Raw genomic sequence first — 288,358 nt, forward strand, 5'->3', positions numbered from 1 at the left:
TGGTCATATCACAGTGAGCTGAATTAATCTTTGGCATCCAGGTGAAAGACTTGGTATCCTATTACCTGTTCATAATTTTAAAAGCTTCCCGCAAGAGCTTTGTTATGTAGATTTTTTGCTAATTCAAGTTCAGAATGAGAGTTCCAAAGGTGAGATGAAAATTAAGCAGTATTTTCCTTTGAAACTACTATTTTAGAAAGTTACATTTATTTTCCCATGATCTAAATATTTCAGTCACATTTTACCTAATAGATCAGTCATGCTCCAGTATTTTTATTTCAATATTTTCCCCTCCTTCTCACAATTTAGTGGCATGTGCTTCATTTTAATGAATTTTCACGATAAACAACAGAATTAGTTTTCTGAATACACTGTTTCAAACTAAAGATTTTTTAAAACCATTTTAGGGGTAGTTGTACAGCAATGATTACCTAAATGCAGGTTTAATTTCCCTCCATGGTAACTCTGCCTAAGAGACCCCTGGAAATTCCATGGGCCTTGACTTCATAATGAGACAGAAATGGAAATAATGATAAGCTAGGAAGGAACAAATCCTTGTTTAAACAACTAATCAAACATGAGACGTTAAGCTATTTTAAGAGACCATGTGAGGTGAATGGATTTCTGTGTTAGCTTGAAATATTAGAAAGTTTTATCTAGTATGAAAAATCTTTATTTAAATTGTGAAATACTTTCCTCAAGTACAACTTCGTCTGACAGGACAGCAAGTGTAAAACAAGACAAGTAGTACTAAAAATGGAATGTATATTTCGTGCCTGGGTATACTTTTTTTAGCACACGTTAAGTGAATGGAGCAATTTTACTATAATCCTAATGATAGTAACACCCTTTTTTTTTTTTTAAAGTGATGTTTCTTAGTAAGAGCTGAGCAAACTGGTTGATAGTGGCGGTGATTTTATAGCTATTCTAAATCCTTGAATTGCATTATATGCAGAGGATTTTACAGAAGTGTTATATTCTGTGCTAAAGATTCACAAAATGAGTCAAAATTCAGCACTAATTTAAATGGTCTCAGTTCCACTGAAATCAACTTGACACTGAAATCTACTGGTCTTTGTGCTTACACTGTTAGTTCTGCAATTGCAAAGAGTTACTTCAGTAACAATTATGAAATGCCTAATGTGACATTATTACTGTGTATTTAATTATGTACACAAAACGGACACCACAATGATGGGCACCTTATACATTTGTTATGAATAATATGTGGCTGCCAATAACTCCACTCTGATGCTGCAGAATAGACTCTGTGCATCCTCCACCATACTATCATGTGGGCTAGGTGAGTCACTGGTTAACTGATATTCAGCCGACAGAGGAAAGATTTAGAAAGGGGTCTTGGCCCTGAAAACATTACAAACCCAAGGATAAGAGATTCATGGCTATTAGACAGAGAAAAGCAGTTGGCCCAGTGGACTGAAAACTTGCTTGGCTTTCACACCTTTGAAGAAAAAGTCTTTGGGTCAAAGTGGAAAGCACAAAACTGTCGTCTTCGGGAATAAGAAAAGGAGGACTTGTGGCACCTTAGAGACCAACAAATTTATTTGAGCAAAAGCTTTCGTGAGCTATATCCAATGAAGTGAGCTGTAGCTCACGAAAGCGTATGCTCAAATAAATTTGTTAGTCTCTAAGGTGCCACAAGTACTCCTTTTCTTTTTCAGATACAGACTAACATGGCTGCTACTCTGAAACCTGTCATAGGGAATGTAATGTTTTCAAACAAAATTACTCATATACATTTTTTTCCACCAATTGAGTGAATACTGGTCCAATGAACTGTCTGACCGGCGAGCCTCCTGGGTTATGCAGCTGTGTAGGCTGCTTCACTTTATGAAGGAGTACTTTCATCTCAGTATCAACTCCAAAATGTTTGCCATAGCATTTTGTGACTGCATGAGTGCTCTGTAATTGGAGGATGTGCTCAGTAAATAATTAAAAATTCTACTGATTTGAAAGGTGATTCTATCATGCACTGAGGTAGAGGTAGTCCTTCAGAATGTGAAGTAGCCCACAAGGCCCATACAGACTGTTCATGGGTCAGCAGCACCCACTGTCCCCCTCACCGTTTAAAAAAAATATCGATAGCTTATTGGCTGGCAAAAACACCAGACTCCTTTGTTCTTCTTTCATAATAATTTCCATAGGCTACAGAGTTCCAGCAAGTGGAGAGTGAAGAAAGGAAGACAGGCCCAAAATACAGAGTTTGAAAAGACTGGAGCCAGGTGTACATGTGCCTAAACTTTTCTCCTCAGGTTTATAATAGGATGGTTTTGTGGTTAAGGCATTGGATTGGGGGATTCGTAGCTGGGTTCAATTCTGTGCTTTGCCATGGACTTTTTGAGTGACCATGGGCAAGTCCCTTAATCTCTTTGTACTTTGGTTCCTCATCTGTAAAGTGAGGATAATAATAATATTTTGTTCCTTCATCTCTACACTTTTAGCAGCATTAATGGTCTCTTAATATGTATATATTCAGTGTCTGCCACAATAGTGCTTCAATGCCAGCAGGAGCCCAAATCAGGGGTAGGCAATCTATGGCACGCGAGCTGATTTTCAGTGGCGCTCACACTGCCCGGGTCCTGGCCACCGATCCGGGGGGCTCTACATTTAATTTTAAATGAAGCTTCTTAAACATTTTTAAAACCTTATTTACTTTACATACAACAATAATTTAGTTATATATTATAGACTTACAGAAAGAGACCTTCTAAAACGTTAAAATGTATTACTGGCACGTGAAACCTTTAAATTAGAGTGAATAAATGAAGACTCAGTACACCACTTCTGAAAAAAGAAAAGGAGTACTTGTGGCACCTTAGAGACTAACAAATTTATTTGAGCATAAGCTTTCGTGAACTACAGCTCACTTCATCGGATGCATTCACTTCTGAAAGGTTGCCAACCCCTGCTCTAGATGCTTCTGTAATACAAATAATAATATGCATGTTTGTTTGAGGGTTTTTTGGGTGGGGAGGGAGGAGTGTGTGGGGTTATTTTGATCTACCACAGAAAACTAGCTTTTGTCCTGAATAGATCACCTTGCTACAGAACCAGTATTACATTTACACAAGTTCACAAAACAGAAACAACCCAATTTCTCATAATAGAATATGAGCCTGTCACCACTAGATCTCCATCTTTAACTCGCCAAGAAGTAATTCCATGTCAAATCATCGATAGCTGTTTGGTGACATATCAGAAATGTTGGTTGTATGCAGGGTTTAATGGGCAAGTGTCCACACAATAAAAATCACCATCACAATTAGTATCTCTGCTGTCAGCCTCAGCAAATAAGCTGAGGAGTCAGAATTACACTCACTTCTGCAGATGTTTCCTGCAGGTTGGAGTGGAGACATATTGGAAGAGCAACATAAGAAAACGTAAAGTGCTTTTCGCTGTACTGAACTGCAGAGGATAAACAGAGGACTTCAACCTCCAAAGTTGTCTATTGCTCATCTTTCACAAACACAGCAACATTGAATGAAGTTAAAAGTTAAAAGTTTTGAAACTAAAGAATTAATTTGGAGAATTCATTTCTATAATTAAACCAGAGATGTCATGTTTCAAGACAGAAACACCACTCTTCATAGAAAATAATAGGACTAGTTCTTGTCTGCTTAAAACAAGCGCCTTGACATAGGTGGTGCGTAATGGAGGCCAGGGGAGGCGAAGCTTCCCCAAACCTTGTGCTGCCAGAGGTGGGGAAACAGTGGATTTGGGGGCCCTGAAGAATCTCCCCCTGCCATGGCCCCTGATCTGGAGAAGCTCTCGCTCCATGCCAAGCTCCAGGGCCACAGTAGGGACACAAAGCTTTTCTGGTCTAGGGACAGCGGGGTTGTGGGGGAGCCTCACGGGGAAGAGGCAGAGTGGGGGCAGGGCGGTGGATGGGGCGGGGCCGCGGGTGACAGGCCAAACAGGGGAGGGGCTCTGGGCTTGGCTCTCCAGCCAGGGCAGAGAGCTCCATCACAATCTCGGCCGAGCTCTCAGCCCCCCCTTCTGCCCCCAGTGGGCCTGACTGAGCTTTCAGCCCTCCCACCCCCAGAGGGGGAGGGGTTGAGCACTGAGTGGGGGCGGGGTCTCAGCCAGAAGAAGCGGGCTGGGGCTAGCCTCCCTAAGGAGAAGCTTCACCCACCACCCATGCGCTCTGCATCTATGAGTCTCAGATTAAAAAAAGATGAAGTGAGGCCACATATAGCATTATATACAATTAGCCCACCAACACCACCTTTCTCTACAAAGCCCTAAATGTTAATGTTTGAGACTACACAACTGCTAATAAGGTATGGTAAGACTACTAACAGAGCAAACCAGCTCTGTCACTCAGACAGAATACCTCATTGTACATGGACAATATTTCTTATTTTGATTTAGACGCATTAACAATTAATATTTAAACACGCTTAAATATCAACATAATATCAAATCAAAGACTTCATCATTAGAGGAAAAACAGATCTTCATTTGTTCAACTCATCCCCACTCAGGAAACAGCCTGTTGTGAAGATCAACAACTTTGCTTCTTCCCATCCCTTTTGGTGAAACAGAGTTCAAATTCCAAAGTTACTGGCTCTCAAATTACTAAAAATGCCCAGCCCCCCCAACACACATATCTAAGGACTCTCAGCTGATTAGAACTTCTGGGCTAGCAGAACACATGAAGAAAAGCGGTCTTTAAGATAAACAGGATCCAAATCCCTTACTACAAACAGCATGAAAATTACTCTAAATTAACTTTTCTACTAAACTTGTAAATCAGTACCTTGGCTTGCCTTAGATGCTCCAGTTGCCTTCTCTGCATTTTTCTTTTAAAAGGAACATGGTCCCAGGTCAAACAGTATTTTAAGTTACTATAGTTAGCATCACCATTTTGGAAACTTACAAATAATATTTGTTTTCCAAATCAAGGGTGTAACCTTGCAAACACTTACGTGCAGGAGTAACTTTATTCTCCTGAATTTATCTTCAAAAGGACTACCCTGCTGAGCAAAGTTACTTGTGTGTTCGCAGGATCAGGACACAAATTTATATTATTCCCACTTGTTATTTGACTGCAGAGTGATGAGCAAGTTAAAGTAGTTTATTTCTTGGTTCAGTCATACAGTATTGTGACAACAGCTACCTGAATTGTTGCCTAAAAAGTTGCACAGGTTTAGCTAAATGCAAGTTTTAAACCCATTAAATTAAACTGGGGCAAGCCCATCCAGACACTTCTATTTCAATTTAGTAAACTTAAATAAATCCCCCCCGCCCAGACGTTTGTATCAGTTTAGCTAAAGTGGTTTAAAAACTGGCCCAACTTTCTCAAGTAGAGAAGGCCTCAGATTCTCCTTTGGGAGCTTTTGTCCACTTCCATTTCCTTCCACTTTTAAAGAGACCCAAAATACCTCCTGGAACACATTACAAAAAGAAGGCATTTAATTTTGGAATAACGCAATCTATAGCTAACCACTTACTTTCTTATTAGAGACATTGGCAACAAGCTTTTTTTAAAAAAAAAAACAAAAAAACAGGAATTCATTTGCCCAGGCCCCGCTGTGTGACATCTGAGGACTTCCACAACTCAGACGCGTTTTCATAACCAACCAGCACAAGAAGTTGTGACAACCCCATCGCCACCCCCACCAGTTATTTGAGCTTTGCAAGGGGAGGTTTTGCTTTGCCCTTTGGCAGCTCCTTTCCAAGCATGCAGGAATGAAGCTGCAGGGTCACAACACAGGGGGAAACTTCACCCAGCCCAGCCATTGCTGGGTGCAAGCAGGGGAAGAGGAGAATGCAGAACCAGCCCCCCCCCCAGACCCTTCCCCAGCAAGAAAACACCCCCCTCCAAATAGCCTTCCTACCCCAGCAACCACCTGGGCCTGAGCCAGCCCCCTCCCCACAACCAAGAACCCCCTCACCCCCCTTAGCCCGCTCCCCGGGGCCCAGCCTCTTCGGCCCCCTCCCCGGCCCCTTCTCCCGCACGGCGCATCCCCCCCCCGCCCGGGCGCTACCCTTGTCCTCCCCGCCGATGCCCGCGGGAGGGAGGGTCGCCGCGCGGCCCCGCTCCCTGCACTGACCTCTCTCTCTCTCTCTCTCTCTCTCTGCGGGGCGGCAAGTCCCAGGCAGGCGCCAGGGCACCTCGGCACCGGGAACGCGCCCGGCCCGGCGCTCGCTCTTGCGGCGCGCACGCGGGGCACGGTCACTCGGGCGCGAGCCCGCCGCCAGCCGCTTGCGCGGTGCCGGTCCGCTGGGGTGCGGGGTGGGAGGCAGGGATGTGGGCGGGGGGAGGGGAATCAGTGTTCGGAGGTCAGTGGCCGGGCGGGGGAGGGGGGCTGAGGCTGAAGGGAAGGGGGGGGGTGCTGGCGGGGAAGGAGGGGGGTGATGTTGGGGGGAGGTGGGGGCTGTGCAGGGGGGGCGTCTGTCTTGGGGGGGGAGAGGAGGAGGGAGGGTCTCTGGCTGGGAGAGGAGGAGGAAGGGGGGGTCACTGGCAGGGGAGGGGAAGAAGGCGGGGGATGTGAGCTGGGGGGGTCTGTATGGTGGAGGAGGGGGAGATCTGTGGCTGGAGGAGGGGGTGATATTGGGGGAGGTGGGGGCTGTGCTGCAGGGGGAGGTGGTGGGTCTCTGGCTGGGAGAGGAGGAGGAAGGGGGGTCACTGGCGGGGGAGGGGAAGAAGGCGGGGGATGTGAGCTGGGGGGTCTGTATGGTGGAGGAGGGGGAGATCTGTGGCTGGAGGAGGGGGTGATATTGGGGGAGGTGGGGGCTGTGCTGCAGGGGGAGGTGGTGGGTCTGTGGCTGGGAGAGGAGGAGGGAAGGGGGTCACTGGCGGGGGAGGGGAAGAAGGCGGGGGATGTGAGCTGGGGGGGTCTGTATGGTGGAGGAGGGGGAGATCTGTGGCTGGAGGAGGGGGTGATATTGGGGGAGGTGGGGGCTGTGCTGCAGGGGGAGGTGGTGGGTCTGTGGCTGGGAGAGGAGGAGGGAAGGGGGTCACTGGCAGGGGAGGGGAAGAAGGCGGGGGATGTGAGCTGGGGGGTCTGTATGGTGGAGGAGGGGGATCTGTGGCTGGAGGAGGGGGGGTGATATTGGGGGAGGTGGGGGCTGTGCTGCAGGGGGAGGTGGTGGGTCTGTGGCTGGGAGAGGAGGAGGAAGGGGGGGTCACTGGCAGGGGAGGGGAAGAAGGCGGGGGATGTGAGCTGGGGGGTCTGTATGGTGGAGGAGGGGGATCTGTGGGTGGAGGAGGGGGTGATATTGGGGGGAGGTGAGGGCTGTGCTGCAGGGGGAGGTGGTGGGTCTGTGGCTGGGAGAGGAGGCGGGAAGGGGGTCACTGGTGGGGGAGGGGAAGAAGGCGGGGGATGTGAGCTGGGGGGTCTGTATGGTGGAGGAGGGGGATCTGTGGCTGGAGGAGGGGGTGATATTGGGGGGAGGTGGGGGCTGTGCTGCAGGGGGAGGTGGTGGGTCTGTGGCTGGGAGAGGAGGAGGAAGGGGGGTCACTGGCAGGGGAGGGGAAGAAGGCGGGGGATGTGAGCTGGGGGGTCTGTATGGTGGAGGAGGGGGATCTGTGGCTGGAGGAGGGGGGTGATATTGGGGGAGGTGGTGGGTCTGTGGCTGGGAGAGGAGGAGGGAAGGGGGTCACTGGCAGGGGAGGGGAAGAAGGCGGGGGATGTGAGCTGGGGGGGTCTGTATGGTGGAGGAGGGGGATCTGTGGCTGGAGGAGGGGGTGATATTGGGGGAGGTGGGGGCTGTGCTGCAGGAGGAGGTGGTGGGTCTGTGCCTGGGAGAGGAGGAGGAAGGGGGGGTCACTGGCAGGGGAGGGGAAGAAGGCGGGGGATGTGAGCTGGGGGGTCTGTATGGTGGAGGAGGGGGTGATATTGGGGGGAGGTGGGGGCTGTGCTGCAGGGGGAGGTGGGGGCTGTGCTGCGGGGGGAGGTGGCGGGGCTGTGGCTGGGAGAGGAGGAGGGAAGGGGGAGGATCTGTGGCTGGAGGAGGGGACAGGGCTGGGCTGGAGGAAAGGTAAGGTTGTGGCTTGGGGGTAGGAATAGGGGAAGGGGGGCTGAGGCAGGGGAGTGAATGAATGATGGGAGGGTCTCTGGTCAGCAATGATGCTCTTAGATGTGAATATTGTGGGATGTCACTCCCCAGTCCCAGCTATCCATGCCCCTCTAGATCTGCAACTCCTGACAGGTTAATGGGGAAAGCAGATGGTTTTGAGGGGTTTATCGTTTAATTATACCTGGGATGATAAATGGAACCATCCTCTGCTCTGAGTGGGTAAGGGACCAAAGTCAGCATTTTTGCATTGGTCAATAGGAAGCAGCAATAATAGGAAAAAGCAGCATCTCAGCGTAGAGAAAAAGATTGTGCCAAGAAACATGAGAGATTCACTGGGGAAAAAAACCAAAAAAGTACCCATTGACTTTAGTGGCAGCAGAGTTAGGCCAACACTGAGAGCTTCTTGAAATCCTGCCAGTCAATCTTCCGTATGCCCAACTTGAAATCAGTGCATAAAATTGTGTGTGTAAGAAACTACAAGAATAACAGAAGTTGAATATCTCCACAATATATGATGGAGCTGACACAGAACAATTTAAAAACTTGAGTACCTATGTGAATTATTGATCTTCCACGCTGGTCGTTCAAATTGGTACTTTAGTGTCTAAAATGGATAGCTATGGAATTAAGTGTCAATATGAACACACAAGTGATAGAATTAAGGCATCTAATTGATCAGAAAGATTAGAGAGACATTAGGTTCTAAAGTCTGAAAACAAGGCCTGAATTTAAATATAGAATCGTAGCAATAAAAGGCTGGAAGGGATCTAAGTCAGAACCATGTACATCTGCACCTTCCCCAAGAGATGTTTATCCAACCTGTTCTTAAAAACCTCCAATGACAGGGATTCCACAACCTCCCTTGGAAACCTATTCCAGTGTTTAACTGTTCCTATGGTTAGAAAGATATTCCTAATATCTAATCTAAATCTCCCTTACTGCAGATTAAGCTCTTTACTTCTTGTCTTGCCTTCAGTGGACATTCAGAACAATTCATCACGGGCTTGCTCTGTGCTATAGTTAGGTCGACATACAGCACCTTACGTTGACCTAATTATGTCAGTGTACACAGTACAGCCTTGCTTCTGCAAGTGGAGGTGCCCTACTACAGTGGCGTAATAACTCCACCTCCATGAGAGGCGTAAGGCTTATGCTGATTTAGATAGGGCGATGCAGTGTCTGTGCAGAAATTGTTACTTACATGGGCTGTTGGCTGTCATTCTTATCAATCTCAAGACTCCATGTTGGAGCCGTGAAATTGACAAGAAAGCCAGCCTATCCACCGGAGCAGGTGGAGGTGTGACAGGTTCCCCCAGGGTGTCACCTGGAACTGGGGTACCACTGAGCCCCTCTGACTGATCAACCTGGGCTCCCTTTTACACTACCGTTGTGACAAGCTGCCAAACCCTCTGCAGGCTAGAGCCCGCACTTTCACCAGCACACATATAGGTAAGGACACACCCAGCTGCAGTAACATGCAGATACTCTGACCAGCCCCTGCATGGGAAGGCTCCAGCTGGGGCACCTCCCAGTTCCTAAGGCACCCACCCCCCAATCTGGAGTGTAAACCCAAAATTATACCATCTTGCGCTGCACAGGGGACTGTACAGTGTAAGCTTATGAAATTCACCCCCTCCCTCAATGTGGAGACGAATATACAACACCTTCCTGCTCCAAGCTATGACTCCCACACGTTGGTTTTAGATAAAGCAAAAACACGTTTATTAACTATAAAAGATAGCTTTTAAGTGATTATAAGGGGTAGCAAACAAAAAGACGCAAACTAAGCTTAATATACTACATAGATCGGATATGAATAGCCAGTTCTCAACCTAAGTGATAATACAAGCAGGCTGCAGATTCTTAAGGGGCCAGCTGCAGCTTAGAATCCCCAGCTGTTCCATTCACAGGCTAAAAATCCCTTTAGCCTGGGTCCAGCACTCTCCTCCCCCACCCCCGGTCAGTCTTTGTTCCTCAGGTGTTTCCAGGAGTCTTCTTGGGTGGGGGAGCCAGTAAGGAACCACGATGATGTCACTCCCCTGCCTATGCATATGGCAGGAATCCTTTGTTTCAAAGCTTGGGTCCCACACCAGTCAGTGGAAAAATACTGACATCCCAAGATGGAGTCCAGCACCAGGTAACCTGGTCACATGTCCCTGTAGTGTAACAGCCGCCATTACTCAGAGGCTGTTTGTAGCATCCTCAGGAATGCTCCCCAGGAGGGAGATAAGCTTCTCCTAAGGCCTGTTCTTCTCTAAACTGGCTCATTCACTTGAATGGACCCTTCCCAGCCAGCCATCTAAACTGAGAGCCTTTTGCCTAGTGGGCATTGCCCAGGAATAGCTACATGTGAAATAGATACATAGTCAATATTCATAACTTCAGATACAAAAATGATACATGCATAGAAATAGGACAGTCATATTCAGCACATAATAGCCTTTCCAGTGACACCTTGTGATTTATCTTGCATAAAATACACCATAACTATGTCATAGTCATATCATCATATCACTGTGAAGAATAAGGGGTGCAGTGTCACAGGAGGCTCCAGCTAGAGCCCAACTTCCCCCAGGCTCCCCACTCCCAGCTGAGCTGCACCTACCTCTGTCAGAGCCTGGCTGCCCCAGATCCCTGTTCTCAGCCCAGCTGCTGCTCCGGCTCCCCACTCCCAGCCAGGCTGCTGCCTGGGCTCCCAGCTTCCCCATAGGGAGCATGGCTGTATGGAGGCTCTCCACTCCCTGTATGGAGTCCAGCTGCTGCACGCAGGCTTTCAGTTCCCCTTTGTCAATGAGCCCCTGTGCATCCAGATCCACCACTGAGCCTCCCGCACTCAGATTGCCCCCTGCAGAACTCTCTCACCCCACACCTGGATCCCTCCACACTAAGCCCCTCCACACTTGGATCCTGCTGGGCTGAGCTTGCCTGCCCACACCTGATGCATCTGTTGTGGAAAGGGAGACCCTTGGGGTGTTTCTGAGGCAGGCCCAGCCCTTGTGCTGGGACAGGGGCGGGTGCAGCCTCCCTTTTGAGTCCCTGTCCCAGGGTGTGGGGATGCTGCAGGGTGATCTCCCACTTCTGTGTAGCCTGGCCTGGCCCCACTGCCATGTTAGAGCCTCCACATTTAAATGCCTTTAAAACTCTGGCCCCAAGTGACCTGTCCAAAATCACACAGGAAGCCAGTGGCAGAGACAGGAACAGATCCCAGGAGTCCTAGTCCTGCACCTTACCACAGAAACGCCTTCTCCTTTCTGTTAAGGATTCAGCATCTCCACCCCTTAAAGGCTGAGAGAGCTTTCAGCTCATGTATCTGAGCCAGGGACTCCTGCAGAAAAACAAGGAAGACCTGACATTTGTACAACAAGAAAACATGGAGCTTTTTCCCTTATAAAAATCAACCAACCAGCCAAGCTTTCTGTCTAGAACAGGGGCAGGCAAACTTTTGGCCTGAGGGCCACATTGGGTTTCCAAAATTGTATGGAGGGCCAGATAGGGGATAACTGGAATAGTAATGCCTATGTGCATCTATCCCCTCCAAAGTGGTAAAAAGCACATTGCACAAATTAATGCTGCTTTAACTAGGCTTAAGTTCCCTTGCCTTTTCCAGCAGCAATTGGATGAGTTTCATATTGGAGAATACAAAGTAATGCTTCTTCCCACCACTCTTACCTCCCCGCCCCCCCCTGCCCCCCCGCCTCTCAACCCATGTCTCCCTCAGGGGCAAAATTTTGCACAACCCCAGCAGTACAGTATTTGCATGGTATGAAAACAAACTGGGTTTTTTGAGGCTCTTTAAAATAAAAAGTATGTTAAACAGTTATCATCTAATAAATTAGGTAGCATGTCTTAGAAAAACAAATTAGACCTGAAGTGCTGCAGGGTTCTGAGGCTCACTCCAAGAACAAAATAAGAACTGGAGCAGGTAATTCAGACTGTTTTTAATATATAGTTTTAAATGTTTGCTTGGTGTTTGTGAAATGATTTGTTCTATCCTCAAATACTCAGTTTTTCTACGGAACCTATATTGTACAGGCATAAATAGTTTACAAAAACAGTTTAACAACAGTGGTTAAATTCTGAGGACTATCTAGGTTATAATCTTTGGTCCCATCTACAGTCCAGTTACAACCAAGTCAGGAGATGCAGTTACAGTATATTTCCATTTTGTAGAGCAGACGAGGTCTTAACAGTGTTTTGTGACCAACCTAAAACTGATTACAGGTTTACCCCAGATATGGAATATGAGTATAGTCCTAATGCACACTATAAAATTTGGTTTTATTTGGAATCCAGACAGACTCTTTGTGGACAGAGATCAATTGTGTTACAGCTAGGTTAAAAAAACTCTCCTTGCCCAAGTCTCTACCAAAGCTAACACATAGATTTTTCAGCCTGGTTGTAACATAGTTTTGCCCTGTCCACAATTGCTAGGCCAATCTGTAGCATAACTTGAATAAGCCACAAGAAAGTCCAAACCACTGGTAAAGTTCTCATTGTGTGAAGAGACCTAAGTTTCCCTGTACTACATCACTCAGATACCTTGACCTGGAAGAACCACTCCTAGATGTGAGAGAGAGTTCACTCTCCAGGCTGTCTATGGTACGACTAACAAGGGCTCCAATTAGTGCTAATTGTGGTGGTCTTTTTGTACTATGGATTTCTGTTTAGTAGATACTTAACTGAGCCCAAATTCATTCACATAGACCAGCAAATGGTCACCAGATGGTGATATCTTTCATTAAGTATTGACCTGGGCAGTATTAAAATAGAAATAGAACCTAGAAATGAAAGGCTCTGTATCCCATTACCTGTCTCCCTGACTCATTCAGGCCCTTAGACTGGTGAATAAATGGCAGCATAGTCCAGGCAGCCATGCTTTTGTGAGGGAGAAGGGGGCATGTGGGAGGGCTGCCGTTTTGTGTGGCTGGGGCCAGTATCCTGTACGGATCCCCTGGCTCACTTAGGTAATCATAAGGAGTTTTCCAAAGCTTGGAAGCTTATTAACTAACATACTTCCCCTTCCACACACTTTAGTATGTTTTTTGTGGAAGAGAGTATGATTCAGTCCTTTGCCTACAATGTTATCTACAGTTTTAGATGGAGGGCCTGATGGTTCAGGATTGGGTGCATGCAGTTACACCCTCCCATATGATAGTGTAATTGTCCATCTAATTTGGGTGTGTAAATGGCCACTGTGAAGTTGCACTCCATATGATTTTATGAAAATATGCTAATGAGTGTAAATATAATGTAACTGAAATATGCTTCATGCAAAGGTCTCTTGTAAGATATCATTACAAATCTTATAATCTACTGAGTGTGGTCATCCTATTTGTATAAACGTATCATTCTTGTATCTGAAACTAGAAATATGAAATATAACTCTGAGGTCCTATTGTAATTATGCAAAGTGTGGGCCATTAATGATGGTTTGGAAACTTGATGGCTCCCATCAACTAGGACAACTGGTTGGAAATGGCTCTGTTTACTTGCAAGCCTTCCTGTGAGTCAGGCCAGGAAGAATGAAGGCTTGGGGTCTCACAGGACATATGACCATGTCACCTGGTACTAGAATCCATCTTAAACCTGGTGCTTTTCCATTTAGAAGTGGGGTGCGGACTCAGAGAAACAAAAGATTCCCAGCTTGTGCCAAAGCTATACAAGGGGGTGAAACAGAATAAAGGGGGCTCCAGTCATGACAAATCCCCTAGCTACCACCTGAGCTGGAACAAGGACTGTACCAGGGGAAAGGATTGGGCCCAGACAAGAAAGAAGTCTAATCTGTGAAAGAAACTTATTGGAACATCTCTGAGGGTGAGATTTATCTGTGATCAGTTTCTTAAGGTATTAGGCTTAGACTTGTGTGTTTTGTTTTATTTTGCTTGGTAACTTACTTTCTTCTGTCTGTTATTACTTGGAACCACTTAAATCCTAGTTTTTATACTTAACAAAATCACTTTAGTTTCTTAATTAATCCAGAGTAAGTAATTAATACTTGGGGGAGCAAACAGCTGTGCATCTCTCTCTATCAGTGTTATAGAGGTCTGACAATTTATGAGTTTACCCTGTATAAGCTTTATACAGAGTAAAACGGATTAATTTGGGGTTTGGATCTCGTTGGGGTCTGGGTGCTGGAGGTAGGTGACCTGCTGAGCAGTTTTTGGTTAAAGTCTGCAGCTCTGGGGGTGTGGACCGTTGCAGCAGGCGAGTGTGTCTGGCTCAACAAGGGCAGGGTTCTGGAGTCCCAGGTGGGCAGGGAAAATGGGCTCAGAGGTAACTTCACCACATCAGGTGACAGTCCCAAGGGGGTCTCTGTGACCCACACAGCCAGTTATGCATCCAACTGGCTATTTGTATCTGCAACACTAAAAGGTAACTACTCACACATATTAGATGGGGAATTGCATGGGCAACCTTTGCACACATTCATGCATGCCTAAGTTGATAAACTGCATGTTACATGGCCTTCAGCATGTGATCTGAGTTGTACTGAGTATGTTGTGGTAACAATGAGTGATTGCTTTCCACCCTGGCACTCTCACAACAACAAGAGGTGAATCACATGTCCAGTGAGCAAAAAAATTAAATGTTATCAGACTTTCTTTCTATTTCCCTCCAGGAGGATTGTGTATTGCTATTTGGCAGGGTGTTTGCTTCCCTGCGTTTTTTGCATAATGATACGTTGTTTGTGTTTGAAACTATTTTAAATGTTATAGCATCTGAGCAGAATGGGTTATATCCTTGTTGGGAGAGAAAAGAGTTGATGCAGATGCAAGATGCTGCCTGCTACTGTAATTTACTCACAAGTACAATATGTACCAGAACAAGTATATTAGACAGGAGAAGGAAAGGACCGTGTTTGCACAAATTTAGCACAGCATTTTCAGAACTGCAGCATATCAGTGCTGTGTTCAAATTTTCCGTGGTATAAAAGTCATTCGCCATGAGCCCTGAATCTCCTGACATTTAGTCCATGCTGCATGCCCATCTCTTCTCCTTAGCTTTTGTGGCTGGTAGGGAGGTTGTTAAGAGGTTACAGTGAGGAGTGATTTTCAGGAGTGCTGTACCTCCATAGCCCCCATTAACTTCAGTGTGTGCTCAGCACTTCTGCCCCCCCGGCAGGTCGAAGACTGGATGAATGGAAAGGGGGCATGTAGCCACTTCTTCAGCAGTGCTGAGCTTAAACTGAAGATCTGGCTTGCAAATGATTAAAAATATATTTTCCTTTAGACAGCACAGCACATGCTATTCGGGGCTAGCTTTTACTGCTTTGAGGCGCAGGGAAAATAAGAAGGGTCTTATTTTTAGAACAGTCACATTAAGACACATCTGTTCTTGCTTGACAAAGACATATTCTCAGGTAAAAGCAAGCGATGCTCTCCTCAGAGCTTGAAGAGCTATTGATTGATTGATTTATTTTCCAAGGAAGCTTGCGTGCTGGGCAGGTTTTTCCGAGTGCTCTGGGGTGTAATTAGGACACCTTTGCAGGCATCTTCCCATTAAACATTGTGCTAGCACTGACCTTTTTGGTTTTGGGTTTTGTTTCTCCTTTATTTTTTTTAAAGCTTCAGTGAATTGTATTCACAGCATAGGCTTCCTGGAAAGGCTGCCATCCTATGTTTAATAGGGGAGGGCAAGACAGAAGGAGAGATTTACTGCAAATGGAAGCCATAACTGGCGCAGTTAGCAAATGAAAGAACAATATAATAATGTCTAGTACTAAAGATAGGAAAAGTTGCCTGCCTGCCAGCCACAAACACCTGAGCTATTGTAAAATTAACCTTTGCAGCTGCTGCTCTCTCTTCTGTTGTGTCAGGCAAAGTGAGTGCCACATATGGGCTATCATGCAAGCCCTAGGGGTAAAAGCCAAGTGTTTAGAAACCATCAGCCTTAAACGCAAGCATCCAGACTTTGCCCGACATAAGGGACATGCATTGGCAACTATCCCTGAGCCCCCCGACTGCAAGTGATTTGCACAAAATGGAGCAGATTGCAGCCGCTGTAGCTGTAAGCCATAATCCTGTGGGGTGCTGGATGCCCCTGATGTGGTACTGAATACCCACAGTTTTATAAGGACCCCAAGAGGAGCTGAGTACACTCACCATCTCACAGGACTGGGCCCATTATCTTAAACAGAGAGGTGTAGCCCATCAAGGCTACAGGTCCTAACATGTAAAGCTCTCGAACCATGTAACTAGTTGCAGGCCAAACAGTAAAGTTCTTTGGGGCTGTAGTTTTGGCCATCCCTGATCCCGTATACTAAAAGATTGAAGGTCAAACCCACAAGCCAGGAAGTTACAGCCAAAGATAGTGATTTCCCATGCAGTGTTTTGGTGCAGATTGGTCTTTTCTTACACCCCCCCTGCTTTTTTTTTTTTTTTGTCTTCTAGCAGGTTGCATAGCAATTCTCTCAGGTTCAATTGCAGTAGTATTAACTGCTCTGGAAAATACAGACTAATAGATATTTGAGTCTGTTACAAGGCAATAATTCATTTGACAGGTTCTGCTGACATTATAAAATGTGAAAGGCAGTTTCATTCTGTAGCATGGAACTATCCCCCAAAGTGAATTACCGCCTGTTAGCCGGGACTGGTGCATTTGTGACCAGACTACTTTCATATGAAGCAACCCGAACTTGCTTTGAAGAAAAGGCTTGGGATAAAAAGGGACCTTTAAGTCGCAACTATAAATCTTTGTCTTCAGAGATGGTCATTTTTCCTCCTGGCATTTAATGTCTGAACTCAAAGAACATTAACTCCTTTTGCTTCCTCCAGGCCTGTCTCTATAAAGGTAGGTGATAGGGCCAATGGAGACTGCATAAGCAGTAAGCCAGAATACTGTGCACTACTTCATGGTCAAACAAATGGAGGCACTAGAGGGTCAACCAGCATTGGCAGAGCCATCCCTGATGGGGAGCCATGTCTTCTGTACTGCACAAGATGCAAAGGATATAGGACTTGGGTGGAGAATGACCTCTCTTTATTCTTCAGTCCCATCCTTACCATAGAGTTTATGTGTGCAGGGGACAATCTGACCCAGGGATGCTACTCCATGCTCTTACCTAGATCAAGAGACAGCAGCAGCAAGCCCAGGGACCCAACCTACTTACATGGCCCCATTGCCTTAAACATTAATGGATATATCCTCACAACACCTGTGTAAAATAAGGAAATATTCCCATTTCACAATTAGGGAACTGCAGCACTGGTCATGCAAAATGTGTACACATGCTTAATTTTGCTCACCTGACTTGGATTCAGAGGCACTACTCTTGTGGGAGAAGTTACACAGCATAAGGATCTGGGTTTAAGTGACTTGCCCAAGGTCACATAGAAAGTCTGTGGCAGAGCTAGAAACTGAACATAGGTCTCTGAAGTCCTGGTTTAATAGCTTAACTCCAAAACCATCCTTGTTCACCCTGGAGGAGATACCTGTACACATTATCTACATCTCACCCAGCAAAGTCATTGGACTTTAAATGCACACTCCCTTATTTAGCAAGAACCTATGGAGAATATTCTCACACTCTCTGAAGTGGCTCTTGACTATGAGTGCTGACCTCAGGGCAGACTGTCAAAAACAAGGCAGACTCTCCAAGCTGGTGGTGTGTTCTAAAATTAGTTTTCACCAAACCAATAACAAATGTGAACTCCTGGATCACTAACAGTTTCATCATGGAGTCACAGACAGTCTCCTTAGATTCTCTAGTTTATCTTGCCACATCACATTAAAGATGCCTGTAGCCAATTCTGTAATGAACTAACTTACATGTTTATTAACTAGGGAAATAAATAAGAGAGTTATTTATGTTTAAAGCAAGCAAACATATACACAGATGAGTTAAATCTAAATCCTAAGAGTGATGGAATTGTAATGATCTATCTAGTCAGAGTGTCTTTCTGGGTGGACCCAGAAGTAACACCGGAGGATCTCTGGCTTTGTCTCAGTGTCTCCGGCCCTCTGAGAGTTTAAACAGGAAAGAGATGGAAAATTTTCCTGTGTCTTTGTTTTTATTTCCTTCATTCAGCCTCCAAGTCCAGAGGACAAACTTCCTTGAATGTAGCATTTCCAAGGTGTGATAGGGCCATTCCTTTGTATTCTGATGTTCCCTGTTGGCCCATTTGATTTTGATTGTCCTTCTGGCTGGGGGAGGAGGAAACACTGTTCCCATCTGAGTTCACAGGTTTAGACCAAACATTTTCAAAGTTATAAAGCAAAACTTGCTTTTTCCCTTATAGCATTGAATACAGACATTACGAACAAGATTAATGTCTGCAGCCAGCAATTTACCAGCGTTCTACAGAGTCTAAACACTAAATACATTCTTATAAGACTAACACCTATTTTGAGCAACACTAACACATAAGAGAACTGGTCTGGTTGCCAGCTATGAGTTTGTCAGTTCACAGCTAATGCCTGCAGCCTTGGCAAGAGCAGCCACCTGGCCTGCCAGTGTCACAAATACCATTCATACAAGTCATGCAGTGAAAGGGTACAGCTGTGCCCAAAGATCCTTGTACAAAGCCGAAGCATACCAGTGATATCAATATTGCTCCACATGCATGGTCTTGGGAACCATGATTGGCTCGGTGCGAGTGGTGAATCAGGGATGCTGGCACTCCCCTGCCCCCATGATGCTTCAAAACCTTCTCATGCCAAGCTGAGCAGCTCCATCGGTGACCTGCGCTTTGTACCTGAAGATGCAATAGAATGTACTATTTATCTGGAGCATGGTGCACAGTTACTTCTTCTTTCCTGGAGAAGTGCCGGACTGCACCCTATCTTTATAGAGGCAGAAGCTAGCAGATCAGTTTTACTTTAATGCTGTGGTCCCCAAATTGTGGGGTGCGGCCAGCTGGGGGTTATAGAGGTACATTCAAGGGAGCGTGGCAGGCCTGGGCCCGCCCAGCCCTCACAGGGGGTGGGAAGGGAGTGCCATCCAGCCCAGCTCTGGCCCTAGCTCTGCCCCTAGCTGCAGCCCTGGCTCCGAGCCGTGGCTCCAACCTCAGCTTCAGCCCGGGCCTCGGTCCCTGACTCCAGGCCTCAGCCCTGGCCGCCAGCCCCAGCCGCAGCCTGTGCCCAGCTCCACTCCCAGCCCCAGCCCCGACTGCAGCCCGGCCACTGCTCTGCTCCGCTCCTGGCTGCGGCCCCAACCCCGACCACAGCCCAGCCGCGGCTTTGCTCCTGGCCCCAAATCTGCCCCCAGCAGCGGCCCCAGCCTTGACCCCTGGCTCCTGGCCTGCCTGCGGCTCTGGCCCCAGCCTCAGCCCCCATCCCCAACCATGGCCCCACTCCTGGCCCTGGACCATGGCTCCAGGAGGCGGGGGGCATGATGTAAAAGTTTGGGCCACTGTTTTAATGAAATGCAGTTACAGTCATTCCAACACTTCTGAAGGTACAGAAACACTTAAATAGGGATGTGGGGGTTACTGCATGAAACAAATAAATACCACCCAAATACTTTTACTAACCATTCTGATCCTGGTCGCGCAGGCTCTGCAGGGAGGGTTTCCATCCCTCTACACCTATGGCGCTAACTCCTGATTCAGAAGGCAGAAACGTCTTTGATTCATGGCCATTGAACCCTGCCTATTAGCATCAGTTCCGCTCCATCCCCCTAGTCATGTGGATTCTGTAGAGGTGCCTCCTCCCTTTGTAAGTGAAAAGGACCTTCCTCTAATGCCCTCCCCATGAAATGGCTGGGTGAGGTCAGCTGTCAGTGTGAGATGGTGAGCGGTTGTCAGAGGGGATTGAACTTAGAAGTTGGACTTTTAGCTGAAAGGTCAGTCTCTTACCACTTGAATTAAAGGTCTAAGGTTTGGTCCCCTCCAATGATCCATAGTGGGAATTGTTACATCAAGAACCCCTAAAAGGACAGAGCAAAAGTTTCAAACTTGAGTGCCTAAATTTGGACACCTAAATAAGTGGCTTGATATTCAGTGTTCCCAGGAACCCACAATTCCCACTGAAATCAATGGAAGCCAGGGCCACTCGGCACCTTGAACATGAGACCGCTTATTTAAGTGTCTAATAGTTAGGCACCCGCATTTGAAAATGTTGGCCACAAAGACCTTAACCAACATTTTTTCACTCAAACTTTTTTGAGGGCATTATTATCACCCCTGTTTTACAGATATGGAATTCTAGTGACTTGTCCAATGGCACTCATATAAAGTCTGTGGCAGAGCAGGGACCTAAACTCAGGTCTCCCACATCCCAGGCCAATACCCTAACCACTAGACCATGCTTCCTCTTCTTCAGGACAGGGGTCCAGGAAACAGTCCCTGAAGTTAAAAAAATGTTACAGGTCTTGTTGACCAGAGAAGAAGGAGAAGATTGTGCTAGACAATGGTGGGAGAGAAAGGAAAGTGTTCGTGATCGAGGTGCTCCACCCAGGATAAATAAGGAATCGGACAAGGGTCAGCTGACACATCCTCTCCCTGGCAAACACCATCGGCTGCAGCAAAATTGCCGACCTCCCTTCAGGTTAAACTTCTGATTTTGCTTTTATTTTTGTTTATTAATTAAGGCAATTACAGGCAAGTGTGATATAGTGAGGCTTGTGTTGGAATAGCAAGGTATTGATTTAAGAGCCTGGGGGTGAAGGGACTGGTCCTGCTTTTAAGCTAGGGGGCTCTGTAGCAAAGTGTCTGATTGGAGTCAGTTTGCAGCCAGCCAACATAAGGTAAGGTAGCCTGAGCTGTGGCTCTTCTTTGAGGGAGCAGCCTGCTTTGTGTCTCTCTCTGTTTAGGGGTTTTTGTGCGTTATTGTTCAGGATTCTAGGAAATACAGCAGTGTTACTTTGTAGGCGTATATGTGGGTTTTTATCTAATTCCTTTGTGTGAGCGTAACAGCACTGAGAAAGCACTGTATGGCCTTGAGTCCTAATAGTTACTTTTAGAGAATTGGGGAGTGAGTTAGAGGTTTTGTAGATGAGGGAGTGTCCTCCCTTCAGAAATATTTAAAAATTACCTGCTTTTTGATACAGTGTGGTGGATTTCAGAGACATAAAGGTTGCTCTTCAGATGTGTCTTTTTTAAGGTAGGGTTGACTGTCTTCCAGGCAGGGAGTCTGATTGTTTGTGGAGAGGGGCTGAACATGGGCAGGGGTATCAACCTACCCAGCCCTTTTAGTCTCAACAGTGGCTTAGTTGTCATTCAGATTACAAAAAGAAAAGGAGGACTTGTGGCACCTTAGAGACTAACAAATTTATTTGACCATAAGCTTTCGTGAACTACAGCTCACTTCATCGGACCTTGTTACTCAAATGTGTATTACCAGCCCTTTGCTGGTGGATCGCCTTTTACCCTTTCCAATAAAGAAACAAAAAGGTCAGTTCTGTGTTTCATTCGCCAATCTCTATGAACAAACATGGGCCACATTGATTTCCTGGCACAGAAATGCTGGGGGGAGGAGGAGCAATGAGAAAGGAGCGGTGGTTTTCCACTAAGGACAGGCAGCAGACTGGTGCAAAGAGATTACCTCCATGAGTTTGTATCCTTTGGGAACACAGACAGCTTAATAAATGATAATACTTAGCTCCAATATAGATTAAACAACCCTTATTATACCCCCAAAAGGGGTTCTACACAAAGGGTTTGTCTAGAGGTTCCTTTGCACGAGTGTAGCTACAGCAGTGACTTACACCACTGGAGCAGAGCGAAACTGGTGAGCTGTCCTGCTGAAGCCACACTGACATATTTGCCTGCACACACCTGAAGTATAGACAGGGCTAGAAGACTGTTTTTGCTACTAGTGAGTTAGGTGGAAAGGTTTTAAGAGGCTCATTATAAACTCGCCATGACTTCAAAGCTCTCTGTGGGCCTGCTTCAAAGCCCACTGACGTCTATGAAAGACTTCAATTGACTTCAATGGATTTGAATCAGCCCCCAGGGGAGTCACCTGCAGAACTAGCTAAACCTGTTTCCCTAAACCCACTCCTGCTAGATAGCTCAGCCAGGTGCAGAAACAGGCTCCAATTGCTTCAAAGCAAAGGGGGCACAACTCATCAGCTAACCAGGGCCTGGAGCTTTAATGAAAGTAACATGGTGTTTTAATGGAAAATGAGAAAGGAAGATGATTATTGCATTTTATGACAACACCCCCGGGCAGAACAAGAAGTATGATGTAAAATGTTTAAGGGAATTGAACTGGCAATAAGGAAGGGCAGTGTGTTAACAGCAGGCTTAATTATCATACTTACAATGGGATTACCCTGCAGTAATTTTCAAGTATCATTCAACTGATCACCATAGATTTGACCCAGTACTTCTTAAATAAGCTGCTTTCTTCTTCTTCTTCTCCTCTCTCTCTCTCTTTTTAATGACTTGCATTTATCATTAGGAGCTGCCAGGAACAACATCTTGAATCCAGTATTATTGGAGAGATGTTCAGGGTAAAATCCTATCTGTCATGCGCTTACCCGTGTTGGGTAGGAAGAGTGGGGCGGAGGGATCAGGGGCCTACATAGCATGATCGTGTGGGGAGGAGGGAGCTATACATGTATCCCCAAAGCTTCCTGATGCTTCAAAGAGATCAAGTGCACTCCAGAGAGGAACAGCTACCCTTCTCCCGCAGCATGTGTTGCTGAGTACTGCACATGAAAGGGGGGAAATTCTGACCATGCCCCAAGCTGGCCAACCCCATCCCACCACCTCAGGACTGGGCTGACCATAACTTCCTTGCATTCTACTGAGTACTGGCTTTTGAATCCTGCCCTACTGCTGAACGGGGAAAGGGAGAAAGCCCCGTACATTCCTTTCCTCCACACAAGAGAGGGCAGGCATTGGCCCTCTGAACATAATCCTGAGAGAGGGACCCTTTGGAGTCATTAGTTCAATTTGATAGAACTGGACCAATGTAACAATTTAGTGAAGCAAAACCTCTTAATTAAGAAAAAAAAGAGAACGAAAGAAGATGATGGGTTTTAATTTTGTGCACAAATGAGAGAGCACCATCATTAAAATCTAGGGTTTGTTTATTGGTTATTCTCTTTTTGTAGCACACCACTCTTAGGTCCCTTAGCTTGGCCGGCAACTTCCCTCATTGGACTGTGACTGTCTTTCAGCCTAGAATTCCCCCTCCCCTTTTCCTGTAGCACTGTGCCATTCTTCCACACACAATAGGGCCACCATTTCCTCCAGAAACAAGTCTTCCCCCAAGATGTGTTATGTCAGGTCCAGGTGGCTCTGTGGGGCTGTTCCTGAAGATCAGTTTGGATGAAATGGAAAGTTTCAGCCCTCATTATGGGGCAAAGAAACAAAAAGAGCTAGACACACACAATTTTCTCTCTCTCTCTCTCTGTATGTGTGTGTGTGTGCATGTGTGTATATATATATATATAGGGATCTTAGCCCAAGTATTACTAGGCTGGGTAGCCAGTTTTGAATCAAGCCTTCTCTGTCCAATCCCACTTCCCCTGAAGCTTCTTGTTTTCTTCGGCTGCTTTATAGTGAAGCAGGCTCCCCTACTGTGTCTATCACCAACACCTACTCTATTCCTCAGACATTCATACACACTTACACTGCTCTTTATTCTTCAGAAAACATACCACAGCTCTGTAGCGTCACTCCACTTTCCCGCTACTTTCCCTCACCCCTCACAATATAGTCTCATAAATTCTTCACAAAGAACCTGTCTTTCTTGGGAACACTACCTACATTCCCACAGCAGGCGATCAACTGTTTCTTTAACCTTACATGTGTTACATCACCCATCTTTGTTTTTATTCGATACATATAAATTATTCAAACCATAGTCATCTTGCATTCTTTTTTAAAAAATCCTATTTTCTGTGCCTCAGCTTCCCATTTGCTCACCTGCTGCCCCTAGCCTGCAGCAGAGTTAGGCTAATCTGGCTCTGCCAGTCATTAATACCGCCCCCCCCGCCCCCGGCCATCTGCACAGGTGTATGCATTTGCCTGCTTGTCCATTCCCTAGGTCTTTGGGTGGGATTGAAATGCTACAGTGATTAACAAAATGAAGAAGTAAACCAGAAGAAGGCGGCACGTCCATTCAAATTTCATTCCTATCATTCACTCGCATACCCAGACCACACAAAACAGGGGACCCAGAGCAGGAAAGAGAGCAGCATCTCCAAGGGGGAAAAAGAAGTAAAGAAGCCAGACATTCTCTTAAAGAGGCAGACCACTCTGGTTACAGCTAGACCAGTGGTTCTCAACCTATTTACCACTGTGGGCCGCATATGCCGATCTCCGTCTGTTATGTGGGCCACATCCACACTATATATACTACCTGTCTGGCCCTGAAGATGTCACATGTGTGCTGATTGGGCCGCAAGAAGCCAATGGGCCGCAGGTTGAGAACCACTCATCTGGACAGTAGCTGGGAGGGGTAATTCCCAGAAGTGCTAGTGTCTAAAAATGGCAGTGTTGCCATGGGAGCTGGGGCTCACCTGCCAACTACGATCCTGCCTGACCCCGAGCGTCCGTACTCAGCCTGAGTCACCATCTGTGCTGCCCCCAACACAGTGCTAACGTTAGGCGCTAGCTTGAATAGAGCTAGTGTGTGTCCATCTACCTGAGCGGGGAATAACACCTCCCAGCTGCTGTGTAGACGGAGCCATTCTGAGTCTTTTAAACACTGAGTGTGATGGCGGGTATTGAAAGATGTATATGTCTTCGATCAACAGGTCGACTTTACTGATCAGAGATCATAGCGGTATAAGAGATGAAATGGACACGTTTCAGACACGATGTTCAGTTTTAAGTGTCAAATTTTCTTCAAAACGAGACCCTGCTGGTTAAAATATTCCACATTAATGAATCCAAAGTAGCAGATGAAATGGTGTTAGATGATTAAAAGTTAATTAAGTGCTGCTATAAGTGGGATTTAAATTCGATATATTGTAATGTGATTCTGATTTTCACTTCTAGATGTTCAAAGGAAAACCATGGGCTAATGAAGGGTGCAGAGATATAGTAACACCTCACTCTTATAGCGCTTTACAAAGGAGGTCAGGCTCACGATCCCCATGTTAGAGATAAATAATATGCGGCTGTCTTCATATCACAGCAGCAATCACGAAAGTAAATGAATACAAAGGGTAACTTAGAACCACAAGCTACATGATATGACTCTCTGGTGCAATAACCCCTCCCACCCACCGACATTTCATTATACAACAGGTCCCTGAGTCCAGATGCTAATTGTTACAAACAGAATCCACGTTATGCTATAATGGGAAAAACCATATGGTCTGTAATTTTAAAATTACAGACCATGGACATTGAATCTCATGGCAGAAATGCATGGATCTTCATCCTAGAGATGGACCCCTTGAAATGAGCCTGAACCCAGCCCACATAGCCAGATATCTCTGAACATTGTAGGCATTGGGAGCTAGACCTGGAAATTGTCTTAGGGTTATCTCTAGTCTGAACTTAAAGCAGAGACTAAGGGGCCTGTAACTGCTTCCCCTGAAGTCCGTGAGAGTTTTGCCAGGGTCTTCAGTGGGAGCAGCTATAGGCCCAATGGGAGGAAAGCAGTATTGCCAACCCCAAGGATTAAAAAATCATGAGCTAGGTCCTCAGAATCATGAGACTCAAAAAATGGACCCACATTCTAGGTTCTTTCCGTTTGCCTTGTGGGTTCTGAGCTTTTAAAGTGTTTGTAGTTCACATCTTCGAGCTTTTCTCTGCAACTGGGAGGGCTAGACACTGACTTTATGTTTAAATGGAATATTTTCATGAAATCACTTGCCTCCAGGAGCTGAGGCTTGGGGAAAACCACCAAATATTGCCATACTCATAAAACCGCAGAAGGTGGCAACACTGGACTAAAATGAGTATAATAAGTCCCCACAGAGCCTGATTCTTTACCACTGATGTCAACAGGAGTTTTGTCATTGTCTGCTCTGGGAACAGGAGTGGGACAATAATGGACAGGGTCCTGACTAGTAAGGGCTGCATGAACTGACCTTTTATGATAAAGGATATTAACTGTACTATCTCATTTTAAAACCAGTATAAGAGATAGGCATCAAGGTAATATGGGCAGGCCAGGTTCTGAAATAACTCTATTACTTATCTGGTTTTATTACCAAATGCATGTCAATTTAACAAACCCTTGTGTTTTTGTTCTGTCTTTGTACAGCACCTTGCACAATGGGGTCCTGGACCATGCCTGTGGCTCCTAGGGATCAATATAATAATGAGAGAAGAAAGCTAGTGAGTTGAACACAGATCCAATCCTGCAACCCCGTCTCTCCCAAGCAGTCCTGACACGTTGGCAGCCAGACTGAAGACAATGAGACTGGTTGTGTGCATAAGAGTTTCAGGATCAAGTCCCAAGATTGCAAGATCAACCTATTGTCCGAAGGGATGAGAATGACAATATTTCAAATAGGCTTTAAAATCTCAGCTGAATAGGCTTGCAAACAGTAAATCTTGCTTCTGAGATGCTGTTACCCAGGAGGAGGGTTTCTGTTTAGAACTGTAGGCAAAAATTATTTACAGAAGAGGAAATCAAATTTCTATTGAAAAAATTAGCTGGAAGGAATTGGGTACATAAGGGTCCTTTATAAAAGGCAGTCCTCAGACTACTGCTCTTTGTTGTAGGGAAACTGTACACAGTACGCTCATGCTAGCACTCCAAGAGTCCAAGGTGTCAGAAAAGTGAACGTTTGAAAGAAAAACAGTGTGAGACAAGTAATGTGCTTATAAGAAAAAACCTTTGAGTAGCATGGGTCATCAAACAGCTCCTGTGTGATCAGAGAGCAGAGTGCTCTCCATCCCTTCCTGACTGACAGATTTCCTAATAGCCAAGAAAAGAATACAAGATCCCTGCCACAGCAGCTGTCAGAACCATGAGATGGGTGTAGGAGGGAAACACACTTGCTTTTTCAGGCTTCATTTCTAATGTTCTCTCTATTTTTTAATGAGCACTCATTTAAGAGAGTAGTGGCTTGATCCAGCTCACGTTGAAATCAATGGGAGTCTTTCTGTTGACTTCAGAGGGAGTTGGATAAGGATGCGAACTGTGTGAGTTGTACTTAAGAATTAAATATAATAGGGACCTGAGCATACTAGGGACATGAACTGGAAGTTTCTAAGCTTATAGAACTCCCCAGTTGATGGTCTCTGCCACAAGGTTTGTGGGATCAGGCCCCAATATCTCAATAAAAAAATAATATGTTAAGAAACAAAATAAGCCTGTGTATGTAATGTAATGAGAAGATGACTCTATAGTAAATTATCTTGATAAGAGTTGAGGGGTGCTGTTAAGGATACCGGCTTTGAGAACCACTGGTGTAGTGTATCCAAATGAAGAATACAAAGCCTGAACAAAATACTCAGCTGGTGTGAGTTGGGCGCAGGCCCACAGAAGCTGTACCAGTTTACACCAGAAGAAAATTCGGCCCAGGATTTGTTACAGCTGAGATCCAATGAAGCTACAAGAAATAAAACTAACACTGGTTGTCTTTTCTCTGATTTAAAAATTGATTCCCCGCCCCGCGAACAGACAGACTAATGGAACCACAGGACCAATATTGTCTCTTCCCAGCCTGTCTGAACTCGGCTGTTGTCTCTCATCTTATACTTAGATTGGGATGGGGCAGTCTCTTTGTTCTGTGTTTATACAGCACCCTAGCATCATGGGGTCTTGATCCATGACTGGGGCTCCTAGGCACTCTGGGAATACAAATAATAATACATTTCTCTTAATACGAAGCTGGTCTAATGGCCTGTCACCAGCCTGCAAGGCAATGAGTGCATTTTTATGGAAATAAGTATTTTTAAATTTGTGCTGGCTTCCAGTCAGCACATTGTAATACGGGGCAGGCAACTATCAGAGAAACTACACTGAAGGACCAATCAAGTGACCAACAGTTATAGAGGAAAATATGGTATCTGAAGAAAGATGGAGGATATTTATTTGAGGGTCCAGGGAAAATGGGTTTATGTGAAGGGATGTGATAACAACTCTAGATCTTAGTAGATATTTACAAAGGGAAAAGAGGAGTGAGAAGAAAATGCTAATCAATAAGTCCTGATCCTATAAACCTGTAACTTCACTCATGTTAGTAGCAGACGTGCCAAACCCCCCCAAAAAACACAGAAATTAGGCTTGTTTTTGGCTTAATTGGCTTGTGAGTTGCTTGTTTGGCTTGTAGCTTTTTACAGCTTGTTGCTTCTTTTTTTTTTTATTGGCTCCTGACAAGCAGGGGCAAGGTGGGAGAGAGACAGGGGAGCACAGCGGGCCCACCACAGTGCCAGACTGTACACCGGGGGGATCTAGTCACATAGAGTGATGGGTTTCAGAGTAGCAGCCGTGTTAGTCTGTATTCGCAAAAAGAAAAGGAGTACTTGTGGCACCTTAGAAACTAACAAATTTATTTGAGCATAAGCTTTCGTGAGCTACAGTTCACTTCATCGGATACATTCAGCTGTAGCTCACAAAAGCTTATGCTCAGATAAACTTGTTAGACTCTAAGGTGCCACAAATACTCCTTTTCTTTTTATAGAGTGATGGGGTTCTTAAGGACTGGATTGTTTTGGCCTTGTTTTGAAATGGGATTAGCTTGATTTTTGGCTTATTGTGAAAGTCGGGGTGCTTATTTACTTCGGGAAAGTTGGCAACTGTGGTTAGTAGCCCCTTTGAAGACTGTGGTTTTTCTACCACCTGCAAGGGGGTGGTGGAATCTATTATTAGATCAGAGAAAACATCACTGTCCCTTGAAGATAATGGAGACTACCCCCCTGGATAAAGTTGAGCGTGTGATTAAGTATTTTCTGGTTTAGAGCTATTGATGAGAGAACAAATACAAGAGGTAAAAGTGAATGAGGAATATAGAGACAATGGTCAGGTGAAATGCTGCCTTTTCAGATTATGTACAAACACCACCTTTTATATCTTGCATATGGTGTAGCAATAACAGGAGGTGAATCAAGATGTTTTGGTTACGTTGCTGGGATTCCATTTCAGGCTAATCTGCATGATGCATATACCATACAGGAATATATATAAAATAAGATCTTCCTGCTCTATAAAGTGCCTTCATGTTTATTCAAAAGGACTGAAAAGCGACAGAGCGTATCAACTTCAGCAGAGACAAAAGGCAAAATAAGGACACTGGCTCGGATTCTTCATCTGGAATGTTTTGATCATTTTATTATTCAGAAAGAAGTTTGCTAAATTCGCACTCTAAGTGGAAAGACGATGGTTGGGGAGGAGAGACAGTTCCCAGACCAGCTAGCCTGGTCTCTTTGCATTCCATTTCCATACGATTTTCCACTTCACTAACTCCCCCAGAAGACTAACTGGCCTAGTTTTGATCACTTCTAATGATGGGGTCTTGTGTTACTAACTTATTAGAGAGGGAGAAATCATAGTAATCAGGGCAGTTTTACAGCATCTAATGATCACAAATCACTGTAGCAGCACAGGAATCACTTCCATCCGTCAAAGCTGAGGGATACCTTTGGGTTGGATCACGTCAGCTGTTTATCAGCCACCCGAGGGTGAAGAAGAATATTGTCCAACTGGTGTTAGGAATTTAGGTAGGCAGACTGTAATTCCCCAAGCCGGAATTCGGACAGAGCAGCAGGATTGAGAGTCCAGTTCGTGCAAGAAGAGCCTTGGGATCTTTAATAAGCAAGAGCAAAATCATTTATGAAAAGCAGTGTTCTCAGCAGCTGGCAGGACCATTGATTTAGTTCAGCTTCAAAGGGAAAAATCTGCCACATACTGACAACATGAAAGCCACTCCCTGCAGCACACTAAATTTGCCTTAAAGGACCCCCACCTAAGTACTGACCAAACCCCCATCCTTGTATGATTGAAAAGGAGTGCACCCCTAATTGGTACTGCTGCCTCAGTATTAAAAGACTTCATGCGTACATCTCAAGGATAAATTTGAAACTGACTCTTACTCATATAATCAAAATATCTTTGATCACTTCCCACTGCTGCTGTGCAGTTCTAGGGATATAAATAGCTGTGTTTTATACAAACTAGACTTGCTAAACGGCATCTTGGTAGTTTCCACTATGACAGGACAGCTCCGTCAGGGATGGTAGTCGTTCTATTACTGAGTATGAAGGGAATACTGAGTTTAATGATTTGTTTTTATTCTGAAATCTGCAACACAGATGTGATTTGCAATAGCAGGGCAGTCTGGCTTGTCAAGACAGGTGGGGAAGAATTAGTGGAGTGGGCGCTAATCTTCTTTCTAGATATTTTGCCCTATTTCTTAGGCCAGGTAATACAGATTGCACACTATTCATGCATACAGTGAATAAGCCTGATTTACTGTAAGCATATAATAGTAGGAAAGCACTAGATGTTTCAGATGCAGGTCAGGTTTGTTTTGTTTACCAGAGAGATTTTAACTCTTTCAATACAGGCAGCCAGTCTTTTGCTGAATGTCTCGTTAAAGACCACAAATGTACTATTCAATGGAAGTATTAATAAGAATCTGGCCATCTCAATGGCTGTTGATATGAGCCAACAAGGTTCTGCTCCGGGTAGAGCAGAGGATTTCTAAAGCTTTGAGTAGGCTGGATTGGTTGGGTTACCCCCAAATCCCTCCATAGCAATGGATGTCACCATATTGGATGTGTCGTTCCTGCAGGCAATGTCCATTCGAGAGGTTCTGGGACAGCTCACAGGTGGCATTAAGACAACACTGCTTCTAAAGGTGGGATCTGTACTTCTGGGAATGGTACAAAACCAAAATTCCCATACCGGTTTAAAGCATCTGCTAGTAGTTACAGGAGGTAGGTAGTTGGGGCCCACTGTCCATTGCGAGGCCCAGCCCACAGTTTATAAAGACAACTGCAATAAAAATTAAGCTGTTCTCTAAAGTGGATGACATTTTACTCACCAATATTTTAAACCTTATAGCACTAACGTAAAAGCCTTAAGTATGTGACCCTTTTTCTCAGTGAAATCTTGCTATCAAGGGAGTTTGACACACAGACCAAGAATGGAATCTGACATTCAGAGCACTTTTTGTCACCTGGAAGATTTAGAAAAACATTCAGGTCTTGGTTCTTGGGGCCAGTCTGGTTGTTCTGCACCCCTGAAACAGAACAAAGCAGCCACAAAGCCAGCTCAACCAGTTTCCCCAGGATTCACTCTTGTGCAAGGGAAGCAATAGACTTGGCATGACATTCCCAAGAGAAAATGGCTCACGGCCAGGGCATTCCTATATGTCCAGATTCTCCTCTTCCAGGTTTGCATCACTGGTTTCTGATGAAACAACAAAGGATTTGGTTATTAAAAGCATCATCCCTTCAAAGTGTCTCAGATAGAACTGACCTTCTAAAAACTTGTGAAAGATATTTAGGTCTGGCATGGGTTCAAAAACATTTTGATCATCTGGTCTGAGATGCAGGCAAATTAGCCTCATGAAAGAAGGAGCGTGGCTTCCATGGGCTACACTGACATCAAACTTTACCCAGCCATTACCCTGGGGATCTTGATTTCTCTTGTCCTTCTGGGACACAGTGAACACCTCTTCAGCACTCTGAACAGAGTCAAGACATGGCAACTGCCAACAATGGATAATGACCAGTTGTTTGCCATGTGTCTATGGGTGTCCATCCAGAGAAGATTAGATGAGGACAAATGTGCAGACAGATTAGTGAACTGATCTGGATATAAATAAAGGCAACTTTAGTTCCTCTTTAAGGAATATCTTTGTATATAAGTTAACAACTGGGCTACAGTTTCATATGTCATCAGACAATGCCACCTTCGGGTGCAGAAGCACTTTACATGGGAGGGAGGATGGGCTTGTGCTTAAGATACTAGAGTAGGACTCAGGAGATTTCCAGTTTTGGCTCTTTCCCTGTGGGATCTTGGGAAAGTAACTTACTCTCTCTGTACCTCAGCTGCGCAGTTGTAAAAATGAAGATCATAAATATACTTCCATGCCTCACAAGGTGCTATGTGGCTAAAATCCTTTTGGGAGGTGCTTCAGAAACACTTAGACAGCTCGATCTAGGTGCAGAGGGATATTGCCTCGGACCCCTCCCTCATTCAGCAGTTTCTCACTGCAGCTGGTTCCATCTGTAAAATACTTCTGTGCCTGAGTGCAGTGCCAACGGCAAGGAAAGAAGAGACCCCCGGAGAGAACCGTCTACAATTCCCTGGGAAAAGAATGCAAGGAGCAAGATGGGGCCAATAAGAGGCTGACTGGAGATCTGAGGTTTACTAAAAGCCCTTCCTGGAATTGAGAAAGTGAGAGGGAACTAACCAAAGCAATCACAGACTGTAATTTAATGCTGCGTTGAAAGGGTAAGGCAAGTGAAAAAATGATGTGATTGTGCAATCAAAATCGATAAGAGGATCCAGAAAGGCTTTTTAACAAATAAAATATTGGACAAAGGAGAGAGACATTAGAACCAATGATAAGCAAAGAGGGGATAGCAACAATGCTGCGTTAAATGGCTCAGCTACCAGCTGCTTTTTACACTTTATCTGTGAGAAGGAAAATAAAGAAGAGAGGTTTGGACATTTTGGCAGTAATGAAGACCTTGTAAAAATGGCTGTTGATAAAAAGCTGGGGAGGAAATACTTGTGTACTTAACGCAAGTCAGCAAATCTACATAATATGTGGGGAATTAGCTAATGAACATACTGGGCCACAGACGAGTTCATTGAATGATTTCTTTTTTTATATTTATTTCTGGGTTTTGCATAAGACACTGTCTCTACTTGAGGCTGTTTGTAAAACTGCATTTGGTACCTTCTTGCCTACAAAAGGAAGTTAGGAGTAATGGGATGAAATGAAATAAAGGCACCTAGAGATTCATAAATCCCAAGGCCAGAAGAGGTTATTGTGATCATCTAGTCTGCCCTCCAGTATAACACAGGCCAGAGAACTTCCCAAAATCATTCCTAGAGCAGATCTTTTAGAAAAAACATTCAGTCTTGATTTTTAAATTGTCAGTGATGGAGAATCGCCCTCCACCCTCACCCCCTCCCGGTGGTAAATGGTTCCAATTTAGGCTGATACCAAGAAAAACTTCCAGACAGTGTGATCAAACAATGTGCAATAGTCTCTCAAGGAAAGTGGTGGAAGTGCCATCTCTTGGGACATTTACGATTCGAGCTCAAGGAAGTGTATCGCAGGGAGCAATCATGAACTGGCTGGAGGTTGGACTGCAAGGCCAGATTTTAGCCATCTAATTTCAACTATTTTTATAGGACACATATGCAGAAGCAAAGGAGACAAACAAAATATGGGGACGATTAACTCCTCATGGACACTAGCAGGGTAGGTGGTGCTGCTTTGATGGCTTTATGGTATTCCATTCTTTCCTCTCAGAGAGGTCCTTCATGGTGGCCTCAGGCAATTGCTTTCCTTCCGGAAGGGATCTCTTATATGGTGATTGGCAAGGCCCTGTGTTTTCATCCCGCCCATTCAATGTAGATGTGGGGACACTAGGGAAGATAGTACAGCTCTTTGGACTATGGCTTGCTCACTCAGGAGACTCCCAGCTCTATTATATTTTCCATCAGCAGGGCTCAATTTCACAGCAAGGAGCCTACCAGCAGTGAAATTGACATTCTTGTCACTTTCTTGGCTGCTATTATTTCAGTGCAGTAGCTGGGTTTTCTCCAGGGCCTACAGTAGTTGAGATTGGGCTATGGTGAGGCTCAATCAGGACAAGACAGAATTGCTGCTGAAGGAGGAAGGGTCTTAAGTCTATAACAGGGCTAGTTTCCACCCCTGTTGTTGAGGGGAGTTGCCCATCTTTTGCCCAAGAAGTTTGTAACTGGGGAACACTTCTGGACTCCTGTCTACTTCTGGGGTCCCAGGTGACATCTTGGCAGGGGGTTAGACTAGATGACCCATGCGGTCCCTTCTAACCCTAGGGTTCTATGATTCTATGATCAGGAGCATATTTTTAAATCAGGGCTTGTCTAAAGTACAAAATTAGTTTGACTTAAGTTAGGTCGATCTACAGCCACCACAGCAATTAAATCAGCTGTTGGTGTCCACACTACCCTCCTTCTGCCGGTGGCGTGCGACCTCACCAGGAGCTCTTGCACTGACTGAAATGGGGCATTGTGGCGCACTGACAGGTGGAATGTGAAGCACTGACATTCACAGGGGGCTCACAGCTGGAGCCCCCCCCCCCTTGGCAGACAGCTCCAGTGTGAGCACAGAGCTCAGTTTCACAGCAGGGAGCCTACCAGCGGTGCAATTGACATTCTTGTCAGTTTCATGGCTGCTATTATTTCACATTTTGTCTTGGGCTCTGGCTGTCCGTCCTGTGTGGGGCTCACATTTGGAGCCCCCTGCCCCGAGGCTCACAGGTCAGGCTGTCAGTTCCAGGGTGTTGGGGGAGCTCCCACTGTGAGCCTAGTGCCTGGCTGACAGCTCGGGCTGTCAGTGCCAGAGCCAGGGGCCTCCAACTGTCAGCCCCCATATAATAGATCATTTTAGCATGAGTGCAGTGTTTTAAACTCTTGCAATTTTTTGTGAGATTGTGATACTTGGTATTTTCCTTAAAGCTTGTGCTCCTGGAGTCATGGGGTTAGATGAGGATCTCAGCTTTCATTTTAAAAAATAGGGAAGTTTCCAGACCTCATAGTCGTGAAGAAAAGCTTGAAAATGTGACCCCAATGTACCATAAAGTTTCAAATGCCAGATAAAAAGAATACCACATTTATTTTTTTCAATCGCATTATTTTTAAGCCAGTCTCATGATCGTTAGAGACCTGACTCATGATTTTTGAATGCTTGGGGTTGACAGGACTGGGTAATATATGTTTATTTAACTGGACATTCTGAAATGGATTCATTAACTGCCTTGTTTTAATTGCTGTACATGGTTTAGGCCAACATCCTCAAAGGCATTTCAGCACCTAACTCCCATAGATTTCAATGGGAGTTAGGAACCTAAATACTGTGGAGGATCTGGGCCATAGTTAATCATTTAAACATTTCCTTTTCATCTTTCACTTTTCCCAAAACCAACAACAGCACCTTTCTATCCTCAAACAACCCGCAAATATTTTAGCTTCCTGTAGTTGTTGCTAGGCGCAAAGGGGTTTAATCAAGAACTGATGGATAACACTAGATAAACAGAATATTCGCCTGACGACATACGAAACTGTAGCCCAGTTACAGGTTTCAGAGTAACAGCCGTGTTAGTCTGTATTCGCAAAAAGAAAAGGAGTACTTGTGGCACCTTAGAGACTAACCAATTTATTTGAGCATGAGCTTTCGTGAGCTACAGCTCACTTCATCGGATGCATACTGTGGAAACTGCAGAAGACATTATATACACAGAGACCATGAAACAATACCTGCTCCCACCCCACTCTGCTGCTGGTAATAGCTTATCTGAAGTGATCATCAAGTTGGGCCATTTCCAGCACAAATCCAGGTTTTCTCACCCTCCGCCCCCCCCCCCCACACACACACATAAACTCACTCTCCTGCTGGTAATAGCCCATCCAAAGTGACCACTCTCTTTAAAATGTGTATGATAATCAAGGTGGGCCATTTCCAGCACAAATCCAGGTTTTCTCACTTATATACAAATGTATTCCTTAAAGAGGAACTAAAGTTGCTTTTCTTTATATCCAAATCAGTTCATTAATCTGTCTGCAGATTTGTCCTCATCTAATCTTCTCTTGATGGACACTTATAGACACATGGCAAACAACTGGTCATTGCCCTTTGTTGACTGTTGTCATGTCTTGACTCTGTTCAGAGTGCTGAAGAGATGTTCACTGTGTCCCAGAAGGTTGACCCAACTCATAAGGCTCACATGCAAACACTTGTAGAAAAGGTGCAAATATTAGTCCCAACCAGTACCAAGAGTTGGCTTTAGCATTGCGTGCAACTGACCCAAAGAGCAGGAATGAACATATTTCTTTTGTCTTTTGATGGTTTAAGGGGGATTTTATTTTTTAAAGTATGGGTGTTATGTGGGCAGTTTACTAGTCAGTGGGGAGTATCTCCACTGCACCAGCACAAGCCCCCCCTTCCGTCCACACACAAATCAGTCTGACTCAGCTCAGCAACCACTCGGGGTCTGTTTACACTGCAAAAAAGCAGACTCGGGTTTGGCGCTAAAATAAGTTGTGTACACTGCTCGGGCTCTGAAACTCTGCAAGGGGGTGGGACTCAGACAGAGCAAGAACATCCATGCAGCTCGTTTTAGAGCCATAGAGTGAGCTCTGTGAGCCTGAGTCCGTTGACTAGGCTCTGAGACTTACTGCCACAGGATGGGGTTGTTTGTTTGTTTGTTTTTTGCATTGCAGACACACCCTCGGGATCCGTAGGGCCCTGCTAGGGGAGTGGGCGGCTCCGATCTAAGTCCTGTCCTGCAGCGTGGGCATGGCTCAAACCACAGACTTGAGCCCGAGGGCCGGCGTACTGCAGTATGGACATGTTAGCAATTGTGGTCCAGCAATTGTAAACCTAAGTTTACAATGCAGTGTGGATGCTCAAGCATGGACTTGGAAACACCAAATCCACAAGCCCGAATCCCACCAACCTGGACTGATCGTGCAGTGTAGACATATCCCAAGTATGGTGTCAGGCTAGTGATTGGGAAGCGTAGTGAGAACACTTACGTATGCAAGGTTACATATTATTCACTGAAATAGGGCCAAATCCAGAAGTATTTACTCACTCCTTATTCAGTCAAAACCACCACTGAGTGCCTAAGAGCTGTGCCCCAGAAAGGGTCCAGTAAAGAATGCAGAACCACAGTGCAGCTGGACATAGTCAAAGGCTTGGGTGCAGCACAGCCCTCATGCATGAGCGCTCTGGGGAAACAGTGCTGGTTGGCAAGGCCCACTTATCAGTGGGGAGCCCCCACAGCCAGAGGGAGGGCTTGCGGAAGGAGCCTGAGGAGGCCTCCTGGTAGGCAAGGCACCCCGTCGGTGAGGGGAGACCAGCAGACGAGGTTTGGCCCCTGGGGATGCTAGCTGAAGTGTGTGTGTGTGAGCAGGGAATCAGAAAGGAAAACCTGCAAGGTCTTGAGGACTGCTAGGCTGCTCTGTGATGTCCAAATGGGCAACAACAGAATGGTTTGGATTGTGAGCAGGCAATTTGTTTTTACAACATTCGGAAAATGTAAAATGCTGTGTGGCTGCTATACAGTGTTACGTATCATCCTCGGAAACTATTGCACGTGTGTTGAGAATTGGTACCATTATTCATCCATAACTAGAGATGGACCAAAAATCCCAAATCACCTTTGCATCTCAGGGCAAAGAAGGGTCAGATCTGAATCCCTGGATCTAAATCCCCTCCCCGCCCCTCAGGACAGGAAGGGAGCTTCTTTTCCAGAATCTTGTGCCAACAGGGAGTGCAGCTTCAGTGGTGTTGAATCCAAATCTAACCTTGAACCTGACCTCCGTACACCTAGCCTACACCTAATCTGGGCTCAAACCCTGGCTCCTTGGCTCATATTTAATTAGAAGCGGAGTAAACTTGTTTAAATTAAACCCCTATTTCATTTTTCAGAGTAGCCGCCGTGTTAGTCTGTATTCGCAAAAAGAAAAGGAGGACTTGTGACACCTCAGAGACTAACTAATAAATGTGTTAGTCTCTAAGGTGCCACAAGTCCTCCTTCCCTATTTCATTGAGGTTCAGTAAAAAAACCATCTATGGGATGCTGCTAATAGGTGGTGGGCAGAGGGAGGTTACGGGGGACCTTGGTAGTTAGGTTCATCTCTGTGGTTAATTTTCATCTCCTACCCATGCAGTCCCCGGGAGAAAGTAAAACACTTCAGGGAGATCAGCGTCTGTCTCCACCAGACACAGCACTTGTGTATGCCTGGATGGAAACCAGGCTACTGATTGAGCAAAGGTTGCAATCCCATAATAACCCATGGTGGTGGGGGCTCTCCTCTTTCCGACAGTGTTTGGGGAGACAGGAATTTACCCAGGAGTTGCTCTACCCCAGGGCTTTCTTTAGCATGTAAAGAACCCCTGGGTCACTGCAGATGAGTCAATGGGAGCACGGCATAAATCCCACATGTCTCCCTCTGTCCGTCACTCACCAGGGCCTCTAGCCTGGGCCCCAGATAAGGCACCTCCTTCCCTTTGGACAGTGGCTGAGTCTAACGTGCAGTGCATGTTGCAGGCTCACACAAGCATGGTCTGCTCCCTTGGTTTGTCCCCCGGCCCAGAGCTCAGATGCTGCTGTGTGCATGGAGCAGCACATGCCCACGCCTGCAGCCCGTGTAGTCCCTTCCGCAATGGCATCCCCACCCTCCAGTCAGGAGACCTGGCAGCAGGAAGTCGGGGTGAGGGTTGCTGCCAGCTCTCTAGCTAGGCAAGCCTCAGTGGCTGTGGCAAAGAGGCCATCTTCTCCTTTAGCCTTAATGGGAGTTATGGGCTTCTAGAAATAAGGGCGCACAATCTATCTGGATTTTTCTCCCACAACCCAATTATTCGGTCTCTGGATTAGTTCATAACACACACTCCTAGCCCAAGATTAAGGGAGGGCTCGCAGAGGTTACGCTGAGAGGCTGTAGGTCTCCTTTCAGGCATGCTAAGGGCCACAGGAGTGGAGCAACTGGAAAGAGAATGGACAGCTAATTCCCCATGCTGACATGTAGACCCCCCCCCAATGAACTGCTGTCCCTTTTATTTATTATTTGTATTACAGTAATTCCCTAAAGGCCACAGCTGAGATCAGGGCCCCATTGTGCTAGGAGCTGTGCAAGATAGTCCCCGCCCTGGGGAGCTTTAAAATCTAAATAGGCAAGACACACAAAAGGTGGAGAGATGAATGCATATAACAAACAAAGCGGGGTGATGGGCAGTTAACATCATGTTGGGGCTACTGGGGTCTTTTAAAATTCGTTTTGTTGGTTTCTTTTAAATGTATCTGTAGTGGGAGAGGGTTTGAGTAGGGGGTGGGGGAAGGTGAAGGGAATGAGTTAATGGGGCATGGAAGCAGGAAAGGGAAGGGCTATTTTGAAGGGGGAAGGACAAGGAAGGGCCATAAGGGAGCGAATGGAAGACAGGGAATGATGATACTGAGGAGGGAGTGAGGAGGGGCTTCATTGGCAGCCAATCAGCAAGGAGGAAAAATGCCCTTCATCACAGCATCTGATGACATCATCATTGCCGACCATTCCATGGGTGGCACGGGCAAGGGGAGTCCCTTTGCTTTCAGACACTGACTCCACCTGGAGTTTCTTGGGTTTGAGGGATAATGGAGGAAACATCCTAGTGCCTTGGGTGGAGTCCCAGAAGGGGGTGCCCTTACTGATCCCTAGGTAGCAGGGGGATAGTGGAGTCATGGAGTAAAGTGGCCATACCCAGAGTATTAGAGGATGAAGGCATGTTCCACTCCTCCCTACTTCCTGTCTGTCACCGGGCGTCCTTCCCGCCTCAACTCAGTTTGTGGTGATGCAGTTGAATAAAGCAGCAAGTTCGTCAGCCATGTGGGTAAAGCATTAAAGAGGAAAGTGTTGCACTGAGCAGTTCTTTAGGGAAAGGTTTCAGCTCCTTCTCCCCTCCTCCCCCTGCTGTTGATGCTTTAGCTCCCAACAAACTAGCCTCTGATTAGGGGCTAACTTCACCCAGTCTCTTGCATCTCGGGGAGGGGAGCAATATGGGTTCATCTTATCCTAGACTGGGGCTGGGCAGGGCCCATGTTGGTCCAGAGCCAGTGGCTTTCAGGGACGCCCACTGATTGCTACTTGATGGCTTGGCTCGAACTCCCAATTCCTTCCGGAATGTGGACAGGGGTGTCAGTGACCCTACTTGTCCACCAGGGGAGGACTGACATCACCTTCCCCCTAATAAGAAGGAGCCCTTTGGAAGGGAGGCATACCAGAGAGAGGGCTGTGATTGGTAGGTGAAGTTGTGGGAGGAGTCAGAGTCCCCTTAAAAAGGAAAAGTCCCTTTGTGGTCTGGGAAGGAAGGTTGGTTTTGTGATGCTGCTATTAAATGCAAATTAGGGTCTATAGAGCCTCATTTTTGCTCTCTGTAGCTGGCTGTAGTATTCATGCATTGTGGGAAGGGAACATTAGCGCAGGGCAGGTGCTCGTTCACGTCACAACCAGCCGTATGTATAGAGGGCACTGAAAAGAGGGAAATGAATTTTGGGAATGCTTATCCATGATGATTCATTTGAATGTTTAAACCAACTTGCTTTGACTGGGCCTTCTTTCCTGTTGTGTGTTTGCTTTTTGCAAAGGTTCTAGTCAGTGGCTAGAACAGGCAGGAAGGGGAATTCTGACTGTGCCAATCAAGGAATAGGGAGAGGTGGGAGGGAACATTGCTTCCCAGGCCAGGGACAGCAGCACTTCCTGATACTAGTGCCTGAGTTTACTGCCAGGACTGTTTGCCACGGGAGTGATTTTTATGTGAACGCTGCAGAATACCTGCGCCAAGTGAATTTCAAATTCACAGCTGGAGGCTTTCAACTGGACATGGGATTCAAAAGCTACGCTCACCTACTCAGGGAACACATATTGCTCAAGGGACTTAACTATCCACTCAACAGCTCAGATTGCAGACACTGAACACGTAAAGCAAAATAAAAAGGTCTGGGAGCTTGATTGCCTCACCTCAGCACTGCAACAGCAGGTGAGGAGAAGCAGCAAACTCTTGCCTGAGTACCAGAGTCCCATGTCCCGACCCACCCAAATGACTGCAACTCTTAGAAGCATCTGCCACCCGTTCCTCTGCAAAGACAGCAATGACAACAGTACTGCAGGCTGCCTAGATTGCAGGGTGAGGCTTCTGTCAACCCTTTTCCTCCGACTGATAATACCAGTCCTGTTGCTCCCAGTGGCCCCATAGAGCAAATGGATGCTTTCAGTCAGAATGACTCTATTTTAGATTAAGGGAATGGCAAAACAAGAAAACAAAAATAAAGATCAAGAAAGAGATCTTGGAGTCATTGTAGATAGTTCTCTGAAAACATCCACGCAATGTGGAGTGGCAGTCAAAAAAGCCAACAGAATGCTGGGAATAATTAAGAAAGGGATAGATAATAGGATGGAAAATATCATGTTGCCTCTATATAAATCCATGGTACGCCCACATCTTGATACTCTGTACAGATGTGGTCACCCCATCTCAAAAAAGATATATTGGAATTGGAAAAGGTTCAGAAAAGGGCAACAAAAATTATTAGGGGTATGGAACGGCTTCCATATCAGGAGAGATTAATAAGACTGGGACTTTTCGGCTTGGAAAAGAGATGGCTAAGGGGAGATATGACTGAGGTCTCTAAAATCATGACTGGTGTAGAGAAAATAGATAAGGAAGTGTTGTTTACTACTTCTCATAACGCAAGAATGAGGGGTCACCATATGAAATTAATAGGCAGCAGGTTTAAAACAAATAAAAGGAAGTAGTTCTTCACACAACGCATAGTCAACCTGTGGAGCTCCTTGCCAGAGGATGTTGTGAAGGCCAAGACCATAACAGGGTTCAAAAAAGAACTAGATAAATTCATGGAGAATAGGTCCACCAATGGCTGTTAGCCAGGATGGGTAGGAATGGTGTCCCTTGCCTCTGTTTGCCAGAAGCTGGGAATGAGCAACAGGGGATGGATCACTTGACAATTACCTGTTCTGTTCATTCCCTCTGGGGCACCTGGCACTGGCCACTGTCGGCAGACAGGATACTAGGCTAGATGGACCTTTGGTCTGACTCAATAGGGCCATTCTTATGTTCTTATGTTTCCATTAGGGATCAGCCACAATGTGCTTTCTCTGACAATCTGAACTGAGCACTCAGAACAAAATGGCCCCCGAAATCTCCACATAGGGAGAGTGTAGTATTTCCTGACAAGATGAAATCGCTGTTATGAACAGAACGATGTACAGAAATGAGGTAACAAAGCTGTCTATTACTCTATTTAGCTGCAGCCTGTGACTGCCCTGTCTTGGGCTTCTTTGACCCTTCCTCAGCAGGAAGCATCCCAGGAAAACAAAGGCTGCACCTCCAGGGTACAGGCAGTGTGGCATCTCTACACTGCCCGCAGGACTCACTCGATAGCACTAGGAGTGCTTAGGCCTTGAAAGCATGCACTAGGTGAAAACAAAAGGATCACAGTTCCATAGCTACCTGTATTGTTTCTGATCATTTAAAATCTGTTAGGCATGAGTGGTCGGTTCTTTTTTCATGACTAGTATTAAAGTGCATGAGGGTAATTTAAAACCGAGTGAGCATCCACGGAGACAATGTAGTGCCGGGGAAAACAATAATCTAATGGCTGACTTTTCATCCCGGGAGATCTCGCCGTGAACGGTGCTGTTCTGCTGATGTCAGCCCAAATCAGTCAGGATTAGCATGCTCCAGTACTGTGCTGGCTGTCGCATTTAATGCTGTATTTTGCAGTGGAGTGAAGGGACCAGCCTGGATTTCTTTCTTCAGGCGTGGGCCATGTTTCTGTTCTATCTCCACTCCACCTCTTCCCGCTAAGGCCCTGCCCCTGCTCGCTCCTTTCTCCCCTGCCCCACTGCCCTGACACTGGAAAAGCTCTATATCCCCACTGCAGCAGGGAGCGAGAGCTTCTCCAGCCCTGGGGTGGTGGCGGGGGTGGAAGATTTTTCAGGGGACCCCAATCCACCACTGCCTCGCCCCGGCAGTGCGAGGTTTGGAGAGGCTTAGCTTCCCCTAGCTTCCATTACGTGCTGCCCATGAGGCTGGATCATGCCCAGGGAGTTTCAACAACCTCCTCCCACTCACTCAGCAAAGCAGACTTGGTTACGTGCTTGGCTGTGGTGTTGGTTTGTGGGCTCGGGGGGGTGGAATTCCAAATTCTCAACAGCTGCTTTCAGGCTTCAGACACCTGGTTGTTTTGAGTCTGAAAGGATGGGCCTGAAATAACATCACACAGCTCAGGGACTCCTCACGTCTCACAGCAGGAGTTTCCAGAGGCTGCAGCATGCAATCGTATTTGGCAAGCAGGGCTTCCTGTAATGTGCCATCTTCGTACAGGATGCCATAAAGCAGGAGCTGAGTAAGTAGGATCAGATAAACAGTAGGAGTTTCAGCAAGAGTTTAGGGACGCTCTCAACCCATTGCTCTTCTCCTAACTGGCTCTCATGGGCACGTACTGCATCGATGCCATCTCCCCACATAAGGCATTTGATCACGAGCGTTGGGGAAATCCAGAGATGTTTCTGGGAATGCGTTTCTGTGCCTTAACGTGTTTGAATTTCTTTTAAGTTTAACCTAAACTCTGAATTTCTTGGGTTTGTAATGCTCAGGTTTTGGGATAACATCTCTGGAACTTTTTTTACCCAGAGGCTACTCTGAACCTTAACTCCATCTTTGGCTACCTCTTGGAGCTGGGGGTGTGATTGTCAGTGCACACAGACACACTCAGGCTGGCTCTCCTCAAGCTGGCGTGCTAAAAACTGCATAGCCACAGCAGCAAGCAATGGTACAGGCTAACCGCCCTGTGTAGGTACCCACAGGGTCTGGGCGGGCTTGTATGCAGGGTGGCTAGCCCATGCTACGGCTCACGGCTGCCCTCGCTACAGTACTAGCTCGCTGAGAGACAGCATGACTATGTCCACTCAAGCTGGGAATCACACCCCCCAGCTCGAAGGGTGGATGCAGCCTTTATGTAGCTTGTCTAGGAATATAGATGTACATGAATAGTTTGTCTATTATATGTATGATACAGGTATAATCACACTGTGTATTCTGTTTATGAATGATATGTGGGCATGTATTTCAGCCTAAAAGAGAAACCTTTAGTGCACATTAGTAAATACGACGTGGAATGGATTGCTACTCTAATTGTCAAATTGGCTTCAGGTTAAGAGGAAAATTTGCTGCTAGAACTGGATTTTGCAGCTTGTGAAGCAAGCAGGTGCCTGTGACTCTCACAGGTGCATGTAGGATGTTGCCTTGTTTATCTGCCGCAGACAAAGTCATTACTCACTTACGTCCTCTTAAATGTAAAGCAACTGCTAGACTGGCATTGCCTAGGCTTTTAGCCACACACAGGCAGAATTCCAGGCCTCTGGCTTCCTCGTTTGGCACCTCAGTTAACCCTTTTGTTGTTAACTGTTGCAGCACTCGAATGAGGCAGCATCCTTTGCAGAGGGGCACATTAGCATGTCCGTAATGGTGGAGCACTGGAAGTTAACAAGAGCTGATGCAGAAGCAGATAGGAATCTTTGGCCCTCTTTCTTGAGAAGTCAGAACGTTTTTATATAATTAGTTACATTCCTTCCTAATAGCACGTCCATCCTTATGGGGCGCTATACTGTAGCCTTGCTTGGAACGCAAGACAAAAACTAATCCTTGGCGGCTGAGGGATTGATAGAGCTAGCTAGAATTTATCCTAGTGCAGGCTGGTGTAATACAAACTTTCGTCCACAGCTTTGCCAATGCATCTTAGCCCTGACTTACTATCCCACTTCTGGGCTTTTTGTAAGCAATACTCTAAGATACCTGGTGACTCTCTGAGGTGGATATGTGGCCACAAAGATTAGGTTGACCCTTCCAAATTCATTTCACTTGTGATGGAAGGAGGATTTAAATCCATGCTCCAGAAAAGAAGGCAAATGTGTTATCTCAATGCCATCTAGCATGCCTACCTTCAGGAAATACTGTCCTGCTATTTATGTTGTAATTTCATAATTCAGTGCTGGTAGATTTTCTAAATGACGATAAAAATAAACAAATTACCGTGTGCGCATGGACTGATTTAACCCCCATAACAGAGGGGCTATTATTGGTCATAACACTAATGGTGGTGGTGATGATATTGCATTAGCCCTTAAAGAACCCAGTTGAGATCAGGGCTTCATTGTGCTGGGCACTGTACATACTTAGACTACAAACTCTTCAGGGCATGGTCTGTCTCTTACTCTAAGTAGACAAGACAAAGTGTGGTGGAAAAGGATTATTCCCATTTTACAGATGGCGAATTTAGGCCCAGAGCAAAGTCACACAGCAAGTCCTATGGCATATCCGTCACCTGAATCTGGATCTCCTGAATCCCACGTTAACGCCTCAAATACAAAACTGCCCTTCCTTTCTCTAGAGTAACAGTGAGTCCTGCTTTTAAAATCATATAATACAGGGAACTCCACCTCTGCAATTATAAAGGAAACCATGGCTTGGTCTGTTGATGCAAAACATAAAAATAAGTCCCAATTATTAATTGGGAAAGTGGACATTTTATCTCTGTCTTGACAGGTTTTGCCTAATCTGTTAGCATTCTTTCTTCTGCATTATCAAATTAAATACCAAATGTGGTTTATTGACTGTAACTGGGCAATCGCTAGCCCTTGTAAATCATGCCCCTGTGCTCAGACCCGTGTGGTTTAGTTGGATGCTGGATTCAAATATACATATCTCTGACAGCCTCTTAAGCACAGTGTGAATGCCAAATACCTTCAATTAATCCCTCCATGGCTTTGTGCTACTGTAAAACAGGCTGCATCAGAGGTTTTCTCATACATGGAAAGTAAAGCAAAGCCACAGGCTACATGGATAGATGAGTTTTTACAACATCAAGGAAGGAGAGATTAAATAACCTGCTTTCCCCCCCCCCCGCCTATGGAATATAATAAAAGTATGGAGCGGTTACCGAGATACTGATCTTTACAATAAAACTCGTCCAATATATGAAGTCAAAGGAGGAGGGTTTGAATAATTGTGTGTTAAATACAAAGAACGACTACATGGAAAATTTCTCAGGCTGACCAAGGTTATGTGATGCCTCTGTCTTATAGCAGAAGAAACAGCACTTTGGTTCAATTACTGTCCTTCCTCCCTCCCGCTTCCTTTCCTTTTAGCTACAATTCTTTGCTACTGTAGCTTCCTTTGAGACTTGTCCATTTGGGAATACTAGGATGAAGTTTCTGAACCAGGAGGGTTTAAATTTTGCAGGCTAGAGGCAGTATTCTGCAGCCCTAGATCTACTAATGTACCTTGAATTCATACATTATTATTATTTATGGCTAGAAGAGACTATTAGATTCATTTAGTCTGAACATCATAGAAGTCAGACAATTTTTCCTCAGTGATTCCTGCATCAAGCTTAATAATTCATTGGTTCTCAACGCTTTTTTTCCCTGCTGTGTCACACCTTGATACCTTTCATTATTTTGAGGTACACCACCATATTGTCTCCAAATGAGCTCATGAATATTCATAAGAACGGCCATACTGGGTCAGACCAAAGGTCCATCCAGCCCAGTATCCTGTCCTCTGACAGTGGCCAATGGCAAGTGCCCCTGCTGGTTCATGAGCCAATCCAGAACAAGGCTAGTAGGATTAAAATCAAAACAGCCCTGGCGGGTAACGTTAGATCGTGATCCATCTTTTGTGCCAGAATTAACATTTTCAATGGTGGAAGCTAACATTACAGCTAAATATAAGAACTCTGGACTAAAGCATGCTCAGTGGAGAAAGTGACATACACTTGAGAATAATATTTTGGGATGACAAGCAATTCATAATTAACAGTTTCTTCTCATTCCCAAAATAGTCTTCCCAAGCGTGTGTAACTTTCTCCGCAGTTTTTAAATGTAACCCTTCTGCCCGTCAGAGTTGGCAGCAACAAGGGCCGGGTTCGATCTCTAGGGGATCCATTCCAATAACACAATGCAAACCGGCTCGAGCCCCCACCCAGTGACCTGGGACAAATATATACCACCCCCGCTGGGCGCCTCCAAGAGACAATACTTCCCCTCTCGCAAGCACATAGTCTGAGTGTAGCAAAAAGCCTTTTAATAACAGAGAGAAACAATGTGGCATTATGTTGGGGAAACACCACCATAACACAACCCATGAGCAAAAAAAAACCCCACCCCAAGCAAATTGGGGCATGCCCTTTTCCCTTTGGTTCTTGAGTCCAGCAACCCCAAATCACCCAAAGTCCCAAAAGTCCAATGACCCAAAAGTCTCTGTCCCTGGTCAGGGCAGCCCCAGAGTTTGAAAGTTTATCTGCGGAGCTTTACCTCCCAACCTGGGTGGAGATGGGACGGGGGTAAGAGGCACCTTACATGATCTGAAGCTGACCGCCCCATAGCTTCGCTCCGCTCCACAGGCCACCCCACGAACTCCTTCGCTCAGCTCCACTCCGCGACCCACAAGCAGCTCCTGCCATCCACAAACTGCTCCGTGTCGAACTGCTTCACCAGCCTGTCCACAAGGCACTCCAGCCATCCGGCAAACTGCTCCACAATATATCTTCAGGCTCCCCCACTACTTAACACAACGCTCAGTGATTTCAGCTCTTAGTCAGTTCAGCTCTTTGGTGAATTCAGCTTGTAGTAGGGGAGCCTCAGTGCTGGTGCACTGTTAGCCCAGAGCGAGCTCAGCAGCCTATAACTAGACTTCTAATGAAATCAAAATTAGCTCTGATATTCCACAGTGGAGAGAGGAGGAAGTACAATTAGCATGTAAGGCCCTCACCAACGGGCCCATGCCACCAAGTATTAATACTTGTCTCCAACCTCTCTCAATTCACAGAGTTTTGGAACCCATGACCCTTGCCTAGCGAGTGCTACTTAGTTGATGGTGAATCCCTCCATCATAACAAAAGGCCACGTACAGTTCCAAGCACAGTTCCCATAATCAGGGTAATAACAATTTATTCTTCCTGCCCCAATAACAGAGACACTGGGGATCCCACAGCAGCCAAAGTGACCATTTGGGCAGCTATGGTCTCATTCTAGGCGGGGTGGGTGTGCCTATGCAAATGAGATCGGCCCCCGAAGTTCTTTTCCACAACTTGCCACACCTCACCACCAGATGTCAGGGTGGAGCTCATTCTGCCACTGCTTACATCAATGCAATGCAATGTAATTAAGTAAGTCCCACTCGGAGTATTGCCAGACTCAAGAGATCAAAATATAAATGAGTCAGATCCCCAACAAATCAGGAGATTGGCCCCCAAAACATTAAACAGACTAAAAAACAGTATAATCTCTTTGTCAATAACCACATGATTGGGTGAACTGCCCCTGCCCATCCCCAGAGAGAGAGCAAAAGAGAGTGTGTTAGTGCTCCCCATGCTCCCAAATGTATCGGGTATGAGGATTTTGGCTCTGGATCTAAACACCCCAAACTTTGCAGGGTCCAATATTCAACCCAGAGCCTTGTCCACATTTCAAATCATAGCCTTTACCATTTATAATGAACTTCAGCTCTGACCACCCCGATTTTGTATTAAAAATCTATCTCTAGATCAAACTGCAGCTCATATCCATCTCTCATTCAGAACATGAAAGAAATCAGTAAACCAGGACTGTATTTTCAGCTCTGTGTGCCTGGCTCATGGGAGGCAGGGAAGTAAACAGAGATGCTTTTTTGCAGCGCAAATGCAACTGCCTTTGATAGCCTAGTCCAAAGCCCATTGAAGTCAATGGAAAATCTCCCGTGGACTCAGTGGGCTTTTGGATTGGATCCTATGTATGGAAAAACGCTGCTGTCAAAACTGGACATCAGGACTGCAGCTTCACCAAAACTGCTTGTGAGACACATTTACAAGCCCGTTTGGAGGGTGGAAAAAAGTATCGGAGAATTGCCTTTGTGTCCATTCCGTGTAAACACATATGCAAAAGCCATGGCTCTTGGAGAATCAGGAAAGGGATTCACAGCTTCTCTGCCTCCCACTCACAATTGCACTTTTCATGCCACATGGCTCGCAAAGATCTACACACATGCTACACAATACATGAATTATACTGTGTCCTTTGGGAAGAGAGCCCTAATCAATGGGCACTCTGAAATTACATTGAACAGAGTTAAGAGGAATGCATGAAATTGGATCCCTCTGCAGTGTCCCTTAAAAAAACTAGAAAAACTTGGTGTAATAAAAAAAAAAATACAGGGTGGGGGAAGTGGGGGAGCTATCATCATAGCTGCCTTAGCAAAGCCAAGGACAAATTAGAGAGCGAGGAAAGCAAAACAAACAAACCTCTTCCAGTTTGTACGGTAAAGAATCCTTGAAACAATCAGTTAAACTACAAAAAGGCATTGAGAGTATTTAGAAAACCCAAAGTCTAAAAGAATTACAGCTCACAAAGGACTGAAAGAAATCCACCATTTAATGAGGCCATCACTGCAGATAGAATACAGTAGATAAAATGCGGTTTTATCCTATTCATTTTATCAAGTCTCAAAGAAAAAATATTAACTTTGCAACAGATAATAGCCTAAAATTAGCTCCATTCTCAGCAGCATTCAGAGAGTGGCAAGGCTGTCTACACTGACATTTTTTCAACAACAAGGTTATGCAAGGCAAAAAGCAGAGTTGAGCATAAAAAGCCCCCAAATCTGTCAAAGTCAAACACAGTTTTAGGAGATATATGGGGATAAGTTTGATAACTGAATAAATGAAAACTAAACAGGCAGAATAGACTGCATGAAGGACATTTTCAGTGTCTGAAAGGAATGGATCTCAGACAATTGAATGCATGTCGTATCATTATCAACTTTGCTTGTCTCCTTAATCAAACTAGGGCCCCAAACACTTAGTACTGAGCATAGTGCTTGCTTGCTTCTGCAAGTAGTTCCACTGAAATTCATATTGTATGGAACTGGGTCATTGAGGAGATGTCTGTCTGCATTGCGCAAAAAAAAGTGCACAATAACTTGATGATGAAATTGACCCAAACTACTAGCAGTTTCAGGGGGAGTTTGGGGTGTGCAAGGAAAACAGAGCCGGGCCTTTATTCACTATTTATAAAGGGCCATCCATGTGATCAGCACTGTAAAGGCAAATAACTCCTGTCTGAAGAGGTCTACAGTTTAAGGGAGTGATATACAACTGCTTGCCACCCAGCATGGTGCTTCCTACTCTGAGTGGTTCCAAATAAATACTGAGATGGTTAATTGCTTACAAGGGGTTTCTTGGACTCTCCACTGAAATGTATATTGATTGAGTTAGACTGGAAACTGAACTAGATGGACCTCTGCTCTGACCTGGGCTGGCAGTCCTAGAGTTTATAACCTCTTCAAACTTCCCATTTAAGATTATAACAAGAAATATAGAGGGAAAGAACTGAGATTAACCTACCCAAATCTCCCAAGTCAGTCTGCCATCAGTCCTAGCTGGGGAAAGCAGAATACTTGATATTTAGAGATTCTAGGTCAGCTGTGACACTTCAAAAACATTAAGAATTTTTTCCCCCTAAAAGCTGAAAAGCATTGTTTTTATTTTAAACTGCAGTAGCTAACACATGCCGAATCCGATATCTATTTCATCTTTCGATCGCATTAACCCCAAGCCTCTTCTCTCCACTGTCACAGAATTTTCTAGCGGAGGATTAGGGGTGATCCAAACTGGAGTAGTAATGGAAGCCTAACTTCCCTCAGAATTATGGGGAGACTATATCTGTGTTAAAGAAAAGGGATGTACTGTCCTGTATTTGTCTAAACTGTGTGAACATTGAGGAAAATACTTCTAATTTGATGTGGATGACAGTAGGAAATATTAAGAAATTGGTATTAAGAAAACCCGGATGCCTGTATACTCAGAGAAGGAAAAGGAATCTTTGCTTCTGAAATTTTTTCTACCTGCTACCTTGGCTGGAAATAGTTAAATATCCTGGTTCTGCGTGAAAGCTGAGGATACTGTGGCAGCACAAGGATTTCTGCCTCCACTTATTTATTCGAATGTGTTTATTTTTTTTCTTTGCCGTGTAGCAATTGCACAAAATGTAGCAACAGATTTGACAATTATGCTATTTTTTTCATTGCTAGTTTTCACAGGGTCCAGGTGCTAATTGTCGGTGGCTTTGATTTTATTTTTCCTTCTCACAATTTAACCCTTTTTGGTCTGGGCTGTACTTCGAGTGGTGCTACTTTATAAACGCACCCTTAATATAAGTAGCTGACAAAGGGTTATTAAATGATTTGGGGGGGAGGAATAGCTGAGTGGTTTGAGCATTGGCCTGCTAAACCCAGGGTTGTGAGTTCAATCCTTGAGGGGGCCATTTAGGGGTCTGGGGCAAAAATTGGGGATTGGTCCTGCTTTGAGCAGGGGGTTGGACTAGATGGCCTCCTGAGGTCCCTTCCAACCTTAACCTTCTATGATTCTCTGATTGACTGATGTGATCAGCATGTTATGGATGTCACAGAGTGACACTGGTTCTTTCACAGGGAACAGGGCAGTGCACTTGTGACTCATCAGCTCACTCCACTTGGGTTTTAAGAGAACACATCTGGGCCATGTACATGGGAGAGACTGGTGAGTCGGTGGGAACCTGAGAGCACAGACTGGACTGGAGGAGCAAAGAAAGGGGCAGGCGAGACCTGCCTGGGAGAAAGTCTTCAGAGAGCAGAAAGCTCTACAGGAACGCCCTGGGAAGAGGGAAAGTGCTAGGAGGCCAGCAGGGGGATAGTTGCTGATTGTCCTGAGCTGGAGAGTTCTTTGCTGGGAGGTTGAAAAGGGGCTGAGCCATTGAACTGTGACTTGGGCTGAAGGCATGAGACTCATCACTCTCACTGCAAAAGCCTGGAGAGAGGGGGAGGCGGGTCTGGAACTGGGGCAGAAAGGAACTGGGATCTGCGTGCTGGTGATCTCCTGGGTGAGCAGCTTGGGAAATTGCTGTACATTTCTGTGCCTTACTTTAGGAATTGGAGGAGCCATGCAGGCTCTATGCACTATTGTGTGTGTACCTGAATAAATTCTGCTCAAAGATGGAATTCTGAGTGGACCCTGGGCGAGACTGTGGTGTGTGCATTTGAATGACTGGACTCAGGGGAAACTGAGGCAGGTGTGTCTTTGTGCTGTGGCCTGCCCCAGGAGAGTGCTCCTGGGCCCAGCTCCCTTTTTCCAAAATGATGTTAAGCACATCAGTAGCAGGTGTTAAACGGCCAGAAGCAACTTATTGACCCATTTGGCTCTCTAACAATTGAGTAACCATCTATGAAAGCATTCACTGATCCTTTATTAATCCTTGACAAATGACTTATAAATATATCCTTCACATAAAACATTCCCTTTTGGTAAAACAAAAAAGCAGATCACCAATTCCTGGGTCAGGCAAACCTCCTTTTGTCCGTAGTGATAGAAGCAAGGCGACGAAAGTCTTCACAGTACGGTTTAGCACTGCAGTCAGAGCGTCTTCTCTTTTAAAGAAAACCCCGCTCCCTTTTTCATGCTCGCCTGCTGAGGAACTAGCTGAGTTTTATACAACAGCAGCACAGCTCCGCTTTTGCTGTACAGCTGTTGGAACCATTCGGACTGAATGCAAGCGCGCCAATCTTTGTAAGATTGGCTGGTTTGTATGCCGCTGCAGTTGAGTTGGGTACAGGCTGGGACTCAACCCAGCTTTAGGATCATAGCTTGTGTTAAAGTCAGACTGATTGTTGGTTGTCATGTAGCTGCTGCCTGGCTGTCATCATGGCTTTAGCCTGACATAGTGATCAAACGCTGGGAGTTTCTGTTTTATGCATTAAACCTAAAGCTCTCTAAGCCAATAAAATCGCCTTCCCCGTGTGTTTTGCTTCTGTTCCTCTGCAACAGCATTGTTGTAAAAGGCAAGAGCTTGGTCAGCTTTAACACTGGAATGCCAGATTCCAGTCTCTGTTGTATGACCGAAGAGCACTGTCTGCAGCCATTAGTAATCATTCCAGTGCAGTAATGTTCCTCTTATTGCTGAAGAAGGACTTGTGTTTCACGAGGGCTCTTGACAACTTCATTGGAGGGGAATCCACAGCAGAGTAGGAGCTTGAGGACACAGGAGTGAAGTGATTTCTGAAGCGTATAAAATACATGACTCGGAAAATAAAGGGGGTACAGCCTGGTGTCTGATGTGGGACTCACCCCAGTTCCTTATGGGCAGGTGCCCACAGCCCCATGTCATTGATCTCTATTGGTAGAGAGAGGCCAAGGGTTGACTGTGCCGAATGGACTCTCCTGGTTCACCCAGAGAGGTTGCGCATGGGTAGGTGGTTTGGGGAAGTGCCTATTCCTTGTGCTCTTCTATGGAGAAAGAAAAAGGGGTTTTGGTCTCAAGCAGCCAACCTGGCAATTTTTTACAAGAATAAAGCGCAATCAAAATAATAGGGTGGGGGGAGGGGGAGACCTGAAAAAACAAAGACTAAAAGGAGGAGGATTGGTAAAGATAACCCTGGCACAATACCTACCAGAGAGAAGTGTTTAGAAACAGCTGGCTGTTCTGGAGCATCTGGACAGGCAAAGATGATTAAACCACCTTTGAGCGTTCCCTGTTTCACAGTCCAAACAGGGACTAGGGTTGCCAACTTTCTACTCACACAAAACTGAACACCCAAGCCCTGCCCCTTCCCCGAGGCCCCCCACTCACTACATTCCCCTTCCCTCGGTGGCTTACTCTCCCCTGCCCTCACTCACTTTCACTGGGCTCAGGCATGGGTTCGGGAAGGTTCCCAGACAATGGGACTGCAGAGCTCCTGCCTAGGAGCTGTACCTGCCGGGTGCTTCTGGGGTGCAGTGCAGTGCCAGGACAGGTAGGGACTAGCCTGCCTTAGGCCCAGAGCACTGCCAACCGGACTTTTAACGGCCCTGTTGGCGGTGCTGACTGGAGCCGTCAGGGCCCCTTTTCAAGGTCAAAAACTGGACACCTGGCAACCCTACCAGGGACTGAAATTGCTACCCAAGCAACTAGGGTAATTTATGGGCTGTTCAAGTTATGCTGGCTGCAGCAGTTTAACAAGGACCGCAGGGGTCATTGAGGAGTGGGTGCAGCTCTGGGCAGCCTAGCCCACCCCCTCCTCACTCTGGCCATACTCCCCACAAGTGTAGGCAATCAGGTGGTATAAAATTTGCTTTGCTAACTCAAAGATTCTCCTGTATTGAGCCATTTGCAGGATCAGGACCATACTTTAAAGTGAAAGGGATTTATGCTCCTAAGTCACTAAGGTATTTTTGAAAAACCCATCCTTGGAGCCTAACTATCCATTTATTTAACAAACAAACAACAATTTTCTGTGTGTATGTGTGTGTCTACACAATGCACTACATAGTGACTGCTAAAATAAGCAAATTGGCCTTTTCATGATAGGATCAGTCTTACCTGATTTATGCAATAATAGGACGAGGGTCTGTAGCCTGCAGTGTGCGGGACATCAGGCTAGATGATCATGGTTGTCCTGTCTGGCCTTAAAGTCTATCTATGAGGGCTTTAAAAAAATATTTTTTTTTTTACTGACAAATACCATTTTAATTACAACTGCACGCAAATGATCAGTGCAAAAACTGACCAATGCAATGTTGAGCTTGCCTAGTTTATTTTAGCAAAAAGGCAGAGTTGGCTCGTTTTTGCGACTGCCTTTGTTTGGCTGGAAGAACTTTCTGCAGTAAAGCAGCATCACAGTCATGGCTTTGGATTTACACAGGAGAAATAAAGAAACTAGACTTCTAAAGAAAAAGCTTAGAGTTGGCAGCAAGCAGCAAAAATTACGGTGAACCCCTAAACCAAGTGCTGGCAATTTTCTTGAGTCTTTTATGTTAAGAGACTTACTTTCTGGAGGATTTTGCTCTCTGTGTGTATTGAGACAGTGGCATCTTCCTCATGCTAGTTGTCTCGGCAGCCCTCTGAAAGAAATAGGGTCTGTGACTCTTGGCTGTGCTGTCCCCCCTGTGCAATTGTGTAAAGGGACAGGTACTTGAATTCAAGGTGCTGAAGCTATGGGTCAGTGAAGTCAATGACAAAACTAGCTTTAGGCCCTTAATAGGAACGGTGTCGTGTGTGACAGGACTCTTTCTAGATCACCTTATTACTAGAGGATAGTTAACCCAGCCTGACAAAATGAAGTATAAACATTTTTAATTTGTTCTTGCATTTTTTTATGGTCAAATTCTCAGGCTGCCTTTGGTTGCCCCGTTTTGCTTGTAGGCAGCTGCCATGTTAGAGATGCTGCACAGTTTCCACGGTACGCATCCGATGAAGTGAGCTGTAGCTCGCGAAAGCTCATGCTCAAATAAATTGGTTAGTCTCTAAGGTGCCACAAGTACTCCTTTTCTTTTTGCGAATACAGACTAACACGGCTGTTACTCTGAAACCTGCACAGTAGCAATGATTAATTACACTCGTTACCATCAAGGTCTGAGTAGCTTCTATTTAATTTGATTATGAGATATTCTTTATCCTGAATGATCATTTGTGTAGCCCATGAACTTGTGATCTGTCAAGGAAATGGCTTATTAAAATATTAGGGGCCTGATCGTGTTCCCCCTGAAGTGCGTGGGTCATTTAGTAGGAATAGGATTGGGACCAAGATACTACTTTTAAATGGAGATCACTACTTATTAGCCCAGACTCTGGTAAGTAGCTAACCTATTCAGATAACAGGCTCATATATGCATCCTTTCTGGACTTGAGTAATTTAATGTGCAATGCATTGTGCACTTACACACCAAAAAATCTTATTGAGAATTTTTAATACAGAGTAGGTAAAGAATTGATAGCTCTGGCTGGCAGCAGGCAAGTGTGAACAGGCCCCATGCCAGTTTCCTCACACAGCTCCGACAATGTGCGTGAATTCTGACCTCCCTGAACACTGCTCCTATTCTGTCCAGCTCCTCAGCAATTTACCTTCTCAAGCAGTAGCCCATTCTGCCAAACTGGGTTCAGGAACCGAACCCAACTTCATAGACGTAAACATTCAGTTCACAATCCATCTGTATGCTAGTCATTTATAGATCCACAATGCTTTATGTGCAAAAAGAAAAGGAGGACTTGTGGCACCTTAGAGACTAACAAATTTATTTGAGCATAAGCTTTTGTGAGCTACAGCTCACTTCATCAGATGCATTCAGTGGAAAATACAGTGGGGAGATTTATATACACAGAGAACGTGAAACAATGGGTGTTACCATACACACTGTAATGAGACTGATCAGGTAAGATGAGCTATTACCAGCAGGAGAGCGGGTGGGACAGGACCTTTTGTAGTGATCATCAAGGTGGGCCATTTATCTTTATTTTGTATTGTGGTGGCACCTAGGAATCTGGACCTCATTGTGCTAGGCACTATACAAACACAGAGCAAAGATGGTCCCCAACAGAGCTTACAGTCTAAATTACCTCTGACTTTAGTCCCAGATTCTTTATATAGCTTAATGGAAGGAATATTTTAGTCAGAAATGTGTAACTGAGGTTTCTCCCATAGTACCTAAGCACCTAATGCCACATCTGCACCCTGGCCCTTCCAATTTGGGATTAATAGATCCCCGAAAGAGAACATGTATTGACCCAAAGATGTTTATTTTTCCTCTTTAGCACAACTAGGTCTCCTAGCCTGTCCTGACACAAGCTTACATGAAGGTCATTTCAGGAGCTATAAAATGTTTTACCCAGTAGATAGAATAACCGAGATCCAATAGCCATCTTAGACAGGGACTACAGGAAGATGACTGTATAACTGAGATGGCCATAAGAACTAGCTCGATCTGGATCTTTTCTCCCTGCATCTTCACTAGACTTTCAGAACAGGCGTGGAAGGAAGTCACTCCACTTTATCAGGATTTAGACACTCTCTGTCCCTGAAACCCCCATGGTTAAACAAACTCCCTTAGGTTAACACATCCTCTATATACCAGGCTCCCTCTAGCAATTCCTGTCCACCTTAGTCAAGCTTAATAGCCAGCGTACATTGAATGGTTTTGGGAATACTACAAATGCTGTGGTACCATTGTAAACACAATTGCAAACCATTAGCGGTGACCACTACACACCCTCTTCCCAGACCACTCGGTTCCATGCTTAGAGGGAGATCTCTGTTTCTTGCACACACCCTTCCCCACACTGCTCTCCTCTCTCCAGGTCACTTTGAAGTTTGGTTCTGTCACCTCTAAATGCAGTGTCAGTGCAACACCAGTTCAGGAGGTGTTTGGCGAAGTTGGTTTTTGGCTGAATTATTAGCATCAAAGAAGCACAGGATAGAGGCATGATGCAGCAGTGCCAAGTGCAGAGAGGAGGGGGGTCCGGGGGTTACGAATGCTCTGGAAACCCCACAATAGTATTGACCTGGGATACGGCTACAGAGGCAGCAAGCATGAAGGCTGACAGAGGCTTCACCACCGACCAATGCAGCACTGCAGGCCTCTTGAAGTGTTGCTCAGCCAACTACCGGAGAACCAGAGCCCCAGCTGTCTCTTTAGCACTGCTGTGTAGAGTTCCTCACTTATCATTTAACACTTCTCAAACTGGCAACACTTCAAACAAAACAAGGTTAAAAAGACACCATAGAAAATGTTCTCTTTTTTTAGTGGATTGTCGTAGATGACACACGTTGTAGATTCAACTATACCTATAGCCACAAAGGCAACCTTTGCTCTGTGACCTTGGTAAATTGCTGAAAATGACAGCTATGCAGTCAAAAGGGATTTCTGATTTCTCCAAACAAAATAAGAGAAGGTTAACGACACAAGAATGCAGTGGGGGAAAGATTTTTGCTCTACCATAATAATTAATCTTGGAATGACTGACTTCTCAAATAGTCAAAGCAGCTGACAGCAATACATGGAATAAAAATGATACACAGGCATTCTGGTCCTCTGGCCTTATTGAAAATGAATCCATGTGGCACACACAGAAATCATCAGATGTAGCATGGAAGTTATCCGCTAGAGAAAGAATGTTTGTTCCTGGCAAGTATGGTAGAGTACTGGATTCTTTCCCTTCTGGAAGCAGGCACAGCGAGCTGAGATATGCATGGATGATATGCTTCTTGGGGGCACCTTTCCTCCAACAGGGAGGCGTGTCTATAATAGAGAGCTGCATATTGTCAATTAAAAAGAAACGGAGTACTTGTGGCACCTTAGAGACTAACCAATTTATTTGAGCATAAGCTTTCGTGAGCTACAGCTCACTTCATCGGATGCATACTGTGGAAACTGCAGAAGACATTATATACACAGAGACCATGAAACAATACCTTCTCCCACCCCACTCTCCTGCTGGTAATAGCTTATCTAAAGTGACCACTCTCCTTACAATGTGTATGATAATCAAGGTGGGCCATTTCCAGCACAAATCCAGGATATCTATTCAGGGAACACCATCACAGGGCCTAATAACATCAGCCACACTATCAGAGGCTCGTTCACCTGCACATCCACCAATGTGATATATGCCATCATGTGCCAGCAATGCCCCTCTGCCATGTACATTGGCCAAACTGGACAGTCTCTATGTAAAACATAGACATATAGACATAGACAATCATAGACAATCCAGGAAGTTTTTGGAAAGCGTAGGGGACAATTTCCTGGCGCAAGTGCTAGAGGAGCCAACTGGGGGGGCTCTTTTCTTGACCTGCTGCTCACAAACTGGGTAGAATTAGTGGGGGAAGCAAAAGTGGATGGGAATCTGGGAGGCAGTGACCATGAGTTGGTTGAGTTCAGGATCCTGAGGCAGGGAAGAAAGGTAAGCAGCAGGATACGGACCCTGGACTTCAGGAAAGCAGACTTTGACTCCCTCAGGGAACGGATGGCCAGGATCCCCTGGGGGACTAACTTGAAGGGGAAAGGAGTCCAGGAGAGCTGGCTGTATTTCAAGGAATCCCTGTTGAGGTTACAGGGACAAACCATCCCAATGAGTCGAAAGAATAGTAAATATGGCAGGCGACCAGCTTGGCTTAATGGTGAAATCCTAGCGGATCTTAAACATAAAAAAGAAGCTTACAAGAAGTGGAAGGTTGGACATATGACCAGGGAAGAGTATAAAAATATTGCTCGGGCATGTAGGAATGAAATCAGGAGGGCCAAATTGCACCTGGAGCTGCAGCTAGCGAGAGATGTCAAGAGTAACAAGAAGGGTTTTTTCAGGTATGTTGGCAACAAAAAGAAAGCCAAGGAAAGTGTGGGCCCCTTACTAAATGAGGGAGGCAACCTAGTGACAGAGGATGTGGAAAAAGCTAATGTACTCAATGCTTTTTTTGCCTCTGTTTTCACTAACAAGGTCAGCTCCCAGACTGCTGCGCTGGGCATCACAAAATGGGGAAGAGATGGCCAGCCCTCTGTGGAGATAGAGGTGGTTAGGGACTATTTAGAAAAGCTGGACGTGCACAAGTCCATGGGGTCGGACGAGTTGCATCCGAGAGTGCTGAAGGAATTGGCGGCTGTGATTGCAGAGCCATTGGCCATTATCTTTGAAAACTCGTGGCGAACCGGGGAAGTCCCGGATGACTGGAAAAAGGCTAATGTAGTGCCAATCTTTAAAAAAGGGAAGAAGGAGGATCCTGGGAACTACAGGCCAGTCAGCCTCACCTCAGTCCCTGGAAAAATCATGGAGCAGGTCCTCAAAGAATCAATCCTGATGCACTTGCATGAGAGGAAAGTGATCAGGAACAGCCAGCATGGATTCACCAAGGGAAGGTCATGCCTGACTAATCTAATCGCCTTTTATGATGAGATTACTGGTTCTGTGGATGAAGGGAAAGCAGTGGATGTATTGTTTCTTGACTTTAGCAAAGCTTTTGACACGGTCTCCCACAGTATTCTTGTCAGCAAGTTAAGGAAGTATGGGCTGGATGAATGCACTATAAGGTGGGTAGAAAGCTGGCTAGATTGTCGGGCTCAACGGGTAGTGATCAATGGCTCCATGTCTAGTTGGCAGCCGGTATCAAGTGGAGTGCCCCAAGGGTCGGTCCTGGGGCCAGTTTTGTTCAATATCTTCATAAATGATCTGGAGGATGGTGTGGATTGCACTCTCAGCAAATTTGTGGATGATACTAAACTGGGAGGAGTGGTAGATACGCTGGAGGGGAGGGATAGGATACAGAAGGACCTAGACAAATTGGAGGATTGGGCCAAAAGAAATCTGATGAGGTTCAATAAGGAAAAGTGCAGGGTCCTGCACTTAGGATGGAAGAATCCCATGCACCGCTACCGACTAGGGACCGAATGGCTAGGCAGCAGTTCTGCGGAAAAGGACCTAGGGGTGACAGTGGACGAGAAGCTGGATATGAGTCAGCAGTGTGCCCTTGTTGCCAAGAAGGCCAATGGCATTTTGGGATGTATAAGTAGGGGCATAGCGAGCAGATCGAGGGACGTGATCGTTCCCCTCTATTCGACATTGGTGAGGCCTCATCTGGAGTACTGTGTCCAGTTTTGGGCCCCACACTACAAGAAGGATGTGGATAAATTGGAGAGAGTCCAGCGAAGGGCAACAAAAATGATTAGGGGTCTAGAACACATGACTTATGAGGAGAGGCTGAGGGAGCTGGGATTGTTTAGCCTGCAGAAGAGAAGAATGAGGGGGGATTTGATAGCTGCTTTCAACTACCTGAAAGGGGGTTCCAAAGAGGATGGCTCTAGACTGTTCTCAATGATAGCAGATGACAGAACGAGGAGTAATGGTCTCAAGTTGCAGTGGGGGAGGTTTAGATTGGATATTAGGAAAAACTTTTTCACTAAGAGGGTGGTGAAACACTGGAATGCGTTACCTAGGGAGGTGGTAGAATCTCCTTCCTTAGAGGTTTTTAAGGTCAGGCTTGACAAAGCCCTGGCTGGGATGATTTAACTGGGAATTGGTCCTGCTTCGAGCAGGGGGTTGGACTAGATGACCTTCAGGGGTCCCTTCCAACCCTGATATTCTGTGATTCTGTGATTCTGTGAAAACAATAAATGGACACAAATCAGATGTCAAGAATTATAACATTCATAAACCAGTCGGAGAACACTTCAATCTCTCTGGTCACGCGATTACAGACATGAAAGTTGCGATACTACAACAAAAAAACTTTAAATCCAGACTCCAGCGAGAGACTGCTGAATTGGAATTCATTTGCAAATTGGATACAATTAACTTAGGCTTGAATAGAGACTGGGAGTGGCTAAGTCATTATGCAAGGTAACCTATTTGCCCTTGTTTTTTCCTACCGCCCCCCCCCCCCCAGACGTTCTTGTTAAACCCTGGATTTGTACTGGAAATGGCCCACCTTGATTATCATACACATTGTAAGGAGAGTGGTCACTTTAGATAAGCTATTACCAGCAGGAGAGTGGGGTGGGGGGAGGTATTTTTTCATGCTTTGTGTGTATAAAAAGATCTTCTACACTTTCTACAGTATGCATCCGATGAAGTGAGCTGTAGCTCACGAAAGCTTATGCTCAAATAAATTGGTTAGTCTCTAAGGTACCACAAGTACTCCTTTTCTTTTTGCGAATACAGACTAACACGGCTGTTACTCTGAAATTGTCAATTAAAAAGCTAATTTCAGTGACCCATTTTGCTGCAAGGAAGTGGCTTCTGATTAATTGAATGAATCCACAGCTGCCCGTGTTGTCACCCTGGTAATCTATTGTTCAGAGCAGTTTCTCCTTTGAATAGCTCTTGGCACTAGCAGTGAAAGGATGGTAAGTATTTAAGATGCATGGGGAGCATTTCTGGACCTCTCATCTTTATGAACAAAGACATCTAGATGAGCACACAACCATCATTTCTGTAATCCAGAGGGTGAATTTCCCTGTTGGAGGGGATGTGACAGAGAGGTGGAATCTTTCCACACAGAATATATTGTGAAAGGATTTTCAACCTATATTTAGTACCAGAGATTGTAAAGCAGGAATTTACCACAGTCTGTCAATAGAAAAGGAACCCTCTCTTCCTCTGCATAGTGTCTATGTTTCAATCCATGTTCTCCTCTCCTTTTTAGAAACTCATAAGGCCTGATTCTCCTTTGTTCTTTGCCTTGTGGAGTCATCTACACCTGTGCAAAGTGATTGTGTTCAGTGGTGGCAAAACACCGCCAAATCACTGCTTAGTGTCTTTCACCCTCATTGAGTAAATAACTACTCAGGTGCAAATATATAGTGTACTTGTAACCGTGTCAGTCCTAGGATATTTGAGAAACCAGGTAGGGGAGGTGAGGTAATATCTTTTATTGGACCAACTTCTGCTGGTGAGCAAGACAAGCTTTCCCTACACCTGCCTCCCAGACCCTCTGCCTTCATGACTGGTAGAAAACCCACACTGGTTTGCTAGCTATATTCTCACTAAACTTATTCCCCTTATAATGCTGCTGCTGTGATCTCTAAAATGGGGGCACAGATAACTTTAATGCTGCTCTCATATAAAGTCAAGTTGTTTGTCATTCCTAGATAAGTGGCAGCTCCTTTCTACCTCCCCTGTTCTGCCTGGCGGCACCAGCTTTTGGCACATAGGACACTGTTGCATCTTTGTTGTGGAGAGCCTGCTTCAGAGGCATTGCTTAGTTAAGTGACTCCCAGTTATGAAGCAAGGAGCTACAAGCTGTTCACCTCCATGCCCCATAGCCCCCCGCCCCCCACTTTTAGTCAAGCATGAGGTAGCTGTCACTCCCTGCCTCACTTTCCCTCACTGAAGTTAGTTTCCTCAGCTTCCCAGACACTGGTGTGCGCTGGAGATGAGGCTTAGCACAACAAACGTAACCCTTTTAAAATCCTGCTAAGCTCTTGTCCTGAATGAGGTCATAGAAGTGAATGTCACAGGTAAATTATATAGTTATGTAAGAAGTATTACCTGTCAGTCTTAAATCTATTGTCTTTCCAGTCCATTGGCTGCCCTCTTCTTGTGTTGATTAGGAGTGCCTGGACCTGCCTTCTCTGTACGGTCATGATTTTATATATCTCAATCATGTCCCCCTTTTATTCTTCTTCTCCCTAAACTAACAAGAGGCTTCACCTTTTCTCCTTGTATGGAGACATCTCTAATCCTCTTGTTGACTGTCACTGGACCCTCTGCATTTCTGGGTGGGGAACAGAACTCAATGCCGTGTTTCAGGCTGAGGGCGTAGCATCACTCTCTAAAATGGAATTATACTATTATGACCTCAAATTTTATATCTCCTCCCTTTGTTCTGTTTGACGATCTGGGCATGGAACATGTCAGGGTCGTCGTTTTTTTTCCTGAGCAGTTACAGGTACTTTACAACAAAGCTGTGTGCTTGAATAGTCAAATTATTCTTTCCAGTATTGTTTCCATTGCATCTTGCATTTGCCAACACTGACGTGTCTGCTTTTGTGCTCCCAATTCATTTAGCTTGATTAGGGTCTCCCAAAAGATTTTCAGTCTTCTCTCATCTTGAGCAAGCTAAAAATACTTGCAACCTGAAAATGTTGCCACTTACTGGCATCTGCCCTTTCGTTCTTATGAACGGAATTGGAGTCATCCTACTTAATCTTGCCAGGTTGAAATCTCACCCTTTATACGTACTCTGCTTTCTGCCTGTCAGCCAGTTTCTAATCCGTGACAGTAATTTTTACCTCTCACCCCATGACTACTTAACTTCCCGAATAGCCTCTTGTAAGGGATTTTGTCAAAGGATTTCTGTAAATCCCAATAAATTATAGCAGCTAGTTCTCCGTTATCCCCTGTCATCTTGACACATTCAAAAAATCCTAGTAGATCAGGTCATCTTAGTCACATGAAAAATGGTCAATTTTATACACTCAATGACAGCTCTGCATTTGGGAACTGGGGTGCTGACCATTACAGGAAAATGAGAAAACTGAGTAAAATTCTTCCTCATCCCACTTCCGTGTGCCTTTCACAGCTATTCATTTAACAGATTAGTTCTTCCAGCTGAAGGAGCAGGGTGAGACGTTTGTCCCCAGGGACCTGTTGGCATCTGTCAGTAGATGTCACAGGTGGTACAGAGGGTTTTACAGGAACCCCCTGGGTTGGATATATGCATAAGAGTTCACAAGGGTGGCATGTGATGTCTCTGCCAAGGGCCAGTGGCACACTGGTCATCATAATAATTGCAAAATGTATGTATGGATAATCTCTAAGGAGTTCTGTATCTAAACTGCAAATTATATTAAGGTTTTGGAGGTAGGACAGATCACCAGCAGGTGATATATTTCAGAAACGTTCCTTTCAGGTAACAGATGCCTGTCTCCCGGTCTGGCCGTTTGTGCGTTGTGTGTTGTATGCTTCACACTCTATGCCTATTTGCATACTGAGCTAGTTGCAAAAATTTGCAGAATCTACAAGAATGGAAATATATCAGATGCAACAAGCAGCAGGGACAAAAGATGGGACCAAGGCTAAAGACAAAGGATGGTACTGGTATAAATCAGGGAGGGGGCAAATAAACATAAATGCTCCTTCATCTAGGAGGCAAGCTGTAACATAACAAGCTGTCTCATAACAGCCAAACTTGCCGGTAAAGTGCTGCAGGGATTTGGGGTCGGCGATACTTGGTGAGAAATGATAGTGTCTTGTTAATTAAGTCCAGGCTTTAGAATGCATGTTCTGATTTTATTTTATATTATTTGTTTCCAGTACTTCTACTTGCGACTACTCGAATCTCTGTACTTTGTTAAATAACCCTATACTTGATTTCACTGCAAACGTATCGAAGTGGAGCAGTGATCTGAGAGGGAACTGGTAAACTGGGAGGTACTACTGCTTTGCAGGCAGCAAATCTGTGAATATTGTAAGTGGCCAGTGGACCAGGGACTGGACACTCCAGGGAGATGCTCAGAGAACTTGAGAGCTGAGCTATGCCAATCGCTAATCTGTAAAGAAAGAGCAGTACCTGGCTAGGCATGGGGCGACTTGTGTTGCCTGTAGCTGGTGGAATTGGGAAGCTGATCCCTGGACGGGCACAGACATTGCTTCGTCATGCTAAGGGCAGGTGGTACCAAGATGCCTCACAACCATTGGTAACCCTAGGAAGCATCACATGGGGTCTGATGCTCCAGTGACCCAGGCCTCTACTGCTCATGGGCAGCTTTCGATAGGGAGCTCCAAAGCAGCTGCAGGACTCCATTAAACAAAATGCCTGACCGCCACGGCTGGAGGAACAAGGGTCAGTTGCCAGAGTGCCCTTAATTATTGTCCACGTATGCAAGAAAGTTGGTTTCCAGTGACCCTCCTAAACTTGTGAGCTGGCGCCTCCGTGGCCCTCAATTATTTCAAGCTTCCTGTTCCATGGTAACAAGAAAAGTAGCATAGGTAAGTGTCCTTCAATGACACTTCAATGTCAGAACGCATACAATAAGCTCACTTCCTGAAATATAGGAAAATTAATTCTCAGCTTGCTAAAAGACTTTATGCTGCTGTGTTTTTTGTTGGACTTTTTTTGGTTTTGTGTCTTAAACCAGCAATACGACCTTGAGAAAACAGCTTCGTAGTTTAAGGAAATAGGACCAGCTGTTAAGGGGCTTTTTTGTATTGCAAGAATTTATGTATTGAATATTTAGTCTGTGTTCTCTGAAGGAACACTTCTTACTAAAATAATTCACACACATCCACAGCAAGCTCTGCGGGTTACTCTGTATGGGCAGCCCATATACTATGATTCAAGTGTCTTGCTAAGCCTTTGTACCCTGCTGCAGCCGTTGTGTGTCTGGGACAAGCGTTTTTTAAATCCTATCATCACTCATCGGTTTTATTTTGAAGCTACATCGTGAGTTTCTGATTGAAATTAGGAGAGTGGAATGACCCTGGCTGGCTATGCAATGTGAGAGAGACGGCTGCTCATTGCAGATGTAGGAGCTGCACTTGTCAGCAGAATAGCAGAGCCTTGCGTGGAGATTTTTAGAGGGGACTGTAACAGGGAAGTCATGGAAAGGGATTCTTTCTGTAGTGCTTACGTGATTTGATAAAGTAAGGTTTCAGAGTAACAGCCGTGTTAGTCTGTATTCGCAAAAAGAAAAGGAGTACTTGTGGCACCTTAGAGACTAACCAGTTTATTTGAGCATGAGCTTTCGTGAGCTACAGCTCACTTCATCAGTGAGCTGTAGCTCACGAAAGCTCATGCTCAAATAAACTGGTTAGTCTCTAAGGTGCCACAAGTACTCCTTTTCTTTTTGATAAAGTAAGTTACTCACTTGGAGTTGGACATGCCATTGCTCAATTTTAAATGTTTTATCAGTAAATGTATATTTTCCTGACATGCTATTATGACCATTGCTACACATCAGGTATCACAAGGTAATAAAGGCTGAATGGGTAGTTAACCCCCCCACCCCCTGCTTCGTCATTCTATTGTTCCATCTAATCTCTCCTCTTTGAAAACAGATAGGGAATCCCTCATGTAGGGTTTAATCCTGCAAAACTCTGAGTGTTCGTTTGAGCTACTGAACTCCCTTAACTCTCACTCTCTTCATTAGAAGGGACGTGCTGAGCACTCTTAGTACTTGCCCTAATACTGTGGGTGTTGATGGCTTCACTTGTCAGCTGATTGCAGGACAAAAATAGCTGCTATGGGTTTTCAGTGGAGATCATAATGGGGGTCTTTGCTCACTGATTTCTAGACTTTAGAAAAGAAGTTCATAGATTCGAAGGCCAGAAGGGACCTCTGTGATCATCTTCTAGTCTAGTGGCTTTCAATCTTTCCAGACGACCGGACCGCTTTCAGGAGTCTGATGTATCTTGCATGCCCCCAAGATTCACCTCATTTAAAAACTACTTGCTTACAAAATCAGAAATAAAAATACAAAAAATCTCACAGCCACACTACTACTGAAAAATGGCTTACGTTCTCCTTTTTACCAGATAATTATAAAATAAATAGATTGGAATATAAATATCATACTTACATTTCGGAGTCTAGTCTATAGAGCAATATAAACAAGTCATTGTCTGCATGGAATTATAGTTTGTACTGAGTTCGCTAGTGCTTTTCATGCAGTCTGTTGTAAAACTAGGCAAATATCTAGGGGAGTTGATGTACCCCTTGGACGACCTCTGTGTACCCCCAGGGGTGCATGCAGTGGGGAACCACTGGATGAGTCTGACCTCCTGTATAACACAGGCCATAGAACTTCCCCTAAAATAATTCCTAGAGCAGATCTTTCAGAAAACTATCCAATCTTTATTTCAAAATTGTCAATGATGGAGAATCTACCATGACACTTGGTAAATTGTTCCTTTTAACTATCCTCACTGTTAAAAATGTGTAGCTTCTTTCCATTCTGAATTTGTCTCGCTTCAACTACCAGCCATTGGATTCTGTTATAGAATCACAGGACTGGAAGGGACCTCGAGAGTCCCCTGCACTCACGGCAGGACTAAATATTATCTCGACCGTCCCTGATAGATGGTTGCCTAACCTGCTCTCAAAAAACTCCAATGATGGAGATTTCACAACCTCCCCAAGCAATTTATTCGAGTGCTTAACTACCCTGACAGTTAGGAAGTTTTTCCTAATTTCCAACCTAAACTTATACCTTTCTCTGCTAAATTAAAGAGACCATTATTAAACATTTGTTCCCCATGTAGGTACTTATAGACTGTAATCAAGTCACCTCTTAACCTTTTCTTTCTTAAGCTAAACAGATTGAGCTGGTTGAGTCTATCATTATAAGGCAGGGTTTCTAAACCTTTAATCGTTCTCGTGGCTCTTCTCTGAACCCTCTCCAATTTATCAACACCCTTCTTGAACTGGGAACACACTACTCCAGCAGTAGTCACACCAGTGCCAAATACAGAGGTAAAATAACCTCTCTACACCTACTTGAGATTCCCCTATGTATGCAACCCAGGATCGCATTAGCTCTTTTGGCCATGGAGTCAGGCTAGCAGCTCATGTTTAGCTGATTATCCACCAGCACCATCAAATCTTTTTCAGAGCCATTGTTTCCCAGGATAGTCTCCCATCCTTTAAGTATGACCTTCAGTCCTTGTTCCTAAATGTATATGTTTACATTTGGCCTATTAAAATCATGTTGTTTCCTTGCACTCAGGTCACGAAGTGATCTAGATCCCTCTGAATCAGTGACCCATCCTCTTCATTATTTAACGCTCACCTATTTTTTGTGTCATCTGCAAACTTTAGCAGTGATTTTATGTTTTCTTCCAGGTCACTGTCGGCTAGAATATTGAAAAATTCCAAAGATCTTTTAGTCCTGGCAGCATGAGACCTTCAGCATATGTCACTCCAACTGAAGGGTCCTATGATCACCCAGTTTTTCCTACACATTATAGATAGGTGCATAGGGAGGTTCGTCATCCTCTTCACTATCATTCAAAACCATACAAGAATGGATATTGTGGTTTTCTTCTGCATTAGCACTGCCAGTCACTGTGGCTCATCACACCATACTTCAAGTAGTCCCAGGCCTGTGCTGATTTCTTAGTGTTTAATTGCTATAGCTATGCTAAATACTATGTTACAAAAATATAAATGGGGAAGAAGAAACTCTCACAATTTTCCTGAAGAACTGATACAGCGCATGGTTCTGATCATACCACAGTTAACTTGCATGGTCCAGTGCTCCGTTCCAAGATTTTGCAAAGTCATTTATGGCTTTCATCACCATAGTTACCAATCAAGTCTATCCTCATAACGTCCCTGGGAGGGAGGTTTTAGCCTTATTTTATGGGGTGGGGAGGGACTGAAACACCGATTAAGTGACTTGCTTAAAGCCACACAAGAAGTCTGTGGTAGTGGGACTTGAACGCAGGTCTCCAGAATGCCACTCCATACTCGTAATCCTAAAGCCTCCTTCCATCCCAGCTAATGGGATAGCTGCTAACCCTGTGAGTTGGATCACTGCCTCTTTAAGTCAAGTTCCAAAAGATACAGAAAAATACTTGTGCAGGGGGCCCGTACTCAGGGGGCCAGCACAATCAAAGGGGAGCTTCCTTCCTCCCAAGAGCTAGTTTAGTTTGCCTCAGTGTAAACCAGAGGGTTTCCTAGTTCCTCTCTTCTTTCCAGTCATGGCAAGGTTTGGGAGTCTCCTGGGTTAAGAGGAGACCAGAGAGCACCTTGCCTCCTTTCTCAAGAATCCCTCAGTTTCCCGGCAGGCACACTCTGCTGCTTTTTATGGCTTTCTTCACCTCCTAGCAGCCCAACAAACCACAACTGTCACCTCTTCTATGCAGGCTGGCAGCTCCAGCTATCTTGACTGATGTATGCCTCCGTATCCATTTATGGGTTGAATCCCTTCATCACCCTTCCAGGGACCAGACCTATACACCCCACCACACCTTATAATATTGAAGCTAGAGATGGGCTCAAGCCACAAAGTAGTTTTTCTTTTGTTTGTTTGAGCTGGAGTCAACTCCAAACTTTCCTTAAGTTCAGGGGTGTTTAGATTTGGGGGTGGGAGTGGGGACTGGTGCAAGGGCCCATTGCTAACTGGAAGGAATACACATCACTTCTAAAAACCTCCTCCCCGTTCCTAAAGAGTTTTTAAAATCAGATTTGTTGGTTGGTAGAGTACACATGGTTCAAGGTTTCTTTGCCCCCCCCCCCCAATTAATGTAAGACGCTACAACATAAACTAAAGGTAAGATTGGAGACTTTCCTCGGTAACAAGCCACAGCTAGCCAGGGACACTCACCATGCATGAATATTAACTGTTTACTTGTACTTTTTATGACTACCTTATTCCCACCGGGCTTTGCGACAGAAAGCAAAATCAGCTAGCCAACAGATTTGTGGAAGTTCACACAAAAATAACTCCCCTGGAGGAAAACATGAGCTAAAAGTAGAGCTTACCCAAGAAGGGTAAAAGAGTGAAGTGATTGTCCTACCAACTTCCCTCTCCTGCTCAGAGCATGAGTTTATACACCCTTGCTTTTCTTTCTCCTTCACTGAATTCAGTGCCTCAAGGTATATCACAAAGGCATGCAAGTGGTGGAACTAATAAGGTTATGAACCTTTAATTCCACTCTAATGAAGTGTTTTGCTATAGTGCTTCCATAGCTGCAGTTAGCTAGATTGAGCAGTCTAATGCTGTCTTGCCCTGTGACATGCAACACAAAGCCATAGGCTCTTACGCTGAAATGCTTCCATCTTGGAAATCCTTTTCTTTAGCTCCAGTTTTTCTGTAAATCTCTGAGCATTAGAAACTGGTACCCAGTTGTTTCATATCGCAGACTGAGTTGTCAGGGGAACAAATCTTGGCCCCTCTTCTTGCAATACACAAGGCCCAATACACATTCAAACGGATTTGGTTTCACAGTATAGAGGTAGGCAAGTAATGCAGAGTGACGGAGGTTGTCCTATCTGAACATAGATTCTTATATTCCAAGGCCAGGTGGGACCATTGTGATCATCTAGTCTGACCTCCTTTGTAACACAGGTCATGGAACTTCCCAAAATAATTCCTAAACCAGGGTTTCTCAACCTATGGGTCAGGACCCAAAAGTGGTTCGCCAGAATGTGTCAAAGGGTCACATGGCAGCTCCTGCGGCTCCTGTCCCACGGGGCTGGCAAGGATCACGTCCCTGCTCCAAGCACTGCAACCTCTGGGGTCCCAGGGCCACTCCGGTTGGCCTAGCTGTCATGAAGATGGGAGTCCAGGTAGGCTAAATATGAGTGAGTGGCACTGCAACCCCATGAGCCAGGTCACAACTCCGCTCACACACATTTGGTCCAGTCAGGGGTCCGGGGCCAAACCTGAGTGGTGCTGCAACCCCAAAGGTTGCAACACCCAGAGCCGAGAGTCCAGCCCAGCCAGCCCCACAGCACAGGAACTGCAGGAGCCATCACTGTGGGGTGAGTGCCGGGCAGGATGCCAACCAAAACCACCCCAAGGCCTCCACCACCAGACTATTTACACCACAGCAGACCATAAACATTTACAAGTGGGTCCTGAGCCCAAACATGTTGAAAGCCACTGTCCTAGAGCAGATTTTTTAGAAAAAAAATATTCAATCTTGAGTTTAAAATGGTCAGTGATGGAGAATATACTGCGACCCTCGGGAACCTGTCCCCATGGCTAATTACTCTCATGCTCGTGGGGTGAGACTGATAGATCTGTTACAGCGCCGATTCCCCAGCCACCACTCCCTGCAAAGGAGAGTCACAAGCAATGTAAAGGAGACCGTGCACCTTTGCTCCTCAACAGTGATCGCAGAACAGCCTTGCAGTAACCCTGTGGCCTGGAGATAAGATTCCTTCTTATACCACCCCTTCTCCCCTACAGAGATCCCCAATGCTCCAGGTATAGTCATGGTTTATCAACATGGTCCTTGTTTACACTTGCATCTAAGGCTTATCTATACATGAAAATTAATTCAGAATAAGGTAGAGTGTGAATTTAAAGTAGATTAACTATTCCTGATTGATACTGTCTGTGGATGCTCTTGTTCTCAAGTGGATGGAGGTAATTGGGAATAAAGCACTCTTATTCTGGAATAATAGATTCACATGTGGAGTTAATCAAGAATAATTATTCTAGGCAAACTTCTTGTGTAGACAAGCCCTAAAACCGTCTTCAGTTCTGTTTCAGCCATACCAATTGATGGCAACAGGTGATTTTAGTAATGTAGACAAGGTTTAAGAGTGCAGGTCTCATTCAAATAGATTGCAATGTTACAGTTTCCGGGCTCTGAAGGCAATGGCTTACACTTTATGTTAACAGCCAGGACTCAAGCAAATAGCACAGACTCTAAGCTTGCAATAATGTCAATCACAACTAGAGGTGGTTGGAAAATGGTTTGTAGCTTTTTTGTGGGGAAAAAATTGACAACGGGGAAAAAAATACTTGTGAAAATTTTCAGCTGAAAAATTTGACTTTTTGTAAAAAAAAAAAAAAATCCCAAACAAACAAACCAAAAAACCTAAAAACCAAAATAATTTTGTCTGAAAACTTCCAGGGCAATGTTTGTTTAGCTGAAAACCCAATTTTCCTTTTTTAAAAAAAAGACTGAAAATTAACAGATGTTTGAAGAACAGTTGCTCTTCGGAATGATGGGATGTAATGGGATGAAAAAATATGAACAAAATTTAAAGAGGAAAATGCAACTATTTCCTAGATGTATATGTTGTGGGGGGATCAAACACTGCAAAATAGCTTTGAGTAGTCAGGCCTCAGATCAGTCTTATACTTGGTTCTGCCGATGTTCTTTGTTACTCTGGGAGCCAGCCTTACCCTGCCACTGTAAATCCTTAATTTTGGTCGAAGGCTTATTGTGTCTCAAATTTGATTAGCAAATATTTGTTGGGTATTGTTGCAATGGCTCATGTCATGGGCTATATATTTTGATCAGGAGACAAACAGCAGTACCAACGGCAAAAGAGATGCAATGGACCAAAGCTATGTAACTGATCACATGGTGTAAGCTCAGATAATCAGGGGACCCGAACAAATACCACTTGACCAGGCCAGAATTAAAGTCTTCTGGGACTTTGGGTCTTCAGTCTTGGCCTGACTCTTATCTATACACTAATAATTTAGGCTATTTTGAACACGCTTCCATCTCTGCCTGCCTGCCCTCCCTCTGCCCAAACTCGCCCTTTTCAGAACCATTCAACACCGAACATACTTTACACACCGTTTGTCGGTTTAATTTGAAATTACATGGCTTCATCCATGATTCCCCCGTCCCCCATCAATGGGATAGTGTTACTGATTTCTAGTTTCTTGGTAAGACAACTATTTTGCCTATCCGGCTGCATGCCAATCTGCACAGCACTCAGCAGTAGTGGCCGCCATCTTGAAGACGTCACATCCAAAAGGTGACAAAGCCACCCTACGGAAGCTAAGTTAGACTAGCAAATAGCAAACATATCATTTGACCAGCCACAACGGTCTTGAAGTAATGACATAGGAAGACTCAAGTTGTAAGTTCATGACAGTCATTAATAAGGTTTAAATACCTTTCTAACTGGACACTGCAAGGCGGAGGTTCCTAGGGTTGTGTCTGGGACTGGAGATATTGGCTAGTGTCATTCGGTTGCACAATCCAAGGAGCAGCTTACATGCCAGAGGCTGTGTGTGTGAACAACCCAGGAGTGGGAGTTCTCACAGCAGAGCAGGGTAAGGCTGGCTCCCAGAGTCAAGGATTGGAGTGACCTAGCCGATCACCGGTCTGGATAACACCAGGGGAATGTCACAATCAGTAAAGTAGAGAAATTGTGGTTAGCTGGCTTTTTTACTGTATTTGAATACTGGGAGTTCTTAGGTAGTTGTCTTGAACATGTACAGTAACTTCAGGACTAAAACAGAAATAACAGTCTGTGGGTCTGATCCAAAGGCCATGGGACTTCCAAGAGGCTATGGATCAGGCTCCATGTGCAATGCAACATGATGCAAGTCTAGGCTATAAACTCAGGACTAGTACTATTAGGGTTTGCTTGGCTTACCTCCTCTGGTGCTATGTGTGGACTCTCATTAAGGCTATGCTCTATACAAATACATAGATGGTATGGATGGTAGGCTGGAGGGAAGGGGGGATGGGACGTTCCAGCTGTTGGTTTAAAGCCTGTCTTTGAAGATTTAGCTCTCCTCATCACAGACCTTGTGAAATCAGCTATTATGTAGAAGTGCAGTAATTGGTCTGACAAGATATGCAGCTATTTACCTGTGGACAGGATGAAGCCTATAAATTCTGCTGACCTGGGGTTGGGGGCTCTGAAGAAGACTCCTGTGTATCAATTTCCTCACCTTTCCTTAAATACTGTGGTGGGGTTGGCATAGCTCAGGGGCTGAGGTGTTCTATCTTTGGGGCACTGAGCCAAATCAAACCAAAGGCTCAATTCACCATTGCCCTCTACCTTCTGGAGTCACTTACACCAGCGTCAAGTGAGAAAAATATGTTACCAAGTCAGAACAGTACATTTACTTTGCACTGGTGCCACTGACTAGATGCAGGGCAATTGTGACTTGGGGCCAGCGGTATAGTGACAAAAAAAGGAGTGTGTAAACTAACCTAACCTGAACTCCATATTCCCCACATGAAAAGCAGGTAAACTCAATTTACCTGATTTACACATTACTACATTACTGCATGGGCCCACAGTCAGTAAAGTACCACCTGGTAACCGCTCAGTAACTGAAAGTCGTTCACAGCGCTTAGTTCAATTCCTAGTGGACACATGACCGAATCCTAAGTGGCACATGCGTTGGCTGGTCTCGGCAGGCTGGAGGAGCATGTAGGCTTGGCTCCCCTCTTGCCTCCTTCGGTTCAGATTGGGGCATAAATCTAAGGTCGCAGATCACAAAAAATCCCCTCGCATTTCTGCTCAAGAGCCAGTGTCTTTGCCTCTGGTAAAATTCAAATTTCCAGTGCCTCAATGTGTGGCCTACACAGGGGAAGAAACCTCCCTAAGATGAACGGAAAATACAGTGACCTAGGACTAGGGCAGCAGTTTCCAGTTGTATCATCCAGGTACCATTCATGAGCACTAGAGAGTCACTTCCCCACGATTAAAAAGGACAACTTAAATCATCATAACCCATCCTCATTTGGAGCTAATTGTAGAGCTGGGCAATTTTTTTTTAATGAGTAAATTCACCAAAAGTACCTTATTCTGGGGGGCACCAAAGTTCTTCCATGAATTGGTTCATTTTGGCCCCTTCAAAATGAAACACTTACTTTTTTGTTTCCAGATGGAGGTTTGTTTTGGAATTTAGCCAGCTGTCAAAAAATGAAGGGTGAAAAACATGAAACCAAACCCCTTAGTTTCAGTTTAAACAGAACGTTTTTGTTTTTGTGGTTTTTGTGAAGAAAACCTGGAAAAACTTCAGTTTTGGTTCAAACTGAACTGATTTTTTTTTTTCCAGTTCAGCCCCTGAACTGAAAAATCGTTCACGCACTCAGCTTCTCTAGCTTGTTCCTCACTCTTGCCTGGGGTGTACGTGGGATGGGAAGAGCAGCCAAGGAGACTTCCCTGTTGGGGTTCCTAGTGCCAGGGCTGGAGTAGTGGGTAGGCAAACTAGGCACATGCCGAGGGCTCAAATTTGTGAGGGAGCCTAAAGTGTGTGTGTTGGGAAGAGGGAATGATTTTTTTAATGATGCATATTTGCAGCACTGCTCAGGCTAGGCCCGACCGCTCCTCTGTCATGACAGGGCCCAGAGCTGTGTTTGCCCATGGCCCAGTGATGGGTTAATCTGGCCCTGGAAAGGCTGGGCACAGTTGACATCCCTGAGCTCAGTGAAATGCAAGTACTACTTGCTATTAATGTGCCAAGGCCACCAAAGGATTGTGGAGGGGGTGAAGATGGGAACATGTAAATATGGTCGCGCTCCCCTTCCACACCACCTAGTGGGGTTGGCAGGCTGGGAGAAAGAGATCAGAACAGAAAGGTGACTGCTTCTGGGGCCATGGGGCTCCACAATGTGTGAATTACACTGCCGGGCCCTATGCATTTACAGCACCTTTTCTATGCTCTTCCTAATGAGGTGCTTTCCACCCTCCACAGAAATTTTTTTTTCTTCCAGTAATGAAGAAGAAGATAACATTGAGACAATCAATTTAAACTGCACTGGGAGCAGAGCAGGCTAACAACTTCCAGAGCATTCAGAATTAAGGCTGAGGTGCTGACCTCCTCTCCTGCAGTGGTATTAACAGGTAGGAAAAAAACACCTCAGTGGGTGACAAATTAAGGGTGGAATGTCAGCCTGAGCTATGAATTTCCTGTTTGTCACAGCCTTAGCACTATGCAGTGGGGGTTCTTATCTGTGAATAATTGTAACGTGCCTTGCACTGACAGTAGGTTATGTCTGAGCAGCTTTACACGACAGGAGTTTTAGGCTTTCTGGTTGTCAGCCTGCTTAAGATTAAAACAAAGATTTTCAACAGATTGCACAGATAGAATTTTAGAGGCCTTTCGGTCACTCTAAGTTATTTGGTTCCCATTTGGTTTCATTCTGAAGATCTGATTTCTGCTTAATGGGATTGCAGTGGGCTTCGAGAAGAACTTAAACTGTTTCATTAAAAGATGAAACTTGTAGATTCAGTCGAAGCCCCAGTCAGGACAGGAGCCCAATGTGCTGGGCATTGTACAGAGATAGGGTGACCAGTTAACAACTGTGAAAAAACAGGACAGGGGTGGGGGATAATAGGCGCCAATATAAGAAAAAGTCCCAAAAAACAGGATTGTCCTTTAAAAATGGGATGGATGGTCACCCTCACCAGCAACCACACACCACACAACAGAACCACTAACCCAGGAACCTATCCTTGCAACAAAGCTCGTTGCCAATTGTGTCCACATATCTATTCAGGGGACACCATCATAGGGCCTAATCACATCAGCCACACTATCAGAGGCTCATTCACCTGTGCATCTACCAATGTGATATATGCCATCATGTGCCAGCAATACCCCTCTGCCATGTACATTGGCCAAACTGGACAGTCTCTATGTAAAAGAATAAATGGACACAAACCAGACGTCAAGAATTATAACCTTCAAAAACCAGTCGGAGAACACTTCAATCTTTTTGGTCACTCGATGAAGTGAGCTGTAGCTCACGAAAGCTTATGCTCGAATAAATTGGTTAGTCTCTAAGGTGCCACAAGTACTCCTTTTCTTTTTGCGAATACAGACTAACACGGCTGCTACTCTGAGACCTAAAAGTGGCAATTCTTCAAAAACAAAACTTCAAAAACAGACTCCAGCGAGAGACTGCTGAATTGGAATTAATTTGCAAACTGGATACAATTAACTTAAGCTTGAATAAAGACTGGGAGTGGATGGGTCATTACACAAAGTAAAACTATTTCCCCATGTTTATTCCCTCCCCCCTCCCCCACCGCTGTTCCTCAGACGTTCTTGTCAACTGCTGGAAATGGCCCACCTTGATTATCACTACAAAAGGTCCACCCTCCCTCCTGCTGGTAATAGCTCACCTTAAGTGATCGCTCTCATTGCAGTGTGTATGGTAACATCCATTGTTTCATGTTCTCTGTGTATATAAATCTCCCCACTGTATTTTCCACTGAATGCATCTGATGAAGTGAGCTGTAGCTCACAAAAGCTTATGCTCAAATAAATTTGTTAGTCTCTAAGATGCCACAAGTCCTCCTCTTCTTTTTGCCTATACAGAGAGACTCATAAGAACAGCCATACTGGGTCAGACCAAAGTTCCATCTAGCCCAGTATCCTGTCTTCCAACAGTGGCCAGTGCCAGATGCCCCAGAAGGAATGAACAGAACAGGTAAACATTAAGTGGTCCATCCTCTGTCGCTCATTCCCAGTGTCTGGCAAACTGAGGCTAGGGCCACCATCCCTGCCCATCCTGGCTAATAGCCATTGATGGACCTATCCTCCATGAATTTATCTAGTTCTTTTTTTTAACCCTGTTATGGTTTTGGACTTCACAACAGCCTCTCGCAAGGAGTTCCACAGGTTGACTGTGCGTTGTGTGAAGAAATACTTCCTTTTATTTGTTTTAAACCTGCTGCCTATTGTGGTTCTTGTGCTGAGTTTTATAAGCAACCAAAAATAAGCTTGTATAATGGGAGGTGCTGAGCAACTTTAAATATATGTAGTGCTACCAGCTCTGCCTTCGGGTGGAGATGCCTTGACATAAATTATAACAGTTATTTCTTTTTAACACAGCAATATAACAGATTAAAATGTATTTGATACATCAGTGCCTTGGATACAAATGAATGGGACAAAAAATTGTAGTATTGTTAGATGAGTTATTTGCTAAATTATGTCAGATAGATTGCTCCAGCTGTGACCTGAGGAGTCTGCTTGCTAGGTATAGCAGATAACTCAATGATCCTTTGCTAGCTCAGCTCAGGGCTTCTCTTAAGCAAGGAGTTCAGTCATATGAAATTTGCATCACCATATATTAGTCCTGTGATATGAATAATGCCCATTAGTTTTTATCTGAAACCTGCACATTCATTAAGCTCAGCATCTCTGGATAAACTCTGTCTTGAGAGCTGCAGATGAAAGGTCACTGTTTTGTCAGCTTTGGTGTCCCACCTTCTCTCATTAAATTTCCATCTAGTTACTGCATATTTTGCTTGTTAACAAGCAAGAAGATTTTTATTTTTTATTTTTTTTAAATAGGTTTACGAGACCGAGAGCAGTCTGACAGGTAGGAACCTGTCATAGGAATCCCCAAGTTTTTTTATATGGAAGCTGTTTGCATCCCTCGAGCATGACATATGTCAAATCTTTCATTGTAGTTAAGCAACTAGTGGTACCCAGTGTAGCAGGTTTCCTTGTCTGTCTTCGGGGGGTGACACCTGGTAGTTTGGGGCTTCACCGACCCCGAAAGGCTTAAATGCTTGAAAGTTAGACAGGGCTAGTGCACACCCAACTGATTAAACCCAGGGGCAGGTGGGTTAGGGTGACCTGATGTCCTGATTTTATAGGGACAGTCCTGATATTTGGGGCTTTGCCTTAATAGGCAACTATTATTAACCATCCCCCATCCGGATTTTTCACATTTGCTATCTGGTTACCCTAAGGTGGGTGTGGAATTAGCATTCCCCTGGTTGCTGAGCCTGCAACTCAGCTACAAAAGAGACTATAGGAGGCTTAGGCTAAGTTTCTACAGGAGGACCCTGTGAGGTGGGGCTCAGCAGGAAGAACCACCCAGCACGGCCGGAGTGATGTCTCCACAGAGCCTCCTGATTGGCTGATACCGATATATAAACCAGGAAGCCACGAAGGGGGACTGTCTGAGCAACAATACAGACAGTCTGCCTGTCTCTGCTCCAGACCCTAGACTTCAGCTTCTGACTTTGGTTTGTCCTCAATTTGGCTATTTGATTGCTGTCTGTAACCTGATGCCTGACCCTGATCTCCAGGTAACCCGACCCTGCCTGCCTCCTGACACCTGACTCTTGGTTTGCCCTCTGGCCTGTCTCAAACTCTGACCTCCCAGTACCTGATTTGGCCTGGCTCCTGCTCTGACCGCTGGGTCTGACTGCCCATGTCCTGGTTGTGACAGTTTGCTCAGACCTGCCACAAATCCATCCAACCCCTCTACAGATGATGGAAGGGGTGGGCTGCCCTCCAACCACGGGCTCCCGGCTGGCTTGGGACCTGCAGGACCTAGTCACCCACCTGCAGGCGGAGAACCTAATTGCCTGAGCAATTAGACTGGTCACAGGCTCAGGTGGTGCAGCTCACTGCCGAAGCACAGATTGTATGCGAGCAGTTTGCAAGCTCACAGGGAGAACAGACAACGTATGCCTGAACCAGCCCCTGGGGTTTCCTGGACAAATGCAGCCTTCTCTTCCTGCTCCACCCCCTTGCATACCCCACAGACCAGACTAAGGTGGTGCTAGTGGTCAGCCGGCTCTCTGGTGAAGCGCTCAATTGGGCCTCCACTCTGTTGGAGCGAACAGCCCAGTGTTCTCCGACGGGGATGCCTTCCTGCAAGCCTTTGCGACCATCTTCTATGACCCGGATTGTGACCGCTCTGCAGAGGCTGCCCTCTGGAAGTTTCATTAGGGCACGGGCTGGCCACTTCCGATGCCACCAATTTCTGACAGCTCAGGGGTAAGGCTGCGATTCTGTCACGGAGGTCATGGATCCTGTGACTTTCTGTGACTTCTGCAGCGGTGGCGCCCTGGGCTGGCCCATTCCAGAACACCTAAGAATTAGTCAGGGGTATTTATAGTAGAAGACATGGACAGGTCATGGGCCATGAATTTTTGTTCACTGCCTGTGACCAGTCCATGACTTTTACTAAAAAATACCCATGATTAAATCTTCGCTTTACTCACGGCTGATGTTAGTTGGAGTTGGTCCTGCTTTGAGCAGGGGGTTGGACTAGATCAGTGGTTCTCAAAGCCGGTCCGCCGCTTGTTCAGGGAAAGCCCCTGGCGCGCCGGACCGTTTTGTTTACCTGTCATGTCCCGCAGGTTCGGCCGATCGTGGTTCCCACTGGCCGCAGTTCGCCGCTCCAGGCCAATGGGGGCTGTGGGAAGTGGCACGGGCCAAGGGTTGTGCTGGCCGCCCTTTCCACAGCCCCCATTAGCCTGGAGCGGCGAACTGCGGCTAGTGGGAGCCACGATCAGCCGAACCTGCGGGACGTGACAGGTAAACAAAACGGTCCGGCGCGCCAAGGGCTTTCCCTGAACAAGCGGCGGACCGGCTTTGAGAACCACTGGACTAGATGGCTTCCTGAGGTCTCTTCCAACCCTAATCTTCTACCATTCTGTGATTCTACGATGTTGAATGGAATGAGGCAGCCCAACTTTACCAATTCCAGTGAGGATTCAATGATGAGGTAAAAGTTGAACTAGCCTGCGTCAAAACCCCTAGGTACCTAGGCTTCTTTGTTGAGCTCATCCTATGCATTGACTCTCAGCTGCCTGAATGGAAGGAGGAAAGGAGGGGTGGCCCGACACCCCCACGCCTGCTCTCCACACTGAGGTCTCTAGAACCACGTCCTGAACCCACACAGGCCGAGCTGGGTTGCTGCTGTCTAACCCTGGAGGAGAGAGAGCGTGAACAACAGGTTAACCTCTTCTTTCACTGTGGGGCACTAGGACACACCCTGGCCTCCTGCTCAGCTTGAAGGATTCAGGAAAAGGACCAGACTATGATGTACCCATGGACACAGCTGCTCTAGAAAGGAGTTTTGCCTTGATTCAGCTTTTATGCAGTTTACATTGTACAAGCCAGTTCTGCTTTTCTCCTGCACCATGCTCTGTTCGGGATTAACATAAAAGAAAATGTTTAAAGTGGCCTAAAATAAACCCCAGGTTATATACATCAGGTGCAGTTTTATCACTGTTCAATGACAAAATAAGCATCAGGAAAGCAAGACGTAGGGCAGCTTGCTGAAGAAAGTTGGAGGGCAAGAATTTCCCCACGGGCTGCCAGTGCACCTGGTACCAGATAGAACTTTATGGTGAGAGACATCAGCTTTCTCGGCTTTGTAACCTCCTGTCTGCAATTAAATTCAGGTAGACTTCCTAATAGCTTCATTGCCTAACAGGCTGGTCTGAGGGCAGGAGAGGCCTCCTCTCCCATACACAGTCAAAAAGCACTAGTTGCTGAAGCTTGAAAACTCTTCCTTCTTGATGAACACAGATAGGTCCTGCCACCCAGCATGGGTTCACAGCATGCAGCTGAGCATAATAAAAGCTAAGTCGGACTGGCACAGGAATCAGGCCTAGTGGCTCCTCTGATACAGTTACTTTCTGCAGTAAATCACACAGAAGAGCTACACTAGGTATCCTATGAAAATCTCTTCCCACTGTATGGATATTTGGGCTGGTAACAGTGATAGCGTAGCTCAGCTTCTGCTGCGGTCGCCACCTTGTCAGCTATCGCTGCGCAGAGCAGGTCTAGATGTTACAATGGGTAAAGCTTTTCCGCACTGTCACTCCTCTCAATACAGTGCTTCAGAAACAGGGAGGACTTCCACAAAAAAAACCTCAGTATGGCTAAGGCCTAGGGGAAGCAGGTTAACTCTGGTGGATACCTAGGCTAAAACATAGCTCTCAAACATGGTTCCTGTCCATATGTGTTAGAATCACGTATAGCATGGATTGCCCATTACCCAGCAAGTTTAAACAACTTTATTTAGAGGTGGCTGAAACTTCTGGAATTAAACACTTTAAAAAAGAAATCAAAAAGCCTCTTTTCAGAAGCAAATATTTTCATGAAGAAAATTGTTTAATTCCCATATCCCAATTTTGATGAAACCCCACTATGAAAACATATTCATTTTCGCCCCTCTTTCAGTGACAAAAAGGAGGAAAATAAAAAAAAAAAGTTTTTTGCAAAAAATTTTGACTGGATAGAAACTGAGAAAAGGAGCAATCTGGAGAATGAAAAAAATCATTCACAAATTGAAATATTTTCTTTGAAGGAGCTGCTCTGATTTACAACATCTGAGTATACAGTAACCCGGTGAGGTGAAATAAAAAAAAAAAACCAGAATGCCTCCATTTAAAAATTTGCTCTCATCAGGAAGAATGTTTTTAAAATGTAACCATCTTTTGTCAATAGGCATTCTACTCCACTCATTCTCCTCTTCTGCATCTGCTCGGATGCTCTCTCCTTTTATAGCTGCTTGAGTGGAAGTTTCCAAAATGCATAGTCATCTCTAATATCGTCCAGATCTGAAAGAGTAGGGGAAAATAGCCTTCAAGATTTCTTTTGGCCTTCACAAGCTTATAACTATGCAGGCAATGAATGAGTTTTAGCCTGCATAGGGAATCTATGCACAGGTTGGAATCTTCATTTGTCAGACTCGGGTGATTCTGTTTCAAATGCCAAAAAAAGGTTAGTGGATACTGACTCTCGTAGAGGCTAAAAGACTTCACCTGGGGTGACAGGCTATAGAACTTTCCTAAAATAATTCCTTGAGTAGATCTTTTAGAAGAACATCCAGTGTTGATTTTAGAAATTGTCATTGATGGAGAAACCACCACAACCCTTGGTAAATTGCTCCGATAGTCCCTGTCAAAAATGTACATCTTATTTCCAATCTGAATTTGTCTAGCTTTAACTTCCAGCCATTGGATCATATTATACCTTTCTCTGCTGGACCGAAGAGGCTATTATTAAATATTTGTTTCCCTTCTAGATATTTGTAGACTGTAATCAAGTCACCCCCTTAACCTTCTCTTTGTTAGACTCAAGGACCTCTATCTGTTTTGTTTATCACTATAAGGCATATTTTCTAATCCTTTAATCATTCTCATAGCTCTCCTCTGAACCCTCTCCAATTTATCAACATGCTTCTGGAATGGTGGGCACCAGAACTGGACACAGTATTCCACCAGTAGTCACACCAGGGCCAATTAAAGAGGTAAAACAACTTATCTACTCCCCTGTTTATGCATCTAAGGATTTCATTCGTTCTTTTGGCCACATCATCACACTGGGAGCTCATGTTCAGCTGATTATCCACATGACCCCCCAAATCTTTCAGAGTCATTGCTTCCCAGGATAGAGTCCCCCCAGCCTGTAAGTATGGCCTACATTCTGTGTTCCTAGATACATATATTTAGCAGTATTTAAGTATGTATTGTTTGCTTGCATCCAACTTACCAAGTGATCCAGTTGCTCTGAATCAGTGACCTGTCCTCTTCATTACTTACCACTCCCCCAGTTTTTGTGTCATCTGCAAACTTTATCAGTGATGATTTTATGTTTTCTTCCCAGTCATGGGTGAAAATGTTAAATAGCGCAGGGCCGAGAACCGATCCCTATGGGACCCCACTGGAAACACCCTTTAGCAAAGACACACATAAAAGCAAAATAGTATAAATGCTATTAAGTGAAGGGCATCCTGAGGCCGTACCTCTGATCAGAGCCCCAAGGCCCATATACTGATTTATTTTTCTTCATCCAAAGAACGATGAGTCTTCAGTTCCATTCCTTTTCTTGTTAAGTTTAACAATGAGTAACAGAAGTGCAGTGAGGATCCAGCGGGTCAGCATCTTAATACTATTCTGCACTGCTGAGCTAACGCATCAGTACATTAAAACCCATTTTGTCAGGAGTGCGGGAGGAGATCTGCAAATGAATTGTCTTCCATTCATCTTGAAGCAAACACAACAGCCAGTAAAGGGCAGCCTGCCAGCCAGGCTGGCTCTCTGAAGCTGCAAGTGACCTGTCACAGAAATTGGTGGTGGTTTTTGTTTTGCTGCACCTAGAACAATATTGTTACCCTCATTAGAAAGGACTGAGGCCCAGCTGGCGATTGACATTGGCAGGGGAATTAAACGGGGATAGGAGCCGGCTGCTGCGACTCATCCCCAAACTGCAAAGCCACAGAAATGGCCGACGTTTGGGTGGAGATGTTGATAACTAGGATTGTTGCTTGTCAGCCCCAGGAGAGCCGGCAGTGTTAGAATGCTTCAGCTTGGTCTCCGATACGGCAAGAGCGCTGCTCCAACAAGAGGCAGGGGGTCTGGCTCTCTTCTCACTCACCTCGCTGGGCTTGACTCCTGCCAGTGTAAATCAGGAGTGACTCCATTGAAGTGAAGGGAGTGACACAGGTGGAAAAACGGTGTAAAGTTTGATACAGCACTCATCCAATTTCTCCTGCCGGTGTGAATAAAGAGGCCTCAGCAGCAGCTGGCAGCCTGGTGAGGGGGGAATACAAAATCCAAACAAAACAAGGGGAGTCAGCACGACGAGAGGAAAGTGGTGACGCAGGAGCAAACAAAGGACAGGTGCTCCTAGAACGTTTGCTGTGGCTCCCGGGGTCCCAGTGCAATCCTAAATGTCCTAGCCTGGTCTGGTCTGGGGCACCGGGGGCGACTGACCAACTCTCACTGGGGGATAACTGCCTCTCTCATTCCAGATGTTACCCCTGCTGCATGGGGATTAGTCTGACGGTTAATTCAGGTTCAGAGAAAGAATTTTCGAAAGCAGTTTGTCATTGAGATTTGAACCGACTCAAAACTGCGACAAAGCTGTCTGTTCTACTGACATACGCACACATGGATATTTATGGCATATTGAGTCCCTTCAGACTCATTCCAATCTCTCACAGGTCACTGGGGTGACTCTGTTTAATATGCCAAAAAGTGCTAGTGAATACAGCTGGCGCCTGACTTTCACAGGGACTGGAAGACTTCACCGGGAGTGACAGGCAACGAGAGCATAAGTGTGGCTGTTAATATTATGTAAATCTATCAGATGTGCCTCTAATTTCATTAGCTGTGTGTAACCCGTGTGCCAGGTGGAGCTGGCAGCAACCAGGGCCAGATTCAATATTGAGGGGTTCCTTTACAACAAGACAACACAGAAGTGGCTCTCGCCCCCATTACATACCACCCCTGGGTGCTTCTGAGAGGCAGTATTTCCCCACTCACAAGCGCAGAGTCTGACTATAGCAAAGAAACTTTTAATGAAAGGAGGGAAATCACCCGACATTAATTAGGGAAAATGCTGCAAGCATGATTTATAAAGCTAAAACTGTGAGCAGGACGCCCACCCCAGGGTGCATGGAGCAGAGTCTTCTGCCTCATGTTCTTGAGTTATACAACCAAAAGTTCCTTTACTGTGCTCCCCTCTGCTCCCTCACCACACCCCACTCACAGTGGTTGTCCTTGGTCAGTGAGGACACAGGGTTCAGAAGTGCCTCTGTGTGAGTTCACCTCCCACCCGGGGAAGAAGTCACCTGGCTTGCTCCGCCATCTTAGCACTTGATTTGGCTGGCCGCCCTACCAGCTGACTGCTCGCCACACCCATCAGTCACCTCCTGCTGTGACCTCTGTAGATCAGTCTCTTAGTGATTTTTAGCTCTCAGCAGGCTGGGCAGAAACACTGCCCCAGCACAAGTGATTTCAGATCTCATTGAGTACTTAACGTAACAAAAGCCTCCTAATGAAGCCTATTTAGTTCTAGCTCTGAACAGTGGAGAGGAACAGGTTAAACCAGACCAGGCACACATAGGGAGAATCCACACCTTCTGGCTGGGACATCTGTCCCCAACCCTTTTACTTTCACAGGGGTCTGGCATTTGAGCCCCTAGCTTAACGAGGTCATATTAGCTGAGGGTGATCCCTTCATTTGGGACAGGTTAAGCACAGTTCTGCTCCCCTTTATTCATACAATAAAGAAAAGAACATTGATAACAGCATTTCACTGCCCCTGCATTCAGCACTAAAGTGATTTGTAACCCAATACCTGCCAACGTTGATCACTTTGAGCAACACCGCTCTATCTGCTGAGTATCTAAGCAGAGTACGTGTGTTCATGTAAATACAGTTTGCTTCTGAAGTTTCTCCCCCTCCCAGCTAGCTGTCAGGGGAGAGTTCATTCAGACCCTGCTTACATGTGTAAGGGGCTTTGGTCCATGACCACTTCTTCATTGTGTGCTAATGAAGATAAGTGGAGGGATGGGGGGGGACAAACAAGACAGGTATTAAAGGGGAGATACAAAAGTCATCTCAGAAACCTGCTCTTTCAGAGCTGGCCATCGTCTTAGGGCAAACTAGAATTCTGTGGTGTAGAAAAATCTACAGTGCTTCCCCAGTCATCTGGAAAACGGGGACAATTTATCATGAAAAGGCTGCTTCTTGTCTGTGTCACTCGCGTGTGCCTGAAGAGATACAGGGAGGCAAGGGAGTAAACAGAAAATAAATTGTTAAGAGACCGTGAAAATGGCCTCAGTTACTGTTCGGTGGCAAGCACACTCTGCAATCAGCTTTCACCAGCTGGGTCCTCTTGAGGATGGGCTTTCATCTCCCACTGTCTTTCTGACAGGCCTTTCTCCTACTGACTTATAGTTGAAATATAAGAGGCTTGTTAGGCTGTGAAAGGACAAAGTTGCACATAACTGCACATATATTCACTATAGGTTTCATAAGTTTCATTCCCCCCCATCCTTGTTATGGGCAGAGAGGCCCTACACCAGCAGAGAAGGGGTTAAGGAGAGCCTAAGGCCCCCAGCTAGCCCTGCCTCCGCTATACATGAAGCCAATGCCAAGTGTGGAGGGGGAATAAAAAGAGAGAGTCTGGCTCAGTTGTGGACTGGCGGGTCAGGAAGGAGGATGGAGCTCTGCCTCTGTGCTGCTAACTGGAGCAGCTACTGGGCAGGAGCAGTCAGATGCCAGGAGCGAGCAATGCATGAGCAAGAGAAGGATGGGGCGCCCCACTGGAAGGCTGGGGGATGGTCCAGCATTGAGTTGGATTTGCTTTTATTTTGGAATTTTTGGGGGCTCAACTCTCCTCCCCCACCAGGGAAAGTAAGACTGGAGGGACAATTAGCTGGTGGGCCAGAGCTCTGCTACAGTGCGCCCTGGAGGTGCAGACTTCTTCCCTGGGAGACCTGCAGCCACACTGGGGCAATAGAAGGCCCACAGGAGGACTCTGTTCCTGCCACGGCACTACACTCCTCCTTCTGAGCTGCAGTTTGAGCCTCAAGTTTTTCTACCAGGCCAGTAACATTATCCTCTGATGAGGAGGCATAGGTGAATATAGCTGAGAAAATGTTTATTTTTTTGGCTCGCTGATAATTCCAGGGGGGGAAAATGTTTGTGGTGAATCAAAATTGAAACATTTCTAACTTTTTGATGAATTTAAAAGTTAAAAAATACTTTGTTTAAGGTTGAAATAAACTTTGTTTTGATTATGACCATTTAATAATGTTTTTGGTTGTTTGAAAATTTCTTTTAATTTTTTTTTAAAGTTGTTTCAAACCTAAAAATCAAAAGATTTCATTTCAAAAATGTTGAAACAAAATATCTGTTTTTTCAGAAGCTCTTTCAGACTCTTTTTCCAACTGAAACGTCTTGGGGGTACTGAGGTGAACTTGTTTCATGTTGCTGAATCTGCATTTATCTGCCGAAAAAATTCATCAAAAAAAAAAATTCCTTCAGTTCTACACATGAACGCCTTAACAGACCCAACTTCTGCGCTCTGTAAAGGGGAAATCTCAGCTTCTGTTGAGAAAGTAAGTGTGTTTCTAGCACATCTCCTTGCATAGATAACCTTGAAAAAGAAAATCAATGTAAATTGATCTGATGAAACAAGGAGCTGAGCTGCACTCAGACTCCTAGGTGCTTACGTGTGTGTGTTTGTGTCTGTACCACCTCTGCTTGTTGACATTTACAGCCATTTCTCGGTTGGGAGCTAAGCTGAAGGCTAAAGGCACCTACTTCTGTAAGAGGAGCGCCCCTTCTCAACTGAAGCATTGCGTCCATTCTGGGCACCACAATTTGGGAAAGATGTGGTCAAAATTGGAGAAAGTCCAGAGGAGACCAACAAAAATGACAAAGTCTAGAAAACATGACCTATGAGGGAAGATTGAAAAAATTGGGTATGTTTAGTCTGGAGAAGAGAAGACTGAGGGGAGGACATAACAGTCTTCACGTAAAAGATTCTATAAAGAGGAGGATGATAAATTTTTCTCCTTAACCATTGAGGACAGGACAAGAAGCAATGGGCTTAAATTGCAACAAGTGAGATTTAGGTTAGATGTTCTGGAAAATTTCCAAACTGTAAAGGTAGTTAAGCACTGGAACAAATTGACTACAGAGGTTCTGAAATCTCCATAATTAGCGGTTTTTAAGAACAGGTTAGACAAACACTTGTCAGGGAAGGTCTAGGTAATGCTTAGTCCTGTCTCAGTGCAGGCGACTGGACTAGATGACTTATCGAGGTCTCTTCCAGTCCTACATTTCTATGTTTTTCCATTCAGAGCCAATCCCTGAGTGAGGGAGTTGCTAGAATTGCAGTGTGTTGAGGACTGTGTTGGAGGTGTCCGCTATCACTTTAAGAGCATGGGTTTCCTAATCCTGCTTGCAAGCTAGAGGGCTCTGTAGCAAAGTGTAGGGGGCCAGCAGCAGAGTCAGTCTGGGAAGAGCTAGCTTAAAGCAAGGTGGGGTGAGTTGTACCTCTCTGCCTTAGGGAAAAGCCTGCATGAGCACATGCGTGTGCGTGCTCCCTGTGGTTTTGAGTTCTTGTGTGTTCTGCATTCTCAAAACTAGAATATTTGTTTTCATCTGCTCCTCTGTTTGCATGCTGGGAAACATAACCAACTCCTGTTTTTCATAGGCTGTCCTGATGTCCTAACAACTTCTTTTCAGAACATCTGAAAGGTTCTGGCTTTTCTTCTCATCAAACAATGCGGTTGGGTTCTTTAAAACTACAAATGTTTGTTTCAGACATGGTCTTTCCTCACTATGAAATGTTTTGTGCTGCCCCACTTCTCTCTTACCATATAGCCAGCGTATGTTTCACACAAGCCCTGTGCCAAACTTGTCAGGTGACAATATTGCAACATGAGTCTGAGGAATCAGTAACACAGTCTAGTCAGCACAAGCCTCCTGCTCTGGCCCTATAAGAGATGGGGTGCCAGAGCCATTGGAAGGAGGGAAGCAAGGGACAGAGGGAATAGGAGGTAAAGTTCTGCCTCTTCCCCACCTTTGACAGGCTCCTGGCAGAGCTTGTCCCACCCAGGAAGGGCTGATCAAAGAAAGGAGCAGAGCTAATCATGTTTTATACAGCACCAGGCACAATCATTTAAAAAAATAATATTTAATAATGTAGCAACCACGTCCTGCCCCTCCCCTCTGGAAAAAGGAACAAGACCTCTTTGGTTACCTCCATTCCGTAATCACACTGATGTGGTATCATAGGTTTGTTTTTCTATGCCAGGTTGCTGATTTGTTTTTAAAGAGCAATTACGCTTTTGTGATGACAAAGACACAGAGAATTATAGGGACTTTGCAGAGAGAGACAGGAAAACAAAGGGTGTTAAATCTGGGATTTACCAACCTTGACAGCTTCTCTGTAAGTTTGTAAAGTGATAATTTTCAGCAGAATGGCTTTTAATTAATGCTCTTCCTCTATTAATATAGGAAAGCTAATTTTTACCTGGCATGTGTCATTTCTGATCTACAGTATATTAATTAGTAGAATAATATTTCAAATGGAAAGTGTCAGGAAATGTATTTCTGTGGGAGTTGTCCTGTCTAGCATGTTAATGAAGTGTGATATGGCACCAGCATTGTGTACAACAATAGAAGCTGAATGTGGATAGTATAATTATTTATAATGTAACACAACTGCTGCTCTAGTAGTGTAACTGACAATGAATGTTGTTCTGATAGGAAGGTACTGCTAATGCCACTTAGTCTTAACATCAGTGCTTGATAATATCATGTGACCCAAGCTAATAAAGTGGAGATTATGTGCATTTTGCACACTTATCTGTATGTGAATGAGGGTGTGTTTGCTAATACAGCTATAAAGAAGCCTATTGGCAAAATTATCGGGAAGGCTGTACTTTGAAAACAAACCATCACCACTAACAACAAAAACAAAACCCAAGCCTGCCGGAGGGGGGAAGGGAAGGTTGGCACATTTGCTTCAAATGGAGGTACAGCACACTAAGTAAAAATGTCTTCTGCAAAGACAGCAGAGCAGCAGGGAAAAAAATACACAAAGAAACCGTAGGCTTGCTACCAGCCAGGACTGTTCCATGTGCTAACGTAACACATCCCTATTGAATTTCTAGTGGTGTGAAAAGCCGAACAGCTTTGGCTATCACATGTAATGCAGTGTGCAATGGCAGGCCCTTGGGTCGTGTTTCTGCTGTTTCCAGGCTTGCCAGCTGCACTGCTGAAAAATAGAACGGTCGTATCAGCAAGAACGAGGCGTGCCATGTGCACGAGCTGGTACTGAGACCCAAACGAAACTGCAGGAGATAAAAGAAGGGTCTTTTGTCTCTGCTTCTACGCAAAGTAGAAGATGTGTCAGCAAGGCTGGAAAGACCGTTATATATGTGTCACCAGGCTGGAAAGAGAAAAGAGACATTATTCAGGGAGGCTTTGCAAGCCCTCAGATGAAACCCTTATCCTCCCCAGAGAGTGTGAGCAATTCTCCTTTGAGAGGCTTAGAGCTTGTCTACACAGTGCTGGCAAAATGTACTAGAGGGATGTGATTTGAAAAGTACTCTAAAGCACCACACTCTAGCTGGCCTGTGTAGCTCCTACGGGCCTGCTCTGAAAGGAAGCTAAGTTCAGGTTAACACAGTCTGCCTTAACATGAAGTAGGTACCTTTTTAGATCACACCTGCAGAGTCTACATGGGTAGTTAGAGTGCAGAACATTAGTGTGCTTTACAAATCACACCTACCAGACCGTGTAGACAAGGCCTTATAGGAGGGCTGATGGGTAGCATAATCCTTGCCATTCACTGACAGAGAAACTTGAGCAGTCACTCAAATGAGGCAGGGATTGAAAAGGGACCAAACTCTGGTGAGAATGTAAATGAAGATTTGAAAAGTGGTGGATTATAGTGATGGAGAGGATGGGAAGATTAAACATTAGAGCGGAGAATTCCCAACAACTGTATTCAATTCATTTCCTCTTTTCTATCTGTCTATCTTAAATACTTATCAGGGCCCCATCATATAATATCTTAGCATCTCGTTAACATATTAATCCTTGCAGCACTGCTGTGAGATAGGAAAGGGCTATTATCCCCGTTTTACAGGCGCAGAACTGATACACAGAGAGCTTAAGTGATTTGCCCAAGGTCACCCAGGAAGTCTGTTGCAGAGCTGGGAGTTAAACCCAGATCTCTGGTTAGCACCCTGACTACTGGACCATTCTTCCTGAACTGTTTGTGAATAGCTTGGGAAAATCTGGAGTGTATTCAGAATTATTCTTCAGCTAGTAATTTTGGGACTGCAGATAATTTGAATGGAAAAAAAATATTAACTATACTGTTCACAATAAAGAATGGAGTTTTTTAGGAACAGGTTGGACAAACTCCCATCAGGGATGATCTAGGTTTACTTGATCCTGCCTCAGCACAGGGGGCTGGATTAAATGACTTGCAAGGTCTTTTCTAGCTTTCCATTCCGATGATTCTATAATAGGATTTTCCAAAGTGTGCTGCACTGGCTTAACTCTGCTCCCATTGAAGGCAATGGGAGTTTTGCCAGTGATTTCAGGGGGAGCAGAGAAAGATGGCCACTCTAAAGCTGCAACTTTTGCCATTAACAAGCACAGCCTATGAGTTGCAAATTGTAGAGCTGACAGTAATAATAGCAATGTTGAGTTTGTGCTCTGGAAGGAACAAAAAAAAATGCTAAATGACTTGCATGATGCCCTGATCCTGCAATTAAACTGACTTCATTCAAACACTGTGCTGGCACAGGAATCCACCCAAGCAGCTCTAAGAGCAGAATCAAATCGTAAGCCACCAGTGCAACATGAATGGTAAAGTGTACAACTGAGTATACAACTCCCAGTGGCCTCGATGGGAGTAATGTTTGTGGGACTGTCAAGGTTCCTTCCCCACTCTGAACTCTAGGGTACAGATGTGGGGACCTGCATGAAAGACCCCTTAAACTTATTCTTACCAGCTTAGGTTAAAAACTTCCTCAAGGTACAGACTTTGCCTTGTCCTTGAACCCTATGCTGCCACCACCAAGTGTGTTAAATGAAGAACAGGGTAAGAGCCCACTTGGAGACGTCTTCCCCCCGCCCCCAAATATCCCCCCAAGCCCTACACCCCTTTCCTGGGGAAGGCTGGATAAAAATCCTCACCAATTTGCATAGGTGAACACAGACCCAAACCCTTGGATCTTAAGAACAATGAAAAAGCAATCAGGATCTTAAAAGAAGAATTTTAATTAAAGTAAAAGAATCACCTCTGTAAAATCAGGATGGTAAATACCTTACAGGGTAATCAGATTCAAAACAGAGAGAATCCCTCTAGGCAAAACCTTAAGTTACAAAAAGACACAAAAACAGGAATATACATTCCATTCAGCACAACCTATTTTACCAGCCATTTAACAAAAGGAAATCTAACACATTTCTAGCTAGATTACTTACTAACTTAATAGAAGTTCTGAAGAGCATTCCTGATCTGTTTCCGGCAAAAGCATCACATAGACAGACAGACCCTTTGTTTCCCACCCTCCAGCTTTGAAAGTAATTTGTCTCCTCATTGATCATTTTGCTCAGGTGCCAGTGAGGTTATCCTACCTTCTTAACCCTTTACAGGTGAAAGGGTTTTGCCTCTGGCCAGGAGGGATTTTATAGTTCTGTATACAGAAAGGTAGTTACCCTTCCCTTTATATTTATGACAGGGACAAATGCAGGAGAGAGAGCAGAATTTTAAGAAGGTGGAAGATTGGTTGACCCTTGAAGACAACATCCCTCTGGGCCCTGGCAGCTTCATGGTTTGATCATTAATCTCTGAAGTTCAAAAGAGAAATAACAGTAGTCCCCATTCTGGGCTTTTGTGAGGGAGGTTTATTAGGAATCCAATAGCAGTTTCCAGTAAGACAGACTCCTATCAAACTGTTCTAGGACTGTGAACATGATATCAGCTAGGTCTGGAAGCTCATGTCCTACTGGCAGGTGAATGGGGAGCAGGTTAATGGGGGAGTGGAGAAGGAGTATTTGAGGAGTAGTTGCAGATCTTGTGCTACAGGGTAAGGACTTGGCAAGGTGGGTATTTGGTCTATGTGTTGTGCCCCTATGGGGGCCTTGGGTGTCAGCTTTTGGGGTTCTGATTAGGCCATGTGTTTGCTTTGGTCTGTTGGTTGCGTCTCTGAGAAGCATGTGATTGGGCTTCCAGGCTCATTTATCAGGCCCAGGGTTTGACGTCTGAAGTGTTGATCCTTCCCTGTTAATGAAGGGGCGATGCTGACCAGCTCCTGCAGGCATATTATATAGGCCAGAGGCCAAGTGAACTCCTGAGAGGGTTAATGGGCATTTCTGAGAGCGTTTAGGCACTTTCTGTCTAGGGTACACTTCTACATGAGTGACGACGATGGCCACTGATGGAACAACTGTTGTGACTTGCAATGGAGGTGCCATGTTCTGTCTTGAAACAAGAAACCGAAGGTACTTTCTGTGCATAAAGCACACACGGATGGACATATAGGAAGAAAATATTCATGGTTTTGAAGGATAATTGTGGATTCTGTATAAGAATCTATGACACTTTCCCTCCCAACCTATGGACATTTTTGGCACAGGTCTGATTCTTTCAGACTCTTACAAGTCTTTCTGGTCTAATGCAATGTTTTCTGGCCTCCTAACATTCTTGTATATTTTCTATTGTTGCCTCATTTGACTCTAGCTGGTTTGCCATTCTCTTTTTCCCTGTTCTCCTCCCAGAATCCTTTGCTAACCACCCCCAACTCCTCCTGTTTATTTATCAAGAGTATGGAACTGCTTCCATATGAGGGGAGACTAAAAAGCTTAGGGCTGTTTAACTTAGAAAAGAGACAAGTAAGGGGGGATATAATAGGTCTATAAAATCATGAATGGTTACCCTTTCACACAATACAAAAACTAGGGATCACCTGATGAAATTAATAGGCAGCAGGTTTAATACAAACAAGAGGAAGTGCTATTTCACATAACACACAACTAACCTGTGGAACTCATTGCCATGGGATGTTGTGATGGCCAAAAGTATAACTGGGTTTAAAAAAGAAGTGGACAAGTTAATGGAGGAAAAGTCCATCAGTGGCTATTAGCCAAGAGGGTCAGGGATGCAACCCCACGCTTGGGGTGGTCCTAAACCTCTGACTGCCAGAAGCCAGGACTGGATGACAGGGTGGATCACTCTGTAATTGTCCTGTTCTATACGCTCTCCCTAAAGCTAACAACTGATTTATGAAGGCATGATTTACATGATCCACTATCTTTTGTTATTAACAAAAGTATTCTATAGGCTGAATATTTACCCCAATGTACTATGTATTGAGGCTACCTGAAAAATTGCAAAAAAACCCTATAATATTATATGATAGGCTCTGTCAAATAAGTATGTATTCCTTTGCTAAAATATAACCAAGTCAAGGTTTTGCCACCAAATAGTACATTATAGAAGATAAAAGTCTAAAATCATAGTGTTATTTATGATTTGTATTATCACTCTTCTGCCAAACAGTAACAGATTTTGGGGCCTTGCAGATGAGTTTCCCATTAGAGGAGAAATCAGTGATGCAGAATCTGGGAATTTTTTAAGGTAACCTGTTTTAGTTCCACCAAGTCCTAGACCAGAGGTGGCCAAATAGCACATAGGCAGTCCCCTCTTTCAGGAAATTCAGCCCAAATGCCAGTGCCTGTTTCCCAGGGAGCACCTCTGCCCTAAAAAAACTGATATAATTAGAGAGGTTAAGGCCTTGCCTACACTACGCAGTTTTGTTGGCAAAAGGCAGCTTTTGTCGACAAAACAGCGGAGGTGAACACACTACAATGCTTCTCCCACTGACAAAACTCTCCAGCTTTGCTGACAAAGTAAAACCACCTTGATGAGAGGCGTAGAGCTTTTTGCAGCAAAGTTAGATCAACAAAGCTTCAGTGTAGAACTGCATTCATTACGTCACAGTAACTAGCCTCCAGGAGGTATCCCATAATGTCCACCTTGACTGCTCTGCTCACTCTTTTGAACTCTGCTGCCCTGCATCCAGCTACACAGGCATTCACCCTTCCCCTTTCAAAACCCAAAGAAGTTTTGAAGCAGCGTGGACAGCTCACATAGCTACTGCTCAGCTGAGTATGCTGGCTCCTGGCAGTAAACGCACTCCTGCCTGGACTACAGGAGAGCAAGGGGACACCCACTGTCTGTGCACCAGCTTCTGCCTCAGGATTGGTTGCTTCTGGCTGTTGTCTGAACTTAAAGAGATAGCGTGCCAACACACTCACTGTCCCCCAACACACACACTCCCCCCACCCCCCCGCCATCATACACACTTCTGTGGGCTTCTTGTGTTAGAGTTCAGCAATGTCAGTTTGGTCATATAAAGTGCAAACCCTTCCCAAAGCACCCTGCAGCCAACTTCAAAGTGGGATAACTACCCACAGTGCCCTGCTCTCTGTGTCGATACAAGAGCTGCTAGTGTGGATGCGGTCCCACGGACACAAGGAGCATAGTACGGACACGCAACAGCGGGGGCTGTACGTCGGCATAACTTGTGTCGACGAAATTCTGTAGCGTAGACAAGCCAGACAGCAAACTCAGCTGCTGCTCACGACAGCTCCCTCAGAAAAACCCTGCACTCCAAAATTAACAACAGAGCATTTCTTCAAAGACTGACCTGTGTTTGCCTGCTAAGTAAAGTGATTTGTAACATCGCCATCTGATGACTCTAGCCCTAATTGTATTAATGTAGGGTTTTCAGGCCCCAACAAGATCAGGGACCCAAGCTGCTAGGCAAAGGACAGCCCCAAAGAGCTTACAGTCCAAATCGGGGGTCTCAAACACGCAGCCCATGGACCGTATGTGGCCTGTGGAGTTATTTCCTGTGGCCCACCATAGGCGCCGACTCCGTGGCTGGTCTGGGGCTGGAGCACCCTTGGGGAAAAATTAGTGGGTGCTCTGAACCCACCAGCAGCCAAGCTCCCCTCCTCCACCCGCTCAACCTCCTCCTCCCCCCGCAGCGCGCCGCATCCCTGCTCCTCCCCTACCTCCCAGAGCTTCCCGCTGCCAAACAGCTGTTTGCCTGCTCCAGGAGAGGGGTTGGAGGAGTGGGAACATGGTGCACTCAGGGGAGGAGGCGGGGAAGAGGCGGGGCTGCGGCGGGGATTTGGGGAAGGGGTTGGAATAGGGGCAGGGAGTGGGTGTGTTTTGTCGTTTGAGTGAGGTGGTTTGCCTTTCTGCTTTGGCTGCTGTCTGCCGAAGGTGGAAGGTTTGCAGCTCTGCTGGATGAGCGATTTGCGTGGGAAGTTCTCCTCAGGGTGGGGGTTGGATGGTTTTGTTTACTTGAATTAGAGCCTCTATCCCCCACGCTCTCAGGACAGCACCTCCTGCCTCCTGTTACAAGACATGTGCTCACACGCTGCACATGCTCCCTGCCTACAAACTGCAGCTGGCTGCTGCCTGCCCCTTCAGCATTTTCATTCTTTTATGTACATGAACTAGGAGGCTCTTCCCCCACAGGAATGGTTACAACAGAACATCACCTTGTGCAAGCTAGTGTCCTCTTTGCCTTTAACCCTAGCCCAGGTGCTCAGAGCTGGGGGAGTCTCAAGGACTGCATCCTGCACATGTTGCCATACCTCTGGCCCCAGAGCCCTAGACTACCTTTAAATCAACAGACAGGAGTCACAAGAGACTTGACCACCAGAGCCTAAGGTGAGACTAGCAAACTCATATCATGTAACATCATTTTGGCTTTAAATCCTAGACTCAGGAGGTGAGAGCCAAGTGTCTTGCCCAGGCTCTCCATTTTCCCTTTCAGATCAAATCTCTCTTGGTGCCTGCAGAGTAGCTGACGGGGCAGGCAAGGCAGGATATGTTCAGCAGGACCCCACAGGTCTCACTTAGCTGTAGTTGTTCTTTTTTTAAAAAAAAATTTTGACTATACTTTTGTATCGTTGTATGAAAAGGTTTCAGTGATGCGGCCCTCGGGCCAATGTACTAGTCCTCATGTGTCCCTTCTGGTAATTTGAGTTTGAGACCCCTGGTCTAAATAAACAGGCCCGGCAAAGCTGGGGAGGGAAAACAGAGAAATGAAGTAATTTGCCTGAGGTCACAGAGTAGAGAATAAAATCAAGGTCTTCAGTCTCCCAGTCCAGCGTCAAGACAATTACTCCAGTGCCTACCACATGAGCCTGTCACTTACGATAATGAAGTATATTTGATTACCCTGCTTTCCTATGGGAATAATCAGTTTCAGACCCATCAGCCAGAACTAATTAATTCCTGCTAGGGTTTGGGGAGCATTGAAGGTGATTGGCCACCACTCCTTTTCTATCATTGTAACAGCAAAGAGCTAGCAATATGCAGCAATTTAGAACCTGGCTTTTCCAATTAAGGATTTGACTTGTTTTTAAGCCTTTTAAATGACAATATTTGTCAAGCTGTTTGCTCGGTGAATTGTCTGTGTGTGCAGTTATACAAGAATTGGTTTAATTAAGGTTAATTGGTGCATAATTAGAGCTGCTGCCAGCACAAAAGGAATGGCCGCAGAACCCAGAGAGTCAATTTCTAGCCAACTCAGAAGGACAAAAACCAAGAAGAGCGAAACTACTGGAAACTGGCAGGCTGAGTAGTAAAAATGTAATTGTTTAATATGTTAGAACAGATTTTTGTTAAGCATTATTTTTAGCTTTGTGGAGGTTTTCCCCCTTGATTTTATGGGATGTGCTGTGCAGCTAAGCCCCTTACCACTGTATGTAGTATCCAACAAACTTATTTTGAACAATCTAAGGTGTTTATGGTTGAACATAATCAGTTAGATAATAGTTCTCCCATCTTTTCATTCTTCCTCTTAATGAAGGATTGTGTGTAACTTCAGCAGGGCTTTAATTCAGCTGGAGCTGTCTGGAGTGGAGTGCTGGTAAATGTTTTCAACCCTTGACTCCAGTTTGATGCTGTTGGTTTTCAACCAGGAGTCCTTGGCCCCCAAGGGGCCGTGAGTCGGTTTTAGGGGATCTGCGGGGCCTCATGGTGCTGGAGCCCCAAATGTCAGGGAGAGGTACAGGGGACTCTAGGAAATACTCTGAGAATTTAAGCCCTGAATTTCAGAATTCAATGTATGGTGTTATGGGGCACAACAGTCTTTCATGAAAGGCAGGAATTGGTTAATGGCTACTGAAGGCCCAGTCAGCCCAAATTGGGACATCTGTGGCAGGAGCCAGGCTTTCACTGAGGTGCTTTAGAGGAAGAGCCCAGCTCAGGTGGAGGGGGCAGGCAGAGAATGTGTATGTGGGGCCTTCATGGTGGGAGGGAAGGCTGGCCAGGGCCAGCAGATTTCCTGGAGGTAAGGGAAGAGTTTGTGTTGTTTCATGCTTGTTTTAGACTTTGAGTGCTCTGGAAGATGTAAACTTGTAAGTATAAGGCTTAGCTGGAGGGTTAAGTCTGTGCAGCCCAGCAGGTATCAGAGGTGGTGTGGAGTAGTGGAAGACCAGGTGGGAAACTGAGGCTGAATGCTGTACCACACAGTGCTGCAAGGCAGTGCTCTGGTAAGGATGTGCAGTAATATATATGAATATTGGACCTAGGCCTCGACAATGCAGGAAGCAACAGAGTGGGGGAAGTGTAATGGAGACAAAAAGATGGACAGCTGCTGTGGAATGATGGGTGTGAACTGTCCTGCTGTACAGTCCTAGGGGAGGCAACAAGGCACTGTAGTGTTTACCACCAAGTAAAGTAGGTGAGGGCAGCCACAGGCAGGGGTATAGCGCTAACCTCATCAGGCTACCCTGGAGAAACTATGGGGCATTAGTCACTTCATGGTAACTGGCTCCCCACTCCCTGCGCGCACAAACCAATAGGGTTACCATATCTGAACATTCAAAAAAGAGGACACTCCATGGAAGGGGAGAGGGGGGATTTGCTCGTGCCCCCAGCCTCGCCCCTTCCCCCTCCCTGCCCCATTGGACCCCGCTCGCTGCCGGCTCGCTCGCCTCTTCACCACCCCCCACCCTGCTTGCCTACTCGCCCCTCCTGCCGCAGGTCCCTCTGGCTCCTAGGATCAGGGGCAGCCGAAGGGTCTCCACGTGCTGTGCCCGCCACAAGCGCAAGTCCATGCTCCCATTGGCTGGGAAAAGCACCAATGGGAGCTGCCGGAGCTGTGGAGTGGGGCTTGCAGGCGCCTGCAGCGTGCAGAGCATCCCCCACCCCGACCCTAAGAGCCAGAGGGACCTGCTGGGGGGGCAAGGTGGGGAGTCCCGGCAGTGCTTACCTGGGGCAGCTACCGGGAAGCATCGGTCGGGGTGGGGGGGGCAGAGGGGTCTCTGCCTGCTGCCGGCATCTGCAAGCCCTGCCCCTGCAGCCCTGATTGGGCAGGAGGGAGCCGGTGCAGCACGCAGAGACCCCCCTCTGCCTCTGTGCCTAGGGGCCGCCCGCACTGCAGGCTCCTGCCGGTGGGCGGGCGTGCGCCGGGAGCTGCCCCAGGAAGCGCCGCCAGCCCTGGGACTTTGGTGCACACGGTGAGGTGAGCAGTTCCCGATATCGGGACAAAGGGTGTCCTGACCGATGTGGCAAAATCCCAGAGGTTTTTAGATATTTAAAAATTCCTCCTGGATAGCGATTTAAGAACCAAAAAGCCGGACATGTCTGGAAAAATATGGACGTATGGTAATCCTAACACCAAAGGATCAGTGCCCTCAACTAGCTCCTGTGTGGGGCTCAGCCAGCTCACCTTTTGGCTAATGGGAAAGGGAAGAGAAATTTCAGGCTTCATTCCTGACTACCCAAGGTGTGAATGCCCCTCAACCACATTACCCTGATATGACCCTGCTGCATGCCAGGAATAGCACTTGAAAGGTCTATACACCCCCTCTTTCTTTCATTGGGCAGGAAGGATGATCCAGTGGTTAGAGTGCAAGCCTGAGATTTGGGAGACTCTGGTTCAATTCCCTGCTCTTCCACAGGCTCTGTGTGACTTGTGGCAAGTCATTTAACTATCTGTAAAATGGGGATCACAGCACTTCCCTGCCTCAGGGGTGTGTCTGGAGGACAAATATACTAAAGATTGTGAGGGGCTTGGATACCGTGATAATGGAGAGTGGCACAGGGTAACTGGCCCCTTTAAAGGGAGATGGAGGGGGAGGGGGGCACCCACCCTGTGCCATTATTGATTAGCTACCTCCCAGCCTGTGGGGGCGGAGGGGAGGAAGGAGAGCGAGTGAGGCCAGTCTGGAGTTGGAACTACAGGGAGTGGACAGGTTCCCGTGGAAGGCCCTGAGCCAATGTCCCCAAGAGACTGGGTGCTTCAGAGGAATGTGCCTGGGGACCCAGTACTCTGCACCAGAGCCAGACAAATTCACACAAGTACTCTAGAAAGGGGTTGGAAAAAGGGCCCAGTAGAGGGATGGCCTGAAGAAAAGCCCCCAAGGGGCAGAAGTAACTTTTTGTTTGTTGGGACTCTTAACCCTTTTCTGGGGTAGCAAGTTAGTCTGGAGGACTAAGCCACATCTCCAGCCCAAACCAGTCTGTGGAGAGTGGAGGAGACCCATCTTGGGAATGGAAACTCATCTTCCATTTAAGTGCCCAACTATAGGCAAACTGGCCTTTTAGGCACCTTACATGGCTTTGAAAATGCCAGTCTATGATTTTTAAAATGCATGGATTGAATACTAAAAAGCATGAAATAAAACCAAATAATGTTTGACTATAGCTATTAATACACAGATGACTTTGAAGTGTAAAGTTGGAGTGTAGGAGGGGGATTTCCTTCTTTTACCGCAATTTGCTTCCTTCTCTGGCTTATTATTTATTTGTAACATTTTAGAGTTGAGTGCCCCCAGTCAGGATCAGAGTCACATTGTGCTAATGGTAAAGGAAAACCCTCACTAGAGACAACTTATTCCCAGCTCCTAAGGATATTACTGAACATTCTTCCATTTCCCCCTGCATTTGCAAATCACCAACTGACCTGATTCTCCAGAGAGGTTTCCCCGGAAAAGACATCACCACGTCCCACTGGACAAACTTTATCCTCTTCCACCCCCATTCCCCCATCTTGCAAAGTACTTACTGTTTTTGTAGTAGAAAGAGAAACTAGAGATCACCCTAGCGCACAAAAGCTGTCTATCCACCCAGAACGGAGCAAAGTGGTCTGCAACGACAAGGTATTTTTGAAAGAAAAATCTTTTTTGGCACGTTTCCCTCAAATGTCACCTTGCGGCAATCCGCACAGTTTCCAAGGCCCAGGGCAAATAGCATATGCTGTTGCACCAGGCACCATTGGAAATGAGTCATGGTTTTTTAAAATTATTATTATGTAGGGGAAAACATGCAAAATGGTCATACTTAGTGGATGTCTGGTGTGTTGTTAGATGTACCAGAAATGCTGCAAGTCTCTAGTGGTGTGAAGTGGAAACATGTTGGTACAAATTCTGGAGAGGTCTGTTTTTAAAGGCAGAATTGCCTGGATGGATGGTTTTGCAGTTAAAACTAGAGCTGATCAGAAACTCTTGAAAAAATTTCCATGAGAAAAACACATTTTTCCATGAAAAATGTTTTCTCTTTTCTGACCAGGTCCAAGTAAGACACAGGACCTGGGTTCTGTTCTGGCTCTGCCACAGACTTTTAATTGCTTAAATATGAAATTAAGTATTTAATATTAGGCACTCAAGTTCAGAAATGTTAGTCTATGCCTCCCTGTCCCCTCTTCACCCCCCACTGTAAAATCTACTTCCCTTCCTCAAAGGGTGTTATAAGGCCTCTGTTAAGCCATGTGAATAGTGCCACTGATGATAACTACTCATGTGCTTAACTTTAAGCACATGCTTAAGTACCTTGCTGAATTGGGCCCTTTGATATCTTTGACCCGAATTCACTAAGGGCCTGATCCAAAACCCACTGAAGTCAACAGATTCCCATTGACTTAAAAAGGTTTGCAAAGTAGCATTGCACCTTTTCAGCTGGAGTTGCTTAAGAAGCCAACTGAGTGTTTGCCAAGTCCTGATCCAAATCCAAGGACAAATTCGCTTCCAAACTGCCCTCTTGACCTGTAAGTGCTGCAGCTTTAACAAACTCATTAAGTGAGAAAGTGCAGGGGTAGGGGAAAAAAAATATTACATGACTCAGCCACACGCATTCTGTAGGTGACTTCAGGTTGCTGAGCTGCAGGGAACAATTAAGTAAGAACTTCCAAGGGAGCAGAGCAATGAAATAAGAGTGATGCCTTTGCTTTTTATTACAATGCACACAATGAACGGGAAAAGCAGCATTGCTAAAGAGTCCTTGGTAGCCGGGTGAAACTGAAAATAAGGATGAACGTCTTTACTATTGGGGGAGTATTATTATTAGCTATAATAATAAAAATAAAATTTTATTGTGTGCTCTGGTTTATACAGAGTCTTTTTTTCCCAAGCAGGTAGGTTCCTTACAGAATTACAGAGGAGTCTCTTCACTCCATCCAGCACTGAAATGCAGTCTCTAGGAAAGAACACAGTAGCCATGATAACTTATAGTAGTTGGAGGACAAGAAAGTAGTGAAGAATGCATCATCCAGTTGAAGCGACGGGGGGATTTTAAGCAGGTAAAATAGAGGGTTCCAAATTGGAATTTGGCCACTAATGCTGGTATTAACAAATCCCCCAGACGGCCTTCAGAATAATCCAGCAAGGAAATAGAAGATAAACTTACACCGCAGCAACATTCTGCTATAAGAAGCTATTTAGTACATAGGCAAACAAGTGACTTTCTGTCTCTACTGGAAATTGTGAAGGGCTGAGTAAGTTTTTGGGGAAAAAAAAAAGCCTGTTAGAGGTGAAACCAGTTTCCTAAATTATTTTTATATTTGAAGGGACGGATTGTTATCTGGTGTAAATTGGCATAGATCCACTGATTGGCAAGCAGCTGGACTGGCTCAGGATCTGGCCCTAAAAAGAATAGAGAACAAGCATCTGCACAGCAAAAGATGGCTCTCCCCTTGTTTCAATTTCCCACAGCAACATCCCAGAGAAAGGAAGGGTGGCCAGCTTGTTTAACAAACTGTACTTTATTACAGTGCTGGAGAACAGCCCCTCCAAGGTATCAAATGTGATGTATGTGCCTCACAGTCAAGTGAGCAGCCTCTTCTTCTTTTTATTATTATTGATTTCAAGATCTCACACACAAATTGGCTTTGCAAGATGACAGAGAGTGCAGAAGAACCAAGTAACAAATTTAAGAGTGGATCAATACTGCCAGAGCAAAAACATTAGGAATATAAGTAACAAGAACCTAGTGTCTATGGGCCTCCATGGTGGGGGAAGTCCATGTAGGGACCAGGAAACTTTTAGCTTTAATTCACAATATTTCCTTCACTGTTTTCATCTGGAGGACAGGCTTTCCCTTCTGGCAAATGGGGTGAAACACACCGTACCTGTGATTGTTCTTAGGTCCACGTGTGGATCCAGCAGGATATGGCCCTCTATGAAGGACCGTGTGATATGATGAGCATCTCCTCACAGGTGGAACACAGAAGTAGGCCTCTGAGTGGGGAGGAAGAAAGGGACAAATTCTCAGGAGGCTCATTTTAGGCCACGAATTGGGATTCTGACATCTCGGTGCCTCGGTTGAAGCGTCCCTGAGAACAGATCTCTCATGAACGGGGGGAAGCACCTCGTGTCTAATTTGTTGTGTGAGGGCTGAATTGGCAGTGAGACCATCACCCGCAGAGGGGATAGTTCTGGTGGGCTTGATTTCAGAGAGGGAGAGCATTCCAGAAGGCTGTGGACGCCAGACGCGGCTGGGTGGAGTGCCGTATGGAGTTGTTTGCGCTAAGTTCAAAAGCTGGGGCGGTGGTTTCCTTTCCCAAATGCCAATATATATTTGCTAAGAGCCCTGTGGTTCTTGATGTTCAGCAGTGGATTATCGCTATCAGCCTCTTACAAGGGCTGTGTTTCTGTCAACAAAAGGCTGGGGATTTTGAATTTGTTTAAGCAGGGGCAGAATTCACAGCCAGGGTCTGTAGAAGCAAAGAAACAGGGCAGGGTAACCCAAAGGGCCTGATTCTCCTCTCCCTCTGGTATAAATCAGGAACCACTTCACCGAAGTCAGTGGAGTTACACCAAGGTAAAAACTGGGGAGACTGGAGAATTGGGCCACAGTGTCTCTATAGTTATCCTCCTGGCTGGCAGCATCCCTTAGAGCACAGACAGGTGTGCACAGGTAACAGTATTATCATCCACAGAGAAGTCCCTGCAGTACTGAGGAATACAAAATGCCTCTCGCCTTGCTCCCTCACAAGCTCAGGTGCGAGAGGAGCATGCTGCATAGCCCCTGCTCTCGTGCTTCTGCAGCTGCTGGCTGACTTCCCCTGAGTCTGCTTCCCTCCTCCCATGTTAATGGAGGAGGGGAATAGCAATTAAGCCAACTGTCTCCTGACAGACATTTGTTGTTCCATAGATAGTTTTCTTCGGTATAGATGCAATTTCTCCAGTGACATTTCTCTCCTTTAATAAATGTATTGGCTGAGTATGGTATTTAATAAACTCTGCTGACTGACTCTCACACCCAGGCCATTTCATAGAAAACAGGTTCGTTTATGGCTCTCTTTCTCATAGACTGCAGTTCAGAATTGAGCCTATGTCCCTGGGTGATTGTAAAGTCTATTTGTTGATTCACAGTGTCCCCTTTAAATGTTGCTGGCTTATTGGTCACCTTGCCTGCTGATCCCAGTCAATAACCTACTCCCTCTGTGCTTCTGAACATAGCTCCCCAGAATGAAAATCAGCACTAATTGTGTTTTTACACCCCAGCCTCCTTTTAACTGGAATCTTCATATTTTCCACCGAATGAGTGGGGAAAACCTATCCTGAGAGATATGAATGGGTTATTTGTAATTTTATTAAAGTGTTCCAGTTATATTAGCCCTTACATCTACCCATTGGATTGTGCATTTTGTTCTGCTCTTAGGTGCTCTTACCACATTCATATGGCAGGGTTTGTGTGCATTCACTAACAAGCGCATTAAAAACCAAATGTACACTGTATATAATGGTTACTATAGCCTGTGTAATGAATCCCATATTAAGCTACCACCCAGGGACCAGTTAAAACCATGTGCCTAATCAAAAAAAGATGCTTAACTAAATCCAAGCGAAATTGTATTGGACTTTGAAGTGATCACTTACAAGAAGAGTGTGTATATATTGGCTCAGGCCTTCAGCTAAGGAATGCACAGTGCGGGTTAGGACCAGGTGGTGCAAAGGTGGCAAGATGGTTTGGTGTTTTTTCCCTTGGGGAACTTCAGTTTTTTCAGTGAATCTGAATCCAAAAAAAATTCAGTTTAGAAATGTTGTTGCGGGACCTCATCTTATACTCCCAGGGTACATTTTCCCCCTCCCTGACCCTGCAGAAAACGAAACAACAAACAGGGCAGTGACTCTGAAAGCCTGGGTCAACAGACTTGGGCTCGCGCTAAAAAGAGATGCTGTTGGTGTACACAAAGTTCCCTCGTGTAGACATTCTTGCTTGGCTGGAGCCTGTGCTCTGAGACTCCCCTCCATTGCCAGATCTCGGAGCCCTGGCTCCAGCCAAGGGAGGTGGGTCTCAAAGCCCAAGCGGGAAAGTTAACATTACTATTTTTAGACCTAGAGCGTGAGCCTGAGTCAGTTGACCCAGACTCTGAGACTTGCTGCTGTGGGCTCTTTTGCAGTGTGACTGTACCTCCCCATTTTCTTCCATAGGCTGGGCTCCCAGGATGCACCATGATCTTGGAGGGGAAAGATGTAGCCAAGGATTACCAAGGCATAGAGAAGCTCTGACCACGCCCATTTTCCCCCAATTGCAGTGAGCAGGGATTGGGAGCCTTGATCTAAACAAAGGATCCCTTTACACTGAGTATTCCTTCAGGGGTCTGTCTGGGCTAGCTTTAGGGCCTGTTGCTGGCGTGAGAGGAAACCTTGGTCTTAGTTCATGCTCCAATTAGTCTTTTTATTTAACATTGATTTTTAGTGGAATTTATATAAATAACTAATATATATATAATTTTAAGGTTGCAGACTATAAGTCTCTGGTGTAAATTACTGCAAAGTGAGAAAAATGATGATGCAGCAAATTGGATTGCAATAGGGTTTATACTTCGATCCACCTTGAATTCTTGTTCAGGGATTATCTTTTGTTGCTTAGTTACTGGACGCTGCCATCACCAAAAAGCACTGCTTTCAAGGATGACCGACAGGAATTGTTTCTGGAGGGGGCAGGGAATCTGTTGAATACTTCAATGGAGTAAAAGGCAGTCAGATGTACCGCCATGGGAAAGACTCTGATAATAAGGAAAAGTTATTAGTGTTATACAGAGCTAGATTTTTATAGAAAAATCTCAGAATGCTTCAATATCACCAAAGCCCTGAAAATTAGGTTTGATGCTTGTGAAAACCAAATATATTTGTTATGAGGTAGGCCCTATGATTAGTGATGAGAGTCCAGGTGCTTTCTTTCCAGGGAAGGCTATGAATGCTACAGAAGCAGCAGTGACCCAAGGAATGAAAGAGACAATGAAGGTGACTGGATGTGGAAGCTGAGGCATGTACATTATCCTGGAGTAGGTACTAAAAAGTGCTTCGTTTGTATGAAGTGCCACCTGATGGACCAGAAGATCTGAGGTTTGGAGATGCAGGTAAAAAGTATGCTTCAGTTCTGAAGGGGATTTGAGCAGATAATAGAGGGAAGGTGAGAGGAGGCTGAAGGGAAAACTCAAGACTTGCAGATGCAAGCTGGACTGGAGAACTGTGAGGGTAGACTGATGGGTAAGGAAACAGGCCAGTGGAAGTATGTGACTATGAGAACCAGGCAGAGTTAAAAACCGGCTAGTGAAGGAGAAATAGAGCTCAGGAACAGGTTTGCTGAGTTGGAAAATGAAGAAGGGGCCCAGCAGGCAGTGGGAGGGCAAGGAAGAAGAAGAGTGGCTAGCCCTACAGGAAGAGGGGGAAGAGTCAGTGGAAATAGCCAGAGTTCAGAGCACCAGGAGGATAGAGGATGACTCGCAGAAGATTGCAAGGAAGAACTGAAGACAAGGACTTGCAGTCAGAAAGAACAGAAGGAGAAAGGCTGGAGAATCACACCAACCAAGAGGCAGGTTTCCATGACTGGGGACTCCCTACTAAGAAGAACAGATGGGCCTGTCACCAGAGCTGATCTGGAGAACAGAAGGGTGTGCTGTCTGCCAGGAGTTCAGCTACAGGATATGGAGCAGGAAAGAATCCACTGATTGCCCTAAATGTAGGAACAAATGATAACAGCTAGATTGTTACTGGAGTACATCCAGGGAGACTGTGCAAGGCTGGGAAAGACTCTAAAAGAAAGAGGGTCACTTGACCTTCAGTGGGATTCTACCTGTGCCTGGAGGACGAGAACGAAGTCAAGACAAAATTTTGATGATCAACAGATGGCTCAGGCAGTGGTGCTATAAGGAGGATTTTGGAGTGTTTGACCACTAAGAGGCATTCTAGGACAGAGGACTGTTCTCATGGGATGGATTCCACCTGAGTAGGGAGGGAAGTAAACTTCTGGGATGGAGGTTGGCACAACTGACTAAAAGAACTTTAAGCTAGGAATTCAGGGTACGTTGTTGGGAGATGCTTATGTAATTTCTATGCCTCCTGATATTGAGTGGGAGGAAAATCAAGTAAAAAAGGATAGAGCCGTTGAGAAAGGAATGACCGAACATAGAGAATGGTAGTGGCACTGTCTTTCCTCTTGGTGTCCAATGATGCTAACAGGTAGGTGCTATTGGCAGTAGAATGACTGTACCTAATCAAGCAAGGAATCTGGGTGAAGCCAAGCAGAAACAACTAAGATGTCTGTACCCCAGTGTGAGGAGCCAAAGTAACAAAGTGAAGGAACTAGAACAACTGGTGCAGGAAGTGAAACCTTATAACAGAAACATGGCGGAACAGTAGTCATGACTAGAGTACAGGTATTAAAGGGTATATGCTGTTCAGGAAAAACTGAAATAGCCATCTAAATAAAAAGAAAACAAGCAAAGATGAAGTGGGACCATTAAGCAGAGAAGATGGGGTGGAGATGAAAGATGATATAGGAATGGCCAAACACCTAAATACGCTGCCTCATTTTTTAATAAGGGTAATGAGGAGTTTAGGGTAGTGGCAGGATGGCTAATGGAAATGAGGATATGGAAGTAGAAATTACCTCATCTGAGGTGGAAGTCAAAACTCAAACAGCGTAATGGGACCAAACTGAGGGGCCTGGATAATTTCTGTTCACAATATAAACAAACTGGCTCATGAAATGGCAAGACCAATAGGAAGGAGTTTTAATACATACATTAACTTGGGGGTCATACTCTGACAGGAGAATTGCTAATAAAGTATCTACTTTTAAGAAGGGGGGGAACCCTACAGGCATGCTAGTGTGACCTCAATTATATGCAATGTCTTAGAACAAATTTTGAAAGAGAGAATAGTTATGGACATAGAGGTAATCAGCTATTGGGATAAAATACAGCATGGTTTTACAAAAAGTAGATTGTGTGAGACCAACATGAATGATTTGAGAAGACAATAGTTTGTGGCTTTTTTTTTTTTTTTTTTTTGACAAAGGATATCTAATTTACCTGGATTTCTGAAAAGCATTTGATACAGTTCCACATGGGAAATTATTAGCTAATGAGAATTGAAGGTGGATAAGGAACTGGTTAAAAGGGAGCCTCCAAAAGGCCATATTGAAAGGTGAGCTGTCCAGCTGGAGGGAGGTTACTAGTGGAGTTCCTCTGCTCCCAAGACCGATCCCTATCTTATTTAGCATTTTCATTAATGACTTTGGCATAAAAAATGGTAGCGTACCAATAAAATTTGCAGATGATACAAAGTTGGGTGGTATTGCCAATATGGAGGAGGACCGGAATATCATATAAGAATGTTTGGATGACCTCGAAAACTGGAGTAATAGAAATGGGATGAAATTTAATAGTGCAGGGATTGGCAACCTTTGGCACGCAGCCCGCAGGGTATGCCCCCTGGCGGGCCGGGCTGGTTTGTTTACTTGCCGCTTCCGCAGGTTCGGCCGATTGCGACTCCCACTGGCCATGGTTTGCTGCTCCAGGCCAACGGGGGCTGCAGGAAGCAGTGGCCAGAACAACCCTCAGCCTGTGCCGCTTCCCGCAGCCCCCATTGGCCTGGAACGGCAAACCGCGGCCAGTGGGAGCCGCAATCGGCCGAACCTGCGGAAGCGGCAAGTAAACAAACTTACCCTGGCAGGCCGTGTGTCAAAGGTTGCCGATCTCTGTAATAGTTCATGTGAGGACTAACAACAAGAATACTTGCTATAAGCTGCGGATTTGTCAGTTGGAAGTGACAGAGGCGAAAGAGACGTGGGTGTATTGGTTGCTCAGAGGATGAAGATGAGCCACCAATGTGACATGGTCATGAAAAAGGCTAATGCAATCTTAGGATGCATCAGGCAAGGCGTTTCAAATAGAGAAACGGAAGTGTTGCCATTATACAAGGTACTGGTGAGACCTCCTCTGGAATATTGTGTGCAATTCTAGTCTCCCACCTTTTAAGAAAGATGAACTAGGTACAGAGAAGGACTACTAGGAATGAAGAACTTATTTTTGAGAGGAGTCTCAAGGAGCTTGGCTTGTCTAGCCTAACCAAATGAAGGCTGAGGGGAAATATGATTAATCTTTATAAATACATCAGAGGGATGAATACCGGGGAGGGAGAGGAGTTATTTAAGGGCCAATGTTGATACAAGAACTAACAGATATAAACTGTCCATTACTAATTTTATGCTTGAAATTAGGCAAAAATTCCTAACCATCAGAGGAGTGAAGTTCTGGAACAGCCTTCCAAGGGGAGTAGTGGGTGCAAAAAACCAACTTCTTTAAGACTGAGCTTATTAAGTTTATGGAGGGGGTGGTCTGATGAGATGAGTCAAGTGCCATTGTAGACAATCTTAAACAGCTACTAGCAAGTGGACAGAGATGGAGAGGGCTCTGAGTTACTACGGGAAATAATTTCCCAAGTGTCTGGCTAGTTGCTATATTTGGGGTTGGGAAGGAATTTTCCCCCAGGTCAAATTGGCAGAGACCTTGTTTTTGTGGTGTGTGTTTTTTTGTTTTGTTTTTTTCACCGCCCTCTGCAGTGTGGGGCGTGGGTCACTTGCTGGTATAAACTAGAGTAAATGTGGATTATCTGTAACTTCAAGTCTTTAAATCCTGACTTGAGGACTTCAGCAACTCAGCTAGAGGTTAAGGGTCTATTACAGGAGTGGGTGAGTGAGGTTCTGTGGGCTGTGATGTACCATGATGGTCCCTTCTGACATTAAAGTCTGAGTCTATTAACATGTGCACCAGCTTTGAACCAGTGAGCATGCTTGCTTTTGTGTAATTTGTACTTCATTGCTTATTAATGAGGTAATTGTTCTTTGCAATTATTTTTATTACTAATTACATTAGCAGTTTGTATCTTTAGTTTGCTTGTATAAGCATTTAAGAAGAGACTTAAGTAGAGCGTTAAGTAATACCCAAAAGTTGTTTGTTTAGTACTTTGTAATTGGTTTCAACTTCAGTTCAGAAGCTGAGGCTCGCAAAGCCAGTCTGCTGAATAAAATCTCACTTTTGTGCAAATGAAAGCAAGCAAGTTATCATTCATCCAAGCACTGTTATCCAAGAGGGATGTTCCCCATGTGAAATAAAATAGTTTAAATTTTCCATAGTGCCTTGGACACATCAGAAACGTGACAAAATGAGGATGCAGATAGTGCTGAGGCATGGACTGTGCGGGTAAATGCAACAATAATTCATGTGCTTGGCAATAATCCTCACATACAGCCACGGGACTAAATCATGGAGCTCATTTTAGTGTCTTATATTGAGGCAGACACATCTAGAAATGCAGTGTACGAGAACATCATCATCAATTCTGTGCCTCAAGCTCTTGTGGGAGAGGATCAATGAGCCTTAAATTTTGAACGCTTGAAACTGTGACCTTCTAGCCTGAGGGGTGAGTGTTACTAGCAACAGCTATGGGAAACCACTAATTTTCATATAGTGAGTGAAAGTCCAGGTGTTTCAGGATCGTTTACAAGACTTTGATTCTGGCTCTACATTTGCAATGTGTATTAAATCAATGGGAATCTTTCCATTGGGTTTTAATGGACAAACGGGCCTTGGATAAGGCCTTCACAAAGACTTTTCACCAACACAAAAGGCAGTTGGATGTTTAATTCCCATTTTTGCTTTTGAACATCTTCTCCTTAGTCTGGAGGGATATGTCGCTATTTCTTCTGATGAGCATGACAAAACTTTGCCACTGATCAACTTCTTCATACTGCTCTAGGGCACAATTTTGTATTGTTTGTTTTAACAGTAGGGTTTCATCAGCAAGAACTGCCTTTGGTTTTGGAGATTCATAGATTTTTTTTTTTTTTTTTTTAAGTCCAGAAGGGACTATTATGATCATTTAGTCTGACCTCCTGTATTATATAGGCCACAGAAATACACAACGTAATTCCAGCATCACACCCTTATCTCAGGCATCCAGTCTTCATCTAAAGACTTCAAATGATGGAGAGTCCACTGTATCCTTTTGTAATTTCCAATGGTTAATTTATCCTCATTTTCACCTTATTACAAATCATATTTGTCTAGCCTCAGCTTCCAGTTATTGGATCTTGTTATGCCTTTAATTTAGCAAAGAGCCCTCTACTATTAAAAAAGATTCTCTCCACAAACGTATGTATTGACCAAGATCAAATCACCTCTTGACCTTCTCTTGGATAAACTAAATAGATTGAGCTTCTTTAGTCTCACCTTGTAAGTCAGGTTTTCCATATCTCCTGTTGTTCTTGTTGCATAATATGAACTTTATCAAGAACCTTTTCACACTGTAGACAACAGAACTAGACATGGCTATGGCCTTGCTAAAGCTGCATACAGTGACAATAACACGTTTCTGCTTCTACTCAATATTACTCTAGTTTCCCTAGACCAGGGGAAACATTAGATATGTATAACCGATAAAAGAATGTGCAGATATGCATTTGCACCTGGGATCAACTACACAACACTTTAGGTTTCCGTAAATCCATGAATATGATTTTTTACAGCTTTACCAAAGACACAGGGCTATTTTTTTTTATATACAACTGTACACTGACAGTTCTATAACACTGGAAATTCAGTTTTTTTCTTCCTACTATGCATAATGCCAGGAGAGACAAGGAGGTCACATTCGCTGAAATATTTTTGTGGTAATGAGTCCTGCATCTCTAGAAGACTGGGGCAAAAGTGACCCAGATTAATAGAAGCCCAAATTCACCAGTAGAAATGGGCATACCTTTGAGTCTGGATCTTCACTTTGAATCCATTCTCTCACTAAGAGATGGGAATCTTGAGATCCAGAGGTGTGTGGTTTTTTTGTTTTGTTTTCCCTCTGGGCCTATCTCTAGTTGTAACTCTACAGCAGTCACTCAGTGACTCATCCGATATGAATTACCTGTGTCAGTCTTGGTCCTAGTGGACTCATATCTACATCTCAAGCGTGAGAGTGATCTCCACTTACATTTCCAAAGGCAAACCAGTATTTGGGAACTGTATGTGGAGATACCGATGCAATTAACTGATTTCTGTGCAGAAATTTTGCTTTGTAGGTAAATGCACATACACTTAAACCAGTGAGAATTTTGCCTGCAGGGGAGTGGGGGTGGACTAAGTATTGTAGAATTTGCACCTATGAAATAGTTCTGCTTCTGAGAAGAAGCAACAATATAATAGACTGGATCCAGCTTCTACTGAAGACAATGGAAATTGACATCAGTGGGAATTGGACAGGCCCATAATCTTTCAGTTATACTGGAAGGAGAATGATTGATTGAAATACCATTAACGCGTGCCAATAAATGTAGGGGAGAGTCAGTGTTACAGTTTATTACACCCTAATTTAGACAGATAGTAGAAAATATCCCGTGGCTAATTTGCTACCCAGCAGTACCACGGTGTGTGTGCACTCTAGCTTTGCCTCTTTAGGTATCTTGCATCTCAGCTTGCCCCGTTTGCCAGAAGAAGTTATCACAGACCTAGCTGGGCCTGTGGACTAGCTTCCCGAGGAATTCTTTCCTTAGAAGATAAGGCATTTGGTACTTTGCCAACAGCATATTCATTATAGAAAATAAAGTTAAGCAACAGCACGGTCTGGCTAGATGCCCAAATCACTATGGAGCTGGTGTTATTGACTGTATGTGTCTGAAGTGTTCTCCAACAGCAGAACTCAATCTGCCTTTCACAAATGTTCAGTTCACTTTCATTTGCAGGAAGGTGCAGAAAGCCCAGGAGCTTCCATGTCTAAATTGTTTGGAGACAGAGATGTGATGTGACTTTAAATTGCAGAGGGAGAGAGGGGAGTGGAAGGGATCTCCTGCAATCTCTCTATTCTTTCTGTAGCAAGGCCAATGTTTGCACTACTGGGGCCATTTTCATGATTTGTGTTGATGTTTACCAATGGCTCTGAGATTTTTGCAATGGGTCGCATTACAGCGAGCCATCATACCCACTGCAGTACAGGAAAGGAAATGCAACTGTAGGCTCCTATTATCTTGCGGCGACTGCCAGTCATACTGACACTTGGGAGGCAGTGTGGGCTAGAGGATAGGGCACTGGAGTCAGGAAATAGGGATTTTATTCCCAGCTCTGCCATTGACCTGCTGTATAACTCTGAGCCAAATCCCAATCACTTCATTTCTCTGGGCATCTGCTTGCCCACCACCACCCTTTGTTTAGATTGTAAGCTGTTTGGGACTGTACCCAGCACAATGGAGCTTGAGTCTTGGTAGAAGCCTCTAGGTGGCATTGTAATGCAAGCAATATTAACAAATCTGCTTTGCCTGTGTACATACTTTAGTTAAATTACCAGAAACACCCCCCAGAACCATCTGATCCCACAAAAAAATAAGAATCATGTCTTCTGTCTGAAACCCTTGTTTTCTCTCATCCTGTTTGTCACCTTAAGTATGACATAAAAATTGCAGCGGTCTCCCACCATTCTGCCATCTGTAAGTCCAATGAGGTGGATTAAGGATGGAGTTTTATCCTGATCTACTTGTGTTACATTTATAGAGCACCATGCATGTGGCTGGCACTATACAATGCAGAAAAGAAGTGGTCCTTGTCCCAAAGAGCTTCAGCATAAATAGACAGTACACCTCATGCATGTATCATGTTGGCTGATTACGTGAAAGTCACTCTTAAAACTGCATGGGGGTTTTTGTTTCAAATGTTTTCCTAGGTGCATTTCTGCTGGGGTGGGGCGGCGCAGAAAAAATGTCGAGTGATTGAAGAGAAGCTGGACGCTTAACACACTAGGACAGGGGAAACTTTTAATCAAAGGCACAACATGGGCAAATGAACCAAGCTCAGTGCCAGAGAAATATAGTGTTGTCACTTCTGACACCAGTGTCCCATCACCCTCTGTAGCCTGGAAACAGAATTCTGGGGTCTTGCTGGTCAGCTTCCCTGTGCCAAGATCAGTGAGTCTGGGTATGCTCTCAGGTAACCTGCTTCATTGGTGCGCACACCTCTCCTGGAAGGGAGGCAGTCACAAGGAGCACATGGGCAAGCCCCTCTTTCAGCTGACAAGCCAATGCTAGGTCCTGGGAAGCTATTCTAGTTGGGCCAGCTCTACTTGTCAAACTATGCATAGCAGCACCATCTGGTGACTCCTGATATGAAGGCACAAAAAAGGCTCTCTTTTGTATAGTGAAGTCAAACCCGTAGCATCCTGTTAGAGCAATTGGGGATATTGGGTTTTTTCTTAATAGCCCACATTGAAAAATGTCATTGAGATTATTGCTGAGTTCCAGAATACCTTGGACTCCATATGTTTGCTTAGCCCAGCCAGGTGCTTGGGCATATGTCCATGGGGAAAGGAGGCATCTTCTTGGCTGAAGTATCTTCTGCAATGTGCGTGCACACACACCCATAGAGCAATGAATTCTTTGGCACTGCTCTCAGCCTCAACCTGTCCTTCCATACTCCCAGCACATATGCACCAGCTCCTCTGCCAGGAGACCCCTTAGCTGCAGTTAAAAGGAACCTCACCAGTGTAAGAGCAGAATCAGACCCTGTGGGTGTGTCTACACTCAAATTCGCAGACCCTAGATTTGTTAACCTAGGGCTTGAGCTTCCATACTCATTTGTAAATCCAGGTTAAGAATTGTTGAACCCTGGGTCCCTACCTGGGGCTCCAGGGTCTACACTGCTTTATGCAGGCCCAAGTCCAACCACCCATATCCCAGATTTGCTAGTGCCCTCCCAAAACGTGGGCACTCTAGCCCTTTGTTTGTGGTTCAGTGAGGGAAAATTTGATTGTCCAGAGGGCAAAGAAAGTTGGCCTGTGACATTAAGGGATACTTTTAGCAGACACCCAGAGCACGCACGAGTCCAGGAGGGGTGCATCTATGCTGCAAACCACTAGGGCTTTAACCCTGGCTTCCAGCTTGACTCCGGCTAAGGCCCTCCACCCCGTGGGGTCCTCAGACCCAGGATTTGAGCCCTGGATTAGAGTGATTTGTGTATAGCTGGAAGAGGGGTTAGGATTGCAGTGTAGACATAGACTATATGGTGGTCACATAAATATACAGATGAAGAAACAACTGGAAAATATGAGCTGAAGGCTTAAATGAAGTAGGGTGGGGATATAGTCACAGTGGTAGTGGATGCTGTGGCACGCAAATGTTGCTTCTTGTGGATAACCAGAACTAGCTAATCAGCTAAAATGCTTCAGATGGCACGCTTCCAAAGCAAAACCTTTGCCAGGTTCTTTATTAACAGATTTCATGCCTTCGTCGGAGGACTGCGAAGCACTTTTCAAATAGAAATTAAAATTCAAAACATCCCCTTGAGGTAGCAAGTATTACTAACCCCATTTCTGTAGTCCGTCCTTCCTGTCTCCTGTGCAAGCCTCTGTGTGTGTGTGTAAGAGGATGGAGCAGGAAAACTGCAACTTCACTAGGAGGGGGGTGAAGCACTGGAAAGTGGGAGGTGGTGGAATCTCCATCCTTAGAGGTTTTTAAGGCCTGGCTTGACAAAGCCCTGGCTGGGATGATTTAGTTGGGGTTAGTCCTTCTTTGAGCAGGGGGTTTGACTAGATGACCTCCTGAGGTCTCTTCCAACCCTAATCTTCTATGTTGGCACTTTTCACATATTCTGTCACATCAGCTATGTCAACTAGTGCAAATCTGCACAAATCTATCGTGGGTTCAGTGCAATGTTAGATGAAATTCATTTTATTCCATTTCTTGTTTTCAGAATGGTATCTGCCATCTGTTAATGGGTCTGAGTTAAAAGTTCACTGAGTGCAGTGCTCTTTGATCCCTGCTTTCACGTCACTAGAGACCAGCTGGTTTTGTTCTTTTCATTCTTTTAGTTGCAAACTAAATTAGAGTATATCAAACTGCTGACAAATGTAATGTTTGTTATCAAAGCCCTGGTGCGCCTTGCCGAAACGCTCCCTACAGCGCAGCTTATGCAAACGCTGAATACTGTTGGGAGCACTTACCACCAGGGGTAGTTCTGATTTGGAATCCTGGAGGAATTTTACCCCCACAGTATATGGGCAGGAATTTTTCTCTAGAGCTCATTTTTCACCTGATAACTGAGAAGTGAACATCTATTACCATGGTTAGATGGATGACCTTGTGATTAAGCACAGGACAGGAGGTAGGAGATCTCCATTGAATTCCTGGCTTCCACAGTCTCCCCGTCTCACTGTGGACCTGTCACTTAATTTCTCTGTACTTCTGGTCCTGCCCTGCAAAGTGGGGATGTTAATGCTGATTTCCCCCATCCCTTTGTCTGTCTTGATTCAGTTTCTCAGAGCAGGAACTGTTTCTGACTAAATGTTTGTACAATGCTTATCACCTACAGGGCCCTGATTTTTATTGAGGCCTTTACGTGCTACAGTAATTAATAATATTTGGTTTCCTCTGTGCGCTTAAAGGATGTGGGCATTTGTGGACCAAGGTCACCCCTTCTTTCTTTACATTTATTTCTTAAAAATCATGTTCACAATTTTTATTATTTTTAACTGGGGAAAAACTCATGCATCCTTCCTGTGATTGGTTCTGCTCAGGGTGGCACCTAGAACTGGGGTACCACTGAGCCCTCTGACCCACCAGCCTGGGCTCCCTCTCACACTGTTGCTCTGACAAGTTGCAAAGCCTTCCAAGCTTGCACTTCCACCAGCATTCACACAGGTAGGGACACACCCAGCTGCAGTCACATGCAGGCTCTCTAACCACCAGCCTAGGACCCCAGAGCAGTACCGTCCTGCCCTGGTCAAATCTGGCCAGTATATGGGTTTAACACCCAGTCTGTCTCTCCCTCAATATGAAGAGGACCATGCACACTTGTGGTAACCAAGCTGAGATTTTCCCCAGACACCTTGTCAAATGCACACTGGTTTGGATTAAAACATAAAATTAAGTTTATTAACTACAAAAGGATAGATTTTAACAGATTATAAGTGATCAAAGCAGACCACCTAGTAAATAAACTCAGTTTGCAGTTTTGTTTAACATAGTTCTCACCCTGAGTGATAAACAGACTGGCAGATTCTTAAGGCACAAGCTACCTTGGCTTTGCACTTGGGTTTCCCAGGTTTACATACACAGGCTAGAAATCCCTTTAGCATGGGACCATCACTTCCCCCCGTTCAGTCTTTATTCCTCAGGTGTTTCCAGGTGTGTTGTTGCAGAGAGAGTGAGGTCCCATCTTGATGTCATTTCCCCCCATTTTATATCTTCTTCCCACTTGCTGGAAAGCTCTTTTGCTCTGACCTGGGTCAAACAGTTCCCATGGTGTAGTGCTATCTCGGAGAGGGTTCTATTGTATACAGTTCCTGGGGTAATCCTTGTGCTTGTGTGCATTTCCTCAATAAGCCATGAACATTGTTTGGCCTTTTTGCTGCTGTACCTGAAAGACTGCTTGTGGGTGTGTGGGTATTTTCAACCTCACTTCATGTTTCACTAACACACACATAGCCAAACTCCATAACTTCACATACGGTGACAGCACACATAATCCAACAAGATATTAATCTCTAGCAGATTAAGACTTTTAAAATGATACCTCTTTGTACAAAACATATCCTAATGACGTGACAGTGGTGAATACTGGGGTGTCACACTTCCCTCCCCCTCAGATGTGGGAGCGGTCTTAGAGATGGGGGTTAGGGAAAGGAACAGGCAATCTTGGGCTGCTTGGGATTGGGAGCATGTATGCTGTTAGCAAGGCTCTTGGATGGTTTCAATCCCATGTCATTTATAAGGCCCTCATCCCCACAGGATAGGAGCACTTCAGAATTATTAAGGTAAAGAAGTGAGGCACAGAGGCTAATGACTTGTTCAGGGCCACACAGAAAGTCATTGGCAGAGCTGGGAATTGAATCCATGTCTTCTGAATTCTTTGGAGAAAAAAGATGGCCTTCTGACTAATGTATGTGAAGTGACCAAGCTCCATATTAGCACCAGGAGGGCATGTTATGGTGGCATCCATGAGCCAATAAACACATGCTTCTGTTTATTGATGCCAAGCAGAGCTAATTAATACATCTGTAACTGATGGAAACCTAGCTGTCGTGCCCTTCATTTAATTTTTTTCTTTAACTGGAAAGACATAAGGATAACAACAAAGCATGAATATTAATCTTCTAGTTTCCTTCCCCCTCCTACACTTTCGATTATTGTTCTGCTATGGTTGCCTAATTAACAGCTTGTGGTTATGCATAACAAAATAACAAGGCTCTGCTGCTAATTATGGCTGTTGCATTTGCAAGATGAAATAAGAATTTCAGCTGCCCCCCAAAAAGGCCAAAGGTTCAAACAAAGCCAGAAGTATCACATGCTTTGTCTTGTGGGGTATTGTGTGGGAATGGAACTTTACACTAGAGGATTGAAATTTGTCAACAAGCTTGAAAAGAAATTGCAAAGATTTTTTTTTTTCTTGGTGTTTGCGGTGGGTATTTTCAAGTTTAATAGAATTCACCCTTTGTATTTTAGATACTGTTTAAATAGAACAGCAGCTGTGGATGGCTAACCTGTGATACTGCTCAATGCCATGTTTTAAACTGGAGGACTAAGGACCTGATCCAGCACAATGGGCCTAACTTCAAGCATGCAAAGTCAATGAATTAATTAGCTGCTTACCGTTAGGCCTGTGCTAATGTACTTTGTTGATTTGAGGTCCCATAAGCACAATTTTAAAAAGATCCAGATGCAATATTTTTGTAGCCTTCATGGGAAGGCCATGTGGGAAAGAGCTTGACCCTGCACTTTTTTGATGTTCGTGGCAGAGCCAAAATGCGCACACAAATGTGCAGCTGCATTTGCCTGCCTGGCTGCATGTGTGACTGGGGGTCAAGGGAATGCACCCAGGAAGAGCCATTTAAAGCATGCCCTGGTCAAGTGCAACAACTGCCTGCTCTGAGCATGCAGCTGTGTTAATGCACTTGCCGTGTACGCACGCATCAGACAGGAGGTCGTGAGTCTCCACTTCATGCCCTGACTGCATAAGCTTATGCAGTCAGGGCATGAACTTTTGCTTAATGTCAGTTTTTCTTTTGCTTGCCATGAGCATTTAATGACTTATAAAACATTCTCCGAGACATCTGAGAAACGTACTAAATAAGTACATTTGGTCAAAGTGTCCCAATTTTTTTCCAAAAACTTATTTTTGTTTTTTTTTCTGAAAAACAAACCAAAATAGGATTTCTCCTTGTTTTTTAAAAAAGTGGGGAAACAAAACAAAACAAAAGGTTGGAAACGTTGGGGAAAAAAATTAAGCCAGATCTAACACTAATGCTTTGCACCTCCGTAGCACTTTCAGCCAAGGTTTTTAAAGCTTTTTAACATGAGCTTCCCAATTCACCCACATCAGTGTTTGGTGTTCTCCTTATTTGATAGATGGGGGAGGGGAAAGGAGGAACAAGTAATTTGTTCAAAGTTGCACAGGAAGACTGTGACACAGCTGGAAATTGAACCAGATCTCCGGATTCTCAATCTAGTCCTCAAGCCTGTACATGATACTCCCACTATTCTTCCCAGCTGTGGATTAAGAGTTTGTTTTAAAAACAACTCAAGAGATTAACTGTACCTTTAATCATTTTAATTGATAAACAAATGATGGGTTTCACTGTTTCACAGGGGACATCATACAAATAGCCTGTACTGGAGTAACATGACAATTCCATGTAAACACTATACGTGATTTTGGCAGAAGAATGGCACTCATACTTGATATTGCTAAATGTTTCTGGAAGCTTTCAGATCTTATGATAATTCGGTAGTGGAGCTGACAGCTATAACCAGATAATTATTACCTTGTGATGGCACAATATTTACTACTTACTGGGTTAGTAATTATGCTGCAGTTTCTGTGTTTTGCAATCTGTGACGTGTATAAACATAAGTAGAGCTGGGCAAAAATTTTAATCCAAAACTTTTTTCACTGAAAAATGCAGATTTGGATCAACCGAAACATTTTGCAAATTCATGTTGAACTTGCTAAATTAGTTTCAATCATAACCTCCCACTGCCAGAAAAATATATTATGAAAACCATTGAAACATTTCATTGTTTTAAAAATGAAATATTTTGATATTTTTTGATTCAGAACAACTCTTCTTTTTTGAATTCTAATTCAATTTTATTTAAAGAAAATGTTAAGAATCAAACAAAATGAAACACTTCATTTTGGGTCACCAGAAATGTTTTGTTTGGCCAAAAATGAATTTTCTATGTACTTTTGTGGTTATTGGAAGAAAAGAAATTGTCATTCTGAATTATCCTGAAACAATTTTGCCCCCACTCGGATCATCCAGCAAACCAAAACATTAGTTATTTTCACAGCTAGCCCTAAACCTAGGTTCTGTATTTTCTATACCATTGATTCCTTCCAGGATTCACTGAAATACTGAATCTATCTTATTTAGCTGAGTAGTGTTGCCTGAGAAACATGATTAGTTGAGGATGATAGTGTCCTTCACAATGGAAAGTTTCATGATCCTAGTTTCAGCTGGTGAATTTTCACTGCAATGCTAGAAGTATTCGCTTGGCAAAAATAAGAGGAATGACATGGTAGAGCAACATGTGTTAGAACTGCTCATGGTACAGTTTGAATGACCATCAGTAACAGTGCTTAGAGGGGTCTTAGCTTTGTGGTTCTGTCTCCCATACCATTTGCAAGATAATCTTCATAGCATAAGAGCAAGGGCATTACCATCACTCTCCCTGCTTGAGCAGAAGGCATTTAAAGACTTCTAGTTTAAATATGAATAATGATCACAGTTATAAACTGATAATCCAGTACAATTCCATAGCTCAAAAGTCTATAAGATGTCTACCTTCATAACAGACTATATAGTCACAAATACCAAGAAAGATAGTCCACCTGACATACCAGCTCCAGCAACATGTCTCATCCCAGCATGCCCTAGCCATCCCCCACTCATCCTCCACTAACCCTTCTTCCTTGCCAAGCCAGGGAAAGGTTAACAAAACAACATGCAGTACAGTGGGTGCCCTAAAGGCACCAGATTGAGGCTGTGGTGGGCCAAGCAGGGAAGTGAATTCCAAAGCTAATTTTCAAGTCCATCTTTTTTTGTAAGCAGAGACATCTGATCCAGTGATTTCCATGTTTACTCATTACCGGGTTGGGAGGTGACTTGCAGTTGGTTGCAGTTTGTATGTTATAAGATTACTGCATGAGAACATGGTCATTTGTGGCTCCTGAGGTATATCTAGTAATTTAGGGTTGTTTCCTACAAGCAGTTATGGCTTGGAGTTCTGTGTGGTGGTATCATTAGGGTTGTAATTTTGTCAGGGTAAATCCTTATTTAGTTATGATAAAACTATCAACGATTATCTCAGTAAAGTGGAGAGATAACAGGATCAAATCCACCCTCTGAGAGCCATTCCCAACGCCCCTCTACTTCAATCAGAGATTCAGGGGTATGTGGGAAGGCAGAATTTAGCTTGGGTTTCGGTAACTGAACTACCAATAGAGAGAATAACTTGTTCAAATGAATGATAGCGGACTACTCCCAACACCCATAAGACTGAATGGCTGACAAATATTTACCTGAACAGCCTTTCCTAGGTAAGAACCTGGTCTTGTGGTGTTTATCTCAGGTAAACTGCAGAGTCAACTCTATATGAGGTCTTCTCATGGAATTCAGTTGGAATTATTCCTATTTAGAGCTGACTGATGTTTCTCAAATTTGTGCAACTTATTTCACTGACATCTTGAATTTGAAAAAAATCATAGGACACAAACACAGGTGGTCAAAAAAGGGGAGAAATGAAAAAGACAGATGTTCGTTTCAATGAAAAGTTAGGTAAAAATATTCCAGAAAAAACATAATAGGGAATATATTGGATGCCACTTTAAGAGTACCTATCCTAATATCCTACAATGGGAAAATAGGGCCACAGGGGACCAGATATATACACACGCGCACAAATATTCCTCGTGTGTGTGTAATCCAACATTTCCCAACCCTTGAAAGGTTTGATTCAAGTAACAAGGCAATGTTTGTGGAAGCCAAGTGTGTCTTTGTTTGATATGAAGCATTTTGCACTGTTTCTTCTTGAATAGAGCTGGCTGACATTTTTTGAATGAAAAAAAGTCCTTAAAATATGGTCTGGAAGAGAAAAGATGAATCATGTTGATATTCTTCAGAACTCTCCTTTGCTGTAAGACTCACAACCAATGGCAATCTGAGAAAGGCTAGGGCGTGGCCAGTTGTGATCGCCACCCCTGATTGGCTAAGGCCAGGTCTACATTACAGACCAATATCGCTGTAACTCCAATGCTCAGGGGTGTGAAAAATCCACACCCCTTCCAAGAAACATAGTTATACTGACCTAACCACCCACTTAGACAGCACTATGTTGATGGGAGAGTTTCTCCCCTCAACATAACTACCGCCTTTGAGGGAGGTGGATTAACTACGCCGACAGGAGAAGCTCTCCTATATGTTTGAACTGTACCTAGCACAAGCAGCACAATCTGGTTTGGCCTTTAGGTGCTACCATAATATAAATGTTGGCTAATGAAACAATAGCAGCAGCTAAAATATATGTTGCATTCTGATAAGTGTTCAGTGGCCCAGGTGAAAAGATCTGATGATCTTCATTCTGAATAGGCAAGTATTTGCATCACAAAACTGCTCCGCCACCGATTACCTGTATGACCTTGGGGAAGTTACTTAGTCTCTCTGTTTCAGGTTCCCATCTGTACAATGCGGATAATAGGATTGCCCTGCCTAACAGGCAGATTCTGAGGGTAAATGCTTTTCAGATTGCTGTAGGATCAGAGTGCCTCACAATGGGGCCATGCAAGTTCCTGACATAAAGACAGAGAGCACACACCGCAGTTGAAATCCTTATTATCCATCTCAATTGAAGGGCTGAATAGCAGGCTGAATTTCTTTCTCATTTTTAAAGGTGATCTGTCCAGATCAGGGTTGAGATATTTTATTCATCTTGTGTATCTTGTAGGCCCCACCCCAAAGAGCTTATCTTTTTTGTTATCGATGTGTACAGTGCCTATACACGGTGGGGCTTTGATCCATGACTGGATCCCCTACATGTTATTTCAGTTCTACTACTAATAATTATGTTAGCAGATCAGCTAGGAGAAGCTGCTGTTGCTAATATAGCATCACTTTTGCAGATAAAAAAAATTCTTGTAGCTTTTAATTTGACACTGTTCATGAGCAAATATAGAGTTTTTAAAAAATGGTCCTAATATGTATGCTGCTAATTTAATAGGATGCACTTCTATTGTGCCTATTAACAAAGGATCTCTTAGCACTTCACAAATCCCAATCAAGCCTTGCAGCGCCCCCTTGGAGAAGCGAAGTATTTGTTCTCCCCATTTTTTTTTTTTTATAGATGGGTGTTATAAAAAAGTGCTTATATGCTATTTTATATGAATGTTTAATAAGTTTGTTCTTATAACTTAGCATAAGTAATTAAAGTAGTTGAACCTTAGGCCGAGGTCAAGCTGACCTGAGAGGAATGCTGAAGAAGCAGCTTCAAAACCAGTTGAGACTGCCCGTTATCAATGAAAATAAGAGAGAATGCAAAGAGTAGGACTGACTGTCTCCCAGAGCAAATCCAGCACCCGGCAACGGACTGCCCACTCAGCACCCAAACTGTCCAATGGGAAAAAGCAGAGACCCCTACTCAAATTAGGGGATTGTACTTTGGACATGGGCGAGGGCGGTGTTACCAACTGTCGAGGATATAATTGCTTGCAATTTCTGAGGGGCGGGGTTCCTCTCCAGAGGCACCCAGCTCGAGCTGTATTTCTGTACACCAATAAAAGATGCCCGTGTAGATTGGACTCTGAATCTAGAATTCTGTGGGATCCTAGAGTTGAATTAAGCGCCTAGAAGGGGGAAAGAAAGGGCTAATTGTTTTTTTTTCCCCAACAGTTTGGCGACTGCGGCAGGACTCTAGGCGACCATCGTCGAGGCCTCTTGCCTCCAAACCTCCACTTGGCGCCAACAGGTGAATTCACCTGGGACCTTTGGCAACAGGAGGCACCGAAGGGTGAGTCTTAAATTCCCACATTCTAAATTCCAAATTCTGGTTTCTGGTTACAGTGCACTTGGGAAGGGTGCATGGCCTGATCAGCATAAAGCGCAGCCCAAAAAAAAATATAGAGAATGGGTAATTCTTCGGGCGTGGAAAAGGGGATGCTCTTGTCCAAAGTGCTGGAAAATGGAGAAGGATTGATGGTACCAAGGGGCTAGGGAAAAAGAAGCTGGTACAGCTGTGTCAGGAGGACTGGTCGCTTTTAACCAATGGCGGTAATCCTGCGGAGCGATGGCCAGGCATAGGGACTTGATTTTTGTAAATCAAAACCTTTTTATGCCAACAATTGAAAGATAGGTTTCCTAAACAGATGAATTATTGGTATGTATGGAACAACTGGTTTATGCGCGTGTGAAAGGACCTCCTCTTTCCTCCTCCTTTTCTTTATTCATCTCAGGGGTCTCCAGCCCCGCTCAGTGCTATGCCTGCTTCTGCCCCTCCTCCGGTTTACCCTCGGCTTTCTGACTTATGCCCGTCACCTCCTTGCTTGCCAGTTGGCCGTGCGTTCTGTCCAGGTGACAAGCCTCATGGGGGAGGACTCGGGTAGCCCTGGTAAGTAAAAATATTTTAAAAAAGAGACCAAAAGGGCTGGGGGGCTAGTTAAGAAGCCTGCCCTCCTTGTTAAATTGGTAGTGGAACAAAGCTGGTGCTCATAAAAGAAACAGTTCTGAAAAAAAAACCAGGATCGGGCCCAAGCGGGCAGGCAACAAATAAAAAAATTAAAAAACAGGTTGAAAACTTAAAAGGCATAATAAAAAAAAAAAGTAAATCCCAAAATAATGCTTAAAATGGTAAAATCTAAGTTAATTAGGTGTCGTTTTAAAAAACAAGCAAGTAATTTAAAAATAACTCTGTAGTTGCTAAAAAAAAATTAAACAATTCAACTTTATAAAATACTAAAAAAAAAAATATCTTGGTTTCTTTGCAGTCATTTTAAGAAAAATGGGCCCTTTTCCAAAGGAATGCAATTATACAGTGCTACTTAATTAATACCGTATTAGGCTCCAAAGGGCAACAATAGTGGTGTCTTCCTTTTCAGGTCGCTGTGTATTTAACAGCAGGAGTTAAAAGTAAAAGGCAATCAAAAATCTGGTAAAGTTTTATTGTGCCCTTTTTAAAGTAAAAATCTTTAAGCTGTAAATCCAAAAGCAAGCCAAAAAACATTTTGTTTTAATGTAAATTATCTAACTAATAAGGTAAAAGCCACTGTAACTTGGGCTGCCTATAAAACAAATAGCAAAAAATGTGTAATTCCTCTGTTTTGCCTGCAATTAACAAGGGTATATATATATATATATATATATATATATATATATATATATATATATATATATATAAAAAAATATTTTAAGCAATGACTGACTGCCCAGAAGGGGTAAATCTATGTTTTTTTTGTTTTTGTTTTTTTTTTTTGTCTTTCAAAAAATCAGGAAAAACTAATTGCCAGCTAAAAAGTAATTCAACATATCATGAATTTACTGGCACAATAGGAATTATATTCTGTGTTCTGTCTTGTGTTTGTCTTGTGGCCAAAATTGCTGTGTTTAAAACTAAATAGAAGGGTTAAATCAAAATGCAAATACTTGTTTTATTCAACTTAAAATGCAAAATGTTAAATAATATTAAAAAAAAAGTAATATGCTAAAGTTTAATACATTTGCTTAAATAAAAAAAAAAATTCACTGGCCAATCTTTTAATTAAAAAAAATGTTGTTGTTAAAATTTGCACACCAACAGTCTTTGGAAGCAAGGACATGAAAGGTTAACCTACTCCCCATATTATACATGGGATCCTTCTGGCTACCTCAAATTTCTAGCCAGAGGGCTAGGGGAAAAAAAAAAAACTATTAAACACCAGAGGTTGTACCAAGTGGACTCTTCAAAAGTGGGTGTTCTTGTCCTGGCTTGTTGCTCCAAAGCTTCATCGTAATAAAGTCATTTTCCTAGAAGGGTGTATGTGGCATACATTAAACAATAAAACTAAAGTGCTGTATAATGGGCAATATATATGTGTTCATTTTTAAACAAAAGTGTAGAAATAAAAAGTAAAAGTTTCCTTTGCAGATTAATAAAAGCCAAAAAACAAAAACAAAAAAACAAGTTAATTCAACGCTGTAGCTGGCAGGCTCGGTCCAAAAATAAGGCGCTGGCCTGCCCAAGGACACTACTTACAGCTAAAATTTGGCTGACAGCTAAAAAAGAGGGGGTCTTAAATGTGCCCAAGCAGCTGTAAAATCTGCAAAACACTGCCAGACATTAATAAAATGTGTTAGGTTTCTGTATTTACAGGTAAAAAAAAAAATCCTGCTCCAAAAATCCTAAGCAAACCTGCCATTTGTTAAAACCAAATAACAGGGTCTACATAAAGGTCCATCAACAAAAAACTACTTTGGCTTCATGCTAAAAAAGCCCTTATTAAATCCTGCTAACTACCAACACCGCTGTAAAGTGCCAAGGACTGACTGCCTGGACCCATGCTTCTTACTGCAAAAAGACCCCTCCGTCTTAAAATGACTTCACTTCGACTACTGATCAGCCTGTCCCTCCTTCTGGGTTTTTTCTTTCCTCCTTTTGGACAGCAGGGGAAAAAACAAGGTAAAGTGCTAGTAACCTCTCCCTTGTCCACTGACGGAACTAACCTGCATTCAGTATTTGCTAAAAAAACCAAAGCACGACAGGGTAACATGCTAGTAACCTTTCCCCTGTATAATGCAAAACCATGACTGTTCCCCCCCCACCACCCCAAAAAAATAAAGGAACGCCTGCTCTGCTAAAACCACCAAAATCCAAGAATTCCTGACTGCAAAAGACATTAAAAATTGGCCTTGGTGGCAAAAACAAAGCATTGTACATTGGCCAAAAAAAAATTGCAGAATGTATTCTTGGGAATGTGGAGTGAAGCGGCGGGTGGGTTTATTCCAGGGGCTGGAATCGGTGCTTGTGGGCAAGCATGAATACCAAAAACGCCTTACAGCCACAAACATTACTCCCACCGTCTGCCACCACTCCTTTGCAGGTAAAGGTTCCTGAATCCATCATGGCTACATTAAGTTAGCGCTGGGACCCCCACCTAACCCTGACAAGCCATCGGACGAGCCACTTCACGAATAAACTCCACTACCAACCCATGGACTAAGCTTTCCAGTTATTGGGACCTTCACAGCCCACCAGGACTTCTTGTGTTCCTGTTTATTAAACTTACATTGGTGGTGGTGGTTTTTATGTGGTATTAAAAAAAAAAAAAAAAAAAAGGCCAACCTTGGTATGGTTTGCCTGGGGCTTCCTCTCCCTATTCCCAAGGATGGGAGGGCAATAGCTTTTTAAATTTAACCCGTGCCATAAAACAGGGAGTAAATCAAACACAATGTTAAATTTATATTCATACCCCCACATATTTAGGTCAGGGGTCCCGTTGGTAGGGACCCTATCCCTCTTAATCGAACAGACTCACCCTTTTGGAATAAAACGTCTTTACAGCAAGCCACCTCTCAGGATTGGGAATATTCAATTGCAATACTAATTAAGGGAGTATTTTGTTTTACCCGAAATCAATCTGACCGGTGCGCGCGTCCTGTTAACACGAACTTTTTTTTTTTTTTTTTTAATCACTCAATGGGCAAATAAGTATTAAATAAAAACCAAGGGTAAAGGCCGGCAATGTAAAAGTAGTAATTCTTCCCCTTTCGGAGAGACTCTTGCAAATAACCTCTCCACAATAAAAAGTCAAACAGGTATAACTTGTCATTCGGTTAATGTCTCTAATATATCAGGCCAATGGTAAGTTTGCAGTGGTCCCTATAAAAAGTGTAATTTAAATGGTACAATCAAAAACACCCCTACCCGTAGTCAACAAGGAAAATGGAAAGCCCCATTGGGAGCATATAAGCTGTTTGGGAAAGCAGCGTTAAACATTGCAGGAATTCCCCTAAAAGCCAGTCCTTATTAGGCCCTACAGGGTCATTATTTTGTGTGTGGCCAAAAAGCTTATAAAATGTTACCAGCTAACTGGACTAGTAGCTGTTATATAGCCTATGGAATCCCCCATCTTTATATTACTCCTACGTTACCTAAAAGCAAAATTAAAAACATCCGGAATACCCCTATTAAATCACGGGGGTGGGGGGTAACTCTTCAACGGCTAAATGCTGCGTTAAAGGGCAACACAAAAAATCCCCTCACAACAGAAAAGCTCATAGGGTGTCCCATTCTGGGAATAGTACCACTACTAACAGGGCCAGCCATAACATGCATAGGCCGTTACACCGTAAAACTTCAAATGGTACTTAAAAAGATTGCCTTAAAATTAAAAAACTCAATTAGTGGTTTAAAATCAGCAATAAAAACTTTAAATAAAAAAGTGCAACAACTCAAAACGTATTCCTTCCAAAACAGGTTGGCCTTAAACTATCTTTTAGTATCCCAGGGAGGGGTCTGCGCTCTCACTGGGTCCCGTTGTTATATGTATGTAAATAATAGTAGCTATAAAGTCTATAAAAAAAAAAAAATTGGTATGGGCAGAGGCCCATGCCCGTGTCGGAGCGCAAGCTGCCTACACCGCCCCTGAAAGCAATTGGTTGCAAACTCTCTGTTTTCAGGGTGGGGTTTATCATCATGGCTTAGTGGTTTGTTCAGTTTATTACTTAAAATTTTCCTTCCTGTATTAATTGTACTAATATTATGTTGTGCAGTGTCGCATATTAAAAATCTTTTGCAAAATATGTTAATTCGTTCTTTTCAAGGCTATCGCAAAGTGCTCATGCAAAGTAAATTGTAGCATAAGTAGGCAGGGATGCCTACAAAACCAAAGGGGGGACTGTTATAAAAAAGTGCTTATATGCTATTTTATATGAATGTTTAATAAGTTTGTTCTTATAACTTAGCATAAGTTACTAATTTAGCATAAGTAATTAAAGTAATTGAAGCCTTAGGCCAAGGTCAAGCTGACCTGAGAGGAATGCTAAAAAAGCAGCTTCAAAACCAGTTGAGACTGCCCGTTATCACTAAAAATAATAAAAAAAAACAAAACAAAAAATAGGACTAACTGTCTCCCGGAGCAAATCCAGCACCCGGCAACGGTCTGTCCACTCGGCAACAAAACTGTCCAATAAATAAAAGCAGAGACCCCAATTCAAATTAAAGAATTGAACTTTGGACATGGGCGAGGGTGGTGTTACCAACTGTAAAGGGTATAATTGCTTGCAATTTCTGAGGCGCGGGGTTCCTCTCCAGAGGCACCCAGCTCGAGCTGTATTTCTGTACGCCAATAAAAAATGCCTGTGTAAATTAAACTCTACATCTAAAATTCTGTAAAATCCTAAAATCAAATCAAGCACCAAAAAAAAAAGGGGGGGCGGCTAATTGTTTTTTTTCCCCAACAATGGGGAACCTATGCCATTTATTGGGAAAGTGACTTGACCAAGGTTACATAAGATGTTTGTGGCAGTGCTGGGGATAGAACGCAGATTCCCTGACTCCCCTTCTGGTGCCATACCCACTAAGATGCCCTTTCTCCACACCCCTCTTTAAAAAGGCTATTTGCTTGTGGCAGGATCACGGCACTCTTATGGGGTATTTACAGCAGCTGGGATCATTTGGGTGGAAATCTCGTATAACATACAAAGATGGAACATGTCTGGCATAACAAGATTGTACAGCCAGAGTAGAGAATAATAAGAAATGGCAGCAGAATATCCATCTAGACCAATTTAATCCAGCCTTGATTTTGCAAACTTCAAGTGACGGAAGGAATAGGAAACTGTGGAAATACCATGTCAATTGCTATTCCAAAGCAAGTCAGTGCCCATAACGGCTGCATTCTATAACATGGGGATTGGTTGTTCAGGGTAGGAGCAGAGCTTATTTTCTGACTACGTAACAGAAATCTCCATCACAACAGGCACCCATGAATGCCTCTCAGCAGAGAGGACAATGGCTGAATGGGCATGAAGATGGAACCTACCACCCAGGATGAAGCACTTTGATGGGACCGCACCAGGGTAGCTTATCCTGCTACTGCCCTGTGACAGTCTGCGCCTCAAAGTAGCACCCTGGAACCCTCATAATCACCATGGTGATATTATGATAAGTTTTGTATGAAGTATGCCTTGTGAGGTATCATCTGAAATGTCTCGATCTGTTGAACATTTATGTCCTGTCTGATTGTATGTGCTGTCGTCATAGGTGAAGATATGAAGCATTGCTCTATGCGTTACTGAAATACAGTGTGAGTTTGGGAGATGCCCACAATCAATGTTTCAATTGCAACAAAGGACCAGCCAGATGTGTGTGCTGCTGGGCCATTAAAGGGAATCCACTCTCCCAACTCTGGCCATCCCAGAGACTTCTCAGAGAGGGCATGTAGGCAATGGAGACTGACTGACCAATGGGGACTGACTGATCCCCAGGTCACAGCAAAGATCTGCCCAGAAAGCTGGAAGAAAATATAAAAAAGGGGAGGTGACATCATCACTTGGTCTCTCTCCCGCCCCAACTCAACACCTGGAGGAACATCTGCAGGATAAATACTTTGAACAGTGGAAGGGTGGTCCCAGGCTGGAAAAGGGAGTCTAGTCTGTGTATGGAGGATCTGTAACCTGTTTGTACCATCTGTTGGGGTGAGACCCTGCTTGAATCCAATCCGGTTTAGTCTGTAGAACTTAGACTGCATATTTACTTGTGTTTCTTAAGTACCCAATGCTAATCTCTGTCTGCTATTTATAATCACTTAAATCTATCTTTCTGTAGTTAATAAACCTGTTTTTATGTTTTCCCTAAAACAATGTGTTTTGCTTGAAGTGCTTGGGGGAAATCAGCTCAGTTTACAGAATCTAGCGTACGTCCACCCCATATAGAGGGAGAGGCGAACTGGTTAATGAACTTATGCTGGCCAGGCTTCTGATCAGAGCAGGATGGTACAGTTCTGGGGAGTTGGGGGGCATTGGCTGAAACCTCTCTACTGTTGGTTCATGAGTGGCTGGGAGAACATTCATGTAACTCAGCTGTGTGTGTCCCTGCCTGTGAATAGCTATGTAAGGCCTTGTCTCTATGGTTTTGCTGACAAAACAGTGGAGGTATACACACTACAAAGCTACTGTTGGTGGCAAAACTCTGCTGTTTTGCTGACAAAGTAAAACGCCTTGATGAAAGGCATAGTGCTTTTCCCAGCAAAGTTAAAGAGATGAAGTATCAGTGTAGACGCTGTAGTTTATGCCAACATAACTGGCCTCCGGTGGCCGCTCAGCTCACGGTTTTGAACTCTGCTGCCCTGCATCAAGCTATGCAGGCATGTGCTCCTCACCTTTCCAAGCTCACAGAACCTTCCGTGTGGAATTGGCAAGCAGGCAGAGTGGGCTGCTGCTGGGGGTCGGGGGGGTGGGGTGGGAGAAGACCTGTGCAGAGCTGGGGAATGATGTGGGGGGAGGGGGTGTCTCCCTCCCCCTGCCTCAGGATTGGTTGCTCCGGCTGCTGTCTGAAATTAGAGAGACCACATGCATATGCGTGCACACACACTGTTTCTATTTCTCCCCCACACATTCTCCCCCACACAGTTGAAAAGCAGCTGGCAGTCTAGTAGGATGCCCATGGAAGGATGGGATTGAGACACCTGCATCATGTGACGCTGTACCTGCCCCACAAGGCATTGCAAACCCTTCCCAAAGCACCCTGCGGGCAGTTGCACAGTGGGATAGCTACCCACAGTGCATGGCTCTCTGTGTCGATGCCACAGCTGTTAGCAGGGATACGCTCTGCCAACACAAGGAGCATAGTGTAGACACGCAACAGTGCTTTAATTAAAGCGGCATAACTTTTTTCTGACAAAACTCTGTAGTGTAGTCAAGGCGTAAGTGCAGTACCTGCCAGAAGTTTGTAACTTGACATCAGCAACACAGTGTGAGGGCCAGGCCAGGTTGTTGGGACAGAGGGCTCAGCAATCCCACAGTCCAGACTGCACCTGGGTACCCTGTCACATGCCCATACTGTATCTGTCCTTCAGCAGACAGTGGTCTCCAGCCCTGTCTGTCCAGCACTTTTCAAAAGTATCATGGGCCTGATCCAAATAGGAGCCCTTCCATGGACATCAGTCGGCTTTAGATCAGGAAATTCACCATGGCCTTGTGTGACAGCTGCCATCTGGGATTGAACTGGAGATTTCCAGAGCTAAAAGCATGAGTTAACGAACCAGGCTTGCTAGCTTAGAGCAGCAGCAGGCTCACATCCTCTGCGGCTCGGGCACTTGTACCACACAATGACCAGTGTGTTACACTTGCTCCTTGTGTAGCCACTCACTCCAGTGCAACATGGGTGTAAACCAGTACCAAACTGAATTGGGAGTGCTTTACACTCAGTTTGCACAGGTGTAGATGACCACACAAAGTGCAGGGCAATGGTGAATTAGACCCCATATGTATGTGTGTGTGTGTGTGTATATATATATATATATATATATATATATCTTCTTACTATATGTCCCATTCCATGCATCCAATAAAGTGGGCTGTAGCCCACGAAAGCTTATGCTCTAATAAATTTGTTAGTCTCTAAGGTGCCACAAGTACTCCTGTTCTTTTTGCGAATACAGAGTAACATGGGTGCTACTCTGAAACCCATATTTTCATCTGTATCCCTTAAAAGTGTGTGTGTGGGGGGGAATAGTTTATGAAATGACTTCTCTCATTGGAATATACATATTAATGTTCTCTGTATATAGCTAAAATTGAGGGTCTGTCAGCATTTCTGTTATAAACCATGTAGTTAGAGCTTTATTTCCCAGCTGCAAATAGCTGTAGGCTGAAACTTGGCAACATGATCTCAGCTAAAGAGTGCATTTTTATTTCCCTAGATTTTAATGAAAAATCTTTTTTGCCCCCTTTTTTTTTGTATTCTGTAGATGTAAAAAACTACAGACTACTGTTACACAAGTGCTGAAAAAGCATCTTTAACTGAGAAGAGGCAGACCGACTGAATTTCCTTAGTATTGTGAGTTTGTGTCTGACCTTCAAGATTATTTTAACATAGCTTTGGAAGTGAGAAAGTAAAGAAACTTACTGTACATACGCTGTCAAAGGAACAGAGCAATGCTATCTTTCCCAGTGCTGTGTGCGTGCATAAAATCATTTTTTCTTCTAAAATGGCATATTTTTCTCAGCTTTGCAAGGATATCTTTGTTAACTTGACAACATGTTATGTGGAAATCAACACACAGCTCTCGGCTGCTTGTCTGTCCAAGTCACTGAGCTTGCTAGAGGAATTCTCAATCGTACAGGTATCTGCAAAAATCTGACCTGTGAAATGGGGGGAGAAGAAGAGGAGGGCTTATGTCACATGATGCCAAGGCAAACCACAATGCCTAATCTGCTGCTGTCTCTGCCTCTTATCTCTGTCTTCTAGTGGAAAATCTCCCCATAAAAATGGCATTTTATCAGGGCAGCGTTTAGATTTTCCTGCTTTTTCTCTGTCATATCTGCTCCCTTTACTGGAGAGTGGAATCTGATCCTTTCACTTCTATGGGGTCTGCTTGTTCATGGCCTGCCCGATTGGTAGCATAGTCTGTATGAACCAGATAAAGACATTTGGTTGTAGGGTAGAACACTGGTTCAGAGAAACAATTGTTCTGGCTAATGGGTCACACAGAGAGAGGAGTATCTGATATGGGGCAGTGCCTTAGTCTGTGGGTCTGAACTCATATAGCTGGAAATTGGATAGAGGGAGAAAGGCAGTGGGAGCAAATACCAGGAGGTGTTGATGTTCAGTCATAAAGAAGAAATAAAATCTGAGCTGAATTGGGAAGATTTCAGAGTAGCAACCATGTTAGTCTGTATCCGTAAAAAGAAAAGCACCTTAGCATCCGATGAAGTGAGCTCACGAAAGCTTATGCTCTAATAAATTTGTTAGTCTCTAATGTGCCACAAGTACTCCTTTTGAATTGGGAAGAGTTTTTGATACTCAAAATATGTCTCGAGAGCTGGGAGTCTTCACAGGCCTGTGCTGCCCCACAAATGTCTATCAGCATTGGGCAGGGAAGTTACAAGTGGCCTTTCACCTCTCCTTAGCTTGCCTCCTTGGGCCTCTTCTGGCCTCTGGAGGCCATTCCCACGCATGCCAGACATCACTGGGGGGTTTCCCACCTGTCTGCCGGGTGCATAGGGGGAAGTAGATTTCAAAGGTCATACTTGAGTGATTTCTTCAGAAGTGTAATCCTGCCTGGGCAACAAACACCTTAGTGGGAACCCATGAACTATCTCGTTAAATCACCAGGGAGGCCTCTAGGTGGTACCCATAGCAACACTGGAACTGCCAGACTGGATCAGACCCAAGGTACTTCCAGTCTATATTCTGTTCCTGTCCCTGTGTCAGATGTTTTACAGGAAGGTGCAAGAACCCCCACAGCAGCAGATGTGGGATATCTTGGCCCCCAGGAAGGCCTCATTCTAAATCCAAATAGAGATTGGATTAGGCCCTGAAGCATGAGGTTTAGTATCCATTCAAAAACGTTTTTGACTTAACAATTAAATGCTGACTATTCTTGTTATCCACCTAAAATGTCCAGTTGCTCTCTGAATCTTGATAAGCTTTTGGCCCCAATAACATCAAATGGCGATCAGTTCCACAGTCTAATTACAAGCTGTGTGGAAAGGATTCCCTTCCCTCCCTCTAGAGACGAAGCCACACACGGAATTTCAGAGATGATTTTACTGCAGGGACCAGCATAGTCTGACCTTGTGCATAACACAAGCCTTTGGTACTAAGTAGAGCTGAATTCTGACAAAACTCTGTTTCTTCAGAAATTGCTGAGTTGGAGAAATTGGAATGTTTTGCAGATGTAACCTGATTTCACCAAAGTTCCTTGCCTGGTTTTCTGCCAGCTAATTCACCCATCTCCACGGGCCTGGCAGGCTGCTGGGATGCCTGAATTTAGAGGGCCCACAGTTCTGGGGCATGTGGACTGCCCCAGAGTCAGGGATCGCAGGGTGGGAGCAGATGGCCTCAGGACTCCATTCTCCTTCCTGGAGAACTTTGAAATGTTGGAATCGTAGGGTTAGAAGGGACTGCAAGGGTCATCTAGTCTAACCCCTGTCAAGATGCAGGATTTTTTGGATGGGGGGAGGGCTTCATTCCTAATTGGAGCCTCCACAAAAGGTATATGTGGTTTACCAGACCTGGGCTTCACATAATTTTTCCATCCAGCAGGAAGGTAGCATACTGGGCAAATTTCATCCGACTTCAAATTACTCCTTACTCATCTCTGTTGAAACTTTGGCTGATGTCTCCAAAAATGATCACAAATCTCAGAGCCCAGTTATGCAACAGGAGGAGAATACAGCTGAAGCACAAAACGTGTCCTCCTCAGACACTACCTGGTGCTCAGTGGAAGGAATGCTTTGCAATGAGCACACATTTTGAGCTGATTTTTATCATACTCTACCCTGCTCTGCTGCATTTTCCACGTGTCATTGTTACCACCATCTTCTTTATAAAAGCCTATCCGTTCTTGGGGGTCTGGTTACTATTTAGAGAGTTGCGAGCATTTTGCAAACCGATTTATGCTAAGCTAACTAGGCATGTCAGCAATTCTTTCTGTACTCCTGGTGCTTTACAGGGATTCGACATCTACAGATATAGACTGTTACCTAAATAATCTCCTATTACGTTTGTATAAACAAATTAAATACATGTTTGTATCTCTCTCAATAATCGGGCAAACCACCCATGAATGACTGATCTGCTCTGACACTCGTGACGAAGTAATTCATTAACAGCTAATTATTACCATGTTATTAGTATATAAGTACAACTAAATACGTATATACTTTTGTTAATTAGATTTTGGTTTGAAAATGTTAAATGAAAATCTTTGAAAACCTCCCATTGACTTCAATGGACTGTAGATCAGACCAAGGGTAGCCTGTGGTTTCTCAAACTAGGTACCATAAAATTGCAAGAACTCACCCTCAGGGAAGTATTTGATGAGGACATTGGTCCTGTCCATGTGTGCAGACATTTCCTTATATAAACTCAATGCAGTACATTAGTTTTAGAGAATAAATGGCCTGGCTCATTTATTTTTGAGACAATTTTTTGCATTACCAAAGGGAGAGGGTGTTTTTAAAGCTGCAAAATGTAATTACTCCTCAGTCTTCATCCAGGGGTAGGGGGAAGAGGGGAAATTGTCCACCCTATGCTGCTGTGTGACCCCTCCAAACTGAGATGGAAAGTCTGACTGCTTCTTAGACATCATGACGCTTGGTTGTGACATAGGAAAGCAAGTGGAGTGAGAGCCAAGCAACAGCGGTGGGTAAAAATTTATTGAGTATCCAACTCTATATAGGATAGAGGAAGTCAAACTTCCCCCCTCTCTAATGGCAGCATTACTTCCATGCTGTATGGCAAAAAAGCTGTGTGTTTGTTTGTTTTGTGAATCAGTAAGATATTTAAGCAACAAAATAATGCTTCTCTCTTTTGAGTTGCACCCCAGGGCCGTTTTAAAAGAAAATAACTATTTCCTGATGATACTCTTGTATTTTTAGCTAAGAATAAGGCAAGTGCAGAGACTTTTAACAGACTGTACCTTGCGGGGGCAAGGGGTTGTCTGAACGTGGGAGAAAGCATCACCTCCTCGCCACCTTGTGGTAGATAATTGAAATGGCACCCCCCCCCTTTTATTTTAAAGGCCCCTGCAAACTTTTGTGCCACTGGTTGACCTTGATTTCAAGGGTGAAGTTAAACCCAAATAAGAGTATCTACACCACACACTTGCACTGGGTTAGCTAGATGCCTTTCAAGCACACGTTTAGTGAAAATTGTGCAAGTTTGGGTGTAGCCAGAGCCCTAGAGGCAGAGCCAATGTGAATTCCGCGACCTACACGCTGACGGACCAGCCTCGTTCTCATGTCGACAAGCCTGATTTTATGTCATGTGTTTACTTTACACTTTTGTGACATAAATAATCCTATTTAAGGGGAGAATAGATAACAAAAAATTAACTTCTGTGGCATACTGGGTTTGTTTTGCAAGTGGAAAGGTACTGTGGACATAGGCCCCTGTGAGGGCAAACAACCTCACTCCAGCAAAGAGGAGGCGAACAAGCTTTTCTTGGCTCAGCCAGCACTAACCAGGCACACCTGTAAGTCTAGCTGTGCCTGGAGGGGGCGAAGCTTAAAAAGTGAAAGCCTGGCCCAGGAAGGAGGGTGAACAGGAAGAAAGCTGCTGAACCACCGAGACAGATCAGCCAAGAGGGAGACAGTCTCAGATCGTACTACCCCTGAGACTGCATGGACCAGGTATAAAGCAGTGTAACCCAAGAGGAGGGACTGGTAGCAGATCCTAATCATGATTAGACGCTATACCTGCTGATAATACAAGCCCCAAAGGGGCAACCCAAAAGACTGCCTAATAGATAGACCACCTTGGCCTTTCTCTTCTTTTACTCTGAGTCCCCTCTCTCTCAAGGGGGAGAGAGAGGAAAGGACCTTTGTTTGCTAGTTTGTTTTTGTTTGGAGAACCCCTTGTGTGTGATGAACAGAAGGACATTGCAAAAAACTTAAATCGTGCCTTGGTGGGGACCCACGGGCGTCCCCAACCCAGCACAAAGTCTGTTAAAGCTTTTTTCCCCCTCTCACCAATTGCTTCTTTGCTAGGGTGACCAAATGTCCCATTTTTAAAGGACAGTCTTGTATTTAAGCCTTCCTGCAGGTGTATTGACTTTTTCTTTAAAAGGGGCAAATTGTCCCCTATATTACGTCTCTCCCGATAAGTACTGGTGGGTCCTGCTGCCGGCTGGATCCTGGCTCGCCAATCACCTGCCCACCAGGGGTCAGTATGGGGATCCAGGGGCCGATGACGGGGGTGGAGTGTGCAAGGCTGGTGGCAGGGTGAAGATGCAGTGCATAGGGCTAGTGGCTCCCCCTGCTGGTCCATCAGCGCAAACACCTGCAGCAGGCCAGCTTGTGGCCAGCAGGGCCCTGTCCTGTTGCTGGCCGGCACTGGCTACGCACTGCGAGCTGAGCTGCAGGGACTGGTGAGTGCGGGCAGGGGCCAGGGGGCGGCCAGTTACTGTCACCTCTGCTGCCCATCCATTGTCCCTTTCCGTGCTCCACCTCTTGCTGTCCTCTCCCTTCTTTGCCCCTTCCCCCTCCAGCCCCGCTGCTCCTCCCTAGTCCCTCCAGCGCTGTGCAGAGAACCAGCCCCTGATCGGAGCACTCAGCTTGCCAACAGCCTGGCCGGCAGGCTCCTTCCTTCCCCCAGCCACTGCCTCTGGCTGGGCAGGCGCCCCAGGAAAGCCCAAGACCCTCCGGCCCGGGCCGCTGGCCAGGAGGGGCTCAGCCCTGCATGTGCCAAAGCCCTGCGCAGCTCTGGCACGGGGGAGCCTCTCCGTCCCTCAGCTGAGCTCTGGAGTTGGGTGAGGGGAACGATTTCCAGCCTGTTCGCACCCTGGCCCTGCAGGCTTCACAGCAGCACCCCCAGGCAGGGGCTTAGCACCCTCTTCACCCCCCCGTCCCTCCCCTGGGTCCTGCCCCCAGGGAGCGCGGGGCTGCTCCGTCCCCTAGGCACCCTCCCCTGCTGAGCCACCTCTCTGGCCAGGTTCTCGGAAGCCCCTGCAGTCAGGTTCCCTGGGCCCTGGTACAAAATGCATCCTTAGGGGTTAACCCCTTCCTGCCCAGGCTGTACCCGGGAGACAGGAGGTGGCTGGGTTATGTCTGTGGCCAGAAGCAGCCTGGAGGTGTTTGCTGCCTTTCAATGCTGTGCGGGCAGGAAGGGACAAGCTGCTTCCAGCCACAGGAGAGGGGATAAGAGGTGAACTCTGCGAAGACACAGGCCAAGTCATCCCTTCCTCCTCCCCCCCCCGACCCCCCCCGCAGCTGGAAGCAGCTCCTGTTCCTCCCTCACAGTGCCAAAAGGCTGCTGCTGCCCGCCCCCCAATTTCTGTTGTCTATGCCAAACACACTCTTCCCCTAGCTAGTACCCCATTCTGGCAAGCTGTTTATGACAAGCTACATTTGTTTTAAAAGGGGTAAATTTTCTCCAGAGCAACCTTGTGAAAATCTGAGCATCCCCTCACTAACTAGGAGGCGCAGGGTGCCATTCACCTTCTGATAGACCTCAGTGCAGCCTGGCCAAGCAGGGAAGTAGCACCACTGGGCAGGGAATGGGAACTATGAAGTTGTTGTTGATGAAATCAAACAAGTGAAGTGGCTCTGCTTGGAGGGTGGGTATCATTTTTAGTTGGTTGGCTCTGGACTTCCTTCGAAACAGAACTCTGCAGAGCATTTCTAAGTTGGCTGTTAAAGATATTGAGGGGTGGGCATGGGGGGGAGGTACAAGGGGTGGAGAGAGAATGGGTTAGCCTATTCTGATGCTTTTGGTCTGCTTTGCCTCTTCCTGACTCCTTGTCCTAAGACAACAGCTGCCTTTGGCCTTCTAAGGAGTATCTTTGTGTAACTTTTTTTTTTAAGCCTTAAAACCTTCAGCCAAACAGATGTGTTATCTCTGCTTCTACATCTCTGCAGCATGCAGAGACCTGGCATGGATCCAGTGCTGCTGCTCGTCCAACGTTTCCTCCCTAATTCTGCTTGGATAACTGAATTGTTTTGGTTTCTCATTGTTCTAGTGTTCCTGCCATGGATTTTTTAGAGAGTTTAGCCTTTCTATGGAAAGGGCATTCATGTCTCACGTGCTGGATGTGGTGAGTTATACAATATGTGAAATATGTGTGAGAGTTCTTCTTATTCCATAGGTGCCTAGAGGCCCCAAATGAAACCGGAGCCTTGTTGTGTTAGGTGCTGTACATACAAATAGTAAGAGACAATCTCTGTCCCAAAGAGCTTACAATCTAAATAGGCAGAATGGGCAGAGGTTGGGAGACTGGGAATTATTACGGCTTTTACCTTTTCAGAGGCACAAACACAAGAGTTGGTCTGATTCTCCAGTGCATTGCACTTTTGTGGTGAGATGCAGCCAAGGGAAGAAAATCAAGCAGAAGAGAAATGTTTCTGGCATTTGCTTTAAAATCTTAAAGCAAACCGCATAGCTAGTCAAGCAAAGGTGTGTGTGTGTGAGAGAGAGACACAGACACACACACACAATATTTAATATTCATAAGTATCAAGCCAAATAATTTTCAGACTACGTGTTGTTCACTTGCCAGTTCACTACAGGCCTGATTCTGCTTCTGCTAAAGCCAATGGGACTTTTGCCATGGACTTCAATGAGAGCAGGTCTGAGCCCTATTTGCAGAGTCTGGTGACATGGTATTTTTTGGATCCCTGATTGGCTGACAAACATTTGAACTAAAGCTGGTCGGAAATTTTCTGTTGGAATGATTTTTCAATGGAAGCGCAATTTCTGCAAAATCGGAATTTTCCAAGGAAAAATTCTGATTGTGCTGAAAAATTTTGATTTTCCATCAAGAAAATAAAACTGAAACATTTCATTCCTGGGGGGTTATTGCTTTTGTTTTGTTTTTTGGGTTTTGTTTGTTTGTTTGTTTACGGTCCCAAAATGTTTTGTTCTGTATCAGTTCAATATAACATTCAACTGCATTTCCCTGTCTCAGTGCATTATTGGCATTGTAATTCAGGTCCCCATTCTTTCCAATGGGCCAGGTTCCCTGAAGTACTACATCTCCCACAGTGCAACGTGGATTTCCCTCTGGCCTATGCATGGTGCCTCATGAGAGTCACATGATTATGGGTGCAGAATGGGAGACAAAGTCTGGCTTATGGGGAGAATAGGACCAGAACTGCAACTCTCATAAGGCAATGTGCTAATACAGAAATACTGTTTAACACTGAATTCACTAAAAATGGAGTGTTTTGTTCCTTTAAAATCTTTCAAAATCTCAACTTGTCCCAATTTGGGATGACAACGTGTTGAAATGTCATTATTTATGATGAGATGGAAATGCGGAATTTCGCTGAGCTCTAATTTTAACAAAAGAACAACAAGTAACACACTCCCAGTAAGAAATACGTGAAACATTTCAGATCCAGGAATGCTTTGTGAACATTGAGCGATTATCCCAATATCTGTGAGTAACGATCCCCCACAAATTGTAGTGAATGGCATGCATGTCATTTATTTGCAAATATATTCATGACTCAGGTTTCTTTCAGTATTTGGCCAATTCTAGTGGTTATAAACGGAGTCCCTTTAGCTGGCCTTGGACTGCTTAAACCTGACAAGAGATCCCAGGAGATGTTGGTGGCTCGGAGGGTAGTGCACTCTGACATTCTCCTCAGCATGAGATACTACAAGCATTCGCTTGCCCCATGTACCTTGTTGCTCCAAAGCTGGGCTGAAATCTCATGAAATTCCGATGATGGAGATGCAGACTTCTCCATGCCACAAAGGCTAAACTTCAGTTTTACATGCAGTAGGAACAACCTGCAAATAGCAATGGGATATGCAGGTTGAAGTGCTGACCACCGTCACTGTCCTTGTAGGTGGTTGTAACTAGTTTATGTGTGCTTCCACCTCACCATGCCATTGATATCCTTCTACAGGCCACGCATCTGTGGACTGGACGCGAAAAGGTATAGCTTTGGACAGCGGTTAATCAGCCTGGCTCAATTGGTGGAGCAGACTATCAGCAAGAACAAGAAAATCCTTTTCTAGAATAAGAATTCCAACACATGCAAACAGACCGGGCTTTTTCAGCATTGCCCTCAGAAGGTCTGCAGCATCTCCTCCCACATTGCCCTACGGCTCTGATCCAAAGCCTATTGAAGTCAATGGAAGGACATTATAAGTCAATGGCTTGATTATGTGTAAAGTTCTAATAGCAGATGCTACTGAACAGCAGGTTAGTGAAGGACCAGGGCCAAAGCAATTTAAAGCTACACACTTTGGTCAGCAAGTGTAAAAACCTGCAGGAATCTAGGATCTTCCTGGATAACGCTCGTGTCAGCACTCTGATTGGACTGTGGACTGCTAGGTGGGCCAGTGGTTTTATTTTTGCGTGGGATTTGGGTTTCTGTCGAGGGCTTGTTGGGGACTGGGACTATCTTCTATTTTTAATTTTCTGTAAGGCTGTCTTTGTTTTAGTTTAGAGACAGCCTTCGTCATACACCCCACTGCGATGGTTTTGTTTACTCAGTGGTCACCTTAGGACTGCTAAGATGATTGACCAATACTGCCATGAGCTGGAGATGTGGAGCTTGGTGGAAGGACTAGCTGCAGGGATTTGTGTTCTTTAGTCCCTGTTGTGATGGGCAAGGGAGGGTAGACACAAGGAAAGTCATATTTAAGACATAGACTAGGTGTTTGGTGTTTACCCGAGTCTCACTGATCTTATCTTTGATATCTATAACAATGTGCTGAGAATCATAAAATCATAGGACTGGAAGGGACCTTGAGAGGTCATCTAGGCCAATCCCCTGCACTCTTGGTAGGATTAAGAAAGTTACCATCATCTGTGGTTTGATCATGGATGATGTCCTTGGCCAGCACTTGGCTGGGTGATATTGCAGTCACAGTATGAAAGATGGGAGCATCAGGGAAGTGATGTGGATAAGCTGGCTGCATCTGACCTTACATGTTGGAGTCTCCCACTCCACATTGTGCTTCTGTACGGGCCACCCCATCCTGATTGAACTGACCAAGTTCCTCTCCGTGCTGCTGGTGGAGTAGCCAAGGCTGATACTAACATATGGGTGGATGAAAACTTGTATTTATTTACCCAGTCTTCCTGAGTGGCGTATTTGATGGAGTGGGACAAGTCTTAGGTTGGTTCAGGAGTCAAGTTGTTGCATTAATCAGCTCTTATGTAGTTGGCATATCATCCTGATGGGTTTATTGCTATAAATCATACATAGGCACAGTTAGTTTGGTTATAAATGGGGCAAAATGAAGGGCACATTTGATAAATAAACACATAAAGGAATAAATCAGTGCTTGCAAACAGCTCTTGGATCAGCACCTCCTCAGAAGTGCAAAAAGAATGACTCTGCCTCCTGTCTTATACATTTGCACTTTCTGACATGTTTGCAAATTATGGTTTTGATTCAACAATGTGTTTATGGACATGATTAACTTTTAAACACATGCTTACATCATCCATATTCAGCAAAACACTGAAGCATGTGTTTAAGTGCTTTTCGGAATTGGGGCCTCTATCCTTGCACAACAAACTCAGGAGACTTCTTCTATTCAGAGAAGCTTGAAGGCTGCTCTCCACTTACGCATTTCAGTAACCCAGTGCTAAGAGTTCAGTTGAAAACCTTTTGTTAATCTTGAACCAGAGAAATAGACCTGCTTGGAAGATAGCTGAGAGAAGATTTTTGAAAGCCAGTCAGAATTCATTTGCACACATTGTTATTCCAGCACAAAGCAGGAGCCTGAAAACAGGTTGACCAGTACTTCCAAGTCCTTCTCTGTGGGCCTTAGCAATATCACAATGAGTGTCTGAGGAAAACAAACAATTATTTATGCCTGAAGGCACAATTCAAGAGCTATTCAACTTAATGAAATCAGGCTTTTTATAGAGGATAAAAGCAGGTCACAGAAGATTTTTAAATCTAGCAGTGAGTTAGCATTGGTGGTAGGGTCATATAATTAAGGTATTGCTGTTGTGTTTACTATTCTGCACTGCTGTTGAAGTTAAGCACCTGCTTAAGTACTTCGTAAAGTCAGGGACTGGTACAGAAGGAACATCAGCAATACAAGCTGTTTCAGTGAAGTTTAAAGCAGTGAATATACGTGCACGTATTTAAACACCACATGTGCTGCTGATATCCACATTCAAATATGGCAAAAGGGAGAGTGTTCATAATAAGGAACTAATAATATGCAAGGAGGCATCCAGCAGATGGCAACAGCAGATCAGTTTGTGCGCTTTTGCACACTAGTTTCCGGAGATGGCTGTAGGGAGCTTTCTCTGGGCTTCTCTGTGATTGATTGAGCACCACTTTCTCCAAATGTAACGTCTTTCATTCCCTTTTAACATGTCAGGTTAGCACCTCGGGGCAAAGTTAATAGCAAACATAGGCATGGAAGAAACCACAGCTGTAGATAACTGGCAGTGTGAACCCTCTGATCTAACTATGTTTTAAAGCCTTTTTTTTTTAATAATTAAAAAAAAACAAACTTTAGTTGATTTAACAACTAAGGTTTTCCATAGGACTAGGATTATATTTAATATGTAGCTGGTAATTAGGTTCAAAACAAAAGTAAACGCAGTGCAAAACAGGTGAAGCACTTGACTAATTTATTATCAAAAGATAACCTGGTCGTGATGAGCACAGGCCAGATGTATGGGCAAAAGTTTAACCATGCGTTCTTTTCATTGCTTCCTGTCCATCTCAAACAATTGCTCTTAAGGAGCGCCTGCTGCCTGTTTCTGAAAAGCGCTTGAAACTGTAGGCTCGACTCTCAGACTCTAGACAAAGAGGTTTTTGTATTAGACCACAGATGCTGATATCTCTTGTATGATCACAAAGGGAACGACACTGAGGTTCCATAACTGAACCTCTTCCTTTCTCTCCGTGCCTTCAGGGACAAGGAAGAGTTATATACAGTAGTAATCATTTCTGTCCAATGTTGTTGTTATGGGAGCTGTATTGTTTTTTTATATATATATAAATGGCAATGCTTTTTTTATTACTTGCAGAGTGTAAGGTGAAAGGGCTTTAAAGAAGAATAACACAGGCAGTGGGGAGGAATATTTGCTGCAGAATGGCTCCAGCCTTGCACTTCTAAACTCAAGCAGAGTGTCAAGGTTTTGCCTTGAGCATGGAGGACAGAGTCAGGTTCCAAATGACCATCCAGGAGAAAAGTGCGGTCTGGGGAAACCCTGGAGATTGTGGATGATGGAAAGGAGAATGGAGGGTATGGTGGGGGGAGAATGGGGGGTATGAGTTTGTCATGAAATGCTTGCAGGGATTCTGTAAAAAAGATTCTGAAGGAGCTACGCTTTCAAGCTGGCCTAGACCATGCTTGCAACATAGTTCCGCTTTCTGAGCCTGATCCAATGCTCATTGATGTAAACTCCCATTGAAATCAATAGATTTTGGATCAGGCTCTCTGTGATCCAAGCTGTTGGCAGCTTTCAAAATCTATAACCCCCTACTTGCAGATTGTTTTTCCTCCATTCCCTTCTGACTGGTTTACCTAGAGAAGGAGGTAATCTGGATCACTTGTTTGATAAACTCATACAAAAAACCATGGCAAGTTCTGTATCCTTGCTTTGTTTTTGATTTTCAGTTACATTGTATGTGAACTCTAGGTTTTAGCTGGGATTTGCATTGTTGTGTATATCCAGTTCGTACATAGTAGACTGCAATGCCAGTTTAATTCTTCTCATACACTTATCCAGAATGTTTTTGAGCTAGTATTATTTTAAATCCAAACAGCTTTCTTAGAGCTTTTAGATCTTTATAGCTCATGTTAACACACACAAGAACTGACTGTGTTCCTTGTGAATACTGATGTCTAAATTTTATAGGCGATGAGAGCAACTCAGAAGCAGAGAATCTATCTGTTTCACTTTGTTCATTTGACAACTTAGCATAGGGCCAAAATGATCTCCTTGGACAAAGTTTGTCTTACACAGGTTATGGCGTTTAAGGATTTATAAGGTATTATGTTCTGCTAAGCCACAACACCGGCAATTTCTTTTAATTAGCTGTTTTGAGGGCTTTAGTTGTTTTCTCTTCTAATGAGACTTCTGAATTGTCTTTGAACTAGTTGAAAGATTTAGTGAACAGGAATGCTTGATACCATTTCTAGTGTGAGCTTGTCTTGACAGATGCCTTCTTCCTCCTGAGGTTTAGACCGCATTTTGATCTTTTTCTCTGAAGCATTTCATAACCTGATGGGCAAGAAATCAGGAGTAATTAGACTGACTGGGTGCAGAAGCTGCAGTAGGAAGAACAGATCCTCCAAGACTGATGCTTGTATAATGCCACCTGGTCATCGGCGGCTGGGATTGAACAGGGGACCTCTGGAGCTTAGTGCATGAGCCTCTACCGCATGAGCTAAAAGCCAACTGGCTCTTAACTAAGACTGTAGAGTAAACTCATTTTCTCTCTCTCTCTCTCTTTGTGGTCTTGGTGCCACTAGATGGGGCAGAACACCACACCCAGAAGGTGTGTGGCTTATACTTGCTGCTCTCAATGCTGACATTTCTGGATCCCCTGACCTATAGAATTGCAGCATTGGGGGTCTTAGTCTACAGTCCTTGTGCGTGAAGAGCTTGACTTCAATAGGAGTTACACGTGTAACAGTTGCAGCTTTGGCTAATTAGATGATTGACTAATAGCGCCCTCCATCAGCCATTCAAATTTGCCCCTTCTAGGATTTGGAGAAGGTGTCACCTATAACTCTTCAGTATGAGTTGTATTCATTCAGGTCGGCTCAAAGAGTCGAAGGTGTCAATATAACCCTGTCGTTGTACAACATTAAACATTTTTAAACAAGGTTCAAGGTTTGGTATACAGAGATCCCAGTACCATGACGCAAACATCATTAAAAATCTTGTAGCCTTTTAGTAAAGATACATAAAAAGAAGGGAAAACAGTTAAAGCATTTGAAATGTAAAATATTAAATAAGGCATTTGTTTTAACATCACTTGGTTTCTTTCCCTTTAGCTGGAGGGAGGCTTTAGAAGGGAAAAAAAATCTCTTAGATGGTAATAACTAGCCTCTTTCATAAAATCATAGAAATGTAGGGCTGGAAAGGACTTCAAAGTCTTCAAATCCAGCGCCCTGTGCTATGGCAGGACAAAATAAACCTAAACCACCCATGACAGACGTTTGTCCAATTTGTTCGTAAAAACCTCCAGTGGTGGGGATTTTCCAACCACCCTTGGAAGCCTGTTCCAGAGCTTAACTACCTTTACAGCTAAAAAGTTTTCCCCTCAAATCTAACCTAAAACTCCTCTGCTGCAGATTAAGCCCATTATGTCGTTTCCCACTTTCAGTGGACATGGAGACTAATTGATCGCCATCCTCTCTGTAACAGCCCTTAACATATTTGAAGACTGTTATCAGTTCCCCCTTCAGTCTTCTTTTCTCAAAACTAGACATGCCTAGTTTGTTGTTGTTGTTTCTTTTGTTTTTTTTGGGGGGGGGGGGAGGAGTTAACCATTCTTCATAGGTGAGGTTTATAAACCTTTTATTTTGTTGCTCTCCTCTGGGCTCTCTCCAGTTTGTCCACATCTTTCCCAAAGTGTGACATCCAGAATTGGACACAGTACTCCAGCTGAGGCCTCAGCAGTGCGGAGCAGAGCAGGACAGTTACCTCCTGTGCCTTACATACAACACTCCTGTTAGCACACCCCAGAATTTTAGCCTTTTTTGCAACTGCGTCACATTGTTAACTCAAATTTAATGTGCGATCCACTATAGCCCGCAGATTCTATTCAGCAATGCTAGCAGCTAGCTAGCTAGTCCCCCATTTTGTAGTTTGTGGATTGGATATTTTTCCTTCCTGTGGGAAGCGCTTTGAACTGATCTTTGTTGAAATTTCGTCTTTCTTAATTCGGACCAATTCTCTAATTTGTCAAGGTCATTTTGGATTGTAACCCTGTCCTCCAAAGTGTCCCAGCTTGGTGCCCTCTGCAAACTTTATGAGCATATGCTTCACTCCTTTATCCAAGTCGTTGTGAAAATATTGAATGGTGTTAGACCCAGCATTGACCATTGTGAATCCCCACTAGATCCACCCTTCTGCTCTGGCCAATGGAGCACACAGCACTCCCTAAGGAGGGGGGCAGTTGACATGCTCCTTCTGCATAGCAGGGACCTCTAGCAGGTGTGCTGTCTCTCAGAGGTACAATGCTCCCCTGTGCTTCCAATGGGGCTGTGCGACTACACCATCCCCAACATAGTCCTCTGCCTTCAAGGCTCAGTAGACAGCAGGATGTCACATTGCTGGGCACAGAAATGCTTTGCTTTCCTTTGCTACATAGGTTGTCTTCAATGATGAGCTGTAGGGGAAGGATCTATGTTTGTTTTCCATAGAGCAGTTACTGGAGGCCTGCAAACCTAGTTGGTCACAAGGTGCTGTCTTATCTGCCTTAACCTGGATTAAAATATATCTCTGTATACATTAAATACTAATGTTCCTTTCCTATGTAAACACTTATAATAGTTTCCACAAATTTGTAATGCAGTTGTGAATGAGAGGTGGTGGTCTGTACAATTGTGAATGGGATGAGAGCTGGTCCGTCAGGCAATCTCTGTATCTAAATGCTGTTGTGCAATGAAAAAGTTTGGGAACTCTTGCTCTATATATGAAAACATACTTTGAGGTGGCTGATTAGGGCATTGTTCTCACAAAAGCAAGTTTTTCCTGTTGACTATGGAGGTAAAATAATTCCGCCTCTGCTCAAAGACCGTGAAATGCAAGGGAAGTTAATTGTACTGACAGGACAAAGATTATTACTTTCGATGTTTCACAGTTCATGGAAGGTGCAAGATTGGCAACCCTGGAGAATCAAGCATTCTATTTATCTAGAGCGCAGCTACTGCAGGCTCCTGTCAATGTGCCTCAGTGCCAACCTGAAGACACCATTTCTGTGGCTCAAAGGTTTGTTCTGTCTCCATTAAAAAATGTGAAATCTTGCTGAGGGTGCCAGTTAGTGCTGATGGCTTTGTCCATTAGGGACTGGACTGATATCATTCCATCCACACCATTGAACGTCTGCCAGAAGGCAACAACTTTAAGTCCTTAATTTAATTAGGCAGGCCATAAGAGAATTTGAAGAGCAATGAGCTTTTGTGGCATTTGCTAACAGCAATTTTTTTAAGTACATCAGAAGCAGGGCACCTGCTAAACAATCAGCAGGGCCACTGGATGATCGAGGTGCTGAAGGAGCTCTCAAGGAAGATAGGGCCATTGCGGAGAAGCTAAATGAATTCTTTGCATCGGTCTTTATTGCAGAGAATGTGAGGGAAATCCCACACCTGAGCCATTCTTTTTAGATGACACAGCTGAGAAAGTGTCCCAGGTTGAGGTATCTTAGAGGAGGCTTTGGAACACACTGATAAATTGAACAGTAATAAGTCAGGACCAGATAGTATTCACCCAAGAGCTCTGAAGGAACTGAAATATAAAATTGCAGAACTACTAACTGTGGTCTGGCATATAACCTATTGCTTAAATCAGCCTCTGTGCTAGATGACTGCATGTTAGTTAATGGAATACCAATTTTTAAGAGAGGCTCCAGAGGCGAGCCCATAGTTACGGGCTGGTAAACCTAACTCCAGAACCCATAATAAGACTGGGACTGTTCACCTTAGAAAAGAGACAGAGATCTATAAAATCATGAATGGTGTGGAGAAAGTGAACAGGGAAGGGTTATTTTATTCCTTCACATATCAAAAGATCCAGGGGTCATTCAATGAAATTAATATGCAGCAGGTTTAAAACAAACAGAAAGGAAGTACTTCTTCTCACTTACAGTCAACCTGTGCAACTCATTGCCAGGGATGTTGTGAAGGCCAAAAGTATACCTGGGTTCAAAAAGAATTAGATACGTTCATGGAGGAAGGTCCACCAATGGCCATTAACCAGGATGGCTAGGGACTCAAGCCTGTGCTCTGGTGTCCCTAAACCTCTAATTGCCAGAAGCTGGGACTGGACAAAAGGGAGTGGATCACTTGATAATTGCCCTGTTATGTTCATTCCCTCTAAAGCATCTGGCACTGGCCATTGTCAGAAGACCGGACACTGCCCTAGATGGGCCATTTGTCTGACCCAGTGTGGCCATTCTTATGTTCCCCACCAAGCTGGGCTAGATTTCAAGCAGCAATTTGTAGGTGGAAGGATCTGTATCCCATTTGCTATCTAGTTTCCCATGGATTATGTTAAAGAAAGTCCATTGTGGTCCTCCATGTTATGATTTAGGGTTTCTAGAGTATTTGTGGATGACAGATTATTGCTAGTTAGAAAGTCTTTTGATGGTGCAGCAGCAGCTTCACAGTTTACTGCCTGCAGAAACATAAGAAAAAACTATCAATTCAAGGGTGGTGCCTTCTGACTGGAGAATAGCTATATTTAAGAAGGTGGGGTGGAGATTGATTTGGGCAGGTATGCACCTGTTAGCGTGACTACAATAGCCTTCAAGGCTTTAATTATTCTTTCCTTCAAAGTTTGTTTTAAAGACATGGAGGTAAATGGAAAATGGTATGAAATGCAATGTGGTGTTACCAAAGGTGGTTTATGCCATCTCACTTGATATCCTTCTCTGATAAGAGAATTGGTTTTTAAGACAATGGAAATGCAGTAGCTCTAATCTATCTGGACTTCAGGAAAGCCTTTGATACAGCACTACATGGGGAATTAGTAGTTAAGTTGGATAAGATGGGGATTCGTACAAGAATTTTAAGGTGGGTAAGGAGAGAAGATGTTATGCTGTAAAGGAAATGATCAGGCTGGAGGGAGGTGACTAGTGGAGTTCCTCAAGGATCAGCCTGGGGACTGATCTTATTTAATGTTTTTATTAATGAGTCTGACAAAACTGGGAGTATGCTAATGAAGTTTGCTGGTGCCACAAAGTTGGGACGCATTGTCAATACAGCGGAGGGTTGGACTGTTATACAGAAAGAACTGGATGACCTAGACAATAGGAGTAACAGAAATGGGATTACATTTAATAGTACAATGTACAAGGTTATGCACTGTGGGACTAATTAGAACTTCTGCTATAAACTGGGGGCTTATCACTTGAAAGTGACAGAGGAGGCGTATGACTTGATCACAGGCTGATTATGAGCCACCAATACGATGCAGTTGCAAAAAAGGCAAATGCGATCCTCGGGCAAGGTATTTCCAGTAGAGAGTGGGACGCATTAATGCCATTGTAGAAAGCAATGGTAAAATCTCATTTGGAATACTGTGTACAATTCTGGTCATCCTCATTCAAGAAAGATGAATTCAAACTGTAACAGGTGCAAAGAAGGCCTACTACGATTATCAGGGGATGGAGGGCCTATTTTATGAGAGGAGCCTAAATAGCCTAGGAAAATGAAGGCTGAGAAGGAATATGATTGTTCTCTATGCATCGGGGCGGGGGGGGGGTAATCACCAGGGATAGAGAAGGGCTCGTTAAGCTAAAGGACAATGTTGGCAAAGAACAAATAGATATAAACTGGCCATGAGTAAACATAGGCTGGAAATTAGAAAAATGTTTCCAGAGGGGTGAGGCTCTGGAACAGCTTCCCAATAGGAATAGTGGGGGAAAACAACCTAATTAGTTTTAAGACAGAACTTGCTAAATTTATAAGTGTGATTGCATAACTGGGTTGCCTAGGATGGTGGGGCTGGGATTGGTGGCACATTGGGTCCCTTCTGGCCCTGTGTCTTAACTCCTAAATCTCATGTTTCAATGCTTCAGACAGTCTCCTGAGGAGGTCAAGTAGAAACTTTTCCCACAACGTATTCTGGGGGTTGGGTTTTTTTTTCCCATTTTTTGTTGTCTTCTTTCTCTGAAGCATCAGAGAAGGCTCTAGCTGGAAATGGGCCACCAGGTGAAGGGGCTGGTGATCTAAAGCAGGACAGAGAATTCTTTCTGAGATGCTCAGCTAGGGGTTCTTGCTCACCTGCTCAGGGTCAAATGGATTACCATTTTGGGGGTTAGGAAGGAATTTCCCCCCTCGTCAGATTGGTAGGGACCTTCGGTTTTGTTTCCTGTTTTTGTTTTTCACCTTTTTCTGCAGGAAGGGTCCTGGGTCACTTAATAGAATCACCTGGGTATATCTCACTTAATCAATTCGCTGCCATTGCAGGGGCTTTGGGCACTGGTGTACCTCAGTAGTTCAGTCTCCAGAGGGCTGTAATACTTTCATTTAATTCTGGTTATTGGGCTCAATGCAGGGGTAAATGGGTGGTATTTAGTGGTCTGTGATGTATAAGAAGTCAAAGTGGGTGCTCTGGTCTTTCTTTCTGATCTTAAACTCTGTGACTTTGTATATATAAAGACATTTTCATTCTAAATACAGTTACAAAGCTCTGTTTCCAAGACAACAAGAAGACAATAAAAAAGAAGTTCTTGGTACTCTAAAATAGCTAACAGAAAGATTCATAATAATGAGGAATGAGGAGTACTTGTGGCACCTTAGAGACTAACAAATATTCTGATTCAGACAAACATGGCTACCACTCTGAAATAATAATGAGGGTGATCCTATAAATGACAGTTGTTTCTCAACAATGCTGTGCTTCCAATAGGAACCCCCACACACCCCGGCTATACTATATTCATTTCAAACCCAACTCATATAAAATAATTAAATTGCTATTTATTAGGTCAGGTAGCAGTCACAAAAATAGAAGTGTTTCTTCTTCCTCAGCATATGTCATGTTAAAGGCCTTTTGGCCATACTGGTGACATTTTCGGGAGTGACTTCTCTTAGGGCTTGTGAATACTAAAAAGTTTTGTTGCTTTAACTACACCAATATAGTTAAGCAGCAAACCTTCCCCTAGTGTAGATGCAGTTGTACTGGTTTAAGGGCACTTATACCAAAGAGCAAGTAAACAAAATAAACTATACTACTCTCTGGACAGGTCTACACTACCCGCTGGATTGGCAGGTAGTGATTGATCTATCAGGGATCGATTTATCGCATCTAGTCTAGACATGATAAATCAATCCCCAAGCGCTCTCCCATCAACACTGATACTCCACCGCCTTGAGAGGCAGAGTCAGAAGCAGAGTCAGAGGCAGAGAAGACGCTGAGGTAAGTTGACCTAAATACGTAGACTTCAGCTGAATAATACGTAGCTGAAGTTGCGTATCTTAGGTCAATCCCTCCCCCTAGTGTAGACCAGGGCTAAGGCACTAGGGCTTGTACCAGTATAACTATACCGGTGAAATACCACTTCCCTAACCAACATAGTTATACCAGTATAACCCTTCTAGTGTGGACCAGGGCTCAGGCCCTGATTCAGCAAAGTACTTAACCACATGCCTTACTTTAGGGCCAGATCTACCCTACAGAGTTTTGCTGACATAGCCGTGTTGCTCAGGGGCGTGACTTGTGACTGACATAGTTGTGGCAGCAAAAGCCACTTGTGCAGACAGTTATACTGGTAAAACTGCCCTTTTGCTGGTAGAGCTTATTTCACACCGAGGGCTGGAATAAACTATATCAGCAAAAGTGTCATTTTGCCAGGGTAAGCTGCAACCACACTAGGAGGTATACTGGTACAGTATAGCTATGCCACAACGTGGCCCTAGTGTAGACATGGCCTAAGAATGTGTATAGTCGTGTTGAGGTCAATGGGCTCAGTATTATTTATTTGTACTACTCTAGCACCTAGCAGCCCTACTCAAGGACCAGGGCCCTTTAATGCTAGGGGCTGAGAACAATGGATCCCTGCCCTAAAGATTATGTGCTTTAAGTCAGGGATATGCTTTAAACACCATATTGAATCAGGGGAAGAGGGCCTAATAAATGCCGGTTTAATTAGTCTGAATAAACCAGTCTATTGGGGTACAGTATAACATAAGATTTGAAATCTTTGGAAAAAGAGCTGGCAAAACTTTTCATCAATTTCCTTATCTCCATCAAGAAGTGACTGTCCTCAAATGCTGGTTTATAAAACAGAAGTTGACATGTTAAAGATAACTACATCATATCTTCTAATCTGTCTTCTCAGCCTTTCTCGTCATTAACTCTCCTGACTGCATTGCATTTTCTGGGCTGTTCAGAGAGAGAAAACAGAACAGTTTGCCAATGCACTCCTTATTTTGGGTTATTTTCAAGTCTTTATGAAAGCTCATGCTTTCTTCTCTGGCCAGTGTTCGTTATTTACAGAAGCAGTTCCAATTTCCATTCAGTATGAAACAAAATTAATCTACTGCCTCGAAACCACTACAAGTAGCTATATTGTTCAAGCGCATTGTTTTGCTCACAAAAAAGGAATTCTTTGGGCCCACAGAGTCACTGAGTCTCTTCTTCTCCCCAACAGTGACTTTTAAGCACTGACCTTCTTTGTTTTGGCCGGCTTGTTATTTTGGATTATATTTTCCTTCAGATTGTTCCATGTTTCTTCCACCGATAACGCTACAGAAAGCCTGCTGCAGACACTCTGTGCTGTGTAGCCATGCTGCTTTGGATTGCTCCGTGTAATCATAGAAAGAGTAAAATCCCAAGCAGCCTTTGTTTATTTATTTGACTATATTGCTAGACAAATGTCAATTGATTATAATTATGGATGATAAAACCTTTCTCCCGTGCTGCAGTTTGTAGTGGCTCTGCTTACTGGAGGAGATGGTATGATGGGATAACATGGTTTTGGTAATTAAATATTCATGGTAAATAGGCCCAATGGCCTGTGATGGGTTTTAGATGGGGTAAGGTCCAAGTTACCTGGGAAAGAATTTTCTGTAGTATCTGGCTGATGAATCTTGCCCATATGCTCAGGGTTTAGCTGATCGCCATATTTGGGGTCGGGAAGGAATTTTCCTCCAGGGCAGATTGGAAGAGGCCCTGGAGGTTTTTCGCCTTCCTCTGTAGCATGGGGCACGGGTCACTTGCTGGAGGATTCTCTGCTCCTTGAGGTCTTTAAACTACAATTTGAGGACTTCAATAGCACAGATATAGGTGTGAGGTTTTTTTTGTAAGAGTGGTGGGTGAAATTCTGTGGCCTGCGTTGTGCAGGAGGTCAGACTAGATGATCATAATGGTCCCTTCTGACTTAAATATCTATGAATCTCCTAGACTACTGCACAATATGCAAATAATATAAATGCTAATATAAAAAACAGAGGGCCAGATTTGCAAACAGCTCTCAGCACAGTGGGTGCTGGCCATACATGTCACAATGGGAGATGCTGGGTGCTGAGCACTGCTGGAAATCTGACCCTTATTTATGTGCCTAAATGGGAGCTGAGCTCTTTTGAAAATCTAGTTGTATATAAATATTTATGTCATCAGATCTGTGTCTCTTTCCATGAACAGCATTCCTCTTTAATCTTAGAAACATTTCGGAATGATTCAGTTTTCTCAAAAGTACCTAAAAGGGAAATTAATCACTTTTATCACTGTCTGCTAATGAATCTTCATTAGAAGCAGAGAAACTTGAGATGCTTAGGTTCCAATATAGGGTTTGCAGTTGATCAGAAATTCTGATATACGCTCTAAGGGCCAACATCTCTCATCCACTAGAGATTTACAGAAACAAAGTCCAGTTGTTCCTGCACAGGTGAACTGTGAAGAAGGAGACTGTCCAGATCCTTTTGTCCCTCCATCCTACTCCAGCACACACACACACCGGACACAAGTCATAAGCAGATCAGGTTGAAAAGTAAGGAAAGAATTGAATTTTGAAGTTGTTTCCCGTTCGCTGAGTTCAATAATGACCAGTTTAACACACACACCCCTTTTCTTTTTCCCATGTGGTAACTTTACAAAACTTCTCTAACTTTGGAAAATTGACAATGCATCAAAAGGAAAAATGAAACTTGATTTTAATGCTGTGAAGATTTGTACTTATTATATGATTCATTATGTTAGGGTGCCTAGAGCTTTGGATAGGTGTCTTTATTTTGAATCTAAATCAATCAATCCTGTAACTCTGTCACTGTTAAGTTTCCTGAGATGAGGAAGTTTGGAAGAGTTGGAGTGGGAAAAGAATTAGTGAAACAAGGGAAAAAGGAGGAAAAAACTCCCCAAATCTAAATATCTATTGCAGCTAGTGGCAAAATGGGGGCGGGGGGTGAGGGGAGGGGGAAAGGGCAGAACAGGAAAAAAACAAAAATCTGAAATTTCAAAAATTTTTCCATTTTCAAAATGGAAACTAAATGAATGTTTCCTTTCAAGCCAAAATTAACGTTTGAAACAACAAACCAAAACCCTTAATCAAGACATTTTCCTGCCAAAAATGATTTTTTGGATAAGATCCTATTTTTTGCCTGGGAAATTTTTCAGTCACAGAATGCCAACCAACTCTAATCACTAGACTTTAGGGAGCTAGGCAGTAAAATGGCAAAGGTTGTTACAAAGACGATGGTGATCAATTGTTCTTCAAATTAAGTAATTGGCTTAGTTTGAAGCAAGGAAGATGTAGATTAGAGATCATGAAACACATTCTAACTATAAGGATAGTTATAGGTTACCTTTGGAAGTTTTGGAAACCCCATCATTGGAGGTTTTTAATAACAGATTGGGCAAACAGATGTCGGGGTGGTCTAGGTGTAGGTGAGAGCGAGATGAATTAGGTGACCTCTTGAGGTCCCTTCTAGCCCTATGTTTCTATGATCAAAATATTTCCTCTCCCTAGAGAACTTCAGCATAGAAGAGCACATTTGCTTCTATAATGTAAGTTCTAAATTATTATTGTTTGTTTTGTATTACAATAGCACCTAGCAGCCCTAAGTAAGATCAGAGCCCATTGTTTTAGGTACTGTACAGACTTCTGGTTGGAAATTGTCCTTGCACCAAAGAGTTGGCAGTCTAAATAAACAAGATCCATAAAGGATGGGAGGGGACACAGAATCACAGAGAGGAGAAATGACTTGACCAAGGTCAGTGTCAGAGGTGGAAATGAACTGAGTCTCCTGAGTCCCAATCCAGTGTCCTCTCCTCTAGACCATGCTCATTTTCAAATAGGCATGAAACTCCCTTTGCAGTCAATGGAAAACGTACACCTTGTGCTGCTTAACTAACATGGGCAGTGAGAGAACCTAAAAGGTTCCATGGCACATGTACTCCCCTGTGCACCTGGCAAGACCCACGGGCTGAAGTGGAATGGGGCAATAGCTAAACTTCTCCTTGTCTTTCCCAACCCATCCTTGGGGAAGCCACAGGGGTATTTAAGGGAGCAGTTGCTGTTCTCAGGGAGCCCACAAACTGTGATTATGCCCAGCACTGACTGGGGGGCACAAACCCAGGAGAGGTTTCTTATACGCTCCTCTTTTCTTATGTATCCACAGATCAGTCAGACACAATCAGACCCATGGAAAGTAGATGTATTTATGAGCACAATTTGCAATACCCATTTTCTACCTTAAAATATTTTGAATATATATTGAGACAGGAGTCACTGGGTGGCATTGTTACATACATTCATAAAAGTTCCTTTTCTTAGCGTGCAAGCCCTGTTCATTATTTGAAAACATGCTGCATTATTAGTTTTGTGGTGATGTTTCATGGGGAGCTGCTGCAACAAGTAGGAAAGTTTGCTCTACCTTAATCTCCCTCTAATGAAAGTCAATTCTTGGGACAGAATTGCTCCCTGGGAACTGGGCATTGGTATTTTGGCTGAGATTGCTGACAGAGATGGCCATCCTGCCTGCTCTGTGACCACTTCTTTTCAAAGACTGGTGAATATAGTGTAAATAGAAGACATTACAATAAGAAAATACCCAGACTCCATGTCACTGATTTCTCCTCTGATCAAAACTGACCAACGAAGCCTTGAAATTTGTTACAACTCGGCAGAGGGGCGACATATCTAGTGAGTGCAATGAAAATGTTTTCTTTTCCCTTTTTACCTGTAGGTAGGACACTAGAGGGTCTAGCAAGTAGTTCTCATCATAAGTATGGGTAATAACTGTTCAAATCTATAATATTGTATAGAGGAGTGAAAAGATGAGTGAATACTTTGAAACTGCTCTGGAGCCTGTAGGTATTTGCTAGGTAAGAGACATGGGTATAAGGTAAGGCAGTAATGTAATGAGCCTACAAGGCATAAGGCCCCAAAGCCTTCGCATAAGTAGTTAATCAGGAGTAACCCTAGATGATAAGCTATCGCAAGATAGGCTATGCTACACTACTGCGATAAGTCTATCTACGCTACGCAACTCCAGCTACGTGAATAACGTAGCTGGAGTCGATGTACCTTAGGTGGAGTTACCGCAGGGGGTTGATGGGAGAAACTCTCCCATCTACTTACTTTACTCTTCTCGTCAGGAGTAGAGTACAGGGGTCGACTGGAGAGCGATCTGCTGTCAATATGGCGGGTCTTCACTAGACCCACTAAATCGACCACCAGTGGATCGATCTCAGAGCGTTGATGCTGGCTGTAGTGTAGACCTGCCCTTAGAATGGTGTAATGACTAAACTGCTGGCAGATAACCACAAGATGCTAGTTTATACCAACTTGGGCTATTTTAAGTTAGGAACATCAGCAGATGGCTGACCACAAGAGTTCCATGGTAACTAATGACATATATGCTAATAACCTTCAGGTAAAAGGCCTAGTAACCTATGGGAGAAGGGCAACCCAACATTAGTAGGCAGAGGAAAGTCAGATAAGGAAAAGGGGATGAAATATCTGCTTAATATGAATGGGGCATAGTGGTGTCAAGGTAACACATTATAACAGATGTATCCCAACCTGTGTGCCTTTGGAGATGTAACTCTGGGGAGATGCCAGGATGATGACCACTGGTGATGATAATGGTGAGGATGAATAACACTTTGTGTCCTTTTGCAAGGGATGGTGTGAGGAGGCTCAAATGCACATTCTGTATTGTCTCTCTCTGCTGGATTCGAGTGTCTAACTTCGCTAACTGCGCCGAGAAAACTATTACAAATACAGAAGCGTTTTCCTAAGTGAGAGTGTTGCAATCGTGCACAACGGGGTCCCCAAATGAACAGTAATTTTAATAATATTGGGCCTGATCTTGGGACAAGAACCTATCAAAGCTCAGTGTGGTAACTGGGAATTCTTAAGTAATCAATATAATTAATACACAATCCATAGATCAGGCAACAGCTCCTCATTTATTATACACATTTTATGTACAGAGGTAAAATAATTTGTTTGAAGGAGGGGGGTGTACATATGTATAATTTAAAATATACATTATAGAAAATGTTTCTTACATTCTAAAATATTTTATTAATTTTCTGAAAACAAAAAAGAGAGCTTTACATCACATAAGCAATCTGATATGAAAAATAAGCTCTATAAATGCATGTATGACACATGTAATGTTGTTTATGTGAGGCAAGGTATTTTTGTTTAGAGTTTTTTCTTTTTTTTAAACTATCTGAAAAACAAGAACTACAGTTTGAAACCATAAATATTTCCCCTTTTCTCCTTCAATTACTTCCGCTTTTCACCAATTCTCAACTCACCTTAAGCTATTACCAGCAGGACAGTGGGGTGGGAGGAGGTATTGTTTCATATTCTCTGTGTATATATAAAGTCTGCTGCAGTTTCCACGGTATGCATCCGATGAAGTGAGCTGTAGCTCACGAAAGCTCATGCTCAAATAAATTGGTTAGTCTCTAAGGTGCCACAAGTACTCCTTTTCAACTCACCTTGTCACTCTTTCATCAATTCCTTTCCCCATTATGCATTCTATTCCTTCCTCTAATAAGGGGCAGATTGATTTGTACTATTCCGCCTTCAGTTGATGCCTTATTGATGCAACTGTTCCCTAGTGGAAGGATTGTTACCAAGTAACCCTGTAGCTGAGAAGCATCATTACAAGGATGAATTACCTCTTTATGTCAGTGCCTGAGGAGCTCAGTTAGACAAAGGGATTGGATGCAGCTTTATGCAATGTTGGTGATATTGTGGTGGTGATTTTTGGAATTGGAAGAGCATTGGGCCAGACCCCCAAGGGTTACGCTGATTTACACGAGCTGAGGATCCAGCCCTTTATACAAATTTAGAGGAATATTTTGATTGCTAAAGCTAGACTCTTCAAATGAACAGAACTTAATATCAGTCAGAAGGCTTCTTTTTTTATCCTGTTTTTTTTTAAGTGACTGTCTTTTAAACATGAAAGACAATTACATGCCTAGGTGATAACATAGGCAATCCTAGAAATGTTTTCTTAACTAGCTTGTGGACATGCTTAGCAGTACCCATGTTCACCATCTCTCCAGTATTGCTCCTGATCATCCAGTCATCTCCATTGGCTCACTCTGAGAAGAAAACAATGAGAAATGAAGTCACCAAACTATTGTGGAAGATAAGAGGGTGACCTGGAGGGTACATTCCTCCAACAGGTCACTGGATCCTTGTGCTTTAAGATTGTGTAGTCAGTTTTGATGTTGCTGTTACCTACCTGCAACGTCCATTTCTCCTGTTCCCAGTGGACCAACAGAGATGATTAGACAATCCAGCCCAAGCCCAAACATCTACACCACAATTAAACAGCCCCTTAGCATGAGCCTTGTGAGGCTGAGTCAGCTGGCATGGGCCAGCCATGGGTTTCTAACTGCAGTGTAGACATACCCTAAATTTTACCAGTCAAAATTCTGGAAATTCTACTAGTCATTTACCTGTCTCTTGTCTTTCATTTTAGTCTACAATTACTGAGGAGGTGACATGCTTGACAGATTTCAGTTTGGTTTTTATCCCAGCCATACTTCTGTCTCCCCTTGTGTTGCTCTGCATTAACAATTAGTGACAGGGATGTCTCAAAAGGTTGGGAAGGCTGGTTTGAACAAGCACCCATATGTTCGAAATCAGAGTTTGTTTTTCAATGTTAAGGTACGAGGCTCATTGCAATAGGCAAATTCATGCTCTGCCACTGATTACACCTCATTTTGATGGCTAAAGATTCTGCATCCTCACATCTATAATGTGCACAGCATGTCCTCTGGAATCTGATCTTATAGATGCAGGATATGACCAGGCAAAGTTATAGTTCAATGTATGCAAGTTCTGCTTTGTCATCTTAAAAGTCCTTCTGCTAAACTCCTGACTATAGTCAAAGAAGAAAGTGATTAGAAATATTTAAAAAAAAACAATTTTTTACTCTGAGGCTTTTTAGATAGCATGATGTGGGTCTTGAGAGGTACAAATTATTGATACAATTTATCAAGGAAACCATCCTGTTTCTCCATCACAGTGTAACAAGCTTTATCCTCTAGCTACAGGTATTCAGGCTTTGTGGACCACTGTATTTCCATGCATTTCTTTCCACCTTAGCCCTTACTCCAAAAGCACTGGTTTTGTTACAGTGGCTGGAACTGGCCTATGAGGCTGGAACATGAAGGTGTGAGGAGGTTTAATATGATCTTGGTGCAACCATGCACCCATCAGAGTTATGGGTAATTCCATTCCTTTAAGGACACAATCGCAGCAATCTCATTCTTGAATCTCAAGCCCTCAGCACCAGAACTCCTGAAGCTAAAAGAGGTTTGATGAGCTGTCATCAAATGGAACATTCCAGTCTTGCCACTGATGCCTTTAGCTGTCAGTATCTTTGGTGCCCACTGATCACTAAGAATCTCTCTCTGGCTATTCTGGTGTGGGACTCCCCTATACCTATTTTTGTTATTCCAGGGCTTCCCCCTGGTATTTTTAACTGATTATTTCAGTATCTTTGGCTCTCTTCTGCCAGTTTCAAATAAGAAGAGCATACATCTGATGAGAGGTAGAGATGATCTGCCCACTCAAAGAAGCGCCGGTTGCCTTTCTGCATTGTTAGATTTCCTAGCTGAACTGCTTTGCTTTTCATATGGCTCTTGGCTTTGTTGTGATATCTCCCCTGTGATAGCTTCTGCTGCACTCTGAAGTCAAAGGGATTTTGGACCTAGCTGGTCTTTGGTCAGCCCCCTGCCCTGGGTAGCCGGACTCAGCAGTATTCACCTCCACACAGATGACCCATTGTGCAGGCACTGTCCGATGCCAGAAGCTTTGTCCTCAGTGCATCCTGATCAACTCAGTTGTGTTCCTATCAGTATGGCAGCGGGATCATGAGGGATTGAGATGCATCAAGTGCTGTGAAGCATAGAAGTCAATGTACAGCCCCCATCTACAGCAATGTCAATGTGAAGAGGCCTAGAACATCTCCAAGCATGGCATGCTGAGGCTTGTACTCAGAGCAAAGACCTTGTTAAGGAGCCAAGGGTTACGGCCACTGTTCCCTCTAAGCTGTGTGCGTACATCGAAACACCGCGAGCACAAAAATTTGCACAGAAGCACAAAAATTTGCACAGAAGAAATTTTTTGTACACATGGCCTGTCAAAAATTAGAGGGAACATTGGTTACAGCCCCTCTTTCCCAGTAGTAGCTGGGATGAGGTATCATTCTTCTCAGAGCAGGGTCTCTTGGTACGCCTTCCACGGCATTGTGCCTTGGAGTCTCTGGTTGGGCCTGTGCATTTCTGCCTCCAGAATGATATGCTTAATTGGTGAGTGGTTGGTTCTCGGGTTAGTTATGGTACCAAGTAGCCCACAAATTGCTCTTAACTTATGCTGTAGGACTGGCCCAGAGTGGAGAAGGATCAGGATAGGGAGAATGAAAAGGGCAGGTTTGCACCCAACCCCTTTGGGCTGCAATGTGCACTCCCTTGTTGTAGCCAAGGAGCTAGCTAACTGTCCATATTTCATAGATTCCAAGGCCAGAAGGGACCACTGTGATCATCTAGTCTGACTTCCTGTAGAACACAGGCCAGAGAACTTTCCTAAAATAATTCCTAGAGCAGATCTTGTAGAAAAAACATCCAGTCTTAATTTCAAAATTGTCAGTGATGGAGAACCTGCCATGACCCTTGGTAAATTGTTTCAATGGTTAATTACTCACCATTAAAAATTTACACTTTATTTCCAGTCTGAATTTGTCTAGCTTCGGCTTCCAGCCATTTGATAATTTATACCTTTCTCTGATATCTTGAAGAGCCCATTATTAAATATTTGTTGCCAGGCACCGTTTAACCTTCACTGTGTTAGACTCAAGGAGATCAGTCTCTTTAGCTCATCACTATAAGGCAGGTTTTCTAATTCTTTAATCATTCTGGTGGCTCTTTTCTGAAACTTCTCCAATTTATCAACATCCTTCTTGAATTGTGGGCACCAGAACTGGACATGGTATTCCAGCAGCGGTTGCACCAGTGCCAAATACAGAGGTAAAATGACCTCTATACTCCTACCCGAGATTCCCCTGTTTATGCATCCCAGAATTGCATTAGCTCTTTTGTCTACAGGATCACACTGGGAGCTCATGTTCAGCTGATTATCCACCACGATCCCCAAATCTTGTTCAGAATCTCTGCTTCCCAGGCCAGAGTCCCTCATCCTATAAGTGTGGTCTACATTCTTTGTTCCTAGATGTGTACATTCATATTTAGCCATATTAAAATGCATATTGTTTGCTCGTGCCCAATTTACCAAGCAATCCAGATCTATTATGCCAACACTATTACCTTTACCATCAATGTCCCTTTTCTTCCATTTCTTATATCTTTTAATTATTTTTTTACAGCTGCCTTCACTTCCCCTCTAAACCAGGTTAGTTTTTTTAATTCTGTTAATGTTATTCTTAAAAGCTTTGGAAGCATCAACCATAATCCTCCTCCCAAGCTTGCCATGCCTTTAAAATCAACTTTCCATAGTGATGAAACAATTCAGAAAGTTTGGTTTGATTGTATGTATCTACCTGGGGAGACAGATAGGCGCTTGAGTATCTATGACATTTAACTTCTTTAGGCAAACCTGCTCTATACAGAGATCCCATTGTACAAGTACAACCGTGGCATTTTCTGAGACACGCAGCAAAGCACAGTGCTTATCTGAGATTAGATTTTCTCCCTTTATCTCTCTAATGGGTTCCTATCAGGTCTTATAGTGGGAATACTCGGTTGCTCTGTTTCAGAATGTGACAGTCACAGCCAATAGCTCTGATGATGAATGAAGTGTAAATAAATCTATGCTTCATGTAACACATCACACCCATAATGCATTATGCAGTAACATGGTCACAGCCAAAGGAAAGGCATGCCTTAGTTTAGACACACACACTGGCATTGAATAGAGTTCTCAAAAGTGACAAGTGATTTGGGGGGGTCTCCGTTTTTGGAAGCCTGGCTCAAGGCACCTTAAAAAGATGGGAATAGAAAATAATCAGAGGTTTCCTACAAAAATCTGATGAAAAATTGGAAAGCAGATCTGATGAACATTTCCCAGATTGCCCCTATTAAACTTGCGGCATAACTACTTCTGGATGTTTATTGACAGAGTCATTTAGAAATGGTGAGCTCTTCTGAGTGTGACATAGGCAAGCAAAGAAGATAACTATAGTGCACAGATACTGGAAAAAGAGAGAGGGGCTGCAAAGACTGGGTTGGATATCAATTTTGTGGTCTTTTCATTGTCGGCATGAAATCCAAGCATCCCACAGTGACTTACGAGGTAATATCAAACTACATGAAGCAAAAAAGACAACATTATTTGGATCCCCGATGATTTGGGTGGAGAGCAACTGATGTCTGTAGTGCCTTTCATCAAAGGGGTAGTTAATCTTTGTAGAGAGCTTTGAAGAACTAGAGAGCTGTATGTAGTGAGTACTAAGTATTATTATCTCAAAGCACTTTATAAACACTTATTAATTAAGTCTGTGGTAGATAGTATTATCTCCATTTTACAATTGACTAAACTGTGAGGGCACAGAGATGGTAAGTGACTAGTCAGAGGTCACAGAATGTGTGAATCACAGAGCCAGGAAACTGGGAAATTTGAGTCCCTGTTATGGCCATGCTCTAGCCATCCTTTCAGGGATCTATTGTTAGTTTACTCTGGATCTATTCTGCATACAGCTCATTACCTCTTTGAACTGGCACTCTACCTTGCATATTCAGTTCACGCCCTCTAAGAGCTCACTGGGTAGTTCTTGTGTAACGCTGACAAACCCCGGTCATCCGCGGGCAGGATTGAACCGGGGACCTCTGGAGCTTAGTGCATGAGCCTCTACCCCATGAGCTAAAAGCCAACTGGCTGTTAGCTAAAGCTGTAGAGCAAACTCACTTAACTCTCTCTAAGTGGTCTCGGTGCCACTAGATGGGACAGAACACCACACCCAGGAGGTGTGTGGGTTACACTTGCAGAAATCAGTTTTATTTTTAACCAGTTTTAACTTGGGAAAGGAAGAAATCCCCACAGGCTTTCCAGAGCAGATGCCTTGCAATTTTTGTAACTGAAAAATCACTGCTCGAAACCTTTGAGCGCCCACTAATTGACAAATGGCCTTGATGGTCCCCCAGAGCCATCCGAACAGAGCTGGAGATTTTGACAAAACCCCGGTGGACAGTAACATAACTGGGGAAATTAAAAACCACAACGCTTGATTTTTCAGCTATCACTTCTTTAAAGGCAAACTTCTATTAAAAAAAAAATCTTCACCCACTAAGTTCCACACCTTGAAAGCCTTAAATAAGAACGGCTTTTGACTTTGGTTTGAAGGCAAAATTGCTCTGGGATGAAAGGAAATGTTGTACGATGATTAGAGCATAAGTCTGGACTGCCATTCCAGGCCTGTCATTGACTCATTTGTGGCCTTGTGTATGTCACTTTAACCTCTCTGGACCAGATTTCTGGAGTGTTCAGGATTCATCATTGGGGCAAGACCTCAACTCTCATTTTAGGCACCTAAATTAGAGCTAGAGCTTCAAAAGCGCTCAGAACCCAGAAGCTCCTGTTGTTAATCTTATGGCCAGATTTTCAAAAGAACGCATTTCCCAGTAAGACACCTGAATAAAGTGGCCCAGCTTTCAGAAATGATCAATCAGCACTCAGCAACTGCAATGGAAAGAGATGGAACTAAGGGCACTAAGCATTTGTGACAATCTGGCCCCTTTGTGTTGCAGCCTGGGTGGCCAGGGAGCTAAGTTCATAGGTGGCTAAATGGTAGCTGAATAGAGCTGGCTGAATTATTACATTATCTTTCAAATTTCAGGTCAACCACAATTGTTCATGAATTCTGCTTGAATTAGCTGAATGGTTTCAGCCTCCCCAAATTGTTTTTAAAATGTCAGTGAAATATTTCAAACTTTTTCACTTTTCATCATGAAAGTTTCACTTTGAAAATTAGCTAGACTGAACTTTTTTTTTTTTTTTTTTTTAAAAAGGATTAAAAAATCAAAAACCCTGAAGCAGAAACGGTTTTTTTGGTTTTTGTTTTGTTTTATGTTTTAGTGAGAAACTAAAATGTCCATTTGGGATGACCCAAACCAATTTTTTTTTTTAATATGAACCAAAAAATCAATTATTCACCTAGCTCTAGGGCTGAGTCCTTTTAAAAATCTGGAGCTGTGGGTCTTGGTTCACCTGCCTGTAAAAGAGATGCAAAAAGAAATACCTATCTCAAATAGCTGTTATGAGTGAATGTTTGTAGAGCATGCAGTGAAAAAGTCCTGTAAAAGTTCAGGGTTATTATTGCATATTTAGGGGATGAAGCAGTAAAGAATCAGACCTTTTTCCCTCCTAGCAGACTCAATCTTACCATCTTGAGGTGCCAGTAGTGTTGTGTGATGGCACTCAGGGATTTGTTAGGACAGAAAATTGAAGGAACTAAACATTTTCATAGAACTACACGCTGGAGGTTCTTCTGGCTAAGCAATGGCTTCTGTTCCTCCGCTGTGCGTTTCAGCCTACACACTCCCTTCACAGCGCAAAGTCTGACGTGGAAACGAGAGAGAAAGTTCTGACAACTGGCTAATAGAATCATAGAATATCAGGGTTGGAAGGGACCTCAGGAGGTCATCTAGTCCAACCCCATGCTCAAAGCAGGACCAATCCCCAGCTAAATCATCCCAGCCAGGGCTTTGTCAAGCCTGACCTTAAAAACTTCTGAGGAAGGAGATTCCACCACCTCCCTAGGTAACGCATTCCAGTGTTTCACCAGCCTCCTAGTGAAAAAGTTTTTCCTAATACCCAACCTAAACCTCCCCCACTGCAACTTGAGACCATTACTGCTTGTTCTGTCATCTGCTACCACTGAGAATAGTCTAGATTCATCTTTTTTGAACCCCCTTTCAGGTAGTTGAAAGCAGCTATCAAATCCCCCCTCATTCTTCTCTTCCGTAGACTAAACAATCCCAGTTCCCTCAGCCTCTCCTCATAAGTCATGTGTTCCAGTCCCCTAATCATTTTTGTTGCCCTCCGCTGGATGTTTTCCAGTTTTTCCACATCCTTCTTGTAGTGTGGGGCCCAAAACTGGACACACTACTCCAGATGAGGCCTCACCAATGTTGAATAGAGGGGAACGATCATGGAAATGCTCATGCAGTGGCTTTCACTTGCAAGTGGTACAGTAGGAAATAATTGATCTAAATTGCCTCAAACATTCACGGCTACTGGTCCTGCCACCCATGAGCTATTCTTAGGCCCATTTATGCAGAAAAAGTGGCAAATCCATTAATTTAAAAAAAAGCTTTTACCTACATATAGGATGAACAACTGAATGATGAAAAGCAACTATGCCAGGATGTTGTGTTTTTTGCTATGATGAGGAACATTCAAGTGTTAAAATATTTTCTCACTATTACCCACTTACAGATTAAAAATAGTTAATCTCACCACCTTCTACCAAAGCAAATGACATAATGTGTTTTCAAATAATACATTTTCCTTGCATCACACTGCGTAGGAGCTTCCTGGCTTATGTTGCAACAAACAGGACAATTTCCACACCCATTATAAAGAGATAAAATGCCACAGAAGTGTATTGAGGGAGGAAATTAGAGTGGGTTAAGCTTATCACTTTATTATTTTGTTATTTATTAAGGGTGAGGCAGTTAAAGCTGCCTATGGTATTTAGAAACCCGAGTCCCATTAAAAATCTCATCCTAAATTTCAGGGCAGAGTAAATCACAGAGAGTTGTAAAAATAGCTCAACATCCCTGTGCTAATTGGGCAAAATTTAAGTCTAGTTAAATGGCAATCCATGAGCACTGCCAAGCAATGTGACTTCTTCTACAACCCTTTCTCCCTTGAGTAGCCCCATTTGCATTCGCTGTAAAGGAAAATGCAAAATCACATATGTGACTAAATGTGGGATTCTCTTGCTTTGGTTACTGCATTACCACTGCAGCACATAATAATCTTAAAGCTTCCCTGAAGGTGACTGTCTTTTTTATTCTGTGTTTGTGCTGCACCTAGCACAACCGTCCATGATGGGGGCTCGTAGGTGCTACAGTAATACAAATTAATAATAATAAAGGAGCTATGACATTCCGGGGCACAATCCAGACCAGTGGGGGGTGGGGCTGTGTCACCTCTGCCCTGCAATGTTGGGTGCCTTACAATGCCTTGCTGCTGTAGCCCGCATCTGAGCCGCTCACAAACATCCTGACAGCATGCAGGTCACATCCTGGCTCCCACCAGCCTTGGTTATTACATTCAGGGTGACCCCAATGCACTCCAGCCCTCCTGGACAGTTTTAGGTCCATTGTCCCTGGAAGGGAACAATATATAACAACTTGCCACCCTCAGTGGAGTTACCCACACAGTTCACAACACTGGATTAGTTTTGATTAAAGAATAAAACAGGTTTATTTAACAAAAGAAGGTAGGGTTTTAAGTGAATACAAGTATTGAGGCATTACAGTTAGAAATGATTACAAGAAAAACAAAGATAAAACACTTCCTAACTTAACAAACTAGACTTGGTTCACAGTGAAATTCTTATCACAGGTTTTCAGTAGCATTGCTGGCCAAGTTTCAGGTCAGGATCTGCTCCCAAAGTCCAAAAGCTATTTCTTCTGTCTGTGTAGGTGAAACAAGAGAGTTGCACAGGGAGAGAAAACTCGGGGTTGTTTTTGCCTCTTACTTTTATAGGCCAGTCACCCTTTGAAATGCATTTTCCTGAGAGTAACCCCTTGACAGAGTTCTTTCGAGCTGAGAACAAGATGTGGAGTCTGGTGGGGAAGAGGTGTTGTGCTGTTTCTTTTCACCTGTTCATGCTGAAATGCAGATTTTCTGTGTCTTCTTCTCCCCCTTCCCCCCCACTATTTGAGGACTCTGTTCACAGCTTATACACAAATTCAGGTAAACACACATTCCTTTTTTTAAGACAGGCCTGTTTGATCAGTTCTACCTAAATGGGGCTACATGTGTTTGAACATGTGCCTTTAACAACATATGGGGGGATTTCATAACTTTTCACACAAGATTACTACGTACATGTCACCATGATATTATTGACTATCAAGTTACTAGCTTTCAAATGATACCTCACAAGGTATATTTTGCATAAAGATTATTACAGTAGCGTGTAGGGTGAATACAGGGGGGCATTCTGTCACAGAGGCAACTAAGGATTTGTCCAGCTCATAATGAGGGCTCATAAGCCATATCTACCTCACTCTCATCTAGCTCCTTCTACCCAGGTGCAGGGGGCATGTTGGGGCTGGCTGGGAGTGAAAGGGGGCTTTCCTGGGATGAAATCTGGGCCCTGGTGAAATCAATGGGAGTTTTTCAATTGACTTCAGTCAAACCAGGATCCCTCCCACCCTCCCACCCCCGAGTGTAGTGACAGAGGGTATGTCTATATTGCAATAAAACCCCCTCAATACCGAGTGTCAGAGCATAGCTCAGCCGACTCATGCTTGCGGGGGTTGGGCTGCGGAGCTATACAATTGCAGTGTAGACATTTGGGTTTGGGCTGGAGCCGGGCTCTGAGACCCCCACGAGGGGGGGTGGGGCTCAGAGTCCCGGCTCCAGCCCGAGCCTGAGCATCTACACTACAATTTTATTACCTTGCAGCCTGAGCCCTGCAAGCCCAAACCAGGCCAGCCACGGCCGTGCAGTGGGTGTTCTGTTGCAGTGTAGACATGTGGCAAATGAGTGGAGTCCACAAGGTATGGTGTGATGAGACTGAATGTTCTGTGCTTAATGCAGAAGCAGGACAGAGACCAAGGTTTTCCCTGTCATGGAGCAGAAACTGAAAATTTGTGGTTTCCATGTTCTTTGTTCCTGTGTGCAGTAAACCCATCTCCTAAGCCACCATGAGGGCAGCAGGTGACGGGCATGTCCTGAGTTGTGACAGCATGAGATGCTGCAAAGTGCTTTCCTGAAAAACACTGATTTCTTTAGCACTGGCCAATGGAGCTGTTTCCCTGCTTTCAGGAGAGCAGAGTAAAGTAACAGAGCCACCTGCTGGCTAGAAAATGTAGTTGAACACAGCTTACATTTCAGAGTGCTCAAATAAATGCTCAAATAAATGGGCTAGTCTCTAAGGTGCCACAAGTCCTCCTGTTCTTTTTGCAAATACAGACTAACACGGCTGTTACTCTGAAACATTTCAGAGTGGTAGCCCTGTTAGTCTGTATCAGCAAAAAAACCGAGGAGTCCTTGTGGCACCTTAGAGACTAACCAATTTATTTGGGGATAAGCTTTCGTGGGCTAAAACCCACTTCATCGGATGCTGTATTTTCCATTGCATGCCACAAGTACTCCTTTTTTTTTACAGCTTACTTTGCCATTTCCAGTTAAACAAGTGCTGTAGTTTTCAATCTACAAGCTCCATAGATTTCAAGGCGAGAACGGGACATTTGATCATCTAGTCTGACCTGGTGCATGTCACAGGCCATTCAATTTCACTCAGTTAACCCTGTACTAAGCTTGAAAACTTGTGTTGGACTAAAACAACTCCAGACAGACAAATCCCCAAAAAGCTTCTGACACCTGCAGGAAGAACTTGGATGGCATTCAACAGTATCGAGAAACAATTCGGCCTGCATGGCACATACGTCCAGGATTTCTCTTCTCTCCCAATTCGTTATTGGCACTGATACGTATATAAACGTTGGAGCTATCTCTAATGAGTTCAGATTCTCCTACATCTTATTTCCCACCTGAAATTATAACTTCTATGGTTTGCTGATGCTGTGGAAACAACGTCTCTCAACTAGAGAAATGCAAATTCTGTAAAATAAGGGAGTCAAAGCATAAGCAGGTTCTCATTCTTAATTAGAGTTTGTGTTCATTGATGACATTAAGTATTAAGCATTTGGATAACGTGAGACGTTTATGCAGAGTTTTACAAATGCAGGAACCAATTGTGCAAATTTAGTCCGATGGGTAGTCTCGTTTTGATGCCTAGAATTAATAATCGCAGTAATGGGATTACTTGCATGAGTAAGGGACTGCAGGCCCAGGCCCATTGGTCAGGTCCATGAAAGTACAATCCTTGCCACAAAGAGTTTAGAATGTAATTATTCCATTTCAAGTTAAAACAGAGCTTGTGGCCTCTGTATAGAATCCCTGTCCCATTCGATGCGCTCCTGGGCTGCCCCTAGGTATCACATGTGGCTCCGTTGCTCTGCTGGCGTTGATCCCAGGTGCAGTTGTGCCAAATGATTTTTCAGGTCAGCGGCTGAGCTGAACCAAAAATGGGTTTGGGTTGAACAAAACCTTTATGTTCAGCCTGAAATAAAAGGTTTCATTTCATTTTCAGGGGTTTTAACCTTTTTTATATATAAACGTGTAAAATTTCAGTAAAATTTTAAACAAAAAAGCATTATGAATGGGAAAAAAAGGGTTCACACCAAATATTTCAGCCAGCTCTAATCCTCAGTCTATGGCAGTGGTCCCCAAACTTTTTACCTCGTGCCCCCCCCCGTCCTTCCCCCCGCCCCTCTCCCTGCCCCATCTGTGCCTCCCCCAACCCCAGAGCTGTGTCCGGGAGCAGGGCCATGGCTCCGGGAGGGGAGGCCACGGACAGGGATAAGGGGGCCATGGCTGGGGCCACATCTGAGGGCAGCTGTGGGGCTGACATCTGGGACCCCAGGCATGGGGCCAGCAGCCAGGGCCCCAGATGCAGGGCCGGGAACAGGGCCCCAGATGCAGGGCCAGGAACAGAGTCCCGGGTGCATGGCCAGGAGCAAAGCCCCGGGCACGGCTGCTGGGAGCAGAGTCCCGGGCGTGGGGCCGGCAGCTGGGGCTGGTTCCCGGGGGCTAGGAGTGGAGCAGGGTTGCGCTCCCTCTGCATCCTGCCATAGGAGCTGGGCCAGGCCCAGCTGTGCCCCCCCAAACATTCCTTAGCACCCATCTAAGGGGGCGCACCCTACAGAATGGGGACCTCTGGTCTACGGTTTTACCACTCTACTCAGTGCAGGAAGCAGAGACCGTAATCACACCAAGATCTGATTTTTGTGCAAATGTGCTCCTTATTATTAAATGAGGAAAGAGAGAGGTAGACATTATGGCAAGTAGAAGCAGAATTGTTTTAAAATAGCATGTTTTTCAAAGATTTCCAGGAAGCAACAAATTATTCTGCCTAGACGTCAAGCAATGCAGAGTGATGTTGAACTTCCATTGAAGAAAATGGAAGCCAAAGACGCGTTGTACTTTGCAGGAGCCTGCCTTTGTGTTGGGTTCAGTTTTCCTATGGAATGAAATGCGTCTGTGGGAGGTCATATCTGAGTGACATTCCAATGCTGTAGTTGTCTGCTAACAGGTGGTGTCACCATATTTATAATTGACATTTTTGTGCTTGCATCCTCCAGGGCATGTTTTGCTGTAAGAGAGACATTTAACTTCAATGAGTTGGTACCTTTGGTAAAATAAAATATAAATAGTCCGTTTATCTCAGCGAGGAACTTTACTGTTTCCATCTTCATGTCTGAAAAGTGATCTCTGAAGTGTAAAGGCCTAATACATTTCTTTGATGGGTTCTTCCCCCCTGCTTTTATCCATGAATAACATTTACTTTCCTAACACATAAAACATGTAATTAAAGTTGCATAGAAAAGATGTTGTTTTTACTAAAGGCTGCTGAACAGGGAAACTTCTTCAGAAACCTGCAGCAAGCTAAAGAGCCTGCAATGTGCCAGGCACCCTCAGTTCTTGTTGGTGCTTGCCTGCGGAGCGCCCTGCCAGAGCGCTCAGCACTAGATATAGCAATACCAAAGTGTTTCTTGATTTCATCTTGGTTTTGCCATGTTATTTCAGCTTTTAAAAAGCACTTAATTTTTTTTAAAAAATCAGTGTTTTGTTTTGACATTTTTGAAACAAAACAAATTGATTTGTTAAATTAAAAATGGCCTTTGCTTCAAAATGTCCTTTAACATCGATTCAAATAAATCAAAACCATTTAGAAATGGTCAGGTGATGGGTTGTACCTGGCCCTCAATGCCCCCTGCTGGAGGCCCTGCGGTCTACCACCTCGCCCCAGGAAGGAGCTGCAGAGGTGGGTCCTCTAGGCCTGCCTAGGGAGGCTGAATCACAGCAGCCAATCAGAGCCCAGCAGGCTCAGATAAAAGGAGCTGTTTGGGCTGAGCTGCTCAGTTCCTGGCTGGGGCCAAAGGGGCAAGGAATCATAGAATCATAGAATATCAGGGTTGGAAGGGACCTCAGGAGGTCATCTAGTCCAACCCCCTGCTCAAAGCAGGACCAATCCCCAAAGGATGGTCCTTTCCATCCCAAGGAAGGATGGTCCACTGTGGCTAGAGGGAACTCGATGGGCTACATTAGCTAAATCTGGAAGCTGGGATCTGGAGTAGTGGGTGGGCCCAGGTGCACTCCCTCCCCCTCCCAACCCACCAGCCACTGTTGGATTGGTCTATGCCTTGGAAAGGGGACACAGCTAGATTAAAAGCCCAGGACAAGGGGCTAGATTTAAAGGGGCTCAGAGACAGAGCTGAAGGTCCTGGTGAGGGTAGACTCACAGTCCCAATGGGACTCTTTACTGAGCCCAAGAAGGGGATAAGTTTCCTTTAGAAGCCTGAGGTGAGGGCTGGATTTAAGGGAGCCCAGGAGGGGCTGAAGAGAGAAGGAACCCTCAGGAAGGAGGGCCTCACTCCAGCTTGAGCCAGGGATTGGAAGGCTTTTTTGTTTGTGTTTGTTTTGGACTTGAATAACACAGAAGGGTTCATCCATTTTAGACTGTGTGATTTGGCCAGAGGGCTGAACCACTGAAGGCCCACGTAGTAAGGTCAACAGCCTTGGTCTGGGAGAGGTCTGGCGCAGGAGAGTTTGCAGCATCAAACCCGAGGCACTCATGGGTGTGTCCCTGCCACAACTCCAAATAAAATGGAAACATTTCCATTTTGTTGAAATAAAATATTTTGCATGACTCAAATTGCCAGAGAACTCCAAACATCCATTATGTGCCTAGCTTTACTCAGCACCTCTCAGGGTCAGGCTTGAGTCGCCAGGTCATCCAAGAGGGTGGGATGGCATGAGGCACTCAGCATCCTGAAGTCCTATTAAAGCCAGTGGGAGCTTCTGGCAGGATTTGGCCCATAATTTGGAGATTTGCTTGGCTGTTGAGACAATGGTCTGAGCTAGCAATCTCTCTGCCCCTCAACCAGACCCATTTCCAGCACAGCAGGGTGCTAAATTGTCCTTGGAGTTACCATGTTTGGGGCCCATGTTATGGGAATGGTGCAGAAGGCCTCCACTCTAGTCCTCTCCTCTCTTGTTGTCTAGTCCCTCAGTATCTTCTACCTTTCCTCCAAATGCGCCTCCCTATCCCTAATTCTTGAGCTTCATCGACCTCTCCCCAGACATAGACTCACAGATTTCCAAGGCCCTCCTCAGGTTCCCCTCCCCAGTCAGCTCCCAACCCCCCAGCCTTTGCCACTTCCTTTGTGCCCATCTGCTCCTGCCATTCCCTGTTACACTCTTCTTGGTCACAGCCCCCAGCTCCCCTATTCCCCCAGCCTCTGTCTCTTCATCTCTCCAGAGCCCCTCAAATTCTCTCTGTGCCTCGGTCCCCCCTTTTCTTGGATTTTGATTGGGAACAGGAGGGGTGAAAACTTCTGCTGCAGAGTCAGAGGTGGGTACAGATGCTGAATCTCCTCTTCTGCTGGTTCAGCTCCCACCTGCCCTAGCTGGGTCCTCCCCTTCTCCTTCTTCTGGGCAGAGGAGGATGGGAGAGGTCCAGGCAGGGTGGGAGCTGATTCAGCCCGAGAGAAATCCCAGCAGCAGTTTCCTACTTGTCCAGCAAGGAGCCGGAGTGTCCAGGAAGATGGACTCCAGCTGCCTCCTGCCAACTGAGCAATCAGTTCAACAGGGAGTTTGCCAAGTGCTGCCATGTGCATCAGCACCCTCAGAATGGGCATCCCTTCTTCAGGTCACTGCCAGCTGAAAGCTGAGGGGTGAGGGCTGGGGGAAAGACAGCGGAAGCTGGAAGTTAAAGGAGACAGGTTCCCTCCATCCCCTTTAGAATAACTGAATTTATGTCTGCCACCAAGCAGTACTCAGATGAGGCCAAAGAGGTCCTAGCAGCTGCATAACTGGACCTTCTTGCAAGATTGTTTCCATCAGTGCTCAGAACCGAAATCCCCCTGATCATTGAAGGGTGTTGTAATGGGCCACAGCAGATTAAAAAATGAGCATGTCTAGCTAGCTAATGTTTTAAGTTGCTGGTGTCAGTCCAGATTCAACATTACAACACTTTCCTGTGAAATCTTAGGAGACAAAAGACAAACCTGCTCTGTGATTTCTGTAATAAATCAAGACGGGCAGTAGTGGTTGCAAGAGGGGCAGTGGTGGTTACTATATTTATTTATAATAACCAAGAAAAGAAAAGAAATTGAACATTATGTATCTAAAACTGTAATTATATGATTATACCCCTCACATACACACACCCCACAGCCCTTTGTGCCACTTGTCTTCTTAGACTGTAAACTCTTTAAGACAAGGGTAATAGTATCTTTGGTTTTGTTTGTACAGCACCTACCACACCTAATCCTGCTTGGGACCTCTAGATACCATCACTATTATTAATCAAAATACATTTGTGAATGTGGGTTCCTTAGTTTTTGAATGGGTGACCGCTCAAAAGCGGAGATCACTTTGGCTCAACCCCAGTGTGATGCCTATAAATATCAGAGATGGATGGTACCTGGCTGAATTTAGGGTAAAATCCTTGGGATTTTGAAAAGCAGTAAAGAACGCCTGGGAAAACTGACCTACATGTGGTCTTAATCATTTCAGTGGATAACCCCCGCATTACCCTTTAAAAGGTCATCTGATAAACATCAACACTGGGCTTTTCTCACAAACCCAACACCTATGTTTGCCTCAGGCTACTGTAATACGGCATGGGAAGTTAAATTAGAAGCATATATTTGGTAATAGCACCTCTGAGAGGGAGTCTTCAAAAGACTGTGCCCCCATTAAAGGATTAGAAGACTAACATACATATCAGCAAATCCACTCTATCCAAAAAGAAACAGAACATGAGACTGAGATCAGCATTTTGTTCTGATTAGTTGCTTTGATCGATGTTAATTTCTTTATTACTTTTTATTGCTGCAAAAATACCATTGGGGAATACTATAAAGATAGCGTTGGAAAATACTGTAAAAATACCTTAATGGAGTACTGCTCTAAAGTCTTTGTACCATGGGCCCATTGGCAAACTTTTAAGGATGCATGTAATTGATTAAGGTACAAAAGAAACATTTCTTCTTCAAGGAGCTGACAGTCATGTTTGAAACTGCCTGTAATACTTGCCCTAGGCAGCACTGGAAAGTAAAATAATTTAACATCAGAATGAGTCCATTAAAGATTTCTAGAAATATATTGGTTCATTATTTAAAAAATCAGCAGGATATTAAGACTTGGAATCTAATGCAGAAGTAATAATGAGATGTGGCCTTTGTTACAGTAAATAAGGACTACTTTTTGGCTACAGCATGTTCCCTTTTAAAGTAAACCTTTCTGATTTTCTCCTGGGTTTATACTTAGGGTTATCGGCCTGTAGATTACCATTAGAAACAGAAATAGGATGGATTGTTTAAGCAATAAGGATGGAGGCAAAGGGCATTTCCTTTGGATTAATTACTGGCTGGGAAACTTGAAGGCTCAAGGTGAAAGAAATTCTCTGTATCAAGGTCATTGTTGCTAGAATTTTTTTCTTTAACTGGAAAAATAAAATCAAGTATTTTAGTTTTTTTCTACCTACCAACCTGATCTTGTGCCTGAGCCCATACCAATGGAAATCAGTGGGAATCACTGATGTCATGGGGCTTTGAATTAGACCATAGTTTGTGAGGGATTGTCTAATTTTGTTGACCTCCTGCAGATAGTCAGAAAAGTGATTGTATAAAGTCTTTTGTGGAATTCGCTATTTGTTTTCTCCCAAGTTTTCCCCACATTATATTTGTCCAGCTCACAAGTCAAAAGACAATTTTTCTAAGTGCCAACTCTGCAAACTCAGCCTGTCAGGTGGAGATCAAGTTGTGTTCTTTCTGCCTCTGATGTCCTCATGAAGATTCTGCACTCAGGACTTAGGTGAGTGAGGCAAATAAAACTGGGCTTGCTCTTCCATAGCTGTATTGGCTCTGAAATACTATCAGTGTCCTATGTAGAGAGAGATCTTTGCAACTTTTCTGCCTGGCCTCATGGAAGATGAGGTGTGATGGAGCCCCCTTTCGCAACATGACCTGCAGTGGTCAATCCCTCACTGGCTCCGCCTGCTTCACACATTTCCTGGTCGTCATGGAAGATGAGCATGCCCCGGCATGTCCAGAGATAGTTCTAACCTTACTTCTTCTGTGACATCTGCCCTGAAGATGTCCACCTTCTCTGGCTCCTGCCTTAAGAATGAGCAAGTGCAAATACAGAACAGGTGCTGCAACTGGCAGGAGTAGATGGAACCCTGACAAAATCTTTGGAGCTCCCAACCCTAGCAAAACCCACCATCTTACTGAGGGGATTAATAAAAGAACGGACATTGATTAAGTGTATGGCAGGAATGGTTACTACAGAAAACTAGGATGAAAGCGGACCTCAGTTTCTAGGTTCCAGTTAATTTTTCTCAATGACCAACTTCTGTCTCATATGGCAGCATCAATTCCCCACTGCAGATTTCTGGTAGAACTAAGCAGTTTGGAGTTGTGTATTCCTTAAAGATGCCCCTGTGCACAGAGAGATTGTCTATCCCTAAGAACAAGTTCCACAATGGGAAGAACTAATTACATCCACGTTGATCTGATAGAATTTGGAACTGACTTGTGTTTAGCAAGAAATTAATCTGTTCCATGATCTGCACTCATCCATCATTGTGAACACTGGAAATGCACAAGCACATCTTGATTTGGCGGTGGTGGAGTTAGGTAAAATGTAGATTATAGTTCGCATTTTCAATGAGGGCAGAAGGGTTCTTTTATTTATTTTTAATGGTGTGTGTGTACATTTCAAAATCACATGAACAGTGAATCATATATGAGATAGAGATAAGACTTGCCATCCGTGAATATGGGCCATGTTTGACATTTTTGTTCTTAAGTTCACATATTTTATTAAAGTACATCAGATAAGGAGAAGTACAAATTATAACTTCCGATGCAATGAAAAAGAAAGACCAGGACATAAATTACTTTTCCATTTAGCAATGAACACAGCTGCCATAATTACAGTGAAGACATCCCATGTCTTTCACATGTCATGTCTAACAATTTTTTTAGATCCTCTTTTCTATATCCCATCGTTTTTGACCTATTCCTACTCCCCATACTCCCTGGGTGAAATTATGACCTTGTTGAAATCAATGGCAAAGCTCCCATTGACTTCACTGGTGTCAAGGATTTCACCCACTGACTTGACAGACTCTGTATAGTGATATTTCCCTTTCCTATTCCTGTTTTTATGCTTCTCCGTTTCTTCCCTCTCTTTGGGCTTGTTGCTGTTCTAAGTCACCACAATATCACAGAGGCTTATAGAATAGCTTTTGAAGCCTATCAGTATTCTACCATGTGTACTACCATACATGTGCATTTTCACTGGGATCATCAGTGAGGAAATCATTTGTATTAATGGAAGCATGTTTCATGTTATAGACAGCCAGAACTTTACTGTGTAAATAATAGACAGGACTTGGTACGGAGATATTGGGCTTTTTAAAATATATTGCAACACATAAGAAAGGCTACTTCTGTTAATTAGATACCTAGTGTTAAATGTCCAAAGAGTCTTCATTTTTTGTATTAATGATAATGAAATAATAAGGGCTCAGTCAACGCCTGTGTTAGTGGTGGTGTGTAGCCACGTGGGACATATCCGCGTACAATCTAGACTAATGAGAAGCTGTGTCACCCCTGCCCTCTAACCTGGAGTGCCCTTTACACTGCATTGTAGCTGTAGTTTAAAAGTCTGGACTGCTCACAAACAGCCTTCAGCATGCAAGTCATCCCCAGCTCTTTCTGTGTGTGTACTTCCACCAGACAGCCACACCTTGGCCCTTATCAGCCTTGGTTATATTGCTGGGTGACCCCAACTCACCCCCAGTCCTAGATATCCCCCCAGAAATAGATGTTCTGTTCTGCCCAGCCCTTTCCTGGACAATACAAGTTTATATACAGTCAATTATTTTAATAGAAATGATATGCACACATCTTGTTACCTCAAATGGTGTTTCCCAAAAACTTCAATTCAAACACACTGGGTTAGATAAAACAATAAAACAGGTTTATTAACTGCAAAGAGATAGATTTTAAGTGAGTACAAGTAATGAGGCACAACATTCAGAAATGGTTACAGGAAAAGTAAAGATAAAATGCAACTGGTGCCTAACTTAACAAACTAGATTAGATTCAAGCAAAGTTTCTTATTAACCAAACCTTCTAGGTCAGGACCCCTTTTTCCCTTACCATGCAATCAATGGATCAGAAGAGAGAGAGAGAGAGAGAGAGAAGGGGTGCCATGAGGTGTTTGCCCCTCTTTTTAGAGTGTCAGCCCCCTCTTGGAAAACATTTCCAGCTCTGACATTCTGGAGACAAAAAGTCTATGGGGAAGGATGTTCCCTGCTGCCTTTCCTCACCAGTTTGAGATTTCTTTGGCTATCCTTCTTGCTTGACTACTCTGTTTCCTGCTAAAATGCAAATTGAGCAGAGCACACATTCCTTTGTTTGAGACAGACCTGTTTGCCAACTTCTGCTGTGGTTTGGAACATGTGTTAAAAACATTATACAGGGAAATCTTATAACTTCACCTACCGTGTTGCCATTGCCACTGACACACATTTTATCAGGACAATATTGACCATCAGTTTCTGAGTTTTCAGATGATACCTCACAAGGCAGACTTTGTACAAAGATTATTACAACGCTGTGTAGGTTGTGGACACAGGGGTACATTCTATCACACCACTCTGTCCCTCAAAGATACATGCCTCTTAGGCATACAGGAGAAGTGCATCAGCTTCTGTATTACTTTAGGGGATGCACTGTACACTCTCCTCTGTGGCTGGCTGTACTGCCTTCATGCCCTTCCCTTCCTCTTCAGGATGGCTTTCCTCCCATAGGCAATCCCTGTGTTCAGATATTGCTGGCTGACCCCACATGTGGTTGAGTGACAATTACCATGTTGCTCAATGTACCAGGAATTGAACTAGGGTTCTTTAGAGTGAAAAGCATTGTGACAGCTTGAGCTAAAAACACACTAACAAACTCGCATCCTCTGTGGATCAGATACCGTGGGGAACATGTCACACACACTGCGACTAATCAGTGGTTACTATTGCAGAGGTGGGGAGGCAGCTTGCATCCTCCCCATAATTCCTTTTGCACCCATGCTTGGAACAGCCATAACTTGGCCCCACATTTCTACATTTATGGGAGATGTTCTCTCTGGCATGCTAGCAAAGATGAGTGTGGCGTGAATAATAGAGAAAAAAATCTATCCAGCATACATACCATATGGAAAACTCCACTACATATGCAGACTATTGTATGGATAGCCTCCCAAATTATTTGACCAGAGAGTGGGTAATGGGGGGGGAAAACCTATTTATCAAATAACTGATCGTTATTTTTTTTTAAATATTGGAAACTTTGCCTAATACGCTACATGACCTGCTCTAGTCTCAAAGCAAACTGGAAAAATAACCACTGAGTTTAATAAGAGCTGAACATAACTACATGTGGAGAAGAAAAGCTTCTGCAGCTCAGCCCTGAGCTGCTTACTTGGCTTCTTAGTCAGGCAAAGTTCAGACCTGACTTTAATTAAGCTGTGCTTGCTGACACTGGGACTGAATTTGGCTTGTTCGGCCAGATCCCCAGTAGGCATTGCTTCACTGAACTCAGTGGAGCTATGCTGATTTACACTAGCTGAAGATGTGGCCCATGAGTTCAATGAATATATTGCTTGTAAAAGGACTTCAGGACTGGGACCCCGGGTTATCTAACAGAAGTCAACTCCCAATCTCTCCAACAGCATATTAAACATGTTCAAATAATAAAGCACAAATCGGAAGCAAAACTAACTCTCCTGGCCTGCGCACACCCTGAAGAGCTCTTTCTAGCAGCTACTGCAAGTGACCGTTTTCAAATTAACCCTTCTGAGTACGCCAGAGAACTGATGCATTTCATACATGTACATTGATGGTGCTGTTGCGTACTGTACAAATGTGCTACCTTTCTGTTAACATAGCAAGAAACTACTGCTTTTCAACACAGTTATTACTGAAACATTTCTCCTTAAAATAGATAAATATGAATACTATTAATTGACCCAATGGCTAGAATGCTAGAGAGTAGGGCTCAGGAAGCTATGCCCAGCACTGTTTTGTTGAGTATTTGGGGCAAGTCACTGAACTGCTCTGTGACTCAGTTTCCCCATCTGATGGTGATATTTACCTTGCTTTTAAAGCACTTTAAGAACTACTGATGAAATGGGCTGCATAAAAGCTAGACATTATTATTATTACCTACCCATTATCCCTTTTATGAATTTGGTCCTGAATGCAGAGATTGTAAGTGGATGAAATATTTTTCTAATGAAAAGCCTTCTAACTAAAAACTGCTTATGCTTTTTCTCATACATAGACCTGGGTGAAATGTTCTGGGGGAGCAGTTTATTTGCCCAAAAATGCAGTTTGGGTTGCTCCAACCCTGTTTACAAATATGACACAATTAGTTACAGCTGGAAAACCCTTTTTTCAGGCTACTGAACATATACGCACCCAGCTCCCTTTGTGACCTTTAGTCTAGTGGCTTGGAGGCTTGCCTGGGCTGTGGGAGGCTCGTGTTTGAATCCTCACCCTGGAGCAGAGCCTTGCAGTCAGAATACCCCCCTGTTGATCAGCCTTGCCACCAGGCTGGAGGCTATTCTGTGCTCAAGCTCTCCTCCTGAAGCAGTTTCACATATTTAAATATCCAGTGGGCTAATGAATCAGACAGAGAGATGATTTGAAGCCACATCCCCTACCTCCAACAGGCATGCCTTAATCATCAGGCTGTAGAATTTTTCTCTTTGGCCTAATGGGCATTTATACAAAGTGGAACAACTGCAGAAGCAAAGAGTGAGCGACAGCCCAGGCAAGGACCCCAATCAGGGATACACCCAGTCAGGGAGGCTGCTGGCCTGAAGCAGACTTTTCGATTTACTGACAAATTCTGAACAGGTTTGGAGCTGACCCAAATAATTTATCTGATTTTTCAGTCTGCTGGCGTTATTCACCCGGCTCTACTCATGAAGCATCAGTGAAATGGAAACTATTTTATTTCAAAATTCCAATTTTTTCTGATGAGATTTCATGTGCAATATTTTTGCTCTTAGGTCAGCTGAAAACGCTGTTGATAAATTTTTGTTACGCTGTCGTTTCAAAGTGGATTGATTGGTCACAAGAGTCACATGGTTTTGTTTTGCTCCTTGATGGGCTTAGCATACCCCTATTTGGTCAGGAAGGTTAGTGGAAGCCTTACTCATTGGTCAGAAGGTGTGGTTGAGTTTAGTGGACTTTGCTAAATCATTCAGGGAAAAACACCTGATTTGGGCATCTCCAGGGATGGCCTTTGTGCTGCTCCCTGCTAAAAAAGTGAGGGCATGGCTGCTTATCATCCCTGCAAAAACAATCTAGCATGTTAAGGAGCTGGTAGATCTGCCCAGTGGCTCCCTGAAGACGCTGGATGGGGAGACACTGAAGAAGCTGGGTGGGCTTTCTAGAGTAGACAACATAGAGAGACAACATAAAGTAGGCTTGGAGGTATATTGTGTGGAGACAGAGAGCATCCTGGGGCTCTCCATAGCTTTGCATAGTCCAGATATAACAGCCAGACTCTGAATGTTCCCCTATCACTAGATTTATCTGTAGTTGGCTATGCTGAGGCTGGCTTTCCACATGCTGCTTACATGTGGTTTGGCTAAGTTAAGTCTGCTTTACAGCTTGCTTTTACATGTGGTTTGGCCATAGTGAAGCTGGGTTGCCGTGTGATTTTACATGGAGTTTGGCTATGTTAGTGCTGGGAGCTGCATGTTTAATATTTGATGTCCCCCTTGCAGTCAGATTGCACAGGTCATAGGAAACAGAAATGCTATAGGTACATCATAGCGTTCTGTTTGAGAAACAGGCTGGGTTTACTTCCTGCCACTCCATGATAAAAAATACCACCAACCACCATTATGCCCTCAGGCACAAAATCACCCCCCTTAAGCCAGCTGCCCTGGAGTCTGATTTGGAGTCACGTTTCCTTGTTTTGGATGACTGGCTACAGATTACCATGCCATGTCTTGAGATAGAATCAGAGTCTCCAGATATTTCCAGGCCTGTGAGAGCTGGGGTGCCTCTTTCCTTGTGTGTATCCACATGGGTATTGAATGTATTACAAATGGTAAGGTGATTTACTATGAGTTACGCTAGCCCTCCCAGTCATCTCTTCACCGCTGTAAATTGCCAAATGTAGCTTTACTGGTCATTTCTCCTGAAACACTAAACTGTAGAGCAGGGGTTCTCAACTCCATGGCCCACCTGTGCCAGAACAGCTAATTTTCTGCATATAAAAGACAGGGGTATTAACGGGTACCAGGCATGGCAATTGCATGGGGCCCCATGGCACAGAGGCCGCCAAGAAACTACATTGCTCAGGCTTCGGCTTCAGCCCCGGGCTTCAGCTCCATGTGGTAGGGCTTCGGCTTTCTGCTCTGGGCCCAAGTAAGTCTAATGCCGGCCCTGCTTGACGGACTCCCGGAAACCTGCTCTCAGCCCCCTGAGGAGCTCCAGACCCCTGGTTGAGAACCACTGCTGTAGAGGATTCAAAATGTCAAGTGCCAAGCTCACTTTTATTCAGCTGACCTCTGACAATCTTGGAGAATTGAGCACCCTCAGAACCACACAAAATGAATTGGCAACCATTTATTGACTATCGCTCCCTATCTTCATAGAATCATAGAATAACAGAGTTGGAAGGGACCTCTGGAAGCCATCTAGTCCAACCCCCTGCCCAGAGCAGGACCAATCCCAAGTAAATCATCCCAGCCAGGGCTTTGTCAAGCCTGACCTTAAAAACTTCTAAGGAATAGGATTCCACCACCTCCCTAGGTAACGCATTCCAGTGTTTCACCACCCTCCTAGTGAAAAAGTTTTTCCTAATATCCAACCTAAACCTCCCCCACTGCAATTTGAGACCATTACTCCTTGTCCTGTCATCTGCTATCACTGAGAATTGTCTAGATACATCCTCTTTGGATCCACCTTTCAGGTAGTTAAAAGCAGCTATCAAATCCCCCCTCATTCTTCTCTTCCGTAGACTAAACAATCCCAGTTCCCTCAGCCTCTCCTCATAAGTCATGTGTTCCAGTCCCCTATCACTTTTGTTGCCCTCCGCTGGACGTTTTCCAGTTTTTCCACATCCTTCTTGTAGTGTGGGGCCCAAAACTGGACACAGTACTCCAGATGAGGCCTCACCAATGTCGAATAGAGGGGAACGATCATGTCCCTCGATCTGCTGGCAATGTCCCTATTTATACACCCCAAAATGCCATTGGCCTTCTTGGCAAAAAGGGCACACTGTTGACTCATATCCAGCTTCTCGTCCACTGTCACTCCTAGGTCCTTCTCTGCAGAACTGCTGCCTAGGCATTCGGTCCCTAGTCTGTAGCGGTGCATTGGATTCTTCCGTCCTAAGTGCAGGTCTCTGCACTTGTCCTTGTTGAACCTCATCAGATTGCTTTTGGCCCAATCCTCCAATTTGTCTAGGTCCCTCTGTATCCTATCCCGACCCTCCAGCATATCTACCACTCCTCCCAGTTTATTGTCATCCGCAAACTTGCTGAGGGTGCAATCCACACCCTCCTCCAGATCATTAATGAAGATATTGAACAAAACTGGCCCCAGAACCGACCCTTGGGGCACTCCGCTAGATACCGGCTGCCAACTAGACAAGGAGCCATTGATCACTACCCATTGAGCCCGACAATCTAGCCAACTTTCTACCCACCTTGTAGTGCATCCATCCAGCCCATACTTCTTTAACTTGCTGACAAGAATACTGTGGGAACCCTAGCTCTCAAAAGATATAAGGAGGAGACTGCCAAGTTTGGTGCATGTGTCTCTTGTGTAATGTTGTAAACATCACTTCTAAAAGCCTTGGCTTTAAAGTTTGGCCCCAGCTGGATCTAATGATCTTTCTCTGTAATATTATGCTAATCAAGTCAGCCTCCTTTCCAAAGAATCAATTAGACTCATCCATCAATTACGGTGCTTCTCTCCCTAAGGACTTATCCTAGAGACTGCATCTTCAAGATTCGTTAACATTATTAAGATTTCAGTCACCTGCATTTTGTTCTTAGTAATGCAAACTCCAGATGCAACTCGGGTAAAATAAAAAGTTGCAGATGTCCCTATCAGCTAATTTCCCATCATTATTTTTTGTCTTGCTTTCATAAATGCCCCATGCAATCAACCAGTTCTGCATGCTCAGAGTTTTTATTGAGGTTACCCTTCACCTTGCCTTTATTATTCCTTGTTAACTTCTCAGGGGAAGGGGGCGGGGGAGAAGTGCACTAAATGTAAGCTCTCTTCCAAGAATCCATCTAACGAGAGAGAGAAATCATTTCCAGATGCCTTTTCAGGACATAGCAACTTAACAGTGCATTAGGTGTCACTTAAACTTTTTAATCGCTTGCCAGAGGCTGTGTTGCAGAAACCCGAATGGAGATTATAGAAATAAGGTACAGTAAACGCAGCTTCATGTGCAAATTGTCTAGAAACAAACATATTTAACAGATGAAGAAAAAAGGCAGAATAAATCCTTTCACCTTGGCGGGTTCCTTGAGTAGATAATCTCTGTGTGACTCACTGTAAGAAACAAATATTTTATCTGTGAGACTGGAGAGGAAATACTCCACCCACTGAAGCTTGGATATAAAGAGAACATTGCATATCAGAGCTTTAAAATACTTCTTTGTAAATGCTTTTAGCAAGTAGCTGTTCTCCGTTTGCCACGGATGAAACTCTGCTATTAGTTAAACTGCCTTAAAACTGAAGGAAATCCATGGCTTTCAAAGAAGCTGCTCCGGATTTACTCCTGTGTAACTGAGAGCAGAGTGCACTGGGCTAGTTTGTAATTTACCTTTCTGTTTTTAACTTCTGCTGAGTAAGTTCTCAATAAGTACCTTCCTTTCCCTGAGTTCCGATTCACTCAGTGACAAGGGTTTCTGACATCGCTAGGGGACACGGAGTCTACGAAGAAAGTTTAGAGCTAATGGCCTTTTTAACTTCTGAATCTCATGAAACAAGACGTCTGGAGGTCTGAAATCCAAAGAGACAGAAACCATAAACTGAGCCATCTTGTTTCAGTTAGCATTTATAGAGTGATTCACAATTTCAGTTAAATTTCGTAAACAGATGCAATACCATAGGCTCATAATGGAAAATAGGTCCTGAAATTATGATATTCACTTTCTAGAAGAGATGCATTTCAGACTCCTCTTTCCAACTTTATTTCACTCAATAGAGTTCAGGGCTTAAGGGGCAGTGGGGAATCCAGGAATTCAAGAGCTTTCGCTATGTTCCATTTATCTTTGCAATCACACTGTAAACAGCCCTTATGAAGCTTCATCGGTTGTCACGTCTACTCGTAAAAACGGAGCAAACAAAGCTGGCGAGCGAACCCGCATAATCTTTCAGACCAAATTCCTCCATAAACCACAGAAGATAAGGGCTGAATTCAGCTTCCCCCGCACCCAAACCTCCACCTTCAAAATTGGCAGGTAGCAAGAAGAGACTGTGAAGGCACAGTTATTACTTTGGAGGCTGAGTCTCGTGCTATCCAATCCCTCCCAAGCACTGTCTGAAATGAGTTCAGCATTTTCCCACCAGCCCCCCGGACCAGGTCTTCCAAGTTTTTAGTCCTTAAAGTTCAAAGGGTCCTTTTTCCAAAGGAACCAATCTTTCAAAGATCATGAGATTGGCTTAAATATCACAGTGTTTTAGGAGTAATAATTTGGGGTTTCTTTTTATTTGCCTCCTGGTGTTGGCATGTTTAGGGGCAAACGTTTTCAAGCTTTTCTCCACCATGATGAGGGCTAGAAACTTTGATTTTTTTAAATGAAAGCATTCTCACATTGGAATCAAATTGCGACAGCAGCAAGAGTTGGCGAAGCTTGTACAGTGTGCGTGGCCTGTGGATTCTGCCTACACTTGCAAGGGTCTGCTGAGGGAATCAACAGGCTGGGTCATTGCCCTCAAGGCAGTCTGATATAAGCTAGGCCTCTTTGGCACATCATTTTAGTGGGACTGCACTTGACGGGGGGAATATATTCTTTCAAGATATAGGGAGTCACTATAAGCATGAAACATCTGCGCCAGCCGCACTCAGTTACTAGTATCATGGCGGGGGGCCCAATAATTGGCACAGAACATTCTAGAAATGCATCACAGGGATAGTCCACACATGTACACAGCATTAGCCCCAGTACTAGCTGGGGATTGGTCCTGCTTGGAGCAGGGGGTTGGACTAGATGACCTCCTGAGGTCCCTTCCAACCCTGATATTCTATGATGAGCAGGCTAGTTCCTGCCCCTCCAGGTAAGCTCCACTGTGGCTGGCTTCACTAAAATTATATAGTACGGCCTCTTGGGCTTTAATGTTGTAGCACTCTATGCTGGATTATTACTTCAAATCTCCCATGCTATCACTAATGCAGATACCATGGTAGCCCTGGCAGGAGAGCAAGCATAGACCCACCACTAGCGCTTTTACTCAGAGTAAATTGATCCAAGATGGTGGTAAAAAAGCCAGCGCATGGTCTAGAATAATAATCCTGCCTGCGCTCCCTCAGTGGAGTTGCACAGGCAGGACTGCAACATAGGGGAGTTTTAAGACAGCTCAGTGAAAATAAGGGCAAAAGAAGGAGGGCTGTTTTACCCCACAGACTCCTAATGTCCTGTAGCATCCGAAAGCCACTTCAGAGCTAAGTGCTAACCAGTGGATATTTCCTCTGTCATATACACAGGAGGGGGAAAACGTAGGGAGGAAAACAAAACACAGCGCTTGGTCATGGAACTCCCCTTGAAGTCATTCAGAACGGTAATGGTATCAGGATCACTCTACCTAACTCTTATGCCAGTTGGGTTCCTGTTACAAGCCACATATGTACAACTAGGTGTATACCTTGTGCTACCTGCCACTGTGTGGAGATGGAGGAACCTAGCTGCAGAGATGAAGGGAGAAAGGAATGTCAGACTGGCCACCAGTAGTCAGAATGAGAATTGGCAGTGAGATTCTCATGCACTCACATCCCATTGGAATTTTAGCCTATTCAGATCTCAGCTTTACCCTCAGTTCTGTTACCATTCCAGCTTGGCTAATACAGGAAATAATACAACACGTTGCCATCCCTGCATTGCATTTAGATCCTGACATCAGGAATCAAAAACAGTGTACGGTGAGATTGCTGAAGGACTAGATCTATGGGGATTTATTCTGGTTTATATTCAAATGGCTGGACATTATCCATGTTTGATGGGGAAAAAAATAACGAGTGATTGTAAATCTTGTTCTATCATTTTATTTATCTACAGACATACATTCTTAAACTCAGACAGCCCTTAACAAGAAGCAACATGATCCTCCTTAGAATTGTTTCTGAGCTTCACTGGTGAAGTTTTTTTATTATGATAGTTTCCATGCTGCATACAGTTTCAGTGCAACTTTGACTGTGGGCTGCCACTGTCAAGATTTCTCTTTGAACAAAATTGGCATCTGAGTAGATTATGTTGCCTAAGGATTTGAATAAATCCCAGTTAGTATGGATATTAAAAAAAGGATTTTGGATCCTGCTCACTGAATTACAGTAAGGGGCCTTTGAAAAATGTAATTGTGTTCAAAATCCCACATTCATTCTCTCTCTTCTCTCCCCTCCCCTCCAGGAAGACTTCTGGATAATTGACTGGTTGCTTTAAGCAGTGCCACAAAAATGCTTTTGGAAGTTTGACGATAACTCTGGAGTGCTAGAGAAGGCAGTTGCTTTTGATTAGTGACACAATGTGAGAAATACATTGAAGATACGCATTACCCACTCAGAGCACCATCCAATCGCCTAACACCACTAGCCAGGGGTATCCTTCCCATTGATGATACCAGAACAGATAGTCCTTTGAATACGTTTCAGGCCTTATCCTACTTCTATTGGAGTTAATGGGAAGTGTCCTGTTGATTTCACAAGGAGCAGGATTGAGACTCTAAAACATTTCATCACTTCTCTAGTTAGGGAGGTGAGCTTGAAGTTGGAACGATAGAAGTATAAAGCTTTCAGAAAGAGTGAAAACTCCTCTGGGTATGTTTGGGGCACATTAAGCATGTCACTTTCAGGACTCTGTTACTTTATATCTTCCTAGTGTTCTTTGGTCCTGGCCCAAGTGCGGCAATAAGAAGAATGTGCTGAGCGGGGAAAAAATGTATTCTGGATAGGTAGAAAAAAGTTTAAAATGTTTCCCAGGGTCTGATCCAGTGTCCACTGAAGATAAGGGAGCTCCTTCCATTCATTTCAATAATAATACTACTGAGCTCTCCTGCAGCGCTTTTCATCAGTAGCTCTCAAAGCGCTTTACAGAGGAGGTCAGTATCAAAGGGTATTGGACTGGGCCCAAAGTGCAGGAAGTTTGGCTTCGTGGGTTCATGCGATGGGGTGGGAGGGTGCTCAGTTTGCACTAAGTAGCAGTTAAGCAGTTTGATCTCTGATGGAAAATAATGAGGTCTGACAAGAGGCCCAAGTCAGGGAGACACGCAATTAGACAGATTGCACATGTCTATAGCCCCCATGGAGTTTAACATTTATTTCTGAACCCTGTCAGCCTTTCCTTACAGGGCCAAGAGCAATGGAGTAAATACAGCCACACACACAACACTGGATCCAGGACAAAAGCTGCCCTCAAAGTCTTCTGAGGGATCTATGGGTTTGGCACCAATACCTAGGGAGGTGGTGGAATCTCCTTCCTTAGATATTTTTAAGGTCAAGCTTGACAAAGCCCTGGCTGGGATGATTTAGTTGGGGATTGGTCCTGCTTTGAGCAGGGGGTTGGACTAGATGACCTCCTGAGGTCCCTTCCAACCCTGATATTCTATGATTCTATGATAGTTCTGTGAGAGCCTGCTTCAGAATGTGAACCGTGGAGGATAGGAAAGGTCACCTTCTGAGTGATCGCAAAGATAGGGACCTCTCCCCAGGGGGAAATGGGAATAAAAGTATTGGGGGGGAAAGCAGCCCTGAAGTTAGGGAGTCAGCCAGAGAAGCAAAGGAGCCAGCCAGCATTACTAAATCATCCTCTGAAAGCTCCCATTGGAGTGGCACTGCCATATAGACCCTGATCCTCCACAAAGGACCCAATGTGCTTCTATACTGCTGGTGAGGACCTCCAGGGAAAATTCCAGGCCAGCAACTGGACCCTGAGGCAAGAGAGGAGAGATCCTTTTCAGAACAAAGGGACTGTCTGATCCTCTTCTTCTCAGATGTACTTAGTTCACGGTCCCCAGGCAGGAGTAAGGAAATTGTGAGTTATATGAATAACATCAGCCGTTTAATCAGAGCAGGCCCTATGGTCTCACTGGCCTGAGAGACTCAGGGGTTCCTGAGGGATCTTCACCCAGTTGTTGCATCTTGAGCTCAGACTCCTCCCCACCACTGGTCTTCGCTGTCTACAAGCTGGCAACAGTAGTGCACTTAAAATGCAATGTGATACAGGAATAGATTATGGTGGAAAGGCCTTCCAGCCCTGAGAAAAAGAGTAGCAACCTCATGACCATCTAATCCCATCCTAATCCCAGTGCTGACACAGATCTCTTCTGTGGCTTTTGCCAACTCATGTAGGCTAGGCTTTGGTGTGTAGTCTGTCACCAGAATCCAGATGGGCTGAGCAAAGGTGGCTGCAGTCATTCGGCACCTCTAGAAAATTAGGCAACTTTTCTGCAGGTGCCTGAAATGTTACCTAACTTCACGAAGCTACATTCGAAAATCATGGCCTCTGCGCCTTTGTGCCTCATTTTCCACATATGTAAAATGTTGTGTAGTGTTTACCAGACCATGGAAAGGCTTCCACTTCACCTGCTACTGCAAACAATGCCTTCACTCCTGTGCCCCAGGCAGCGAGAAGCAAAGTCCTCTGCGTCTTCATGCCCCTGGCATCTGCATACAAAAGTCCCTGCTCTCCTCCTCAGTATGATCTTCAGGTTCTTCTACCAATACCCATCGCCATGGTATTTGAGCACCTAAAAGTTCACTTCTCTTGGACAACTGAAACCCATGACCACTGGCAATTTAAGCCCCACAACTGTCGTCCAGCTAGGTAACTTTTCACTGCCAAGGTTGAAGGGTTCTCATTAAACTAACTCCTATTTAAATAGCTCACCTCTTTCATCCCAGAATCAAAGGCTGCAGGTGACTGATCAGAATCAAACAGATACTTCTTTCTCTTGTAGGGATTGTACTATAGTTCTATATAGTACTATAGTCCTCCCAGTCCCACCCCACACCTGGTCCCATAAGTGGACAGGGATAAGAGAGGATTCCTCTCTGCCACCCCAACCCAACAATGAATGAGGAGAGGGTGCATCTCTAACATACCTGCCCCCCCAAACTAGCACTACAGGGAAGTAAAGGAAGGGATTGCCCCACATCCTCCATTGCTAACCCCAAGTCTCCCAACTGCTGAGGCCTGGCAGAGTGCAGAAGAAGAAAGCTCTGTCTGACTAAATGCACCTGAACACTGTTGGAATCTATTCCCAAAGTATTGCTAGTCTAACTGGATGCAGGTAGTATCCAGTTTTGCAGATTCCAGAGGTCTGGGTGTCTGTGAAGACCTTCAGATAAGCAGTCAAACTCTAGCGTGCTTCTGTGAGCCAAACCCAAATTCCAAACTTCTTGAACTTTGGCCATCACTAACATCAACCCTTTGCAAAACCCAACATATATATATATATATGTATATATCACCCCGAACAATCTCTTGGAAATGAGGGTGTATTTGGGAGTTGTAGATAATGCAACAGAATCAGTCTTCTTAGGACTGTAGTTGGTGCCTTATCAAAAACCAACAGAAAGACTTCCCATTGACTGGAACGGCTTTTGCATTAGGGCTTTAATGACTAAACAATCTTGTTTTATAGAAGTCAAACTGAAGATGGCACCACATGGTCATACTCTTGGTACTGTGCTTTGCTTGCAAAAGATGAGATGGCTTTGAGTATTTGCTTAGAGGGCTGGGCTACGAAAGAGTTGAATTAATTTCATCTTCTTTCTCCCTCTCTTTCTATTTCTTTATGCATTGTTTCTTTCTAAGGAGTTATGCATGCTATAAAGGGGAGGGGGGGGTCTATCCTAATGCTCTTGGTACCCCCTTGGCATAACTGATAAGTTCAGATCCAGAACTACAGCAGATGAAGACAGAAGTGACCCAGGGGATATGTCTGTATAGCATGTAGCCCCTCTCTTTGTGGGAGGTAAAGAAACCTTTACAATCCCACTTTTACAAACCAAGAATAAATAATAATTAGCCAGATTGTGTGACTTGATTCTGGGGCTGGTTGAACACCATTCGATGAATCAATCAATGCCAGACCATCTTTATTTTATACACAATCAGATTAACTTTAAAATTTACAAGTTTGCGGACTCAAACTGATTATATCAATAATATAAAAATACCCATGTACATTGGGGAAAAAAGGTGTATTATCTGCATCCTGGGAATGTCATGTGAGAGAATCAATACAATCTTTTTCATTTATTGCACTTTCAGAAGGCAGTAAAAAGGCTCCCATTGTTGGTTATTACATAATGAGTTTACCAGCTCTCAGTGAGAAAAGGGGATGATTCTGTCATATTAGTGTTCTGTCCTCTTGCTATGGGCAAGCAAAATTGATACTACATATACAAGCTCTGGGTTTAGACAGATTACTATTTATTCTAGACTTAAAGTGTGGCACTGGCCTTGGATAACAGATTTTAAATGATGTTATCATGCTGAGTACATTGATTAGCATATAAATCTCCCCACGTGTGTGTTTAAACTGAAGTAGAATGTGTTTAGCAGTCCAGTGGTTGCAAATGCATTTGCTTAAACGTGCCTGGTATATCCAGTGGCTGGAATGTTGTGTATGACAATTCAGCAAAAATGTAACTCTAAGAAAACTAGGGCTTCTGCACCAAAGACATTCAGAGTGAGCACTTTATACAAGAACTGGGTATGACTTCTACCTTTGTGGAAAGACTCTTTTCTCCAATTTCTAGATCTTCCTGTTGGATTTCTGCTGATCGGTCTTGTTGTTCTTTTCAGAAAGAAAAAGAGGAGTTATGTCACAGGGTAGAGTGCTCTGTGCGTGTTGCAGCTCAGATCTAATTCCCATGCCTAGCGAAGTATGACATGATCTACATATTAAGGACAGGAAAATATATTTTGAAATGGATATAGTCAGTGACAGCACAATACAGCACATCAGAACGAAGTCCAGGACACACACAAGCCAGCATTCAGTAAGTATCTAGACAAACTACTTTACAGCACAGATAGGCTTGCCTACAACTGTGTCATTTTAGATGAAACTACATCACACTAGCTCTGTTATCATTCTGGCTGCTTTCCATTGCACAGCACTGATTGACCAGTGTTTTATTTTCTTGTATCCCCAAAATCTTTAAACAAGTGTCCATTTTTTGAGCAATTTACATATGTGTTGAGACCTTCATTTGTAAATTCTTTTCAAAGACTGAAAAAAATAGGACCAGCGAGGCATTCTTTGCAAGCACAGACCAGGGGATATAAAATGAACTGCCAATGCTAACAAAATAGAGGCAACAACACAACATACCATCCTGATGTCAGCACATCTGTTCCCAGAAATGCTAGGAATAGATCCATACTCCTGCATTACAGAGTTGACAAACCATATCAATGAGAGATGCCAAATATATTATTTATAGACAGAGTATAAGGGCCAGGAATAAATATTGGGCGATCCAGCCCCTCTATCGCTATGGAGTTGTGACCTTTGAAAAGGTTCACTAGAAATCCCAGACTGCATGCAAGGGTCCAAAGAGCTGAGTCTATTAACTTCAATCCAAAGCCAGCAATAGAGGCCAGAATAAGTAGGTGGCCTGTATTTGAAGGAAACATGTTCCACAGTCGTGCCACGTTGACAGCTTTTGTTGTTGGGTGGGACAGGAATAGCCCTATCCCCTCTAGAAACCTCATGCCAATCTAGCAAGTTGAATAAACCTCACTGGTATGGCTTTTGTTGCTAGTATGCCCACTCACCATAACCTTGAAGGCTTGGAAGCATTGTGCTCTGTTCAAACCATAAGAAATACACTTAAAGGGAGGCAATTCTGTTGAGTGTTTAAAAGGTTTTATAACAAAAAGATTAGCTTTCTTTTTCCTCTCTGAGGACATGAGCCATTCCAGAACATATATCTGAACCCTTGATCCACACATATATTTAGTTAGTTAGCAGTGGCATTCCTATTTTTATAGCTTTACGTTTTTAACTTTCTTGTTAGCAACATTAACAAGGTTTAAAATATATAAAGTGAGCCGTGGCATTTAAAAAATGTTGGTCTAACTTAACACTGTCTTTTTTTTTTCTTTTTTTTTGAATGCACATGTTCAATGGCAAACTCCTACTGACAGGCAGAATGCATTTCTATGTCTGGGCAAGTTTATAGCTGGTGTTCCCACTTTGGGGCCACAAGGTCACAAATTTGTTTCTGATTCTATTAAAGAAACACTCCACAATGGTAAGTTTGTGTGTGTTTTTATGAGAGGGGACTGTTTTATGCGATCCCAGATTTTAAAGATACTCCAAGGAATCTTTGCTGAATGCTGGGATTTTCACCCAACCTCCCTGACTAAATAGTGCTGGCTGCAGATTGGAGAAGTTTTGTATGGCAATAAAACAAAACAGTGAATTTCAGAGAAATCTGACAGGCTGAAAAGGGCAGACTAAGGATTAAATTCTTCTCTCATTTTCATGCATGCAATTACACTGGCTTCAGTGGGGTTTCACAGGTGTAACAGAGGGCAGAATTTGGCCCTAAATGACTTTGCTCAGATCAAAAAGGATGATCTGGTGAAGAACCCAGGAGTTCTTGGTTCAGTTCCCAGTTCTGGAACAGACGCTTTATGACCATGGACAGATCACTTAATCTCTGACTCAGTTCCTCATCTGTGAAATGGGGGGAAAAATCTTTTTTTTCCTCCAACCATTTGTCAGTCTGGTAAGATCTTTGGGGCAAGGATGGGCTCTTCCTATAGGTTTGTGCAGCACCTAGTAAAATGGGGCACTTTCTTGGGTTGGGTCTCTGGGCAGTATTGCAGTTAATAAAACACATAATGAATTAATCAGTGAGAAGCAAGTATGAGAGAATAAGGCCATGTCTGCACATAAGGCCAGGGGCACAGCTGCAGCTATAGCAAGGTCATGCTTTAGTATAGACACTACCTACGTCAACAGGAGGGGTTCTCCCATTGCTGTAGTTAATCCACCCCCCGAGAGGCTGTAGCTAGATCAACAGAAGAATTCGTCCCTTGGCCTAGCGCTGTATACTCTGGCGGTTAGGTCGGCTAAACTACATCACTCAGGGGTGTGGATTTTTCCCATCCCTGAGCGACATAGCTGGATAGATCTAACTTTTTAGTGTAGACCTGGCCTAAGAATTATGCAGAGCTGTGGCCTGTTCTCCAAAGCGAAGCCAAACCTTTTCTCTTTGGATTGGTTTGGCTAAGGACTGGATGCTTTCTCCTCCCCTCTCCTGGTATCAGCATGGCTATGGGTCCCTCACAATGACTAGTCAGCCCCTAGCTACCTTTGAAAGATCTGTTGCAGCCTCTGTGCTGGACCCCACCTTTGATTCTGGGAATCAGAGTCCCAGATGTCGACATTTTCCGTTCAGCAGTCACCAGGGCCCAGCAGACCGGCTGTTATAGCTGAGGTGATAAAATGAGTGGCACAACATAGGGAGTAGCCAGAGCTTAATGAAGGGGGAAGTGAGGCTTGTATCTGAAATTTTAAAAAACCCTTCATCCCATATCAATGTTCCATAGGCAGCTGTGAAAATCCATGCAGACAGGGAGCACAGCTACATTTGTGGGATGCTGTGGTCAGTGTGGGTAGACGGTATAAGGCTAAGCATCATGTGCCCTACACAGTGAAGGGAAATTAGGTGCAGTATAGAGTGTGGTAATGAGACAGAAGTTCAAGGCTAGGAAAAAAGACTGATCATGTTGCAACAGAGCACAGGAAAGAGCTGTTGGCAGCTACATCTGACTGGAGGCCTTTTAGCTACATAAGAAGATTTTCAGGTCTATTTTCTCTCATTTCCTTATACCTCCAAGGAAGCTCTTGATGGAACTTAGTCTTTCAGTCATTCAGTACATGGAAACAAAGGGCCAGATTGTGACTGGTATGTGAGAAAGGAGTTGAGAGGAGAGAAAGTAGCCTTTTCCCAGTCCTGGTGCATGCTCCATGTAAGGACAATTCACAGCCACGGTCTCTGCCCTTGGGAGAAACACAGGAACCGCTCCCTTTGTGGAAACTCAGGAGTGCACATTGCCCCAAAAGAAGCTGAAAAGAGGTAGGACCATGATCATTCCTCCCCACACATCCACCAGCCCCTGGAGCAACCCAGGAATACTGGGTGGGAGCTCAGGTAGGCTGCCCATTCAGAGGAAGCTTTGGGAGGAATTGTGGCTTGGAGAGACCCCGGTGGCTGTGTCTGAAAGTGCTGCTCTGCTCTGAAAAGTGACTCCATGAAAGCTACAGTAGGGTACCATGGTTTAGCAACTCCATATCAAATGTGTTCAGGTTACAGAGAGATACCTGTACTAAGCACCAGCCCAGCATACCCTTGGGCTCCGAGATGCAAGATGACTAACCAAACTATAGGGCTGGTAAAAACTAGGACTGGTAAAAAAATGTATTTTATTTTTCTCAGAATAATTATTTGTTTTTCAAAACCTTTTGCTCACTTTTGGGGGGGTTTCATCAAACCTGAAAATTAGAGGGAAAAAAAACATTTTTAGGGGGAAGGGAGATGGCAGTGAAATCTCTCACAATTTTTTTTTTCATCAGGGCCCCCAAATTTCCATGAAAATGGAAACTTCCATGACAGTTTCCATTTAATCAAAAAACCATTTTCTATTGCAAAAAGTTTTGAAACAATTGTGTCACCAACCTCAAGTGGAAATATTTTAGTCATTGAAGTTAGCAGATCTGTCTGAAGCCATCTGAGGAACAGCACACTTCAGGCACAAGGTGCTATGGTGCAGAGGCAGTTTCAGAATAGAGTTGTCGTTTTAGGTCTTTGTTTAGGTGTGACTTTGGGATTAAGCAAACTTTAATATTAAATAGGTTCTTACAATTAGTGCACAGTAAAAAAAAAAAGACCCCAAACAATTGTTTTTCCATTTTTAATTTTGCTTAATTTGGGGGTGTTTTTTTACAGGTTTCTTTGTTTCTTTTTAAATAAATCTAGCTAAATTTCAAAACAGAATGCCATTCTGCAATGTAAAGTTGAAACGTTTCATTTAGATTATGTTCAATGAAGTGTTTTGGCTTTCAAAAAATTTTTGTTTGTTTTTCACTTTGGCTGAAACCATTTGCCAGATTTGAGCTACAGTTGCGAATAGTTTTGGTCAACCTGAAACTGGCAAATAAAGTATTCATCAGAAAATATTTGCACAGCTCTGCTTTCACTACCCTTCCTCTATTATTTGTAAAGGTTAAACACTAAGTTCTGTCACAATCAGTTTGCTTTCCCTTTTAAACATTTGGCTGTATAATACTAATGTTAGGTGCCACTACTAATAGGGAGTGTTCCAGCCCCTAGAAGAGAGCTGAACCTCATGTGTGTTTTTGTTTTATGGTGTTGTATTTGTTACTTCAGAGATAGTGGTTTCAGGTCACAATGTAATACAGGCTTCAGCCTGTCTTGTCCTTCATAAGAATGTAATTTTCCTTTTGACTTTAAAGAAGGTCGTGCTGTCTATTTTAAATAAATCCCTGCATATGGTTCCTCATGATAGTAAAATACAGGTTATCTGAAGCTATAGAGCAAGGCAGATCTCCACTCAAAATCAAACAACCTACACGCTTCTATTAGACTCACTCTTGCCTCTGTTCATCCAGATCATCTGTTACAAATCCCTGGGACAATTGGCAGCATCTGTTCTGTGGTGACAAAGGTATTTTTAATCTGTTTGCATATTTATAAGAAAAGGATCCAAAGAGGTCAGGGTGGCTTGTCCGAAGCAGACAAGATGAATAAAGGAGGAGTGATCAATCACTTTGCACCGTGGTTCTGGCTTTCTGCTCCATGAATTATGGATTCTTTCATTGTGTTAGGGATGCTGGCAAAATGCATTCAAGGCAATGGGGAGTTCTTTAATTTAAATTTTTTTTAATCTTCACTGACATCAGATTCTGAGAATCAGATGGTACATTTTCTCCAGAGAAGGGTAGTGGACACTTACATTTTACAGTTACAGCCACCCACTGGGACTGGTGAGGTGCTCTTCCATTAACTTCTCTGCCACCATTGGAGTAAAAAAGAAAAGGCTTTGGGGCATTTTTATTCATACGTGGACTCTGCAGTGTTTCTCCTCTTGGAATATTGCACATATATGAAATCAGCGCTACAGTATCAAAGTGCAGTGATAAATATACAACTCTTTTGCCGAGCACGAGCCCCTATAAAGTATCGTTTGAATAGAGACTGGGAGTGGCTGGGTCATTACACATATTGAATCTATTTCCCCATGTTAAGTATCCTCACACCTTCTTGTCAACTGTCTAAATGGGCCATCTTGATTATCACTACAAAAGTTTTTTTCTACTGCTGATAATAGCTCATCTTAATTAATTAGCTTCTTACAGTTTGTATGGCAACTTCCACCTTCTCTGTATGTATATCTATATCTTCTTACTATATGTTCCATTCTATGCATCCTGTGAAGTGGGCTGTAGCCCACGAAAGCTTATGCTCTAATAAATTTGTTAGTCTCTAAGGTGCCACAAGTACTCCTGTTCTTTTTATAAAGTAGAGTTTCTGCTAAGACAAAAGCCTGTTACTTGAAAAAGAGGGGTGAATGCTCCTGGACTGCTGTGCACACCTGCTTTGGAACCATTAGCCTTCCAGATACACAATACAAAAAAATACAGAAACTTCTTTTTAGCCAGGATACAGTAGCACATCTTGTATTGATTGGGCTGGATCCTCAGTATAAATCAGACTAGCTCCATTGAAGTCAATCCAGCTGCAGCTGTTTACACCAGTTGAGGATCTCTCCCATTGTGTATATACATTCTGTACATGTGCTGTCATAAAGAAGACTTCTCTAGGTTTGTAACTGTCCGTCTACCCTACTCCTCCATCATTCCGCAGTTCATTTGACCCTTCCAGGGAGTTTAGAACTGACCTGCCATGTTCAGTGGTCCTCTCTCTCTCTCTCTCTCTCTCTCACACACACACAGAGCATTGACCAACACTGAAAACTGTGCTAACCTCTTAGTTCGTTGACTTGGAAAGCACATAACTAACAAGGCCACATGCCCTTGTTTTCTGTTTATAACAATGGAAATAAAATGTTGGCTACAGCGCTGCAAATCAAGCACTGATTGGTGCTTTGATCTTAGTGCCAGGAAGCCAAATAAAATGGCTGTTTAAAAATCACCTTTCACGGGGAGTGCCATGGGCACTTTCAAGATGATCTTCTTTCCCTGTCAAACTTTCTGCCAGGGGTGCCAAACACCTTGGAACAAAAGTGCAAATCCTCCCTTAAAATAAAAGAGAGGACTTGGACTGGGTTGCGTGTTGCAAATGCACCGAGAGAACAACTGCAAGGAAGCAGCAGATCTGTATTTGTTTTGTGAAACTCCTCCTGTACACTATGAAATATATCCTGTTTTGATGAGAAGTGGAGGTTGGATAACTCATTCCGCCTAGCTGCCTGGCAACCCTCGAACTAACAGTCAGGAAATTACTTTATCCAAACACTGCAACTTGGGTGTTTGGCACCTGAACCTAAACCATCCATAAAGCTCTCCTCTTTTACATACATGGAACGGCCACCCTTCTTTGCCCTTGTAATGCCTTTGCATAGCCTTTGGGGTTCTTCCGTAACTCGAGTGCCTTAAGCATAGGCTTTCTTCTTCTTGAATGGCTTTAAAGCTGCTAACAGCCCTTAATAAGTGAACATGTTGCAAGTTGAATATAACATGTAGCGAGAGGGCTTCAGATGTAAAATTTGGACCTGGATCCAGGTCTTGAGCAAATCAAAGTTCAGGTGCGTTTAGCTCCAACAGTTTGGTTTGGCGTGATGCAGCGAATGAAACTGAATGCCAGATTTAGATCTCGATCCAGACTCTGATTCAGCATTCTAGCTACCAAACCTTGATCCCGCCTCTTCACAATCCCATTTGCACCTGCTCATGCCATGGGGTGAACACCTGTGGCTTGTTAGCACTGCGGTTAGTTATACTGTGGGAAACTCCCAGGTTGAAAGCCAACCTTGGGAAATGTTTTCAAATGATCCCCCATGCTATGAATACAGAAATACCTTGCTTAATCAAGGGACACCGTCAACGTACTGAAATGCATTACAGAGCGGGCTGGGGAATCAATACAAGCCTTTAAAAGCATTCTGATTAAGGTTCAGGAGATCCTAACAATATGACCTCACAGTAAGGAGGACAATGGTCAAATAAATCAGAACGTTTACATAACTACACAGCATTTGACAATAACTTTCCTTCCAAGCTCTCTGTCACTGCCACCTGCAGATGGGAGTTGGTATCAACAAACAGAATCCATACTTGGAAAGGCACTTCATAGAAGACAGTTCTGCTAAAATAGATATGTCACCTGTTTAGCTACCTGGAAACTGGCCTGTAATGTTGCAATGATAGTTGTTACAGCCCTGATTCAACAAAGCTCTTAAGCTTATGCATGGCTATAATTACATCCCTATTCTGCAAAACAATTAAGCACATACTAAAATAAAAATAATTTATAAAAATGTATAAATAGTAAGCGTAACCTTTATTAAGATTAATAACACACTTAAGTCTCACTGAAATCAAGTTGGGACTTAAGTATGTGCTTTAACTGCTTTGCTGAATCAGGGAGAGTTGGGGGGGTGGGGAATCTAAGGGCCTGATCCAAAGCACACTGAAGTCAAGGGGAGATCTTCCACTGGCTTCAGTGTGATTTGAATAAGGCCTTACCTGGACAAAAAGGCATTTTTACACATAGTAATAGCTCAAAATAGGGTATTAAAAATTAAAGGAATTTATTTTTTTCTTGGTATAATAACATATATTCTGATCCCTATTTTGACAGCTCAGAGTGTGGTGGCTGACTTGTAAGTACATGAGGGCCGTGGCTGGGTTTTAACTTTTATGGGTGTGCGTAGGCTTGCTGACTACAACGCTGCTCGGTAGTTTACTTCCAATGTGGGCTGTGGAAGGAATTCAGAACAAGTAAGGTAGCTTCTAAAGACTTACAGTGCAAAGGGATGATTAAGTTAGATGTATTTTTGGAAACCAACAGCTGAGAGGGAGAAGGAATCCTCCTCATGAATGTCTGTTTTTAAAATGTATCTTCATTCAGAAGGTAACTCTTGCTCCAGGTTCTTGTTCATACGATTGAAGGCTCCGTGATGGCTAAATCATAGACTCAGATGCATATGCCAATTCGTTTCAATGAGAACAACAAGGGAAAAATCTGACTTTAAAAATGATGATACAGAGCGTTGTATCAGAATCACACTGTAGGCCCTGATCCTGCAGTGCCCTGTTCACACGTGCACCACCTACCTACACAGAGCCTGCTTGAAGTCACACAGAAACACCTCTGTACCCACATAACAATGTGGATCAGGATCAAGACCTAAAGCTGTGGCCTACCATGTTGCAGTAACAGAGCTGATAGCAATATAGACATTGTAGCCGCATATTGGCTTGGGTAACTGAAGGAGAGTTACTTGCACAAAGGAAATAAGTGCAGCCAGTTTGCCTGAGGAAATACATGCATAGGGGCACTTTAGGAGTCTGGCTAGCGTTGCCAACTTTCTAATTGCACAAAACTGAACACCCTTGCCCCGCCCCTTCCCTGAGGCCCTGCCCATGCCCTATCCCTTCTCTGAGGCCCTGTCCCCCCACTCTCTCCAGTCCCCCACCCTCCGTTGCTCACTATCCCCCTCTCTCCCTCCCTTTAACTGGGCTGGGGCAGGGGGTGGGTGTGGGAGGGGGTGAGGGCTCCATCTGGGGGTGCAGGCTCTGGGGTGGGGCCAGAAATGAGGGGTGCAGTGTGAGGGAGGGGGCTCTGAGCTGGGGCAGGAGGTTAGGGTGTGGAAGAGCTCCAGGCTGGGGGTTGGGATGCAGGAGGACTCCAGCTGGGGGTGCGGGCTCTGCGGTGGGGCTGGGGATGAGCGGTTTGGGGTGCAGGAGGGGGCTCTGGACTGGGGAAAACTGTCAAAAACCAGATGCCTGGCAACCCTAAGTCTGGCGGGCATGTTGTTATCTGAGATGACCATAAGCCTGGTGATTTTTTTGTGCTGTTCAGATGCTGAAGGATGTTCATTCTGCTGAGAGTTAGCAGGGAAACTGTGAATTGCTCTGTGCCATATAAACCAGTGATTTCCGGAAAGAAGAGGGTGAGTGTGAGAACTGGAAATCATAGTGAAGTATGACTTTCTGGAGCAGAAATTGATATATGGTAGCAAAAGAAGCTTAGTGCAACATGGACTGAACAAAATTTAGGCTTAAACACATGATATTTTCTATCCTTCTCTTTCCCAGTGTATTGTGCCACTGACCCCTAGTAACACCAGCGGATATTTATTTGTAAGAGTCCATATAGGCTCTTACTTATTCCCTCCCTGTTTGTCTTTGAGTTGAGTTTAAGTCATTGTTCACTTGTGTCCACTTAGAAAATTCTAAATGATTTGGGAACTGGTTACCCCAGAAGCCACTTTGCTCTCTTTGTCCTTGCAATAGCGGAACTAAAATCAGTGGGGGCACTGAAATGAGCGTTTTCTTGCTTTAAATCTATGAGGGCATTTTCCCTGAAGACTTTTAGACTATGTGTCTGTCTGTTCATCTGTCCCCTTGGTTTGCCTGGGTTTTTCAACCTTCTGGACGTGCTACAAAGCCCGCCTGTTTTGCCAGTCACTTGGAGAAGGTTGGGACAAGGATGTGTTTTGCCCATAAGTCCGACTGTTATTTATGTGTGGATACAGTTATTTCTTGGAAACAATTGGGGCAGTCTATTTAAATCTGAAATAACAGTTGACCCCAGTGGCATTATTCCCAATTTCCACTGATTTCACTCAGAACGGAGTTTGAGCTGTCAGCCTGAGGAGCAAAATTAGTTGCTGTTTCCAGTATGAGGTCACAGATTTTTATGACTGCATACTGAGAATGAAGGAGCAGGTGCAGATGAAATTTTAAGAAGCAAAGTTCCCTATAATTTTTCTGAAGTTCCCTGTAATCAAAAAAATGAGCCAATGAAAAAGTCACAGAAAGTACCATATTAATTTCTCTGTAATTCCACCTAAATGAATGGAATCACACAGGAAGAGACCTGAACCCCCATGGAATAACATGTAGAGAGAGTTGTTGTTAAAACAGAATGTGCTTCTAAGTTTTCTATCCACTACTTCTTAAGAAGAAAAATATATTGGCCATGACCCTCAGCTTGTGTAAACCATCATAGGCTGATTTACACCAGCTGAGAATCTGGCCCATTGAGTTGAAAACCAAACAATTTCAGCCAAACACTGAACATCAGTGATTGGTTTTTTGATAAAACCCCAAACTCTTTTGACAAAAGCAAAGGAGTTCTCATTTTTGTTGATATTTTTCACAGGAGCAAAAATCCAGCTTTATCAGATGGATAGAAAGGGTCCTGCTCTCATTGGTAAAGAATGCAAGGGGGGAAATACCCTTGACGGATTTTCTCAAATGTATTTGTCTTTCAGAGTTATTCACAGAATGCTTTGTGCAAAACATTCTTGGTCTGTAGATAGTGAACTATCAGATCATTGGGAATGTTCGATACTCACAATTTGAGTTTTGATGGGTCATATAGTATAAAGTACATTTCTATTTGGTTGAGAATACATCTTACAATCAAGTTTCTGGTAGAAATATCGCAATTTGATTTGTGAAATTTGTATTCCACAAATATTCTGCAGTATGTGCTTAGAATACTCTGTGAGCAAATTTGTAAGCTAGAATATTTACAGAAAGTGAATGCAAAAACGTTGTAAATACGTTCTGATTCCATTCATTTAAAATGTTCTGCAATATTTGCCCAGCTCCATTTAAGTCTTAATTCAGCCCATACATATAAAAGTGAAATTCCCACATGTAATGAAAGTTACAACTGTGTATTGGATGGAAGAATAGGTTCCTTAAGTTTGGTTGATTTGGGTTCAAAATTATCATGTTTTGAATCGTTTCCAACCAAAAACATAAACTGGCCTATGTTTGTCCAAAGATGCACAAACATGTCACAGTAACCACTTCCAACCAAAACTATGAAGTTCTTACACAACCCTAATGAAGTCCAGAGTTTGATCCACCCTTAGGCTAGATCTTGTCCAGTTTGTTTGTTTTCTTACAAAACCTTGACCACCATTCTTTGGGCAAAAGATTCCAGACATTATAAATAGGAATTTCAAAAATCAGAACAGCAGGCTTCTCCTGCTTTGGAAATGTCATTCCCTGAAATGTCTTCTATGTAAGTGTTACCTCCTGGGATGATGATACAAGAGCCCTGGTCAAAGAATTGACTCAGTTTTAGAAGTTGTTCTTCTGGCTGTTTATAGTGAAGCTTACATGAGTAGATTTTTTAAAGTTATAATGTATTATTTCTGATGCTCACAAAGACTTCAGTGACACAAGATATGCTGTATCTCTGCGAAATGGATGCATCACAGTGGGTATGCCTAGACTGGTGTGTAAGCTCAAGGTTAGTGGAACTCAGGTTAGCAGACCTCAGGTTTGATAACCTAGGGCTTGAGCGTCTACATTCATTTGTAACCCCAGGTTAGGAATTGTTGAACCCCGGGTCCAACCAGGGCTCCAGGGTCTACACTCCATTGTGTGGGCCCAAGTCCAATCATCCATATCCCAGACTTCCTACCACCCTCCCAAAATGTGGCCACATTCACCTTTTGTTTTTGGTGAAGTGTGGAAAAACTTGACTGTCCAGAGGACAAAGAAAGTTGGTCCGTGGGATTGTGGAATACTTGCAGCAGACTCTCAGAGCAAGAGTCCACTGGGGCTGTGTCTAACTGCAAAAAATAGGTCTTGAACTCTGGGTCCTTTCTTCAGTCAGGTTTTGACCCTCCACCCTTCTGGGACCCAGGGTCCGAGCCCCAGGTTACTGCAAATTGTGTGTGGACAGAAGTGGGGGTTAGGCTGGAGCCTGAGTTCAAACCCTGGGCTGATATTGCAGTGTAGACATACCCAGTGCTACACTGAGCTCTCATCAAGGATTTGCTCAATGTCACCTTCCAACTCCTAGTGATATCTGAGAAAGTTTCCTACCTATGCATTTATCTAAGCTCTGGCTATAAACATCTGGAGAGGTAGTTCTCTGTACACAGCTGGCAGCAAGCTTTCTCTTTCTTTGGTTGTCGACACTTGTAAGCGATCCAGTCTGTTCAGGTCAACAGTAGCTATCTGACATTCCCACAGATTGGCTGTTGCAATGAAACAGGTTCCTGTGACCTGATTAAAATCACCTTGTCCGCTCAGCTTCAGAACCTGCAGTACAACCACGTTGACGAGTTATTTATTCTAGTAGCACCACAGCGGTTGAGGTCTGTCTTGCCTTTCAGGCGTTTAGAAAGAATGACCTGAAGAAAATAGGCTAAAGTGTGGAGAGCCAGAGGCCTTTTGTTTGTGTGAAGAGAACAATGAAAACAGGTTCAGTCATTTTTTTAACTTGAGAGTAGGGGAGGGAAAAATCCACCCATCAAATCCACTCTTGCTTTCCTCATTCTCTCTTAGTAAATTAGGTGCTTATTGCTGCTAATATTAAAATAAAAAGTGTTAGTACAATCGCACAGAGGAGGCCTCCCCAAGACTGGCTCATCGTTGTATGAGGCACTGTACACATACGTAATAACAGGTTTCAGAGTAACAGCCGTGTTAGTCTCTATTCGCAAAAAGAACAGGAGTCCTTGTGGCACCTTAGAGACTAACCCATTTATTTGAGCATAAGCTTTCGTGAGCTACAGCTCACTTCAAGAGTGCCTGCTCCAAAGAGTTTATCGTGTAAATAGAAAAGACAGATAAAGGAGAGGTGGGAAAACAACAGGCACAAAGAGGGGAAGCAACTAGTCCAAAGACACTGGCAGAACCAAGGTCTCCTGACCTCCAGCCAATGTCTTATCCACTAGACCACATTGCTGCTACTTCAGTTTAATCTTAGAGAGACAAGGTGGGTCCAATAAAATATATTACCTCACCCACCTTGTCTGTCTAGTATCCTGGAACCAACACTGCTACAACAATACTGCAGACTTACATTTCATCTTGTTTATAGAATCATACAGTTAGAAAGGACCACAAGGGTCATCTAGTCTAACCCCCTGCCAAGATGCAGGATTTGTTGGGTCTAAACCATCCGAGACAGATGGCTAGCCAGCCTTCTTTAGAAAACCTCCAGTGAAGAAGCTTCCACAACTTCCCGAGGCAGCTGTTCCATTGTCCTACTGTTCTGACAGTTAGGAAGTTTTTCCTGAGATTTAATCTAAATCTGCTGTGCTGTAGTTTGAACCTGTTGCCCCTTGTCCTTCCCACCGTGGCAAAACAGAACAACTTTTCTCCATCTTTTTTCATGGCAGCCTTTCAAGTATGTGAAGACCGCTATCATATCCCCCCTTTTCCAAATCTCCTCTTTTCTAAACTCAACATACCCTGTTCCTTCAGCCTTTGCTCTCATGACTTGCATTCCATCCCTTTGATCATCTTGGTTGCTTGCCTCTGGATCCTTTCCAGTTTCTCTACATCCTTTCTATACGGCAGTGACCAAAATTGGACACAGTGCCCCAGATGAGGCCTAACCAGCACCGAGTAAAGCAGTACTGTCACCTCCCATGACTTGCATACTATGCCTCTGTTAATGCAACCTAAAAGTGCATTTGCTTTTTTTACAACAGCATTGCATCGCTGACTCGTGTTGAGCTTGTGATCCACCACAACTTCCTCCTCAGCAGTGCTGCTGCCAAGCCAGTTTCCCCACATTCTGTCTTTGTGCATTTGGTTTTTCTTCCCTAAGTGTAGCACCTTACCTTCAGCTTTCTTGGATTTCATTTTGTTTTCTAAAGCCCAGTTCTCCAATTTATCAAGATCCCGCCAAATTGTATCTCTATCCTCCAAAGTATTGGCAACCTCCCCCTAGCTTTGTGTCATATGAAAAGTGGATCAGCATACTCTCTGTTCCCACATTCAGGTCATTAATAAAGATGTTAAACAACACCAGACCCAAAACAGATCCCTGTAGAACCCCACTAGAGACCTCCCTCCAATCCAACATCATTCCATTAATAGTTACTCTTTGTTTGCGGTTGTTTAACCAATTATGTATCCACTTAATGGCAGTTCTGTTGAGCCCACATTTCTCCAGCTTACTTATTCTGATGTCTTGTGGGACTATGTCAAAAGCCATGCTGAAGTCCAGATATATTATGTCCCCCGCGTTCCCCCTAGCCACCAAACCAGTTTCCCTGTCAAAGAAGAAAATCCAGCTGGTTTGGCATGATTTGTTCTTGGTAAATCCATGCTGGCTGCTAGTGATCACCCCATTGTCCTCCAGGTATTTGCAAATTGAAGGTTTTAGACATTGCTCTAGTAGCTTCCCAGGTATTGAAGTCAGGCCGACTGGGGTATAGTTTCCCGGCTCCTCCCTTTTCCCTTTTTTAAATTTATGTCAGCTTTTCTTAGTCTTTCTCTGCTATTTTTATTGCTTGATTAGTGATGGGTTTGGAGATTCAAATAAAGGTCCAAACTATAGATATTTATCTGAAATACCATTACACATATTGAATCTATTTCCCCATGTTAAGTATCCTCACACCTTCTCGTCAACTGTCTAAATGGGCCATCTTGATTATCACTACAAAAGTTTTTTTTCTCCTGCTGATAATAGCTCATCTTAATTAATTAGCCTCTTACAGTTTGTATGGCAACTTCCACCTTCTGCTATGTATATCTATATCTTCTTACTCTGTGTTCCATTCTATGCATCCGATGAAGTGGGCTGTAGCCCACGAAAGCTTATGCTCTAATAAATTTGTTAGTCTCTAAGGTGCCACAAGTACTCCTGTTCTTTTTGTGGATATAGACTAATACGGCTGCTACTCTGAAACCATTCAATCTCTGGCGCTGTGGAGTTCCTAGTCCCTGCAGGCCTGTGTAGCCTTCTTTTTCCCATCCCAATCCTGTCCAAGCCACTCTCTTCTTCCCAGCCAAACCAATACGACCTTCTCTTCCCCATGCCACTACTCCTTCCCTCCTAGTGTCATGCTTCTTTCTTAACCTGCCTTGGTCTTTTGCATTTCAGTGATAGGACCTGTGCTATAGCTAATAGCAAAAGAAAAAGAAAAAAAGCTGCAGTCTTCTCTGGCAATTCTACTAACTAGCATTGCCAGAGGTACACAAAAGTCAGGCTCATGACACGTGGACAACATTTAAATTTAATTAAAGTTCTCTCCTGCAGAGCTTTACTGTCTATAAAAGCAACGTTTGCTGGGACGTTCCCTGCTGGAGATTTGCAGCCTCTTCCCAGCTCCTTCACTTTTCAAAGGGGTCAGATCTCCTTAGAGAACCCGATCTTGTGTTTTTTGGATGTGTTGAACTGCAGTTTACTGTTGAAGCAATGAAACCTGACACCAGACCGAACATCTATCTGTTCTTAGAAGTGGAAAGCCGGCAGTGACATGGCCAGAGAGTTTCAGCGGTGTCTCAGAAATAGAGCTGGGTGGGGTTGGGAAGTATCCTAGAACACATTCTGTCACTGGAGCGTCTTCTAGCATTGATGGTATCCCAGTGGGTTAGCTTGTGACTACAATAGCCATTTGCACACACATTCCTGGTCGGAAAATTGTATTTATTATTATTTGCTGCTTATTTTTAAGGAATTGTACAAATGTTCATAACATGGGCCCCGGTTCTTCCCGTCCATAGAGAAATCCAGGATCAGGGGCTGGAGTGGCTGGAAAACTCTGAAATGCCACCAGCCTCACTTACTTTTTATTGCTTGCTTAAGGGGGATGTGGTTTGCTCCCAGAAGAATAATCCAGGGGAGAGGAGGTTAGCCCCCACAAACCTCTTCAAGGAGATCTGCCAGCAGCCCTCTCCTCTTGCTCCAGTCCAGTCCTCCCCAGCAGTTCGCGCCGGGAGCTGTCCAAGCATAAAGGGGCAATGCAACAAACTTAACATTGAAGCAATGTCAGTACTCCTTATGCAGCTGAGTAGTTTGGGTGGGGAAATTGTGTGTTTCTCCCAGTCCATGTACCCTCCTGCCTAGGACACCAAATTCCCCACTGACAGCTGCCCAACCCACAGAGGGGGGTTTTCAGGTGTGAGGAATAATTCCCCTTCATGTAGATCTCTGCAGGGTCATGGTCCCTTTGCCTGTGAAGGTGGAGGAGGCAATATGGGCCCTCACTAATTAGAAGCCTTGAGTTATGCAACGCTGATTGATCTGTGAAAGGACCGTGGGTTGATGGGCCTAAACAGTGACCTTCCTTGCGGGAGGTCCCATCTGGAAGTCTGGGCTTTAGGATTGTTTCCTTTTATTTATTTATTTTTCAGAGCAAGTCAAGTTGGAAAAACAAAATGGCACAGTTTAGCATGTGATGTAGTAAACTCAGGTGTACCCACACTTCCTACGATAGCAGGTCTGCTATGCTGGTTTGTTCATTGTTAAACTAATGGTAGGTAATGCCATTCTGATGGTAGCAACAATTGGTGGGTTCATAGCACCTTACACTTAAAATAACCATCTAAGCCACTTTGCAGACACTAAGCCTATGGCAGGATAAGACCTGTTCTATCGATGGTGTATTACACCCATCCCACAGAGAGAGAATGCAGGCACAAAGCAGTTAAGTGACGTGTCCACAGCATATAGCAAGTCACTGGCAGATCTGAAACAGAAACCAAAGCCAAGATTTTTTTTAAATGGGAGCCTATAGTAAAAAGCCAAAGTCTGTATTTAGGCATGTGATTAGCTTGATTTTCAAAATACTGAGCATCCAGCAGCTCCATTTGAAGCCAAAGGAAATAGCTGGTTGCTGTAAACTTTTGAAAATCAGGCTTCTTCTTTAGGTACCTAAATATGGACTTAAGGGCTTAATTTTAGGCACCTTTTTAAAAAAATAAATTTTGGCCCAAATATCCTGAATTTCAGGCTGTTTATTTTAAACATTGGACTACTAAGGAATTAAACTAGGTCAACTGCAAAAGCTATAACCCTTTTTACTACTTTATGGGGGGAAAACTATGGCATTTTGGGCTTGTTTTCACTTCAGTAAATGAGACTAGAGCCTGGGCGCCACAATGAACCTGAGATTCTTCTGAGTTTCTTCATAAAAGATCCTGTAATAAAAAATGGTGGAACCCTGTCTAAGAAAGCCAGTGGAGGTGCTCTGGATTTATATTGGTTTAACAGACAGCAGAAGTTGGCCTGGAATTTCCATATTTAGTATGAACTGCAGTAGAAGAGCTATATTAGAAACATCATTCTGTGGTAATTTTTGTTGATTTCCACTTTTGTCCCACCAAACCAGTTTCCCTGTCAAAGAAGGAAATCAAGCTGGTTTGGCATGATTTGTTCTTGGTGAATCCATGCTGGCTGCTAGTGATCACTCCATTGTCCCACCAGCTTCCCATACCCTCAGGGGTATGGTACCAGAGATTTACCTAACCCATCAATTTGCCTTTGCAGGAAGGATTGTGGAGTGGACTGGACACTAGACAGTGGCTCAGGAAACCACAGTTCAATTCTTGGCTCAGCCAGGGGTGCATGGGTGACTTGGGCAAGTCACCCTATGCCTCTGTCTCCTATCTGTAAAATGAGGATAATACGAAAACTGCTTGGGAATGTTTTCAACAAAAGTGTTTTGTCAGAAAATGCCAATTGGTCACCACTGAAATTTTTGGAGGAAAGGGTAGTTTTGACTAAATGTTCATCAGGAAGGTTTCTTTGGTGTGCATGTATATAGGAGAGACAAACCCACGGGAGCCAACAGCCCAGTGATTAAGGCACTCACATGGGTTGCAGAAGGCCATAAAAGGCTTGTTCACCTGCACATCTACCAATGTGATATATGCCATCATGTGCCAACAATGCCCCTCTGCCATGTACATTGGCCAAACTGGACAATCTTTATGCAAAAGAATAAATGGACACAAATCAGACATCAAGAATTTTAACATTCAAAAACCAGTTGGAGAACACTTCAACCTCCCTGGTCACTCAGTTTCAGACCTAAAAGTCGCAATTATCCAACAAAAAAACTTCAAAAACAGACTCCAATGAGAAACTGCAGAACTGGAATTAATTTGCAAATTGGACACCATTAAATTAGGCTTGAATAAAGGTGGGAGTGGATGGGTCATTACGCAAACTAAAAACTATTCCCTCATGCTATTTTCCCCCCTACTGTTACTCACACCTTCTTGTCAACTGTTTGAAATGGGCCATCCTGATTATCACTACAAAAGGTTTTTCCCCCCCTACTGATAATAGCCCACCTTAATTGATTGGTCTCATTACAGTTGGTATGGCAACCCCCATTTTTTCATGTTCTCTGTGTATATATATATATATCCCTACTGTATTTTCCACTGCATGCATCCGATGAAGTGGCTTTTAGGCCACAAAAGCTTATGCCCAAATAAATGTGTTAGTCTCTAAGGTGCCACAAGTACTCCGCATTTTGGGGTTTTTTTTGCTGATACAGACTAACACGGCTACCACTCTGACATCGGCCAGGTTAACCCTATGTGTATAATACTGATGGCATCATGGTTACGCTTGTGAAGGGGGTTTTCCAACACCAGGGGATATGTTTCTATCCTAGGTGTAGTCAATTATACATTAAAATGTGTATTAAAAGTTTTGCAAAGATGCGGGTGTGCAAATGACACTGGCGAACAGCAGACGCAGTATTGATAGCGTTTCCTTACTGCTGCTTCCCATCACTTTTCAGTGTGTAAAACTTGATTTTCAGAAAAGGAACTAACAACACGCTGAAAGGGAGGAGAACAATTTACAGTCAGGTCGCTGAAACTAATAACACTTGGAGCAAAGCGGAGCAACTTGAACGAAATGTGTAAAATCAAGACTACTTACACTAGGTAAACGTGAGGGTTTCTCGATGCATTTTAATTGGATTTAAACCAGACTGTACAGTGTGACTTGCAAAACAATAGTTTTTCTTCCAAATAAATGTCCTTATTAGGTATCTATTGGTATCTTTTGCACGTATAATGCAACATGAGCTCAGTGAATGAACTGGAATTGTGCATCGACCGGTCATTCGCAAGTTTCGTCCGTTTTTACTGTCAAAAGGTTCTTTTTTAGTCAGCTAGCAACTCCACTTGGCATCTGATTTTACAACTAAGATACATAACTGCACTGTTCAAGTTTGGCATGATGTGAAGACACACACATAAAGAATGTGTCTCTCTGTCCTAAACACACAGTCTGGAAGGTGCGTTAGCAAAGAGCGAAAGATAATGGACATATTAAAATGATATTATGGACCAGATTGTCCTATCTTTACTCATATTGACTAGGAGCCTCACTCCATGAGCGGTCCCATGGATTCCAATGGAACTGGCTGTAGAATAAGGTAGTCCCCAGTCTGTGTAAGGGCATCACAACCTGGCACTATATGAAAAGTAGCATATCTTTAGTTTGCTCCGCTGCAGATTAAAAAGTTCCAGAGTTCAGCAGTGGCATGATGGGAGTTGTTGCAGGAAACATGTGAAAGATAGGAAATCAATAACCTGACTGAAATTAAGTTTTTGAGAGAGTAACCTGCAGAAGGGGCCAACAGCCTCTGCAGATATATCTAGTGAAGTGCTGATTTGATGGAAAATCTAAGGGGGCATAATAGGTGCCATCAAACTGTATAGGCCATTAGCAGCAGATAGCTGAGCCTTTGTTCATAACAGGCTGAATATTAATAGATTTCCTTTTATGTATCAAAGCAACCATAGACAAGGACGTCTGGATAATTTTATAACCATTGATGTTTGTCATTGTGCATGCTAATCTAAGGTGAAGCTCATAAGTAATGAGTTTCTCCTTCAAAATTCCCCCAGCCCTCTAAGTTCTCACTATCTTTGGAATTTCAGTATATCTACAGAGCAAGCTCTTTGTTACTAGGAATATGTTTATTTGTATGCATTGTATAGTTCTCAGCACATTGTTGGTGCTCAACAAAACTGGTGAAAAAATGTGTTAAGGGGGAGTTGGCAGCGGAAAAAAACGAGGGATCTTTTTTTTTCAGTGTTCAAAATCATTTTCTGTAAAAAAATGTGGGGATTTTTGTTTGGTTGCTGAAAATTAATATGTAATTTTTAATTGAAAACAAAACAGAAATTTTTACTGAAAATTGACCATTTTTTATCAAAAGCTTTTCAGTTTCTGGCTTTAAAAAAAAAAAACCCTATAGAAAGGTAATCCAAAATAAAATGGCGGGGGGAGTTGGTCAAAACCTTATTTTTTTATGTTAACAAAAAAAAAATTTTGGAGAGGGGAGATTCTGTCCAGCTCTACAGCTAAACAAATAACAGTACCAAAAGCTTTTGCTTCAGGTTGTAATCTGTTGCAAACATCACAATGTCTTACAGATTTGCACTATTAATTGCTAGCTATGTTATGAAAGGTGAGGGAATATATTTTCCTCTGAAGCATCAGGGATTGACCAATGCTGGAGACAGAGTGCAAGACGTAAAGAAAGAATATTCTGATCTCCATAACAGTCATAAAGCCGAACTGCGGGGAATGACAAGTTCTGTGATAGAAAAGTGATACAAGTTTTCTTCATTGTCAAAGTGTTGGCTTATATTTGGTTCTGTTGACATTATTTATTTTTTCTTAATGTAGTATTTTATAACTGGAAGCAATTTTCAGTATGTAGCGATAAATCAGACGGTAAAATGGTACCTTTTCTGTGAATTCGCCACTGTGGACTGAAGAAGAAGGTATATATGATACTGTAGTGGAGAAAAAAAAACACAAGACAAAGTCACTGAAGATTAAGAAGGTAAAACTTGGAACAACAGACTTCTCAGTCACTCACTGACTTTTTTATTTTATTTTCAATTTAATTCATTTTTCAATTACTTGAATTTAGTAGGACTGGTTAAAATCATTTTGATGAAAAATTTCACAGTGGAAAATTGTATTTTTGGTCACAGGGAAATTTGAACAGAAATTCTCTGCTTTTTGTCTATTTTTTCAGGTTTATGTGTCAATTTTTTTTCTTTCATTTTTTGGCAACCAAAACCGAAAAAGTTTCAGCTGCAATGAATTTTTTGATGAAAACCTGAAAGCTTTTGTTGAAAACAAAAATGTTTTCATTGATATGTTTTGCTGTGGGGAAAAATAATTTCCTGAACGGCTCTAGATTTTAGTGCTCATGAACAGTATTGTATTGGCAGCCTGAAATTTCTCTATTGAACAGACACAGGCAATGCAGGCTTCCCCAGCTGCTCTGCCAATAACTGTTAACCCTGTGCCAGAAAGGCCAATTCACTCTCTGTTCATCCTTTGGCTTCTCCACTAACAGTAAGGTTACTAATTAGTGATGATAGTTTTTGTGATGTGGACACCTGGCCACTGAGAGTCATGGACTCAGACCTCCAACTTACTTCACAGAGCCTGCGAGACAATCATAAGAAGGTAGTGACTTTGGTCACCTTCATGTTCACATCTCCATTCCAATCGAAGGTGCTTTCCCTGTCATAATATGTATTTACTATAGTGTTTTTATGGTTATATGAAGATTTATACCCATCCCATTAGGCCTCTCTTCACAATCCAGTTTCTTAGGTGTCCACAAATAGTGACTGCAGGATTTGTCATTAACAACTGTACAGTCTCAAAAGCTGCACATTGGGCCCAATCCTGCAAGATCCTGTGGTTGATTGTAGGATAGGTCATAAAAACCAGAACTCTTAATTATATTAAGGTCCACTTTGTGATAGAGCTTTATGAGGGGCTGTGGTGGGGGAAGAGTAGTGGGATGTCCATTATTTCATCTTTATCTTTATCTTTTACATTTATTCCTTCAGGAAGGCCCAGTGTTTAGGATTCTAGCCAGAGGCCTGGGTTCAATTCCTTCCTCTAGCACAGACTTCCTGTGTGACCATGGTCAAGTCACTTAATGACTCAGTTTTTTTCCCCTCTGCAAAATGGGGATGATGGGGTTTCCCTACCTCAGGGGTGTGGTGAGAATAAACCCATCAAATATTGTGAGGAGCTCAGACATGATGGTGATGGGGTAATGTGTGTATCTAAGATATGTTTTGAAATCTAAGCAGATAGATACCATCAACTTTGCTTACTTAAAGTTTCCTGCAGGCTGTATGCCCCATTTTACCATTTTCCTGCCCATACAATACTGCCAGTAATGTCACGGTTTTCTATTTTGGCTCCACTGTCTCCTTTGTCCCTTTCTATAACATCATATTTCTGAATTTTTTCCTTTTTTTCTGCTGTGTGGGGGAAAGGGAGGCAGCTGTGCAAGAGTTATGGGGGCAAGGGATACAAACATTAATCCCGGGAGCATCTGTAAGATTGTAAGGGAGATAACCAGGTCAGTGCCACGAGACCAAAGATCTTACTCTTAGGGTGGCAGCCAGAAGAGACTTTGGCCAAGTGGAATAAAGGGCTTACTGTTCAATTAAAGTCATGGAGCCAGATATATGATAGCTTTGGTATGGAAGTCTGAGCCAGAGACTGGTCAACAAACTGGGGATATTGCTGTTTTGGAGAGAGAGAAACTGCCTATTCTCTGAAAAAGCCTCGTGGTAGATGACCTATACTAGCCAGCATTTGGGGATTATAGTAGCCAGCATTTGGCTACTATACGATGGCTACTATAGGTGCTACGACCGTACAGCTACACTTCTGCAGCTGTGTTGCAGTAACACCACAGTATTCATGCTTCTTACAGCAATGTAAGGGGGTTTTCCCGTCAATGTAGTTAATCTGCCTCTCCGAGAGGTGGTAGTTAGGTTGACCGAAGAATTCTTCCATGGCCTAGTGGTGTCTAGGCCAGAGGTTGGGTTGGCTGAAGAACGTAGCTACCTCGACCTGAATTTTAAGTGTAGACCTGGCCTCTAGTAAAGCTCAGAAAGCTGCACCCAGCTTTAGAAGGGCTGTCACCTGTGTTGCAGGGTGTGATAGGTTGCTGCAGCCTTCTCGTCTTCAGGCTGCCGGAGCTCATTGCATGTTCCCGCCCATTACTTTCAATGCAATAAAGTGTCCGAACGTATCATGTATGTGTGTTCACTCATCTCTGTTGAAGGGGGCAATGCTTTTCTGTCCTACATTCTTCAGACAGGCCCATTACTTTCCTTTCCACAGAATCATAGCAACGTAGGGCTGGCAGGCCCCTCGAGAAGTCATCAAGTCCAGCCCCTGCACTCGGGCAGGACCAGGTAAACGTAGACCATCCCTAACAGCTGTTTGTCAAACCTGTTCTTAAAAACCTCCAGTGACAGGGATTCCACAACCTCCCTATTCTATAACTATCCTAATAGTTAGAAAGTTTTTCTCAATATCTACCCTTGCTGAGTATTAAGCCCATTACGACTTGTTCTGTCTTCAGTGGACATGGAGAACAATTGATCACCATCCTCTTTATAAACAGCCCTTAACGTATTTGAAGACTGTTATCATGTCCCGCCTTCAGTCACCTTTTCTCAAGACTAAACATGCCCTGTTCTTTTAACCTTTCCTCATAGAGCAGGCTTTCTAAACCTTTTATCATTTTGGTTGGTTTCCTCTGGGCTTTATCCAGTTTGCCCACATCTTTCCTAAAGTGAGGTACCCAGAATTGGACACAGCTCCCCAACTAAGGCCTCACCAATGCTGAGTAGAGCAGGGCAATTACTTCCCATGTCTTACATATGACATTCTTGTTAATATACGCCAGAATGATATTTGCCTTTTTAACAACTCTGCCTCCTATCTCCTAGAATGCATGACCTAATTGTTGGTCTCTTTGCAATAGAAGTGAGGTCTGAGGACGGCATGCACACGTTGTGTTTATATACCATGCTGTAAAGGCCTGTGTTGCCTCCAGGTGTGCACACACTGAGATTGATGGGAGTTTGTGGGCATAATCGAGGCCACAACTTCTTGTTCATTTAAGTACTTTAGACCTGCAGCAAACTGTTTGCAAGAGATTGAAGCTGTCCTGAATTAGCCCTGGCTGCTCATGCAAACTCTGCCTTGCTCTGAGCAATGCTATTAGGTTGTGTTCTCTGTGAGGTAGAGAGACCTCTTGAAATAATCAATGGTTGCCCTGTTATGCTCCTGAAATACAGCCCTACTGAGCATGTGCTTAACTTGAAGTACCTGATTAGTCCCATTGACTTCAGTGGCCCTACTCAGGTGCTTAACAGGAAGCATGGGTTTGAATGCATTGCTGGATTAAGGCTTAAGAGGCTGATCTTGTAAGATTCTGAATACCCTCAGCTTCCATTGACTTTTGTATTAAGGGCACTCAACAGCTCTCAGGAATCAATTTGGAGGAAGTACATGGGCATACTTTGGTTTTGTAGATGACTACCTTTTCCTGTAGATTTGTTCAGCCAGAGGTATAAATGGCTGGAAATGTGTGCCTGCAGCAGGAGGGAACCAGAAGGCAAAACGAAGGAAAATATATGGTGCATGTATTTTAGTTTTAAATAAATCAATGTGATAATCAGGGATCAGGTGGGATTCTGCAGCTGGAAGGCAAGAACAAAGGGAGGTCATTACTTAGACTTTTAATAAATCAATTTGTTAATTAGGGATCAGGTGGGATTTTGCAGCATTGGGGGAGAGAACAAAGGGAGGTCATTATTTGTATTTTAAATAAATCAGTGTTTTAATTGGTGTGGGATTCCAGTGCAAATTGGGGTCGGCAAAGAGGGACCAGTCACTTTAAGCTGTCACTTTAAAATATGTCTGATGTGGAGCGGTGCATATAAGTAATAACATTACTTAGCACTTAAATGTTTTCAAAGCACTGATGAACATGAACTAATTAATCAGAGAAACATCAGTGAGGTACGGCTCTGTTACTCTCCCCTTTTTACAGCTTGGAAAAACTGAAGCAATGGAAGATTAAGGCCAATTTACAAAACTGTGCTCACTACATGTGGGTGCCTCAGTTTTGGGTGTCTTAAGCTGGGCATCCAAAACACTGAGGCATACAGAGTTAGGGCTTGTCTATACTACCAGCTGGATCAACGGGCAGCGACTGATCCAGGGGGGATCGATTTATCGCGTCTAGTTTAGACGCGATAAATCAACCGCTGAATGCTCTCCCATCGACTCCGGTACTCCACCAGAATGAAGAGCACAAGCGGAGTTGACGGGATAGCATCAGCTGTCAACTTACCGCAGTGAAGACACCACTTAAGTAAGTAGATCTGAATGTGTCGATTTCAGCTACACTATTCATGTAGCTGAAGTTGCATATCTTAGATTGACCCTGCGTGGTAGTGTAGACAAGCTCTTAGTGGACACTTTTGACAACATGAGTCTAAGGATTTGTCTACACTACCATGTGGGGTCAATCTAAGATACGCAACTTCAACTACGTGAATAGCATAGCTGAAGTCGACGTACCTAGATCTACTTACCGCGGTGTCTTCACTGTCATAAATCAATAGCTGGTGCTCTCCCGTCGAATCCACTTGCGCTTCTCATTCTGGTGGAGTACCGGAATTGACGGGAGAGTGCTCAGTGGTCGATTTATCGCATCTAGAAGCGATAAATCGACCCCACTCTGGATCGATCGCTGCCCGCTGAACCAGCAGGTTGTGTAGACAAGCCCTAAGTGACCCGCCCCAGGTCACCACAGAAATAAGAGGCAGAGCTTGGATTAAAAAAATCCAGGCTCCTAGTTTAGACTTTAGTCCACTATGCCATACTGCTCATGGGGTAGAGAGGCCTTGTTGAATCACCGCATGGGAGTACAATCATCCTCTCTCTGAAGCTAGTGGAACTTTTTTCCCCTTTAAAGATACCTTACTTGTAAACTCTGCCCACTGTAAAATAAATCCACGCCTTGTTTGCATAGTGGTGTTAGACACCTTGAGTTGGATCCACCATCCACTTTGCACCATTTAAGGGATCACAAAGTGGACAAATTCCAGCCATGGATGGCCTCCACTGGCATAAATCTGACAGAGCCAGCTCCTGCCGGACATGCCCCTTCCACCCTGCCGCACCCCGCAATGTAGTGGGAGCCTGGGGACAGGCTGGGAGCAGAGCTCTGTTACACCAATTCTTCACTGCTATCAGGTCCAGTAGGGAGTTGAGGTCCTCAGTCCTTTGCATTCCTGGGGCATCAGGAGTGTGGCTGCTTCTGCATGTGGAATGCCAGGGTGGGCAGAACTTCTTGTGCCCTCTGTCCCCACTTGTGCAACGCCACCGGCCCCTTAACATCCAAGATGTCTCCATGGGCTTCAGGCAGCAGGCACTTGGGGTTCTGTGACTATATCTATAGTAAATGTCACTTGTTGTGGACAGATGAATCCATTTAAAGTGTATCTTCTGTCACCGTCAGGTGAATAAGAAAGACCAGATGGAAGGGGAGTCTAGTACCTTTCCATGGGAGGGGTGGATCAGCAAGGGTTTTATTCAAAATGGCACTTGGCAGATATCAATACTGAATGAATTACTGGTGAAATCAGCATAGTTCCATTGATTTCAAAAGGGAGCTGTGCCAGTTTACACCTCCTGAGCATCTGGAAGTATTTCTGACATGTGGTGTTGATTTAGCTGTAATAAATTAATGCACAGTTCTAGAACTGGCATAATGGACTTTTTCTTTGCCAAAAATTGCTGTGGCATCTCACGTGGAGGACTGTGATGGTGACTGCAAAAGGGTGACAAGCAATCAGAAGGCAGAGTGTGACCATCTTTAGGACATGCTGCAAAACCTTTCTCTTTCATAAAGCTTTTCCACTTTGTCAGGAGTGATATTCTCAGCATCAGCTGTTTCCCACCTCGTCCCCCTGCTAACGAAATCCTACTCCAGTCAGAGCATTCCATACCCAGAAAGCATGAAGAGCCAGAGGTTTCATGAAGTCCATAAGGACCTCACTAGGGCCAGTCCACACAGCTGACAACTCTTGTAATTTTTAATGTGAATCCCATGATATTTAATGTTTTTCCTAAAGCCCCAACTCCAGAAATAAGCCCCAATTCTAGGCAAATAAAAAGAACCCAAAATTCATGAACTTTAAGCTAATCCTATGATTTCTGTATGTTGGGGGTATGTGTGCAACCCTAAATCTATTTCATGCTCAGATACCTATGACTTGGGCAGCAGTGTAAAATCATCAGCACGCAAGGAGGAATACTAAGCCCTATAGTAAACAGAAGCCTTCGCAATCACTACTACCCATTCTCACTGCTGTGCCTTAAACAACTCTTATGAGACAGCTTGAATAAGGAGTTGTTTTTCCCATTGGTTTGATTGATTGTTGTCTTACCTGCGCGTGAAGTAAATAGGTTTTTGCCCACCAGTAGTAAGCAAGACTAAGTGCTGCTGTTTGCATTTCCTGAGGGTTTATGTCTTTGTGGCTTCTGTCATCTACACAGTAAAATGCACGTGATAATTATACTCACAATGCAATAATTCATCTGCAGAGGTGTCACATCTGCACATGGCTAATAGGGGTGTGATATAGTCAGCGATTTAGTCAATCTTGCCCCTTTTAAAGGTCAGAAGATCAAAAGTTCAAATCTCACTGGGATTCACCATGAGATCCCACATTGCAGTTCAATGCCCCTGCATGCTCCATATGTGAGTTAGTTGCTGCTGTTCCCCTGCTAACTTCTTGGAGCCACTGTTTCTACAGACATACTAAACCTGAGACCCCGTCTGCTGGACAAGGAATAACAGAGATATTAAGTTGATACACAGTCTCTACAATCTCCCCAAAGCATCTTCAGTTTATTGTCTCCCCTCAATGTGAGGCCCAGATTTAACAACATGGCTGCCAAAAGGGTGGCGTACCCTATGGGTTAGCTGGTCTGTTGTGATAGATACTATTTCAACAAAGAGAGGAGGCCTGGTTTTTTAATCAGCTATGTAAACTAAGAGAACACTGCTCAAAATATTTCAGGTTCTTCTCTTGCAAACAGATTCCCATTAAGAAATAAGAAATCACATTTTATCTGTGACTGCTAATGTCTTTCTTCTTCGTAGAGGGGCCCATGTGGAGCCCAAAGCCAGCAGCTTCTTCATTTCGGTGGTTCAGAAGTCAGCCGTAAAAGCTTCAGTCTCTGCTAAAACTTGACACAAAAGGTCTAAGTCAAAGAGCAATTCTGGTTTGCCAGATTTTTTTAATAAAAACATGAGTCATTTTAAGCTGCAGGAATGCAAATAAAGAAAGCAAGCGATTGGTATTTTGAGATGATTTATTCTGTTCTTGCACCAATATCTTAAACAAGGCTTCATTTTTTGACTAAAATGTCAGCCCACTGGCCCATTAAAAAAATGTTTGCAAAAGAGATTTAAAAAATGTACAAGGGTCTTTGGTATCTGGATAAAGGACTTGTTTCTGCAAGGCTCTGTGTGGGAGGTGCTGAATGCACACAGCTCCTTAAGCTGCGTCAGCACAAAAAGAGGATGCATGGGGATCTACAGTATCCTTAAGACTGGAACCCTTATATCCCAGGGCGGGGTGGGGGTGTGTGTCCAAAATCTGCTTTTAAAAGTCTATAGATGGTACATAATAGTGTAAAGGCCCGTTTAATATAAAAAAGGAACCCTGAAATCAGTCCATGTACCAAAACACATTTAACGTGATAGACCATCATGGTTCTGAATGAGTCTGCAATTCAGCCAGGTATTCAAGCACGTAAATAGTCCCACAATGCTGAAAATTAGGTAAATGCTTAATCTTACTTAAGCAGGACATAAGCCATAGAGCATCATTTGATAAATAGCGCACAAGGGGATTTAACAAGCTGAGCACCAAGGGCCAGATTTTGAGTGGGGTTTGGGCACTAACTCCCATTGATATTATGCAGAGTTAGACACCTAAATATCTTTAAAAATCTGGCCTATGTCCTTTAAAATGTCTAAATAATGTGTAGCCTGTCGTAAACACAGTAGGGGCCTGATCTTATGCCCATTAAAACCAATAGGAGTGTTGCTGTTACCTTCAGTGTTGTTTGCATTATGGTAGCACCTAGGAACATCAATTAAGGATCAGCACCTCCTAGGCACTGTGCAGACATATAACAAAGATGACATTATTCCTATTTTTACAAGTAGGGGAAATGAGGTGCAAAGGCTCCAATTCAGAAAAACAATCCTGTTCAGGAAAGCACTTACACACGTGCTTCATGTTAAGCACACACTGAAGTCCTACAAATGTTAATGGAACTTAATCATGTGCTTTCCTGATTAGGAATAGACTTACACATGTGCTTACAGGCTTCCCTGGCTCAGAGCCAAAAAGGTTAAGTGACATTTAAATTCACACACATTCAGTAGCAAGCCAGGAAATTTGATTTCCCAAATATGAATCTAATCCCTCACACTACCATCACTCCCATAATAGTTTTCATGACTCTCAGTACATCAACAAAGTAGGTTGTTTTCTTACAATAAATAAGTAATCTTGCTCTATGGGCAAAATTCTTCATTTACAGTTATACAGCATACTATCTTTTGAACAGCTGGCCAGCTGCAGGGAGAGTCAATCATACCCTGCCATAGTACAGTGCGTGGATGTTGTTCAAACTACTAGTGGAACTGAAGAAAGAGGGTCAGGTTTCAAGAGGGACCTAGTTGGTTCTACACCAGGAATGAAAACTGGGCTAGGTTGCCAACACACAAAACATTAGAACCTCAACATGTAATGCTGGTCTACCAGCATGCTCAGGACAGATCTCTTTCCTACAACTTTCCCTGCCTACCACAGTACTTATTACTAATGAAACACCCACCTCATCTCCAATCGTCCTCATTCCATTTGAGGACTCTCATATCCTGGGGGAGCAGACCCTGTGTCGCGGGAACTGCAGTTGTGCCTGGCTGCTGTGAAGAGGCACAAGAGATGAGGATTGGTTTCTTGTGCCTTCACCCTTCGTACATGTAGGACCAATTCGATGCCCACCGAACTCAGTGGAAAGACCCCAGTGACTTGTGTGACAGTCAGATCAAACCCCGACAGAACAGGATTCTCAAAGCCAGCCTTATAATCTTACAGTAATTTAAACTTCTTTTTGCAGTCTATGGTTCCTTAAAAGAATCATTTTTGGAAGTTGATGCCATGAAGCTTGAAAGTGCTTGAATTAACAAAAGAAAACAAAGCAAATATCTCATCTCACTCCCGTCAAAGACTATGGTGCTAGAATTAAATGGGAAGAGGAACAGATTACCTGAATTAGCTGTATCAAAAGAATTCAGTTTATATCTAATGAACTGAAATTCTGCCTGCTGATTTTGTTTCCCTCCATGTTATTGCTAATTCAATGGAGCTTGGTTTCCCCCAGCATTAACAGAGTCACTCCAACACTGCACTGCATGCCACATTCTGACACCAGAAGCCGAGGAAAGGAGTTGGAGAGGATTATGATTTAATATACACTGATTTGTTCAGCGTAAGATAGTATCAACGATTTCTGTTGGTGTTCATTCCTGAAGCACACACTGCAGAATTACAGCCAGGCAGTAAACAAGAACTCTACAGAAAATTATTCTAGCTATCTGGGTGCTGAAATTATTGCCAGTTTAGGAGATATTTTATAACCAAGAAAGTCTGATCCAGCATGCCTATCTGCCGTCAACCTGCAGCACTATTCTCTTTCACAACCTCAAACCCAAGGTAATGGCCCAGGTCCTGGTATACTGTGCCACTCTAGTGGCACCAAGGGGTTGCAAAGTTTACCCGACAGAGGTGTGGGAGGAAACCCCAGGTGACAGAGAGCTGAAGTCATGGCTCTGTGCTATACCCACCCATCACCATCCAGTATATGGGCATGCTGGAGGTGGGGGTGTCAAAGAAAGCAGGGGTGTGGCTGGAGTGCAACATATTCAAGCAATCCCTGGCTAGCATAATGGCTTCTTTTGGACGGTTGTAGAGAATCATAAATTTAGCGTTGCTCTGGGAATCAGGGAAGCGGCAGGGTGGCACACGGAAATCTTCCTTCCCTTCCTCACTAACAGCTTGTCTACACTTAAAACACTACAGTGTACAGACTACTTATGCCAACAGGAGCCATTCTCCCGTCAATGTCAGTAATCCACCTCCCCAAGAGGCAGTAGCTAGGTTGATGGAAGAATTCTTCTGCCAACCTATTGCTGTCTACACAGTGATTTAGGTTGGATTAACTACGCTGCTCAGAGGTGTGCATTTTTTACAACCTTGACCAACATAGTTAAAACTGACCTAATTTTCTGGTTTTGACCAGGCTCCTGCACTGAGCAGAGCACATTTGGCCCTGTTGACCAGGACCAATGAGATCTACCTTTATGTATTTTTCACTCCGTGCATCTGATGAAGTGGGTTATAGCCCACGAAAGCTTATGCCCAAATACATTTGTTAGTCTCTAAGGTGCCATAAGGACCCTCATTGTTTTTGTTGATACAGACTAACACAGCTACTCCTCTGAAACCTCAGACTTTATGTTTATCTATTTTAATGCCTATTTCTCTTACTTTTCTTCATGTGAAACAACAACAAAATTGCCAGTTGCAGGAGACTAATATCACCTTTAGTATGAATAGTCATAGGTGGTGATCGATTGTTCCAGCTACTCCAGTTTTCCAGGCAAGACCAACTTATCTTGAAACTTCCAGTGCTTAAAAGCTTTGGATTTCTAGGACAATGCGAAGAAAACATTGCATAGTTAGAAATAATTTGCTCGCAGAATGTTCATAATGTAATTGTGTGAATTAAAAGCACTTAAAAACAACAAAAGGGGAAAAGGCTCACAGAACCAAAATTTAAAACAATGCTTTGTTTTCCAAGACCAGATTTTTAATTATTGTTTATCACCAATTTAGAGTGGATTCTCTTTGTGGGATGAGGTCACCCCTCCAGAGATTGGTTTCAATAGAGTTCCACCCATTTATACCAGCTGAAGATTGGGACTGTTGACTTTTCAGCCACCTGCAAGGACAAAGAGGGATCTGACATGTACTGATTTTTAGTGGATGTGGTCTGCTGGTTCCTATATGTCATGTGATATTTCTCTGTGTCTGCTCTGATATAGTAACAAACACCATAAAATGGCTTTACAAGCCAGGTCCCACTCTGCTTTCCAGCTTTTACTCATTAGGAGCATCGTTGCTTCAAGGAAGTTCAAGCTGCAGCACATTTAACATCAGCATTCCTTCGGCGTGTTTTGAAATTATTTAAAAACAGTTGGGGAGGGCTGTTTGGGGGTGGGGGGGGTGTCTGCTTGCTTCAAAGAGAAAGTGGATGAGCATGTAAGCTCCACATAACTATCCCTGCCAAGCAAATAAATTATTTTGTTTCCCAGTGGCTTATTTATATAACCCTCTAATTATTGCGTAAGCATATTGCAGTGCTATGCCATGGGAAAATGTAAAGCTGTTAAGCAACTTAAATACTGCTCCACCCTATTCAGACAGACAACATGATCATTAAGCAATTAACGCATGTTAAGCTATTTCCACTTTTTTGTCTTTAAAGCCTATGGTTCAATAATTTTGGTATGCAGTGTGTCCCCATCAATTATCTCCTTTTGCTGGGGCATTTGTATATTTCTAATCTCCATGCCCTCCCACCCCCCCACCACCCCATGAATCATGAAGCAGCCCAGCGTTTGAGACTATTGCAAAATCAGAGTGGATATTGTTTAAAAACACCCAGTCAGCATATGAGTCATATTTTGACATTTATCCCTGTTAGTTGACTTCAATAGAGCTAATCCCATTTACACAAGCTGGCTCTACACACTGAAGAGTGCAATATGGCCATTACACACGACTGCTCCTTGAGGCCTAGCGAATGTAATGTGTTTGGAGCTGTTAGATCAAGCCATTATTAAGATATGGGATGGCAACAAAATATTACATGATTTTGCAGGTGTAAAATATCAGTTAATTTTTAAAACTGAAATTCTCACAAACAGCTGGTCTTATTCATATCTGTGCTTGGGAGACCACATGCAAATTTCAGGCAAAATCTCATCTGTTTGTGGTAATAAGAAAAGAGAGGTCAAATTGGCTTGCAGTGGAAAAGATCTTATAACCTCATTTATTGGATTCCCAGTGGGCTTTCATTATAAGAACTGTAAGCACTTCATATGGTTTGCTAGTGCGGATTTGAGTTCAGTATTCAGGCTACGGTTAATGGAATCTTTGGAATGCAGTCGTTTTCACTGAGGGTGTGTCTTGGCATCTTCTGAACATGATATCATCAATAGCTTTAAGCTGAGGTATAGGCATAAAGTATCATAATCCTAGAATAGCCAACCCAGTTGGATACACATGTCCACCACAAGTTAACGGATTCAGTGCAAGAACAGTGTTAGCCATTGTGCCTTGACATCAACACATCTGCAGGCTGAGCCCATGACCTCCTGGACTGAGCCTGGAAATCAGCCCTGCAGGTCATAGCAGATAATTATAGTGGTCTCTTCCAACCTCGGAATCTATACACCTGTGAAATCCAACCTGGTGTTCAAAAAAGCAAAAGCTGGAGAGAAAGTTCATTACACATTAAAGACAACCACAAGAGAATAGTTCCCTTTGGCTTTGTAAATGGTTATTACTTTTCAATTATTCTCTAATTTTACATTTAGGGTTAAGATAGGAGTGCATTTTAGTGATCCATAATCACGATCGATAGAAATCCAATTTTTTCAAGAAAAGGTGGCTTTCGTATTACAAACTGCAGACATTCTTCATGTTCGTTGCTCAATGTAATGCACTGTTGCTAACTCTCATGACTTTATCATCCATATCCTGATGTTTGTTGCTTTATTTAATGTCCCAGGTCCTGGAGATGTGATTATATAAGAATTTCAGCCTTTTTTTTAAAGGATGTTTCTAACTTCCATGTTTGCGGAAATATCACCCGACTGCGTTCTGAAGACTCAAAACACCCAGAATGAAAATGAAAAGAACCAAATGTTTATTTTTTTGAATCTCATGATTTTTAAGACAATCCCATCCTTTTGCAGATCTTACTCCATTTTTAAATGTCCGGAGTTGGCAGTACCGAAATGAGCTCAGTATTAACTGCTACACAGTTGTACATGCCTTTTTGTTCCATTTGGTTGAAATTGACATTCTAAGTTATGAAGAGAGGAAAATGATTGCATATTGAGAGAAACGTTAGAAGAACTGGTTTAGATAAGGACTGGCTTTAATCTAAAAGTCAAACCTCCCTCAGGATTTAAAAAAAAAATTGGTTTATATACTAAACAACAGAACTGGGTGAATAACTGATTTTTCAGTTCGGTGCTACTTCCTAAAAAAAAGAAAAATTTGGTTCAGGTTGAAGTGAAACTGAGACCTTGTGGTGAATCAATTAAATCCATTTTGGGTCTTTTCCAAAGTGGGGATCTGAACCCCACTGGTCTAAAGGAGAAGTATCAGCAGTGGACCCAAGTCACCATCAACGGTCGTTTTGTGAATAACCAAAACAACTAATGTCAAATTCAGAGATTGTTTTGGGTTGGCCAAAAATGCAAAGTACTTCAAGAGTGACTCTGCCTTTGTCATATCTTTAACAGAACTCGGGGACATTTTTTGACCAAACCCTTTTTTTTTTTTTTTTGGCAAATTCAGTGACATGGAAACATTTTCAAACTCATGTCGATGCTGCTGAATTCTTTCCATTAAAAAAAAAAAAAAACCCTAAAAGAAATTCAGAAAAAATCAGAATGTTTGGTTTTGACATTCTTGAAATGAAACTTTCTTGATCAGGACATGGGTGGTCATAGAGGGAGTTGGGCCAAGTCAGGTACTGGGAGGTCAGAGGGCAAACTGAGAGTCAGGCAGGGCCAGAAGCTGGAGTCTAGGGTCTTTCACGAGCAGGGCCTGGAGCATAAACAGGCAGGCAGTTTATGTGGCTGCTCAGACAGCTCCCCTTCATAGCTTCCTGGTTTATATACTGGTATTGGCCAATCAGGGAGCTGTCTGAGGCCACCAGTCTTCTCTTGCTGGGTGGTACTTCCTGCAGAGCCCAGCCTCAAAGCCATACTAAGACTCTTGTGGCCAGGCAGAGGTGTCCATGGCGCTGAATCCCCAGGTTCTAACAAGAACATTTCAGCTTTTTGATTGAGAATGATTATGTTTTGAAATTTCCTTTAATTTTATTTTTAAAAATGCTCAAAATCAAAATGAAACTTTTCATTCAACCTGAAACAATTTTTCTTCCAACTTTTTGATTTGCCAAACATTTTGGAAAAAATATTATTTTCAGTTTGACCTGAAATTATTATTTTTCAGAATTGCCAGCACCCCAAAAAATCTCTTATTTACACAGCTCTAGTCTGTAATCCAGTCAAAGCCAGGAGATGCAAGAAATCTCCTGGGAGAAACTCTTCTCATATCATTGCTTTCTTTTTCTGACTTTAAGATTCTAAACCTTGACCAGGTATCTTTGGCCAGTTTCAGAGCTACAGTAGAGTGTAACAGAGAAGGATTCATTGTAGTTCAAGGTTACTTTTGGGCCATTTTCCTCATTAAACCCGAAAGGGCAGGATCTGAAACTTGGTCCTTCATGAAATTGGGAATGCTGTTGTTGTTGCCAAAAATAAAGGGAGCCTTTGGAAAATGAATGTTGACCTCGAAGCCTGAAGCCAGGATACTAGGGCCTGGTCTACACCTAAAATTTAGGCTGACCTAAGGGGAATGAAAAACTCACATCCTTGAGAGATGGACATAAGCCCGGGTGTAGGCACTGCTGGCTGCTGCCTCTTGAGGGGGTGGATTTCCTACGGTGATGGAAAAACTCCTTCTGTCGCTGTAGCAAGTGGCGACGCTAGAAGGGGAGACACTGCTCGGCAGCAGCTGTGCCACTGTGGGACTTAGAGTGAAGATGGACCCTAGATACTATAATCTTGCCTCTTAGGCTTTGGCTGCACTACACAGGGAAGAGGCAGTACCGTCTAATGGATTGGGACTCAGACGGTCTTGGCTTGACCAGTCACCTGCTGGGTGCCATTGTGCAAGTCAATTCACGTATCTCTGCCTCACCGTTTGTCTCGTCTCTTTTATATTATAAACTCTTTTGGGGAGAGACTGTTTTTAAACGTGCTGGGCACAAGGGGGTCCTCGGGTGGGGCCTCTAGAGGACGTCCGTGGGAGTTGTATTCATGTCTCTGAGAGGAGGGTTTGTCTCTTAGTAGTTCTGACTCTCATAGGCGCCGACTCCATGGGCGCTCCAGGAGTGAAGCACCCAGGGGGAAAAGAATAGAGGGTGCACAGCTGATCAGCGGCACCGCTGATCATCTGGGCGGAGGCGGTGCCAAAGGCACCACCAATCAGCTGTTCGGAGGTGCTGCAGATCAGCTGCCTGGTGGCTGGGGAAGGAGTTTGGGGGGACGGCAGAGAGCAGTGAGTGACCAAGGCCTCAGGGGAAGGGTTGGAGAGGGGGCGTGAAGAGGCGGAGTGAGTGCGGGGCCTCGGGGAGGGGGCAGAGCAGGGGCAGGAAGAGGTGGGGTGAAGGCATGGCTTTGGGGGAGGGGGCAGTGTTGGGGCAGGGCCTTGCGGTGGGGAGGGGGATAGGGTGGAGCACCCTGGGGAAAAATAAAAGTCAGGGCCTATGCTGGCCATCTTTTGAGAACGGCAGGGAGAGTATCTGGAGGACAGGAAAAAAAAAAGGTCTCGTTACAGCTGAATCATTTCCACCATTGTGCCCCACCAGCAGTTCATAAGAGACCAGGAGATATTCTCACCTGAAGCAGCAGAGATATGATCTGGACCTACGTGATACATTTGCAGAATGACATCTTCCAATCTGATATCTAACTAGAGACAGCCGCTTCTGGAGGCGGCCTGCTATTTCACCCGGCTCACAGCCTGTAAGCAAGCTGGCAAATACATGTGCTCCGGTTACTTCCTGGGGTCTGCTTTTGGAAGAACACAACCAAATTAACTTTACCACGGCAATGCTTCCAGATGGCAGGGATATGGAAGGCACAGTGCGTCTGATTATCAGTTGCTGTGCACCTTGGTGTAATCATTTACATCAGTGCAAAGTCAGCGTAAGACACTCCCATTATTATCTGCTGGCTTTTCGTGTCCATTTTGCACTGAGGTAAATCACTACACAATGTGCAGGAAAATAGACAATTGGGTACACTGTGTGACGATGGATTCAGCTGTAAGGAAAAAATAACACCCATCCTAGTAATTGCTTGGTTTACATATAATGAGTTTATAGCGGCATATAAATCCACAATAGAGGTGGTTGGAAAATGGGTGTTTTTTCCTTTGAAAACTTTGACTTTGCTGAAAAATTGAAAACTGAAAATTCTGGGGTTTTCAGCAACTGAAAAATTTTAGCTGAAATTTAGCCCAAACAAGACACTTTTTAGCCCCAAACTGCCAAATAATAGAAAATGTTCTGGTCTTTTAAACTGAAAACTTTTGGATTTCAAGTTTTCAGTTATATTTCATCAACAAAAATTGTGACAGAAAACTTGTATTTATGAGCAACACTGCACACAGGTATCACAGACAGTTCAACTGCACTCATGGGAAACAAACATTCTGCTGCTGGTACATACAGAATCATAAGGGCATAGAAGGAGGCTACAAGGGACCCTCAGAGTCATCATGTCCAGCCCCCTGCACTAAGTCAGGAGGACCAAGTCAACCTAGACCATCCCTGACAGGTATTTGTCCAACCTGTCCTTAAAAACCTCCAATGATGGGTTTGGACAACCTGTCCTTAAAAACCTCCAAAAAATGGGGGATTCACAATCGGCCTTGGAAGCCTATTCCAGAGTTTAAGTACCCTTACAGTTAGAAAGTTTTCCCTAATATCTAACCTTAATCTCCCTTGCTGTGGTTTAAGCCCATTACTTCCTGTCCTATTTCCAGTAGACAATTGCTCACCATCATCTGTATAACCTTCCTTTACATATTTGAAGACTGTTATCAGGTCCCCCTTCAGTTTTCTTTTCTCAAGGCTAAATATGACCAGTTTTTTCACCTTTCCTCATAGGGCAGGTATTCTAAACCTTTTATCACTTTTTATTGCTCTCCTTTGGACTCTCTCCAATTTGTCCATATCTTTCCGAAAGTGCCCAGCACTGGACAACACTCCAGCCAAGGCTTCAGCAGTGTTGAGTAGAGCAGGACAGTTATCTCCCCTGGCTTACATACAACACTCCAGTTAATACACCCCAGAATATCAGCCTTTTTCACAACTGCATCCCACTGCTGACTTATATCCACGACAACCCCAGAATCCTTTTCAGCAGTTCTACTGCCTAGACAGTTATTCCCCATTTTGTAGTTGCGCATTTGATTTTTCCTTCCTAAATGAAGTACCTAGCACTCTATCTTTGTGGCATGTAGCCCCTGAGCGGCAGAGGAATCTCCAGTAGCTGTCATAGGTTTATGCTTCTTCTTTGTAGGCCAGCCACTGGAGAGTGAGACAATCAGAGACACCTGAAGGGATCCAGCAGATTACAGTGGTATATACCTGTAACTAGGTTATACATGGAGGAGGGTCTGTTGTTAAAATGCTGAAGTCTGCTCCGGTTAGAGGATGTCCAGTGAATTAAAAACAGACTAGAAATGTGTAGCTTGCGGGCCAGACCCTCAGCAGATATAAATTAGTTTATGCCAGCTGTGGAGATGGCCCTGAATTTACAAAATGCTTCAGCATTCTTGACTGAGTTGTTGGCATGCTGCTCGTTAATGACATATCACCCCCTGGCTTTGATTAGTGTTGACCATTGTGCTCCCGGGAATAAATAGCAGTCATCAAAGACAGAAAGGTGACCCCTTGTCATATGCAGTTCTCCCTCTGGTCCTTTCAAACCCACAGTTCATCAGCGTGGTCTCTACTTGAACGAAAGACATGCTGCTTTCTTTACTAAGCTCGCACTGGATATTATTGTCGTGAATAGTAACATTAGATGAAGTGCTATCTTCCTTTTTAATAAAGCCATTCAATTTGTCATGAATGGCTGGGTATTTTTGCTTGCGCTTGGGACTTAGATTTCAGCACTGGGAATAGAGTGAATAGTAGCAATGAGGAAGCTGAGGTACAAAAGGAAAGGGGGAAAAGGAAAGGGAAAAAAGGGCAAAGGACTAAAACCAACAGAGACAAGCAATTAGAAGGTGTATTAACATACGCCGGGCCAGGCTGCAAAGAGGGAAGGAGTTATTGTTGTCCGAACCCATTTTTCCCCCCATGAAAGGTAAAGGGGAGGGAAGTGAGTATTTGTCCTTCATGCAGTTAGAAGGCTGTGGTTGCAAAGAATAAAGGGAGCTTTTAGAATATGGCAGCTGCCTCAGACCCTGAAGCCATGGTACTTGATACTACAATCTATCCTCTTAGTGTTTTTTGGCCAGCTTTTCAGAACAGCAGGGAAGGTATTCAGGATGAAGACAATAGCGAATGTCAAGAAAGAGAGGGGAAATCTAGAGTTTAAAAGGCTACTGAGTGACATGCAGACCAGATCAAAGGGAGAAATTTACCAGGTATTTATAATTATGGTGCTAATAGAGGTTAATAGCAGAAACCAAAGCTAAAGGGCTGATGTCTTCCCAATCTTAAAAAAAAATCTGTATATTGTAGTTCAAGAGCCAGTCATTCATTCATTCAATCACTCGATCGGGTTTTCTCTGTTTGTCAATGAAAGGGAAGTTTGTTGCAGGCAATGTTTGAATTTCTTTGCTGGCCAAGATAGTTAGTGGGTATTTTAGAGGAAAAGCACAAGATGGGGCTCATGTATAATCATCTAAGAATCAGATCCAGAATTATTTTACAACAAAACTGGCCCTCGGGGTGGGCTTTTTTGTTTGTTTTAAAAATAGGGAAATGAGATTTATTACCAAGGGATTCCTAAAATGCATCGAGTTTAATCTCTAAAAGTTTTGGGGCCCTCCAAAGAGCTCAGCACCCAATTAGGCAGATAAATAAGGGTCAGATTTTCTGGGTGCTAAATTCTTTTGAAAATCTGGTCTTTTCAATATAAAATCCCTATGTTCTCCCTCCCCCCTTTCTACTCCTTTCCCCAGTGCACACAAACTCATAGATACAAGGACTTCCTATAGGAGAGTCTCCATACTCATTTTAAGGAAACGTTTTGTTTATTGTTGCTTGCTTGCTTGTTTGCTGAGACCTCTCATAGGACTATGTTGAAATAAATGATTGCAAAAAATCCCTTTTGCAATAAGAATTAAAATAAGAACTAAACTGAAACAAAACTAGCTATGCCCAGAATAACAGTATAGCTTGGCAAAACTTATTTTTTGATCTTATTTGCAAAACCCTTCTGATGACATGCCAACTCTAGAGAAAAGCAACATATTATATTTGGAAGAACACACCCGTACACGAGCTACCAGATCCTGCGAATTGGGGAGAAGGGGGCTAGCACCCATGCAGTGGAAATAGTGCGGGGACTCATCTATGTTTTCCTCCGGTATCTCATGGAGGTGAGGGGCTGGACCGTCCACTGGGGAGCAGGTAGGGACAGCTCTCCTCTCCCCATCATCTTTCACTCGGCTAGCTATAGTGGCCATGCTGGCTGGTCAGGGTTGGTGTGCAGGGACTATGCAGGGGTGACATAGTGTATGCCCCCAGCTGGCCGGGTGAGTTGACTGCTCCTGTGATTCCCTGGCTCAATCCAGTCCTGCCTTCCACCACATTGGGTCCTTGCAGAGACATCCGGCCCAGGGCATGAGCATGTGTGCCAGCCCTTGGGGTGGGACAGCGGATAGAGCAACCACGCCTGGGCAGGAGGTGTCTGAGCATAGGGTATCAGCTGCTGAGTGGGGGAAGCACAGGGCACCAGCTGCCAAAGAACTGTTGTAGGAACATCAGGAGGACCTGCTGGTATGCCCCTTCATCTCAGTATCTCCCCTTCATATCCCTCCTCTCCTCCATACACAACGAGCTTCCCCCCACCTCTGTGAATAGACCACAAAAACCTACCCAGACCTGCACCCCATATTTTGCAGGCGTTGGCTGTTTGGACTGTTAGCTCTTCAGAGCTGGGACTGTCTCTTCCTATGTGTTTGTACACTGCCTGGCACAGTGGGGGCTCCAGTCTCTGCAGGGACCTTTCGGCACTATAGGTCGAACTTCTCTAATCCGGCACTCCCTGGTCCGGCAACATCTGTGGTCCGGCATCGGCGCCAACTCCGTGGATGCTCCGGGGCTGGAGCACCCATGGGAAAAAATTAGTGGCTGTGGAGCATCCGCTGGTGCTGTGCTCCCTCCTCTGCCCGCTTCCCTCCCGCACCTCTGGTGTGCCATTGGCCCAGCGCTTACCAACTCCTCCCAGCACTTCTGGAGTACCGCAAACAGCTGATTTGCAGCATTCAAACTCCGCCATTTCCTGCATCTGTGGAGACCCGCTGGCACTCTGCACTGACCTCCCCCGGTTCAGCAAATTCTCTGGTTTGGCACCGGTCAGGTCCCAAGGGTGCTGGACTATAGAGGTTCAACCTGTACTGTAATACCAATAATAAAAGTAATCACTTATACAAACTGGATTGCTTCTCCTAGAAAGTAGGTGGTCAACAGAAGAAGCTGCTTTCACTCAACAGGGTTACTCGCAGTGTTCTGCCTGGCGACCTGTTATCAGATGGCAGTTTTCTGTATGCATTTTGGGAAGAGATCAGTTTTTTACAAAGGGAGCACAGGAGCAGTGGACTCTCTCATTACATACACTCACAATGTAGATACAGAAACAGTATTGACGTATTAGAACCAGCCAATTGAAAACGCTGCATAGCGGAAAGTAGGTTACTTTGCACTTCCGGGGGTTCAGGACCACAGAGAGAGAGAGAGAAGTATTTCAGATTATTCTTCGTTCAGTGCAATTTATACCCCAGTTATGCTTATGTGTTAATGTGGCGAGGAGTGGGACTTGCTGATATCGCACACTATAGGTTGGTCTGAACAGCCACTGGCTGGGGGAGAGATGTTAACTCTGACACTCACTTTGTAAAGGGGGAGTGGATGCTAAGGGCGGTAGAGAGAGGAAGAAGTAGGAATAGATCCTTGCTCCTGCTTTGAGATCTGAATGGGGTTCAGTCGGACTCCTGCATAGCCTCAGCAGGGGGTAGGCAGCAGGAGACATTTTAAATATTGGAGCTATTTTCACAAGTAAAATCCTCTTCCTTTCCTAGCAACGCTCTTAAGATCAAGCTTAAACTTAAGCCTACGTTTAAGTCCCATGGGTGTAATTGGGATTGTGATATGTGCTTAACTGCTTTGCTGCATCAGGACCCATGATACCTTTTTGCTGGAGAAGCAGCACAAATGTGAAAAGCTTTCATTGCTAAGAGACTGCCCAAGAAGTCAGTATTCAGCTCTGAGTTAGGCTTAGGCTAGAGTTCAGATCTGAAGCTGAAGCCAGGCTAAGGTTTGGCTTTGTCAGCACTAGACACCTCTGAGAGATTCAATCAGCATTTCAGGCCAAACACTGGAAATCTTGCAACATCAGCTGGAGATGATCTGATCTCATTTTGGGCTGCATCCAAACGGCATACAGAGAAGAGGCCCCTTCTCGTCTGGAATATGACCAAGAGCCAAGGCTGCAGGAGCTAAAACAAGTTCCGATCTGGGAAAGGGGGTGTCAAAATGAATCCACTACAGTAGAACCTCAGAGTTACAAACACTTTGGGAATGGAGGTCGTTCGTAACTCTCAACAGAACGTTATGGTGGTTCTTTCAGAAGTTCTTTCAGAACATTGACTTAATACAGCTTTGAAACTTTACTATGAAGAAAAATGCTTCTTTTAACCATCTTAATTTAAATGAAACAAGCACAGAAACAGTTTCCTTACCTTGTCAAATCTTTTTTTTTAAACTTTCCTTTTTTTTTTTTTTTAGTAGTTTACGTTTAACACAGTACTGGACTGTATTTGCTTGGTATCTGCTCCTGCCTGATTGCGCACCTCCAGTTCCAAATGAGGTGGGTGGCTGACTGATCAGTTCGTAACTCTGGTGTTTGTAACCCTGAGGTTCTACTATATTAATTCAGAGAGTGGGGGAGATGTGAGATTCCATTCTAGTTCCATCTGTGTGACATAGATATCTGCCTTAAAGCCACTTCTTTTTGAAAGGAATTAAGGAAACTCGCCCGTACTGCATTTCCGAGTACCTTCGTGGTAAATATAACGGTTAAACAAGAGTAAACAAAAAGACTGACTTAATTAATAGTTAACAGCTGAGCAGTGAATCCGCTAGTGATACCGCCCTTTCTGTGGGAGTCCAGAAAGAGATATCATTTGAAAGTTACTGCTCAGTATGCTGATGGCTGTTGATGTGCCAGATTTCCTTAATGATTCATCCTTTTGTCCAGTGTTCTCATTTGTTGATTTGTTATTTGGTAGAATCATCTTATGTGATCAGTGCTCACAATACCCTTGGTATCTGAAGGCACTATGTAAAGGCAGTTACTTTCAGCACAGACATATTCATGATTTCCTCGGGAAAAGCTCAGTGACTGATCTTTACATAAATCCGTGTATGCCCCCACCTTGAATACTATGTCCAGTTCTGGTAGCTCCCTTCTCAAAAAGGGTATAGTAGAACTGGAAAAGGTTCAGAGAAGCTAGTCAGGGGTATGGAATGGCTTCCAGATGAAGAGAGACTAAAAAGATTAGGGCTATTCAGTTTATAAAAGAGACAACTAAGTGTGTGTGTGGGGGAATATTATCAAGATCTATAAAATCATGACCGGTGTGGAAAAAGTGAATAGTGAAGTATTATTTACCCTTTCCCACCATACAAAAATCAGGGATTACCCGATGAAATTTACAGGCAGCAAGTTAAATACAAAAAAAAAAAAAAGAGTGAGTTTTTTTTCCCCACACAGCACACAGTTAACCTGTGGAACTCATCACCATTGGATGTTGTGATGGCCAAAAGTATAACTGGTTTCAAAAAAGAAGTTCACGGAGGACAGGTCCACCAGTGGCTATTAGTTAAGATGGTCAGGGATGCAAACCCATGTTTAGGGCGACTCTAAACCTCTCACTGCCAGAATCTGGGAGGGGAAGACAGGAGTCGTAGATCACACCAACTGCCCTGCACTGTACACTTCCCCTGAAGCTCTGGTACTGGACGCTGTTGGAGACCATATACTAAGCTGCATGGACCATTGGTCTGACCCAATATGGAAGCTTTTATGTTCTTATTACTTTGCTCTCCCATTGAACTTCCTTGATCTCCAGCAGCATGACATTTTGGGCTGTCCACACATTAATTTCCTAAAGTGTGGAAGCGAGTTTCTCCTTCTGAATTAACCTAAAAAGCCTAAGTATTGCCCATGACACCACACTGAGTTGGAAGAATGAGGTTAATAATTGGTGGTGTTAGCATCTCCCTGATACTGTAGCATTCATTGCCTCTTTCAATGTCATCTTCACAGAAAATGCTTGTTTTGCAACTCCGGTTCGTGCATTCCTGAAGAGGCAAAGAAGGAGTGAACTTATTTGGTTTGGTTTCCAGGGAACTGCACCCTGACCTAGCAGAAGACCCAGCAGACTTTGTCAGTGGAGACATATCTCCTTAGGATTCAGGTAGGACATTACTGCTTCCCTCTATTGATAGTTCTTCTGGAAAAGGTGAGCATGCCTCCTCCTGAAAGTCAGCTTGTAGCTTGTCCTGAGAACTGGAGGCCAAACATCTCACCTGGCTTCTGGACCTGTAGAAAGGAGAGCCTTCCTTATGTCTCAGACATGGCAAATGTAGCAGAGAATCCTAAAAAAAAGTCCTCTTTTTGGTACTCTCAATTGTATTTAAATCTAGGATCCCAGATGGTGGCTGTGTCATTTTGAAGCATTAGTATTAAAAAAAAAAAAAAAAAAAACAGAGCAAAAATGTATCTTTTTTTTTTTATCTTCACTCACTTTGGAAAAAAATAATATTCTCCTCTGGGGTCAGGCTTCAGAACACAGGAATGGTTTGTGAGGGCAATGCAGGGGTTAGAAGTCAGGAGGTGCAAGCCCTCCAGCCTTCCTGTTCACTCCCATATTGAAAAGAGCCCACCCGTTATTCTAACAGAAGGTGGTGTAGGGAGGTGTGACATATTGCTGGGCTGCCCCAGGGATGGAACTGTGACTCAGAGAGCCATACGGCCCTCGCTGCTACACTTTGCTCCTGTAGGGATCAATCATTTCCTGCTGCTATAATCATGTCTCCTGGTATCGTGGAATTTACTACACCCTGGTGTGTTAGGGCAGAGGTCCCCAAACTGTAGGGCATGTTCCCCAGGCAGGCATAGAGGAATGTGCAGCGGGGGGGAGGCGTGACGGGGCCCGGGTCAGCCCCCAACCCCCAGCTCTGCTCCACTCCCAGCCCAGGGCCTGGCTCCTCCCCCAGCCTCAGCCACTGGCTGCAGCTCCGTTCCTGGCCTGGCCCCACTGCTCCCCAGCTGTGGTTCTACTCCCACCCTCAGCTCTTGGCCACAGCCTTGCTCTAGGCCCCAGCCCCAGCTGCGGCCCCTGTACCCCTGTCTGCATCCCCTCCCGCCCCAAGCTGTGAACCTGCTTCTGGCCCCAGCTCCAAGGGATTGCGGGGGGACACAGGCATGGGTGTGGGGGGTGCCACCCTCAAAAGTTTGGGGTCTGCTGTGTTAGGGGAAGGAGTCTTTGTCCATTCACCCCTCAAACCCGCCTGCTCTGGGAGGAGAGTAACCACGTGCGCGCCACTTCTAACCCCGGCACCCCCAGACAAACAACACGGTTTGTGGAAAGCAAAGGGGAGGAACAGCAAACACTATAGAAGGGAATTCAGAGGTTTGGTTTGAAGGGATGTTCACAAGTCCTTTTTTTGCAGTATTCATCCAGCCTCACTCAGTATGTACAAAGTTTGGGTTTGGACAAGTTCTCTGTGTTCAGATATTGAGTATCTGAATATAGACTGCCTGTCCCTCTTCTTCCTGTTATCCACATTGGATCCTACTTAACTCTGCCACCTCAGGCGTTCTTTCTCTATTCCAAGGAGGGAAACAAGAGGGACATGACCATGGGTCAACAAACTTTCAGCTTGTCCATTCAAATATTAGCCCTGTGGGCTCCCCAGGTCAAAGACAGCCCAGAATCTGCTGCCTCTGTGGTCTCAGCACGTCTCTAGGATGGCTAATGAGATTTGAAGACAGTTGCCATTCCAGCACAGGATGACAGAGCTGTGTTCATTCACTGACAGAGTTGCTGAGTCTCTGAGATAGATTTCAGCAGAGGTAGGAGATATGCTGGTAGTCAAGGAAAAAGAGAAGGTGGGGCTGAACTTGAGGTATTCCAAACTTGAAAAATATTCTGGTTTGGTCTAGGTTCAGGATGCTCCTAATTTTATTTGAACGGGTTTTCCCATACTCGGTAGAAACAAAATGAAGCACGTAGCTTTGGAACAATGTTGAGTAGGAGAAGGACAAAGGGGAAGAGTGGATTGAGACTGGCAGAGAATTAGAGATGCTTATATGGTTATAGATATGGCCTCCTTTAGAGATGCTCAGATAAATTCTTTGTATTCTGCAGCTGAAAATGTTCTCGAAGGGTGAAGCTGACTCCTGTGGAGAAACTCAGCACAAGAACTGTGCATCACTTAAATCCCACCGAAGATCTGAAAATAAGACTTTAGAGGTGCTTAGGCTTTAAGCTGGCCCTCTACCAGGGAGTAAATTTCACCCGGACATGATGTGAATGATGGAGGAGCTACCCTACCCTTAGTTAGTGGTGCAACTGGTTTAAGGGGGAAGTGCAATAGACCAGGGCAGATGGCGGGACTGTCAGGGGACAGGGGACAATCAGCTGAGCTGGAGAAAGCGAGGTGAAAGAAGCAAAAGACAGGAAATGAGGCAGGGTGAAATGAAGATGGGGGATGAATGGCAGACAAGTGGGCATGGAAGGAGTGAGATGTAGTGTTGGTTGGCCTGGGGACTGGAGATAGAGAGTTGAGTTCTGACTGCGTGGAACTTGAACCCCAAGATTCTTTTCTGAGGATGAATTTCAAACCTAGGATGTTTGAGTGAACAAGTTCTTCCTACCCCAGCATGCAATATATAGAGACAGTGAAGAGTGGTCTGTGCAGTCAGTCCTCACCACGCTGTCTACTGCATGCTAGGGACAAATGCAAAGCACTTGGCTCCCTCAGAGGTAGGCCAGAAAAATCCCCTGGTACCCAAACAGCTTTTAAAAAGGGGGACAAACAATTTTTTAATTTGCTTTTCATTTATTTATTTATTTCCTTTCACTTGTTTCCTTGTGGGTGAGCCGGTTTAAACTGGATCCTGTAGGGAGAGAGCGTCCTTTCTCACCAAACAGACCCTTTGACTGGAAAGGCAATGCCTTTAAATATATTTTCGAACACTTTTTTCCCCCTTGGCAGCTTATATATTTTTGTCAGCTGATGCTATGGACAAAACACTGCCTCTCCCTCGGTCCAGGACAGTCAGTAAGAGAACTTCTCAGGAGCAGCTGACACATTGACTTTGGCAGGAAGGTTCCAGCACACCATGGCTATTTCAGTGGTTCTCTTCTCTCATCGGTGGGAGATGTAAAAAAAAAACAACCCGAGAAGATAGCCCCTTTTTAGGATGGGTTTATTTTTATCCTGTTGGAAGACTATCTCGTTCTCCCAGTCCTTGTATGGTGCTTCAGTAATACTGATGGGAGTTCACTGTGTGGTTGAGAAACAGCATTCAGATAAAATTATAATGACAGTTAGCACTTACAGGCCATCTGAGGATCTCAAAGCACATTCCAAATATTAAGGAACCTGGAAGCATTATATCCCTCAGCATCTATACACCACCCCACTCCTGATTATTTTTGAAGTGGGTCGTACTACCCATTGTTCTATGTCTGTTACACATACTTATTTGTACCTGATCCACAGAAGATCTATATCTGTTACAGCTGCAATCTAGACACTATCTGTCCTTCAAATCAAGCTGAAGAGGCTTACACTAAAGTTCTGGAGAACATGGGTTCAAACCCTGGTGATGACCAAGACAATGGTCACAGCACATGCACCATAGCAGCGACCAGCCCCTATGGCCAGCTGAGTGCAGATAATTCAACTGTGGTTGGACTTTACATGGTGGGAGGAAGGCTCCATGGTACACACAAAACCCTTCACTGATGGAGGCTGCTAGGCCATCAGTCCCCTGCCTTATTTGGAGCACTGATCCTTTAAACTCTGGTTTACATGTTGGCAGCTCTGCACAGAACCCAACACAATTTAGCTCCAGTTCTTCTGCAGCAGGAGAATGAAGACTCTGGGGTTGCTAAATATCCCTGCTTTTTATGTAAGGGAACCAGTTAAGTTTGGAAAGATCCAAAGAACCCTCTCACTCCCCCTCCCCCAGAGCCTGAGGCCAGGTCTGTACAGAGTGGTGAGACTACAGAGTACCTGGGAAGGGCTAGTATTGTTGGTTTTATCTCCAGATGCTACAGTTCACGCTGCCTTGAGGCAATCTACCTACAACAGGCACAAAGCTCAAGTGCGTGTATGGAGGAGCCCCAGCTCTCCAGTCACTGATTATCCACAGCCCCACTAATCCAACATTGCTAAAGAAAGAAATTTCCTGTATCTCCAACTCTAGCCATCCTATATCATACAGATATCCAACTGCTCTGGATATCTCCTGCCCCTGAAATATTTGGATAAACAGGGCATACGTCTCCTGGGATTGTGTCTGAGGGGGAAAGGCTCCTTGCACTCTTTCTCCTCTTAGCACACCCATTACACTTTCACCGTGAACAGCCGGGCATCACATGACTCTGGAGGCGTCCACCTGTCCCTTGCTGCGCCGTTCAGTCCTCCTCAGGAATAGCTGTGCCAGTGCACAATCAGATTATGTAGTAATAGAATCATAGGGTTAGAAGGGACCGCCAGGGTCGTCTTGCCTAACCCCCTGCCAAGATGCAGGATTTGTTGTGTCTAAACCGTCCAAGACAGATGACTAATAAGACGCTAGCCCGCCACCCCACCCCCTTTCAGAATGTGGACAGAGGCAGCCTCTGTGCAAACAACTCCAAGCAGCTCTGGTGATTTTCCTCAATCCTGATCTGCTGCAACACCTCGTAGTATTCCAGCAGTTCCACTGTAGGGAGTAGGCAGGTACTCACAGGAGAATGGAATGAGATCACCTGCAGTCATCACTTACACTATATACAGCTGGCATCAAGGCAGAATCTTCAACTCTAAAACCACCAGTTGCTAGCACTTGAAATAGAGAAGACTCTTCATGAGTCAGCAGAAGTTAGCAGGCCTTTTCCCATCTCTCTTTTGCTTATTCCTTTTAGGGAGATGTGGAGTGGAGACACCCAAAACATTTTCCATCCTGGGTGGCAAAATACTTAAGTCCAACCTTGGCAAGGCTATCATTGGGGCATTTACATTGAACTTTGGAGCACAATTAAATTTGAACGTAAGTTTTGAGAAGTGAAAGGGAAATACGTTGGCAGAAATTCCCTCCAGACAGTGGTGCGTCGTTACTCACATGAGTTGCCCCATTGAAGTCATTGGCCAATATGAGTAAGAGATTCCCAGCCTGGCCCGCAGCCAGAAAGCTCCCACACTGAATAATATCAAATGTTTATGATACATGTGCATTAGCTAATGTGGGCCAAAAATCGAACACAGTACTCAAAGGCTAAAAGAATGTGAGGATTTTCAAGAACACGATCTAATCTCAACCGGCACCTGTTTGGCATTCAGACTCGTATGCATTTTTATGGAGAAACCACTTTATTATATAAAATAATTGCACAGACCCTATCAAGAGCACAGATGCCTTATTAGGTGACATCAGCACTGTAAGTATGTTCATAATTAAAAGATTGTTTTAGTGTTGTTTTTAACAATTGCTTCAGTTCTGGACAAAATCCTAAAATAATAAATGAAGCAAATAATCCCATCATAAACATTTATTATTTTCCAAATGGTGAGTGTGTGTGTACACAGTATGTGCAATTAGGCTAGCTTCCACAAATTAGAAATGTTTCCAATTCCATGCACATGGCTATTGCTCTCACAAAGAAGGCTCTAGGTTTGTGTGTGTCCTGTTGGAGAAGTCAGGAAGCTTGAGAAAAAGTGGAATGATCTGGTTAATGTTCTCTCATTAGAGATGGCCATCTAGTACAAAACATTTTCTGTAGCTATTTATGGGCCTGATTCAAAGCTCATTGACGTCAATGAGATCAGGCCCCATATGAATGTATATCGGCCATGTTGTTACTTCTTTTGCGCTCACGTTCATTAATATTTGTGGGGTGACTATTGCGAATGGTCACAGAAGTGCATGCCATGAGAGTAATAGCAGACACCTTATGCTTTTATGTGGACTAGCCATTATGGGGCAAATGCTACTTATGAAAAGCCTAAATTTCATTTCCCCTAAAGTGTCTTTATAATACCTCCTTTATGCAGCTAGAATAATGTAAAGTGGACGCAGCTGGAAAGTCCTCCTTCCGCTGGCCACGGCATGCAGGAGCCACTCTACCGGTCGGCAAAGTAGGCAGCTGCCTAGAATGGCAGATATCTGGGCAGCAGCCTAGGTCAGTAGATTTGGCCTGGCCTCCGTGGTTCACCAACTCTGTCTCTCTTTCACCACAGAAGTTGGTCTAATAAAAGACATTATTTTGCCCACCATGTCTCTCTCATATCCTGGGACCAGCACGAGTACAACAACACTCCTCTGTCTCTCTCAGGCAGCTCCGATTCACCAGGTCTCTCTCCCCTCTAAAGCCCACTTGCCCTCTTTTAAGCCCAGTTGGAGCGAGCTGATGAGTTCCAGTGCACTGGCCCTACTCCCTCTGAAAGGCCCAGGGTTACCCTGTGACAGGAGCCTTAAAGTGGATATAAATACATACTAGACAGCATGGCCTAGTATTTAGTACACTGGACTGTGACTTGGAAGATCTGGGGTTCACTGCTAGATTACTCTGGGCAAGTCATTTCACTTCTTGGACTCAGTTTCCCCATCTGTAAAATGGGTCTAACAATACTGACCTTTTTTTGGAAAGAGATGTGCTAATTATATGCGCTATACAAGAGCAAGGAATTGAAATGAAATTAAAAATAAGAAACTAGATCTTTAACAATTTGTCCTACAGAATAAAGTTGTTGTGACCCTGTCTTGTCACACAGCTATGCAATATCAGAAAGCAATGTCACAATAAAATATTCTCAGGTCACATTATAGTGTGTAATGTCACCCTGCCCAAAGTTCATTTTGAACCCAATAAAACAAGTTTGGGCCACAATAGTTAGGGTGGATGAGAAACCTAGGATTACCTGCACGGCTCTAAGTTGTAGACAGCCCTTTATGTAGTACAGAGCAGAGCTCTGTGTGTGTGTGTGAATGTACTGGGCTGGGGATACAAAAGCAATCCATCTCCTCTTTGAATGTGTAAACAAATAAAATGTGTATGACATCCCTTTAACTCTTTTCTTTGCATCAGTGTCCTTTTTCATTAATTACATTGCACGTCATTCCAAGACACTGTAGCCACTTATGCTTGGGGGAGACCAGTTTTAATGATACAGGAAATGAACCATTTGACTCCAAGGCCTAACATGTCATTACTTTTATATGGTCAGCCTTGGATTTAATGATTTGGTGTTTTTTTTCAATACTAACCTTATTGTTTGTTTGTTTCTTTTTGGTTGGTTTTTTGAACAGTCAGTGTTTCCGAGACATTTTAAACAGTTCCTTATATTTAATAAAAAGGTCTCTTTGAATGTCTCTGTTTGGAAACGGTTGTTTTAACTCTTTCACAGCCGGGATTTTGCTGCACCTGCTGGTGTGCCAGTTGTTCACTCTGCTGAAATCAGTGGAGCATTAGGATGTGCCCGGTATTCAACAGCACAGCAGGTCTGCTTTCTGAATACATGGCATTTTCCAGAGCAGTCTCACGGGTAATGAGAGCAAAAGTTCTGAGCTATGCAGCAGTGAGAAATGTGCTTTAAAATCAGAGATATACAGATCAGTTCAGAAGACACAAATCCTGATTCTCCTCTCGCTCAGAGCTGTGTAAATCAGGAAGAAGTATAGTCTCGTGAGTAAGGCAGTGTGCCAAAACTTGGGAAATATGAGTTCCGTTTCCTATCTTTGCCACGATCTTCTAGGTGATCCTGGACAGCTTTCTCTTTGCCTCAGTTACCCATTTATAAAGGTGATCTTCCTTCCTTGCAGGGATTTTTGATACTACAATGAAGGAAGCCATATATAAGTTACATAGATAGTTAAACTGGTGTAAATGGAAAGAGAATCAGGCCAATGATGTTCAGCTATCTTATCTTCCTCTTTGCTAGTGAAATCCTAGAGAAGAATAAGGATGGCTGAGAGGAAAGAGAGAATATGTGACTTAAAAATGAAATAAGCTGTTAACATTTGTAAAAGAATAACAGGTAATTTTCATGAGCCCCACACTTGATCCAGGTTCTTAAAATGCTTACAATATCAGCCTGGATTGTGGAAGAACGTGGACTGAATTTCTGAAAGTCTGATGAAAAAGAAAAGGAGTACTTGTGGCACCTTAGCAACTAACACATTTATTTGAGCATAAGCTTTCGTGAGCTGTAAAGTAGCTCACGAAAGCTTATGCTCAAATAAATTTGTTAGTCTCTAAGGTGCCACAAGTACTTCTTTTCTTTTTGTGAATACAGACTAACACGGCTGCTACTCTGAAACCTGTCATTATGAATGTCTGATGACTCTCTCACTTCCTTCTTTTGCAGCCTGGGGAGGGATTTATGATTTAGGGTGGAAATCAGTCAAGATGGTAGTTTACCACATAAACTATGGTATTTTGACTGAGTTTCTCTTTGAGTTTTTGGGTTCATTCATTCTTTTCACCAACAACACGGTGCTTGTTGCACACAGTGAAGAGGAGCTCCAGAAATTTTGCAATTGCTTTGTGCTAGCTTGTGATGAATTTGGACTAACCACCGGTCTAAGGAAAACAAAGATTAAGGCACAAGGTGTATTGCCTGCACCAGAAGTTTTTATAGCTAGCACCATGCTAGAAGTTGTGAACAAGTTCTGCTATCTAGGATCAAGTGTATTAAATGACTTATCTCTAGGTGATGAGCTTTATTCTCGCATCAGAAAGACAGCTAAATGACCAAGTGTGGGTGGGATAACAGGAAACTGATATTCAAGATATGGGTCTACCGGATGTGTGTTCTGAGCACACTGCTATGAGACCTGGACCTAAAACAGGCAGGAAAGAAGGTGAAACACTTCTGTCTTCATTTTATTTTAAATACCAAGCGGAAAACCAAAGTCCCTGACCCTGAATACTTGAGAAAGCAAAATTTCCAATTCTAGTGGGTATTCTCAAACACAGATGTCTCCAATGGCTTGGCCGTCTGTACCAGATGGATGATGGATGCATTCCAAAGGATCTCCTGAATGGAGAACTTGCAGATGCTCCAAGACCACGGAGCCAACCTAGGCTCAGAGTCCAAGACATTTGGACGAGGGAATTGAAAACTTTCAACATCCACACTGCAAGCTTGGAAGATGCAGCTCACAACAGTCAGCACTGGAAGTCTGTGCTGCACCAGGGACTCAAAGTGGCTGAAGAGAGGTGGTTGAGAGGGAGGAAAGCAAAGTGAGCAAAGAGGAAAGCTCAGAAGGCCTCAAGCACTAGTAGTGTGTCAGCTTCCGCCTCAGGCCCTGTACCTTATGCCTGCATTATCTGTGGCAAGGACTGTTGCTTGATCATTGGACTTTTGAGCCACTCGTGACACTGCAGCATGACACTCAGGAGTTGAAGTGCCTTGATTCTTACAGCACAGTCCTTTGAGACAGACCATTGCCATGACACTAAGAACATAGATATCATCTGCCATTTTAACAGGATTCTAATTTGATTTTCGAGCATTTATGTCAGCATCATAGACCCACTTCCAAAGATTTAGGGCTCAGTCCTCCGGTGCATCTCAGCTGAGGTTAGTTCACCTGGAATAAAGGCGGCATGACATCATGTTTCTGGCCCCTGTAATCCTGAGGCTGGCTGGCCAGGTCTGCCCCTCATGTAAATGAGAGCAGTTTCAAGATTGCTGTTATGGAATCCATTACAATCTACATACCACACAGACTATGCTGACAGCTTGTGCCACACGCTCTCAAAGAAACTGCGGAACCACCTGATCAACATCCTCTACAGCAAACAGGGAAAGATTAAGAATGAGCTCTCAAAAATGGATACTCTCATAAAAAACCAACCTTCCACACAAACTTCCTCGTGGCTGGACTTTACAAAAACTAGACAAGCCATTTACAACACACACTTTGCTTCTCTACAAAAGAAAAAGGACACTAAACTGTCTAAACTACTACATGCCGCAAGGGGCCATAACAGTGGTTCCCTTAACCCACCCAGCAATATTGTTAATCTATCCAACTATACTCTTAGCCCAGCCGAAGAATCTGTCCTATCTCGGGGCCTCTCCTTCTGTCCCTCCACCCCCACGAACATGATACAGTTCTGTGGTGACCTAGAATCCTATTTTCGATGCCTCCGACTCAAGGAATATTTCCAACACACCTCTGAACAACATACTAATCCACAGAGACCTCCCTACCAACACTACAGAAAGAGGGATTCTAGGTGGACTCCTCCTGAAGGTCGAAACAGCAGATTGGACTTCTACATAGAGTGCTTCCGCCAACATGCACGGGCTGAAATTGTGGAAAAGCAGCATCACTTGCCCCATAACCTCAGCCGTGCAGAACACAATGCCATCCACAGCCTCAGAAACAACTCTGACATCATAATCAAAAAGGCTGACAAAGGAGGTGCTGTCGTCATCAAGAATAGGTCGGAATATGAACAAGAGGCTGCTCGGCAGCTCTCCAACACCACTTTCTACAAGCCATTACCCTCTGATCCCACTGAGGGTTACCAAAAGAAACTACAGCATTTGCTCAAGAAACTCCCTGAAAAAGCACAAGAACAAATCCGCACAGACACACCCCTAGAACCCCGACCTGGGGTATTCTACCTGCTACCCAAGATCCATAAACCTGGAAATCCTGAACGCCCCATCATCTCAGGCATTGGCACCCCAACAGCAGGATTGTCTAGCTATGTAGACTCCCTCCTCAGGCCCTATGCTACCAGCACTCCCAGCTATCTTCGAGACACCACTGACTTCCTGAGGAAACTACAATCCATCGGTGATCTTCCTGAAAACACCATCCTGGCTACTATGGATGTAGAAGCCCTCTACACCAACATTCCACACAAAGATGGACTACAAGCCGTCAGGAACACTATCCCCGATAATGTCACGGCAAACCTGGTGGCTGAACTTTGTGACTTTGTCCTCACCCATAACTATTTCACATTTGGGGACAATGTATACCTTCAAATCAGTGGCACTGCTACGGGTACCCGCATGGCCCCACAGTATGCCAACATTTTTATGGCTGACTTAGAACAACGCTTCCTCAGCTCTCGTCCCCTAACGCCCCTACTCTACTTGCACTATATTGATGACATCTTCATCATCTGGACCCATGGAAAAGAAGCCCTTGAGGAATTCCACCATGATTTCAACAATTTCCATCCCACCATCAACCTCAGCCTGGACCAGTCCACACAAGAGATCCACTTCCTGGACACTACGGTGCTAATAAGCAATGGTCACATAAACACCACCCTATACCGGAAACCTACTGACCGCCATTCCTACGTACATGCCTCCAGCTTTCATCCAGATCACACCACACAATCCATTGTCTACAGCCAAGCTCTACGATACAACTGCATTTGCTCCAACCACTCAGACAGAGACAAACACCTACAAGATCTCTATCAAGCATGCTTACAACTACAATACCCACCTGCTGAAGTGAAGAAACAGATTGACAGAGCCAGAAGAATACCCAGAAGTCACCTACTACAGGACAGGCCCAACAAAGAAAATAACAAAATGCCACTAGCCATCACCTTCAGCCCCCAACTAAAACCTCTCCAATGCATCATCAAGGATCTACAACCTATCCTGAAGGACGACCAATCACTCTCACAGATCTTGGGAGACAGGCCAGTCCTTGCCTACAGACAGCCCCCCAACCTGAAGCAAATACTCGCCAGCAACCACACACCACACAACAGAACCACTAACCCAGGAACCTATCCTTGCAACAAAGCCCGTTGCCAACTGTGTCCACATATCTATTCAGTGGACACCATCACAGGGCCTAATCACATCAGCCACACTACCAGAGGCTCGTTCACCTGCACATCTACCAATGTGATATATGCCATCTTGTGCCAGCAATGCCCCTCTGCCATATACATTGGTCAAACTGCACAGTCTCTACGTAAAAGAATAAATGGACACAAATCAGACGTCAAGAATTATAACATTCAAAAACCAGTTGGAGAACACTTCCATCTTTTTGGTCACTCGATTACAAACCTAAAAGTGGCAATTCTTCAACAAAAAAACTTCAGAAACAGACTCCAATGAGAGACTGCTGAATTGGAATTAATTTGCAAACTGGATACAATTAACTTAGGCTTGAATAGAGACTGGGAGTGGATGGGTCATTACACAAAGTAAAACTATTTCCCCATGTTTATCCCCCACCCCCCACCCCCCACTGTTCCTCAGACGTTCTTTTCAACTGCTGGAAATGGCCCAAGTACCCCTTTTCTTTTTGTTATGGAATGATTTCCTGCGATCTTCCTATGACTTCCTTCCAGGCAAGGAGCAGCCAGAGGATTCTGCAGTCCAGCCCTATCCCCTGCATGGAGATGGGTGGCGCAAAGATGGTTATGCCATCTTTACATCGACTAAGGATTCCTCCATGCTTGGGGAATCCTATTTACGGTAGCTTTATGTTCATTTTGCACCTCTGCCACAAGGCAAAAGGGACTTTCTTTGCAAGGCAGGACTGAGCTTCTAGAATGCATTTTGGGGCCCCAGTCTTCCAGCTGCTATGAGCCACTCCACCTCCTTCAGGACTCTCCTGGTATAAAGTGCATCTCTGGTGGCCTCCTCAGTCCCTTATCTCCAGCATAATGGGTGTGGTTTGGTGAAAGGGGGCGTGGCTCCCATGCCCATACATTCTGGTGATTCCTGGTTGCTGGAATAGCCTTTCAGGCCATGAAGAACTGGGACAGACTAGGATCGTAGGGAAATAACTTTTTTTTAAAAGCCTCCTTTGCACACCCTCCTCCCCATCCACAAGCTTCACTGAGTCTATCTCCATGCCGGTCCATGGTCTGATCCACAAGATTTAGGCTGGGATTCATTTTCAAAGGAGCTTAGGAAGTCAGACAACCAGCTCCCAACTCCCTTAGGCCCCTTTGAAAACCCAACCGTAACATTTGCCTAGCTAGAATTATCATTACATTAAGAAACTTGCTTCTAGTGCCTCTAAAGGACTGCACGTTATTGTGAATTATTTAGTCTTTTGGAGTACCTGAGCCTGATCCTCAGACAATGTAAATTAGCTTAGCTCCTTCAATTTGGGAATGATCCCGTTCTGTATGGTTAAAGGCAGTCCTGTGAGTGGAAAGTCCCCTCCGTGGATGGATCTGGGTGTCACAGCTTTGCTCTTGGCTATGATTATCAGATGATTACTACACAACTCTCCAAAGCACCTTTCTCTCCACTCATTTACATGATTCTAAAATTAGTGGCCATGTCTCCCCAAGGCCTTCCTGTATCTACCCTGAATTAAAAGTGATTGGCTACAGCCTGGTGTGCCCAACTTAGCACAACATGATGGGCTCCCCTCTGTATCCCTTATGTTGAGTAGTACCTTGCTCCCAAAACAGACTCACTGAAATCAAGGGGACTGCTCCCAGTGGGTGGTTCTACTCAGCTTGGGTAAGGGTGGCAGAATTATGCTCACTGTGGTTATTCAAGGGCTTAATTCAGCTCCCTCTGAAATCAATAGGAGTTTTGCCATGGACTTAAGTGGAGGCAGCATCAGACCCAAAGGCCTGATTCTTATTTACTCGAGAATGGTGTACAGAGGCCTCAATGTAAATGAGAATCAGGCCCCGAATCTTTTATAGGTTTCCTTTTCTGCAGTACGATGGCCCAATTCTGCCCCCCACTTTTACTTCAGTGGAAGTCATTTGCCTGCAAGTGAGACCAAAATGTGACCTTAAGTCCTTCAAGAGCTAAAAGAGAAACTGAAATATGTTTTCTTTTGGGTTTTTTGGTTGTTGTTTTTTTTTTATGAGCAGCTGCGTTGGAGCTTCCCTGACTGGGTAGCTGGCTGCACTGTATATCACTGAGTCCTGTGATATGGAAATCAGAGTCCATGAAATGCAGGGACTCTCTTTTCAAGATATTTTACAAAATGTATCAGTAAATCCACTCCAATTGCCCGAATATGTCCTCATATAGAAGGTCAGCTGTAGCTCACAAAAGCTTATGCTCAAATAAATTTGTTAGTCTCTAAGGTGCCACAAGTACTCCTTTTCCTTTAACACTACAATGGCAGTGTCAGGTCCTAAGGAATAATCCATAAAATCCAACAGATCTTTGGAGCTAAATCTTTTAGTATATCATTCCCCTGGTATTCAAATATATTGTAAGTAGAGTGTTAAATTTCTTTTGCATTGGCCAGACCGAATATGTCTGTTCAAGAAAAATAAAATAAAAGGGTGGAATGATGATCAGATGGTATTTGCATGTGAAACAGTGGCTATTATAGGTAAAGATGCCTTGTGTTTTGTCTTAGTTATTTCACCAACATTATTTATTAGCTATTTCATCTGTTTTAATATTTTTAACAGATGTTTGCTGCTCAAGATACTCTTAAGCATACATTTTAGTTTGTGTATGTGTATGAGCATGGGTGGGGGGTTATGAGTCTGGATAGCCGCTGGGGTGTGGGTCTCTTCGTGTGCAATATGTTAGGGGCTTGGATGTACAGTTTGTGTAAATACTGTAGACAAGCATATAGATATGGAAGTATATGTGTTCCTGGAGATAGATGGGTGTGGGCTTAGGTGATTGCTACAATGTGTTGGAAAACCAATGTGTGTGAGGTTGTACTTGTGTGACTGTCGCGGGTGTGGGTGTATGTATGTGCTGGATATGGGTTTAGCTCTATAACTGCAGGGGAATGTTATGGAGGATATGGGTGTAGGTTTCTACAGGGAGGGGCAGCGTTTTGGAGGCATACACTGTGTGTGTGTGGACAGTTACTGTCTGGTTTCAGAGTAGCAGCCGTGTTAGTCTGTATTTGCAAAAAGAAAAGGAGGACTTGTGGCACCTTAGAGACTAACCAATTTGGCACCTTAGAGACTAACCAATAAATTGGTTAGTCTCTAAGGTGCCACAAGTCCTCCTTTTCTAGTTACTATCTGGTGCATCAGATTTGGTTTTAGTGAGAGCTGTGGTGGTTAGAAATTGATCTGTATAAAGGCAGGATGGCATGGTGGTAACTGTATAAAAAGGCCCATACATTTCTCATTTGATGGAGTACCGTACTTACATTTCACCATATGTACCAACAGCATGGTACTTAGACTACAATAAGAACAGTGCCCATTCTGGTTGCATAAGTCAGGTACACGCCCTATTTATTTTTATTCTGAATATTGATTTCATTTCCTCAGTTCGCCGTAAACTATCGTGCTGTCAACAGAGAAAACAAAGCCTCCATTTCAAAAGGATAGACATGTTTTGGCTCGCACCTGACCTCAGTGCTTGGGACTAATGCCAGCTGGCCAATCAGACCACTGTATATCAACATTCCGGCTACGTTGGTTCATAAGCTTCATGTCACTTGGTGCCATGGCAGTTGCCTGAATGATGAATGAATGATGAGTGACCAGGTGCCATCGGGCACAAATTCCAGGGTCAGCAGCTGGTTGCAACAAATGCTGAAGAATGAATCCGGCAAGTTTCGTTCCATAGCAATAGACATATTAACCAGCTGTGATCCTCATCTTTCCCCACCTCTGACCCACAAACAGACACACACATTTTGCTGATGCTAGCCAGTTGCACAGCATCTCACTAAGACAGCAACAACAATTATAGTGACTGATAAATTGCCTAGGGGCTCTGGTTAGGTTTCAGGGCCATTGTGCCAGGTGCTAAGAAGTAATAAATAGTCAGTTCTTGCCCCATAATGCTCTCCATATATAGCACCTTATAAGCACCATTCCGAGCCCTGGCCCTTTAAAATTCTTTCTGTCCTGCAAGGAATTTCTTGACCTGATAGGTGAATTCCATTGGATAACATTGTGTTCATATCAATGTACAACAGGATTCATAGGGCCACGATTACAGCTGACTGCTATCGCGGTGGGTAAATAGTACTAGGACACTTTCACAGATGGGTAAAACAAAAGGCAAAGACAGGGTAAGTGTCTGGCCAAAAGTCACACAAGAAATGCAGGGCAGAGCTGGAATTTGATAGATCTCTGCCTATGGAAACTATACAATTAGGGAGGTAGTTGATTTATTTGGATTTAAATAATTACAAAACAGATGCCTATCCAAGGCTTTAGGTGCTTTAACAAATCATTAATGATACCATAAAAACTCAGCAGCATTGCAATAATCATTTCAACAGGAACTCGGTCAGCTACCTACGGAAATGGCTTTCTGCCTGTCGTCTAGGAAGCATACCCTCAGAATTTCACCGAACCTGATCAAACAGATGTCTTTTGCGGTGTGCCTGGAAGGCCATCAAATCTGGACTCTTTTGAACTAAGGTGAGGCGCAAATTCCAGACTGTAGAAGTTCTAGTGTATTGAAAGAGTGTGCAAGTGTGTTTTGTGGGTCAGAGTTAAGGCTGTTTTCTCAACGTGTAAGGTGAATTTACTGTATGTCATGAGCACTGCAACTCTGGAGGAGAGAAAAGGTAGAGAGAGGTAAACCAGGCTCCCCGGGATCCTCTGTAGATTAGAAGCTCTGCCAGGCAGTGGGGGCAACATCGGCTGTACTGAGCTGCTTCAAGTTTTATGCTTGCAAGGGTAAAATGACTCAGATCTCAGCCAGACTAACACTTCCACCCTTATAGCTTTCCATTCATAAAATGTTACGGACCAAAGTGCTAACCTGGAGGAGATCGAGCCTGGTTTACAAGCATGACACTTTAAAGGCCCAGAAGAGTCAGGGCCCACTAACTTCCATTGCCCTGCAGAGCTGCTAAACTCCATAGGGTTCCTGGGGTACCTGGCTGGACCACACAGCTATTGCTGTCCTGTGAAGCTGCCAAACTCATCAGCATTCCCTGCCTCCCCACATCTTACTGGCTTTATTGACATCATGAGTGGAATGGTCCTTGCCAGAAGCTCATTATCTCAGGGTCTGTCTAATTCACACTAGAGTAACTCCAGTGACATAGCTGCTTCAGTGCAAGCCCCTCATGTAAATATGTCCAGTAATTTATTAAGATGCAGTTCCATGAGTGCAAATTTCCCTACTGTAGACAGGGCCTAACATCTTTCCACAGCAGCTTCAGCAATGGGCGTTTAGTCACTAGTGATTAAAAGCAATGATAACTTCAAAATGAGTTCCCTTCAGAGCCCTCATGGGCACGAGCTGCTTGTGCCCATCAAAAACTGTGTCCGTTTGGAAGTTTCTGAGTGAGAGGGGGCCAAAGACTCATGAGATGCTTTTCCCCGATTTAAAAAGCTCTTGTGTTTAATGTCTGGAAGTATACGGAGGGTGAGGGAAGAATCTAGTTTCTCTCCTGTAATGACAAATTATTTTCAGAGGAAAATTGGAGAGTGAAAATAAGACTTATGCTGGAGCCATGTTTGGAAAGCTGGCCATAGAGACATTACCAATGCCTCTGTACTGTCGTTCCTGCGAGGCTGTAATGGATTGATGTGAAGCACTGATTGCCAGATTGCATGCCATCGCTTTATTACACAGAGGGCTCCCAACGTGCTAACTAGAGCTTCCAATTCAGCCCATTCAGCCGTCACCTGGCTCTGAGTGAGATGCGCTGCTTTAACACAATGAACTATTGCTTTATTGCTCTGTGCCATTTCCTCCTCCCTCCCGCTTGAGAAACCACACTTCAATCAATTGCTAATGCCAGCGTGGGAGTAATAACCTGCATTTATAGCAGCCAGTTGGGACATCTGGAAGGGCCAGGGAAAGAGGAGGGGAGTAAACCCATCAGCATGTGTAAAGTAAGCTGGGATCCAAAGGGTGTTTGGTTTCAGCAGGGCTGTGAATGCAGGAACACCTAAAAATGTTCCTTCCTTTGGTGGTGCCTATTTCCACAGAAGAACACAGAGAAGCCAAGAGAAAAGGGGACTTATGTGATGAGAGTGGTGGCAGTGGTGTTTGTGTTTGTGTGGGATGTGCAGAGAAATTACAAAAGGAAAATATTTGACCTCTTTATTTCCCCTGAAGGTGCTGATCTGACAGCGCTAGAAACTGACGACTCTGAGGGTATTTTCCACACTGCCATGAAAAGCCCATGGCACTGAGTCTCAGAGCCCTGGCCAGCTGGCTGCGGGACTATAACATTCCAGTGTTCAGGCCTGGGCTCTGGAGCCTGGGCTCGGAGACCCAGGGAGGGCAGGAGGATCTCAGAGCCCAGGCTCCAGCCTGAGCCTGAATGTCTATGCTGCAATTTTATAACCCTGCGGGCCCAAGTCAACTGACCTGGGCCAGCTGCAGGCATGCCGTGGGTCTTTTATTGCAGCATAGACATAGACCTAGAGAGGCAAGCATAGGAAGGCTGGCCTTGTGGTGAAGGTGCAACACGGTGGCTTGAGAGATCTGTCTTTAGTTCTAACTCTACCGCTGATTAACTGGACAAGTTACTGGGGCCCAGATCATCAAAGGTGTTTAGGTGTTGAAATCAACTGGAGTTGGGGCCAGGATGCCTTTGAGGATCTGGGCCTGGATCCCTCTGTGCCTTGGTTCTCCAATCTATAAAATGGGAATAATAATACTGCCTGTCTTCCACAGTCTGTCTTCTCCATAGCTTGCTAGCTTTTTGGGCAGGGACTGTTCCCTACTATGCTTTTGTACAACACCTTAGCACCAAGTGGCTTCTATCTCAGTTGGGGCCTTCAGGTCCAACCGCAATATTAGGACTAACCGTCAGAGAGAAGGTACCTCTTGCTTGTGTTTGTAGCAGCAATACAAACTTCAGCACTCTCCTACCAAAGTGCTTGTTCCCTGGCCGATGATAAGGATGTTTCTATCATCGGGTCCATATTTTGCCTTTTTGGAGAGACTACGAAGGCAAGTAGACCAAAAAAAAAAAAAATGACCTGGAGTGATAGACGTCTACACTTAACCCTGGCTGGAGGAGGGGTTTGTATGATGTTACCAATTCCTGCTGTTCTGATCTTGTGTCAGGAGTAACTTATTCAGGGCTCAGTTCACCTTTTTGTGGTCAAGCTTTTTATAATGAAGATGGGGTAATTCCAACCCCTGGACAAAACCGATTTTTCCTAAAATTGCTATAGGTAGAAATTCGATTTTTCACAAAATAATTTTGTCATTGCCACAGCAAAATAGCATTTGTCTCTTTGACACACCTTCTGTTCATGAAACAAAATGTTGAGGGCAGAAGAAAAGGGCCTTAGTTCCTTCAGGGAAGGATGGAGATGTTTATTGTTGGTGTTTTACTGGTTTGGCCAAAATTGCAAATTCTTTTTTGCCAAAACGACCAAACAATTTCACATGATCAAGGGATACTTCAGTTTTGTTTGTTACCAGCCAGGGCTTGATTTGAACCAATCACCTAAAAGTGAAAGATCCCATGGTTAAATACCATCCCAGGAGATATTCGTGTCCCTTCTTTCACCTTTAGAGGTCAATGAAGTTTGGGCTAGTTATTCCCTAATTTATTAAACCTGATGTCTGAGAATCTGAAAATATTTTGGAGTTGCTGTAATGCATTTTGCATTGATAGAGCAATTTGTGCTAATACATTTTGCACCGCTCGGTCTAGGCATCCTGAATCAATCTGCAGAGTGTTGAATACAGTTTAATTAATGTTGAATGTACCGTGCCTTGGTAAAGCGGACAGCTGGCAGCTTATCTTATGTGACCTTGGGTGACAGACACAATCTGGGATCATGCTAATGTGTGCCTTTTGTCAATTGATATCTGGGGAGCTGAAAAGTCAAGGATTCAACAGCCGAACAATTAGGGGGATAAGGGTAAGGGAAAAGATAAGTCTACCATGAAAACCACTACACACCTTGTAATTCACAGACAAGCAAACACCAGTAATATTTAATTTTATAATTTGACAGGGAGGCAGTTTGGTCTTGCGGATTGTGCATTGGCCTGGCACTTAGAAGCTACAGGTTCTCTTCCTAGCTTCCCCCACTAGCCTAGTTGTGACCTTGGGCAAGTCATTTTGCATCTTTGAGCCTCAGTTTCCCCATCCCCAAAATGGAATAACTATACTGACCTCCTTTATAAAGTGTGTTGCTCTCTGCTGAGAAAAGATGCTATGTAAGTATTGTTATTATAAAGCATCTCACAATATACTGTGGTCCCAACAAAAGAGTTGGAATCTGAGAAGGGGGTTGGGGAAAAAAAACTTAAGAAAGTGGAAGAGTTGGCAACAAGTTGTGGGAAGCTAGTTGCCAGATGTTAAGGCACCAGAGATGCTGAGCTCTCAGCAGCCCATATTAAAAAGGGAGCAGTGAGTCAATGAGGTGGAGGGAGGAAGTCAGCTTGTTGCACATGGTTGGTGTGGAAGTAGTAAAGGATTTATGTGTCTCAAAAGAGATGAGTGAGGAAATGACTGAGATTTGGTCAGAAATGGCAGAAAAGAGGGAATGAGTGGCATTCATAAGGCGATGAGATCATAAAGGAGGATGGTAGTGTCATCCTGAAAGACCAAGACAAAGAGAATGATGGGGACCCGTGGAGGACTTTGTGTTTTATTTTTATTTGTCTATTTAGATTGAAAATAATGAAGAGATGCCTATCCAAGGCACATGCATTAATTGTACAATAATGACTGTACTGACGTTGAAGCAGCATTAAAATAATCTTTCCCAAGGGATGTTTTGTTTGTTTGTTTGTTTGTTTGTTTGTTTGTTTGTTTGTTTGTTTGTTTTGGGCATTGTTGTGGGGAAAAACATGGTTTTTGCATTTTTGTTTTTTAACAGAAGAGTTAAAATTTTCAGGTGGGGGAACTATAATGTCAACAGCGGTTCTCCTCCTCTTCTCTTTGCTGCTGCTCTGTTTATCTTCTAGTACGTGTACATGTATATTATGGGACTTGCTAGGGCTTTTTTTTGCCGTTTTGCCCATGCTATTGCAGTAGAGAAACACTGTTCAATTCTTACTTTAATATCCTATTTGTATTATAAGGAATATAAAAATCAGATTCCAAATAGGGAACAAAGTAGCTCAAATAAAATAGCAAGCTCTCCACCCTCCTGATTCTTAATGCAAACTTGCCCTGCAATTAACCTTGTTTGATATTCAAAAATGCCCATTTTAATATTTGTTCATTTTCATGCATTTCTCTTTATTATTTATTCAGCACTAAAAGTCTGTTAAGGGCTTCTCATAAGACAGCCCTGATGAGATGACCAGAAAAAGAAGTGCTGAAAGACTAGAAGAAAGGCTTTTCTCACTATTTTCAGCCCGAATAAGGAGGTAAGTGCCAGAATTCTTGCAAAAAAAGCCTGATCATGGAGATTTTGAACCCAAAATGGTTATATTCAGAAGATTAGGCTTCAGAAAGATTTTGAATAAGTATCCAGATTATTAGTTCTCATCACAGCCAACTTATTGTGGTTTACCCAGTCACTATTTAAAATCTTCTCATTCCAGGTTATCTGTCTAACATAACTATGTAATCTCAGATCATTCTCTGAGAAAGAAAGTTGTTCAAACTCCTGGATAATGATTCAGCCCAATTGTGCCTGAAAATTACTGCTTTCCATTTTCAAGGCTTTATCCAAAGAAGAATTAAATGCTCATGTTCACTGAAATTCTTTGGTCGATTCCCATCTGGCTACAGGTGTCTGTGTCATCTTTAGAGACTTAATTGTCTCCTGTCTTATCACTGCAACCTTTTGATCAGGAAGCATCTTCATGGTGACCTATACTTCACTTCAAAGCTATTGTAACCCGACTAATCTTTCTCCGCCAGCCTTCGCACAGGAGTTAGGAGATGCATACAGGTGGGCCTCTTGGGCAGTTTGGATGACAAGCTCAGAAATCCTGCTAAATAAGTGGGGAGGGGAATCCTTTGTGTTGAGCTCCTTTCTGACTCGTCTGAGCAATTGGTCTAAAATAACAGCCAGGAAGGTAACCATGTGCTTCTTTTAACACCTCATCACGTAGGCTTTATAGAAAATGTATTACTTCATACCCAGCAACAGCTGAGCACGGGAGACTCTTCTGTTGCAGGAAAGAAAGTCCCTCGATTGTACCTCAGCTATAGGCCACTTTTCAGCAAGGTACTTCTGCAGGTGTCTATCTTTAAGCACAGGATTAGTCCATTGATTTGAATGGGACTATTCATGAGCTTTCAGTTAAACATGTGCTCAAGTATCTTTCTGAACTGGGGCCATAGTTAACACTCTCTCCATATTTTCATATGAAGCACTATTTGGAACTCGGCCATAAAAATTAGTTCTGGCTGAGCTTCGGTGGTTGACCTGAGTGAAAACGTTCCATTTACCTGTTCTGAAAATAATTGGTTTGACTTCTCTTTTCTCGCTGTCCAGATTCTAAAAAAAAGGAAATAAATAAACGAAAGGCCGGACTTTCAGACTGCAAAACTATGCATCCAACTCTGCAGGTGCCCTTGCCCCAGCTGCAGGCATTGTGTTTGCAAATGGCTAATTACAGATGACTAATTATGAAACTAATTGGTCATATGTATGCACAATTACCATGGCTGAAGGGGTAACCACAGTAAATTGCATAAGCAAATCATGGATGACATTAAAAATAGCCAGTGATGTGAGGCCCAAAAATCAGCTACAGGAGTGAATGAATGTTCTCACACGCACACACACAGAGGTTTTTTTGGGGCCCAGGGCAAAATCTGAAATTGAAGCCCTGCTATGGGGTGGGTTGGAGAGTGAGGTCACCCTGCAGCAGCTGCTCCTATCCTGTGGGGCTGGGACCAACTCCTCCCTGTGGGTGTTGCAACCTGTCATAGGGGGTCACAGAGCTACTCAGGTTTGGCACAGCTGCCCCTCCATTATGATGGGGGGACAGCCAGGCCAAACTTGGGGGGTGTCATTGCTACTTGGCATGCAGGACCGCTCCATGACCGGAGCAGCTGGGCCAAACTTCAGTGGCACTGTGACCCCATGCCAGGTTGGAAGGCCACTCACTCCATTACCACAGGTTTGGGGGCCTTCTCAAACGGGGCCCTGGGCAAACTGCCCAGTTTGGTTCCCCCTCTGGGCAGAACATCCCCCCCCTCCCGATCCCCAGACACACACACACACAGGCAAGTTTTCAGAAGGGTCTTCCCAAGCAGTTTGGACAAATCTATTTATCCACACGAATAGACATCCATGGGCAAACCATTTTGTGAGCCTAGGTGCCCAACTGTGTGGACAAATACAGGTTTTGCACATGCAATTCAGGGGTCTACTTTTTGAAAATCTATCCCCCCAAAATGTGTCTTTCACACAGGGAGGTTTTTGTTCTGGCACATAGACTTTGTGCTCAGGTTTATCTAGCAGCCATATCAACATAGTTAGCAATTGTTAATCCTTTTGTCTGTTTGTGCAGTATGGAGGATTTACAAGGAGACTTTACCATCAAAAGTCTATGTTTTTAAAAGATCCGCAAGATAGATTGTAGCAGCAACTTCCTTGCTTTAACAGCCTTTTGGGTTTTCAAATAATCACATGTGTGTTTGTGCCAAAAAAATATATCCACCCTGCTAACTAATACACTTTCAAAACTGTTAGGCCAAATCTTCAGCTGCTGTAAACTGGCATTGCCCGCGTTGAAGTCAATGAAGCTACATTGATTTTTCCCAGGTGAGGACTTGACCCATCATTTGTATATCTAACATATCAATATACAAATATTTGAGATGGGGATAAGCTGCAGAGTTTGAGTCCAGACCCAAATATGAGCTTCTTAAAAGTTTGGAGTGGCGTAATTGGGGTGTTGGAGGAAGGAGAGGGGGGGAATCAAATCAGTATGTCATTTACACATTGATGCACTAGGATTGCGACAGATTGTAATAACTGGCCCAAGCTCAGCTGCTGAGCAGCCTCTGGGGCCTTTGACCCCAGGGGTGCAACTCAATAGCTTGAGTCTAATGTAAAGTGAGGCAGGTATGGAAATATATTTTTAAAGGCTGTAAATTGGAGCTTCTACATAAGTTTGCTCGGACAATGTTCCCAAGCCCCTCTTTAGCTGTTTTCTTCAAATGTTCAGGCTAACAAGCTTATAGGCAGGAAATCTTCCTCAAATAGCAAATGCTAAGTCAAGGGCAGTCACTGAAAGTGCACTTCACACTGATCATTTTGTTTAGTTTTGGATAAAAAAAATATTTCCTTTTCTGTAAACTGAGAAAATTAGAGTTGTTTTGGGGTTTTTGCTTTTATGTTGTTTTCCCCTTTAACTCTATTTTTCCTCATTCCCCTCTTTTCAAGGAGGAAAAAAAAAGGAAGGAAAAAAGGGAAACAAAATACCCCAAACAAAAATATTTTCAGTTTTTGAAAACTGAAAGAAAATGAAAATTTTTAAAATGAAACAAAAGTTTTTGTTTTATTGGGAAAAAATAATTAAATGTTCAAATTGGATAAAAATATATTGTTGCATTTTTTTCATAGATAACCCTTACCAGTTTTTGACAATCCCTGGTATGAAATAATACAGGGAGAAAAATAAGGGCTTGATCCCTTGCTTATTAAAGTCAACAGCACAGCTCCCATTGACTTTAATGGTGCAGGATCAGGACCTAATCTGGGAAGACTCCTGAAAGACAAATTGAAAGGAGAAACTAGGGAAGGACAGGATAGATATTAGAGAATAGAAGAAGCAAACAGAACAGAAGTAAGGAAAGAAAAAAGACAACTCAACATGGAAGAGAACAAAGGAATGGATGAGACAGAAAGAGATGAATCTGGAAACTACTTTTGAATGAAAGAAGAGGGAATCATTTTCAATAAGAGAACAAAGAGTAGAGAAAAACTGAGAGAAGAAAAGAAAACAGCATGCAGATGGCGAGAGTGAGTTAGAGATGGAATGGGACAAAATAGACAAAGAAATGGAACCAGATAAGAGAACTTTCAGAGCTTTTATGGCAGTGAATTTTTATTTAATTTATTTAAACTCCTTTACTGTTGTATTTCCATGGCAGACATCCTAAATATCAATGAGTTTGGGAAGAAGGACTGTGGTGGCTATCTGGAACATTGTTTATTACTGCTGCTGGCTACTCAACATATTATAGTTAAATACAATGGAGAAAAAGATAAAGAAAATAACTTAGTAGTCACCAAATCCCCAGAGCCCCTCCAACAGAGAGGTGTCCAGATTATCTAGAAAACTGCCCCTTGACAATACTTTTTAATAATATTGGTAACTAACTATACCTAGGTTCATGGCTTTGAAAGTCAGAAGGGACCACTGTGATCATCTAGTTTGACCTGAATAACACTGGCCATAGAAGTTCACCCAGTGATACCCACATCAGACCCAAAACTTATGACTGAGTTAGAATAGGTCTTTTAGAAAGACACCCAGTCTTGATTTCACACTTCCAAATGAGGGTGAATTAATCACACCCCTTGGCAATCTGTTCAATTGTTAGTTACATGGAATCTAGCATGAAGAACCTGATCTCCACCTCTGCTTCAGAGATGGCAGCCAGCCCAAAGACAACAAACATATATACAATCAAGTGATTACACTTGGTGTGGGAGGAGGACAAGTCTCTCATAGGAATCTCCAGAATCCCAACGCTCGTTCTGTGCACGGTGATACGGTCATGATTAAATTCACAGGAAGTTTGACTTTTTAGTCAAGGATATGTTTGCAGGAAGAGCAGAAAATCCTGCCCCAGACATAACCTCTAAACACTAAGGGCTTGTCTACATATATAGCTTTCCCGCTGATCTAGCATTGTCCACACCAATGATTATGTCGGTATAATTTATATCACTCCAGGAGGGTGGTTTATTCACACCCCCGAGCGACAAAAGTTATACCAACATAACCTGTAATGTAGACAAGCCCTAAAGCCAACCTTACTTCAGTCCAAACAATTGTCTTTTCTCTTTTATTACACGGGTGTGCGAAATGATCCAAATCCCTGGGTTTTGTGGCTTTGCATTAAAATGTTAGCACAGTTTAAACATATGTTCTTCATAGTGCTTAGCAGTATATACCACTTAGTGATTATTATGGCTGTGTTATTAGCAGACCCAAGAATCAACACTTGGGAACAAGTGAATGAAGGATTAATTACAGTTGGGATGTCTTTAGTATAGTTTACCGCTGTTCTATAAATCCTTCTCCTTCTTAATTTATCTCCAGCACAAAGGGATATCTTTTCCACTGTGAAAAGAGTGAGCTGTCTGTAGGTTAATGCAAGGAATCCTTTGTTGTCAGAGATTTGTATGTACCATGCCCTTGATGAATGACAGCCAGGGCTGAAAATTATCTTTACCTTTTGCAAGCTCAGTTTTCCATCTAAATTACTGTGATTCTCTAACTTCAGAAAGCCAGGCATTTTGATTGTGAATATTGCAGTCTTTTGGGATAGAACTCAGATTAGAATGTCAGGCGTAATTTACAGGTAACCCCTCCTCCCCATGTTATTTTACATAGATCTGAAAGCAGATCATTAGCATTGGGCTATGATAGCTTCATTCAGAACTAGGGGGTGAGCCCTGTTGAAAATTCCCATTGACATCAGTGAGAGTTTTGCCTGTTTAAACACTGCAGGATCAGACCCGACATATATTTTCAATGGGCACAACTATTGAAAGGCACTGACCCTCAGTGTGTACACAACGCAGATGGTAATGCCATTATCAATTGTAGCACAAAGAGAAGGCATCTGCAGTAGAATCATGATGATAAAAAGACTCTCCCCAGGAGTTTATATTATTATTATTTGTTAAGTTTTCGGTTATGCCCAAAATTCTCAGTTAGGATTGAGACCCCGTTGTGCCAGGCATTGTACAAACACAGAGTGAGAGATGGTCCCTGCCCCAAAGAGCTTACAGTGTGAATAGACAAGGCAAAAGAAGTTTTACTATCCCCAGGTTACAGATGGGAAACGGGCAGAGAGAGATTAGACAATTTGCCCATGCTCACAGAGGGAGACTGTGGTAAAGCTGTAAACCAAACCTAGATCCCCTGAGTGCTATTCCAGGATGCACGCCTAGATAACAGGAAAGTCATAGACAGCTTCCTTGCCTCCGTGCTCTGAAAGTGACCTTGAAAGGGGAACCAAATCCAACATGTCAGTATAAATAACCACCATGACACTGTCAAAAGGATGAGTGTAGATTTACCTCTCGACATGTGTATTTGCAACATGTGGTTCTCACTTGGGAGAAATCCTGAGCAAGATCCTCCCAAAATGTTCTGTCACTGGAGCAAGAGGAGGTTTGTTTTGAGCTGTGTTTTAAGGTGGCATTTCCTTCTCTCCTCTATTGCTGCTATACTTGTTTATTATTTGTATTAAGGTAGCCCCCAGAGATCCTAGCTGAAATCAGGGTCCTGTTGTGCTAGGCAATCCTTGTCCCGAAGAGTTTACAACCTGAATAGAACAGACAAAGGAAGGGGAAGCAGAGGCACTGAGAGGTGACTTGATTTGCCCAAATCCCTAGAGCAGGTCAGTGGTGGAACTAGAACCCAGGTCCCCATGTAGTGCCTTTTCCATGAGACCATATTCCCTTATGGTTAGGTTCCAAGTCAGATAGAGGGACAGTGTCTGAGCAAGATATAATGTCAGTTAAAGGGTCAGTTCCTAATGTAACACTGTGTTATTCCAGGCCCACAATGTGTGACTTAACCTCAGAACACAAGGGAAGGACTATGGACAGGAGTTTGGTAAGTTGTTTGTGAAAGATGTAGTTGCAAAGTCCCTCCCACAGAAAATGATTGAGTGACACCCACCCTCCCCCCATAGCATACGAGTCTCTTGGCAATACTGCTGGTCAGACAAGTTAGAATTAACTGGGAGGTCTTTTTGCTGAATTTAGTTTTGTATTTCCATTAGCTCTCTTTTCCCATCTGATATCTATTGCTCAGGCTTGTCGCCGTTAATCACAACGTGAAAACTAATCCAATTATGGTTTTGTAAATGACTTGTACCTCAACGCTGAGGTAAAGACATCTGAATTCCTCCACACCTCCCAGCTTGCAGATCTACCACAGTTATCATATTGCTCCTCACCAAGAGGGTTACTCCATAAGAACACACAGCAACTGGGTTTTTCCACACGTGACCTAACTCGGTGTGAGGGAATAGAAAATGACATCCTGTTACTGTATCATGCCCCCGGCATTTGGAGCACGTGTCTGTACGAGGAAGGATGAGATGGAGTAAGTATGAATTATTCAACTCAAATAGACTCCAATCATGTCCTGCTTGGGAATTTGAATGAAATCCCAACACCTATTATAATAACAGAAGGCAAAATTAGGTAGCCCACTTCAAGGCTGGGATTTTCAAAGAACTACAGGATTTAGGTATACATCTTCCATTGATTTCATTTTTCACAGGCATGTAGCTCCTTCAACCTCCTTTGAACTTCCCAGCCCTCAGCTTTAGTTGCTTACATCATTCACGGTGCTGAAATGAAATGAGTTTTTGGATCATTGTTTTTGGATCATCAGGCTTTTCTTATTCCCTCTCTTTCTTTGTCACTTTGTTCCTTGTGTTTTTCTTTCTCTGGGTTTAATCTATCTCCTTGCATTGCTTTATCCTTTCCTTCCCCACTTCCTTACTCAAATTCTTTTCTTTTCCCTTTTTAGCTTTTGCAGAAAATGGTTGTCCATAAATAGCTCCTCACCCAATTATCCATCCCCTCTGTAGTTTCTGGGTCTGTCTTGGTTACTCACACATCTCTTCTCTCTGTGAAGGCAGACATGTGAACTTTTCCTTGCTAATTTGTTTTCTGTATTTCTAGACATTGTCTCATAGTATCCCACCCCTCAGCAGATAGAGATTCCCTCTGGGTAACAGACAATCCTGTTTACAAATGTTCAGCATTAGAGAGTTTAATGTTTGGTTATTTCCTATACGTCAGTGGTAGGCATCCTGTGGCCCACAGGCCACACGCTGCCCAGCAGGGTAATCCACTGACGGGCCTCCAGACAGGTTGTTTACATTTGCACGGCTGCCCGCAGCTCCCAGTGGCCACGGTTTGCTGTTCCCAGCCAATGGGAGCTGCAGGAAGCGGCTGCCAGCACATCCCTGCGGCCCACGTCGCTTACTGCAACTCCCATTGGCCGGGAACGGTGAACCGCTGCCACTGGGAGCTGCGGGAGGCCATGCAAATGTAAACAAACTGTCTGGCGGCCTGCCAGCGGATTACCCTGATGGGCCGGGTGTGGCCCATAGGCCGCAGGTTGCCCACCACTGCTATATGTTCTTCTCTTTAGTGTGTGGATAGACTCCTAGTATTACCTACTAGAAAACAACCACTCGGTAGCTTTTATATTTCCATTGATTACTAATTGACAGTGTCTTCCCTTCTCTGACTCTACTGTTTACAGTCCTGGTTTGTTAATGTCTAAATTTCATCTTCCAATTATTTTTTTCAGGCCCTTAATGTGCTTAGATCCAAGAGGTTTGAAAATTTCAATACATTGCAGTTGAGTATCCTGGCTCTTAGCTACTAACCTAAACAAGGCCTAATAGCTGAACCATTTGAGGTTCACCCCTTCCTAGGTTTTAGTCTGATCTCATTTCCATGAGAAATGAGCCCTGGTCTTTTCAGCCATCCTTGCTGGCTCTGAGTTTCTATAGTACTTACCTATAGCCTCAGCTACTTCTAGCTGTACTATTTTATTCTAAAACCTCAGCTAGGGATTTTGAAGGCTCCCTAACTAAATAGAAATTTAAATGCAAAGGGGTTTGGAACCATTTCTCCTTTTAATGGTTAAGATAGCTCAGATTTAAACCCAAGGATCTGAACCTATTCACTGCTCTGGTTTTGACATCTGGCTGATCCAAAATCAGAGGTGTTTATTTCCCACTTCAGATTTGAATATAGCCAATATCTCTTGAGAACAGCTTGTGAGGTTTTGGGACCATCACATCCAAACTCAGATTCTAGTCCCAATCTAACCTAAAATTAAGTGCCTTACTGGAATCATTGCAGCAAGTTAATATAGATGCAAATGCTTCTGTTTACTAGTCAGACTTGGGGTTTGCAGTCAACAATTTATTTAAAAAAATTAGCCCTGTTTTGTTGTTTGTGAATTATCCATGTACAGATTTTGATGTTTTATTGGTTTATTAGTCATATGGGTTATGTGAACATATTTCAGCTTATGGAATTCAAGTGAACTATTCCCAGGCTTTTGCTTTCAGTATCTGATATTTGTAATTTGGTATCTGTGCTGTGTGATTGGTCTGCTAAGTCACATGGTGTAGTTTCTAACTCTTGGTTGGAGATGAGTCTGAAAAAAGAGATTTCAAGTTGTCCACATGATCATTTTCAGCAAGAAAATTCAGGCAAATACCTGTTTTCATGAATGTTCATTTCACTTCCTCATGCTAAGAACAACAACGATAACAACAGAGCAAATAAGAAGTGTTGTCCATATCATTGCAATGCACTGACAGATTTTATTCAAACAAATGTTCATTTCTGTGTTATTTGCCTTGCTCTAGTCGTATCACAGACACATTGATTTAGGTACATATTAAAGGGTTATAAAGATCTTGTAGCACTATTTTCCTCTTATTATGTGCAACTGTTATAAATACAGAATTCAGCCCACCTCATCTATTAATGAGAGTTGACTGCAGGATTTGTATTGTGAATGGGACAAGATATTTTCTAGTCTGAGCGCTATTTGAAAGCTGCAACAAGAGCAGAGAAACTTCACTGTACAGTTTTTTCCTCTTTCAACAAAACTTGTTTTATGAAGCTCCCCGCTACCCTGAGGTAATTTAATCAGTTTTGCCAATAAGCAAGTACTGTATCTTATAGTTTAATGATGCTCCTTATTGCAGAGTGAAGGCCAGAATCATTAAAGGCGGGTGTAAATTACAGAAGTCAGGCCTTTAGCACCTGGGACACATTCTCCCCAAGGGAGGGTGGGTAATATTGACACTGCCTTTAGTTTGAGGCAGGGTCACTCTTTGCAGAATCTGTTGAGGTAATGTGCTGGGTTGGTACATTCCACAGCCATCCAGCCATGCTCCCTGCCCTGGCAGTACTGGCCCCTACCGCCCTTTAGATGACTGAGACATTGTGGTTAATTTCCTCTGCTGCAACCTTCCCTCCATGGACATTCTGCCACAAGGGCCCTCTGGCACAAGCCAGAGTAGACCTGGACTCAGTCTGGAGCAACATGTGTGTGGCCTCTGTTTCACTTGTCGAGACTCTTCCTTTTGTTTAGTCGAGACAAAATAATTACAGTAGCCTGGAGGATTTTCAGAAATTGTCTGCCTGTCCCAGAGGAGGGGTAAATTATTGATCCATAAGCCATGCTAGTCAGTGTATTTCTAGTGACCGTTGAACACCTTTGGGAATGCTATAGACACAAGGCTGAAGGCCAAGTAACTTAAACATGAAACAAGTGCAACAAACCTCACAGAAATATTAATTATTGGCTTATGCAGCCCCCTTTGCAAGCCTCAGTTTGCTCTAATGAACAGCAAACTACAAATATGCAATACATGGTGTGACAAAGTTCCTCCTCTGCCTTGGTGGGTCTTGCACTTTCTGGCAGCTATGCTCACCTCAGATGTTCCTGGGAGCCCACAGTTTGGCCGCTTTTGCTAGAGGCTCAAACCTGCCATAATTGATTCTAGTAAGTTCTTAATTGGCTCCAGGTGTCTTAATTAACTGGCCTGTCTTAATTGGTAACAAGAAGGGTTTCTTCAGGTATGTTGGCAACAAGAAGAAAGTCAAGGAAAGTGTGGGCCCCTTACTGAATGGGGGAGGCACCCTAGTGATAGAGGATGTGGAAAAAGCTAATGTACTCAATGCTTTTTTCCCCTCTGTCTTCACGAGCAAGGTCAGCTCCCAGACTACTGCACTGGGCAGCACAGCATGGGGAGGAGGCGACCAGCCCTCTGTGAAGAAAGAAGTGGTTCGGGACTATTTAGAAAAGCTGGACGAGCACAAGTCCATGATGCCGGATGCACTGCATCCAAGGGTTCTAAAGGAGTTGGCGAATGTGAGTGCAGAGCCATTGGCCATATCTTTGAAAACTCATGGTGACGGGGGGAGGTCCCATATGACTGGGAAAAGGCTAATGCAGTGCCCATCTTCTAAAAAGGGCAGAAGGAGGATCCAGGGAACTACAGACCAGTCAGCCTTACTTCAGTCCCTGGAAAAATCATGGAGCAGGTCCTCAGGGGATCAATTCTGAAGCACTTCGAGGAGAGGAAAGTGATCAGGAACAGTCAGCATGGATTCACCAAGGGCAAATCATGCCTGACTAATCTAATTGCCTTCTATGACGAGATAACTGACTCTGAGGGGAAAGCAGTGGACATGTTATTCCTTGACTTTAGCAAAGCTTTTGATATGGTTTCCCACAGTATTCTTGCCAGCAAGTTAAAGAAGTATGGGCTGGATGAATGGACTATCAGGTGGATAGAAAACTGGCTAGATCGTAAGGCTCAACAGATAGTGATCAATAGCTCCATGTCTAGTTGGCAGCCGCTGTCAAGCAGAGTGCCCCAAGGGTCAGTCCTGGGGCCGGTTTTGTTCAATATCTTCATTAATGATCTGGAGGATGGTGTGGATTGCACCCTCAGCAAGTTTGCAGATGACACTTAACTCGGAGGAGTGGTAGATACACTGGAGGGTAGGAGTAGGATACAGAGGGACCTAGACAAATTGGAGGATTGGGCCAAAAGAAATCTGATGAGGTTCAACAAGGACAAGTGCAGAGTCCTGCACTTAGGATGGAAGAATCGCATGCACCGCTACAGACTAGGGACCGAATGGCTCAGCAGCAGTTCTGCAGAAAAGGACCTAGGGGTGACAGTGGATGAGAAGCTGGATATGAGTCAACAGTGTGCCCTTGTTGCCAAGAAGGCCAATGGCATTTTGGGATGTATAAGTAGGGACATTGCCAGCAGATCGAGGGATGTGATCGTTCCCCTCTATTCGACATTGGTGAGGCCTTATCTGGAGTACTGCGTCCAGTTTTGGGACCCACACTACAAGAAGGACATGGAAAAAACTGGAAAGAGTCCAGCGGAGGGCAACAAAAATGATTAGGGGACTGGAACACATGACATATGAGGAGAAACTGCGGGAATTGGGATTGTTTAGTCCGCAGAAGAGAAGAGTGAGGGAGGATTTGATAGCTGCTTTCAACTAGCTGAAAGGGGGCTCCAAAGGGGATGGATCTAGACTGTTCTCAGTGGTAGCTGATGACAGAACAAGGAGTAATGGTCTCAAGTTGCAGTGGGGGAGGTTTAGGGTGGATATTAGGAAAAACTTTTTCACTAGGAGGGTGGTGAAGCACTGGAATGTGTTACCTCGGGAGGTGGTGGAATCTCCTTCCTTCGAGGTTTTTCAGGTCAGGCTTGATAAAGCCCTGGCTAGGATGATTTAGTTGGGGATTGGTCCTGCTTTGAGCAGGGGGTTGGACTAGATGACCTCCTGAGGTCCCTTCCAACCCTGATATTCTATGGTTCTATGGTTCTATGGTTGTAGCAGGTTCCTGACTGCTCTCGGGCAGCCCCTGCTCTGGTCACTCAGGGAACAGAAAACTGTTAATCCAGTAGCCAGTATATTTGCCTTCTACCAGACCCCTGTACCCCACTGGTCTGGGTCTGTCACAATGGTCACTTAACTCCCTTCCATCCAGGCCAAAGAGCAGTCACCTGCGGGGTGGAAAAACATCTGTCCTTATACTGGTGAAGGCAGCAACTGCATGCAAAGTTTGAGGGATAGGAATTTAGGAAAGATACCTCATTCCATCAGAGCTACATGGGAATTTAAGTAGATGAGGCAAGGCTGCAATATCCGCCACCTCTACTGTTGCAAAAAGTGCCACTGGATACTTATTGCTAAGAAGAGATCATGGTTTTAGCTTAACAATCTATCCAAAAACTGCCCTGTGAGATTTTCAGAACAAGAGAGAATCAACACTTCTGAATGGAAACTTTTTGATTTTAAAATGTGGCTTTGCTGAAATTGACATTTTACAGCAGAAAATTACAATTTCAATGAAATTCCTCAATTTTCCAGTCAGGAGACTCAGCATGAAAAAAAATGTCATTTTGACCTGACATTTTGAAATGAAAAATTTTGTTTTGTTTTAAATGTTCATTTGAAACACTTTTTTTTTTCATTTTGAAATGTCAAATTGTTTTGATTCAATAAAAATATTGATCGTTTTCATGTCAATATTTAATTAACAATTTTGGGGGGGATTTTTCAGTTGGTGAAATTTGTTGATATCTCAACTTTCTTTTCCAATTTGGAACAGAAGATAATTCGGAAATGTCCAAATTTCCCATGGGACGAAAGTTCCATTTCCCAACTGGCTCTACTTAAAACCCCTGCTGGGGCAAAATTGCAACTCTGAAGGAAAGCACCACTATCTGAGTCACCAAAACTTCTGCAGCATTTGAGTTGTCTTTGGAATTCTTCTGTCAAAGTACTGCCCGTAGCCAATTGGGAATTTTGTGACAAAACGTTTGTCAAAAACTGTTGATTCATCAAAACCAAAACTTTTTACAATAAAGGGTTGATTTTGACACATTTCTAATAAAAAATTTCTTGAAAAAATAAGTTTTAAAATTGCCAAAATGTTTTGTTTTGACTTTTTAAAACAAAAATTCCAGCTTTCTAGTTCAGACTCCACCCTGGTGGCACGCTGCAGAAAATCCAAGCAATGGTAAAGATCTTGATCCTGAATCCAGGGTGGAGGACAGCAAGCGATGGAGGGAGGTGGGATGGAGTGAGTGAGGGGCGGGGCCTCTGGGAAGGGGCGGGGCAGGAGCAGGGCAAGGGTGTTTGTGTTTGTGCGATTAGAAAGTTGGCAACCCTCGTCTAAAGATATAGCCCAAGATTCTCCTTCAGGGTGTCTACTTTATCAAAACCAAAATCAACTGAAAATAAAGTCTCTTCCATCCAGTCCTTAGCTGGGCCCAATTCCTCCTATCTGAGAAATTGTTCTCTCTGGTTTTGTGCCATCTTCTCTTTTCCACAGAGGAATCCCACAGTTTTCCTCAGGGCTGTTTTAATACCAATCGGTTGTAACCTTCCTTAGCTTCCCTCAGCTGACCGCCACCCTCTCATTTCTAAATTTAAACTAATTAGAGTAGAAACATTATTTTAAAAATAAAGAGCGGTCAACATTGAAACAAAACATCCTGAAATTGTAGAAATGAAATATTTCAATGGACCCAAACCAAGATTTGTTGGGTTTTCTTTGTTTATTTAATTTGGATTTTTAGCATTTCAACTTTTTGTCATGATTTAAGGTGCAAAAATCTCAAATTTTTTCCCAGGACAAGAAAAAAGTTTCCCATCTAGTTCTAGTTCTGACTAAAAAATGCACTATCTAGTACTGTAGACTTTCTCAAAAGCCACAAGACAGTCCAATAACAACTTCCTGGATATTTGAACAGTCCCCATTGGGTTGAATGCTGTATCAGGAAACACCATCGTGTTGTGATGCAACATTCCAGCAATAACAGTGCAGTGCCATGACATGGTCATTCAAATAGGAAGACAGAGTGGTGAATGATTTTAGAGCATAAAACGATGTCTACGTGCCGGGCTTTATTGCTATTATGATATGGAATTTATAAATAAAAACTAAGTAAAAAGCTAAAATTGAGATGACTAAGGCATCGCTGAGGACCCAAGAGAGAGCTCGGTTTGTCACCAGAGTGCTAAAGTTCTATTTCTGTTTCTACGGCAGTAGCAGCCACGGGCCCCATTCAGGGCCCATTGAGGTATATAACTTTATATATAAAATTAAGACAGGATTTTCATAACTGATTATCTAAAAGTTATGCACCTAAATAAGTGTCCTAATTTCAGAGATGCTGAGTATCTGTGGCATCCACTGACATGTATATCGTTATTTTCATTTTGCACATGGGAAGATTTAACATCACTATCTCAGAGAGAAATTCTGCTCACTTTTACTCTTGCAATTATTCCTGTATTCCCGTTGACTTCAATGGGAATACTCATGTGCGTAAGAAGCATATACATTAGCTTTAAGTGAATTATCAAAGGCCACACAAGTCAATGGCATATCTAGGATCAGAATTCAGGGATTCCTGGCTCATTCCAGTGCCCAACCACTAGGCCATGCTGTCTTCAAATCTGAATGATATCAAGGCCATAGGTCATATCCAAGCCCTTTCATCTAAGGAAATGACATAAAACATACATGACACATGACAAGACCAGCAAATCCTGATATCTAGAAGGAATTCAAGACATACTTTCAGAATGCTAAATTACAAGCAGTATATCATGATGCAGAGCTTTAGGTGAAGTTTATAAGAAGCAGTACGTTTTAAAGATTAACATTTTTGCTCTTAGAGGGTTGGAATTTGAAGCGTATCCAACTTGCTGGCATGTAGAGGTTGAGAAAAGGTGACACCTTGTAACATCAAATATGTGTTACTCTGAGCCACCAAAATCACATGAATTGCAAAGGTATTGCCACAAAGAATCCGGAACATGTAAATCACAGTTCATAGCCCTGTATGGCTCATCAGAGCTGCTACAGATTGTCTTTATGCTTGACAAAGTCTTCTTGTTTTGTGATGGCCCATTTGCAAACAGCTATGTGATGTCTTGTTGAAAAGCACTTTAAGTGAGGCGAGCTAACAATTTTGTCAGCAAACCACAATAAGTTTTGGAACACAATTTGCAGTGCAAATTGTCACATCTATCTTTACAAAACCACTATAAATCACAGCATTCTCTTTTCCAGCAACAAATACTGAATGCAAAACTTGCTAATCCTCATCATCTCACCATTGTTTCACCTGCACAAACCTTAACCTCAATTATTTCTGTCTGAATATTCTGTAGAACATCTTCTCTTCGTTAGCTTTTTCAAGAGGCCTAATAGAGTCGGCCACTGAACGGAGCTGAGAGATCACAGAATTACAGGAATGAGAGCAAAGAAATGCTGCAGGATTGTTACCTTCCTAGAGTATATTCTCCAGTCAGTGCAGTTCATGCTCTGTGTACTCTTGGGTATTGTCACACCATAGTCCAAGACCTGACCCAATGAAAAAATGGAGTAATTTTACAGCTTCTTATGTGGAATAATGTGAAGGTACCTCATATATTAATGAATTGATTTTCCAAGTATTGTATTATATAATTTTTCATCCTCACATGGAACATGGACCCAAATCTTGATTCCATTGAAATCAGGGGCAAAAATCCCACTGCTTTCAGTAGGACCAGGATTTGGCTCATAGTGAATCACTGCATACATAGCCAACTGACATCAGCAAAAACTGCTGGCAAATGGAAAAGATTATTAGCATTACATAGCAAGTTTTAGGAGACGGACACTGCAAAGTTAACTCCCAAGCTTTTAAGGTAAAGTGCAGTCCTAATTAACATGCTTGACTAAGCTATAGTATTAGTTAGATGAAGAAGGAATGTACCCATCCTCCTCCTCCCTGGAGATAAAATAACTAACTATAATTGCTACAGGGATGGCAGACTAAGATATTAAGAGACAAAATACCAAGGTTACAGGCCCAAATCTGTCTTTTACCTGTATGCTTGCAAGAACTGATTACCCAGAGTACTGGTCTCTTCCATGTTCACTTATGAAAGAGTGAAATTTATATTCCATTAAAATTTCATCTCATCCTTTGGCAAAGAATAATGATGATTGCATTCATTACAACTTTCATTTAGGTAGCCCCAAAGGTACCTAACCACTTCCCAATTTTAACAAACTGATATGCAAATGACGCATAAGGATCACGTCAGTTACTCTTGAAATGCAGCCACCTTTATATGTGATGTGAAGTATGGCAACAGGTTAACAAGGTACAGCAACACTATACAACAGTGTAATATAAGAATTAAAGACCGCCTGATCCAGTTTATATTATAATTCAGATGTACTTCAGACAGTCATTCTGGGAAGCTCCGAATAAACTGTTAAATGTGTCATTTGGATAAGAGCAGGTTTTGAAAAGACGGGGGGGAGATCAGTTTCCAAATATGCTATTTTTAAATGCCTGCACACAAAGGGCCTGATCCAAAGGTCACTGAAATCAACGGGCGTCTTTCCACTGACTTTACAATGCTTTGGATCAGAATGCAGTTGAGTAAGGTCTAATGTGAGTCATCTCACTCAATATAATACATTGAAAATAATTGCAATTTGTATTCTCCATGCTGCAAAAAGTGGGTAATGTATTTCTCCTAGGGGATCATTTCATATACTTACTGAATTACTGGTTCACAAAATCCCAGTGAAAACAAACAATGAACACATTCCTCCCATGGTTTTATTATTTTGATTTTATTACTACCCATCATATTATATTGTAATGCAATGAATGAGTTCCTTGTTCCTTTAGCATTCCTGGTGAGAGAGGGAGTCTGGAATAACTGCTGGTGCTCCTCTTGAACAGAGTATTTCCTGCTCCAGACACTGTAGAGAGGTTCATGTGAGAACCTAAACTCTGGCACATAGATTGAATTCCTGGCCCAGGAAGTATCCACAATTATTACTGTTGCTGTTCCTCACCAAGGTAAACCTCCTTCTGGCAATACAGCTGGGGCCAGGAAGCTGCTTTAGGCCCCCCCCCCACCCATCCCCTTTGATTCTTCAGAATTCTCATGGTTCTTTAGCCTGATCCTAACTGAAACTGATCCAGATGCTACAGGGAATGAGAGAACAAGCTACTAACTTGCTTAGACTCTTCTCTGTAAGGGTTGCACTAATAATAGCCGCTTTCAGACACAATTATCAGCTCTAATAGAGAATAATTAAATTAATACCTCGTACAGGTCCTGATTCAGCAAAGCATTTAACCACATCCATAAATTCCAACATCCAGTAGCACTGCCTGCAATTGGACATATTTTAAATTAACCATTTGCTTGACTGCTTTGCTGAAACAGGGCCTAACATATGACAAATATTTTATGTATAGCTAGCCCTTGGTTTAGCTGTATTGGTTAAATTAGGTTCTATCTATCTTAGGGTTTTCCACTGGTGCTATTCACTGTATCACAGGCTCCAATACAGGAAGGCATTCCTGTTAGGGAGAGGCAAGAAATGTAATTTTTTCTGTCATACATTTTGAAAAAAATATCAGTTTTTTAAATGAAAACCGGAAATTGAGAACTGATATTCTTTTTCAGTTGTGGAAAACCAATTTTTATGTTATCAAACCATGATTTTTTTCCTCTTATTCAATTTTTCCCCCCATCGGCCCCTTTTTATCCTTCCCTCCCTTTTCTAGGCGTAAAATTTTCTCACGCAATTTTCACATCATTTGAAAAGCAATTTTTCGCTCTAAAAATGTGTTGACAAAAAAGATTGAGACAGCCCTAATCTCTATGCAGGACACCAATTACAATGTATTTAAAGGTAAGCAGATGCTTAAGTGCTTTCCTGAGCACCTCTGAGTGCAGACTGATGCCACTGGCCAGTCTTCATTTGCTTTTGGTACTCACACATAATGCAAAATAATTTTGTACCATAGCTGTAATGCGTGTTTAATTCACAACAATTGCCCACAAATGACATCACAACCTCCACTGACTCTGCACCCATCATTTTTTCATAAAACGATTGGCTCCGGTGGTAGACGAATCCAGAGAAGTTCAGGTTAAGATTCAACAGAAGTACATCTGTCCAACCCACCCCGTTTTGTGCAGCAGATCTATTTGCAAAGCCTAACTCTAGCACTCCAGCACTGCAGTTCCAGAAGCAGAGAAAGGGAACCCTGTCATGGAGCCTGTACCCATACAAGTTGTTTATAACTATTTGTTTTTGACTATGCATAACACATGATTACTTGGGTGGCCTGGTGTGGTTCCTTCCCTCCTCTCAGCCAGCCCTGCCAGACTCAAGTCTGAACAAAAGTGTTATTGCAGGTGTTGGTTAGGTTCAACGAGCTTATTCAGCATATAATAATCCCTACTTCATCTCTAGTGTTTTTCATCCAGAGAGCTGAAAGTGCTTTACAAAGGAGGTCAGTATCATTATCCCCATTTCACAGATGGGGAAAATAAAGCACAGGCAGGGAAGTGACTTACCTCAAGTCACCAAAGAAAGCAGTGGCAGGGTCTGAAATTGACCCCAACTCTTCTTATTCCCAAGCCAGTGATCTATCCAATAGGTAACACTGCCTCCCCTTGTGAGCTCCTGAACATGGCAGTTGTGAGGTAGATGGATTTACTCAGCAGAGAGCTCCACTGATCCACCACCAATCACCATGATGGAACACAGGTGGGAAATAATCCCTTGCCCAGGGATGAGGCCGTTCTCAACTGAATTAAGCATGGAGTTTCCTGGAGAGGTGGAATAATTTATCTAGGCCTACAAGGCTAAAGTTTCAGATATTTTTGCACATACAGAAAGACCGCTGAGTTTGGGCCATATCTTTTATTTGCATTCATTCTATTTGGGTCTTTATTCTGATAATGTTTTACATTGATCTGAACCTAGACATCTATTGACAGGCAGCTTATATGTATGTTAGATAAATAAAATAAACAGAGAGAGAAAAGGGAGAATATCTCTTCAGGCTCAGCTTGGTGCGAATCCAATCTTCCTTAGATCCACCTAGTCTCATAAATAATTAAGAAACAATTTCATTAAGTGATATTATTATCACTCTTAATAAAAACCATTTATCTAGAGCCAAGAATTTAGGTGGCTCTTCTTGTACACACAAAGTAAAATACTTCCCTTTTCAGTTATGCCTTAGGGGGAAAATGTTTAATAAAAAATAAGTGAATATCTAAAGTGAGTTTTGAAAAAAATTCTCGGGGGTTAATTATTTATTTCTAGGCTGAAAAGTCTAGTATCCTTGACTTTTGCCTTAATTTACAGGGTTGAATGAACTCGAAGGGCCACATTTTTAGCCTGGCTTTAATGGGGTTTCCATTTTTGATGGGGCAAAATTGCAGGCATATATAATTGAGGGCACATTGGCCCTTATCTAAAGCCTACTGAAATCAATGGAAAGACTCCTGTTGACTTCGTGTGCTTTGGACCTAGCCCTAATACCTCCTAGTCACTGACTGCACCCATATATCAGATTTGGGTGTCTACATGCCCAAAAGAAAGAGACCAAATAAGAGTGGGTGCAAAGTTGTGCCTGCAAATATTTATCTCTGTATCTTAGTACGGAAAAGAATGGAAAAGCTGGCTCAAAATCTCAAAGCAGAACTCAGCCAAAACCACTCAGTTTTGCCTGGATTCTGATCAAAATCATGCGAAAACCAACAAGTTTCACACAATTTCACTGAAGAATATAAATCTCTCCCCAGTGCCTGAAATTCAGCCTGGATTCATTCAAACCTCAGCCCTTGAAACTCATCTCAGGTTTGCAAGTCTCAGTTCAGCATCTTGGTAACCCTGACTCACGGTTCCAGTTTGAAACAGACCCTGACACCAGGATTTTTTTATGAACATTCACACAGATTGACTGGCAAGTCACATATTACCAGCATGAGGATCCTCTATTCGGAAATGTTTGGGTATGTGATTTTTATTTTTTTTTTTAATAAACCCACATAGCCAAGAAATCTTTTTCTGTCTGAAAATAACACTAAGTTTTTGGGTTCCACGTTAAAAGTAGAGCTGGTCAGGAATTTTATTCTGTCAGAAAATGCTGATATGTTGAAGCTAAAACTTTTCATGGAAACCTATCCATTTTCTAGAGAAGGTTTCTCAGCTCCAGGATATTTCTAATCAGCGAGCAACAGACAGAGCCCAGGATAGCTAATAGCACAGTGGTTAGAGCACTCAACCGGAATGTTGTGGGAAGTCCAGATTCAAGTATCTGTTCTGCCTGATTCAGACCAGAGACATGATCTGGATCTCCCATATCTCAGGTGAGTGTCCGCGGGGGAGGGATACCTCAGTGGTTTGAGCATTGGCCTGCTAAACCCAGGGTTGTGAGTTCAATCCTTGAGGGGGCCATTTAGGGGATCTGGGGCAAAAATTGGGGATTGGTCCTGCTTTGAGCAGGGGGTTAGACTAGATGACCTCCTGAGGTCCCTTCCAGCCCTGATATTCTATGAACTTCTGGGTAAGGGCTATTCTGAGGCGGGTCTCTGCTTCGCATCAGTTCAAAACCTAGAATTTTTTTCTTTTAGGAAACAAAATTCTTGTTTTCTGGCAAGCCCTCATTTCCCAAAGCCTGATCACTTTGGGAAAACTGTAGTAAATGCTAAAAGGATCCTACCTTATTATACCACTAGTCCAAGTACTCTGAAGTACTTGGACTAGTGGTATAATAAGGTAGGATCCTTTTAGGATCCTTGCTTCCAGTTAGTTTCTGGGGAGGGGGAGATTAAGGTGTTGATTTTAACCAATCAGTCTCTACATGTTGTGTTCGTGGCTCCCCATGAAATATCAGCCAAGGCATTTTAAAAGGAAACCTGCTGGTGCTTTTTGTCAGGAATCCTCGATTCTGGACCTTATTTGGTCCATCAGAATCTGAACTTTTGCTGACCTGTAGGGCCTACTGAAAAAAGAATCTATTTTCTAGGAGGAATTGTTTAGGGGATGGGTTGGGGAATCTAGGGTAGTTAGACAATAGAGGTTAGTCTGTGATTGGGTGATTAACATTTTGTCACTTGGGTTATTGCATACAGACAAGTCAGCATCCTTTGTGCATTTTAAATATCTGTTGAAAGTGCTTGGAGCTGCTGGGATAGGAAATGCAAAGGGATTTGAAAGACATAAATGTGTGAAATAATCAGTGGTTCATCCTTCTCCGAGGCCTTGTTTAAAGATCACTTCAAAGCTGTTAGTATCTGACGTTCTGGGTACTGCCCTGGGGTATCTTGGATGCCTTCTCAGTCTTCTGCAACTGACACTACAGTGTTTCCTGACAGTAATGGAGTATATCCCCAGATTTATGATTTTCCAAATCCTTCCACTTCCATGCTCTCAAGAACACAGGGTTAAAAGGGGCAGGGTGTCAGCAAATAATGGAGGCATGGGCTGAAGCATAATCCTCCTGGTACAAATTAAAGGCTTCACCTTTTATCTTGCAGCTAGACTGGAGTAACTTGGTTGCTGCTCAGCAGTGCTCTCATTAGTACAGGATTGGGCTCTCATGAGTCTACACATCACCTTTGTGCTTAAATGATCAGCAGATTGTGCAGAAACAAAATGTTTAGGGCTTGGTCCGAAGGCCATTGAAGTCAATGGAAAGACTCCCATGGATGCCCATTGGACGCCAATGGATTCTGGATCGGTCCTCAGAGAGAAAAATATTTACATCTCCCTCTCTCCATTTTCCCCAAGGTCAATGATTTCAAACCAATGCCCCAACCAACCTACTTCAGTTTGGAAGATCCTAACAAGTGCTGGGTGTTCACATGCTAAAAGCAGATGAATCAAGGAAATGCACCCACTGCGGCAGAGCTGATGCACCATTCGTTTAATTGGCCCTGTTATAGAAAGCTGCTGCATGAACACATGGATGTGGCAACATCAGGAAAGGAGCCAGAGAATATGCATCTGGAAACCATAAAGACTCCACTTATTCAGTGGTCAGTTCAAGTTCCCTGTCACGGAGGGAGTATTAGTTCCTTCCTATATCTCACCTGTTCCACATTGACAAACGAAAGTAGAGGTAACACCGGCATTCGTCATCTTTCCAGCTTTTGGTTGTTTGCAGCTGCCAGGAGCTAAAACACTGAGATGCCAAGGCAGGACCTTTTCTGCCTTTGAAAGAATTATGCCGGGGACCCTCCAAATCAAGAAGACTGGGGCTGAGTCTGTGGCTACTTAGACGGCAATCCTGGTCAAAAGGTTAGATTGAAATAGGTTTCCTCTAGAGCCACTTTTACTGTCTTTGTCACTAGATGTCACTGCATACACAAATGTGCGGCTAGGACTCCAGGCTATGTGAGCACCAATGTCCTGAAGACACTAGAATAATTCAATTAGATTTGATCAATGCTATGGTGAATCAAGTGAGTTCCTCATTTGCTATATGGACTGCATCCCTTTCAGTTCAGGTGTCATTGATTTCTCACCGTAGGCATTGATTACAGAGCAGATACAGGTTCATTTGGCTTTAGAGCAAATATTTTCCGGTTGATTTTAGGATATTTTTGTTAGACCAATAGTGAAGAATAATATTCATTGGTTGTTTCTGTTCATTCTTGCCCATTATGATGAGTATGGGTATCGTAGGTAATAACAACTGCAACGTGCTTAACCAGATTCTGGTCACATTGCTCCAAAGTGAGTCTATTTCATGGTCACATTAGTGGCAATAGGGCAACTTACTGAACGAATAGCTCAAATGTGCTCACAACATAGATCTAGATACTTCATCTGTGTGCAGCTGGAGACCAGAATTCACCACCTATTCGGAACAAATCAGTTATTCTGTGTCCTTAGCCATTTTTCTGTCAGGGTGAAACCTTCCCCGTCACAAAGTCTGTATGCCACAGAGTCCCACTTAAGCCTTCTCCCCTAGTGAATTATCCACCAATAGACTTTGATTTTTACAAATCTATTAGGAAATGTTTCACCAACATATTTCTGCTGATAAGATGTGAACTTGCTTTGTTTATTAGCTATATGTACTTTGAGTTCTGTGACTGGTTGCCTATTTCATATGTTATTTCTGCTTTCCGGTTGGATGACTAAAACTTGTATAAACAAAAGAATTTAAATCAAAGTGATTTCAAGATGACTACACAAATTTTCTCGCTTATATATATATATATATATGAATGCAAAAGACTTTGTGAGACTTCTAATTCTGGCAAACATTCTTTTGGACAAATTTCACACCAACATTTGTGGTATTAAAAGGGTCGCACATACTAGTAAAGTGAATTCACAGGACCAGAACCTTAGCTTCAGTATTTCTCCATTGACTTCTGATTTACACCAGTTGAGAATTTGGCCTACAGTTTTTATTTGGCAGGATATTCATATATACCTTTTGCAATTCATCTACTAAAGCCTGTTAAGATATATTAGTCTCATATATAAAAAATACAAAATAAGTGGTTGTAAGACATATATTTTAAGAACTCTTAGAAGAGTGATCTTCAAATATTGATATATTTGGGGGTAATGTACTAAATAGCAAAACCAGAATAAAATAGAAGTTTAGAGTCAGGATTGAGTCTCACTGCCAGAAGCTGTGACTGGATGACAGGGGATGGATCACTGAAAAATTGTCCTGTTCTGTTCATTCCCTCTGAAGCATCTGGCCCTGGCCACTGTCAGAAAACAGGATATTGGACTAGATGGACCATTGGTCTGACCCAGTATCACCATTCTTACATTGATGTTCTTATGAAGATGCTTTTATCTTCCTCAATTTCCAATGAAGTCAAGGGGAGTTAAGGGTGCTGTCCATTTCACAGGTTCAAATCTTTATTTGTATAATTCTAGTGGGGAATATATAATATTACTCCAGGTCCTGGGAAACAATGAAATTGAGAAAAAAAAAAGTCACAGCAAGTGATTTATTAATGAATGTAGCCTCTTTATCTCTGCTCATGGAGGATTTGCAAGAAAAATTCTCAAATATATTTTTGGATTTGTTTGTCTAGAAGCTGATGGCAACATTTGTTGCTTGAGCTGTGTTGTTTAGTTGTGATTGGTCACACAAGTCAAATGGAATTGTTTCTGTCTTCTGACGCCACTCAGACTTCCGGACCTCACCTGAATGTGTGTGCATCTCATTCTGAAATTTCCTTTCAACAAATGTTTTTATGAGTTAATCTAAAATACTGAATGTTCAGACAGAGGGGACACAAAAGAGACATGGGCTTTGCCAAAGTGTATCCATGTGCAAATGCTAACTAATAACATTCCGGAAATGCTGTTGCATTATTTGCCCAGCTAGACCCAGTGAGCCAGGCCCTTAGCTTCTGCATGGTTCCACTGGTTTACGTGGAGCTAGCCCAGTTTACACCAGCTGAGAATCTGGCCCACACAATGTAGGTTTCCTCCCTGACATAAACTCTATGTGTTTATGTGTCTATGTGTAAAATATATGCATGGGCCTCAACCAGTCCTCTAGTGTCACACATGCATTGCGGGTTTCTCTTTCTGAATAGTTTTTTGCAGCACTTGCCCTGTTCTACATCCAAATCAAGACCTTCTTGGCTCCTATGAACGTTCATTTTTAATAATCCGTTTTAGAAAAACAATATTCCAATGAGGGGTAAGACCAGTGCTTGCCATACTCAACTCTGTCCCACCTCCGGCGGCTTTTATGAGTCGCTTCTGGAGTTCATTGTGCTCCCTGTGGCTGCTTATCGGTCCAATTCAGCAATAAAATTAGTTCAGTTTCAGCAGCCCAAAAACCTGACTGAGGACAGAAGAATAAGTTATTTAGTTGGTAAATGAGGCCTTGTTTGAGGTATTAACCCAGAGATGTTAAAGGCTCAATCTGGCTCCTACACAGCACGACAGACTATCGTGTGTGGTCAGTCTCACCGTGGCATGTGCTCTTGTGCCTTAACAAAACGCACTTAGGTAGTGTAGAGCTTTCCAGCCAGCAGTGGAAAGAAATGCACTTCTGCAGCCAGACACAGAATACTATTCATTTCGAAAAACAAATATTTGATGGATTTTCTCATTGGAAAGGAAAAAAAGATTGCAGAGTCTCTTTACATTTGAGGAATGCTAAATAATTAAGGCAGAAGCAGGCAGAAAACAGAGACAAGGATGCCTCTGATTCTACCACTCTGCCTCAATTCCTCTTTCCCTACTACTATTTCAATGGAGACCATAGGACCAAAAAGCTATGTGGTGGAAGGTGCTCACATGCTTACCTCTCTTTGATTTCTATGGGAGGATCCACCTTTGAGGATCTGGCCACAGTTGGCAAATCTCCCAGGCCTGGTGTGTCCACAGCTTTTGGGGAGTTGTCTCAGCTGGTCAGATGGTTAAACTGTTACTGGGCTTTTGGGGCTATTTTCTCTCCCCAAGGTCTTGTTACAAAAAGGGATACAAGTCTATGGATTTAATTATATCACTCAGAGCTCTTAGAAACCTTTGACCCCTACAACATGGCCGTGCCAGGTATAACATCCCTTCTGAAATATATATATAAAGTACTGCACCGGCACATGCAGGGACAAATCCTAGGCTAGCCCCTTCCCCTGGGGCACAGGAAGGCCTTAAATACCAGGAAATGTCTGAGTTCCACTGCATGGAAGGCAGGCCAAGGAGAGGCCTACAGGGAACCTTACATCCCCCTGTCAATCACAGAGCCCTGCTTTGCATGGGCTCTCCTCAGATCAGCAAGGAAGGGTGTAGAGGGGCAGGACTATGGCCAGTGGGCCCATACTTATGTAGATACACTGGCCAACCCCCCTGCTAGTATGTGCCTTCATGCCATTGCAGCTGGAGCCATTCCTAGCTGTCATAAAAACTCTGGAACAATTGTATTGGTGTTCCACATCCTGGGGAGGGAGGACACCATCACTCGAACCCTACCGATACCACCTGTGTTAGGCCTTTTTATTCCAGGATCATGCAGGACTCCAGGGCTTAGCCCTAAAGCTTGTTGTTTCCTATGAGTTAGGAGGGGGTGGTTGTTAATTCATAACAAAGTGCAGGGTCTCGTTATCACTTCGTTGGCGACTATTAGTGCAGACACCTGTTGTGTGTTTCTTTATGTCTACAACTTGATGCCGTGGCATGGATAAACTGAGAGGAAGCCAACTAAGGAGCCTGGAACCCACCCAGAGCTCACTGCTACACCTTTATGTGGGTGCCACGCTTGCTCCTGTGTTTGTCTGTGAGCCAGTATAGCTTGGGCTAGCGCAAACCACTAGCATGGGGCAGTCACACAAGGGCGGTACTTCAGACCTTTCTTTAATGGATACCTTATTCTGACTCCTCAGAGTGTAGAAAACACCAGCTTAGTTATTTTGCCATGTCCGTCCAGGAGGGTATGTAGGTCTAAGTCAGCAGAGGACAGTACACGTGAATAACTTACACCATCTCTCACCTGCAGTTGGCCCACATTCTGTGTGACATTTTATTGGAGTACACTCAGCTGAGGGTTTACACTAAGGGATCTGCTAGAACTTTAACAAAGGTCTGTTAGACTCACATTAAGAAGTCACTGAATAAGTACCTTTTTCAGTATTTTAGCATCACTTTGTGTGAAGGTTGCGCCAATCCAGGATGCACCGAGGCTCATTGTTGTTTCTGCGTGCTCAAGAGCTATCTGTGTGCTAGGAGAGAGAGAACCCAGCCCCAAAGAGTTTATGGATTAAGCACAGGGCTAGCTATTAGACAGGAACATGAATCAGGCCTTTTTCCATATGTAACATTATTTACCCATGATAGAAGCTACAGCATTTTAGACAAGAGTTCCAGGAAGAACTGTCTCCAACAGTGCTCCTTCCAGGAATGATGTAGACGATCATTGTAGCGCTAACCCTCAGAGTTCATTATTTATCCTTTGTTCCCCAATGTACCAGCTACTGGGTATGCTGCTTCCTAAAGTGGCATCAGACCCCCCTGTTCGGAATCCCCAGCAGAGATAGGGGTAAGTGGGAATACCTGCAGTGGAGAGCCAGCTCATCTCCCTCTCCACTGCATCTGGTCTATATTAGCTCAGAGGCTCTTGTACAGAAGATAACAAGCTCAGAGGCTCTGTTGAGATACAAGCGAAGATCTGCTGTTGGCCTGTCTTGCAGTGCAGTGGCCTGTTTCACATCTGAGATCTCTTTCTCTCCATTGTATTGATTTTTAAACTAATGGTTTTCATCATCTGAGTCTGGGAACTTGGATTTCACTTTAGCACTTAGTGTATATCAGTGTGGCAAGAGCTACTGTACTGGAGGAAAAAAATCAATGGTGAGCTAACTGAATTGGGACTTAGTTTGTGATTCAATCAATGGACAAGGATTCAGGGCCTCATCCTGCTCAGTGCAAGGCATTGCGAACCTCCAGCCCATATTGATGTTAACCTCATAAAAGAGGTGCTCAGCATCTTAGAGAGGTGGCCTGTTTAAGGTAACCCACTTCCAGAAGTAAGGCATGGAGAAATCCATCAAGGCACCTAATCCATTAACCCTACTAACGAAAGATTGCTTGCTGCTGCATATCACCACCATCTCCAACACCCGGAGTGCCAGCAGTGATAGGGGGGGATGGGGGGCGGAGAACAGAGGGCAGCCAAGGCTGTGTGGCCCTGGGGGAAGAATGGTTCAGGAGAGATAGAGGGAAGCGGAGTAGGTCCACTGATATCGCTTTGGGATTACAGTGAATTAACTGGGAGCAGAATCTGGCCTTTGTCTTTATTCTCTATATAAAATGCATTATAGACAGTGATAAATGATAATCATCAGCCCAAAGTGTTTCATGCCTGGGTTAATGCATGCAAAAATTCAACAATAGCCTCTCATTTCACTAGGGGCCTGACCCCAAGCCCATTAAGTCAATGGAGAGTCTCCTACTGACTCCAGTGGGCTTTGGATCAGGCCTTAGATCACCTCATTTAAGATGGGGGTCCAATTCCCATAAACATCCATGGAAGATTTTCCAGCAACTTTAGTGGCAGGCTGATGAAGCTATTGGCCCCTCTGTATAATTTGATGACGATCTGTGTGAGAGGCTGATATTCAGAGAGGTTAATGTTTGAAAGTGGTTGCCCTCAGGGAAGAAGCAGGCTAATGTTATCATTTGACCAGAAGACAATCAAACACATTTTTGACCACTCTTTTTTTCCCCGACAGATGTGCACCCTACACCTAGGCAAAGATTCACCTGCCCTCAGTGTGCCAGCAATTCATTCAGCTGTTCGATTGTTTTCTGTCACTGTACAATAACTGCCCTGTGGCACATGTAATCACTCCTGAGCACTTGGCCCGAGGCAATTAGTGAAATCCCTGCCCTCGGGTAGAGAACGAATAAAGGATCTGTCATCACAGAGTAAGCTGTGAAACAAACGCTCCCAAGGCATTTGCTGAAGCAGGTGACCGAGACACCTTAAGTTGCTGAGCCACAAACATACTGTGATGGAAATAAGCCTATGATACGATTTGGCCACCAGCATCCTTAATTACAGGACATGCCATCATTTGATTCACAGTGGAATAAATGGATGTATTTATACGTTTGGAAGTTTGAATGAGGATTTCCTGATTTCCAGATGAAGTCATGCTTGTGTTATAGAAGTGCTGTTTGCATCGCTGTACAGTTAAGGTGGTGTCAGCATTTCAACTGAAAAAAACCCACAAAACACTATTTTCAGGACTTCTATCAGATGAAACTTATTGTACAAGGTCTCATCCCAAGGAGTGAGAGAGCCTGACCCGATTGGGATTGGGTGGGGTTTTTGGGTTTTTTTTGTTTTTTTTGCTGTTTTTAAGTATGCAGATAAATAAACAGAATTTAAATAGTAGCAAATGTCTTTTAAATGCCAATAAACCCCACCCAAGCCACCTCCTGTAAATCTTAAACACAGACGTGTGCACTGGAGTATTTGGGAAGAAATATTAAAAACTACTGAGTGTTTCTCTCTGGGGAAATGACTGTTTTCCATGTGCACTGATTCTTTTCCAAGAGTAATTTCACAATGTTGTTACTTACTGAGGACTCTGCACAATTAACAGTCTAGGCCTTAGATGAGGGCGCTGTTTTAATATGCGGCAGATGAGGGCCCAGCATGGACCATAGGTCAAGAGCTTGGGCCAGCTCTGCTCTTATATTGATGTAAATCAGGAGTAACTCTACTGCAATCAATGGAATTTCATGG

Source organism: Eretmochelys imbricata, chromosome 3 (assembly GCF_965152235.1).
Source record: "Eretmochelys imbricata isolate rEreImb1 chromosome 3, rEreImb1.hap1, whole genome shotgun sequence".
Classification (NCBI taxonomy): Eukaryota; Metazoa; Chordata; order Testudines; family Cheloniidae; genus Eretmochelys; species Eretmochelys imbricata.